The sequence below is a fragment of the Pleurodeles waltl genome, chromosome 3_1, assembly GCF_031143425.1.
Source record: "Pleurodeles waltl isolate 20211129_DDA chromosome 3_1, aPleWal1.hap1.20221129, whole genome shotgun sequence".
NCBI lineage: Eukaryota > Metazoa > Chordata > Amphibia > Caudata > Salamandridae > Pleurodeles > Pleurodeles waltl.
In genome coordinates, this window is record NC_090440.1 from 918,182,091 (window position 1) to 918,470,448 (window position 288,358).

The 288,358-nt window shown below is 44.2% G+C and overlaps 1 protein-coding gene across 1 annotated transcript; it reads left to right on the top strand.

Annotated features, from left to right (window-relative positions):
- Window positions 1-16,240: 16,240 nt before the first annotated feature.
- Window positions 16,241-201,112, top strand: LOC138284757 (uromodulin-like). The gene is made up of 11 exons (XM_069223894.1): window positions 16,241-16,401; window positions 33,239-33,256; window positions 38,082-38,261; window positions 58,552-58,653; window positions 108,745-108,971; window positions 150,645-150,808; window positions 163,919-164,158; window positions 166,457-166,616; window positions 186,101-186,167; window positions 197,017-197,049; window positions 197,498-201,112. The coding sequence occupies exons 1-11, from the start codon at window positions 16,338-16,340 to the stop codon at window positions 197,560-197,562; spliced, it is 1,320 nt and encodes a 439-aa protein (XP_069079995.1). The 5' UTR covers window positions 16,241-16,337; the 3' UTR covers window positions 197,563-201,112.
- Window positions 201,113-288,358: the final 87,246 nt, after the last annotated feature.

The following is a 288,358-nucleotide window of genomic DNA, read 5'->3' on the forward strand; positions in this document are numbered from 1 at the left end:
AAACTTCGCTACCCAAAGTGCAGCATGTGCAGTCGTTCCGACAGAGCAGCCTCTCTTCAAGGAGATTCAAGGGCAGCTTGGTAGTCCTTCTTCAATAATTTCACCAAATCCAACAATATCTGTGGGGTAAGGTGCCACTGGTGGCATTAGGGGACCACGTGGTCACTAGCTAATGGACTACTAGCCCCCCACCTTCTGATAAGGTGTTTCCTGCAATGTGTGTCAATTGGGCTATCACAGAGTGCACTATTTTAGCCACTCTCAAGATGTCAAGATTCCTCTTTGGTCATCTTGAGCTTGGGAGCCCACCCTGGAGGTGCCGCTACCTGAGTGCTAAACACCATGGGAAAACTGATTTAGGCACAGGATTCCTCCCTTTGTACCTGTCTCCAACTTGTCTAGTTGAACAAAGGCCATCCTGCGTATCACCATTGCATGACAAAGGCAGCTTCCACTCTGAAGCTCAGCTTTTGGGCTAACAGCCAGAGTGGCCATTCTGGGAAAGGAGTTCACAACTCACTCTGTGGTAAATTCCTTTGCTCTGAGCCAGGGAGTTATTCACATGACTCCCCAGGTGGGCAGAGAGCTGTCTGTGTGCCAGAGCCTGGGTGAGGCTACTGGACTAGCTGGGGCCCAGAGTGGCAAATTTATAAAAATGCAGAACTTTAATTGTGACATTAAATTTGACCTGGGCATCTGATCAGGTTCCAAGCCATGGTTAATTTGACATCTTCCAGTACGCAGTTAGGTAGTCCCATTTAGGCGTTAGCCAGGCTGGGGTGCCAGGCGGTAATCCTGTGCTAGCAAATGGGTCTACTTACTTTTCCACAGCTAAATTACAATTTGGAAGTGTTGTTGTCAAAACATATGAAAACTATGGGGGTGATTCTAACATTGGCAGGCGGCGGAGGCCGCCCGCCAATGTTCCCCCGTCAAAATACCGTTCCGCGGTCACAAGACCGATGAGGGTATTTTGAGATTTGCCCTGGGCTGGTGGGCGGCCGTCAAAAGGCCGCGCGCCAGCCCAGGGCAAATCTACCTTCCCACGAGGATGCCGGCTCCGAATGGAGCCGGCGTAGTGGGAAGGTGCGACGGGTGCAGTTGCACCCGTCGCGTATTTCAGTGTCTGCTTTGCAGACACTGAAATACTTTGTGGGGCCCTCTTACGAGTGCCCCTGCAGTGCCCATGCCATTGGCATGGGCACTGCAGGGGCCCCCAGGGGCCCCGCGGCACCCCCTACCGCCATCCTGTTCCTGGCAGGAGACCCGCCAGGAACAGGATGGCGGTAGGGGGTGTCAGAATCCCCATGGCGGCGTGGAGGATTCTGTAGGGCAGTGGTAAACCGGCGGGAGACCGCCGGTTTACCCTTTCTGGCCGCGGCTGAACCGCCACGGTCAGAATGCCCTTGGGAGCACCGCCAGCCTGTTGGCGGTGCTCCCGTGGTCGGTGACCCTGGCGGTCACTGGCCGCCAGGGTCAGAATGACCCCCTATATGTCTAACTTAACAATATATGGTTCCCTGCCATAGCCCTCCATAGGACTTTCTTAGGGGATACTTGCATGTAAGGTTGAAGGAAATGGTGGCTTTGGCATTAGTTTAAATGGCAAAGTCGATCTAGCAACATAAAAGGTGCTCTTCAAGTCTGCAGGGGTCGGCTGGGCGCCATTTTGTCCTGTTGTGCTCTAGATGGCACAAACAGTGCTACAGCCCCCGGTAAACACTGTCTTGCATGCCCTGGGTACCATATACTAGGGGCTTGTAAGTAGTCCAGAAGAAGGGAAAGTGGGGAACCACCAAAATGCCTGTTTTCTTACATCTGCTTTATCATACGAGTTCTGATAGTATACTAAAAGTGTTCTTTATTGTCAATTATTAGCCTTCTTAGTGTAACTCAAAGTAATATTCAGCTATACAGTTATGACTGGGAAAAACAATTTGGAGCCAGTTGGGATTCACACTTTTATGTAGAATGAGAATGTGGAAAAGGTCAATGCTGAATACAGTCTGTAAACCCTCCTGCAGAATAAAAACTCTGGCATGCTAGAATTATTTTTCGTCTATGCATATAACACACATTTTCTCCCGATTCCGATATCCCCAAATATGTTAACATTGTATTCAATTATACATCGACTAATGTGCTTAGGTGTGTAGTATTTATAGAAGAACATGAATGTTACATTTTATAAAAAGCATGTGATATATATTGTCTTATGAATGTTTGTTCTTTACAAACCTGAAGAAGGGATCGTCTTGCCGCAAAACAGTGTTGGCTGTGGCTGTAGCTGTTTATCAAGAATTAACCCACGGGACTCTAATTTTTCTTTAAAAAAATAAGTTTGTTGTCTTTTGTGAGACTAAAATGTTATCACTGTGGAGTATCTCTGTGAATGTAATTAATTGGTTTAAAAAGCAGAAATGAGTTTTTAAAGGAAGATTTTATAAAAAAAACAGTGTTTTTCAATAAAGGAATTGAAAATTTGTGAAACTGTATGAATTAATCATTGTGCAGTAGGTAGGCTAAGGCTCTCAAATGACGCGTTTATTTGAGTTGTGCAAAATATCAGTCAATTGGGTGTTTGACACAGTGGGTAGTAGTCAAACATAGGGCCTTATGCATCTGTAACCCATACCAAAAGAAAACTGGCATTTCAGGAAGATATTTTACCCTAGCAGACCATTCTGATAACTTTTGGGCAGGAAGCTACATATCTGACTGCAAACTGCAGAGCTTTGAACTTGAGTGACAGTTTTTTTAATGTGGGTGGTCATCAAACATTTCAGGTAGATTTTTTTACCCAAACAGAGCGTTCTGGTAATTTTTCATTTAACTGCAAAACTAAAAGCGAGGAAATGGAAATCAACTAGAAATTATAGTTTTGAGTTGAAATTTTACCCAATTTGGGTAATTTTTTTCAATGCAAGATAATTGTACGTAATTTTGCATTATTTTCTGGTAATTTTTCAGAATTACACTACAGGACATTGAACGAGTTTAAATAAATTACCCAACCAAGCCCAAAAATAATCAGAACCTGAATAATAAATAACAAGAAGAGATATTAGACAATTAATAAAAATCAAAAAATTCATTTTTTTTAAAAAGCACGTAATTATATTGAATACCATAACTCCTTCAATACTTAACACCATTAAATAAAAACATATCATTAAAAAAAAAAAATGATTTATATAAATGCTGGAAATTGGGCTATTAGTTGTGTGGCCTGCACAATTAATAGATCCATATTTGTCTTTACTGGGAACCAAGCTCCTCAATGTAGAGCTTGACCCTCACAAGGTAGCAGTCCACAGCCTACTAAAGGGAGGTGGTGTGGTCTAGTAATCACTAATCAGTGGCACGCAATAGTAACGCCCAACAAATGATTGTCCAGTCAGTCCTTTTATTAGAAGCGCATTTATTGCACAGACATTACTAATTACTACCCGGTAATTTATAAATACATACACTGACAAGTGGAACATCTCAAAGATGACATTGTGTAACCACTGATGCCCCCTCTAGAGGGGTCACCAAAGCATATCAAGTGAGTTCAATCATTAGTTTTGTGATAAATCACATTCAGATACCTTTAGCAGCATTTATTGTCATTATTGCAGTGATCAATAAAACATGTAAAATCACTGTGATGACCCAATACAATTACATTACATTTATGCATTCCAGGCCTTGTAGGCCCTCCTAAATGGCACCATAAACATTTCCCCTAGAGGGCCTAACACTCCTAGCTGCAGAGCAAAATCTCCAACCATTGGAGTGCATGAAAATGTGAAGAAAATTCAGAGGAGCTGATCATTTTTGAGCCCCTACCAACTTAGGGTAAGGTCTCAGGCAATCCATAGAGGAGAAAGGCTGGATCGAGCTGAATTGATAGGTGGTGGTTGTGTCATCCTGGGAGCACCACAAGCAGAGATATAGTCAAAAAGACATTCAAAATAACTAGGCCTCGCAAGGCAATATGAGGGTCATTTAATACCGGGAGATAATTATTGTAGCAGCAGCTCTCCAACTGCTCCGGGGAGAGCTGCTCTGTTTCCTTTGTGCTTTTAAAATTATTTTATCTGCCTTGCATTGCATTCTTTTGTCCTTGGGAATGTCGGGTGCCCACCCGGGCACCCACGCTTGGTTCTCTCATTGGAGGGCAACTTGGAGAGCCCACCCCTGGGTGCCCTTGCCAGCTCCCCGGGCCTGCAGCACTCCCACGGGCTGCCATGGGAGCCAGCAGCTTTAGTCTTGTCTGCCCACTCCTGCAGGCAGACCTGAACTGCCTGGCTGGCTGCCCGCTTCCCTCAGTCATGGGCACAGGGAGTGGGGTGGCCATCAATGTAGGTCAGCGCAGCAGCACTCCCCTCCTCTCTTCTGGTTACCAGGGCCCAGTGGAGGGGTACTGGGGCCCCTTTGCCTTATCAGGGGAGCATGACAGTGCTCCCCTCCACTACTCCGGGGAAGAGCAATAGTGCTCCCCCATATCAGGTGGTACTCTGGAGTCCAGGGATGAGGTCCTGGGCCCCTAATTAAAAATCCACATGGGGCATGGGGTCCTCTGGAGACATTGAGGAATGGAGGGGGGGCCCATACATGCCTTCCCTCCATTATTAAAAATATCCAGCAGCTTCTAAGCGCCATCCAGAGGCCCTATCCCACATCAGGGGAATTTCACTGGCCCGGCTGCAAAGCTTCACACACTCGGTACCAGGAAGGGGTCAAAGGTCACCAAACTTTAAAATGCCATATCTCTACCCTGTTGGGACGATTTGGATGATCCTGGGCTCAGTTTACTAATGGTGGCGAGCTCTATCTGCTAGGGGAGGTTGCAACAACCCTCCTCACCTCCAGAGTGGTGCAGTTCTCAAAATGCTGGTTTCCTAGTTTTCTGCACAAGCTCTCTTCTTGACCTTTGCTTCTATTTCAGAAAAGTCTAGGGTTTTCCCCCAACAGGGCCTCAGGGGCTGTATGGTGGCCAGACTCACTGGTGTTTAGGGAGACCCACTGGTCCTGTAGTCAACTGAGCAGAGTCCTTAGTCCTGAGTACACACTCGGACGACTTGGTGCCACACGTCTCTACGTGTCTCGTCAGGTTATCACCACAGGCTTATCAGGGCCTGCTACACCTGCCTTTTCTTTCGTGTCCATGACCCCACTTAACCATACTTTCAAATGGCTGACTCCTAGAAGTTTTAATTGACCTTCCAAAAGCCCGCACAACTGATCCCGGGGCACCCTCGTTACTTACCTTCGTTACGTACCATTCTGGCCGGACGGCCCAGCCTTGATGAAGTCACCTGTGTGACGAAACACGTGTTGGCTGTATCTCGTTGATGGCACTTTGATTTCTAGCTTCTACAAATAAAGACACCTTCTGCAAACCAGACCTGAGACTCCATTCAACTCTTTCGCTTCAACAACATACTATCAGGGATACCTATCCCTGCTACACTATTGAACTTTACATTCTGTGTGCTGTGGCCTTCTTGTATAAATTTGTCCTTAGTCCTGAGCAGGTGTCTGGGATTTCCTCCTTCTTTTTATCCATGGCAGTCCCAGGATCCAGAAGTGAAGTGTGGAAAATTCTGCAGGCAACAGAGGGTCTCTCCCTTGTACAAGAGTTTTTAAAGGGTTGAGGAAGATTCCATAAGACAGGCACGGCTGGACAATATTGGGGTGCACATCATCTCACAACCCCTGTCCCAACCCTCTTGTACAGTTTGCTGGGACAGTCCAAAATGATGCCATCCGGGAGCAAATGGTCACCTTAGCGCCTGGGGTCTCAGCTCGACCCCTCATTGACATCAGTGTTCAGGGCTTGCACACTAGAATTTCAAAGGGAGACCTCTGATGGATTGGCGGCAGTTGTCTGGGCACCCTCCTTTGTTCAGTGGGATTGGGAAGGCCCATCCCTGGTACAATGTGACCGCTGGGTGCAGATCATTCTGCCCCATCCCCTCCCTCCTCAGGAGCTGGGAGAAGTACTGCTAATTGCTCCTTTTGTGTGGGGTGTCCTTTGCTCCTGTTGTTGGAGAGAAATAAAATTAACTGGGCAAAGCAGGGCAACTAATGGCCTGGTCTCTGATCTTCATGTGAGCCAAGGAAATATGAAAACTCTGGAGGACCCATAAGGTGTACAGTTTTCATTCAGGAAGGTACATATTTGTTTTTTTGTTTTTTTACACAGGTTACACTCTAATTCAAGATGTCAATAGCCTCTGAAGGCCAAGTGGGAGTGGAACTACACTCTAAGACAGTCCCCTCCCTATGTGTATAATGGGGTGCCACTATAGACAATACAAAGCACACTGACTTTCCCTAATAGTGTACACGACTTTCAAAAGGCCTGTCCCAGACGAATACCTAATCCTGCAGAGTCCCTATTGCACCAGGCTATCTGTGCGCTGGTACTGGGCTGTACACAACAGTAGTCTCAAATGCGCAGCTCACACACGTGTCCATGTGTAACCAACGAAGTGCCCCTTACCCTTGCTGCATCGCAGAAGCCTTTTCTTAAAAGGCTGACACTGGTGGTAAACACATGCAATCCATTTGCCATGGGATTACTGTGGGTGGGACATTGGTTGTGAGACTCACCCATAGTAAAAAAACAAAACTTTGGGCGTATTGAGGGAGCAGAACCTAAGTGCAACAATAAATAATAGTATATACTACCTGGCAGTTGCCAGTAGATAATTATAATTAGGACCTAGGTTGCATAGGAAAAGCTGTTTTTAATTTGCTAATAACTCTGGCACTGTTTGATGAATCTTCACAAACTTTTCAAACCTAGTTTGCCACTCACTTCAGCTGCTCTCTCAGATGTTTCAGAGTGATTTGTCAATCTGAGTTTGAGAAAAAGGGCTTTCCCAAATAGCATTTCTCCCAAAGGATTTAAGTCATGGCTACAGCCCAAACCACTCAACAGAATGACACCAAATTCGGCGGAAAGCTACATCTTTCACCAGAAAGAATGCTTCTTCTAACTAGGTGTAAATCTGTACAGTAGCTTTAGAGTTATTAAGGAAAAAAAAGATTTATGTATATCCAGAGACACAGCTCCATAGCAGATTTACTGCAGTGGATCCTCAGATCCGTGCGCCAAAAACAATGCTGTGATTGACTGGAGGCAAACCTAAAAGCAAACTTGTGGCTGCCATTTTGTCTATCAGCACTCGGTTCCGGTGAAGAGGGAATAAAGATGAAATAGGGTATAAGGTGTCAGGATAGAGGTATCCTGACTCCATAGAACTGATGGAGGGATATCCGAAGAAACTCTTATAGGCAAGAAATTGCCTAAAACATTTTTGGGGGTGCACGAGGATCCCCAGATCCTCTGCGGTGCTCAATGAGGTCACCAGTGTGAATCTGCAATGGATTCGCAGATCCAGACCTCAATTAAAAAAAAAATACACCCACTCACACACCCATTCACAGACTCACACAGCCACTCACAGACCCACAAAATCATTACCACACACAGTCACATACCCACATAGCCATTCACACATCCAATCACAGATCCACAGCATAAGCGTATGGTTGGCTCGATGAGGGAGGTTGGTTGCAGGGCCTCGCCACAGGCCGGGCCCTGCGGCCAACCCCCCGCTGCACATGGCTGAAGGCCATGAACAGCGGGGGTTGGGTGCATGAGGGGGATTGGCTGTAGGGCCTGGTCGCAGTCTAGAAAGAGTGCTTTTTGGACTGCTGAATTTCCATGGTTTTGGGTGTGTAAAATCTAAACCTAACTATAAGGTCCCAGTAACCTTTGTTTTTTTAGTGAGTATATATGTATCCACTAAAAAGACAAAGGTTACAGGATGTTGTAGTTAGATTTAGATTTTACATACACAAATCCATAGAAATTCAGCAGTCCAAAAGCACTCTTTCAAGACTGCGACCAGGCCCTACAGCCAATCCCCTGCATGCAATTAACTGTAACAATCATATTTGAGAACATAGATGGGAATTAAACATTCAAATAGAATTTACATATAAATACAGTAAAACTACCTAAAATTATATTATTAAACGATGTAATTTATGTTTTTAGATATTTAAAAATACGATATTATTGCATAAAATAGAAAACACGTTATAATTATCAACGATGTTACTCACCTCGATATACTAATGCTGTCCATATTTTATCTCCGATATTTAGTACTCTCTAATATTGTGACTTCGATAGTTAGGGTCAGCACCGACGCAGTGTGCCTTTATTTTCCATGCACAATTTCTGCAGTGTAAGACTTGATGTTGCAGAGCTGCAAATGCTCTGGCTTCCTTAACTCACGACCTGCCAGTGTACACTCAGGAACTCACAAAAACATGCATTTTATACTTTCCTGGGCAGCACAGATATATTTCCTTGATTGCTTGTTTTTCTCTTTTCCAGCAGCAGGCGCATTTGCCCGTATTTATACTTTTTTAGCGCCGCATTTGCGTCATGTTTTAACGCAAAAGCGGCGCAAACTCACAAAATACAGTTGTATTTTGTGAGTTTGCGCCGCTTTTGCGTCAGAAAGCGGCGCAAATGCGGCACTAAAAAAGTATAAATACGGTTGATGAGGGCACCCATAGAGTTATACGGCGTAATGAATGAATTGATGGCTTGAATTTCAAAGCACAAAATGCTACAAAAGGTTACCGACCGTTAAACATATTCAGGAAACCTTCCAAGTTAATAACAGTTAACCACGGTGCCCTCGAGCAAAGGGAGTGATCGCAACAGTGCAATAATATGTATGAATATAATATAATTATAATAAAATGTATCTTTCATGGGTATCGTAAAAAATCAATGATGGAAAATATAAACTCATTCAGTTTTATGAATGTTGTTTTATAGCAGTAAGACACTCGTGTGTAGAGCACAAATGAAGGCCGGTGTTGTTAAATTCAGTGAACTCTCTAAATGGAATAACCGAAGCGCCCACATTTTGCCAGGGTGCTACTCTTGCATGTGGAGTACGCAGGGGCCGAGACCTGCCTCGGAACTTCTATCTGGCAGAGCACCCACACCATGGAGTTTACCACAAATCTAGGAAAAACACTCTTCACTGTTTAGGATCTGGCTGAACAGCCAACTACTGTTAGTAGACGGAGGTAGTTAGTAAAGGGACAACGAGCTTAAAAATGGCGGTACTAGAGTGGTATGTTTAAGTATCCCTAACTGTCATGCGATGGCGCAGATTGAGGCAGGAAACAAACATCGCCTCATCAGAAAAGAGTGCGTCAATGGAGTCATTCGGGGGACTTGAGTCGCCTGCCAAAAATAGACAGAAACGCTTTTAAGCATTGTCATACAAACAACGTGCGTCCAACCCTTCCTACATGGCCTGAAGGTATCACAGAGACGCAGCTCTCACACCCTACATTCCTCGAGTAAGAGACGAGGGCGGAACTAAGGTTAACAGTTATGGAATTCACGTACTCACACGTATTTTCATCCTCTGTGAAACTCAGAACCTCTCTGGAACTAGAATTGTCTCTGGTGCTTTCAAACACTACAGACTTCACACCCTCGCTGGTACATTCAACCTTTCTAGAACCCACAACCTCTCCGAAACTCACGCCCTCTCCAAAACTAGCAGCACCTCTAGTACGTTCAACCTCTGCTGAGAGCATATCCTATGGTGAACTCACAACTTTTCTGGTGCTGGCGACTGCACAAATTCTGCCAGCTTTTCCAGAAGACACATAGGGGGTCATTATGACCCCGGCAGTCGGTGTTAATGTGGCGGTAGTACCGTCAATGTGGCGGTAGTACTGCCAAGAGGCTAGCGGTACAAACCGCCACATTATGACATTGGCGGGTTGGCGTAAGCCAATTATGCCAACCCGCCAATGTACCACACTGACCGCCATTGCGGTAGCAGCTGCCGGGCTGGAGATAACAATCTCCAACCTGGCGGCTGCTACTGTCCCTCCAGCGACATTATTACCCTGCCTCCCGCCATGGTTTCTGTGGCGTTCAGAACACCACGAAAACCATGGCAATAGGCCCTATCAGTGACAGGGAATTCCTTCCCTGTCACTGGTAGGAGGTCCACCCCCAACACTCCCCATACTATCCCCACCCACCCCATCCATCCACTCTCCCCCTTTCAATCCCCCCATACACGCACACTCGCAGGCACACACCACACATTCACACACTCACTCACACAGGCATACATGCATTCAAACACGCACGCATCCATTTATTCACGCACACATCCATACACACATCCAAACTTACACGCAGACACTCATTCACATTTGCATTCATACACGCAATCTCACACATACACACACACACCCAATCAACACTACACACTCATGCGCATGCACGCACATTCTCACACATTCATGCACACACACTCACACACTCACACAACACCCCCTTCTACCCCCCGTCGGAAACCAAACTTACCTTAATCCAGGGGGTCTTCTGGCAGGGGACGAGATGGGTTGCTGCTACCACCAGCAACGCCCACCAGCAGAACTCCGCCAGGCCATATCATTTCTCATAATAAGGCTGTCGGCAGTCTACTGGCATGGCGCTGCTGGTGGTAGCAGAGCCACCTTAACATCGTCCGCCTGCATTATCACAGCCGGATTTCCGCCCTTCTTGTGGTGGAAATCTGGCTGTGGTCATATTATGGCAGACGGATGTTGGCCGTGGTGACGGTCTTTTGGCGGCCGTCGCCGCGGCGGTAGGTGGTTTTTACTGCCAATGACATAATGAGGGCCATAGTCTCTGATAATGACAGCCTGTTCAGAACTCACAACCTCCACAGTACTGGAAACGTCTCTAGCGCGCCCAACCTCTTTAGTACTGGAAGTGCCTTTGAAACCCAGAACCTCTGTATGACTGGGAGCCTTTCTCGCTCACACCATCACTCTAGTACTAGGGACATCTTTTGAACTCACAAGTTCGCTGTTACTCGTATTATTTCCGGAACTCACACATCTTGTAGAAACTCCCAACATCTTCAAATGTCAAAAGATCGCCGGTACACTCAACCAATCAGGAGCCTACAACCTTTCAGGAAGAGGAAATCAGTTCGGAACTTGCAAAGCTTTTAATATAGAAACCCTCTAAACCTTTGTGGAGCTTACGGAAATCTGAGACCTTCCCAGAACTCACAAAATCCCAGGAAGCTACAATCGCCCAGGAACTCACAACAGTTCCAGCAATTACAATGCCAAAATACTTCTAAACCAAATGGACCTCTTTACCTCTCTTGGACCATAAACTCCTCTGGAATGGACACGCTTGCTAGTCCTGAGCCCTTTTCCAGCACTGGCGACATCTCCAGAGCTTACAACCATTCTGATGTGATTTATATTTTTATTGACACTTAAGAGAGTGTACACACAGTAGTTAACCATTGCAAGTACCTGGCACGACAGGCTAGCAATCAGGTTCATAACATGGAATTAGAAACAGAAGTGAAATGCAAATTCGCCACCCCCACTTTTCTTTCAGTCTCCCTTTACGTTTTACGCATCTGGGACAGAAGATAATAGCATTTTTCTTATTACACTGGACGACCTGTTTGATGTAGTTCATGAGTTCCTGGATAGGCTATTCACATAATTATCAGAGTGTTTTTTTATGTTAGAGACAAATGCCAACAGTACTCTTCACCTTCTTTCACCCAAGTTGGACAAGTGTCACATGGTTTCGTGATATATTTCATAGTTGTGACATTTTCATCAACTACGATTGAATTTACCAATGTTATTGGTATTACAAGAGAGGACACTCTCATCAAAAGGTGTTTGGATGAGAGTCAGATGGACTGCACAATGACCCCCTTGCATCCCCACGTTTCGGTATTTCATTGTTACCTTCAGACAAAATGCTTTCACTGATACACACCACATTCTCTATGCTTCTATGAGAGAGCTGTAGACTCTAAATCCAAATGTAGTACCGCAGAAAGAAAACCTACAACCACAATGTTTACTAGACTCAGAGGGGGTGATTCTGATTCTGGCGGGCGGCGGAGGCCGCCCGCCAGAATTCCGCCCTCCATTATACCGCTCCGCGGTCAGAAGACCGCGGAGGGTATTATGAGTTTTTCCCTGGGCTGGCGGGCGGTCTCCAAAAGACCGCCCGCCAGCCCAGGGAAAAACTCCCTTCCCACGAGGATGCCGGCTCGTAATCGAGCCGGCGGAGTGGGAAGGTGCGACGGGTGCAGTGGCACCCGTCGCGTATTTCAGTGTCTGCAAGGCAGACACTGAAATACTTTGCGGGGCCCTCTTACGGGGGCCCCTGCCGTGCCCATGCCATTGGCATGGGCACGGCAGGGGCCCCCAGGGGCCCCGCGACCCCCCCTACCGCCATCCTGTTCATGGCGGCTTTCCCGCCATGAACAGGATGGCGGTAGGGGGGGTCAGAATCCCCTCGGCGGCACAGCGAGCTGCGCCGCCTTGGAGGATTCGAAGGGGCAGTGGAAAACCGGCGGGAGACCGCCGGTTTTCCCGTTCTGACAGCGGCCAAAGCGCCGCGGTCAGAATGACCAAGGGAGCACCGCCGGCCTGTCGGCGGTGCTCCCGCCCCCGTTGGCCCTGGCGGTAGAGAACCGCCAGGGTCAGAATCACCCCCAGAATGTGCTATCTCCAGTCTCCAACCTCCAGGATCTCCTGCTGTGAATCGTTGAGTTTCTCTTTCAGACTGGACTTTTAAATCCGGGATCCGAATATTCAGCAGACCCCAATATGGCATATGGCGAGCCGGTTACTCTTTGAGCTTTCCTAATGTTCTTAAGTACCTCCCTAGAGATGAACTTCACTGATTCCCCTGAATAACTCATTTAAGTCGGCTATGGCCGTTATTCCTCTCCTAATCTTCCATAAATCTTGCGGTGCTGCAACACCCTTGTCCTGCAAGCTCTCCCATCACATTACTTACCTCCTATTCGTACATCTGGCTTCCTTGAGATCAGGGAAGTATCTCCTGAATAAATGTGGTTGTTTTGCTGTAACCATGCCAAAGAGGTTGTGCTGACGTCCTCACTGAAGGTTAGGCCGCCTGGGCCAATAGCAGAAGGGACCTAGCAGCAGGAAGGCTAATGGGTCCTATTGACTTAATTCCCAGATTGCTCAATCCCCAATATCTCATCCTGATTAAAAAAGGTAGATGAAGGCAGTGGCATGATACTGCCTTCACACTGTTGTCTCTGTGCGGGATACAAACTTAGTGGCAACACAGGGACCAAAGCCAATATTTGCTTGGAACTATTTAGCGTTGGCACCCGGTTCCACCACAGGCTCACAATAGTCTATTGAATGAATCAACTAATAACCTAAATTGTCAGAAGTGAAATATTTTGTGGAAAAAGGGGGAGATGTTGCACTATCCCAAGTGCTTGAATTAAGTCAAAGAAGATTTTTGAAGGGGGAAGTTGAAAATATACAATTGGATAAACTCATGGATGTAGATTGATGAATATTTATGATGTATGTAAATTAATGGTAAAACGAAAACCACATTGGAGGAAACCATTTCATGAATAAACAAGTTTAAAGGCTTAGGGTTCAGAGATGAGTGTCGTTCAGGGATAAGGAGTGAGTGCAGTTTGGTGTAGGGAGTTTTTTTTTTTAGGTTGCTAGGACAGGTGGAGTTTAAGGGCAGAAAGGAGTTTTAATGTTAAAGGATGGTGCAGTTTAGGTGTGGTGAGGGATTCTTTGGGGGGCAGGGACTGATGGGGGTTATTCCAACTTTGGAGGAGGTGTTAATCCGTCCCAAAAGTGACGGAAAAGTGACGGATTTACCACCAGCCGTATTACGAGTCCATTATATCCTATGGAACTCGTAATACGGCTGGTGGTATATCCGTCACTTTACCGTCACTTTTGGGACGGATTAACACTCCTCCAAAGTTGGACTAACCCCCGATGATTTTTAGGGGTTTTGAGGGATCAGTGCTAGATGCTATTTACAGGTGATGGTGAGTCAGCGAGTTAAAAGAATCCGAAGCAAACGTTTCAAAGAGTACAAGATATAATTCAGAAAACATGTCACCTGAAGAAATGCACAGAAATAAAGCGCTCCAGCAAAACTGTTTCTGAACGTAAGACCTGCAACCACTGTATTTGCACTTAAAAAAATAAGCATGCAAAAGTCATTTTTGAACAAATAGACATTCTATGAATTGGTTTCCATTAAATGGTAAATTCCATTCATTTTGCAAATTCCCATTAAACAGTTTAGGTGAAATCGTTTTTTCAGTAATGATATTCTATGAAATTGTTTTTACATGAAGTCACATACAACCATAGTTCTTGTATGCTAACCTCATATTCAGGTCTTGAAGAAGTGGCCAGATGCATCACTCAGGCTGCGAAAGTGCCTGTAAAGAAGTGCTTAATTTGTGCAGAAGATTGCAGGTAGCGGGCACACATTTTGGTCCCTGTGACTTATTTTTCATTGTCAGACAGATCAAAAAGATGGGAAAACAGTGTCAAAGTAAGACACTATGGATGCGAAAGAACATGCAAGGGTGTAGGGTTGTGTAGGGTTGTGAAAGAAAGAGATAAAAAGTGGAAGCAAAACTGCGTAGCTTGGGTATTCCACAACTAAAGCCTTCAGTTTGGGACCTGCACTTACTTACACATTTATTTATTTATTTGTTTATTAATTTTATACAAATTAAGCACTTCCGTGAAGCGAGAAGTTTGTGTGTGTTGGTAACTTGCACCTGTGTCAGATCTAGGCACTTTTCCAGCCACTGAAGAGTCCCACATAGGACCGTATATTGTATTGTATTTTAATAGTATTTATATAGCGCTTACTACCCCTGACGAGGCGTCGAAGCGCTTTTTGCCGAGTAGCACGTATATCTGCTCCTCGTCTGGAAACTACTCCAGAAATATAAACGAGTGCACGTGACGCCCAGTCATTTAGTGACAGTGCACTGCGTTTCAGCCGAGACACAGAAAGTACCAGAGGGTAACCTTTGCTGGACACCAGGCAATCTTCAGGCTCCTCTGGTGTTGTTAGTGCCGAGACAGACAGACTAAAGCGCCGTGTCCGCAAAACAGGTCCGGCGAGTGCTTGGAGATGACCATGAAATGGGAATTAACTACAAAAATACCTTTCGCACTGTATGTGACCCTCTTCCTGTCAACCCCTGCCTTCCACATCCCTGTGTCTCTCTTCTTGTCGGTCTCTCGCCCTCCGTAGCGTCTCTTTCTCCTACATGTGTGATGCTCTCTGCCAAATTTTCACCGACCCCTTCCTTCTGTACCTAACCATTAGGCCTCCATCCTCCATCTCCACAGTATGTGTTGCCTTTCGGTCGCGTCTCTCTCCTCGGTGTGTTTTCTCCCCCTTCTTCTATTTCCCCCACAGTGTGACTTATTGTCAGTCTCTCTTCCCTACAAACACGCCTGCCCGTCCCTATCAATCTCTCTTGGGCAAACCCTGTGATTCTCGGTACTGTATACCCGTCAGTGCGCGCCTCTATCCCCGCAGGCCTCTCTTCTCTTTAGGCATTTCTGCCTTCTGTCCAGTCTACCTCTCTCCAGCAGTTCCTCTCTGCCTCTCATCGTCTCTCCCCAGTATGTCTCTGGTCCAGTCACTATCTCTCTCTCCCTCAATGTTTCCCTTCCTTTTAGTCTATTTCTGCTTTCAATGCTCTCTCTTTAGTATCTACTCTAAGTGCGTGTCTCTCACTGTAGATCCAGCTCCCATCTCTAAGCATGTCTCTAAATCTGAGAGGCTCTCCTCAGCATTAGTTTACATCTCCCTCCCTGTCTGCTTGTCAGTTTGTCTCCCCTTGTCACTCTCTCCACTCCCTCAGGGTTCTTCTGTCTCATTCTCCAGCTCTCCAGAGTGTGTCTCTCGCCTATATATATATATATATATATATATATCGCTCTACCTTTGGTTGTGTTTCTATCTCCCTCTCTCCCCCCAGTGTGTCTCTCTCTCTCAGTGAGCATCTCTGTCCCTCTCTCTCCCTTGAGTTTGTCTCCCAGGCTTTTATCTCTCTGTGTCAGTTTTGTACCCTTCAACGTATCTCCCTGGCAGTCACTCTTCCCCAAGTGCAACTCTCTTCCTGTCTGTCTCTCTCCCCTCAGTCTACTTCTCTCTCTCTCGTTATCTACGTTCTGTCCCTCGCTCTGCCACTCACCTCCTTGCTGATCTGCCTTCTCCCTCTCATTCCCCGCCCTTCTCTCTTCTCCACCTGCCTGTGACCTGCCCTCTGGTATATAACCCTAGGGAGCTCAGCGCTGCAGTCACTTAGAAAAAGCTCCCAGTCGTTCCTCATTCTCGGGTGCAGCTCGTCCCAAGTGCAAGACCAAGAGGCGAGAAGCTGCCTGAGAGAATGGGACGCCAAGAGATTGGTCTACTATTGGGGGTCCTCCTGGCCGCCCTACTTCGAGAAGCAGGTACACCTTCGCTTTATTAAGACTACTGTCATGATAGTGGGGGGTCTGACGATGTGAGGGGTAGGGTGACCAGACGTCCCTGATTTCCCCGGACAGTCCTGGTTTTTGGGTCAAAGGTCATACTATTAAATAAATGTCCCGGTTTTTGGGACAAAGGTCAGATCATTTAGGGAAGCATAAGTTAAAAAGGCCTACAAGGTATGAAATAATTAAAGTATTTTATCTGTTACTGTCAGGCAACAAAAACCCTCCTCTGCTCCCAGCAGAGAGAGAGTGGGGAGCAGAGAGCGGTGGGTGGGGGAGGGTTGGGGGTTCAGGGTGGGAGGTCAAGCCATAGCTAATTTTATATATGTAGTCTTGTACTGTGTGTGTATATATACATATATATACGTGTGTGTGTGTGTGTGTGTGTGTGTATATATATGTACACACACAGTATAGGCACATATTCACAAAGTTATGCAAAAAACGGGACAGGCCAGTTATAAAAGTGAGAGTAATGTCTTTAGTCCTTCTTTTATGTCGGACCTGTCCAAGATTTTCCTCCTCAAAATCTGGTCACCCTAGCATAGACTCATCTGTCGAACTTCGGGAGAAATACAGGTTGGGGGCACTACTTACTGTCTGCTTTGGGCTAACTAGAAATACTTTAAAATAGCAGCACCTGGGCGTGAGGTCAGAAGTGCCGAGTCTCCTTTTTTTCTGCATCTTTTTACGTATTTTAATGTTGTCTCCCCCTCCACTTACCAATTATCAGACTGTTTCACAGCGCTGGGGATGTTTTCCGTGCGAGGAAAGTGTAGGAGTGAGAGGTTACAGTGGTTAGTTCTCAGAGCTGGAATTAGGTGTTGGACACGTTAGGTTTGACAACGAAGCACATTCTTCTGAATTTAATTTACTCCTGTATAGGGCGCCAGTGAAAACCTTCGTGGGCTGGTTTCATGTGGTCGCAATGGTTCATGGTCCATAGTCCTTGGACTCTGCTAGCACTGACACAGGCTCTGCTGCGTCGTCACACCTGTCATTAGCGCCTGAAAGTTTTTTTAACATAAGGTAACAGTTGAATATTATAAACCGTGGTGTAAGGCAGTAATCTCACTTCCGACCACTATTCACAATGTGCACTTTTGCATTCCACTAAACCCCAAAATAATTATTTAGAATGAATAGCGGAGGGCTAGAATAACCCCTCCATATTCCAGTCTTGACTTGTAGGAGTACAGCAGAGAAGACAAACACCCTAGCTGCCACCTTTGGGATTATTGCTGAGGAGACAAGCACTTCAGTAGTGAGCTGTACGATGAAAGGTGCGAGGAGCTAGGCCTTCAGCCCTCACATGTACCTGCAGGAGAAATAACCAAGGAGATGAGCACTGCATGTTTCAGTTTCATAAAGGTGGATGACCACGGCAGAAAACGTCTTCAATATGTGAAGGTGGTCCAGCTAAGGACTAGAACTACTGTAAACGGACCTGGGGATTTGACTCGGTCACATCCTCATGTTTGTTACTTAAGCACTTGGCTAGCCTCCATTTCCAATCTTATGCTGACAACAAGTCCCAATCAATCCAGAGGGAGCACCAAAGAATATTGCAAAATATGTAGATGTCTTTTTGATAGTGAATGCACAATGCAGAGCTAGCTGAACCTAAATGGAACCGTAAACAATGAGATTGCATTTTTTTTGTAAATCTTAGTCGAATAATATCCTTTTGTGGGGCTTAATTCACCTACGTGTAGAAAAATAAATTTAGTACAGTAGGCATAAAGCATAGAAGTACATCCAGATGTTCTTTTTCTTTTATAAGAAGGTCATCATTTGTCTAAGAATATGTTTTGATTCCTACTTAGTTTTTGGAAGATTATCAATCTTATTTCAGGTGCTCTAAGGCAAATGTTTAAAGACTCAGGGCCTGATTTAGATCTTTGTGGTAATGGTCCCGCCGTCCATTTTCCAGTGGTCAACTTGTCTGCCTGCTAGCCAGTACGCCCACCTGATTTAGATGATGGTGGTCCCATAGCCGATAAACTGCTGGAGTCCCGCAGACTCCACCAGAACTTCCTAATCGTGTAGACGGCACCACAGGAGAAAGCAGTTGATGGAGAGACTCCAGCCACCCTTCCCACTGAGCAGATTTGGATGTGCCTTTCCACCAAGCCAACAGTGGTGATGCTACCTTCACACCTGAGTTGGCGGATTGGGGGATAATGAGGTAAAAACAGGCCTTTTTCCCAATTCCACTTCAGTTTTTGACTGGACACGACTGGACAAGACCTTTCATTGCTGCTACAAATGGACCACAGAGAAAAAGCGACCCCAGCTGTCGTCAGACTCAATGTAGGGAATCTGCATTGCCAGTCTATGTTGTGGGGTCACTGCACATGAGCGCAGGACCACTGCAGTCATATACATGTCACGGAAATGTTTTAAAATTACTGTGACATGCATATGTTGAGGACACAATTGTGTTAGACATGAATGCTGGTGCCACAATGACATAACATTCACACTTGTCAACCATGTACGTGTGTGCATATGGCAAAGGGAACTCTAACTGTGATGTTGTGCTTCCCGTTGTGTATGTGAGTCAGTATGTGTATGTGTGCGTGCAATTGGATTGGCTGGTTGAGGTGGAGGGTGCTGGAGTGGGTGATGTGGTTGTGCCAGATTGTTTGGAACTTTCATGTGGGTCTGATATTGTTGTGTATGTTAGGCTGTGTGTTGTGTTGCTGTGTGTAATATTCATGTGAATGTCGTTGTGTGGTGGTCATTGTTGTGATGTGTTTTTGTGTGGGTGAGTTTGTGTAGATGAGTTTGTAGTTGTGTTGGTTTTAATGGTTGTCGTGTGTGGGCGTAGAGTAAACAGTGTGTGTATGTTGAGTTATGGATGTATGGCAATGTGTGATTTCAGCATGTACGTGTTGTATTTTGGTGGAATGGCACTGGATAATAGTGTGTACGTGGTGTGTTGTGTGGTGTGCAGTGCAGTGCAGTGGGACATATATGGCTAAGGTACAGTGTGTGTGTGACTTACCTGTCTTCCATGGCCACTGCCATTTAACAATGTCTATTAGGTCCCATGACGGTCTCCCTCTGCCAGAAATCTGCCACCAGTAAACCACCTGCAGGACTGAAACATCTACAAATGGTTGGTGGGAACCTGCAAGCCTGACGGCTCAGAAGAGCATTCTGTTGTGGTGGTTGGTGGCTCAGCCGCAATATATCTGAATACGGAGGTAGGAGTATTGTCAACTTGACAACGTACTCAGGTCTCAAGACTAGATTATTACTCTCTACTGGGAAATTGTAAGAAATGTCAAACTGCCAAGAATGTTGGTGTTTGGCTGGTATCTGGTCTCAAAGGACGAGACAAATGTCCCTCAAGCAGGCATAATGTTCACTGCTCAAATGTAAAAAATATGACTATGAGCCTGATTACGACTGTGGCGGTGGGGATTACTCTGTCCCAAATGTGACAGATACCCTGCCCGCCATAATACAAGTTCCATTATAATTTGTGAAACTTGTAATATGGCAGACAGGATATCTGTTACATTTGGGACTGAGTAATCCCCTCTACCAAGGTCATCTTGATTATTGCTCAGGCTCTTTCCCCTTCCAATAGATGAGTATAATCAAAGGCATCTTGTAGACCAGCACATAGACATGCTATTAGTAGAAGCTCCACAATAATGCTATATTTAAAAGTTTGTCGAGGGAAGGATTCCTGATCTCCATTACCCATGCCCTTGTTGAAGTTTAGCTGAATAATCAAGCACTCTGGTCCACATCTGTACAAGGATAGCTGAGGTTTCAATCTCTTCAGTCTTTGACTTTGGTAACCATGTCAAAAGGCCTGATCATGAACATACTTGAAGACCTCAGCAGTCCAATGAAATCCATCCCTGGATCTTTCCTTTGCCCATTCCATATCTCAACCCCCCTGAGCCTCTCCTGGGTCCTGATTACCAGCTCTGCTCTATCCTGAGCAGAGAAAAGTAAGTCTGCTGTTTACAGTGTTCAGTTAAGTAAAAGTGAGAATGGTTTTACCTACTTGACTCCATCAAACAACCTTTTTCTCCTCTTGTGTATCTTTGTGCCGCCGATGTTCTGATACATCACATTGATAAATATTCAGTCGCAAATTGATCTTCATGGAAAAATTCACAATTCTACAATTAACAAACCCCAAAAGTTCTTCTAGTCTGTAACAGAGAAAATTGTCATCATTTAGGAAGATAGGTCTAAAATTCTTGTTCTATGAACCGGCTTTTGCAAGAAAAAATTTCTAATCTTTTTAATCGTTTTAGACTTACCAATATCTACACAATGCTATCACTCAACCATATGCAGTGTGTGTGTGTGTGGGGGGGGGGGTATCATGCTAATGCTGGTTCAGGTTTGGATAATAAACAGTACTGTAGCACCTTTTTAAATGTAGACCACGAATGACCAAAGAGAATTCAGTGGGAGATCTTCCAGCAGAGAAAAGTGCATACTTCTGCTTCCGGATGTGCCTGGAAAGCAGTGAAGATATATCACGTCACTGTAATGAGTGGCTCCTCTGTTAGAATTGACTCTAAATTAAAATCTTCATTCTGAGATGGGACAGATTTAAGAATTAAGGGCAGGTCACTGAGTGACCAGGAATGAACCTCCGACAATCGGGAAACATATGCATTACCAACAAGATGGCCGATAACACAGACTCCGGTGTACTGGGAGGTAGTGATGACATAGGTGGAGTGTGAAGTTGGGACCATAGGGTGGTGGCACAAAAAGCTGCTAGCAAATAGCAAAGCTGAAAAGCTTGCATTTGATTTTAAATTTGTGCAAATTGGAAATTCAAAACAATGATGACAAACGAAGTGAAGGCTAGTGTCAAATGTCTATCTTAAAGAGATGAGGCATGTGTTTCACTGGCTCCTGGGATTTCCAAAAATTGAGCTATCTTATAAAATACTTTTTCATATAATCTATTAGAAAAAGAGAATAGCTAAAATTTGACATCCCTCAATGTTATAGAAATGCTAAAGTCGGTATTTCAAAGCTACCAATGAACTGTAAACGTTTTGGAAAAACCTTGATCAGTTTCTGTTCTTAAAAATGTCAGGGGTGAATGAAAGGTAATCGTCACTATGAGGAAAAGCTTCGAGGGGGATATCATAGCTTTTAAACAAATTATTTTTAATTAAATACCTTTTCTGTAATTTTTCATCAACGTATCAATTTTAAGTAAAAAAAAAACATTATTAGTTATTACAACTCAGTGGACTGTATCCAACACAAAATACAAATACATAAAAGTTAAAAATGAAGAAGGTTATGAATGAGTGAAAAAATAAAATAAAATCCAATGCAGTTATCACTTAAATAGTCTTGCTGAAGTCCTCTCGTCCCGTAAACCACACATTTTCTCCATCCATAAAACATAGGGTGTAAATTTATTTCAGCTATTTAGCTGCTTCTGTCGATCTCCATTATCGCACCATCGGTCTTTTGTCAGCTGAAACCACTTATTTTGATCCAGAGTTTGGTCTCATGTAGAATATTGTCACTTACTTTCAGATAATTAAAGACCACCAAAAGTCTGTCTTTTGGGTGATTAAATCCTACACCCCTCTGAAAGTTCAAGAAGATTCCATCCCAAAGTTGTTCAGCAGTTGAACTCATCATAATTAAGAAACTGGTTTCCTTACTCGGATTTACTCCTCCAGCACCTCTCATTAACCTCAGGTTACCCATAATACATTGCAACCGATATTATCCTAAACAGATTGTTTTGGTGCATGTAACAGTCTAGAATTACCCTGGAGTTGTCTCAGGAAACGCAAAGCTGTAATTTCAGCACATTACTCTCTTGCACTTCTCAAGTAGAGAAATGTTGCCTTGCTGCGGACCCTAGCGCTGTATCAACCAGGACCACTATTCCTCTGTGTTATTAAATATTCCTTATGATGGAGGTAGCTGTATCTGTTCTTTCTGGAGCACGCAAAAGGTAGTTTTCAAATACTCTTCTTAATGTAAGTAAGTTGCAGCTTTCTGTGGATTCAAACGTCCTAACTAGAATATTAAACCTGATTAATCAACATGTTCTACCATCATTGCACCACATTTTAGCTAATTAATCCACCTCTGTTCGCTGGCAAGATTTACTTTTTATTCTTCCAGAAAAGGGCAAGCTTTGAATTATTTATTTTTATTTTGCCACCCCTACAGACTTCTCTAACAGCTGCGTTCATTATATTTAGTCCTGAATTAAGAGAGTCCTGTTAATTAACAATTCTTGTGCGAACACCAGTTTGTGTCGGGTCGCTGTTACAAATGGTTGGCTCTGTTGCTTGTACGAGTACCCTAGGATCCGTGTCCTTAGACACAGACCCACGGGTAACATGTTAGGATCAGTGGTCAAAATGGGCGGGATCGGAGGGGCACAACATGCCCCTACTTTTCTGATTTATGAAAAAACGTTCCCCTACTTTTTTTAAAAAGACAACCATCTTGGCATGGTTAATTTCAATATTTTAAATCAGTGGTTCCCAACCTGTGGTCTGGGGACCCCTGGGGGTCCGCGAAGCCTTCTCAGGGGGTCCGCGAGAGCCTAGAAAATTAAAAAATATTAACAAATATTGACAAATTAGGTCCCCAGCTTCCAGTAATGACTCAGGCGGGGGTTCCCAGGTTCCCATGATGATTCAGTGGGGGTCCCTGGGTTCCATTAATGCTAAAGTGGGGGTCCACAGAAATCAAAAGGTTTGGAACCACTGTTTTAAATGATTCAGCTGAAGTGTCATGCTGTGAAACCAAAGCTGGAAAGACACCTAAACAAGCCTTTCTGCCAGCGTGCCCGTTTTCCTGAAAGAAATGCAAACGTGCGCATATGCATTTGCACATGAATGTGTTAATGTGCAAATGCATAGGGTAATCAGCAAATGTAAAGGACAATTGGGAGGTAGTACTGGCTTTAATTGCTCAAAATACTGAAAGCTTTTTGATGGCAAAAAATGATTTTGAGCAATAGTGTAAACAGTTAACAGCTGAGGTGTTAAGTGTGCGCTTTTAATTGAAACTGTATTTATATAGGGGTTACTACCCCTTAAGAGGTGTTGAAGAGACAGTTATGTAAGAAAAAAAAAGCATTCCGTACATTCTGGGTATTACTAAAATCTAATTTTTTATAGCACCATTTTATCTTAAACCTTTTTGTGAACTTTGTAGTAGTCTATGTTATACTGTGTGTAAAGCAAGTTTAAAATAATGACTTGCATATTCACACAGGCTCTGCATAGCACTAAAAATACTCCTCACTGTTCTCCACTGCACCAACCAAGATTTAAATTTGTGGCTCTTGTGTTACACACAGACCTCTGCTGTGCATGAGGGTGAAAGACTAAAAACATTTATAGAATGTTTTTTTATTTAGCCACATCTTTGACTCCGCCCCCATGCTCACTGACCCCGCCCCTGTGCATGCAGCATCACAGTTTTCATACTTTTTTAATGCACTTCGACTACTGGTTAGGACACCTTTTTTCAGTAGTGCCCCTGTGCCTGTCAGACAACAAATGGCAGGTATAAAGCCAGGCTACTGACACAAACACCCTGACACACTGAAAGGTAAAAGGTACCATGGCCTACTACCGCTGACATTAATACCCCTCAGCCGTATGTAGGACAGACTCATGGGGTCAGAGGTGCCCCTGCGGCTCCCGCATATTAGAGGCCTCATTGGTCAGTGCTGTTACAATTCCGTCGGTGTCTGGCCTCCGCCGACGTGGCCGTTGTGTGTTCCCAATGTAACCCTGGCTTTATGGCCATTACTGTGCTTTAAGTGTAGCGTTTTAGATGTTTACACAGGTGGGTTTTTATTTCATAGCACTATACTGAAAGTATTCCAACGACAGGATATCTAGAGTCTTGTGTTTTGTAGTTATCAACCTAGGAAGGGGCGTGGCGTGTCAGTCACCCAACAGTAGTTCCTAAAATAAAACATGCTCGTATGTTATTTTGGGGGAAAGGTACTGACTGAAATTCTACCTAGGAAGGGGTGTGACGTGTCATTCAACATCAGTCCCTAAAATATTACCGTAATGCAAATATTTTCAAAATGCCCTTATATCATTATAGGAGAAAGGTCCTGGCTGAAATGAGCCATCTCTGAGAAAGGGAACTCTGGTGCGCTTCTGTTCTCTGGTGGTTAAAAATAGTATGGCACTGACGGGAGGCAGAAACCGCTCGCACCATTTGACTACGTACTCTCAGGCATTTGATTCTGCAAGCTCCCAGAGGGTGTCACAAGACTCACTGTCCAATAAATGTAATATCAGGTGTTTAGTTAAACAAGAAGTGTTATTATTCTAAGGCAGTTGAAACATCGCGCACCACTAATCGACTACTTCTCTTATTCCATTACAAAGCGCAAAGGGACTTTCTTGCACACTGTGCGCTCATCTTGAAAGAAAGTTCGAGGTCGGAAGAAGCTAATTACCCCGCGCCTCCTCTTCCAGCACCAACCCCCCAGTGGTGCAGTCTTACAGAACTGTACTCCACAGGAGGTTGAATATTACACCTGATATCCAGTTCATAAATCCCAACGAATTGCGTTTATTGGTCCAAAGTATGTAATCTTTCATTATTACTCTTCTTCATAAGTTCAAATATATTCATAGGCATCAAGCTCCAGCAAACAAAACTAGCCAACAAGTGTTTCGGGATCGACCCCTTTTCAAGGCTAAGGCACCTCAAGCTTGTATATTCACACAGGGTTTTCAAATGACCTTGATTTTCTAGAATTTCTTGTATATTCATAAAATATCGTCAATTCTACGGGCATAGTAACCAATATAGGTCCTCATCATTAATTAGTTACCAGTTTACTTCATTTCAACGTGAACATTCTCTCACTCCTCGAAAATTGCATCCCCCACTTATCACTGTATCAGGATCAGAGGGTTTATCCAATGTAATGCAATTTTTTTGCTCCCTATGTAGATCGTAAAGTGTAGGTTTTGGTTATCATTTGCGATGCACAGGGACGTCATGGAAAATTACAATGTCACGTTTGTTTCTTACTAGTGTAGTTTACCCAGCTTCAAAGCACAAATGTGCTTCGCATTTGCCATTAGCAATAGAACTGTTAATGGAGTGAAGTTTGTCTTCTCCAGATGAGAGATTAACACATAACCCTTTTGTGCTCCAGTCTCACAAGTAAAATGGCGGTCGCCAGTGGGCTGGAGGTGTGCAAACATCCAATGGGCAGGTTAAACAAAAGCAAACAGCTGCAGTGCTGGGGCACAAGGTGACTTCTACATAGCCCAGGGCCCAGAGGAAGGGAGTGCAGACAGGTCTGAGCACAGATTGACAGTTGCACTCAATATTACCCATTTCCTTCTTCCCTTTTAAAAGGCAAAATATTGGAAGTAAAGTCATATCTCGTTGCTTCTCTACTCCACTGCCACCTGCTGGGACAGTCTTACTGTATGCTAGGAATGGATGTGACTCTTTGCAGTGTCTCCAGAGCTCACATGCGTATGAGGAAGGTAGAGTTCTCTGACAATGCCTGGTAAACTAGATCCCTTGGGCCATGTGGGGGTTTCATTGTTCAGTTCTCATAAGTGATCCCATCTTGAACTTCATGTCATTTATTTTTAGCGTATGAGTCAGTAATGGCCTCAGTCACAGCCATCCATCACTCAATGGCCATACTGTCTCTCATGTTGTATTAATTTAAAATAAAAAATATATATTTTCCTGCCACTTCAGCTCCTTCTTCTCTCCACATTCCTGTTAGTTTATTGCAAGACACCATGACCACAGAATCCTCAGACAAAAACCTTGGTTTACACTTTGATTCTAAAATGATCATGCACACATTCATAATCAACATAGTCTCAGCCACAAAATTCCAGCTACTGAACATAGGTAAAATCCATTCAGGCAATGTTTTCCAGATATCTTAGACACTTATCTTCTCATTGGTCCTCCTCATGCTGGACTACTGCAACAGTCTACTTGTTGCAGCCTCTCCTTTGATATCATTAGACAGTGTTCTAAACATTCCTGTTAGAACCCTTTACAGATTTATCAAACACATTCCTACATGAACGAGGCAACTTGCTATTAGGAAAAACTAGAGCTACCTATAAACACATAAACTTGGTTTTCAAAGCCTAGATGGTACCTGCTGAATGACCTATCTACATTGCCGGAGCTCACGCAGAGGTCTTCTTCCTGCCTCAGGTTCAGAAACTGCACACTTTCTGGTGAGACACCATACCTCCTCTCACCTGCACTAGAGGTCGACTAGATCTTTGGACTCATGGAGGAGTATTGTAATCAGATTAATTCAAAACAAACCAATAACATGAAAGACACAAACAATGTTAAACACCATGACCAATTTGGTCACAGAAACAAGACTCCAAACTAATTAAAGTTTGAAAGCTTTATTACAAACACAAAACCATAATAATGTAAATGGTGTGCAAGGCTAACTTAGAAACATACGTGAAAATCATAGGGTGACCAAAACATTTAAAGAAATTAAGCCTACTAAACATCAATGCTATTGAACACTCCAAGAGAATAACACAAATCAACAGAACGATAATATGCACATTAAAATCAGATTTCAAAGCAGATGATGGTGACATCAGTAAATCATCAGACTCAATTAATATCAATCAATAATTGGAGCTGGGTTATCCTTGTCCTCAATACGAATTAGAACTTGCATGTTTGGGGACGGACTAGCACATGCAGGCAAAAACAAAAGACAAGACAAAAATTATTTGGAAAATCATCTAACTAGGGTAACGCACTATAAAAATACACTGGTGTAATTATCACTGCCCAGCCACCTTCGCGCCATACCTGATCACCTCACCTTCAGAAGGCAGCTCAAGACCTGGCTCTTCGAGCACTGACCCCCCCCCCAGCGCCTTGAGACCCTTTATGGGTGAGTAGCGCGCTTTACAAATGTGAATGATTGATTGATTGATCTTTCCAAAAATAGTAGTGGAACTCCATCCACCCAGGTCACTTTCGACTTGTGCCATGTCTCTACCACAAGCACACAGAGAAGAAACTGAGTGCTTCGCTTCTTGAGTCCACAAAGTAACCAGAGTGGATGTAGCCCTCACCTAAATTTACACCATCTAGAACTAATTCATTCCAGTCACTTTCTTAAAAAGATAGCAGACGGACAGAAGGATTTGTCAAGAATCTGCCTAAATCTAGTAAACCTACAAGCTCCAATGCACTGTACTTTGAGTCACTTCGTTCCCAAAACAGTGACAAGCTTATTAACAAACCAACGCTCTTCCATACTTGGACCTTTCAGCTGAAAAGCAACTGGCCCACTATTGGGAATGGGGCTCAGCCAGGCATGTATCAAGAAGGAATACAATATGACAGTTTGATACATTCTTACTATCATTGGATGATTTTGCCATGGTGTAAAGTCACGTCTGTTCCATTAGACTAATAGCCAATCTTGGGACCACTACAGCATGTCCTCTGAGCATTGTGACTTTCCGGTTAGTTTATTTGAAAGGTCAGCTTCACAGCATCATGGGTGCATCTACATTATGTGAAATTAGTCAGGCAGGTCTGAGCACAGATTGACAGTTGCACTCAATATTACCCATTTCCTTCTTCCCTTTTAAAAGGCAAAATATTGGAAGTAAAGTCATATCTCGTTGCTCCTCTACTCCACTGCCACCTGCTGGGACAGTCTTACTGTATGCTAGGAATGGATGTGACTCTTTGCAGTGTCTCCAGAGCTCACATGCGTATGAGGAAGGTAGAGTTCTCTGACAATGCCTGGTAAACTAGATCCCTTGGGCCATGTGGGGGTTTCATTGTTCAGTTCTCATAAGTGATCCCATCTTGAACCTCATGTCATTTATTTTTAGCGTATGAGTCAGTAATGGCCTCATTCACAGCCATCCATCACTCAATGGCCATACTGTCTCTCATGTTGTATTCATTTAAAATAAAAAAAATATATTTTCCTGCCACTTCAGCTCCTTCTTCTCTCCACATTCCTGTTAACTTATTTCAAGACACCATGACCACAGAATCCTCAGACAAAAACCTTGGTTTACACTTTGATTCTAAAATGATCATGCACACATTCATAATCAACATAGTCTCAGCCACAAAATTCCAGCTACTGAACATAGGTAAAATCCATTCAGGCAATGTTTTCCAGATATCTTAGACACTTATCTTCTCATTGGTCCTCCTCATGCTGGACTACTGCAACAGTCTACTAGTTGCAGCCTCTCCTTTGATATCATTAGACAGTGTTCTAAACATTCCTGTTAGAACCCTTTACAGATTTATCAAACACATTCCTACATGAACGAGGCAACTTGCTATTAGGAAAAACTAGAGCTACCTATAAACACATAAACTTGGTTTTCAAAGCCTAGATGGTACCTGCTGAATGACCTATCTACATTGCCGGAGGTCACGCAGAGGTCTTCTTCCTGCCTCAGGTTCAGAAACTGCACACTTTCTGGTGAGACACCATACCTCCTCTCACCTGCACTAGAGGTCGACTAGATCTTTGGACTCATTGAGGAGTATTGTAATCAGATTCATTCAAAACAAACCAATAACATGAAAGACACAAACAATGTTAAACACCATGACCAATTTGGTCACAGAAACAAAACTCCAAACTAATTAAAGTTTGAAAGCTTTATTACAAACACAAAGCCATAATAATGTAAATGGTGTGCAAGGCTAACTTAGAAACATACGTGAAAATCATAGGGTGACCAAAACATTTAAAGAAATTAAGCCTACTAAACATCAATGCTATTGAACACTCCAAGAGAATAACACAAATCAACAGAACGATAATATGCACATTAAAATCAGATTTCAAAGCAGATGATGGTGACATCAGTAAATCATCAGACTCAATTAATATCAATCAATAATTGGAGCTGGGTTATCCTTGTCCTCAATACGAATTAGAACTTGCATGTTTGGGGACGGACTAGCACATGCAGGCAAAAACAAAAGACAAGACAAAAATTATTTGGAAAATCATCTAACTAGGGTAACGCACTATAAAAATACACTGGTGTAATTATCAAAGCTGAAAAACAAACAAGGAAAACAATATTGCAATTTGTATACCTCTCCTCGTGAGACAGCAGACAGTAAGGATTCGTTGGTCAGAGCACTCACAGGTTCACAGCATCTGTAGACAGCAGCTTCAGGGCAGTGCAGAACACGAGCTGCACATAGGGCAAATCAGCAGTTCAGAATTTATTGGGCATATTAGTACTGATCAACAAAAGCAAATGGGGCAATTAGAAAGCATGATGTTGATTCTCAGGAAGACATCTAAGAATCATTGGGATTTAGGAGACGTGAGAGTAGCATCACATCAAGCGTCCTAAGCAAGACTCAACTCAGTACAAGTTTCAAAAAGTCTCTCCCTAACTAGAAACATCCATAGAGCTCTGATTGGTCCTCAGGGTGGACTCATCTTGTGCACAAGAATAAATATCCAATTAGAATTTAGATGCCTATCAGGTTTGCAACTATCCCGGATTTTCTCAGAGAAGGTGTGATGTCATCTGGATGCGTTTATACAGCTCCGTCAAAATATAACATTTATAAGATTTTGAAACATGGGATCTCTTTCCCAAGCTTCTAGAGGATGATTCTAACTGTCCTCAAGTGAATACAATAATACCTCCTGCCCTGTTCAAAAGCTAGAACAAATATTGTTGCAATTGTTATTTGTTAAGATGTTCTCTGTCTTCAATACAGGAGTCTTTCACTAACACGTTAAAAACCTATGAAATAATTCAGGTCAAAGGAAACAGAACAAATTGGCACTTTTACACTACTGCTGCAATATGAATTTTCAGGCCTAGATCAGCTAGGAAAGTCTAAATACATATTTAAATGAAATTAATACAAATAACACCTATTGTGTACCATACTATTTAAATCAAATATGCAAAGTAAATTATTTAATTGCAGCCATTGCTATGCATTTCATTAAAACCATTTAAACTTGTATTTATTTTTCTGCACACATGTAACTCAGTTTGATAAATTAATTTTGATATAAGTACGACTAATTCACGTTAATTTAATCCTCATGATATTCTTTTCATCTCTACTTTTTCTGTGAAAATAATACTTTTAATATTAATTCATGTCAGTAATTCACTAAAATATAAATGCACAACATCTTTCATGGCAAAACGCGATGTCGAAAACAAATTGAGTTCACAATGTCCACCATATTTCAAATGTTTACATTTGTATATTTCATGTTATTTTCTCAGTTAAGCTTCTTAATGGAACTTGTAAGTCACCATATGCTAATGTATTAGTAAAATCTGATCTCTATCAACATTCACAGTTTGTTACACCGCTGTTCTCAATCTAGGATCAGCTAACCAAAGTCTCCTTACCTTCCCTTGCCAAGACCTGTGTATACACATCCAGATTCTGCTTCTTCTACCTACTAGGTCCTCTATGCTGAAACTCCCTTCCCAGTGACTTAAGCTCATTCTCAGCACTAAACACATAGAAGATGGCTCTGAAGGACCACTCCACCACACGCATACTACTGCAGCGTCCTATTATAGATATTTAAAGACATATTTACAAGGAACTGGTGTATCGTCTTTGATGTGCCAGTTTCCTTGTACGCCCTAACGACACCATGGTAGAACTGCCTTTACAGTACAGCACACCATGGCGCTCGTTAGCACAACAGCATCAACATTTTTGATACTGCTGTGGTGCTTTGCTGGACTAGCACCAAACAGTTTAGTGCTAGTCCAGCAAAGTTCAGAGAGGCCCAGAGGATAAAGCCCTAGCATCACTTTAATGCTTGCCCTGGGCAGACATTAAAAAATGACCCTAGAATGGCGCAGTGAAATATTGTAAATTTCACTGCACCATTTGTTTGGGCCTCCCTGCGGGGGAAAGTCCCCCTTGCATACATTATGCCTGGTGCAGGTATAATGTGGTTCAAGGGTTTACAAAGTGACGCAATGTTAGCATTGTGCAACTTTGTAAATAGGGCGTAGGGAGAGGGCCTGTTTAGTGCCGCTGAAGCGTAAAAAAATGATGCTACAGTGGCGCTAAGGCAGGCAATGGGCTTGTAAATATGCCCCTCAGTGTTTATGTGTGTAATGTTTTGAGTTGTGTCAATCATCAGCAGTCATACACCAGGCACTAGACAATCTGTCTATGTACCCACAAGACTGCTTCTGATCTATGCACCCTTAAAATTGTTCCTTTGCACAAAATGTTTTATTGAAATGCTCATTCTGCTAATATTTAAGTATTTTACAAAAATAAGGTTTCTGCAAGCAACATATATGGAGATTGGATACTTCGTCCCCCTGGATCTCTAAGGGGAGATCAATGAAACTAGAATGTTTTCTTTGGCCCACACTAGAGCCGGAGATGCATCCCATGATCTTCAGCAGAACAGAGGCACCTGCTCCATGTGGGTGTCATCTATCGCTGAATAATCTCCCATTTTCTAATACTTTGCCGCACTAATTTTCAATCCTCATTCCAGGAACAGTTCCTCAGCCTTCCACTGTGTGCTCTTCATGACTCTGGGCCTGTTCTTCTTCCTGGCCTTTGAAAGGCTGGTGATCCAGGCACTAACTACACATTGTCCAGCTCTTTGGAGATTTGAATGCTTTATAGCTCTTTGATTATTACCAAATCGAGATGTAAGTTTGTACTCTGAACGATAATGGCGCTCTTTCAAGGCGCAGAGCATCTGCATTGTAAAAGGTAGTTGCAACATGGCTCTGTGTTCCACAGGTCTTTAAGCTATTCGCTGTCAGAGACGCCATTGGTAAGGCTCATATCTCATTAACATTTGCAAACATGGACGGCCTGCCAAATCAACCTTCAGAAATGGGAGCTTTCTTCACCCACTGCAGAAGTATACAGTCAGTGGTGCAGACCTTACCAAAACGCTTGTCTCTGGTTGCACAGCAGAACTACAGACGGTTCTCTGCTCTGCCCCTGAAAATGTATAGTTCCATGACATAATAATCACCATCTCTCCACTCGGCTTCCTAAGGCCTTATGTTAACCTCTGCTTCTCCGTGAAGTGGTTCTAAGTTTCCAACCACCAACACACTGTTAAACCTGTAGTGGGCGCATTCTCCAATAAAAGACAGAATTCAGAGGCATTCACTCTTTTTTTGGGATGTGTGGAGAGGGTCCTTAGAAGGGGCTCCGCTTCTTTGCTATCTGTAGCACTTCTGGCTTGATGGGCTTGGGTCTCCAGTCTTAGTGTGACTTTATTTAACTTCCCCCAGAAAAAGAAAAGTCGCTTAATTTCTTGACCTGCCTGTTTGGAGGGTTAGGAGGGCTCATTTCGGGCGTAACCTCTATCCACACCCATGCAATCAGCGTGAGGGCACCTGCTAGCCACACACCTGTGTAAAATGCGACCTGTCTGCTGCAGTAGTGAAGAAAAAACATTCTGCGGGCTGAGGGTGGTGGCAGGGGTTGTGCATGCCAATGTGAGAAAAAAACGACAACATATTGCATACTGCAGCATCACAGCAGAAACGGGCGGGTCTTGAGTCCATGTGCCATTGTGATTTGCTTTCTGGTCTCTGCCAGAACGGCCCTTCACAACCTTTAATTCAACCCTATCTCCTAACAGCTGAACCAAGACGTAGGAGAAGAACTCAGTGGCTGATATTGTTGAGTAATACAACTATTGCAAGTGCTTCAGTATCTGAAACTGTTTTTATTAATGTTATTGACCTGTAAATCATATTTCTCTTTCTCTCTCTTTCTTTCCCTACAGGAGCGGTGACATGCGCTAGTAAGTACCTCTTTTTATCATATGCATGATGTGTTGAGACTGGGCAGAGAGAGTAGGTTTGTACTGATAATGTATACTTTGTATTGGTCATTAACCCTTGTGCGGCCAGTGCGAAAGGTTAGCCTGTGGGGTTTCTATGGGTCAAGGTGGTTGATGTGCGAAGTGGGATGTAATGGGAGATGGAGCAAGACAACGACCTCTAAGGGGCAGCTGGACAAAACCCCAGGTCCCCCAGGACACTGTTGACCAAGAGGGGACTGGATAGGATTACATGAAAGAGGAGGAGTGGGAACTCATCCCTGCAACACACAAAGGACCTCTTTTATATTTCTGCCACGGTGACAGATACCCCTGCCGCAAAAATAAAAATTAAATTATATACTATGGAATATATATTTAGGCTGACGGGATATCCGTCACCATTGTGATGGATTAACTTGACTTCCAAAATATGAATCAGACCAGGAGATGTCGATTTATAGTCAGAGGCAAGCTCTAACCAGAGTAAGACTTGCAGCTGGGTATGAGATAGTAAAAATGTTGTAGCTATACCTATCCCGTCCCTCTGTAGTTAGTGGTAACCAGGGCTCAACATTTTACAACCACGACTTTCACAAATTGTTTTAGGGATTGGTATAAGTGAAAAAGAGAGATTGCTTCTTCTCATAAGCTCTTGGCTGATGTTTAAAAAAAAAACATGGGTCCACCATGGAATGCTGGTTCAGCGCTGTATACGAATCCTCATTCCCTTTTTTTTATTGAGTGAAATAAGACTAGGACTGCTGGGCTGGTGCCCTAATTGCAAAATGGTAGGATTGCAGTTGTTAGGTGGCTGGGGATGCCTTTGGGAGAGGTGGAGAGAGTCTGTTTTTCCAGTCCTCAACCAAAAGCACATTGCCCAAGTTTTGGCATCAGGTATTCAGTGCCACCCCTACTGTGCCCAAGAATGTGTGTGGTGAAGGAGGTCCAGGACTGAAGACAAATGTTCCGCTGCAGAGTTGGCAAAAATGCAAAAAGAACATTAGGGTACCTGTGAGCTAACCGGGTGCCTAAGTTGTATCTTTTTTATTCAAACAGAAATCAAAATCCCCATCTGCTTTGAGGTTCCCCAGGAAGAGTGGTGGCATCAGCAGAGCTTAAAAATAATAAACAACCCCCTACTCTTAGTGAAGGCAAGGATGATGGGAGAAAAACAGTTCGGCTACTGGGAAAAATGGGGGAACGGGGTGTAATACCAATCTCTTTTAGGCCTTAGGCAAGGCTGGATGTCTCAGATGACTAGGCAAGGTATATTGGGGAGTTGTTGTATTTCTAACTACTCCCTGGTCCTTAGGCAAGGCAAAGGAATTCTTTCCCCTTCCCATTCTGGCCTTACTGTAGGTTTAAGGAGGGTTAGCTTTGATCCCTCCATTGGCCAACTGCATGGGTTTCCCTCAAAGCAGCACTGCTTTCTTATTGTTGGTTCATCCTACCAACCTTGCAAGGATCAGGAAGGTTGTCATGCCTCTCGTATTCTTTAAAGGTGTACAAGTTATTTTTTTAAACCCTGCCATGCCTTAAGGCCTGGGTGGTGGTAATGGGGGAGGGGGCTTATGCCTACTCTCCAACCCTTGCCCAAAAATAAGAGAAGAGCTATTCGATAGCCACTCTGCCAGCCCTATGAGAGTGGGGTATTTTGTGCCCAACTTTGCTCAAAGATGGGGTGTGCATGTTCTCTCCCCTACCATGTCCAAAGGTGGCTGGGTACTTTGTGCTTCACATTTTATCAAAGGGCAGGATGTTCTTTTCTTTTCCCTTCCTGATAGGCCCTAAGGTCCAAGGAGGGCTGCCATTGCCTCTCCCCCACTTGCTCAATGGCAGGGATGACACATGTTTTTTTACTAATAGGGTGTGCCAGTTTGATCTCCCAGTCCTGCCAAATGGCCACAAATAGAAACAGTCCAGCCCAAACTGCCAGGTCAGTTCCCCTCTAAAAGAAAACATAAGACCAATTTTGGCTAAATTTGACCTCTTCAGTAGAGTGTAGGTTGAGTCCTCTGGCACAGTGAGCATGGTGCATGCTTGTTGCACTTGGGGCATCACACTGAAGTATGCAAAGGGGTGATGGGTGGAATACTTGAAATTATAACATCCACTGGTAATTACACTTGGCAGCATTCCAGTCCATTGTTCTTCTGCCCATGGTGCCACCTCAGACAGGAATCAGCCATACACAAAGCAGTCTTGATCCTGCTCCAATAGGAACAGATCGGCCTGAACTACAAGGCCAGGTCCATCTGAAAAGGAACACCAGCTTTTCTCAATTGACTGAGCTATGTTTGACAGTCCAATGATGTGCTGCCCAATTAGACCTGAAACATATTCTTACTTCCCTCCAAACAGGAAAAGCCCCACCAGCCCGCCAAAATAGTTTGGTTTTAGCTTAACGTCCATAATGAGCCAGAAAATATATTTTTATAACTGATGCCTTGAGCACGGAAGAGATAACCCATCAACTCACCATAAGTCCAGACCATCACAGAAAAGTAAAAGAAAGACCAGCTTTGATAGTAATGAGACATGGAAACCTATAATCTAAACTCAAACCTAAAATATGTTGGAGAGATAACCACAATCCATGCAAGAGACGCGCCTAATGTTTGTAGTTTGAGAAAGCTAAAGGCTTTCTTGTGTTTATCATTTTAAGTAAAGCAGCTGCTGGTACAGTTATCATTACAATCAATGTTACTGCGTTACCAGGGAGTAGTTTCTTGTTTGTAATCCATGCAGGAGAAAAACTGCTTCTTGTGAGCTTCTTTTGCCCTTGGTTTTAGTTTACTCCGTCATTGAGGGTCTCCGTGTGAGCTTTCTCATGTGGTGCTCTAAGTTCCAGCTTCCTCCATCAGTATCAATGGGAGCTTCCTCTAGCAGTGCAATAGTACGCTTTGTCTGGCAGTGTCTAGGATGATGGTTCTCCAGCAATGCTCTTTTTTTGAGACTGTACAAAAATGCCTTTCGTTGATGTTTTTACCACCAATCCCTTCACGTGATCTTCTACTAGGAGTGCTGCAGTGAACTATATCCAGAGGTTCTCTCAGTTGTGAGCTTCCTATTTTAGCCCCTCGATGTAAATATTTTCTAGCAGTATCCTCATTCTGTGACTCCTCCAGGATTGGCATATGAGCAGTACTCATGGTTTGAAATTCCTCCCTGTATACTGCTACTGTAATCTTCTGCCAGGAGTGCCGTAGATAGCTTCACTCAGCTACAATCCTAGTATGAGTTTCTGATGTTAGCCTCTCAGTGTAAAATTTCCTCCTGGGTTGCCCTTAAGGAAGTTTCCTGCAGTAGTGCTCATAGTGTAACCTTCCTCCATTTATGTTGTCATTGTGAGCCTCTCTTTCACCAGGAGTCGGTAGAGGCCACTCTCTGCACTTCTCCCATCAGTAGTGCCTGCAGCCACTTTACTTGCATTGTCCTTAAGGCGAACTCCCTTCAACAGTTCCCCCATCATGGGCTTTCTCCAGCAGTGCCCTCAGTTTCAGCTTCTTCCAGCATTGATCTAAGGGCGAGCTTACGCCACCAGTGCCCTCAATGTGAACTTCTGTCATTATTATTCTGAGACCCTTATTCTGAGATTCAAACAACAGATGCGGGTGAGCTTTCAACCCGATTTTTGATTCCCGTGTGAGCCCAAACTGTACTTGCTCTCATGATATCACTCGGTGAAATCCACCCAAGTGTAACGGTACTCCTCATTTCAAATGTATATGCCAGTGATGGGGGTAATAGGCAGTTGATAGGTACTGTAAAAATCATGTTATTAACTATATGTGCAGAAACAATTTACCTCCACAATGCAATTTCACCAGCTGCAAAGACTAAGCCACTCAGAATGTGGCTGATGAGGTGAGCTTGTTTCACCACTAGAGTCCTCGTTATGAGTGGCCCAAAAATGGGTCAGATTTTCACCACCACAGACTTACCGAAACCAGTGATACTGTTAACTCCAGGAGTGGGTTCAGCCCTGGGGGTCCACTAAGACAGGAAGAATTAAAAGGGGAATGATGGCCCAATTCCCCCGGTAACTCCTCATGTTAGGCCAGAATTTGACACGGGGACTTTGACATCTTTAGATGGACAAAATCTCCTGGGTGAAAGTTAAGAGATCTGCAGAGTTACTGTAGATCTCATAATTCCGATGGGGCCAGTAATAGCTGTTAAGGGATATTTTAAATATTTTATTAATAACATCTGTAATAGCAATAATATTAACAGCATTATTAGTGATGTTTTTAATTATAACATATTTTATTTGCAGTAACAGTAGCAGATGTACTTTAAGCCTCTGTTCAGGTTGGAAAGCTTAAAGAAAACCAGGGCAAGGGGAGGTCAAAAGAGTCTTGGGTGTACCTAGGTGGACCGGTGGGCCTTGGTATGCGAGCTGAAAATGCTTCTCCCGTTTTTTTTTTTTTTTTAAAAGGCAGTTGGTGTGCGCTGGATCATTTTAGGATCTTTGTGTGATCTTTCTGATCCTTCTGCATAAATATTGAGGAGTTTCGTCTGTTTGGTCAAGTCACCAGCTGCTGTAGATAAATTTTGAAAAGCGGAAGGGGAACGTTGGGATGCGTTGTTTGAGTGTATATGGGTGTGTATGTGTGTATATGTGTGTGTGTGACTGCACAGCTCATAGGTGCCCAGAAAAAAAGCTAGTGAAAGATATTCAGTGATTATGAAGATGTGTTTCAAGACTGCCATTGGTCCGGCTTCACTAATGTAACTTCCTTTGGAATTCACTTTCCTTCTCACGTGTTAACAACTATTTTCTTCTTCCCTCTTCTTGTAGGCGGAAGCAGCTCACTGCCCTTGTGTCCAGACGCCACTTGTAATGGGCAGTGTATTCCTGCAGTCGGGTGTTACTGTAATATCGGTGCCCTCCCCTGCCTTCCATCTACGTGTGATCCAAACACAACCCCGTGCTGCCCCGTGGGACTCTTCTGGTATTCAAACATATCCTGCTGCTCGGGTGAGTCTCCACTGCCTGTCTGAGGTCAATATAGTATTAAAAATGGGTAGAAGGAAGGATTAAAGCTGTGGACTTTCTGGTCTTTGTTAAACAATTCAACAAATACAAGAGCTGAAAGTTTCAGTAGTTGGGTCTTTGTATATTATTGTTTTTCAGTTGTTTTAATTTTGCCTTACTTTGGACTAACAGCAACGTCACATCCAGGGCCAGTGTACTCCTGTAGGGTGAACACAGCATCAGCATCAGAGTGCTGTCCATTATGGATTCTAAACGTTTTCACTTCTGTGAGCCCCATGAACTGTAACCTGAAGCAAGGGACCCCTATGCCATTTCTACAATTTGTACTGTAACAAAAATACACAAACACGTATATTCTATATGAACATAGCACATCTATTTTCCTCTGAAAGTGGAGCCTGATTTACAAAGGTAAACATACTTTGTGTAAGTTTATGATTGATTTCTATTCACAAAGTGATTTACGAGTAGTATTTTTACGAGTGCGGAATCTCCGCACAGAAAATTGTGACTCAGGCCCTCCAGGTTTAAATACGAGTCCAAATAGGTAGAGGGCATTTTTCCTAAACTAATATTAATGCTGTCATCAAAAGTGGTGGGGCAGAAGCAGTAATGGGATTTACACTTACCTACTCGAGCAGGAACTAAAAGAGCATGCATGGTCTTTGTGTCAAAAGGTGGCAAAGACAGTGACTGCATAAAAGTTAGAAGATCAGGTGCTCCTGATGCCAGAGTAGAGGCTGCCTACTGGAAAGTGGTCCTCTGCCTGTGGAATTACTGAAATACCAGTCAGGATCGCTCTGGCATATGGGGCATTCAGGCAGTGCCCAATGGGCTTGTCTGACAGGTCAGTGAGTGGACTGTTTTTTTGCTGTTTGTGGGTCAGTTTTGTGGTTTGGTGGGCCAGTTTTGATTGTTGATTTTCCTCTTATTAAAACAAACATTGGTTGCAGCAAGCTCAAATCCACGTAGTCTCTCATACCATACAAAACACGTATTCAACAGGTCTTTATACGTTCAAACCTGCCCTCATTTGCGAATAAGGGAGTCACTTTTTTAGTTATCTAATTCACTAATGGTGACCACTTTTAATTTGGTTCCTGGGCTTATTTTCTGTCCCAGGCCAACAGTGATGACAGGAATGCCCCCTTTTCAATTCACGTAGTGGATGTGGTTGGACCTGCAAGTGTCTCCCATGTAAAACAGTTGAAAGGAGACCATATAGAACAGATGTGCAGGACTTCCTAGAAAATCATAAGCAATTAAAAATAGTTTTTTAGTCTGAAGCTGATTGCCAGTTCAGGTTAGAGCATGTTCTAAGGTGAACAGTGACGGCGTATTCACACATGCTTGATCCCGAACTACGAATCAGCATCTGACAAAAACATTCTTGAAATGCTTATGATTATTATGTTAAACATATTGTTGTTGAATATATTAATAAATATATCAGCTATATAGGGGTGACCCTATAGTAGACGAAGTATTATTGTTACTTGACAGAACTGTTATTCTGATAAATTATTATACAGTTTTTTGGCTTAAATTGTTTCAGATTAATGACAGAAAATAATGTTTAAAGCTCGCATGGGTCATAGGTCCACTGACTCCATTAATAGGAGCTGCAGGGCCTAAAGGATCCTCACTTCACACGTTAAGAACCACTGCAGTATATGGCCAGGGGCAACTATGAAGTCAACTAATCATTGAAGGGGTAGCTAGGTCTGGATCCAGAAGGGCACTGTAGTGTTCTTTAAAGAGGTGAGGCATCCTGACGGATAAAAAACGACGGAAATGCGGCGCTAAAAAAGTATAAATATGGGCCTTATTCTTTTACAAATGAATCACTGAGCATATGCGAAGTTCTACCAAAGGGCAACAAGTAGAGGGTAAAGTGCCGGAAGAGGTAAAGGGTGCACAGTGAAAAATTTAGAATGACCAATCCTTCCACAGGTTAGAGTTACAGGACAGATGACTTAACCTAAAAAAAACACTTTTTATGATTTACAGGATGCCAGAGATTGCAAGGCTACAACAGCAGCACAGCTGCACAGTTTTAACAGGAAAACATTAAACAATTTTTCGTTTTTTTAATAAAAACACTGGATGCCAGTCTTGCTGTACGATCGAGTTGTGAACAGATCTCGTTTTTACAGTATCCTAAAGCGCAATACTGAATGATGAAAGTCTGATTAAGCTCGATCCTATTGAAATCTCTGATCTGCAGAGCACACAGATTGCTAAAGCGTCACTCTAGCCTGTGGGACTGCTACTTCTATGCTGTAAAGTCTGCACAGATGAAGTTCCTGAAGCATAGTGAAGAGGTCGGATGATTCATATATGGCACGTGTAATACTAGCCTCCAGGCCTGAGCTTAGTTAGCACCAGGGAAGCTTATACAGAAGCTTCAGCAATCTTGGCAGGAAACGTACACGTCATTGTACAATGTAACAGAGTAGCTCCGCGCATTAGCACCAAAACTGCGGTGCTTCTCCTAGGGCCGTCTTTCAAGTATTCGCACCTGCTCAACTAACGTTCAATTTAAGAAAAACTGTACTAATGTTTTTTAAATAAAACAATATAAACAAGCATTGACAAAGCCAATAGGCCTCTCCTTTTGTACCTGCTGTTGGTTTAGCAAATTCCCTTTTAGCTCTGCTGTGCAGCAGGCAAAACTATGAAAAAAGACAAGGTGATATGGCTGCAACATTTTATAGGTGCGACACGCATTTACAAATGCGGGACTACAAAATGACGTGGGCGCCAATTTCTTTTTTACCAATTTAAGGCGCATGGCTTAGATTTGCTGCCTGGTCCACCGCCCAAATCAATAAATAAACAGAAAAAGGCCGGGGGAGGGGCAGCAATAGGGGCAGGCAGATGGGAGGGAGAGGCAGCACTCAAGAGTGGAGAGCACAAGTAAGAACGCAACATGCTTTGGGTGGGAAAAGCATATGAGGACAAGCACGACATAGAGGTTGGTGGGAAGAAGCAGTGGCCTGATGAAACTTGAGGTGGGCCCCTTGCAAAGTACCTTGAGGGGGACCCCCTCCCCCTGGACCTAGTCAGGGGCCTGCTGCCCATGCACAGGGTACTGTGCTGACGGGGCGCCTGGAGCTCAGGGTCCCCTGTACTGCTGGGGCTGCAGGGGCCTTTGCTATGCCACTGGGGAGAAGCACATGGGCAAGAGACAGCAACACAGAGTGGTGGGGAGGAAGAGATGTACGCAAGGGAGGCAGCTGGAAAACACATGCACTCTCCTGGAGTGCTTAACTAATAAAAAATGGTGCCTAAAAAGGAAGCAGTGGAAGGACACAAATTATGAGGCCATGCTCAAGGGGAGGGACAAATACAAGAAGAGGAAGGAAACCCCACACAAGCTAACATAGCTGCCAAGTTCTTACACTGCATATGTGTGACATTTCTATTGTTTCAGTGTACTTAAGAGTGACATCAAACTGCCAAATGTGTGCCACTTAAGGGTGACATTTTTCCCATATAAAATCAAGAACGTAAGTCCATGGAAAGAGATAAATATTAGAAATTACCCCCTATTAACTAATAAAAAGCTCTGAATGAATTTTCATACTGCGGCAAAACCCCTGAATTGTAAAGTCACTAACGTACGGCCCCTTTATAAGATTATTGTTACAGGAAGGGGATATGAGCGGTACCATTTCATATTTCAGGCCAGCAAAAGACATGCCGTCTAAAACTGCCTGGAGATGGAAATTGCCACACAGATGCTCATTTATTGTAATAAAGACATAATATTTAGAATCATTAAATGTGAACTTTAAGGTCCAAGTGTGATTTTTTATGGGACAATTTCTCCCTTTTCTGCCTTCATACTGCTTTTCTAAAATGGTTTTTATTTTTGACATTTATTAAAACAGAATCGTTCTTTACAAAACGAAAAGGAACTCCTGGGTTATATAAGGTTGTGATCAGCAGAAGAAAGGGCCCCGTGGAGGAATGCTCAACCTGACAATATCATGGAATCATACAGTTGCAATAGCCACGTCGTATTTTAGAGAAGAACCAGTGCTTTCAAGGGTGTCAACAAAAAATAACAAGCAAATTATATTGTAATTAACAAAGTTACACTTGACTCACCCACTTGTTTGTGTGTCCAGTAGTGCATCACCAGTGCGTTATCAGGTGTAAATAAAAGGATAACAAGCAGATTATATTGTAATTAACAAAGTCAGCGCTGGACTCATTCACCTGATTGTGTGTCTAGCAGTGCATCTCACATGAGTGTCTGCCACAAGCTGAGTGAGGCAGCGGAAAAGCTTTCGGCACAACATATCACTCAAATGTAATAACCAAACTATGGTATGCAACTACCAAAAACATGCATGTCGTATTTGTCAAATATATCTAATGGGTATGCCATATATGAATGTATATGGAATGTTACTGTATTATAAAATACATAGGGCCAAGTGTTTTTTTAGAACAGTCAAGCTTGGAGTTAATATGAATTATCCCTGCTGCAGAGATAATGCCAAATGCAGCACTGGAGGGTTATCCTCTGCAGCTGGTAGAAATGTTTCCCACACCTTGCACCTCTACATGGGAACATTTTGTTCTGTCCACTTGGCATGCTGTGGTTCAGCCTGGCACCTTAACCTCGCTATTCTGATCCCTGAAAGGAGACCTTCCTCTGCAGAAAGGACATTAGAGTGATGCGCGAGAAAAAGATTATCTGCTGTGGCCGGGAGCTGATTTGTGGGTGGGAAGCATCCCCGAGGGAAGCAAGAGGGCCGTGTAGGGTGGTGCACAATTCATGGGATGTGCACCGGTGCAACTAAGGCACGTCAACACAATGCACTGTCTACATGCCAGAGCCTGCTACCCATCAGCAGCGTGTTTCACGGGCAGCAAGCACTATTTCAATTGCCATTAAATACCATACTTCAGACACAACCTAAAACACTTCTCGCGTTGGCATTTTGAATATTATTTACAGAAGACTAAAATCACAGTGGTGGAAAACTATCTCCATAATTACAAAAACATAAAAAATGCGGATTGATGTAAACCCTGAACGTTTGGTGAATACTGAGGGGTATCGTAATCCTGTAGCTCTGGGTGCAGAGGAACAGCAAAGCATGCAAACTCACCGCCCACGTTGTGGCCTCGGCTCGAAGAAGACTGTGGAGACAGAGCCAGAATCCTCACAGACTCAATTTGCTTTGGCAGAGTCAGTTCTCTCGCACTGATCCTAAAAACACGCACAACTATCTTCGAGTGCTGCTAGCTCAGACTCCAGCTGAATGAGTGGGACAGACACCGTCACTCAGGAGGCAGCCATGAAGCCCTGCCCCAAGTCAAAAGATGTACAGGAGGCAAATATGCTGAGGCACCACATGCACTCTCAGTGATATTGCAAAGCAGCCAATGAAGAAATGGTAAACCTTCACTCAACCAGTCTCAACCCATAGTAAAGTATTCGAATTCCAACAGCCAATCAGGAGAAAGCAATGAGCTCTTCACAGACAACCAATGACAAGACATCATCCAACCAATCCACAGAGAGCGGATTGATTTAGATCCCCATGCCACAGCAGAAATAATTTATCTTTAGTCAAACTGATAGGGTGGTTACCATAGTGTCAAGTACACACTTAGGGCGGCCAAGCAAATGTATTGATTGGGGTAGGTGGCACAGTAAGCAGCCAAACAGCATGCCTGGACTGGTTTTGTTGTTCATTCCTATGGCACCTTATAATCCTACATTCTCAGGGAACCTGTAATGTGTGACAAATGCATTTTAGGGTGAAGATGTGGACACCAGCACTAAAATGCATTAGTCTAATCCCTGATGCATTGCACTTGGCAGGGCTGAGCTAAGGCATCCCAAGCAAGCAAATAATAATGAAAATAAGGTCAACCAATGGTAAACAATGAGCAAGCTTTAAGCCTACAGTAGCACTCGCAGCCAAACTTCTTGCACTGTATGGTAGGCAAGACCTAAAAGCGGTTTACATCCATAACTATTGTGCCTTCCAGGAGCAGAGGATGAACTTTTAAAGTGGTGGGGCATAAATTCCTTCCTTCAGCTAGATCGAACGAGCCCAAATTCCTTTAGGGAGACTTGATTTTCTCCAGTGAAATTTTTCAGGTAGAAAAACAGAGCAAAATAGTGTATTTTACAGGCACACTTTCTTAATATAAGAGCTGGATAGACTGGCAGCATCTTCACACAGTGGGGAGTGTTGTATTTTCTTAATTCTGAAGTCTGTCCTTGTATTCAGAGACCGTCTTTGTGAGATACACCAAAGATCACAGAACTATAAGCCATTTCTTTATTGCTTTATGGTGTGGTGCCTCTTTTTTCAGTTGGGGATCACTTGTTTCAACTATCACTCTTTGTTTATTTTCCTAAAGTATTATTATACAAATGATTCACCATTATATGCCGATGCAGCTTCCAAAGCATTAAAAACAAGTTTTTCACATATGTGTTGGTAATGGATTCAGTGGAGTTTTTAAAAAATATTCTAGACAGATGATTTTCGACTTTATTTAAGAATTGTTTGCATGAGTTAACCAGTAACAAGAATTTTCTGCTATAATATTTACATTGATTGTAAATGGGTTCTTCCAAAGGCCAGTCATAAATTTCCCTCACCAAACAAACTGGGATCCCATGCCAGGTTTCATCAGTGAGTACTTCAAACTATTTGAAGTCCCATGTGTTGTTGTAGATCCTCTTGCAGCATGCTTGGTCTTCTGCATAGGGACAGGTTTCTTCAGTGCTGCAAGGCTTCTTGGCACTTGACCAGAACTCATGCAGTGCCACATTCCATGGCATCCTAAGCTTCCAGGTGCACAATGTTCACTTCATACAGTTGGGATGCTTTCGTGCTCTTGGGCCTCACCTTTGTTTAAGGTGCAGATTCCTCACCCAAATTAAAGTGAATGTCAAGAGTTCTTCTTGCACCCCCTCCTTCTGAGCAGCTTATTTCTCATGAAAAGTCACTTTCAATGCTTCCCCCAGCAGTTGGTCAGCTATCTCCCCCAAAGTAAGGTCAAGTAAGCCTTTTTCAGGCAGGCTTAACAGAGCTCTCCAGGTTACTGCTCCAAACATGGCAGGGGAGTTGTTGGGGAATAGCCCAGACAGGGATCACAGACAAGGTATTTGCTGGCACTGGTGTGGAACCCCTAGGTTCTGGTAGAGAAATCCTGGCATCCGACAGGAAGTTTCTCTTCCATTGCTATACCACAGTTGCAGATATTGTTTGTGAATTCTAACAGTCAACTATGAGACTGTTGTTAGGCAGTTTCTGTCCTCCTGCCTATTGCACTTTAACTGGTCCAGATGGGGTCTTTGTTTTCAGGTGTTGCAGGAAGCTGGGGTGGAGTTAGGAGTTTACTGTCAGGGAAGACCCTAAACATGATCCTAAAAAAGACAACTGCTATCATATATACACATACTCTCCATTACCTCCCGTCCCTCCCTCGCCTTCCTTTTCACCAATGAGGCCTCCCGCCTCCCCCCTAGACCCTCCCTTTCCCTTTTAAACCCCCCCCCACCCTTATCCCCTCCTGTTCTTTTGTCTAGCCCACGCTAGACGTTTTTCTTTTCCCTTTCTTACCTGCACGGCGGGGCCTGGAGGTCTTCGATGGAGGCACTCCTCGGGACGCGGAGCTCCGCGAGGAGTGCCACGGCTGGTCGCGTCTTTGACGAGCAGCAGGGCTGCTCGAGAGACGTGTACTGGGGGCCGGCTGACGGGGTCAGCCGGCCCTCTGTGGCTGGGGCGTCGGTTTCCGGGTTTCCACGCCGCGGGGAAATGAGGGAATTCGATTGTGTGAAGGCTCTTCAGGTAGGACGGGCGTTCTGCCCGTGGTTTTTATGATTTTTTGCCAAAGAAGTTGACCTTTTGAGGGATTGGTGGAGCCCTGTTGGGGGAGGACCAGGTTCCTATATATGGGGTAGTATTTTGGGTGAGAGTCAGTGTTATTTGGTGATTTACCATGCCTAAAGTTCAGGCGAAAAGACGTAGAATTGTCTCTTCTTCCTCCTCGGAGGAGGGGGGTGAGGCTAGCATTGCTACTCCTGAGAGCTCTCAGTTACCGAGCAGGGGTACTCCCCTCATGTCCAGAGAGGAAGTGCAGGATATGATTGAGGTGGCTGTTACCAGGGCACTGCAAGCAGGCGTGACCAGGACTGGTCAATCTAAGCTTGCGCACTCTTCAGTAGCAGCAAGAAAGTCCTCATCGGAGAGTGAGGATGAGGCCCCATCGACGTCATCTGGGGGGAAATATGTTTCCAGAGAAGAAATGTGGGAAGTGATGGCACATGTTCGGGACAATTTGGGTTTCCCAGTGTTTCAACCTACAAACTCGGATTCTCATTTATTTCCTCAATATCAGACACCTTCGAAGTTTGCCATGCCTTTTCAGGGACCTGTGAAGGATATGGTGTTTCGTGAGTGGAAGGATGTGGATAAGGCTCAGGTTCCACGATTCCTTCAGAAACTTTACTTGCTTGAGGGGGAGGAGGTTTTGCCTCCTTCGGTACGCCTGGATTCAATTTTGGCTACTCTGATTGGCAAAACGGCAGTCAATCCGGAGGATTGTGTGCCTACGGATGCCACGGACCGTAAAGTGGATTCAGGTCTTAAAAGGGCTTTTGCTGCAGAGAATCTGGCGTTGAGGGCAGGGATTTATTCTGCTTATGCGTCACAGTCGTTGGTTCAAGACTTTGATAAGCTGGCGGTGGCTGTACAGGAAGGGGCGGAATGTTCAGAGCTCCTGGCTGGTATGGAGCAGCAGGCAAGATTGTTGGCTGATGTGTCTTCAGACGTGGTCCGTACTTCGGCTCTGGCATCTGGGGCTTTGATTGGGGCTCGTAGGTCCCTCTGGTTGCGTTCCTGGAAGGCTGACCCAGGGGAAAAGGCGGCCTTGTTGAGACTGCCGTTTGAAGGTCGTAGCTTGTTTGGAGAACAATTGCCATCCATGCTTTCCAAGGCATTTAAAGAGCGGAAGCATGCCTTGCCTTATAAAGGGGGTTCTTCTTCGAGTAAAGGGTGGAAGAAGCATTCCCGGTCTTCTCCTAATAAGGATGCTAAATCCTTTTCATTTAGGAAACAGCGTTTTCAGCCGCGTTTTTCGCCTAAGAAGTCTGCTCCTGCGACCCGGGGTGGTTTCAAGAAGGGGTCCTGACAATCACTGTGGGCCTGGCAGAGGGCCGGTTGGGGGAAGACTGAGTCACTTTCTTTCGGCTTGGAAGGACAGTATAACCGATCATTGGGTACTAGACATTGTGGCCAATGGTTATGTCATAGATTTTGTGGTGGTTCCTCCAGATTCAGGGGTACGTCCCACACCTCTGCCTTCAGGGGGGCCACGGAGAAGAGCATTATTGGACGGAGTGCGGGACTTACTGATCAAGGGGGCCATTTCCCACGTTCCACTAGACGAACGGGGTCAGGGCACTTATTCGGTCTTGTTTCTTGTGGAGAAAGTTTCAGGTGGATTTCGACTGGTGCTCAATCTGAAGGAGGTGAATACCTGGATCAGGACAGTGCATTTCCGCATGCTGTCCATTCAGACTATTTTTCCATTGGTCAGGCAAGGGGACTTTCTGGTGTCACTGGATCTGCAGGATGCTTACCTACACGTGCCTGTGGGAAGATCTTCTCAAAAGTTCCTGAGGTTTGCTGTGGGTCAGGACCATTATCAGTTTTGCGTTCTACCTTTCGGTCTAAAATCTTCTCCTCGAATTTTCACAAAGGTGCTGGCCCCTCTGGTGGCTTTGCTTCATTCAGAAGGGGTGTTTCTGCATCCTTATCTGGACGACATTTTGATTCATGCCCAATCACGAGACCTGTTGCAGAGGCAGGTGGCCCAAGTTCTGGGGGTCCTGCAAAACCACGGGTTTTTAATCAATTGGGGAAAGTCAGACTTAGTGCCGTCCCAGGATCTGGTGTTTCTGGGGGCTCGGTTTTCAGACTCTTCTAGGTTTGGTGTCTGTGTCAGAAAAAAGGTTGGGTGTACTCCAGGCTTTGGTGAAGAAGGTATTGTTGCTGTCTGCTCCCCGAGCTCTTCTATGGTTGCGTCTGCAGGGTCATTTGGCGTCGGTGATATTTCTGGTTCCTTGGGCACGTTTCCATCTCCTGTGCTTGATGACATGGTTCCTGAGGAGGTGGGCGCCAGGGTCCGGGTCTTTGAAGGACATGGTTCCAGGGTCCGGATTGATTCGCAGAGAGTTGCAATGGTGGTTGGATGCAGACCACCTGAGGGTAGGGGTTTCTTTATCGCCTCTGAGACCCGTGGTGATGACGACGGATGCCAGCCTCTCCGGTTGGGGTGCATGGATGGGGTCGGCTCAGATTCAGGGGTTTTGGTCCCCTCGGGAGGCGAGTTGGTCGTCGAATTGGCACGAATTGAGGGCAATATTCCTGGCTCTGGTCCATTTCCAGGGTTCCCTGAGGGGAGCGGCGGTTCTGGTTCGCACAGACAACTTAGTGGCCAAGGCTTATGTCAATCGGCAAGGGGGGACCAGGTCGAGGGCTCTGTTCAATCTAGCCAGGGAGATTTTTGTGTGGGCTCAGGAGTGGGTTCCTTCTCTCAGGGCTATGTACATTCGGGGGGTGGTCAATGTTCGGGCGGATCTGCTGAGCAGGGTGATTCCTTCCTCTCAACTTTTCTCCCTCCGGAAGTCTCTGTTTCAGCGTATGGTTCGGCTTTGGGGTCTTCCAGTGCTGGATGTGTTTGCGTCCGCAGAGAATGCGAAAGTGGATCGCTTCTGCTTCCGGTTTCGGTGTCCCCAAGCATGGGAGGTGGACGGGATGTCATGTCCTTGGCCACAGGGCCTTTTGTATGCGTTCCCTCCTTTTCAACTACTCAGGGCATTTCTGTTACGGGTAAGGGATCTGGGGTCCAGGGTTATCCTAATTGCGCCACTTTGGCCGAGGGCAAATTGGTTCCCGTTGTTGAGGCTGATGGCGGACGGGAGGATGTGGCCTCTGCCTCTTTGTCCGTCTCCCCTGGAGTTTCCCTGCCTCCCATTGAGGTCATTGAGGAGGTTACACTTGACGGCCTGGAAGTTGAACGACGGGGATTGACGGGTCTGGGGGTGCCTGTGGCTTTGAGTTCTACCTTACTGGCTTCAAGGAGACGTTCCACTTTACTTTCTTATGGTAGACAGTGGAAGGTGTTTTCGTCATGGTGCTTATGTCGTGAGTTGGATCCTACCTCCGCTTCTATCTTTGAGGTGATGCCGTTCCTGCAAGACGGTGCTCATTTAGGGTTGTCAGTGGCATCTCTTCGGGTACAGTGGGCGGCTATTCAGGCTTTCAGAGGACCATGGCGTAATCTTCAGGATGAAGGGCGCTTGATGCCTAGATTTTTTCAAGGGCTTATTAATTTATTTCCTCGCCCGGTACGTTCTTTTCCTTCATGGGATCTTTCCTTGGTTTTGGATGTGTTGACGGATGCCCCTTTTGAACCATTGGGGGACTGTGATTTGCGCCATCCATCTTCGAAGACGTTCTTTTTGGTAGCCATTACTTCGGCTCGTCGGTTAGGGGAATTGGGGGCATTGGCTTGTTCCTTTCCTTTTTGTAAGATTTTTCCCGATAGGGTGGTTCTGGTTCCGGTGCCTTCCTTTATTCCAAAAGTCAATTCTTCGTTCCATTCGCGGCAGGAGGTCATCCTTCCTTCATTTTGTCCAAATCCCTCCTCAAGGGAGGAGGTCCGGTTGCATTCGTTGGATGTACGCAGGGTTTTGTTGGAGTATCTGCGGGTGGTGGCTCCTTTTCGTAAGGGGGATTCGCTGTTTGTTAATTTTGGTCCGGCATGCAAAGGTGAGAAACCTTCCACGGCTTCCTTGAGTCGGTGGGTAAGATCTTTAATTCTGTTGGCCTATTCCTTGAAAGAGGTGGTTCCTCCTCAAGGGATTCAGGGGAGATCTACCAGAGGCATGGCGGCTACGGTGGCGGAGCTTCAGGGGACTTCTGTGGTGGAAATTTGCAGGGCCGCCACTTGGGCTTCTCCTTCGACGTTTGTGCGTCATTACAGGCTGTCAGACTTGGGTAGTTTGGAGTCGGTGTTAGGTCACCGGGTCTTATCCTCTATGAGATAATATTTGGGGTGATCTTGGTGCAGGATATTAAATAAAGGTCTTGCAATTCGATGTCCGTCTCCTGTGTGTTTTCTTGCTATGTCTCATTGGTGAAAAGGAAGGCGAGGGAGGGACGGGAGGTAATGCTTCCATTTTCTTACGATAATGGCATTACTCCTAGTCCTACTCCCTCGCCTTCCTTTTCCGTTCCCTCCCACCCTCCAGGTACGGACTGTCCGAGTTGCAGCTTGGGCTTGGTTTTTGTACAGGAGGGGATAAGGGTGGGGTTTTTTTTTTAAAGGGAAAGGGAGGGTCTAGGGGGGAGGCGGGAGGCCTCATTGGTGAAAAGGAAGGCGAGGGAGTAGGACTAGGAGTAATGCCATTATCGTAAGAAAATGGAAGCATTACACCTCCACACATCCACCATCATATGCTTACACACCAACCATCGCAAGCCAACACATCTAGCAACGTACGCCCACACAACCGGTATAGTATGCAAAAACATCTATTACCATAAGGCTACACATCCACCATCATATGCAAATGCACACCCACCGCCATATGTCCACAGAGCCACCATTGTGTGCCCTTACAACCATGAGCAGATAGCCACAAATCCATCATCACATGCCAACACACACTTTCATTTGCCCATACACACACCATAAACCCATTCATTCCATAGACGCCCATTTATCTCCCAGTCATACCATCACAAACCCACCATCAAACACCCACACAGCTACCATCATGCACACACAGACACCATAGGGACACAGAGCCACCATAACGAGGCTACAAAGCCACTATGATAAACCCACACAGCCACTATCATATGCCCATCTTGGCACAATCATACAACCACCCACTCACACCAAACTGTACGTAAATCCACATATTCACTATCATACGTCAACACAACACAACCAAAATAAGATCTTAATACGTCAGCCATCACAAGTCTACACACCTCCAATCATATACAAGCACACACACCCATCATATGTCCTCACAGCCAACATTCTATGCCCACAAAGCTACTGTCATATGGCCACATCCATTATAATAAGCCAACACAGCCACCATCATATGTATACACAATAAACAACATAGATCAATAGACCTACCATCATATGGTTGTACCAATCAACATTATATTCAACCGCACCCATCATCATACAACATCATAGCCACCATTATACATCCATATACCCAATTTCATTGTAGGAACTTTTTCAGGAGTATCGGGGCAATCAGTGGTTACTGGGCTCAGATCAGGACAATTAGAGTCCTTTACCACTGATTACCTGGAGCTTTACCTTACTTTTGAGTCTAAACCTGATACCAAGTACACACTTGATCATCAGGGTAATGAATTTGAACTGTCCAAGGCTTATTCAGGGAGATGTGTGTGGTTAGAGACTCAGAACGCGAAAGCCTTCCAATACAGGAGAAAGAGACTGTGGTATCCTCATTTCTGTGCCATGCATTTTCTCCCTAGTTATATGTCCCCTGCTGCTCAGCCAGTGTGACTGTGGGGTAATAGAATGCTGCTGTGTGCATGGCTTGAGTGAGTGTCAGTTGGAATGCGTGGGCTGAGCAGCAAGGATGCTGCTCCTGGTGGGGTCTTTCTGCTACCTTCAAAATATCTTCTACCTGTAACCTTGTACTCCTACCTTGTGAATAAATATTATCCTGTTTCACCCACCCTACTGTTCACCTGCAACATCATTTACCACACTGTCCCACTTCATTACCTGTTAACCTGTGAGGCTTAGCCTTTCCAGCGAACAATGTGCCACAAAAGTGTAGGGAAAGCTCCCTATACTTCAAAGGGCCCCTTTGTTTTCACTGCTCTACAACCAAATGCGTAACACACTACAAAAGATTTCTGAAATGTCCTGGAAGAACCCAGCAATTCACACTGCTGTCTCGAGCCTCTCCATCTTCCATCTTCGATTCCATTTGGACTTTGGAAATTTAAATGTATTCCGGTGTGGCGACAGGCCCATGTATCACAACTTCTACACACATCCTTTGCATACAGAAGTAATGTACATATGTTCATTATCCATGACGCACATCGATGGGAAAATAATCTGTTCACAGAGGACTGGTAGACCAATTTAAAAATGTGGGGGATTCCATTTAGCAACTCTCACTGTCAGAGACAGGTAGAACGGCATGTCTTGACACTACATTCTTATCTCTCACATCCCTGGCAGTCCTTTGCAACAATGGCGAGCTGATGGCATTCACACTCAGTAATGACGGTGCACATGGCATGCTTCTCGACACCACTGAGCCTTGTTTCACAATACAGGTCACAGAAAACCTTCAGCCCATATGCATGACCCACAGATATTTCACAAAACTTGCAGTGGAGAACTCAAGACAGAGGTGCATTCTCTCCAGAGCCATACAGTAGACCATTTTCCATCACAGCAACCATACTTCACATATCACCATCATACAACAACACATCCACCATCATACACAATGATTCAACCAACATCATGTGCTCACACCCCTACCATACATGTCAAGTCATCAACACGTTCATCATCATATGGCCATACACATATTACACTTGCACATCCACTATTATATGTCCACACAACCAAAATTATGAGCTCACACACTTACCATCATACATGGCCATGCACCCACCATAACCCATCCACACCACCACAAATATGCAGCCCTTTTCCCACCATCTTATGTCCACGCACTCAATTATACGGCCATGTACCCATCATCATTCACCTAAACAACCACGATCATACACTAATACAATCGCCCTCAAGTGCATACTCACACCTACCATAAAACATCCACCATTACACAAACACACACTTAACATCAGATACCAATGCATCCATCATTAGACATCCAAAAACCTATCATCTTTATGTCTACACATCTACCATTATATGCCAAAGCACGAAAGTGAAAAAAATTATCAAAGACTAAAGTTAAAAAGGAGTTAAGGCTGGCTAATATTTTGACATTGGCTATGCCACAAAACCTAAAAGGACATTCAATTCAAACTTTATGGTACTACCTACATCTAATCTCCCACCACTGTCACTCTAATTAAACCATAACTCATACGTCTACATTGCTTGTGAAAGATGTGCACAAGGTTTTCAAGATTATGTGATAAGTAACTGTAATGATCCCAAACAGGAATGTTAATTGTGGAATGCTGTTTTTGGAGTGGAACTGTTTTCTTTAAAAAAATAATTGCAAAAGTGTCTAACATTGAGAAAATTACACACAAACTAACAATGTTGAAAATACCACATTAACAAAATAGTGAATGTCTGCAATTTCAAATATCTTCATTACATAGGGATGGAAACTAATAACCTTATTTAGAGAAACAAAAATGCAAAAGAGGGAATGAAAGTGGACTGGAAAGGCAGAAAAACAGTGAAAAAAGGAGAAAGCATGGATGAAAAATAACATAATTTGCAAGATAAAAAGACCAAATTCACCAGTTATAGTTAGAGTTACCTCGCCATGCACAGTTTTTTCGTCAAACATTTTACTGCAAATACTATTGATATCATCAATGATATTACGAAAGATGGCATGAGTGCCACCATTTGTGGGACAATTAACAATGTATGGCGAGGGCCCAAGTTATAGTTACTTGAGATAACTCTAACTATAACTGATGAATTTCTATGGTTTTCTATGTTTAAAATGTGAGCCTAACTATAACGTCCCTGTAACCTTTGTTTTTTTCAGTGATTTTCGATGTTTTTTTAACGTATATTAATTTGAATAATTGTACATTAATCAAATCACTGCTGCAGCAGTGGTTGGCCACAGGGTCTGGCCTCCGGTGAGGCCCTGAGACCAACCCCTTATAAGCACCCAACCTTGTACCGTACAAGGCCTTCACCCTTGCGCAGGGGAGGGTGTCCGCAAGACCTGGCCTGCAGCCAGACCCTGCGGCCAAAACCCCCCAACCACTCAAACACATGCTGTGTATGGCCTTTTGGACGTGCTTGGCAGGAGTTGGCTGCGGCTTCTCTGGGTGTGAGAATAGGTGTAAGAGTGTGTATCTGGGGGTGAAAGTGGCTATCAGATTGTCTGCCTGGGTGTGAAAGTGCGTACATCAGTGTTTTAGTGGGAGCATCAGTGTGTGCACAGATCTGTGAGTGGGTGAATGAGGGAGGTCTGTGAGTGGGTGCATGAGTGAGTAGGTCTGTGAGTGGGTGCGTAAGTGTCTGAGAGGGTCTGAGTGGGCAAAATTGATGGAAAGAGAGACAGAAAGAGAGAAAGAAAGTGAGTAGGAAAGATAGAGTTTTTTTAGGCTTTAATAGCTCATATACTTAGAATTAGATATTTGTGTTTGATTTTAAAAAAATGTTTTTGTTATTTTAAAAATCTATAATAATTTTTTTCTATTAAAAAAAAGAGGGAAATTAGTCCAGCTGGATTCAAACCCCCAAAGCTCAGCATGAAGGACTGCAAAATGTACACTGGGCTATGTTTTTTTAAATTACTTTTTAGCCCTTTATTGGCTATCTGGGACTGCGAGGGGGCCCTTAAGAGCCCCCCCATGGTTTCAATATATTTATTTATTTATACATATATGTTTATATATATTTTTTTATTTTATTTTTTGTAAAAAGCTCTTACGGGCTACCTGGCACTGCAGGGGAAGCCTTAAGGTTGCCTTTGCAGTGCCATTGGTCCGCAAGCACTGAGCTGCTTTGACAGCAGCTCTGTGCTTGCAGAAGCATTTCATCTCTGACCCCTGCATAAGTGCAGGGGACAGAGATGGAGCCTTCAGATTTTGACAGCAGGATCTGCTTTACAGCCTCCCTGTCAAAATCCAAAGAGGCAGATTTAAGAAAAGCGGCACTGCACTGGGTGCAGCAGCACTTTCCTTACACCCCTTAACACCCACCTACTGCCACCATGTTTGCGCCATATCTAAGATGCCGTGACCCATGGCGCAGGGTAGGGGGCAATAGCATCAACATTTTTGACGTTTTTGATGTAGTGTTCAAGGTTAGCACCATCATTTTGGCTCCAACCCTGAACAATATATAGGGGCCCATAGTAAACAATGGTGTGTCCCCTTTTTGACGCCTGCTCTGAGCAGGCATTGAAAGTGCCAAAAACAATGACGCAAAGAAATCCCATCCACCAATTTTTCTGCCCCCCTAATGGGCGAATGTCCCCTTTGCATGCATTATGCCTGGCGCAGGCAGAATGTAGCGCAAAGAGTTATAAAGTGCTGCAATGCCTGCATTGCGCCAATTTGTAAATATGGCGCATGGTAAAGTCCACCTTAGCGTAAAAAAATTACACTAAGGTGGCACTAAAGTGACGCTGGGAACTCTTAAGTCTGGGCCAAAGTGTTTGCTGTGCCAAAGCAAACAGCTATGTCCCGGAAGGGCACCCCAGAACATAGGAGGAGCTGGCCGTGGGTGGTGGCGGTCCCCAGGGCCATCAGTGACTTCAAGAGGGGGGCCCCGCAGCACCCCTCCAAAAGTGTCCTCAGCCCCGAGGAGGTGGTCGTCTTTGGGGCAATACCCCATTTCTTTTTTTTTTATATTTTTCCCGGGGTGGTGGCCCAAGAGTAGCAAGGGTCATGCACCCCTTCCGGCATATTTAATTTAAGATTTGCCCTGGGGAGGTGGTGGTCCCCTTGGCTGCGGGGGTCATGTGGCTCCCCAACATATAACTCATAAGCCCTGGGGAAGTGGCATCTCGGGGCAGTGGGAGGGGCCAGGAGGCCCCCCTGCTTTTTTATACAAAAGTCTCTGGGATTTGGCCCACCCGGGGCTTCAGTTTTTTGAAAATGTTATAGTGGATCTGTAGATCCACCGCAACTTTGTCTGTAAAATTAAAAAAAATAAGCTTTTTAGCCTCTGGGGGTCCCTTTGGGATCCCACCACCAGAGCTAAGGGGTTAGGGTGTTCATACCCTGGCCCCTTGTCTTTATTTTTTACTTTTTTGCGGAGGACTCAGCTTCAGCCGAGTCCCAAGATGACTGACAACACTTCAGTGACTTCTGTTGTCAAAATGTTATCAGCCAATCAGATCTCTACATGAGATCAGGAGCGGGCGCAAATCCTTTGTGTCCCTAGATATACAAATTTGTATTTTCTTTAATTTCTCTAAAATGACTGTACAGAATTACACCAAAACAGAAAAAGCACTCTTTCTGGACCAGGACCTACCTTCCTGCCAAATGTGGTGTAATTCCGTCTATTAGTTTTAGCGCTATCGCTGTTCAAAATCCTCACGGAAAAATGAATGGGGAAAATGTGTTTTGGAACCCCTCCATTTTCCTTGGCCCCCTTGGACGATCACCCTGGAACTTCCAGGCAGCAGCCGATGGGACTGGCACATGTTTTTGAAAAGTTTTTGGAAGATTCGTCAAGTCACGCCAAAGATATAGGCAAGTAAATAAACATTTTTTATATAGAAACTAGGTCCTAACTATAACTATCTAGTGGCAACCACTAGGTAATCTGTATATATATATATATATATATATATATATATATATATATATATATATATACACTCTCTTCTTCACACATGCAAAGAAGTACAGCACTCAGGGATCACGGTGAAACAAAAAATGTAATGGTAGTGATAGACAGAACATGTTTTGGCAGTAACACCTTTGTCAACAAAACACATTCTGTCTATCACTACAATTAAATTTTTGGTTTCACCGTGCTGTCCTTCTTGGTATGTATGAAGAAGAGAGTATTGATTTAAATGACACACTAGCGATGTGTCCGAGCAGCATCATCGACGATCTGGCTACTCCACGGTAACGCTGTTGTACAAAGTTTGGGTAAATGTATATATATATATATATATATATATATATATATATATATATATATATATGAGAAACCATGACTATTTATTTTCTACCTGATGGGGCAGCCTCAAGCCTTTCTTGAAATTTCCTTCAAGACATTTCACTTTCACTTTCAGGGGACAATGATATTTCAGGGCAAGAAAAGAACACAAAAATGCATGAAACCATGTGTCAGAAGGAGACACACCCTACTTCCATTAGTTTGGCCAGAGCTCCCGTATGGTACAGAGTTGGAAGGGAGCACCTTTACTTCAATTCAAGCAGAGCTCTTCTCTAAAAGATGCAGTCTGCCAATTTTGAAAAAAGATTTCAAGAATATCAGTGCTCAGTTATCTCTCCTGTTAAGTTTTGTTTTCAGTCTTTCCTCCCAAGCCTCTCACTCTGCACAAATATTAAGTCCCCTCTCAAAAGGCCTTTTATCCTGACAACAGTAGACAAATTTGTGCTATTCATAGTGTCAGTTTGAAATTTCAAACAACAAAACTGCTAGATTGAACCTCCACCAATCCCCCTCTGGAAGAGGGAGTCTTTGCAAATTTAGTTAATCCAAAACTGTCACTTTAGAGATATTTCTGACCTTTTGGGACTTTTGTGGGACAAAACAAAGTACCTACTACTACTATGAGAGTGGTCCTATTGACTCTAACGCGCTTTCCTCATTCTGAAGCACCAGGCCCAATGTTGCAGCCCTTTATTGACAGCATGTTTTATAAAAAATATTCCAAGGTTGAAGGTCTTGCCCAACCCAGCAAACTAAGAACTTGAGTGAGAAATGCTGTTGCTTGGTGACAGGTTTTGGTGTTTATTGCATGCATTTGTTGTGTGCCGGATGCCGAGTTCTTTATAAAGTTATGGAAATCCGTGGTGACGTGCAACATCCTTAATATGTACTGCAGGGAGTACTTTTTATCCCATATAATACAAGGTCACATCATTACCTTTCCCTTAAACCATGTAAAATCTTAGGTGCATGTTTACAAACCCCTAGCGCCACCGGAGCGTCACTTTTTGTGACGCTCTGTTGGCGCTGTGCCCTGCACCTTATTTACTTTGTATTGCTTATCGCCAACCTTGTAAATATGGCCGTTAATGTGTAGCTCTTTCATATGAAAGAGATAGCATGTTTGCAAATATGAGGAACAAAAAGAGATCCTCTAGTGCAAAATTAAACACATCAAAACCCTGTTACATATTTGTTGTGAAAATACCTTAGAAACAATTCCATACAAGCCTTTTTTTAGAAAGAATAAAGCTGAAGCAGTAGAAATTGTGTTGCAACATGCAGAAAGATTCTTACTTTTCTATAAATTATTTTATTCTAGATGAGCTGAATTGTGAACCTGCGTGTGCTGTTGATGAGGTGTGCACTAACAATGCAGGGATTACGAAGTGCATTTGTGATCCAGACACATATCTACATGCGAGTAAGTTTCAATAGCTTTCACTTTGCATTTCGTCTTTGATTACAGTATATGGATAAACTCATTTTAAAATATTAGTGTGTAAACTGAACAAGGCATTCGAATACTATCACTCTAGGCTGTCCAAAACAGGTTAAACCTTCATACTTTACTAATGTGTATTTACATTATGCATGAAGGCACGTTTAAATGTCTGTCAACGGGCAGCTTTAGCTCCCTGTCGACGCAACAATTCTCACTACTACACAACACACAACATACACATATGCTTACAGTAAGGGACCTTTGCCCCAACCCTCTTCAGCCGTCGGTTTGGGCGACCCCCCATCAAGCGTTGGCCGACTGGCTGTTCTGTCCGTCGCGTTTTGGGACCACCACAGGCACATCGAGGATGTATATTCCACCGAAGTAGTTCCTTTCCATCGCTGACCCATGCCTTGATTGAGGAGAGCCTCGCGCAGGGGATGCAGGCCATAGGGACCGGCCTGTTTTTGACTGTGCGGCATAAATCTTGAAATGTACGACAATGAATTCATCAGCTAGTGTGTACATCACAGCAGAAATCTCTGATGTGATTATTGCTTCACAGTGTAGACTTTTCTTTAACTGAATTGCTTTTTCGACTCAGAACGTGAATGCGGGATTTGTTGTCTCGCAGAGGGCAAGTCCAGCGTTCAGCTCATACGTTGTGGCATTTTTACTTTAAATATCCAATTTCCCTTAAATTCTGTGACTGAATATCTTCATGTCACAGTCAACCTTATTGTGTCCTTACTATCGCCTTTCTGGTATGCCTTGTGTGGCAACGATATACATTCTTGCAAACGGCAACCTTTTGCTGAATGGCGTTTATAATAAACATGTGTACGCGTATGTCATCGGGTTGGTTCTAGGACATCGCAGGAAACTCCCATGTGAGATTCATGTGGTGAATACGTAGCTCCATTGGTCCATCTCCTTCTTACTCCTTTTACCATGTTTTTCTATGCGTTGACCTTCTAAGGAACTGTACATGTTATTCAATTTTTTTTAAATTATTTCGCAAGGGTTGTAGCCTCATTTGGGGTTTGTGGAGGTGGTCCCTGAAACGGAACTGAAACTGCTTTTAAGGTCTTCCTCCGCATTTTCTTGATTTTAGGTGGAGTTCCACATTATGCCCCGCCCACCCATTTTTAATAATTACTTGGGCCCCATTCCACTGCACTATGACATCCTGTAGTGAAGTACAGATAGGGATGTGGGCTGGACAGCGAAACTCAGAAACTACACTTACACCAGTTCTGCGTGTGAAAAAGACCGTTTTTAGTGAACAGGTGTACATCACAAGTACACAGACGTTTGTTCATTCTATCGTACCTGCTACCACTCCAATGCCTCATTAGACATTAAACAAACCTAACAAGAACCCCCACCCTAAAACCTAGCCATCAAGAATTACTGTTTTCAAACGCCCCAGCACTCCTCCCTCAAACCTTGCACCCAACATTAAGCAACATGCTAAGATCTACTTCAACTTTTTAAAATCCGTTCTGAACTTTCAACTCCCCCCTCTTTCCTCTCCACGGAATGCTTCACCAGACCATGAGTGTGACTGCACAGTCAAATAATGCAGCTGTTCATCAGCGACAAACCCTACTGTACACACAAATTGAACTACGCACCTATAATACACACTATACCTACAACACCACGGCACTATCCAAAATCATATGTAAATAGTTGGGGAAAACTAGTGCTGTCACTGGTGCAACCCACATGCCCTGATTCACTGCTAAAAGAGGACGACACTTACGGTTCTAAGGCTTTTCCCCCTGCTGGTCCCGCTACCTAACCCTTCCAACCAAGCAACCTCACTGCACCATCTGGCTGAGAGGCCCACGAAGGGTAAGGCAGCAGCTTCACCCCGCCCCAAGTCCTCACTGGGTGAGATGGCACAACCCAGAAACCACACTAACATCAATTCTGTGTGTGAAGAAGGCCACTTTAAATGAATAGGTGAGCCTTAGAGGTATTCGAACCTTGGCCCTAATGCCATACTTGCTATCAAGAATGCCTCACTAGACATTAAGAAAACTCAACCACAACGCATCACCCTCCCCTAAAACAACCCCTCAGCAAGTACCATGTTCAAACATCACATCACACCTCCCTCAAACCTTGCATGCATCATTAATACATGTGCTAAGATATCCTTCATCTTTCTTAAATCAACTCAGCTCTTCACTCTCCTACCTTCTCCCTGCGCCCCATACTGGACCATGAACCTACTCAAACTTCCTTATGGCCTGCTTACTCTCCAAACCAGCCACCAGGAAAACCTTTCTGAGGAGTTTTTCTCCCTTCATTATCACTACGACATTCCTACTCACAACAGTTTTGCCAAAGACTCTCTTAGTTGAGTATTTTTAACTCCATATTCCTCCCAGACAAATGCACACCGTTATCCCTGGGAAACCGTCTTTTCTCAAACCAAATATCCAGATGCGTAATCCTACCCACCCCTTCTCTGGTATAAACATTTCATAACTCTTTATCATCATGCCTTACCTACTGCTGTTGGCCTCTTAGCCCCTCACCATTCTCTTCTCAAGAACAGTTCATTCCAGAGCAATGCCATCCCAGACCATAACCTCTTAAGTCTCAGTATATCTTTCTTTCATTTCAACAGTGCCAGTCCTTTTAATTGCACAAAATCAATTCCTCACAAATTAATTATTTCTGTATCAGGACAGATACTTTGCTCATACCATAGTGATCAAACTGTTCTTGTTAATTTAATACACACACATAATGTATAAGACCCCTCAATTTTGGGTGTGAGTTAGAAGGCTTTCCTGCTCCCCTAAAGCTTCTGTCTGCTATTGTCCCAATTATGCTGTCCACTTGGATCATCAAATAATTTTTAATTTTGCATTCTTTGTATAGCCTTTCTTTGAGAGCCTTCACTGCATTGACTCTGTACAACTTTATTTCATGAATTTTGTAATAAAACACTGTTAGAAATGGGGTCTTTGGTTGGCAGTCAGGTTACCCCCTGTCCAAGCAAGGACCCTCACTCTAGTCAGGGTAAGTCACACACAATCCAAATTATCCTGTGCCCACCCTCTGGTAGCTTGGCACTGAGCAATCAGGCTTAACTTAGAAGTCAATGTGTAAAGTATTTGTGCAATAAATCATACAATAACACAATATAGCACCACAAAAATACAGCACACAGTGTTTAGAAAAATATATCATATTTATCTGGGTATTTGCAGGTCAAAACGATAAAAGAGGCAATAAGAAATTGTAGAGATATCACTGAAAAGTGATATGAAGTGTGCTAAGTCTTTAAAAAGCAAACAAAGTCTCTTTCAAGCACAAAGTACCTGGTTTGGAGCCGCAAAGGGCCGCAGAGGAGGAGATGCGTGGAAAAATGGTGTGTGCGTCGGTTTCGCCCCTTCACACGCGGACTTGCGTCGTTATTTTTCACGGGGGGAAGACGTGCATCGATTTCCGGTGCGCGGTCAGGTCCCCTCTGTGGTTCGCAGGGTTTTCAGACGCCCCGGGGTCTGTGCATGGAATCCTGGGCTTGTTGTACGGCTGCGTGTCGTTCCGGTGGGCTGTGCGTGGAATTTTCTTCCTCACGGCAGGCGCTGCATCGATTTCCTCTCTGGAAGTCGGGCGGCGTTGTCCAGACGGGCCGTGCGTCGAAGTTCCGGTCACACAGCAGGCGTCGCATCGATCTTTTCATTGCGGGGTCGAGCGGCGTCTTTCCGGATCGGCGTGCAGTGAATTTTTCACCGCGGAGCAGGCTGTGCGTCAAACTTTTCGACGCCCAAGGAGTCCAGTTGAAAGATAGAAGTCTTTTTGGCCCTGAGACTTCAGGGAACAGGAGGCAAGCTCTATCCAAGCCCTTGGAGAGCACTTCTGCAGCAAGGCAAGAGTTCAGTAAGGCAGCAGGCCAACAGCAAGGCAGCAGTCCTTTGTAGAAAGCAGTCAGGTGAGTCCTTTGGGCAGCCGGGCAGTTCTTCTTGGCAGGGTGCAGGTTCTGGTTCAGGTTTCTTCTCCAGCAAGTGTCTGAGGTGGTAGGGCAGAGGCCCTGTTTTATACCCAAATGTGCCTTTGAAGTGGGGAGACTTCAAAGAGTGGCTTAGAAGTGCACCAGGTCCCCTTTCAGTTCAATCTTGTCTGCCAGGGTCCCAGTAGGGGGTGTGGCAGTCCTTTGTGTCAGAGCAGGCCTTGCACCCTCCCAGCGCAGGAAGACCTATTCAAAATGCAGATGTATGCAAGTGAGACTGAGTACCCTGTGTTTGGGGTGTGTCGGAGTGAATGCACAAGGAGCTGTCAACTAAACCCAGCCAGACGTGGATTGTCAGGCACAGAAAGATTTAAGTGCAGAGAAATGCTCACTTTCTAAAAGTGGTATTTCTAGAATAGTAATATTAAATCCAACTTCACCAGTCAGCAGGATTTTGTATTACGATTCTGGCCATACTAAATATGACCTTCCTACTTCTTTCAGATCAGCAGCTACCACTTCAACAATGTATGAGGGCAGCCCCAATGTTACCCCATGAAGGAAGCAGGCCTCACAGTAGTGTAAAAACGAATTTAGGAGTTTTACACTACTAGGACATGTAAACCACACAGGTACATGTCCTGCCTTTTACCCACACAGTACCCTGCTCTAGGGGTTACCTAGGGCACACATTAGAGGTGACTTATATGTAGAAAAAGGGGAGTTTTAGGCTTGGCAAGTACTTTTAAATGCCAAGTCGAAGTGACAGTGAAACTGCACGCACAGGCCTTGCAATAGCAGGCCTGAGACAAGGTTAAGGGGCTACTTAAGTGGGTGGCACAACCAGTGGTGCAGGCCCACTAGTAGCATTCAATCTACAGGCCCTAGGCACATATAGTGCACTTTACTAGGGTCTTATAAGTAAATTAAATAGTCCAATTGGGTATGATCCAACATTACCATGTTTAAAGGGAGAGAGCATATGCACTTTAGCACTGGTTAGCAGTGGTAAAGTGTGCAGAGTCTAAAAGCCAGCAAAAACAGTGTCCAGAAAGTGGAGGGTGGCAGGCAAAAAGTTAGGGGTGACCACTCTAAGGCATGTCAGGTCTAACAAACACTTTAACTTTTTATTTGATCTAGAACTCAGTAATTGATTGGGTCCACTTACTAAGTTGATTGTATATGTCTGATTTTAATGCTTTAGAAGGTGCCTTAACGTGGGGAAACCTTACCTCATGAATTTGAGTTTAACACAGTCTTTGATCCAATGAACGTGGATATTGCTGATTAAGGTAAATTATTGGGGCCCACAAAATCCATTTGACTTCCTCCTCCCTCATCTCTTAATCCGCTTCTGATAAAATCCCCTCATTTCTGCCTCGGTCACCAGGTCTTTATAAACTGAATATATGCCATATTCTGCTGCTAGGAGACTTAGGGGGTCATTCTGACCCTGGCGGCCGGTGACCGCCAGGGTCACCGACCACGGGAGCACTGCCAACAGGCTGGCGGTGCTCCCAAGGGCATTCTGACCGCGGCGGTTCAGCCGCGGTCAGAAAGGGTAAACCGGAGGTGTCCCGCCGGTTTACCGCTGCCACATTGAATCCTCCATGGCGGCGGAGCGCGCTCCGCCGCCATGGGGATTCAGACACCCCCTACCGCCATCCTGTTCATGGCGGGAAACCCGCCATGAACAGGATGGCGGTAGGGGGTGCCGCGGGGCCCCTGGGGGCCCCTGCAGTGCCCATGCCAATGGCATGGGCACTGCAGGGGCCCCCGTAAGAGGGCCCCACAAAGTATTTCAGTGTCTGCTTTGCAGACACTGAAATACGTGACGGGTGCAACTGCACCCGTCGCACCCCTGCAACTACGCCGGCTCAATTCTGAGCCGGCGTCCTCGTTGCAGGGGCATTTCCGCTGGGCCGGCGGGCGCTCTTTTGGAGAGCGCCCGCCGGCCCAGCGGAAATGTTTGAATGGCCGCCGCGGTCTTTTGTCGGCGGTGCGGTCATTTGTCGGCGGTACCTTGGCGGACGGCCTCCGCCGTCCGCCAAGGTCTGAATGACCCCCTTAATATTTACAGTATCTTGTGTAGCACTGCAAGCAACAGCAAGGACTATAAGTCCATCTGCATTCCTGAAAACCTATTCCTTATCACCCAGGTCCTCAAGCCCTTACCTCATCCCCGGTTTCACAGGGCAACCTCTATGTGTGGTTAAGGCATCAATACAACCTTTTTTCCATTACTCCACTAGTTAGTCTTAGACCTCCATAACCAGACTTCAACAGTTTCCATTCAATCAAATATATCTGATAAGTCCAACTCATACCTTTTCTTTACCACCATAGTCTCAGACACCCGCAAGGTCCTAAAAAAAAAAAAACCATCAGCAGTGAGAGAAGCAATTCTTCCACAGTGCCCATAACACCACCAAAACTCCAATAGGTCTCATCTATGAAAGAGCTATTGGCTTTGCCAATGTGTTTCAGCCCTGTTATACACCAGCATGGCTGCTGTCCAGCATAGCTAAACGCTAGTGCCATGGAGTGTTGTAGAGTGGAATGGCAAAGAGACGAGTAGAGTGTTGTAGAGTGGAGTGGCAGAGAGTGTTGTGTATTGGAGTGGTATAGTATGCAATGGCATATAGTAGATTGGACTGGTGAAGAGTGCATTGGCATAGAGTGTTGTGAAGTATAGTGGCGTAGAGTGAAGTGGCATTGAGTGCAGTTGTATTGAATTCATTAGCGTACAATGCAGTTTTGTGGAGTGAGCTGTGCAGAGCGAAGTGGTGCGGAGTGGATTGGAGCAGGGTAGAGTGGCGCAGAGCAGAGTGGAGCAGACTGGAGTGGTGCAGAGTGTACTGGCATAGGTTAGAATAGAGTGGCATAGAGTGCAGTATCAAAAAGTGCAGTGTTGCAGAGTACACTGTCAGAGTGCAGGGAAGAAGCGTGGAGTAGAGTGGCATAGAGAGTAGTAGCATAGAATATAGTGATGCAGAATAGAGTGTAGTGGCGTAGAGTGCAGTGACATAGAGTGCAGTTTTGGAGAGTAGAAAGTGCATTGGCATAGAGTGCAGTGGTTAAGAGTAGAGTGGTACAGAGTGGGTTTAAAACACGTAGAATGCAGTGTCACAGAGTAAATTGTTTCAGAGAAGAGTGAAGTGGCGTAGAGAGGAGTGGTGCAGGGTAGACTGCAGTTGCATCGAGTGGCATAGAGGGTAATGTCATGGAGTAAAATGGTTTAGAGTGCAGGGGCATAAAGCACAGTGGTGCAGAGTAGATTAGAGTGGCATACCATGGATTGACGTAGAGTGCAGGGGCATATAGTTGAGTGTTACAGAGTAAAGTGTATTGCGTAGAGTGTATTAGCATAGAGTGCAGTGGAAATGTGTTTTGGAGTGTTGTAAAGTACAGTTGCATTGAGTGGACTGGGGTGGAGCAGAGTAGATTGGTCTGGCCTAGAATGGAGTGCTATCGAGTGCAGTGTAAAAAGTGCAGTGGTGTGGAATAGAGTGGCGAAGAGTGCATTGACATAGAGAACAGTGGTACAGGGTACAGTAGAGAAGCATAGTGTGAGGTGGCATAGAGTGCAGGTTCATAGAGTGGAGTGGTTCAGAGTGCAATGGCGTGGGTGCAGTCATGTGGAGTGGTGTAGCGTAGAGTCGAGTGACGTAGAGTGGAGTATTTATTGTGTAGTAGCACACTGCCATTACAGACAACAATTTAAATGAGCATTACATTTGGTCAGGCATACAGTTTTACTAATAAAACTATACAGTGCACAACCTAGCTTTATGATTCACAGTGATCATATTAAAGAATTTGTTTCAGAAATAGCAAAAAATGTGCTTCATTTGTGCACTGATAATTCTGCTATATTCTGAAATATTCACACAGTTCTTTTAAATGTAGTTATGTGCTAGAAAAAGCAATCTTTCCTCCTCCCACTATCCAGCAAGATTGCCACATAAATCCTCTCACTTTGAAGCCAGAGAAAGAAAAGTAAACAAGAGCCCTCAGAACACAGCCCTGGCATTTGACCTCGGTCTTTGAATGCACAGCAGATGTGTCGAGATAAGAACAAGATTTACAGGTCAGTCTACAGAAAGGGAGCAGTTGGAAACATATTGTAAATAACGTTTTACAAAAGAAGGACTGAAGTCAAACTGGACAGCCTAAAACAAATAAAGTCAGCAAATGGAAGCTAGAAAATGTGAGTTACAAACCACAAAGTTAATGGAAATTAACGGGTAGGTCAGCTTTCTGAATGTTCCCAAGATGTCTTTAGCAAATCAGAGCTGTCTGGTAGGCTGCGACCAAAAAAGGGCCAGTCCTTCTAATTTCCTAGTGATGGTCACTGAAGACAGGTCATTTTATATCATTAGTGTCAGAACCACTTTCAGAGGGCAATGTGGCAAGCAGAAGCTATGGGGCTAAGCTTGGGGTTTTTGGCCTTTTTAAATTAGCACAGACTGAGAAGTCCAAGGCTTCCTGGGGGGAGGTACGTGCAAGGTGTACACAGGTTGGTAACTCAATAGTATGCTCAGCATTCCTCGAAAAATGAATGCTAGGCACATACTTGCTTTTATGAAAACAGTAGTATTTATAAATGAACACACAGTGAAAGAGAGCACTCTAGCATTGTTTAAGTGAGTCCCTTACTCACACTCCCTTATCTAAGGACAATGGTTAATCTCAATTCATGTGAGGCAACATTCATGTTAAGTCCCACTGTTTAAAACAAGTATTAGAAGTTCCACAAAGGCTTCTTAAAGATCAAAGTTTCCCAGTGCCAGAGAACTTTTAGTCAGAGCAGGATCCTCCAGAGGCCTTGTTGCCCAGAAATCAGTCTTATTCTATCTTGCTGGAGATGTGGTTTGGCAGGCATGGAAGCCCACCAGTGGCCGATAGTGAGCTGAATTCTGGATGCAGTGGGTGAGGGAGCAGGCCTCCACGACGCTTCTCCAATCACCTGGTAAGTCTTCCTGAGTCTAGAGGCTGATCCCAGGTGCTTCTCGGCTCAGGTGGCTGAATTGATGTTCTGCTTCCAGAGTTCGCAACCCCCTACTGTTCACTGTAGCATGCTGCTCCAGGGCTGTGATCCTCTCTCTTCACCACAGCACCCACCTGGCATATGGGGGTTGCAAACAGGGCATGTGAGGCTACTCCCCTTCGAGGCTACAGCATGGAAAGGAAGATATCCTGATTTATGTTATAGCAATGCATCCAGGTAATAGACCTTAATCATCACTGTGGCCTACACCTGGCATACAGGGGTCACTAGCAGCAGGACATCTGTAGACAGCCCGATCGTGCAACGGCCTTCAGCAGTGACCTAAATCTCACACTCTTTTACATGGAACCAAACAGCAGGATCCTCACTGGAAATCACTCCCTCCAGGCACTCTTCTCCTGTTCTCATGGTCCTCAGGTCTCGACACACAGACACTGGTATTCAAAGTTTCAGGGCAAGTGGTTTTGATTTCTCTGGGTGATTTCCAATCACCCAACTGGGACACTAGCAAACCTTCAAGCCCAGTCCTGGTTCCAACAGGCTTAAGTCATGATTAGCTTCTCCATACTGATGTATAGGTCCAGTTTGGCTATTTGTGGAGCCTTTAGCCCCCCTTTTTATAATCTGTATACAGACACAGATATGATTTTGTGTTTTAGGGGCTGATTTAATATTTGGCAGACGGATTGTGCTCCACTCTGACAGAGTGCCTGCCTACCAAATTTAGAAATGTCCATCAGCCCTTTGGATATTTCTACCATTCACAGGAACCTCCACCTAGGTGGTTCCAGTAAATGTATTGAAAAATTATGGAGTTGTATTTTAAAGTTTCAAAACTTTGTTTTATTTTCAAAAATAAAACCTCAAAGGTGGCTTTTATTTTTTAAATAAAAAAAACAACAGTGCCCTCCTCACCTTGGGAGTCATCTCCCCAGGTGAAGCTGGCATTTTTAGTTTCTTTGCTGTCCTTATCCCTAGGGTTTTCTTGGCTGTGGCAGGCAGGAAAACATTTCTATATATCCCCCTTTCTACCTTGCTCTTGCCTTGCATGTTCCATTGAAGTGCTACTACCCCTCTTTCCTATCCTTCATAGTCGGTTGTGCTTCCATTACCCCTTCCACATATCCTGTGTGGTCAGCTTGCAGCCTCCGTTCCCTCCTCCCTGTCATCTGTTCTCCAAGTCCATGCCTCTACCACCTCTCGCCTGCCTTCCATGGCCTGATTGTTGCCACTGCACCTCCCTTGTGCCCTCCATGAAGCACTGCGTTGTCACTCCCTCTTCCTTTACTCCTACATGGTCCATTGTGCTGCTATTGCTACTCCTGATTGCCCTGCATGGTCAGCTTGTTTCCCATGCTCCCTCCCCCTTGTCCTCTATTGTCCAAGTCCATGCCCCTATCTCATTCCTCCTACACTCCATGATGCATTTGTATGCCCCTCTCTCTGCCACCATGGTTTGTTGTGCAGTCAATACTCCTTCTTCCTGCCCTGCATGGTCTGCTTGCTGTCCTTGGCTCAATTCTCCTCCCCACCATTGTACATGTGCACACCGTCCTGCTGTCCATGGTCCGTGTGCAACCACTGTCCCTCCCACTGCTCTGCGTTGTCTGCTTCCTGCCTCTGCCCCATCAACCTGCAACCCATTGTCCATTTACAAAACTCTCCCCCTTCCCTCTTGTGCACCATTGCTTACTGTGCTGCCACTGCTCTCCCACCTGCCCTGTGTGGTCTAATGCCCTGCCACTACCCTTCTGGCCTGCCCTATGGGGCCAACTTGCAGTCCTGCTTCCTCCCTCCTGCCGTCTATTGTCTGAGTCTGTACCCCTTCCAAATCTCTCCTACCTTCCATGATCTGTTGTGCTGCCACTGCCCCTTCCTGCTGCTCTTCATGGTTTGTTGTGCAGCCACAACCTTTCTCACCTGTCTTGCATGGTTGGTTTGCTGTCCTAGATCCCCTCCACCCCACTCTCCATGGTCCTTGTTTTCTGCCACTGACCCTTTGTCTGGTCTGCTTGGTCTGCTGCGTTTGCACTGCCTCTTCCTCGTACTCTGTGTGGTCAGTTTGCTGCTCCTGTTCCCTATTCCCTACTGTCCGTTGTCTGAGTGTGTGCCCCTGCCCCTCCATCCTCACAGTGTTCTAATGAACAACTAGTGCGTAATATTCTGTATTCATGACAAATGTGTGGTACACTTGAAGTCATTGTGATCCAATCAAAGCTGTAAAACCTAAATAATTTCTCTTAGAAATGAATACAATAATTTTTTTCTCATTGAAACTATGGTTAGTGCTACAGAAAGCTAAAACGAAGACACACTTGTTGAGTTCTCAAATAGAAACAGAGGGCTTTTAAACTAAGTATTCCTATGTTTTTATCCAAATAACACTTATTTCTTGCACAAGTAACCTAATATTTTGCACACTTCCATCATTGCTCTACATTTGAGTGACATCTTGGCTCTTTTTGCTTGGGCCCCATCTTTGGAGACTTTTTTGTTATTATGCTCCCTAATTTCTTAATTTAACTGCAGTATCCTCTGTGTGAAATGCTTTCTGTTTACAGCTTTGAGTCCATCAAGATAACTCGAGTGTGCCACACCTTTATCATAACTGCAGAATGTTAGCCACACTCTAGTTGCTCATTAGGACACCATACATGCCAGCAATTTAAAACTAGGAAGAGAGAGACTTTGAAAAAAAGTCAGAGGAACTTTGTTTTTCACACTGACCTACATTGAAGCAAATGCAATTTTAGGCAGGAGACAGCTAAAATAAAGCTATTTTAAGTATGAACAATCAGGAGTCCCCCTACTGCATCAGATCTGTTGGCCTGTAGGAAACATCATGGTAAAGATGCAGCTGATCACAAGAGGAGTACCTGGCAGGCTGCTGTGGATGTTGAAAATACTTGTTTCAGTGTGCATGTCAGAATGATTAAACTGAAATGGACGAAGAAGATATTTGGCAACTCATACAAAATATGTCCTAATTTGCTTTCTACTGTACTAACCATAATTTCTAAGACACAACAAAACTCCTCATTTTGTTCATTTCATTTTTTTGACATGTCTGTTTATTGTTTTAAGAATGCAGGAAACAATCATAATATAACCAAGAAAGCATTGATTACAACATGAAGCAACATTGCACAAATACACACTGGCTTGAACATGGTGCATATAGCAGAAGTACAAGAGTATACCTTAAGAAAATCATTGAACAGTGCAGAGGGAACTGGAAAGCCATAGGCCTCAAATTTTCTGGTGTTTGTTGGGGCAACCTTTCCACTTGTAATTTTCCTTCACCACTTTGCAGCAGAAGTCTATTCCTCGAATCCACACAGAGAGTACATGGGGTTCGGGTGATCTCCAATGTCTAGTGATGTTCCTCTTGGCATCCAGGTAGCCAATGCCAACCAATAATCTATGGTATTGTGAGGTCACTAAACCCTCCATGACCTCCGCAAGCATTATTTTATGGCTCAAGGTGGTGGGGATATCCATTAGGTAAGCATGGTGACTAGATCCCTCTGCCAGTAAGAGGAGACAACCGGGCATGACCAAATAGTGTGATAAAAGTTGATAAATCACCATAGTGTACGTATTCAGTGCTAGGGGATCTCCCCATTTCCCACAACTTATCTGGACTGTAGAATATTCATGGAAGTAGTAAAATTGTATCATTTAGAGGTTAGATGGAATGGTGAGCATGTGCAAAGCCATCTTGGTCTCCCACCAGTCATCATCGTCAGACTCTCCCAAATCCTTTACCCAATCAGATCATAGCTTTTCGGTGTAAGCCCAGGTGGTTAAAGAGGGTAGACTAGTAAAGTCGGGATATACCCTAACATTACAGCGGGCCCAGATTCCAATCAGGTCCCACCCATGGAATCCCACAAGGCTAGTGACTTGCTTGAGTCACGTTCCTGGGCACAAGGAGGCCTGTGATGGGGATTTACCAAGCCATTTTATGTGAACAAGAAATGTGTCCTCAATACTGCAGGATTGAAGCCAGGGGACGATCTCCTATATAAGAAATCCAGTATCCCCTGCCTCTCAAGGATGACCAACTCCAGCCTCTGAGAGGAATTTTGCCTGTCCCCAAAAAGCCAAAGCCCAAGTAGTATCTACTGTGCCTCCCAGTGGTAAAATCAAATAATTGGGGCTTCCAAACCAACCACATGTACTGGGGTGGCACATTTTGCATACAAGACTCTAGGGAACCTGCCCCCTCACAAGAACCTTGAGATTGTTGGTTGTAGGTCTTGAAAGAAGGTTAGGGGGGGTACTTGGAGTTAATTTTCTAGCAGTATAGGAACCAAAGGACATCCACCATTCCCTTGAGATTGAATCCAAGTGAAGCCCAAGAGCCTAGGTCCGTGCATGTTTGTCTCAGAATTGGGACAATGTTTGCATCCCAAGCGGTTTACTGTTCACAATTTATGTAATTACCCAAGTATAGGTATAGACCTTGCGTGATCCAATACTGTGACCCTACTGTCAATTCGGGGGTGTACCACTCAAATGTTTGTAGGCTGTTTTCCTTCAATTAACCATCAGTCCTGAAGCATCACCATATATCTCCAGCTTTGTATCAGATGTGGTGGTGATGCCCAAGGGTGCTGAAGGTACAGAAGCATATAATCAGCATACAGTGTCTTTCTGGCTCCTGGCCATTCGCCCACCTGAACCCACATATATGCATGTCCCCCTTGATCCACTCAGCCCAGGGTTCTATTACTGTTGTGAAGGGAAAAGGAGAAAGGTGGCATCCCTGTCATGCAACTTGTTCAATAGGGAAAGAAGAGAAAAATATCCTGTTAATCCATGCTCATGCTCTTGGGGAATCATAGAGGGCCTCCACCAGGGTGATGAATCTCAGGCCGAAATTCAGTCATTGCGGTATCTGTATCAGGAAGAGCCAGTGGATTGTGCTGTAGTGCTTTTCCTAATCTCGCATTAAGAAGGCTGCCAGGCCCTGCACGTTGTCAAACATGGCGACTCCCACTTGCAATGTTTTAGGTTTTACATTCTTGATTCAACCAAAATGGCCTTGAGTGTGCCACACTTATGTCATAAATAAGAATGTTAGCGCTGTAGTTGTTCATTAGAACACTGTGCACTGTGGAAGGAAGAAGTAAAACACTGGGGAATCACCTGACGAGCTGCTACTGTTGGAAGTGCATGTTTTACTCAGTATGCTAGACTTTATAGTTATGCGGCTGAGAAAGATAGTATGAAGTTGCAGAACATGCGTTCCCATTTTTTCTGAAGCACCTTCCACAACCTCTATGAGACAATTATGAAAGAAAACAGTTTTCTCTGAGACATGGCTCACCAAATTCCAGCAGGGGAGTAAAATCTCATGTAGGGTAAAATCACCCAAAGAGGGTTCAATGTCATCAGATGCTGATCAGTGTTGAGTCCACTGACTGAGATTTGATGCTGCAGAGAAGAGCATGTTTGTCCCGAAACACAATGGCTCTCTAGGCAAAATGTCTTGTAAAAGTTTTTAAGTTCTAGCTTTTAGGGTTATACAGCAGGAATACACTTTGATACTAGCCAGTGGTTCAAGGACCTCAGGTACAGCACATGGGGAATCAGGACTCACTCCAACAGAAAACATCAGCAGGCTCCAAGCCAGGTATTGTTTAAGTTGGCCAGCTGGGTTCCTTCAGGAATGTGAGTTTCTTGCAGCTTTTGTGTCCCTCTAGCTTAACTGAATATCAGCCAACTAACCCTTCAAGTTCATGTATTTGTACGTGTTAAAGGTTAAAGAAACTCCTCCCCTTAAGGTTCTCCTCACAAGTCTCAACAGGAGGTGTAGTCCTCATTCTGCCTTCAAAAGATCATGTACTGGTCTGAAGAAGGCACCCACTGGTGTCATATTAAAGCTTGGCACTGGCCTGTGGGTGAGGTGACTCCTGTCCCTTCCCTAACCAATGGAGAAAAAGTACCCAGGGCTAGCCTTATCCACATTTTCAGGAGTTCCTCTATGTCCTACTGCAAACAAACCCAGAGTGCCCCTCACTACCTTAATGCAACATGGCAGAACCTCTCTTCCCCTGTGCAGAGCTCCTGCCCTCACCCGAGAGATGTGGCCAGGGAAACGAGCAACCCCTCATCTCTTGTCACTCTAAACCAGTTCTGGGGACAGCTCCTCTTCCAAGTGGGTTCAATCTTGACTGTCTAGGAAGACAAAAGGGAGCCTGGCCCAGGTCTAAGCTACATCTGACAGGTTAGACATCCTTTGAAGTTAATTAAGTTCCAGGCGCAGCCCATATGGTCATCCTTTCAGAGGAGCAAAATACCTCCCCTCACCCATGGCCTTAGTCTCAACCTTGAAAGACAATTCACACCTCAAGGAACTATTCAGCTCCTGGGTAACACCTAGAAGCTCAGGCAAATGGTCTTTTAGAGGATTTAAAGGTGGTCTTTTAATAGTATCTTTTGTAATATATTTGGAACAAATCTGACTTTACCAATGAATTGGATTTGTAATAAATATTTCAAAACGCCCTATATTGAACATTTTATCTGCTTCCTTTCTGGAGATAAGTTCATTAATGTTAATAATCTATCCCATTACTATATAGAAGAGTTAACCCTCCAGGGCATTATCGCTGTAAGGACATGTTTTACTTTAAACATTTGCATGTCTTACTATTAAATATCATGCACCTTAAGTTATAGGCATTTAAGGCTTATGTAGGAGTGCTTACTGATATTTAAAAGGAGAGGTTAGAGTCGTCAAAAGGACTTATTTTGACAGGTTTAATTTGCAGTTTAAACCTGCACAGCCATGTTGCTGATGGCAGGCCTGCAGTCATGTTTTGCCATGTCACTTCAGTGGTGGCACAATACCTGCTGCTGTCACCTTGAAATATTTACCTAACAGGCCCTATGTACACTGTGTAGCATATACTAGGGCAGGGGTCTTCAAACCGGGGGGCAGTTCCCCTTACGGGGGCCTCAAGTGATCCCAGGGGGTGGTGGGGGGGCGCAACAGGTTCTAGCCAATACAAGCATTATGCTGATAATAGGGCTTTGTTTTAAGTTAAAAAAATGAGCAGCAGAAAACAACTCATGGGCCATCCCTAACATGTTTTGTCATTTACATCCAAGCTGGGAGTCTCTGTCAAAAGGGAAAGGGCTTCAAATGCTCTTCAAACACCCCTCAGTTCTAATAATCACAGTGTGGATATTTTTACATGTTAGTAAGGCTTGCCTGACCTGGATAGTACATTTGGCATCATGACTGCACTTTTAAAATAGTATCAGAACTTAACTGTAATGTTTAATAAGTGTAGATATATTTAAACATTGCTGATTTAATAGAATAATTGTGAAAAATTCGGAAAGGGGCCCAGTGATTTTATTTCACTAACGGAGGGGAACTCAGCATTAACAAGTTTGAAGACCTCTGTACTAGGGACAAAGGGTTTGTGGTGCTAAAATCACCATCTTCCCAGCTTTTAGGAACAGGCAGACTTGAATCAGTAAACCACATTTTTCAACACAATTTTGGAATTCTACTGGGACATACCCCATTTTGTAAAAATTTTGTGCTCACAGCCTCCTTCTAGTTAGCGACAGGAATGGGTGTGAAACCAATGCAGGATCCCGGAAAGCTAAACATTTCTACAAAGTAGACAGAATTCTGAATTCATCAGGGGGTCATTTGTGTAGATCCTACAAGGTTTTCCTACAGAAAATAACACCTGAAATAAAATAATATTGAAAGTGAGCTGAAAAACAGCCATTTTTTTCCACGTTTTACTCTGTAACTTTTTCCTACGATTTCAGATTTTTGATAGCAATATACGGTTACGTCTGCTGGACTCTTCTGGTTGCGGGGATATACAGGGCTTGTAGGTTCATCAAGATCCCTAGGTACCCAGAGCCAATAAATGAGCTGCACCTTGCAATGGGTTTTCATTCTATACCGGGTATACAGCAATTAATTTACTGAAATATATAGAGTGAAAAATAGGTATCAAGAAAACCTTTGTATTTACAAAATGGGCATAAGATAAGGTGTTGAGAAGCAGTGGTTATTTGCACATCTCTGAATTCCGGGGTGCCCATACTAGCATGTGAATTACAGGCCATTTCTCAAATGGACGTCATTTTTACACATTGTCTTACATTTGGAAGGAAACAATGTAAAGAAAGACAAGGGGCAATAACACTTGTTTTGCTATACTGTATTCCCTCAAGCCTCCTGATAAAAACGGTACCTCACTTGTGTGGGTACACCTAATGCTCACTACAGGAAACACAACATGGACGCATCACATTTTTACATTGAAATCTGACGTGTTTTTTGCAAAGTGCCTAGCTGTAAATTTTGTCCTCTAGCTCAGCCAGCACCTAGGGAAACCTACCAAACCTGAGCATTTGTGAAAACTAGACACCTAGGGGAATCCAAAATGGGGTGACTTGTGGGGCACTCCCCAGGTTCTGTTACCCAGATCCTTTGCAAACCTCAAACGTTAGCCAAAAAAACACTTTTTCCTCACATTTTGGTGACGGAAAGTTCTGGAATTCGAGAGGAGCCACAAATTTCCTTCCACCCAGCGTTCCCCTACGTCTCCGGATAAAAATGGTACCTCACTTGTGTGGGTAGGCCTTGTGCCCCATGACAGGAAAAGCCCCAAAACAGAACGTGGACACATCACATTCTCCCAAAGAAAACAGACCTGTTTTTTGCAAAGTGCCTAGCTGTGGATTTTGGCCTCTAGCTCAGCCGGCACCTAGGGAAACCTACCAAACCTGTGCATTTTTTAAAACTAGAGACCTAGGGAAATCCAAGATGGGGTGACTTGTGGGGCTCTCACCAGGTTCTGTTACCCAGAATCCTTTGCAAACCTCAAAATTTGGCCCAAAAACACTTTTTCCTCACATTTCGGTGACAGAAAGTTCTGGGATCTGAGGAGCCACAAAATTCCTTCCACCCAGCATTCCTCGAAGTCTCCCAATAAAAATGGTACCTCACTTGTGTGGGTAGTCCTAGCGCCTGCAACAGGAAATGCCCCAAAACACAACGTGGACACATCACATTTTCCCAAAGAAAACAGACCTGTTTTTTGCAAAGTGCCTAGCTTCCTTATAATTACTGCAAGAGAAGTTATCGAATGGTACTCCTCTGACTGAAAAATCACTCCCAGAGTCTGGGCCTTTGTCCTATTCCTCAGATGCTGCCTCAATATCTGCTGTCTCAGTCTCTGATCCTATGTCAGAGCTGTCCTCTATAACCCGAGTGAGGGCTTGAGCAGAAGTCATCCAATGAGATGCCATCTCTGCTACTGGCTAAACTGTTGCTCTAAAACACTAGCCTACGTAGTGAGTCACAAAATTTCTGGTGTGTGTGTGTGATACGTGCAACAGTAGAGGTCGCCTTACCTTCGCTTTTCCCCTCAACCAGCACGTTCTTTCAAGACACTCAAAAAACACCTTGTGACATACCAGTCGTCACAGTCTTTAGCACCTCTAGCGCCCAGTCCAACAATCATTATTGGTGCTCCCACTCCCATGTCCTCTTCCTCGGATTCCCTCACTACCACCCAGCAAAAGCACCCTTCATCTCTCCATAGCCGCCCACCCTGCACATATATTTAATTTGTATTATAGCGCAGGTAATGGCTGACTTTACTAATGTAGTCAGCTATTTACATAAAATACAGATTTGCTTTTTGTAGTAGGCATATAAACCTTCTGTGCTTCTTTGTGGCACCAAAACTGCCTCTAGACAAAAGTCTGATCCTTTTGTAGCAGAAACATAATCACAAGACTTGCTTGACTTTTTTATTGCTGCCTAAAAACTACAGTTGAAACGCGTCAGTTGAAGTATGTGCATTGCTTTGAATACGCAAGCTGCAACTGCAAGATAACTGGTGGCAAAAATAAATAAATATATATATATATATATATATATATATTCACATTTACATATATATATATATATATCACTTTTATATGTGGGTCTGTTTTTCCTGGTGGCCGATAGCAGCCCCCAGGGAAACCACACATGCATTGACAAAAGTGATATATATATATATATATATATATATATATATATATATATATATATATATATAGATCTATATATTTTTTTAGTAGTTGTATTGTTTCCATGGGGGCCATAATGGCCCCCAGGGAAACCATACATCTACCAAAAAAAATTATTGCCCCCACAGGGGATCACCCTGCCCACGGGCGTCCCCCTGTCAATTTCTTTTTTTTTTTTTCCATTTAGCCGGGAGGGGGCAGGAAACCTGTTCAGGAAGGCCTTGTTTGAAAGGGGAGAGTCTCCCCTTTCAAACAAGGCCTTCCTGAATGTCGGGAAGGCCGTTCGAGGATGTTTTCCCCATCAGAGCAGGAAACGGCCGCTTCCTGCTCCGATGGGGAAACCAAAACAGTGACGTCAGCACGCCACGTGGCGCGCTGATGTCACAAAGGGGTGGGTGAATTATGGGGGAGACAAGGAAGATCTATAGTGTTCGAAAGCACCTAAGATTTTTTAACCCCTTCCCTGGTGTCAACCACTGGTTGTGACCCGCACCAGGGAGGTAGTGTGGGCATCAGCCAGTGGCCGACGCCCGCAGTCCAGGGGTTAAGATCCTAGGCCAAGAAAGAGAGAGATGGACCCCTTCACTTTCCAAAGTCCTTTTCTTTGTGCTGCAGTGTCATAGTAAGAACTTCCATCCCCGTTATCTGCCATATTTTATGTAGCCACTGATTGAGGTTGATAAACCTATTCCTACATTATGCTCCCAGAATCACCTGCTTGGCCGCACACAATAAAATCATAATGAGCTTTCCCCAAGGTTATTTCAGAGGAAATGTAAGTTCTTTATCTACTTCTTGAATTATGTATGGTGGAATTCTCAGAATCATAAAGTCCAACATCTCATCTATATTGTTCAGTATCGATTCTCAATGTCTGCTGAGTTTGAGACAGTGCCATGGCAAATGCAAAAGGGAGACAGTCGCAATATAATCATGCCAATAGGCTTTGGAACTTATATTGTTCCATGTGCACTCTTTGTAGGGCAAAATACTATTATGACACTAGTTTGATCAGTGTTTCTTGTACTGCTGTGCTAGATGTTGTTAGTCTGGACCCTGGGGTCCAAGGTCCTACCCAGCCCCCTCCCCCATGTTTTCTGTCTGGCTGTTTCTCCCATTTTGTCCCACGCGTGAGCACTTTGTAAAACTCACAAAGTATGCTCTTCTCACCTATCTTAGTGAGGACCCACTTTTCAAACGGCAACAGAGATCTTCCTGCCACTTGCCTAATTGTGTGTGGTGTCACCCAGTGTCTTTCCTGTCCATAGCTAAATCTTCCCCCTCCGGTAGACCGTAGTCTTTCTTTACTTGCTTGAAGGATTTCCCAGATGTTTAGGACTTCTATTTTTTTTACATCCTGCTTTAAGGCCTATTCTGTAATGGGTGGAGTGAAATAACTGTTATCAGTTATTGGGGTTATAGGCAAAGGTACTTGTGGTAAAGCTTGCATCCCATGCCATCTTTTTGGCCTTTTTGGCCTTTGTGACCGGAGAGGACTCCAAACCCCAGACTTCAGGTTTCTTAGGGACCGAACTATTGCTGACTGATCCATAAAACACAAGTGCTTTTCACTCTCCTCTCTGTGCCACTCAACTACTTATACAAGCTGGGCTACATAGAAATACTGTGTTATGTTCGGGATACCTAGTCCATCCTTCCCAGTTGGTCGAAATATTTGCTTAACTGCAAGCCTTGATCACTCCCATATGAAATCCTTGAAAAATCGTTGGGGATTTGGGAGAATGTCACTAGGAGGTAGGAGGGGAGCATATTGTGAGGTAAATTGGAAATGCTAGCAGCTTTGTCATTTTGGCAAGAGCTTTTTGGCTGAGCTAATATTGGCCTGCTCTCTGCCTCTGTTTGTATTCTCGCTTGTGCAGCCTCACGCAGAGAAATGGGGTGTATTGGTGATTTGTGGATGTTTATTTTAAAACCAGAATCAAATGCAAAATCTTTGCAGTTATGCAACCACTTCTTTGAGAGAGTGTTTTCTGCAGATAAGCGGATTTTGTGCTTTCTGTGGCAGATCACTCCCCCTTGATACAACCTATAGATTTGAGGAAATTTACACGTTTGGCAGGTTTTCTGCGTTTTGGTATTCACAAACTCCGAGTGTAAGTTACTATTGAAAAAAAGCAGTAGTAAGTTTAGCACTTCACATGGCCAACCACTGATACTGGAAAACCCTCCCACAGAAAACAATAAAGCTATGGGCTTAAAATAAAAACCCTATAGGAAATAAAGTTAAATTAAATTATGTTATTTAAAATAGATCACAATAGAAATAGCCAACATTTTTTCATTTTCTTCTACATTCAAGGTAAATTATTAAAATTAATTTACATTTTTATTAAACACAAAAAATATTTTTTTATTTTCATGCCATATAAATTCTTTTATTTTTCCTTATACTTTACCATGCAGAGATCTCCATCCAACTGCAGAGTCTTCCTATGGCAAAGTATGGGAAATATTAGGAAAAGTGTACTGATTGTCAATAACGCATGCTCAACAATATTAAGAAGGAGGCTCAGGCCAAGCAATTAACTTTCTTTGAAAAAAGTGAGGAAATGGGCTGAGTACTTTCTTTACAGGTTAGGAGTAGAGCTAATCCATTAATTATTTATATAACTCTCAAGGTGATATAGTGGCCAATCTAGTTCTTGTAATGGAGTTGGAGTGGAGATGGAGTGATGGAGTTTCACAGTTAATATCAGAAGCTCTATGATGAGGAAGCATTTCCACTCTACCGAACTAACTGCTCAGTTTCTTCTGGTTTACCATCACCGGAAACTGTCTATTGCACAACAGCATATGCTAGCATATGCTAGATGGTCCAGTACAGGCTTCTGAAGTAGAAGCCGTTATTGGCAACTGGCATGAGGCAAGGCCTGTGGCCCTAATCAACTTCCATAGCAACTTTACTCTAGATTATCTCATCTTGTGGTCCCGGTTCTCTATGATTTATTTAACTATTTTGAACTACTTGGGAACGTTCCGGGATCATGGACGGAGACCAATATTGTTATCTTTCCTAAGAAAGGGAAGGATCCCCTTCATATCTTTGATCAAGGCTGACGCCAAGATTTACACTTGGATCTTGGCTAATAGGCTTGCAATGGTTATTTCAGATCTCGTAGATGAGAATCAACACAGCTTTGCTCCAAGGCGGGATATCACAGCGCATGTTAATACTATGATTTCTGCCTTGGAGGTAGGTTGTGCTCAGGGGTAATGTTGGATACCAAAGAGGTTTTCGACTGGGTATGGTGGCTGTTTCTTTTGGGCCAGTATGGCTGCATCAGGGTTTCGGACTTCGTTTAATCACTTGGGTTCAACAGCTATCAGAATCTTACGGCTTGAGTGTTATGTTTAGGCTCATCTACTGATCTAATTCAGATAAATCATGGTACCCCATCAGGGATGTCCTTTCCTCCTCTGCTCTTTTTGGTCTACTTCAATCCTTACATCCAAGCCTTGAAGAGTTCGAGGGACATCTCTCCACTGCAGATTCATCAACTTGAATTTAAATTGCTCACCTTCGCAGATGATCTTAGTATCTTGTCCCCTGCCCTGGAGGATTCGTTAGTGGCTACTGAGAAAGTGGCTAGTGAATGTGGGGCTATCTCTGGGTACAAACTCAGCCTTGACAAGACCCAGGTCTTAGCTAATATAGGTCCTTCAAGAGATAACAGACAATGGGTCAAATGGGCAACTTATTTGGGGGTGAAAGTCTCCCTGAAAATAGAGGATGTAATTGAGTTTAACTTTGGAGAACTCTCTAGAAGAACTCTTGAGATACTTAGTAAGTGGAAACGTTTACATAGCAGGATGATGCAGTTTAATTAAAATAATCATCCTTCCTCGCTACTTATATTTCTTTCAGTGTATACACCTGTATATACCTAAAGTCTTTTTTACAAAGGTGGAGGCAGTTTGGCAAAAAATCATTTGGGGGCATAAAAAGCCCAGGGCTAACATACGAATGTTGCAGAGGCCAAGATTGGAGGGTGGAATCTCGTTAACCGATTTATGAACATATTTTCTAGCGGCATTCGTACCCCCATTAGTCAAAGTGTTGGGGTGTGAACCATGGGGGCTAGGACATCTGTTTCTGGAATATTTCCCTGGGGGGAGATATCACTCCACATATCGGCATCATTGACACGTTCTATTTCATGTGGACTTGGTTCAAGACATTCAGGTTCTTTCAATTCTCTGGGCATCTCTGAAAATGAAAATTGTGGGGATCACATTATTTAAAAATAATTGTATTGTGCACAATATCTTTAGACCAAACACAACATGTAAGTAATATCCTGCTACCTAAGCAGTTGTCCGAACATTACACAGTACTGTTACTCTGCAAAAACCAGCAGTAGTCACATATAACACGCAGGTTACTCATAATTTTGCAACATAAGCAGTAGTCAGGAAAGTATTACTAACGTAATGCACACCACACTACACTTAAATGCCCATAGAAGGAACATTAACACATAATGGCAATTATAAAAAGGAATATGTCATCATAATTGTGCATGGTACAGTAAATACATAATTGGAAAAAAAATACATTGATCACAACTACACCGGTCACGCTGACTGCACTACCCTGAATGCTTATGCGACATTATGAAAGCTACACGAGGGGAAAACATCCATCTGTAGACCTAGTGAAGGAATGCACTAATCATAATGTGATTATGGGGTCAAAACGGCACCTGCGCTTACTTCCTACGTGGGCTCCTAATACGGTGACAGTGTAGAGACGGGCCATCTCGGGGTGGATGTACGCATCATAGTGGCAGCGCTCCGATCAGGAGATGCTCACCTGTGACACGTTACAGCGGATCTGGAGTCTTTCCGGACTGCTGGGTGCAAGGACCAGCCTCGCCTCTAGGCAGGCGCCCGGCGTGCAGAGCAACGGCTCCTCTTCTGAAGTGGCCCTGGGACCTCGGGGAGTACCAGGAGAGTCGGCTTCGAGTGTCAGGTTCCTGTGTCTGCCATGCCAGACAAGGGACCTGCGCGGCACGACATCCCAGGCCGCTGTGGTAACTTCCACCTAGAAAGCAGTACCTGATGGTACCCCGGAGGCACTGCTATAAGCGCTCCTGTGCCCCAGGGTGTACTACCCCAGAGCGTGCTAGTTCCTGCCTTCCCTCGGTCGTGCCCCAGGGGCACCTCACTGGGCACACCTTGGAGGTGCTCCAACATCACCGCTGGCTTGGGTCGCAGCAGAGCTGGTTTCCTTAGGGAGACACAAAGAAAAACACAGTGCTCTCGAAGCACGATCCAGGCAGGAAATACAGCACTACTCCACATGCTTCTTGTGCTCTTTAGAGACTAAAGCAAAGCGCTTAGGCTCCGGTGCAGGGGCTTCACCAGCCAGCGCTGTCCTCACGCTGGGAAGCCAAAGGTTACAGGGGGGCAGGTGACACAGCACCCAGCCCCTGGGGACACAAGTGGCGCACAGGGCAGTAGGGCCAGCAGGAGGCCAGCACAAGAAAGGTGCAGTCAGGCAGTTCCCTCTAGTGACCCAGCAGGTCACAGGTCAGCACAGCAGCAGCAGTCCAAGGTGGTTCCTGGTAAGTACCTCCAGCAGCATTCTGTGTCCAGTTTCCAGTATGCTTCTTGTGCACACCTTTTTCATGGGGAAACCCTCTGTACTTATACTCAGTTTTTCAAAGCACTAACAAAGAGAGGGAGAGGAGGTTCCAACCACTTACAACTGCTTCTAGGAGTGTACCCTTTCTCCTCCAGCACAGGCTCCAAACATCAGTTGGTGGTAAACAAGCTCTTTGTGTCAGGCCTGGGCACAGCCTTTACAGATGCAAGTGTGCCCCAGCTCTCCTTCTCTCAGCCCAGGAAGACCATTCAAAATATAGATGTACATCTGTGACACCTTCACCCTCTCTGTGTACAGGCTATCTGAAAAGTATGCACAAAACCCAACTATCACTCTGCCCAGACATGGATTGGTGTCAAGCTGCAAAACGCTAGAGTCATAAGCACAGAGAAATGCTCACGTTCTAGAAGTGGCATTTCTATAATGGTAATAAAAAATCCACCTACACCAGTAAGCAGCATTTCTCACTACCATTACACCTATACCAAACATGCCTACGCTGCCCCTCATAAATCAGACAATGCCCCCTAGACATAAGGCAGAGCATTTCCATTGCAATCCTATGAGCAAGGCAGCTCTCACAGCAGTGAGAAACCAAATAGACTGTTTGTCACTACCAGGACAGGACACGCAACCAGGCACATGTCCTGCCTTCTACATCCATAGCACCCTGTCCATAGGGCTAGCAGGGCCTACCTTAGGGGTGACTTAGGGGAGTTCTGGGCCTGGCAAGTGAAATTAGATGCCAGGTTTCTTTGGCAGAAAACTGCGCACACAGGCCCTGCGCTAGTAGGCCTGAGACAGGTTTGAAAGGCTACTTCTGTGGGTGGCGCAAGCAGTGCTGCAGATCCACTAGTACCATTTAATTTACAAGCCCTGGGTATAGGGACACCACTGTACAAGGTACTTATAGGTCATTTTAAATGAGCCAATTAGGTATAAGCCAATCATACCAACTTTAGAAGGGAGAGCAAGTGCGCTTTCGAACTGATCAGTAGTGATAAAGTGCTCAGAGTTCTAGAGCCAACAGCAAGAGGTCAGAAAAAATAAGAGGAAGGAGGCAAAAAGATTGGGGATGACCCTGCAAAAAGGGCCAGGTGCAACAGTCCTCTAATACTTTTCTTGATTATCTGTGGGGGGCCCAACAAAGAAGGACATCAGTCGGGCTTATAGACTGATTCTGGCAGCGGAGGTCCAACAACGTCCTGATATTTTTCAGACTATGGCTGAACAATGAAGCTGCATCTTGACGTCCTAGTTACCCCTGATGAAATGAGGCACACTAATGTCTTCTCATACAGTTCTGAATGTTTCTCGGGTCAAAGTTTATCAGTTTAAATTTATTACTGATCTCTCTTACACTCCTTACCATCTATTTATTATGAATTTGAGGCCGGACTCTAAGTGCTTCAAAGTCAGTAGTGTAGTGGACTGCCAGTGTCTCAGGATACAGATTGTGAACACTGCCAGAGAGGAGTCGAGCCAGTATTTTTAATGAGACTAAATGCCATCCATGCTATGCCCTTAATGTAAGCATGCAAGGTCCAGTGGTAGCTATGGATGCAGATCAGTAGCACTTTGAAGAGAATCCCAGACTGCCTCCCAGTAGTGCTGGATTATTGGGTATCCCCATAGCGAACCGTGTCCCCTCTGACATGACTGTATTTCCAGCAGTGGGTGAGAAGCAGATAGTTTTGCCCTGAAGTTTAAAGTGTGACCACTGCCAATCATGGTGACTATTGAAATATCTTAAATTCAGTTTTCCTAAGACTTTTCTAATACAAATAAGGGAGATATATCCAGTTAGTATCATCCAGGGAGTATGATAGGTGGGGGTGCCCATCATTTATACAGGAAGCTCACAGTTGCTTTAGAGCATAAGTGATCAATAAGGATTTCATAAAGGCCTAAGATATGTCTCTTATATGTTCTCCACCTGGGCAGTTACCAATGCAGTGAGGAATTGCCAAGGGCCTAAGAATTGCCATCTAACCTCAGAAGAAGAATATATTTCAGTTGGCAATATTGAAGCAATTGCTCCACTTTGAGATGGAATTTTTGTTTGAGTTCTGTGAAAGTGTCAAATTGCCCAATATGTACGAGGTGGTCCAGAGTCAACAATGCATTATCTCCATTGTTCCAGAGGGGAGCTGTATAGTGGAAAAGCCCTCCTGTTTCAAAAAATGTATGGCCCAACTACCAAAACTTCAATGTGACCTGAAGGATAGGGTTGTATGTGCGGAATTCATTCTGGCCTTCTTATACAGTACTGAAATGTCCGATGTTTGCTAAATATTTTTCTCCACAGTCAGCAAATCAGGGGCTTCAAGGGTGGTCTGGATGTTCTAGGTGAACTGGGAATGGTGTATTGCCGCATGGTACAACTCAAGGCAAGGAAGGTATAGTCATCTGGATGTCGTGCTGGCATAGCCCTTGGCCAATGAGGTTTGGAGCTTACCCTTGCCAAACTTTGGGGGTCATTACAACATTGGCGGGCGGCAAGCGGTGCCCATTATGACATCCCCGCTAGGCCGGCAGGCGGAAACAGAGTTTCCGCCCGCCGGCCCAGCGGGGATGTGGGCCGCAACATGGGAGCCGGCTCCAAATGGAGCCGGCGGTGTTGCAGCCGTGCGACGGGTGCAGTTGCACCTGTCCCGCTTTTCACTGTCTGCTAAGCAGACAGTGAAAAGCTGCACAGGGCCCTGTCAGGGGGCCCCTGTGCTGCCCATGCCAGTGGCATGGGTAGTGCTCGGGCCCCCAGGGGCCCTGCGACACCCCGTACCGCCAGCCTTTTCCTGGCGGTTCAAACCACCAGGAAAAGGCTGGCGGTAGGGGGACTCGTAATCCCCTGGGCAGTGCTGCAAGCAGCGCTGCCCTGGCGGATTATCACCGCCGGGGCAAATGTGGCGGGAAACCACCGGCCCCGGCGGTGCGACCGCGGCACTACCGCTGCAGTCGTAATCCCCTCTGAAGCACCGCCAGCCTGTTGGCGGTGCTTCAGCCACAACAGCCCTGGCAGTCTTGAACCGCCAGGGTTGTAATGAGGGCCATAGTGTTGAAGATGGGAGTCAGTTTTGCAGAACTGTGATAAAAATGAGGGGCAAACACCAATTTTGCCATTTGGACTCTACCCAAAGGGAGACCTGTAAATGCCGCTATTTTGCAAAGTCTTTCTGCATTTGGTCAATGAGAACTTTGATACTGTCGGTCAACATATGATGAGTGTTGGCCTCAGTCAGAATGCCCAGGCATTTCATTGTCATCAGCATCCATCTGAAATTTAAACCATTTATACTACATATGATTGTGGCCAATGTCATGGAAAGAGCTTCACTTTTAGACCAGTTGATCACGTAACTGCTAAAGTTCGAGAAACAACTGACAATCTCCATCACCGCAGGAATCAAAACAATAGGTGAGGCTAGGACCAGCAGCATATCGTCTGCATAAAGCATCAACTTCAGATCCCTTACTGGTGTTGGTATTCTTTCCACAATAGATGCCCTGCAGATGGGTACTGGTGAGCCAAAGCTGTCGCCGCTGATCAAGGCCTGTGTCCCCCCGTCCCTGCATTGTATTGTATGGTTGTTATTAATTATTGTCTGCTCGTTCTGGTTCCATATTTCTTATTTTCCCTTCCCTCGTTTTGTCACATATTGTATAGTATTTGTTCAGTACTTGTCTCCAAGTCTTCCTATATTGTCCCTCCTCCTCTGTTTCTGTATTGATTGTTTATTGCCACTTTTTTCCTGCAGCTGCCACATTGTTCCATAGTGATCCAGCCCCAGCCTCCTTTTCCTGCCTTTTCCCTCTCCAACTTGCCTCTCCTGCCCACCTCACACTGCGCCCTGCTCCCAGGACCTACTCAATGGCAGTCTCTGTGTGACCCCGCTGAGCAGGTCCTGACTCCTGCTCCCCACGCTGCCTGTGCCCCATCTGTGCTCATCTGCCATTGCAGACTTCTTTGACATCCTCTCTGCAGCAGCATTGCCTTAGCGCTGTTCCTGGTCTTACGCTTTCTGTTGTCCCCACTCCATGTCCACACTGAGCAGGTCCTGACTCATGCTCCCCATGCTGCCCACTCTCTGTCTGTGCTCATCTGCCAGTGCAGACTCCTTCGGCATTCCCTCCACAGCAGCCCTGTCTTATCGATGTTCCTGGTCAAGCGATGTCTGCTGCCCCCACGGCGTGCCCCCATCCTTGCATTGTATTGTACGATTGTTATTAATTATTGGCTTCTCAGTCCATCCTTGTATTTTCCCCTTCTTATTCTAGTTTCATATTACTTGTTTGTCCTTGCCACTTATTGTAAAGTATTTGTTCAGAACTTGTTTCCAAGTCTTCCTGTGTTGCCTTTCCTCCTCTGTTTCTGTATTGATTGTTTTTTGCCATGTTTTGCCCGCTGTCACACTGTCTTGTAGTGCCCCTGGCCCCTTTTCCCACCGTTTCCCTCTACTGCGCACCTCTCCTGCCCGCCTCCCACCCGTCCAGAGCCTACCTAATGGCGGTCGCTGCATGACCCCACTGAGCAGGTCCTGGCCCCTGCTTCCCCCGCTGCTCGTGCTCCATCTGTGCTCGTCTGCCAGTGAAAACTCCTTTGGTACCACTTCTGCAGCAGTGATGCCTTAGCGCTGTTAATGGTCAAGTGCTTTCTGTTGTCCCCACTGCGTGTCCCTGCATTGTATTGTTTTGTTGTTAATAATTATTGTCTTCTTAGTTCATCCTTGTATTTGCCCCTGCTTGTTCTGGTTAATTTTGCTTGTTTGTGTGATTGTGTGGTGGGCGTGCCACAGGCAAGCCTATCTGCCCACATCCATGCCTGGCCCGTGCCCAGTGCCAGAACCCCTGGATCTCCGGCCCGCTGCCACTACGCCCCCAGCAAGATCCCAAACCTCTGACCAAAAACTCCTAAAACAGACTGCAGCATCGCCGCACCTTGAACCAGGAAAGGCCCCTTCTCCTGCCTCAACTGCCGTTCTCCTGTGACATAGCAACATCCGCTACCCCCACTCAATGGACCTCCAGCCCCAAACCACAAATCCACTGTGCCTTACACAACATCTGATCGCTTAGAAATCTGGGACACCATCACCACCTTCTCCAGACGTAATGTTCATCACCAAAACCTGCCTCAACTCCACATCCACCCCAGACAGCACCACCACAACTCCCCCGGATGCAAAATGATCCACCATAACCGCTCCAACCGAAATGCCAGAGGCATTGCTGTCCTATATAAGGGCTCACTCCACTGCCCTGCCTTGGAATGACGATGCCACACCGATCATGGAACACCTCAACTTCCAGATCAAACCTGACGCCAACACCACCATAAGAGATCCCTGTCCTACAGACCTGCAGGCCCCCCCAACTTCTGCAACACCATACCAGACTACATTGCCCACCGGCAATCAACACTGACCTCTACATATTCCTAAGGATCCTGAACTTCCTCATAGAAGAGTTGAACAACCCCAACTCCACCTCACTCCTTGATGCCATGAATATCATTGGCCTTACTTAACTAGTCACTGCCCCCACACACAGTGCAAAGCACACACTAGACCCAATCTTCTCCACCAGTGACAGAATCAAGCTCTCCCACACCACAGAAGTAACATGGACAGACTTCACTATCGATCGCCCACATGATGGCCCAACAGGACTCCCCACCGTCCCCCGCCACAACTGGGGAAAAGTCACTGAAACCCACTGGATCACTCAAGAAATCCAGACTCAGTTTGGCAGGCACCCTCGAACAACATGTCTAGAACATCTTCAACTGGATTTCAACCACTGCCGACACAGTAGCTCCCCTGAAAGCACCACCAACAAGAGACCTGTCGAACAGGCCTCTTGGTTGACCTCAGAACTCCAGGACTCTAAAACAACACTGCAGGAACCTAGAAAGAAACTGGTGCACCAAGACCCCCACAACCCTCCACTCCTTCAGGACTGCCCTCAAGGTATATCACCTCTGAGAAACCAAGAAAGAAGCTCTCACCACCCGCATCAAAGTCAGCACCAACCACGCCATCGTCATCAGAGAATTCTCCTGCCCCTCAGCCACTACGAACACAATCCACCCCTCTCAATCTCTCTGCGTCAAGCTAACGGACTACTTCTACCACAAGAACACCATCATCAACAGCAACTTTGAAACCAAGGCCACCAACCTCCACCCCCCCAGCCCCTACCTCACACTAGAACCCACACCTCAGTTCCCCAGATCTTTGAATGGAAACAGCTCTCCACTGAGGGCATCATTAACATCATGACCTCCACCCACTCCGGAGCCCTCGCAGACCCCTGTCCCCACCACTTCTACAACCTAGGAAAAAAAGTAATCAGTACTCCTCTTACGGAAAACCTGAAAGCCTCAATCACCGGGGTCACCCTCCCCAATGCCTGAATACACACTGAGATGAAGCCACTGCTAAAGAAACCCTCTTCCGACCGCAATGAGGTAAATAATTACCGCCCGATTTTGCTCCTCCCATTCTCCACTAAAGTCCTGGAAAAAGCTATCAATCGACAGCCCAGGCACTTCCTCGAACACAACAACCTACTCTACCCTTCTCAATCTAGGCTCAGCCTAATCACAGTACCAAAACTGCCCTGATCGCAGCGACCAATGACATCAGACACCTCCTAGACCTTGGTGGTACTGTGGCTCCCAGCCTCCTAGGTCTATGTGCAGCATTCAACACTGTCTTCCACCGGACCCTGATCAACAGACTCTTCACCCTCGGATCCAAGACAAAGCACTTGATTGGGTCTCCTCCTTCCTTACCGGTTGATCGCAGAGGATCCTCCTCCCCCCTTCACCTCCACACCCAAAGACATTATCTGCAGCATCCCCCAGGGCTCCTCCCTCAGCCCTACCCTCTTCAATGCCTACATGTCTCAGCTAGCTGACCTTGCCCGCATCCATAGACTCAACGTCATCTCTTATGCCGCCGACACTCAGCTCATCCTCTCCCTCACAGAATACGTCACCTCCACACAAACAAACTTCCAGAACACCACGACAGACATCGCCAACTGGATGAGGTCCAACTGCCTCAAGCTTGCTCTTCATCTTTGGAAATAAACCCTCTCCCTGAGACAATACATGGTGGCCCACCACCCTTGGACCCCGACCCACACCCATGACCATGCATATAACCTTGGGATCCTCCTGGACACCCATCTAACCATGTAGCAACAGATCAACACTGTCTCCTCAGCCTGCTTCACCACCCTCAGCATGCTCTGCAAAGTCTTCCACTGGATTCCCAGATCCACAAGGAAGACAGTCACCCACCAAACAGGCCTTCATGAAGGAAATAGGCAACTTGGTTCAAGCAAACATCCTGGATGCTAATTTTACTGTACTAGGCAATTTTAACTTTTATCCTGAGACCAGTGAGGATAAGGAGACGGCCTCCCTTCTGGAGACTATGTTAGGGCTAGGTCTCCCTCAGCTGATAGAGGGCCCTACTCATTCAGCCAGACACACATTAGATGCCATATTTACTAATAATAATACCTTAGGTAATATAGGACTTTTCCTGTGGCTTGGACTGGTCATAGGGCTTTTTTACTCGATCTAATTGCCATCTCTACCAGGTTGGCATCAAAGGGTCCTACCAGGGCAATGAGGCCCTGATTTATACTTTTTTTGCGCTGCATTACCGTCATTTATTGACCTTATTTTATAAGTTAGCGCCACTTTTGCATCAAAAAACTACGGTAATGCAGCGCAAAAAAAGTATAAATCCAGGTCTTAGTGTGTGCACCTGGAGCAAACTTTAACCTGTAGCTTTCAATAACGCTCTAATTAGCTCTCGTCCTCCCATCTCAGACATCATAAAGACAACTGTGTCCAATTATACAAATTGGCTCAATGCCATTACCATGGCTCAAGCTCCAGCTAGAATGGTTATACCAAGAAGAGGAGCAGGACAGCTCCTTGGTTTTCAGAACACCAAGGGAGAAAGTGGAGAGCTCAATATAACAAAGCTGAGAAAATGAAGGATAAAGGCTGCCGTTAAGCCTATAAAGCAGCAATAATCACAGCGAAAATTGTATATTTTACCAACAAAGTAGAGTCAGTAAAAAATTCAACCAAATAATTATTTCAAACAGTCTCTTCACTAACGACTTTACCACCTATCAGTCATTCCAATATCAGCCAAGATTTCTGCAACTCCTTGGCCATTTTCTTCAAACATAAACTAGAAGCCATATATAATAATTTTTCTTCCTCTAAAACAATCCGTACCACTGAGGCATGCAGCCGAATAAGGGCAAAATTCTGACTCACATCTCAGTGACTTCTCTCCTTCTTCCATCCAGGAAAACACAGGTCTACTATCTTGCACCAAATCTGGGTCCCCTAAAGGCCCCTCTCCTCCTAGAGTGGCTAGACTGGCAGCTACGGCTAATGACTCCAGTATTGTAGAGTATTTTCCAACTCATGTTTAAGACAGGGCAGTTCCCAGGAATTTGGGAGAAAGCTTCTGTACTCCCACTTATAAAAAAGCCCAATTTAGATCCCAGTAACACTAACAACTATAACCCGATATCACAGCTTCCCCTGCCTGCTAAAATTGTTGAGAAAATCATAAACAAGGAACTAATGAATTTTGTCAATCCAAACAATATGCTAGATTATACGCAGTTTGGCTTCTGTAGCGGACACAGTACTGAAACAGCCCTGAAGAAATCAGGCAATCCCTTGCCTGGGGGAAGTGGGGGTGGGGGAGCTATCATAATCTTACTAGACCTGTCAGTGGCGTTTGACACGGTCAATCATGGGCTGCTAATGGGTCGCTTGGCCAAAATTGGGATCAGAGATGTTGCCGGGGACTTACTGAACTCTTTTCTCATGGAAATGGAGCAGGAGGTTAGTCTGGGCAATTTTGTCTCTCCGCCTTTCCCTCTCCCTCATGGGGTTTCTCAGAGATCCTCACTTAGTCCCATTCTTCTATTGTTTACATCAGGCCTCTTGTGAATGTTATCAAATCCTATGGCTTTTCCATCACAAAATATGCGGACGACACGCAGACCGTTGTGACCCTAGCCAATAATGACACAGGAATTGATTCTGTCACAGCATGTGGTCTGTCCATAACTGGATGAAAGAAAATTGTCTGAGTTTAAATGCAGAGAAGACAGAGGTGGTTTTCTTTGGCCACCAGACCTCCTTTTGGTCTGACTACTAGTAGCCACAGGAGCTGGGCCCACTCCCGGGACCGGTCTCCACAGCACATAGTTTAGGTGTTCTTATAGACAGCAAACTGTCCTACGTTGATCATGCAGGTCATTTTCACTCTCAAATGTTTAAAAAAGATCCTGATCTTTATTCCATATCATTTGAAAAAATTATTGGTGACCTCTTTGATCATGGCTAAACTGGATTACTGCAGTGGTCTGTTCCTCATGGCTCATCAGTATCTATTAAATAAGCTCAAAATCTTACAAAATGCTGCAGCCCAACTGCTGCTAAAGATACCTAAAGAAGCATCAGTTTCCAGCCGTATAAGAAAACTACACTGGCTTCCTAATAAGCATAGAACCACTTTTAAAGCCCTCTACCTTGTATACAAAGCACTCAATAATGAGGGCTCAGCGTTTCCCAAACAGAACTTTCTCAAACAGAACATTCCAACGAGGACTCTTCGCTCAACTTCAGAAAGGTTTACCGTAGTCCCCACATTTAAACGTATGTCTTTGGGAGCAAGAGTTTTTTCAGGGGGGCTGCATGTGCTTGGAACTCTTTGCCCCTTGATGAAAAAACCGCCCCTAACCAGGAAGCTTTCAGGAAAACAATTAACACATGACTATTCAACAGAATGTAGGACTAGTATTGTGCTTTTCGGTTTTCTAGCTCTTCAAATAATGAACTACACACACATCTTCTAGCACCAAGATACCTCCGGGTATATGATGCACTCTATAAATTGATTTAACATGACATAACATATCCCAGGCCCTCATCCCCACCCACCTCGACTACGGCAATGCACTCTACATCAGGATCACCAAACAACTCCTGAACTGTCTGCAGCTCATCCAGAATGCCACTGCAAGACTTGTCCTCAACCTTCCCAGAAGGACAGGCATCACCATCCATCTCAAGACCCTACACTGGCTCCCAGTACAGCAAATATGCATCTTCAAACTCCTCATGCACATATACAAGGACTTCCACGGTGCCAGACCTGCCTACCTAAACAACCGCCTCACTTTCCACCAACCAACCAGAGAACTCCGATCAACTATCCTCGCCCTGGCTTAAACCCCTGCAACCGCCGCAAATGCCTTGGAGGACGCTCCTTCTTCTACCATGCCACCAAATCCTGGAACAACCTACCCCTCCACCTCCTCATTGCCATCTCCCTGAAGGACTTCAGAAAACTGCTCAAGACCTGGCACGTCCACCACCGTCAACAAGACCAGCCCCCCAGCACCAAACCAATGCCTGGAGACTCCTTTAGAGTGACAAGTCAACACTATACAAAAACCTCCTGATTGATTGACTGAATGCCTGGTTCCTCTGCCGCTATTTAAGGGAAGTGAGCTGAAGCTGTTGCAGCTGCTCAATGCCATTTGAGTATGATATAGCCAGCAAAATCTTGTCAGGAATGGTTATCCTATGCCCATTCTTTTCAGAATCCTGTGTGCGCAGACAGGCCCACTCCAAATAAAGAAAAGCCTTTGCGGCATCAAGGGAAAAGGCTGTTTGTTCCGTGTTGTCATTTATAGCAGTCCAAAGAAGATAGGACAGCGTCTGTAGCTGATTGCATGAAGATCAGCCTGGGATGAATCCCACTTGATTGTTGTGGACCAAAGATGGGAGTCTATTAGCCAAAACGTAGGCTAGGATCTTCACATTTGGAGTAATGAGGGAGATAGGATGGTAGTTCTCACAGTTCAAATGATCCCTACTTGGTTCTGGGATCAACTATATTGAAGCTGAGGTAAATCCTGTGAGGTGGCATCATCTCAGAGCAGCTTGTCCAGCAGTGGGGCTAAGTGTTTGGCCATGATTTTGTAGAATTCTATAGGAATCTGTCCAATCCTGGTTCCTTACCAGTGAACATAGCTTTAATTGCCTCCACTATTTCTCCAAATCCAATCTCTCTGTCAAGGTCTTTCTGTCTGTCTTGTGTCAGGCGTGGCATAGGAAGGTCTCTGAAAAATGTAAGTTCCTGATCAACATCAATCAGGGCCTCTGAGGTATAGAGCGTAGTATAGTAGTCTGTAAATTCCACAACACTGTTTCTTGGGTGACTGATGAGCCTACCATGTTGTATGCACAGTGCAGTCACAGTGGATTGCATGGACTGTTGCTTCAATTGGAAGGGGAGTAGTCTTATATATTTTTGTTTTTTTGTTTTATATAGAGTGAACATGACCATTTTGGGTATCAGTGCTCTGTACATCAGGAAATCAAAAGGTAAACAGGCAAGAGTATACAAATGTGGAGTAACAAGAAATGGACTATAAAAACGTAAGATGACATTCGTAGAGTCCTGATTTGGAATGGTCACATAGATAATATATAGAGGGGCATCACTGAAAAAAATATGATGGGTATGTATTAGGACCAGATAGTCTTGCGGAAGGGCAACCCATAGAAGTTAAAGTCTGAGAAGTTTGCATCTTCGTTTGGGAGCAAATCTGTTCATTAGGAGCTGCTTTACTTCTTGTTTGAAGAGGGCAGTTGAGTGGTAGGATCTGGTCTCAGGAAGAAAAGATTTCCCAATTTTAGGGGCAATTCCAGAGAAAAAAACTCTTACAGGTTTTCTTTTTGTTGAATTTGTAGGGCCTCAGTAGAAAGGAGCCTGTGCTATGTAAAGTTCTATTCACGCCTGATAGGACAAGATTATTGGCCACGTAAATTGGATTGTTGTGGTGAAGAGCTTTATGAGTCATGCAAGCAATTTTTAGATGGATCTTTGCCTCATAGTGTGGCCAGTTAAGAGCTTTGAGGTCTGGGGTGATACAATCACTTTTTTTAGCATGTGATGAGTCGAACCATCGAGTAAAGGTTGCCTTCAGAGGTGCCAGCTTTGCTTTAGATAGTCTCACGGAGTTGGCACTACATAATCTAGTGTCAAGATCACTAGTGCTTAAACCACTGTCTTGAAATCTGCAGTCACAATGTAAGGTTTTAATTTCCTTAGTGGGTGCATTTGGTCGTTGGCACCCATGCTGATGTGATCATGCTTAGAAAGGGGATTGTCCAAGATTATTCCTAGAGATTTTGATGAGATTATGATGTGTGGGGTACAGTTCAAGGCTGTTAGGTGTGACAGCCAATCTTTGATATTAAAAGTGTGGTTGGTTGGAGAGATTAGGAGGAATACATTTTTCAGAAAGTTCAGTTTGAGGTGGTTACAAGTCAGTCAATGTTGAGTGCTTGTTAGTGTGTTGTTGAGGGTGGTGATGTCTTCTGGAGAGACATTTTTCATGTAGAGTTGAGCATCATCAGCATACATATGGTATGAGATGTTAATGAGTTGGAGGATTTCAGTCAAGGGGTCTATGAGCAGGTTGAATAGGGTGAGGAAGAGTGAAAAGCCTAGAGGGATGCCAATTGTGAGTGGCGTCCTGATTGGACAGATTGTGATTGATCATAACTCTTTGAGATCTGTTGTATAGGAATTAGGAGAACACTTTGAACACAGTACAGGAGAGACTCATCCTGCATTCTAGGAGGTTCATGAAGTTCGGATGTTTAATCATGTCAAACACAGCTGACAGATCAAGCATGATTAATAAGGAGGAATCATTCTGGTCGAGAAATCTCAGGGCATCATCGGCAATATGGACCAGCCCAGTTATGGTACTGTTACTGGGCCTGAAACCAGATTGGCATTGGTCAAAGATTTGGAATTGCTCTAATTGGTTGCATAGTTGTCGATGTAGGCATTTTTTCAGGCGCTTGGCCAGAGTTGGGATATTGGAGGTTTGGTGTAGTTCATAGGATCTGACTTTCTGGTGTTGGGCGTTTGTAATATAGGGGTACCCTGACCACTTTTTAAACAATCTAGAATGAAGCCTTGTGTTAGAGAAGCATTGATAATCAATCCTAGTCCATAAGAGGAGCAGGCTGTGTTTGATCTTGTTGAGAAGTTTGGAGGGTAAGCGGTAGTTGAAGTGGTTATAGTGTTTCAGAGAAGATAATAGTTTTGTGATATCATATTCATCAAGTCTTAAAGATGGACCAGGAAGCAGTGTTTGTTGGTTTAAGGGAGGGGCTTTCAGGGCACTGTCCCTGAAATATGGGGGAGTGAGGTGGAGATAAGAGCTTCACAGAAATTTGGAGATCATTGTCAATTATCCTAGTTTTCTCAATAAAGAAGGAAGCAAATACATTGCAATTGGGTGGAGTTAAATTCTCAGAAGAAAAGGGGTTACATTTCCTACTTGTTCAATTTCTGACAATTTCAAACAATTGTTTGGCATGGTTTGTGGCCTATTGAAGTTGTTGTTTGAAGAGTAATGCTTTTGAGCTTCTGATACACCTGTTGTAGGCTTTCCTGTTTTTGTCTTAGTAGTTTGAGGTTAGTTGGACATGGAGATAATCTAGTGAACAATGTTTTTCATTAAGGCTGCTATCAAACCATGGGTTACATTTTTTGATCTGGACCCTTTTTAGTTGTTTGGGAGCACTGGCATCCATGATGTCGGACACAGAGTTGATATAATGTCAGTGAGTTCTTGTGTGTCTGAGATGTTAGTGGCTGGAGATAAAATGTTACTGAGACCAGATAATGTGAGTGGTTATTTCTGGTATCTCTGACCCAGCGTTTGGCTTTTGACTGTTTGACCTTTGGAGATAACTATCCTTTCTGCCATGATGAGCATGATGTAATGGTGGTCTGTCCAATCACATAGTAGGATAGCTTCAATTTGGATGGTCTTATCTTTTGCTAATATTAGGTCAAATGTGGCTCCTTTATTATGCATCAGGCTGTTTCAGACTTGAACCAAGTTGAGGTTGTAATGGAAGGATTCAAAGCTATTCTCCAAAGGTCATTTGTGTCATTCCAATGGATACTGAAATTGTCAAAGAAAATCTGATTGTTTTGTGATCCATTGTTGGTAGAGATGACTTCCATGATTTGTTTGATGAATGTGTCGTTATCACCAGGAGGGTGATAAATCATGTGCAGAGTACAAAATGTGCTGTTTTTAATTGAAAATTTATCCCCAGATATCTGCAGGAGGACACTGATTGAGTGAGTTTGTTTAATTGAGAGATTGGTCGGATGGATATAGGCAGTGACACCACCAAGATGGCCTGAATGGTCCATAAAAATGATATCACGGCTGGGAGGGACTAGAATGTCTAGTATGGGGGACAAGGTTTCACTAAGCCATCTTTCAGTGAGTAGTAGGAGCTCCAGGTTAAGAGTAAGGATAAGGTCAGCAATATTGTCAGGATGTTTCACTACAGGCTGGCAATTGAGTAAAATTAATTTTAGGTTAGTTTTCATAACACTTTTGGATGAATGAGATATGGGGACTAGTTTGAGGTTAGATTTAGTAATAGGCCTAAAAACGAGATAAGGATCCATATGTGGGTGAGCGATAACTGTCTCATTTTTTCCCACAAGAATAGTGTGCTTAATAGGTGTGTGGTTGTTGGAGGGAAGAAGGGAGAGGATGTTGTTGTTAGACAAGTGACTAGGCAATCTGCTGGGTTGAGAGGAGAGGTCTAGATTTGGTTTAAAGCTCCATTTAAATAGAGGGTCCCTAGTGTTAGCAAGGCTGTCGGCAATAGGTTGTTTGAGGATGGGAGTGTTCTGATTCCAGTAATGCTTTTTTTGATTCACACCCTTATGCTCCAGTAGTAGGTTCTGGATTTCAGCCTTCATCAGTTGTAATTTTGATTTTAGCTCGTTGAGCAGTGACCAGAGGGTGGAAGTACTGCTGAACTGATTTGGAGGAGATGTGTGAAACCTTGTGGGTATATTAACAGTTTCAAGTGGCCCTAGGATATGGAGATCGGTAGTTGGTCAATGACTGAGCAATGCTGTATGGCTTGGGGATTTGGTGGAAGGGGATTTGGAGAGTGGATGAAGTGTGGTGAGTCTGATTTAGATCCTGACTGGGGAGTGCATTATTGTGGACGGATCTTGTTTTATCTAAAAAAAGTGGGAATTTGTGAAACGGCTTCACAATTTTAGACATGATCATGAAAAGAGTCGTGGCTGTCACTTCAAGGACCAACATTGATATTCGGTTTGCCTATATATTGGAGAGAGGAGTTGATGGGGAGATAGTGACTTGTGGAGGGGTCAGCACTCTCATGTGAGGAGGTAATGTTCAGTACTGCAGTGATGTAGCAACTTTGGTTAGGGTCATCGCTCTCTCGCGAGAGAGTGGAGGGAGCAATCTGGGTGTAATGATGCCATGGGTGGGAGAATGGGTAGAAGGCACAGGAGAGTGGTGGGATAAGGTGAGGGATGGAGTGGATGGGATGTGGTGATCACTGAGTACGATGGTAGTTGGGAGTGGGGGTGAGTGGGTGGGGGTTAAATATTTGCCTATCTTATCTTTAATGTAGGACAAGAGATCGTCAAAGAGCTCCAGATGGTGATTAGAGGATTTGAAAACTACAGTGCTGTTATTGTAAATGGTAATGGTGATTGCAGCACTGTACACAGATGAGGGCGCAATAGTAAGTTTGAGGCCATGTAGAATCTTCTTGGGGAGGTGAACTTGAGTACGGAGGATAAAGCTTTGCTCCATGGAGCCCGTTGGTTGGTGAAAAATGTTAGATCATCTGTCTGCTTTTTCTACTCATTCATAATGGTGACTCCAGAGGTTCTGGAGGGACTTGTCAATGGCAGAAGTTTAGAGGTGAATTGAGTTTGTATTTTTTGGCTGTGAGTATATGAAGATTCACTGTTGTAGGACTGCACGGGTATGTACGAGTCAGATCCCTGATTTCTTCCTTTCAGGCAAGTTTACATTGCAGCTTCTGTTTACTGGCTGCTGTTGAGTCCTGAATCATCAGGGCCCTCACAAATGCTTTACCCACAGCCCACAGGACTTGTGGGGAGGTTGCAGAGCCCTCGCTGTGCTCCACATAGACTTGAAGATAACTTGACAATTTCTGTTTTTCCTCTGGGGGTTTAGATCTGAGTGTCTTTTCTCCAGATCATGTCCCAAGGAGTTTGTAGTTGTTAATCAAGTTTTTGAAAAATTGGTGTATGGTTAAAACATGTTGAACTTCTATTGATCAGGAGGCAACCTCCAGGAGGATGGAGGTACTGAGTAAGTAGTTAATGCAGGATTCTGTTATGAGAGCACGAAAAGGAACTATAGTCCCTGTCTGTCAGGTGGGTGAGTCTCCAGGGGTCTACTGGTCTGTGAGCAACTAGTCAGTTATGGAGGGTAGCACGCTGGGTGTCATGTCTTGGATCCAGGCAGCCAAAGTCGTCCAATATGGGGTCTGGGATGAGTTTCCAGTCCCCTCTCACTATGAGCACTCGGTCACCAATTGCTTTCAAGCTGAGTTTGGAGGCAAAGTCCTTTTCCCCCAGGTGGCGCATAGATAGAGCCCACCACACACACTTGAGATTGGAACCTGAGATTTGAGAACACATAATGACCCTGTGGATCAATCGAAGTTTTTCACAACATTGCTGCAAAGCACTGATAAAAAAGAATTGCATACCTTCCCTTACTGTAGTGATGAGGAAGCAGATCGCGGCAATAGGTGGCCCAATGTTTGAAGCAGTGATCACCACTCCTACCCAGTCACTCTTCAGCCTGTCTGTTTCCACAGTGTACATGTGTGTTTCCTCTAGAAGCGCAATGTCCAGATTTTGAAAACCTCGACATTTCAGAATTTTCTTGCTTCGCACATAGCCAGAGATGCTGTAGATAATGAAGGGCCACAGAGATAGGGGTTTAATCATGTGACTTGCCATTGTCCCTCCTCAAGGGAGACCACAGGGCACTGAATATGATCAAGGGGAGAAGGCAGGTGCTGAATGGGTCGACACCCAGTGAAGAGGAACAGAGGTAGACACGGGAACTATTTGGAAAGGTTCACGTTCTTAAGCTAAGAACAATGTGATCAAGGGGCAATAAGATCGCCCAGTGGAAAGGATATGGTGTCATTTGCTACCTGTTGAATATTTTATAAGGGTGAGCAAGCCCTGTTGATGCCAATGCCTCATTCAATACCAACATGTATGAACTGGGGGATATGGGAGGGGAGTGACTGTTGATGCATGAGGATTCGAAGTTCGAATGTAGGCAAGGCACGGACACAGCTGGTAAGAGATGGTGGTTAAGACATCTAGGGCTTGAGGGAGGACCTTGGTTAAGCCCTCACTCTGACAGTGTGTTGTTTGTTGTGGGCAGAACATCTTTCAGTGAGTGTCCGGAGCCTCTTGATTCCTGATGCATATTATCCTGAAGTGTGCTGGCCGTTCCAAAGTGTGAGAAGGTCCTTCAGTATTTTCTGTAGGGAGGGACACCAACGTCTTCTTAGGTATGTGGTCAGGTGTGTCCAGAAATTCCTCCAGGAGAACTCTTGTGTTGATCCATTAATGGTCGAAATCATTTTAGCTGGTTTTAAGAGTCCATAAGGAATCCCTTTCTGTTTCAGGATAGGACAAAGAGAAAATAACTTTATATGGAACACGTGTACCATGTGAAACATCTGCAGACAAAGCTAAAGAGCCCCCATTGTAGTCAGAGTGGCCATGTTGTCAAGCCAACCGTAGAATCTGTCTAGTTTGTGCATGAAGCAGGAGACGCATTATGATCGGCTGGGAGTGGTTGAATGTGCCTGGTCGGCATTGTGTTATCAAGTGTGCCCTTTCAACTTCCAAGGGTATCAGAAACTCTGCGCTGATAAGGCAAGGAATGAAGTCTAGTGAATAGCCCTGGACATCATGGCCTTCCTCATTTTCCAGCGGACCACACAGTTGGCATTATTTCACCTACTACCATCTTGCAAATCTGTTAACTTTCATTGGAGGGTTCACAACTGATGTCCCCAGTCTGGGACATTGTACCATTTATCCTCCAAGCAGTGATCCTGCCATCTTTCATGTTAAATATTAATGTACATTTGTTGTAGATACTTATTTTAAATGAAGAACAAAAAAATGGTACAGCCCTATTAGATACGTTTGGAATTTAAACTCTAATAAATGGAAATATATTAAATTACATTTATTTTTCTGAAGTTTAATTGAAAACATAAGTTTCCACGAAAGAAAAAAAATGGGTATTAATACTAAAAGTGATGTATACAATTCATTTTATGCCCCTACCTCCATAATTTTTTATGTGAGAGTTTTGCAGTACTATTGGTTGGTAATGTGTAGTGTCAAACTTACTTTTGCTTTGTCTTTAGTAGTAACTTACACTCTTTGTTTGTGAATACTGAAATGTAATACAGTTACTCAAAAGTGTAAACTTCCTCAAAAGTGAATGTTATCATTGGGAATCAGGCCCAATATCCATTGTGGGTTGCTCCTTGTATGCATTACGTTTTGCAGTGGTTGGCTATGTGCAATGCTGCACTTACTACTGTTTTTTTCTTTAGTAGTATCTCACACTCTGTGTTTGTGTATACCGAAAAGTAGTGAGCGTAATCAAAAGTGTAAACTCACCCAAGGGTGTAAGTTACCTTAGTAATTTGTACCAAGTATATTTTTTGGGGGTTGTGCCTTTCTTTGTGTTAAATTTGTGAGTCCACTCAATCAATCTTACTAATGTGTCTGAATGTAGTTCTATAGATAGTTTGCAGCATTTGCATCTAACAAGTTCTTGGCCTCCTGAATTAAGCCATCAATGCTGTTAGCAAATTATCTAGGAGAGTTGACGATGATTTTGCTTTACGTACAGAAGAGAGTTTTGTTCCCACTTTGCATTTCCTGACTGTGGTAATTTCATCCACAGTAGCACATTACATTCATTAAGGTGTTATGTTAAGTAGCACCAAAAACAAATGAAAAAATATTATAACTCACAAAATAATCAGTCCAGTGGCTTAAATAAACACATTTCGATGGACAGAGAAAAAGACAAACACTATAAATAAAAATTATAGGAAACCAAACTAAAATACTAATATCTTCATCAATGAATCCCAACAAAGAGAATAGGCCCATTAGAGTCGTTTCTGGTCCCTCATTTCACCCTAGAACACTTAGCTTATCAGGCTCACGGTCACCTGTCTTCATACAGACCGATTAGCAGCAAATTAAAATCATAAATAGGAATCATCTTTAAAGACGTTAAGCTCTTTCTGTTTCTGGGCTTGGCTAGAATGTTCTAGTGTGACTCATTGATGTGCTAGGGCAAGCTACATGATGCCAAATAAATAACACTTTGATGGCTGATAGAACATCGACTATCTCCCAACCACATACATTTATAAGTGAAGGGATCACTGTAATTCAGAATTTAAAGGTTAATGTGTAGGTTTTATGGCAATGAAAATGTCTTTGTGAAACATCTAAAATGGGAAATGGATCATTACCTAGGAAACGGCTATTAATTCAATGGATTAATAAAGGATGGAGCGTTTTCTACTGCCTATCCAACCTTCCCTATTTAACATGAAAGTAGTTGAGAAAACATTACGAAAAACATGATGTCTGTTTTATAGGTTTATGGGTGCCCTGTGAAACGCTTGGATGTTCTCCGGTGTGTTGTAAGATCTACCAGATTGACATAGATATAGATCCTGGTCTTATTAACCATGTACAAGCACATAGTCTAGTGCGAAAGTCAAAGGGGCAGAGCATTGAACTCGATGATTTTCAAAAGGCCTTCGACTAGGAAGTGCCTTTGAACTTATTTTTTATGATTTCCTAGGTTTTCTTTAGGTTGCTTGCATCTTTCTATAAAAAAGGGTAACATTTTCATAAACATGATAATGTACGATGAAGATTGTGACCTTTTAGACACATGACCTTCAAGTGTATGATAAAGTTACATTTTGCACTTGCCATGGGACATATTTCTCATCATTGTATGGCCTTAGAAACAGATAGGGTTGGGGCTAATACCTAAAAGATTTGTAAGTTTCCTTTAACACTATTCTGCACCCTGGTCTCGTCCTACAGCTTCAAACTACTGAAGCCCTCAACAATGCCTGTGGCTAGATGTCCTATTTCATTTCAAATCATGTCCACATAATCTCAACTCATTCTTCCTACTCTTTTCTGCATCTTATTTCTTTAGCTTTCTGCAAGGCTCTGTCATTGCTGTGGCATTATTTAATATTTAATTGACCCTTGTCCTCTCTAAATAAATTAATGTGCCTAACCTACTGTAATTCTGCTTTTGACTTGTAGATAACCCACAAACTAGAACCTCAAGAGTGCATTGACTGCCCAGTGTTTCAAAAACATCTCGTCGCTATTCTCAAATGGATGACCTGTGGCCTGTGGGTCTTTGTCATTCAAGTGGTGCTCATTTTAGGTGCGGGTCTGCTGAGTTGATCATACCACCCGGTCCAGTATCTTCAGCAAAGCATGTAGGAGTCATCTTGGATGTAAAGCGTATCCTTGGGTTTCAGATCAACATAGTTCTCAAGAAGTCATTCACTTATCTGGGATTCTTCACACCAAACATTGCTTCTCCTTTGATTTCCTCACATGGTGCAGGACTCCATCACATTAGTCCCCTTTCGTTTGGGTTATGTCAATGTTATTTAACTAGGTGTATCTGAGTATTTCCTGCCTAGACAATTATTTTGCCCAGAATATTATGGCAAGACTGCTTCTCCCCCTTCACTCAAGTGACCTCTGTTCTCATGTACAGAATGTTGGGGACTAGTTCCTGAGGCCAGAAATTCTTAAGGGCATTGTCTTCGCTCTCTGGTACACCTTTCGAAGTCCCAGTTGCAAAGTAGTAGAAATCACTTCTTGCTTCCATCGGAAATGTGTGTGAAATTTGCGTTCAATACCCAGTACTGGCATTTAGCATGTGCCAGTTCCAACTAATGCTGACATGAAGCAAAATATTCCCACCGCCTCCCACCATGCCACAGCTAGAGAACATCCCTGTACCTCACAAACATCATACACTGATAAACATAACCCCTCCTTGGAACTTTAACAGCTCTGTAATTGTTCCTAAGAGTGTCTCCTACTGGACTCCAGACTTTGCTTGGCGTGTCTTCAAAAACATTTTCTAGCACTTTTTCCAGCACTTTCTCTTCTAGTTCTTGTGCTCATTAGAGCAAGCACTGCCTTGGCAAGGGCCCCCCCTCTCGGTGTAACTGACCAAAACCTTATTCTCAATGTGCTGTAAATTAAGCAATCATACACTGATTGCCCTGCATGCCTTTGTAGGTAGAAGCAGCAGTGCTTCAAAGCCACATCACCAGTAGGAGTGTGCTAAACAAATGCCAAAGATAATAACACTACTTTAACACACGGCAGCCACAGGAATTTATAAATAGTGAGACTTTGCTTTTAAATTGTGCCTGAAATGTAAAGTAATTTCAATTGTGGAGATAACATTTTTCGAAATAGATTTATTATCGTAATTATGAGTTTTGATACTTTGTATTGCAAGGAGTGTAGTTGTGCTTGAAGCAATAAAAGCGCGTATTTGATTAAAATACAGTACACAATACCTAGGTTTTAGTCGTTTTTTTAATTTATGCATTAATGCATGAAAAGTAACTTTTTTTGCCATTGAAGCACTGGCTAGAATGAATGAAACCTCTCCTTTCACTCTCAATAGTTGTACCGACCTAAGAAAAATGTTGGAGACCTTCCAGTATACCGCAATTTAAAGGAAGCGGCTGGCTGCACCAGCCATATCTTGCCTAATGACTGGTGTGGATAATGATGCAGACTGCTTTTCAGGGGCGTGTGGACACTGGAGGAACCAGACTAACAGTTTAGTAGGTTTTGTGGAGCATCTCATTCCTAACCGTTTCTGGGCCATATGCTGCCTTTGATTTCCTGTCTGTCTGTCAAAGGGTGCATGACAGTGTTTCATGGCTACAGGCTTAAGTTGCCTGATTTGTTTTCTCACCTTTAATTAGGTGTGGGAGGAATGATGGAATTGGCCGAGTCTTTGCCACTCTGTGCTACTCTTTAACATGGAGTTCTGGCCAAATTTCACCAATTGCAGTATATCGGAATAGTTCTCCAGTGAGGCTCTAGAAAATGAAAGCTGAAGAGCGTCAGCAACCTTTTGTGTCCCCTGTCGTGATTTTTTTTAACGTGGGTGATCACAGGAAATCATGAGTGGTCACAGTCAGAGAGCTGCGACTCGAGTACAGTTGCAACCACTTGAGTAGATCAACTCAAATGGTCACAGCTTTTGTATAAAGCATGGTGCCAATTGAGCTGCTTTTTCATCTTTGCAAGCACTACTGGTGCTAAACTGCAGCGCAAGTTATATATTTTCTGTCTAGTGGCAGAGCTTCACTGAATCTCACAGTTTTTATGTACCTCTGCACAATTCCTCAGTTCCACCAACCCGTACCTTTCATATCTTCATACAATTGTCCCTTCCACTCCTCAACCTGACATATCCCCATGCATCCCCATTCACCAGTCTATCTATCCTTCTACTTTCTCCTCATTCTCTACTATTACTATCTTCCTTAATCCATTCACTTTCCTTAATCATTTCTCCATGCCTTTTCTACATTGCCTCCCTCCTCCTATTCACATCTCCTCACATCCTTCCTCCTTTTGTAATTCACATTTCACTCAGTTCCCCCCTTTGTCCTTTTTGTTTTCTCTTCCCTCCGTTACCCCTCCTTAAATTGTCAGCTTTCTTTGCCTTCCTCTGCCTTTCACTACTCCCTCTCATTACTTTACTATCATTCTTTTCGCTATTCTCTTCATTCTTCTTTTTTTTGAGGTGTTGCTGCTACACTTCATTTACCCACCCCAGACCTCCACTGTTCCCTTAATCACTGCCAAGTAAAGAAGCGTCCTCCTCGCCGTAAGGATGAACTGTACCAGAGGGAGGGTCTAGGTACTGAGGTGGCAGAGAATGAGTCTATTCTATATTTTTCATGTAGTTCTGTGGTCACAACGCATGCCAACTTTAAAATAAAAATAGATTCCCCGACAGCAATAATAAACGTAATGGAACTCTGTCCCTAATAGTTCCCACTCTCTTCGACCTCTGACTTCATTGTCCCATATTTAGGGGCAATGGTTGTAATGGGCAGCATGCGTAGAAGCCAGCCTCTCAATTAAAAGCTGTACTCACTGCAAGTATGTTGAAATGACAAACCAGGAAAATCAATCTGCGTTTGTGATTGTTGTGTTTCCATGTTTGCGCCCATCTTGAATATGATGTGCCCGGCTGACCAGACGCAGTTTTAAATAACCAGTACCTGCATTCGATCATTAATCAGCTTTTTTCTGTGGGACTGCCCCAAAATCCACACATTTTGGGAGGAGGGTGCGAACCTGGTCTTTAAGAAGCCATTGGACTTCTCATAGAGTGCCATGCCTCGTTGATGTTGCTGGGGATGTGGGGAGCCCCTGGTCTTACATCCCATCAGAAGATTTTCGGAAATCCTGACTTTCTGCTGGCGAAAAGTGAACTTACACGTAGATGGGGGAGCGTGGCGAGCCTGCAGCTGTGAGACTTGACCTTGGAGATGTACGTGTGTTGTGTCAGGGAGAAGTTGGTGTACGAGGGATGGGATGCCCCAAGAAGACTGAGAGAGTGTGGTTGGTTGGTCTGTGGGTTGGTATGGAGTGGGAACTGTGACAGTTACTTTAGCACCTGGGGTGGGTCATGCACGGTGATGATGCAGTAGTGACAGAGAATCGGTCAGCTGGAATGGACTCCATAGCGCATGAGGCTCTTGTGTGGGACTGTAACCTGGCCCGAATATGGAACCCTGTATCCGAGGTCAGGGTTGAGGGGAGAGACTAAGGGATGAGGGGAATGGAGGCAGCCGGATTGGGCATCACTTCTTTCTTTTATTTTTGCCTGAGTTGACCACGGGCCTAGTTCAGGGTTACACCTGATAAAATATGTATCTTGTGATAAATAGTTGGGTACAGTGGTTTTTAGTCGGGTATGGTGAGGTGTCTGGTGGATTTCACAGGAATTTTACACACACAAACAAAAACGCTCACTGTTTGGGGACACTTAAAAAATGTTGGCTACTTCACAAAATACCTGCTTTCTCTCACTTAGTGCCCCTACCAATTTGCATTTCTCTCCCTTCATGCTGCCCCTTAAGCCCCTCTTCTACACCCTGCTTGTCGTATAATGTATTTCAACATTCATTCAGCTTTTCATCCATCATTCTTTTGTGTTCCTAAAGTTGTCCTAAGTGGGAACAGTCTGCCTAGATGTGGGTCTCTTGCTCGCTGTGCCACTGGATTCAAGCTAGCCTGGCTGATAAAGGGTGATACCCTGAAACTGGTCCCAGGATGCTTGTTTCCAGTCCAGGGAGGATCTGGCCTGCCAGAGCTGGGTTAAGACTGATTTGCTTATGGCTGGGTCAAACTGGGGTGGCATGGTGAGCAAAAGAATGATCAATCAAACCCAGGTCTGTGTCTGGGGTGAATGTTTGCATTGTTTAGCATTCCACCGATCATCCTTTTGCGTTGCTAAAGTTGCCCTACGTGGGAATGGTATGCCCAGACCTGGGTCCCTTGCTCGCTATACCACTGGATTCAAGGTAGTTTGGCTGTTGAAGGGTGATACCCTGAAACCGGTCCCAGGATGCTTGTTTCCAGTCCAGGGAGGACCTGGCCTGGCAGTTCGGACTAGACTGATTCAGTTGGGAACAGGGTCAAGCTGATTTGCATATGGCTTGGTCCAAACTGGGGTGGCATGGTGAGCAAAAGAACAATGGGTTGAACCCAGATCTGAGATTGGGGGTGAATGTTTGCATTGTTCAGCATTCCATCCATCATCTTTTTGTGTTGCTAAATTTGCCCTGAGTGGGAAGGGTATGCCCAGACGTGATTCCCTTGCTAGCTCTGCCACTGGATTCAAGCTAGCCTGGCTGATGAAGGGTGATACCCTGATACCAGTTCCAGGATGCTTGTTTCCGGTCCAGGAGGTACCTGGCCTGGCATTTAGGGTTGGACTGTTCCCGTGGGGAACCGGGTCAAGACTGATTTGCACAGGGCTGGGTCCAAACTGGGGTGGCATGGTGAGCAAAAGAATGATTGATTAAACCCAGATCTGTGACTGGGGGTGAATGTTTGCATTGTTCAGCATTCCATCCATCATCCTTTTGTGTTTCAACATTATGTGCCAACGTGATTGTTGGGAAATCAGAAGCTCACCCCCTCGCCACCCCCATATTGATCTTACTGAAGTTGACCTGTGTATGTTTTATAATTACCAATATAATATGTTATTAAAAAATAATAAGCTGGCTCTGTTTTGTTGCAGATCGCAGTGAGATCGTCCCCACTATTGAATGTGCAGGTTCAGCAATGACCGTGTCTCTCAAAAAGTGCCTGCTGACGCGGTTCAACTATAACATCACAGGCATGCATTTTGCAAATGATTCTGAGGTGTATTGCAGAGACACGTCTTATCCGGAGGTTGTGGCAAATGCAAGTATGGTCAAAGCTCAAGCCATACCACTGACAGGATGGTGCGGAAACGAGAGAACGGTAAGAAAGATCACACGATCTGCATTGTTCTATAAATGTCAATATATTTATTTGATATTGTTAAAATCAAGAGAGCTCAGAGAAAGAATACTAACTAGTACTCAGATCTTCAGCCAAGAAATATTACAGCAACAGACCCTTTTGAATCTAGCAGCTGCTAGATGATGACTATAAAAATCAAATACTGTAATTAATGGGGCGACTGTGGTATGGGAAAGCAGTGATCGCACATGGAATGTTGGAACTACAATTTAGTGGCAGAACAACAATCCTTATCCTCGGAAACAGAACCAGATAAAAGTGGCCCAATGTTCGGAAGGTACCATTACACAGCATGGATGGAAATAATGCTCACCCCACCTCTTTTTCTAAAGGTATATAGGTTTCTGAAATGAAGCAAATTATGCATTGTAAAGCACACTTTCACAAAAATATGTGGTTTAGAGACAGTTGGGAAGTGGCACTCGAAAATGTAATTTACTTTAACAATACCACAATGGACAAGAGTATTCATCTGCAACAAAAAGTACCACATCTACCTATCAGACGCATTCGTTGATGTTCCTAAAGCAATAACTGCTTACCTGTCCGAGCCACAGAAACACTGTGTAAACGGAAAAATCTGTCCTGATATTATTAACTATCGGTAAATATGTCAGGACAAAAAAGCATCATCATAATCCTTGGGACCCGAAACATAATAGCCAACTAAATATTCCGCTCAAAATTCACGTAATGTAAAACAAGGTAGTGAGGTTCCCCATGTCACACAAAGCACATCAGAGTAACTATGAAATTAATAAACAATCCAATGATTTGCTGGTGATAGTGATATGCATACATTTAAATGTATGTACAGCTACATAAATACAAATTTCCATGTGATTCTCTTTGCGGCACGTTGTTTTTTTGTGCTGCTCCATTAACCACAGTGCCCCCAGAATACCCGACAAGAATTATCCTGTACTAAATGCTCAGTGCATCATCTGCTGTACCACATAATGCATTGTATGGAAGGCATGCCCTGCCAGTTTCTGGCCATGGAACGCCTCCGCAGTCACTAGGCTGCTGCATGCTGCCTGTTAGATACATAACCCAGTGCCGGATAGGCCTTTTATTCCACCAGACATTCCCCTAATGGACTGGGGCCCTTGAAAGCTGGGTTTGAAAGGCCACGGCCTCTCCTGCCTGGTTCCTCTTTCATTTTCTCCAACTCCTCGAGGTTAACTGCAGATTGTGCAACAAGGCTTCAAAAGAGAAAGCAGTCAGAGAGGGAAAGAGGCAGGAGAGGAGAGAAAGAATGGAAAGATGGAAAGAGAGTGGGAAGAGATAAAGAATGCAGGCCAGTTTGAGCATTTTTGCTGGGCTTGTTTTGGTTGCCTAGTCCGGCCCTGTCTGTACCACACAATGCCTATCATTTACTAGTACACATATTGCCTATATGTTTCGTGACCATATTGAGGCTGACCATAATGTGAAAATCCAGGGGGAAATGTAGAATTATAGGAGGTGTTTAGAGCCAGAAATACTGATTTTGCAATTAGGTCCTCATTTCCAAGGGAACCCAGAGTCTCACTTGTAATAGCTTGAATCTTCCTCACTCCTGGTGTTACAAATACTCCTGCCCTCAGAGCAGTGCTTAATTTGTAAATAAAAACGTGCCGTGCCCAAAGCTCTCCTCTTAAACATGTGGCTGCTGCATTTAAATGTGCGAGCGCGGAACACTGAGGTAGCGTAATCCTGAAGCCATCTCGGGCCTTTTCAATCGGTTTAAAGGCAATCCCTGCCCCTTCAGCTCACTCCTGCAGCTTACTGCTTTCTCCATTTGTGACACTTTTTCAGTTTTCTCTTCCTCCGTCTTTCCCATATGACTCGCAGCAAATGTTTGAGGCGGAAGACTAAGCGCCGGCCCTCATAAATAGGTGCCTGTGCTCAGCACCGGAAACAACAAGCACAAATTAAGCACTGCCTCAGAGTTATAAATAATCAAAGTATTGGTAACTCCAAAGGTGGGGAAAATCTGCAACGTTTTATGGCCTACTCATAATTAGGGCCTTTATTTCCTTTCTTTCTCTGTGAATTTCCTCTTCTTCGCCTTCCTTCCCCACACTCATCAACTTTTATGCTCACTGCTTCATTCTCATGCTTCAGCTATCTTTCAGACATAAACTCACTCCCTCTCACTATCCAAGTTATTCTCTCATTTGTTCTCTTATACCTACTCATAAATTTCCACTGTCACTCACATGCAGTCTCCCTTTGACATACTCCCACCAGCATCTGTATGACTGACACACTTTTTTGCAGTAGCAAGGAAAGGTACCATGGACCTTTTTCAAGTAAGTTAATTGGCCCCCTATTTCCCTCAAGGACTAGTGAAAATCCACTCGTGGGTAGAGAGGGCACCTCACATGCATAGGCCTTAGTGGCACAGCCCCTGCAATAAAATTGACAGCTATGCCCCTGCTGGCTCATTTCTCCATCTAGGTTCTTGAATTCAGTATTAATACTTACAGTGGGCTTTGGTCACTGCTTGTTTTTTAATTAATGTTTAGTTTTCATGTCAATCTCATTTGCTTGCTTTTCATTTGATGGTTTTCTGGTTTCTTCTTGTCTTTGTATCTTCCCTAGAGCATAACATCGAAACCTTCATTTTGAATGGAGGACTTCTATGCTTCCACTGCTTCAACTTTGTTGGCCTGGCTCTCACCCCCTCATTTTTTCTGTATTCGTTTTTGCTAGTATTAAGACTGTCTGCACCTAACCAGTGTTAAAGTGGCTTGTACTTTGGCACTTAAATGTGGTGAAATTAACCTAAACTTGACTGACACACTTTCTTTACTTGTAAGCCCTTAGTAAAATGGTACTCATGTACCCAGGGCCTGTACATTGAATGGACCTAAAGAGCCTACAGCACTTATTGTGCAACCCACTAAAGTAGTCATTTAAACATGTCTTAGGCCTGTCATTGCAGCCTGTAGTGCAGTCAGTTTTAAGCAGCAATTTTGGCCTGGCAAAGTAAACATTTTGCTAGGCCTAAACCGTCCTTTTAAGTACACATGTCATCTTCCTGGTAAGCTTTAGAGGCCTGTACAACTGAATGTATTGTATTTAAAAAGTAGGCCATATGGGTTTCAGTTTTACATGCCCTGGTAGTGAAAAACACCTAAATTTGTTTTTCATTACTGTGAGGCCTATCTCTCCCATTGGATAATATTGGGTTACTGTATTACATTTAACAAGGACTATCTTTGGATCGTGAGCAAATAGAAATATCATATTTGGACTCAAACAAATTTTATTTTAAAATTCTCTTTAATGGTAAAACCAGCTTATAATTCACAATTCTGAAAATGCCACTTTTAGAAAGTTGGAATTTTCTTGCCCTAACAGTTTGATGCCTGTTGCCAGTGTCCTGGGTCACATGACTGTTACTGGCTCTGCTTTTGGGGTTTGTGTATTCTTGCCAGACAGTGAGACATAGGGGATTGGGTGTGGGCAGGATGTGCCATCCTGCCAGGATGCCTGGAGACAGAACTGCTCCCTGCCCCACTTACCCTTAAAATTGAATGCCTTCAACACACACAAACCTGATGCCGACTTTTTTCATCCCAGGCTTTTTAGGCCTTGATAGGGGAAGGGAAGGACTTTCCATAGCCAAATGTGGCGGTAGCCCGGGATATTCTCCCACTTCAAAGGGTGACACCAGGTATAAATATTGGACCCTCAGATCACCTCTTCAGTGCACTCCTGCACCTGGGGAAAGCTTCAGAAGGACTGCCGGAAACCTCAGAGGACTGCCTTCTGCTACCAGAACACCGCCCTCCTGTTTGAAGGCCTACCTTACTGCTCGAAGGAGGACTGGACCTTCTCTTTAAACCTAGGATCTCCAGAAGCAACTTTAAGGGATAGGTGGCTGGCTTCCTGTGTGAGATACAGAGGATATACAAGCTCCTGGGCCTTGAACCCTGTGATTGGCCTTTTGCTGGAGTGATCACAAACCCTCCAAGTAATGTCCCCAGGTCCTGGGCCTTTGGGAGTGGTGGTAGTTGTACTCCTCCAAAAACACTGGACTTAAAAGTTTTTCACCAAAACATGCCCTGCGGACTAACAGAAGACTTTGAGCTACCTTCCTTCACAATAGCCCTTCCTATATTCTGCTGCTACCAGAGGATTGCCCTGCTGCTTGAAGGTCTTTCTTGATGCTTGAAGGAGTACTGGACCATCTCTTTGAACCCAGGGCCACAGGAAGTGACTCCAAGGGATAGCTGGCAGGCTTCCTGTGTGAGCTACAGGTGCACAACAAGCTCCTGTGTCTCGAACACTGCCCCTCTGTTGGTGTGAGTATTAACCCTCCAAGCAGCACCCCAGGCCATTAACCCTTGGTAGTTGTGTTGATTGTACTCATCCAAACACCTGGGACTTAGAAACATTTCCACCAATATGTGCCCTGAGAACCAACAGAAGACCGTGACCTACCTGCCAGACAATCTACATTAAGCTGCATCGCCAATTGCCTTGAGTTTGCAATAGCTCCTGCTACGTTCTTCTCTGCAGCAGTTACTCCTGTTCAGCAGGACCTCTCCTGAAAGGTATCCAGACTTGTGGATACCATGTTTTCTACAGCCTGCAATTTTATCCCGCTGGAAGTTTTTGACTTCCAAAAAAGTAGGTCCAGAGGTACAAATCTTCACCATGACCATATCCGGCGGCTCTCCAATGACAACGTCTCCTTCTTGGACACGGTCTGCTGCCTTGCCCCACTGAACCTTCTGATACATTTTTCTTCCAAATGTCTTCTAAGTCTAAAGGTAGGCTGAGGCCGGGTCCACACTTTCGCATGTATTCAGCCCACGTTCCATTGCGGTTGGCCTTAACTTTTGACTTTGAACCGGTCTCGCTCAACCTAATACCCGTGGTTGCCGCTTCGACCTTCATTCACTATTTTGCACTAAAAATATGAAAAATTCATACTTCTAGTTCTACTGATTGGATTTAATTACTTTTGGGCTTATATGATTTATGACAATTTTCTCTATTTTTCTAAACTGGTTTGAGATTTGTTTTGTGTTGTGTTTCCACTTTAATATTGTTTGTGTGCTGCATAAATACTTTCCATCAAAGTTAAGCCTGATTGCTTTTAGTGCCAAGCTACCCAACTCAACCAATATCCCAATATCGCACAGACTGCTTACTATGTCATTTTCTTTCTGTGTGTAAGTTCCTAATGACTGTAAATTGTTTTCTGAAGAAAACGAGCAGCACTCTAATGCAATTGCATGCATTTTAAACCATTTGCACACCTTTAATCTCCTTTATCTCATAAGTTTTGGCATGGCTGCAGAGCATGACACAGTTAAAGGATCATGCTGGCTCCTCTGTTACTGAATAGCATCTGCAAAGGCATTGGCAAAGTAAAAAGGTAAGACCCGCTGGCTTTGCCATTGCTTGTTCACACTGTGTCTTTTACTGTAACTAGTCACTGCTGCACAGATGCTGTGTCTATTGCGGCTTGAGTTTGCTTGTTTGGTGAGACATTATGAACAGTATGAAGCAGTACACACTCAGGATTGATCTGTGTGTGTGAGAGAGAGAGACAGAATGAGGGAGGGAGGATGAAAGAGGGAGTGTGTGAGGGAGAGCACAAAACACACTCTGGATCTTTTATTGATGCCTTCTAAGTGCCTAGAATTGACAACAAATTTTGCATTTTAATTTCATGTCTGGATTTCAGAAGGAGCAAAGATCAGCTACTAACAGTACGTAACCCCTTAACTGCTGGGCCTTTTGCCCCCAGTGCTGATCCCTTTTTTGGCTATTTGGAGTAATTAACGGTTAGGGCTCCATTACTATTTTTCCAAATAAGCTATCCACGCCAAATTTCAATTTTTATTTTCCAACATCCTGGGGATTATAAAGGGAACCAGGCTTTATGGATTTCCCTGGTAGGAACTGAGAAATTAGCCAAAATAGAGCTAAAATTTGGGGGGGAAATGGGAAAAAAGTGCAGCAGGAGAAAACATTTGTTTTTTTCCCTGCCAATGGTATCAATGAAGGGTTTGAGGTACTAGAATCACAATCTTCCCAGCTTTCAGGAACAGGCAGATTAGATTCAGAAATTACATTTTTCAACACCGTTTTGGCATTTTACTTGGACATATCCTATTTTTCCTATTTTTTTGTGCTTTCAACCTCCTTCCAGTTAGTGACAGAAATGGGTGTAAAACCAATGGTGGATCCTGGAAAGCTATACATTTCTGAAACGTAGACAAAGTTGCAAATTCATCAAGGGGTCCTTTGTGTATATCCTTCAAGTTTTTCCTATAGAAAGTAACAGTTGAATAAAAAAAAATATTGAAATTGAGTAATGTTTTCATCTGTAAGTTTTTCCTGCAATGGCATATTTTGAAAAGCAACACCGTTATGTCTGCTGTACCCTTCTGGTTGTGGGGATATATAGAGCTTGTAAGTTCACCAAGAACCCAAGGTACAGGGAGCCAATAAATGAGCTGCACCTTGCAATGGGTTTTTATTGTGTCCTCGATATACAGCTATTTGTGTGGTAAAATATAAAGAGTGAAAAATAGGTATCAAGGAAACCTATGTATTTCCAAAATGAGGACAAGATATGGAGTTTGGAAGCAGTGGTTATTTGTACATCTCTGAATTTGGTGGTCCCCATACTAACTTGTAAATTACAGGGCATTTCTCAAAATGACTTCTTTCTTACACACTGTCTTACAATTAAAAGGCACACATGCAGAGAAAGACAATTGGTAATACCACTTGCTCCGCTATTCTGTGTTTTCCAAGTCTCCCAATAAAAATGGTACCTCACTTGTGAGGTGAGGCCTAGTGCCTCCAACAGAAAATGATCCAAAATGCAATGTAGACACATCACACTTTTCCACTGAAAACTGATGTTTTTTGCAAAGTGTCTAGCTGTGGATTTTGGGCTTTAGCTCAGTCAGCACTTAGGAAAACCTAGCAATCCTATCTGTTTTTATAAACTAGACACATAGGGAAATCCAGAATAGAGTAACTTGTGGGGCTCTCACTAGATTCTGTCACCCAAAATCCTTGGTAAACCTCAAAACTTGTCTAAAAAACACATTTTTCTCAATTTTGGTGATGCAAAGTTCTGGAATCTGAGGGGATCCACAAACATTTTTCCATCCAGCATTCCTTTGAGTATTCTGATAAAAATGGTACCTCACTTCTGTGGGTAGGCTTAGTGCCCTTAACAGGAAACAACCCAAAACGCAATATGTACACGTCACATTTTTCCACTGAAAACTGATGCCTTTTTTGAAAAGTGCCTGCTGTGGATTTTAGGCTCTAGCTCAGCCAGCACACATGGAAACCCATCAAACCTGTACATTTTTTAAAACTAGATACCTTGGGCAAACCAGGTTGGGGTGACCTGGTGGGCTCTCGACAGGTTCTGTCACCTAGAATCCTTTGCAAACCTCAAAAATTATATTTTTTTAAACATAGTTTCCTCACATTTTGGTGAAGCAAAGCTCTGGAATCTGAGGGGAGCCACAAACTTCCTTCCATCCAGCACTCTCCAAAGTCTCCAGATAAAAATGGCAGCTCACTTGCATGGGTAGGCCTACTGCCCGTGACAGGAAATGCCCCAAAACACAGCGTGGACACATCACATTCGTCCACTGTAAACTGATGCTTATTTTGCAATATGCCTAGGTGCAGATTTTGGGCTCTATCTCAGCCGGCACCTATGGAAACCTATCAAACCTGTCCTTTTTTATAAACTAGACACATAGGGAAATCCAGAATAGGACAACTTGTGGGGCTCTCACCAGATTCTGTCACCCAAAATCCTTTGCAAGCCTCAAACTTTGTCTAAAAAAACACATTTTCCTCACATTTCGGTGATCCAAAGTTCTGGAATCTGAGGGGATCCACAAACTTTCTTCCATCCAGCATACCTCTGAGTCTCCCGATAAAAACTGTACCTCACTTGTGTGGGCAAGTTTAGTGCCCGCAACAGGAAACAACCCAAAGGCAATGTGGACACATAACATTTTTCCATTGAAAACTGATGCCTTTTATGCAAATTGCCTAGCTGTGGATTTTGGGCTCTAGCTCAGCCAGCTCATAGGGAAACCTAGCAAACCTGTATATGTTTTAAAACAAGACTCCTATGGAAATCAAGGATGGGGTAACTTGTGGGGCTCTCGCCAGGTTCTGTCACCCAGAATCCTTTGCAAACGTCAAATGTTATCTAAAACACATTTTTCTCATATTTCTATGATGCAAAGTTCTGGAATCTGAGGGCATCCACAAACTTCTTTACACTCAGCATCCCCCAAGACTCTTGATAAAAATAGTACCTCACTTGTGTGGGTGGGGCTAGTGCCCGCGTCAGGAAACGCCCCAAAACACAGTGTGGACACATTATATTTGTCCAATGAAAACAGATTGATTTTTTGCAAAGTGCCTAGCTGTAAACTTTGGGCTCCAGCTGAGCAGGCACCTAGGGAAACCTAGCAAACCTGTACATTTTGGAAAACTGGACACCTAGGGAAATCCAGGATGGGGTGACTTGTTGAGCTCTCACCAGTTTCTCTCACCCAGAATCCTTTGCAAACCTCAAAATGTATGTAAAAAACACACTTTCCTCACATTTTGGTGAAGTAATGTTCTGGAATATGAGGTTAGCAACAAACTTCCTTCCACCTGGCATTTCCCCAGGTCCCCGATAAAAAAGTACCACACTTGTGTGGGTAGGCTAAGTTCCCACAACAGGGAAGGGCCCAAAACATATGTTGGTGATAATGATAACTAAGGTGAGTGTACTAATTAGTCCTGGGATTGGGAACCATTTAGGGAAACCTATGAAACCCAAACATTTCTGAAAAGTAGACATCAAGTGGAGTCCAGGTAGGTATCACTTGTGTAGATTTCCCAAAGATTTTTTTTCCCCAGAATACCCTGCAAAAGTAAAACATTGAATAAAAATACTGGTTTCCCTTGCATTTCTGTGTTGTAAACTGCAGCAATAAGCAGTGATCCACAAACTTTATACCACCCAGTGTTTCCCAACTTGTCCTGATAAAAACACTACCCCACTGGTGTGCCTGTGCCTAGAGCCAGTGACAGGAAGGATCACACAAGGGTCAATGGTAGTCCTTGCATGAGGGCTATTGTTGACCCTGTGGTGATCCATTCCTGACTTGAGCACTAGTCACAGACACACAAGTGGGGTAGGCTTTTATCAGGACAAGTGGAGAAACTCTGGGTGGAAGGATTGTTGTGGTTTCTTGCACATTCCTGGAGTTTTCGTGACAGAAATGCAAGGAAAAATAGTGTTTTTATTCAATGTTTCACCTTTGCAGGGTATTCTGGGCAAGAACACTGTAGAGAATCCACACAAGCCACACCTCTGTGGACTCCCCAGGGTGTTTAGTTTTGATGTTTCCACAATATGTTTTGCAACCTTCCCTGTCGTGGCCACTTGCCCACCCACACAAGTGAGGCAATGTTTTTTCAGGAGACTTAGGGGAACGCTGGGTGGTAGGAAGTTTGCACCTGCCTGCAGATTCCAGGACTTTCCCTCACAGAAATGCAGGAAAAATATGTTTTTTAAGCAAAGTTTTTCATTTGCAGCGGATCGTGGGTGAAGAAAAACTGATGAGAGCTGCGTAAGTCCTGCATCCTTGGACTCCCCTGGTACTAGTATGTTAAAGTTAATCCACCACTCACACGGGTTGGTTTTAGCAATTCCAGAAATTCTGGTTTCAAAGCATAAATACTTATCAAAGTATGTGAATATTGAAACCAAGCCTTCTGATGGTGAACCATAAAGCCTCTTCACGGCACCAACCGCTTTATGGTCTGTTCACGCACCATTCATGCACAACACAAAACACTTTCAGACCGCCTGCCACAGGCACAATCCAAACAATCATTGCACACGGGGTAGTCCGTGAGAACGTAGCATATGTCCCAGCCACAGTTATGTGCAGTGCTGTGACTGTAATGCACTTATCATACAGCAAATCTGCTAAATTCTGATGAAGGATGAACATTGCAAGCAGGTCAAACACTGACCCATACATGTCCTAATAGGTCAGCATGAGTGCAGCACCAGTAGGTTTGAATCCATACGTGTAGATGATTTGTATCTTTACTACCTTTATTATCAGCCTTCTACTTATGCAATATACATAGGAAAGCACACCTACCATAAGCTTTTCTTATCCATTCATGTCTCTGTCCTCATCAGAGTCTTGACTAATCCTGTATAATTGCCAAGTGAACCAATACTAATGCCTTCAATCCCTAAATACTTGAAGCTCCAGAAAACATCTTTTTTTTATACTCCATCAGCACACTTACTGTGCTAAATCCAACTCCTTCCAGTTTGTGGATGCAGGTTCGGGGTGTCTGAGTATGCCTTGGGGGCCTATTCCTCAAACTAAGCAAGCATATCTACCATTGAAACTAAGGAAGATATGATGGTGATGCTACCTAAGGTCTATAAAGTAAAAAGCCAAACAAATATCCGGTGAGACTCATTCACCAACACTTTTACTTTTGCTTTGAAATTGAAAGTGAAGCTACAAATTGAATTTGCACACTTTCAAAGTAGAAATGTTCGTGAATAGGTCCCACAGGACATTTGTTTGACTTATTACACTTACTGTAGTTCTCGTTGGCAAATAGGGTGGTCGTTATGTAGCATACATAGGTTCCCTAACAAACACTTCAAAATTCTGTCACGCCTTTAACATATTGCCACACAGGGTACTCCTTGACAGCATGGCATATGTTCTGTCCAATAGTATGTGCGGTGTTGGGACTATAATGCATGTCAATCATCGAACAGAACACGTGCCACTTTCTGATGGCAAATAAAGGTGTTGAACGGGCCATAAGGAACTCTATGATTTCCTGAAGTAGATGAACTAAAATTCTGTGACTGCTTACCTAATGAAGTAGTAGCCCATGAAAGTTAGGTATCCATGCACAGCCATTAAAAAGTTTACCTGACGGCTGCTCCACCTCAAACAATTTCCAAGATGTTTGCTTTAGTATGATACAATATAAAGCAAGTAGGAAAACACAGGCCTGGCTGAGATGGGCACTGGTGACAGTAAACACAACTCTCCTGTCTCTTTCCCTGCTTCAAGCACACTTTACATCTATGACATGGTCGATCCTTTTTGGGTGTTTTAGGAATGCGATCAGCAAAGTGTCACTCCTGCAGCCTTGCCACATCCTCCATAATATATTAAGTGGAAGCTGATGCTTATCTAGCAGCAGTGAGGCATTAAATCACAGACAACTGAAGTTTAAGGAAAGATATGAGTCTTCCTGTGCTTGTCTGACAATAAACATGCGCATAGTATGTTGCCATCTGGATCAGGTGGGTAAACAGGTTCTTGTACCAAGTGCAAGTTTTACGACTTGCATTGTATGGTTGAAGAACCTGGTCGTTCTTGTCCACTCTGCCCATGTACTTATTGTAATCAAGTATACAGGTGGGCTTGTGGACTTCAGCCATCTGACCCCAAACCGTGATGGGGAAATGCTCTCATCATGAATTGTAGTGAGCACGTACATATCACGCCTATCTGAGAACTTGACTGCAAGTAGTTCATTGGAATGCAATGCAGTACTCTGGAATTTCTGGACCTTCTTACAAACAAGCTTCTGCAGTAATCTTTTGCAGTGACAACGAATTGTACTAAAGGCCATAGTGCCTGCTTTGTAGAGCTCACTGAACAGCTCTACTCCTGTATAGAAATTGTCCACATAAAGGTTATAACCTTTGTGAAGGAGTGGCTGGACATGCTCCAATACAATCTTTCTTGTGACCCCTAATGTGGGAGGGCAAACCACAGGGTTTAGTGTGGAGTCCTTACCTGCATATACCCTCAAGCAGTACAGATGGTTAGTAGAGCTCTCACACAGCATGTATATCTTGATGCCCTAGCAAGCTCTTTTGCTCACAATGTACTGTCTGAACAGCAGCCGCCCTTTGTACAGATTCAAGGACTAATCTACTACTATATTCTTTCCAGGAGAATAGATCTGTGAAACCTGGCAGAAAAATGTTCCACGGCAGGCCAAATTTTTAACAATCTGTCATGGTATGGTTAGTCCCGGGGCAATGCAGCAGAATTATCATTGAAATGCAACATGCAGCGCAATAGCAAAAAACGATTTCTGATCATGTACATTGCAAAGAAGGGGGTTACCCAAACTGTGCGAATCAACCAGTAGGACCACAAGGTTGGTTTCTGCACTAACCCTATTTTGAGCATAAGGCCCAAAAATATCTTCAACTACTCCAGTGAAGTGAGAGTCCACTGTCACGTCCTAGGGACCTAAAGTGCCTCCATGCTTCCTCAGAAAATTGTTCGGCATGCACATTTGTTTGCTCACAATTTTCTGTCAACATCCAAAAACAGACTGATGTAGTCAGTTGGCCATAAGTTGGCTGCATCTACTTTACATCCAGCACCACCAGTAAAAGGTGGAATTTAGGGCTAAACTAAATGGGGGGCTGCCAAGAGAATACTCTGTGCTTGCTGCCACACACACCTGTTCTCTGAGTTGAGCTTACCCACTGTTGTCCCACTGCACAGACTGTGGTTGCGAAGAGACAGCACAACTGTCCATATCGTCTCCCTCAGAATCAGTGGAACAGAAGTCATCAGATGGGACTCTGTTGTGTGAAAAATCACTCCCAGATTCTGCTTCATTGTCCTCTCCCTCAGATGTTGACTCAGTGTCTGCTGTCTCAGTCTCTGAGCTGGCCTCCATAACCTGAGTTAGGGCTTGAGCAGCAGTCATCCAATGAGAAGCCATCCCTGCTACTGGCTAAACTGTTGCTCCAAAACACTAGCCTACGTAGAAGGCAGATATGTTGTTTGCAAAATAGCTGATCGGCGGGTATGTGTGAGTGCGCGTGATGTGTGCAACAGTAAATGTCAGTCACCTTACGTTTGCTTCTTCTCTCAATCAGCAGAATCTCTAAAGACATTGAAAAAAAACCAAAAAGACACATTATAACTTCACCTTGCCACATGTATATCATCACAGCCTTTACCACGGGTGGCGCTGACTGCGACAATCATTTTTGGCGCTCCCCCTCCATGACCTCCTCCTCGGATTCCCTCACTAGGACCCATCTAAAGCGTTCTTCATCTCTTTATAGCCCCCCTCTCACATACATTTCATTTGTTTTAAAGCACAGGTAACGGCTGGCTTTACTAATCCACTCAGCTATTCACATAAAATACAGATCTGTTCTTTGCAGCAGGCATATAAACCTTCTGCGCTACTTTATGGCATCAAAACAACCACTAGACAAAAGTCCGATCTTTTTCTCTAGCAGGGACATAATCACAAGAGTTATCTTGCCATTTTTATTGCTGCCTGACAGCTATAGATGCCTTAAAGATATATATATCTATCTATCTATATATATATATATATATATATATATTGCCAACATTCCTCCTGTTACATACAGAAGTTCCCGGACACCAAGTCGAAGTCCAAAATGCTTTATTCACCAATGCTTCCTCCCAGAACAACGCGTTTCAGCCATAGCCTTGATCACATAACAATTGAGAGTATATGACACATCAACTATATACCCCACCCAGCATACAAATTAAGATAAAAAGAGGACTATCAAACTACATGACTGCCCTGCATTATGCAAGTGTCAGCACCATCTTAAAATGTCCCAAAATACCCATATATAATACTAAAAGTGATCTTATAATTTCAAAATTTGTCCACATTGCTTACTTCATTTGAACATTAATTAATTATAATCATTTAAATAATTTAAGTATTAAATATTAATTAATTATAAACATTCAAATAATTTAAATATTATATATTAAATATCAAATATTAAATATTATCAATATCCAAAGTGGTCCATACAGATAAAAGCATAATATACATTAGATAACATTGTATTCCTGAACATAAAGGTGCTCATTGGTGTACACATGTACCTTGGCAGCCCTAAAGTTGGTATTCAAAAATTCTGTATATGTGTATGCGGATATGTACATCTTGCTGTCTGCCAAATAACAACACACCCCCACATGTGTCACCTCTAGCATAAAGTATACCATAAAACCCACTAAATACAGTTAAAATACAATGAAATAAACTGACAAAGATACATATCCAGCAACTTCAATTAACCTAAATGTACATTCATCTCCTCACTTGAATTCAGACCCCCAGGGCTCAGGGTGTTAAGTCTAATAATCATTTTAGATTCCAAAATCCTCATCTTCTTCTCTCTGTTGCCTCCCCTTATATTGGGTTTAATCTGATCAATAACTGCAAAACTTAACAGCCTCTCATCCCCATTGTGTTTTTCATGAAATGTCTTGTCACTGGGTATGTTCAATCAAAATTACGCATTGCGCGAATGTGCTCAAGAACCCTCTTTTTAGCCTTGTGTATTGTGCTGCCCACATATAGTTTCCCACGGGGGCACATCAGACAATAGACACAAAAATCTGTGTTACAGTTGAAATGACCTCGGATTTGATGAGTCCAATGACCATTATCCCCAAATACTTTAAGGCAATTGCTACTGTATTTACATGCCTTGAATTGTCTACAACAAAAGAAGCCCACAGATTGAACTAAGGACAAAGCTGTAACACTGTCCCCAGTTATTCTATTTCAGCTGAGATCATCTCTTAACGATCTACCTTTACGAAAGGTGATCGCAGGTACCTCAGGAATGACACCTAAGGTGGAGTCAGTCTGTAGTATATGCCAACTCCTATTCAAAATCTTTCTCAAAACCTGTGACTGTTTGGAATATGTTGTGATGAATCTCACCTTTTGATCATCTACATCTAAGTCCATCCTCGGGTATATCAGATTCTCTCTCTTTATATTATTAGCCTTTTTTTGGCTTGAATAATCAATTTGCTCCTTTCTTTCTGATAGTCCTCCCAAGTGTTACAAATCCTGCGAGCTCTCCAAAATTCCAAAGGGGATACTATCAATGAGATTAGGTGGATGGGCACTGTTCGCATTTATTATGCTGTTACCAGCTGTCAATTTCCTATGGAGTTTGGTCCTTAATGATTGGCCTTGACCATAACTTCCACATCCAGGAATGCAATCTGTTGCTTACTACTCTGGTTACTCAAATGTAAGTTGTAATCATTACTGTTTAGAAAGGCTATGAAACTTCTTGCCGATTTCTCATCTCCTTTCCAAAAGTTGTTATTAAGGGAAAAACTGATCATATCACAAATCATCTCAGTATGCATCAGAAATGAAAGTGATCTTGCCCTTAGAAAATGGCGAATTGCTATTAACCCTAAGTCATGTTGGATGCACGTGTACAAGCTAGTGACATCCATAGTTAGAAGGAGATAATCATCTTCCCAATGGATTCCATCAATTGTCCTTACAAACTGTGTTGTGTCTTTTATATAAGATGGAAGGCTTTCAACAAAGGGTCTCAAAAAGTAGTCAATGTACCTAGACATGTTCGCCAGGAGAGACCCTATAGCCGACACAATGGGTCTCCCCGGGGGACTCACAATGCTCTTATGTATTTTCGGCAATAGGTACATGTACATATATATATCTTTTAGAGATACCTCTCTCTATATATACATATATAGAGTCTCTTTCTCTCTCTCTCTCTCTCTCTCTTTATATATATATATATATCACTTTTTATATATGTGTGGTTTCCCTGGGGGTCAATTGTGGCCCCCAGGAAAACCACACATGTATAAAGCAAATTTATATATATATACATAGATAGATATATATATTTATCCTCCATCAACCGGTCCACCTATATATATATATATATATATATATATATATATATGTATATATATATATAGATGTATATAGCGAGAGAGAGAGAGAGAGAGATTTAACTGTCTCTCTATACATATGTATATATATAGAGAGAGTCAGTCTCTATATGTATCACTTTTTTAAAAACATGCGTGGTTTCCCTGGGGGCGATCATGACCCCAAGACCAATTTTATTATTTTTTTTATTTATTTTTTAATATGTTTTTTTAATCCAGGGGAAACCATGCTTTTTTATAAAGAAGAATGCCCTGGAAAGGTGGGGGCACTTACACGAGGGCTGACCCCCCCAATTTTGTATCCCTTGTATCCTAGTGCCATTTACTGGCCATGGATCCTGGCTGGGCCACGATCTACCACCAGGAAACGCTGCCAGGAAGGCATTGACGGAAAAAGGAGGCTCTCCCCTTTCCATTGATGCATCCCTGGCATCTGGGAGGCTGTTTTAGCCTTTTTTCTCCACCAGAGTGGGAAGAGGACTATCACCTGCTCCTCCGATCCTCCAGTGGGGAAAAGTGTGACATCAGCACACCTTGCGGCGCGCTGTCATCACAGATGGGCGGGAGGGATGGAGGGGGAAGACCCAGAAGCTCTTCCGCATCTCCCCAGTGTTTTATTATAAAAAAAATCCTCTGGTGCTTTGAACCGGAGAATTTCTCAAAACCCTCCTGGTGACGGCCAATCGGTGGCCCGCACCAGGGAGGGTGTGCGTGTGATGGCCATTGGCCGTCACAGGCACTAAAGGGGTTAATTTGTAAAATAATGAGTGCAAGTGCCTAAAGTTCTGCTAAAAAATCCAGCGTCCAGTGAAAGTAACTGTTATTGACCCAATACCAAGGGTGAATTGCCGTTATTCCACCTTCTACCTCCTCTACCAGACACTTGCTGACCCTTTATTTCACTCTTGCAAACTCATACTCCCTCCCTTTATGAAGTTTTTCCATCTTTCTCTGCCTCCATTTTTCTGTTTGTTCGTTTTTCTCTCCTGTCCTCTAGGTAACTGTCTAATACAGAATAAAAAGAGCTGAAGCGTCCAACCACTCCACTTTCAGCCATCGGCTCAAATTAAGCACTGGCTACTGATAAATTTTTCCTATTTCTGCAATTCAGACACAGAAGAAAGTTGTGTACATTTACATCTGGCACCTTCCAAAGAGTCTTGGGCAGTGGCATCGGCCATCTACGGAGAGTGGTGGAGTAGGCAAACGGGTGGTGTGTGGGTTCATGCAATATTGGGGTTGCAAATAAAATAAAGAAAAATTCACTTACCTTACTTGCTACATGCATGACACGTCCTCCTCCTTCTCCCTCCAATCCAGTGTTCAGTGCACGCACCAGCCAACTCCCTTAATCAATCTTGGCACTGCTTTCATGCTGTTATCTAGCATGAGATAAGCACCAGGATTTGAGGGAGAAGCCTCTCTCGGTGCTCTGTAGGGACCTGGTGGCCTGTGCTTGCTCTCAACCCAGCTGACTTAGGACCCTGAGTTTGAGATGTTTAAAGTGCATATGTCTGGCTGGCCATCACAAAACAGCTGACCTAAGGGACATGTGCTCTTTAAACTTAAGTGCACAGGCAGCCCCCCACTCCTCCCTGTTCCTGCCACTCAGCAGTCCCCACCCCATTCTGACACTCGGTTCAGGGTGGGTTGATGAAAAATAAAATGCTAATAAGTTAACTTTATTACCATTTTATTTTTAGTCTCTGGGATTTTTGGGTGCATTTTAGTTGGCAGCGTGACACTCCTCTACTCTAATGGAGGAGCAGTTCCTGGTCTTGGGAAAGACGAGAGGACCAGTGAGAGAAAGGCAGGCAAAGGACAGGGCACAGCCAGAAAAGACAGGGAGAGCTTTGGAGAGCAGGAGATGTCCTTCCTCATGCTGTTTTGTTTTGATGGGATTGTTGTTAAGGAAGTGATTCAACATTACGAGTTGCCTTTTAAATTTCAGTGGAGTCAGTAACTGGCTCCATTGGAATTATGAGATAAGTTGGAATAATAGAGATCTCCTATGAAATCTCCATGTGAAAATGTGAGGGGAAAATGAGGAATCAATATCGAAGTTACCAATTCCACAAGTCGATACTCATTTTTAGTGACCCTCATGGTCCAACTCATAATGGGTTGGATTTTCCTCATTCCTTGAACCACCAGTATCTCAAAACTCCAGGTGTAAAAAATACCAACCCGTTTTCCAAGGCTCTCATAATGAGGGCTTTAGACTGTATAGTACAAACTCCCTGAAATAAAACAAATAACATTATTGATTATGAGCATTTCCATCTTAGGGAAGTTTGACAAGTTCTTCGTGCAGTTAGCCAGAAACATATCCCCCTCTGACCCAAACTTTCCCCACCACAATGTGTTTGGTTTCCCTCAGGGATGGTACCTATGCATAGGAATCCATACAAAATAATACTTAATAAAATAATGGACAAAAACAAAGTTTGAAAATTAAAATTAACCTGAGGTTTTAAATAAGCAGGGCGTTAATTGTTTTATGGAGTATTGTCAGAGTATTCTTCAATGTCAATACTGTTGCCAAACAACTCCACACCATTGTGGCCGAACTGATCAAGAATGTTTCATTGCTGTAGGCAATTTAATCTGGACCGCTCTAGCCCACAAACTGGCCCCACTTCTGGTGCTGTGAGTCCGCAGTGTAATTTTGTGTTTTACAGAAAAATATCACTGTTGGGTCCATAACTAAAGGTGTTATGTGGTGAAGCCACCCATCCCAGGTAATTAGACCTCTGCAAGTGATGCTATAATCAGTGTTGCATGAGAATTCTTAGGTAGAGGCATTAGCATATTGTTACCAGTCTCCACATCAGATAAAACCGAAGCCTTTATGTAGGAAAGTACCATCTTCCTTGGCATGTTACCTTCATTTTTTAACTGTATGTCAGTATGTTTTTGCCTGTCTCACTGGGATCCTGCTGGTCAGGACCCCAGTGCTCATAGTTTATGGCCTAATGTGTGTGTCTGTATAGTGCTTGACTGTGTCACTGAGGCCCTGCTAATCAGAACCTCTGTGCTTATGCTCTCTCTGCTTTTAAATATGTCACTGTAGGCCAGTGACTTCATTTACCAATTTCCATTGGCACACTGGACCCCCCCCCCCCCCCTTATACGTCCCTAGTATAAGGTACCTAGGTACCCAGGGCATTGGGGTTCCAGGAGATCCATATGGGCTGCAGCATTTCTTTTGCTACCCATAGGGAGCTCAGACACACCTTGCACAGACCTGCTGTTGCAGCCTGCGTGAAATAACGCACACGTTATTTCACAGCCATTTTCACTGCACTTAAGTAACTTATGAGTCACCTGTATGTCTAACCTTCACTTGCTGAAGGTTAGGTGCAAAGTTACTAAGTGTGAGGGCACCCTTGACCTAGCAAAGGTGCCCCCACATATTTCAGGGCCATTTCCCTGGACTTTGTGAGTGCAGGGATGCCATTACACACGTGCACTACATATAGGTCAATACCTATATGTAGCTTCGCAATGGTAACTTCGAATAAGGCCATGTAACATGTCTAAGATCATGGAATTGTCCCCCCATTCCAAATCTGGTATTGGGGAGCCAATTCCATGCATCCTGGAGGCTCTAATTTGGACCCCAGTACTGCCAAACCAGCTCTCTGAGGATTGCACTGCAGCTACAGATGCTGCCACCTCACAGACAGGGTTTTGCCCTCCTGGGGTCTAAGCAGCTCAGTCTCAGGAAGGCAGAACAAAGCATTTCCTCTGAGAGCAGGGTGTTGCACCCTCTCCCTTTGGAAATAGGTGTTACAAGCTGGGGAGGAGTAGCCCCCCCAGCCTCTGGAAATGCTTTGAAGGGCACGGATGGTGCCCTCCCTGCATAAGCCAGTCTACACCAGTTCAGGGACCCCTTATCCCCTGCTCTGGCATGAAACTGGACAAAGGAAAGGGGAATGACCACTCCCCTGTCCATCACCACCCTAGAGGTGGTGCCCAGAGCTCCTCCGATGTGTCCCAGACTTCAGCCATCTTGCTTTGCAAGGTGTGGGGGCACTCTGGAGGGCTCTGAGTGGCCAGTGCCAGCAGGTGACGTCAGAGACCCCTCCTGATAGGTCCTGATAAGTCCTTACCTGATAAGGTAACCAATCCCCCTCTCAGGGCTATTTAGGGTCTCTCCTGTGGGTTCTCTTCAGATTCTACTTGCAAGTTTCCTTCAGGAATCCTCTGCAACTACTACTTAATCCTCTGACCTCAGCTCAACCGCAGCCTGCTCCAGGAACTGCTGTAACAGCAACAAAGTATCCACAAGGGCTACTTTTCTTCTGCAACTTCAGCTCCAGCCAGCAACTGCAACAGTTTCCATGGTGTGCACACTCTGGGGACTCCCTCTCTTCATCCTGCACCAGAAGGACCAAAGAAATCTCTCTTGGGGTGACGAAGTCACTCCCCTGCTCACGCAGGCACCTTCCAGGATGACGACTGGTCGTCTCACAATGACAAGCGTGCTCCTAAGGACACAGAGGGTGGATCCATCGGCATAAACTGTCCTGAGGTCCTGCTGACGCAACTTGGAGGAGGTAAGACCATGCCTTCCTTGACAGCGATGGTACCCCTGTGTTCTGCGCCTTCTTCACCTCCTGAGGCCTCTGTGCACTATTTGCAAAGCCTGGCCCAGCTACCCAGCACTCCATCCTGCGATGCTCAACTCGCTGAGTTGTTCTCCGGTGGCGTGGGACCTTCCTTTGTTGTGCTGCACCAACTGCATTTTGCACCTCCTTTGTCCCTGGTCCTGGGACTCCTGTGGGTACAGTCTGGCATCCTGAGGGCTCTCTAAAGTGCTGAGAGCCCTCTATTCCTCCTCACACAGATCTGAGGCCCCCAGGTCCCTCCTGGGTCCAGCCAGCGCCATTTTGATGCAAAACACATATTTGTGGTAGCCAAGGCTTGTTGGTGACTTCCAACACAAAATCACATTTACATCCTTCTTCACGTCATGGGACATCTTCTGCATCATGCTGGAACCTGCTGGCATCTTTCTAGGGTACATTCCTGCAGTCTTCGTCCAACCGGGACTCTTCTTTTGCACCCTCTTCTGGGTTGGCAGGGGCTCTTGCCCTTCCTGAAACTTCTTTCGACTTCTGGACTTGGTCCCCTTATTTTGCAGGTCTTCAGTACCAGAAAATTCAGCAGTTGTTGTCTGCAGACTTGGTTGGTTACTGCAATAATCCATATCACGAGGTCTAGTGTGTCCTAAGGAAACTTGCAGTACTTTACTCCTGCTTTTCTGGGCTCTGGGTGGGGTAATTTACTTACTTTTACTGTATTCTTACTCTCCCAGCAATTTTACATACACTACACTTATCTAGAGGGGAATTTGTGATTCGCATTCCACTTTCTCAGTATATGGTTTGTGTTGCCCCTAGACCTATTTTCTCCCATTGCATTCTATGGCATTTCCTATTGTTTGCATTACCCTATGATTATTTACTTGTCTAATTTTGGTGTCTAGTGTATATATTGTGTATAATACTTACCTCCAGAAGGAGTATTGTCTCTAAGATAGTTTTGGTACTGTGTCACCCAAATAAATACCTTTATTTTTTGTAACACTGAGTATTGTCTTTACTTGTGTATAAGTACTGTGTAACTATAAGTTGTATTGCATGAGCTTTGCATGTCTCCTAGTTCAGCCTAAGCTGCTCTGCTATAGCTACCTCTTTCAGCATAAGCTGCTAGAACACTACTACTTCACTAATAAGGGATAACTGGATCCAGTATAAGGTGTAAGTACCCAAGTTACCCACTACAAACCAGGCCAGCCTCCTGCACTTTGTCTCAGTCCTAAGGATTTCTGCTTCAAAAAGAGTCCAACCTTCATAGGAAGAAACATCCTCAAGTTGGTTAATTGTGACACCATCTTTACATAATACATCTTTAGATACTCTGACCACATTCTTAGATCAACAGTGCAACCCATCGATTTCACTTGCAGAGCTAGCCCAGGCACTGCCCATCGCAAAACATCACCCTCCTTCATGAGTGCTCTTACACTATACAAACATTATCACGGATGAGAAATAAGCCAGTCTTTGCTGAATACAGTTTTAGGAAGTGTTGGGCCATCCGTTTCTCAACTGTGTTAATGTAGTGCTTCATCTCCTTAATGCCACGTGGCAAAGGTAGATACAATTTCATATCATCAGCAAACTGGTGTACAGAAATAGGGTGACACAACTTATCATAATATGACATAACATACCTCCTTTGTAAAGTGCACTGTCATGCCAACGGGTTTCTTGGTGCTAAATGATTGCTACCCAATTCAATTATATTCATTTTATTTACTCTGGCGAATGAAAGCCTGTGTGGTCTGCTGGGATTCAAACATGTTACTGTAGGCTGAAACACAAATGTATGCAGTTAATCAATTATTCCACTGAGCCATCATACCTAGGTAATGCTGATGCCCAGTCCATCCACCTTTGTGCCCAAAGCCTTCTTATAGAGATTGAAAAACTAGGATAGCAAAATAGATTCCAGAGAAATCCCATGTTAGATTGAGTCAGCTTCCAGCTCAGAATTGTTGACTGTCTCATTTTGGGTATAAATTAAGAGAAAGAGGGAAAACCAGTTTAGAGCTGTGACACAAAACCCATTAGTTCCCTCAAAATTAAGGATGGGCAATATATTCCACTCTTCCAGCGGAACTGGTGGCATTTTGACCACTCTGTGTTACGCTTGGAATGCAGAATTTCAGCCAAAGGAGTTTTTGTCACATGTAGCTCAAAAACAGTAAGATTGTGAGGGTAAGGGAGATTTGGTGGCCCCTAGTGTGATTTTCAGTTGCTAGGAGAGCACCCAGCAAGATTTATCCAATGAGAGCTGTCATGACCATTTGTGGTCAGAAAGCTGCTGCTCGAGTGAAAATCTGCTTGAGCATCAGCAAAATCTACTCAGGAAGCTGTGCCCTCTGGTGCACCGTGTGGTGCCATTTGCACTGATTATTCCGCGAGGGACATACTCCCAGTGTTAAATTACAGCACGAGCAGTGTGACATTACAATTTCTGCTCATTTGCAGAATTCCATGGGATTTCACAGAGTTTTTTCTAACTCAATGGAATTTTGTTGAGTACAACTCTGTGAACTCAGCTCAGGGCCCTTCAAAATCTTTAAGGCGCCCATGTTCAATCCTATAAATGCAACTGAGAGCTTCATACGGACCAGCAGACATGCACCTCATCAAGTATGCAATTTAACTACCAATAACAAATCAAGAAACTAAATCATTTTGTCAATCAGTATGTGGGTATAACATTTTTATACGAGTTTTACCACGTAAATCCTACATGAGGATAAAGAGAGAGGGGGAGAATAGCTAGATGTGTGTTAAGTCTCCATACTATGATCAGCACCAGGTGACTCTTCATTCTGACTTTGAAGGAGGTAAAGGAGGATGCCTACCCTTATACTAAGAGGTATCTAGTTCCAGATTTTAAGGGGTGAACCTGAGAAGAAGGGAGATAAGGTGAACGTCTTGCTTCAGCATTTGATTTCTAGGTGGAATTGTTTAGTGCTGCAAAGATGCCTCAGGGTGTTTGATAGTGTAAGAGTCTTCCTCAGATAGTGAGAAAAGTTGTCATTGATCTTGAAACCTGGCAGAGCTCTTCTACATAGGAGCTGAATGACTGCTGCACCTTTCCACCATATGAGTAGATAAGTAAGTAGTAAGTAAATAAGTAGACAGGGTTCTAAGCCATATATCATCATCATCCACCATATTGAAGGCCACAGAGACGTCAAGAAGAGAAGGAGGTAGGTCCCACACTTATCTTGCAGGTAGTAAGAGTCATCAACAGTTTTCAACAATGTAGACTTCTGCTGTTGGAAACCTATGCTACCACTTTCAGACCACTACAACTGTCATTTTTCACTGACACCCAATAAACAAACAAGCACTCTTCAAACTCCTCATGCACAAATACAAAGCCTTACACAACATTTTCCCCATGTACATCAACAACTGCCTAAACATCCACAAACCTATCAGACATCTCCGCTTAGCCGGACTCCTACTTGTATGCAATCGCCAGGTCCAGCTGTCGTGTCTTCTCCTACCTCGCACCAAAAGACTGGAAATACCTGCCCCTGTACATCAGAGCCTCCTCCTCAGTTCTTGAATTCCACAAGGATTTGAAGATCTGGCCCTGGCCCAAACTTGACCCATACAGCTCCTGCTTTAATACAAGCGTACCCTCCCAGTCAGTTGTGCACTATACATTTAACACACCATAACAAAACATCACATAACATAACATAACATAACATATTATGACATAACATAAAAGATGCACAGAGTATAATATGCTATATATTACTATTGTTGAGGGAATTGAGGGGCATCATGGTGCACTCAAATTGTTTCCCTTTAATAAATTACACACACACACAAACAAACACACACACACACACACTAACTACAACAGTGTCAAAGTTTGCATCAGAACTGCATTTTTTTTTTCTTCCTAACTTTAACGCCATTCAGATCTGTCAAGCGGATGACAAGAAAAAGATCGACGGTCCCAATAATTTCATTTTCATTTGAATTCCCATAGGAAGGTTTGCTCTTTGATACATAAAAAAAACAGTTAAATGAAATTACACAAAATGTGGTGAGAAATTAGAACTTTACTCTAGAAAGTGTGTTTTTAGGGTTGGAGTAAATCTGTTCAGATGTTTTTGAGAAATTAGCATTTAAAGAGACAGCTCAGTTTGGAAATAAAGGGGTTACAATTTGGAAAGATTTACCAATATCTGGACCATAAAGGATCCACAAACAGACTTTAATCCACTCAAAAATACTCAGGGGCAAATCTACAAGCCCCTAGCGCCTTCCTGCGTCAAATTAGCGTAATTTTTTTTGTTCACACTAATGTGGTGTTAGGATGGCTTTATAGGTGTGCCGTACTTATAAAGTGGAGCAATGCTTGCATTGCGCCACTTTGCTACCCCTTGCGCCACGTTATGCCTGCACCAGGCATATTGTATGCAAGGGAGGCCCACGCAAATGGTGCAGTGAAATCTACAAGATTTCAACGTGCCATTTTTGCATCACTTTTAATGCCTTCTCAGAGCAGACATTAAAATGATGCACCCATAGAAACCTATGGGCCTCCTTGCAGTTTGTGGCACTAGCGTCAACAATTTTGATGCTACTGCAGCCAAGAGCCACAATGGCATAAAAAATGTTGATGCTGTTGGCCTGACGACCGCCATGGTACATTGTATTGTAAAAATGGCGCACCCATGGTGTTGTTAGATGGGGGAGGGGCAACGCAAGAAAACGTTGCTGCGGTGCTGATATGCCAGTTTCTTGTAAATATGCCCCTCAGATCATCCTGACTGAGAGACCATATTCTCCCATCAGCCACTTCAGAACTAAGGATCCAAAGTGGGATTCACAGATCCCAAAATGATCTGATTAGCTGGATGCAACATGAGAAATATTGCTGTAGCTAGCATTACAGGACGCACTTTTGAAAGGACATGTAAGCGGGTATTAGTGGGTAGGATAAACACTTGACCCAGGCCCATGTGATGGAGGCCCAAAGCCAAACTTCTCTGACAAACGCCACCCCTGAGTTTGAAGTTTCAACAAGTTTTAAATTGCAGGTCACAGGTCTGTCGCCTGAACCCTCAGATCCTAGCGAGGACCTTTTATGTGGACTCATGAATGCTGACTCGATTTGAGGATTTTTAGAAGATCCTCAAATCTGAAAATAAAAAGGAAAAAGATTCACAAGACCCTGTGGCCAACCCTCCCATTGCTTAGCTTTTGTGCAGCAGGTGTTGGCTGCTCATGGAGGACTGGGTGCTGATGCTGGTGGGAGTTCAGACTTTGCGGCAAATCCCCACTGTGCACAGTCAAAGGCAGTGCATAGCATGAGTTGCACACCTGTGATTCGATGGGTGGAGGGGAGAGGCCCTATGGTCCACTCTCCTGCACACAGCTAAAGGTGTATGTAGTAGAGGTTGGGCACCTGCAAGAGGTTGGACACACAGGATGGTCAGACGACAGGCAAGCAGCCAAAAATGTATTGCACAGCGGGGATTGGAGTTAATTTAAAGCAACTTAATTATGTTTTAATAAAATGTTACATTGATTTTTCAAATTCAAAAAGCTCATTGATATATTTTAAAACAAAACAAACGTTTTACTTTTAGATGTGGTTTTAACATTAAATTATATGTATTTATACTTTTGAATAGTTTAAATAATTTAAATCAAATAATATCATTTCCTATGGATTTTTTAAGTCCCTACCTCCACCATTGTGTGCCGGAATGTGTTGAAATACCAGTAGTTGGCCATGTATTGTGTTGGAATTAATCAAGCTCTGAGCTGGAATACATTTACGACTGCTTCCGGTCATTTGTGGCCGTCAGTTGCAGCTACCAAATGGCTTCCTCTTTTTTGGATGGCTGCATGTCCATCCCTCAGCCCCCTCATAAACTTCCCTAAACACGTCCTTACTCCTTACTTAACCCCTTACCTTTAGTTGTAAATATTCCTCATGTTCCTACCATTCTCTTTGTTCCTCCAATATGTACTGCTAAAACGGATACTTAGGTGCCCTGACACTCCATAGTCTGGGCAGAGATCAGTTCACATAAAAAGACAAGAGAGGCAGACGAATAGCTTCCGCAGGTAGCTTTGTCAATAACATTTTGCAGTATGTTAGTAGTACTTTTGCAGATCTCCCAAGCATACTACAAATTGCAGTTTGTGACTAGCCCCTCTTATATGCATTTTCTATGTGGAAGTCTTGTTGCTTTAAGTCACAGCTCCCGTGGTCAACTTAGAACGCCTTAATGAAACCCTCTTCTCCTAACAAGGTACCTGTTTACTAGCTTTACTGAAGTACCTGGCCCAGTTAACAATCCAGTTTGTTAACACAGACAGACAGTTGTATATACTCGTTCTGTATTGTGGGTTCGACCCCCATTTAATAGGCTCTCTCTATTTTCTTGACTCTACGCAGATTCTCTCACGTTGTATCTTCCGTCCTACTTGCACTATTTCTCTCATCATTCACCCAGTTAGAGATCCATGTCCCCCTCTTGTTCTTTCAAGATATCGAAGACATTACACATTATGTAATGTGACAAAAAATGTGTGATGTTGGAAAGAGTGGATGGCAGGAATGGGAGATAAGGTGGATCTGAGAGCAAAGATTGAGGTAAAATCTTAACTTGTGATTTTGCTGCCTTTCGAGCTTTCGTCATTATTAAATCCTCATCAACTTTCATTCCCCTTTAACCCTTTCATTTTCTCATGGAATATTAGTGTTTTTTAGCAATATAGAGAACAAGGTGCCAAGGTAGTTGTCAGCTGTCTTGAATCCCCTTGAGCCTCATTTGTTTGGTAGATGATCGAGGCCGTGTCCAGGAGACATTTGCTCAAGCACCTACGGGCACTAAGAACAAATGGGTATAAATGACTACCCCTGCCTTGTTTGGTAGTGGGCATTAAGGGCTTTAAGCTCCCCTGCCATGCTGTGGGTGGGGGAGTATTGCTATTTTGCCTTGCTCAAAGGCAGGGTGGGTGCAATAGGATTCTTAGACCATCCCACCATGCCCTTGAGGTGCTGTTGTATGACTGTCCTTGCTCACCCAAGTGCTGGTGGGATCATTATCCCACCACTTAATCCAAAGTTGGATGGGTCTTTATTTGTCCCACCATGTCTATTCATGAGTAGGGGATTTAGGGCCAGATGTAGCAAAGAAACATTTTGCGACTTGCAAATAGCGAGTCATAGCGACTCGCTATTTGCAACTCGCAAAATGTTATGCAGTACGGTGTCTCAGACACCGACTGCGACTCGCTATGGGGTCGCAATGACCCACCTCATTAATATTCATGAGGTGGGTCGCAAATTGCGGCCCCATAGCGAGTCTAGGCATTCGCAAACATGGAGGCCTGCTGTCGTCAGCAGACCTCCATGTTCGTGACTGCTTTAAATAAAGCAGTTTTTTTTTTTTAAGTGTAGCCCGTTTTCCTTAAAGGAAAACGAGCTGCACTTAAAAAAAAAAAAACGAAACCTTTCGTTTCGGTATTTTTTCAGGGCAGGGAGTGGTCCCTTGGACCACTCCCTGCCCTGAAAAAATATTTGTGGGTCCATTCACAAAGTGGAAGGGGTCCCATTGGGACCCCTTCCAATTTGCGAGTGGGTTACCATCCACTTCAAGTGGATGGTAACTGCGACTCCATTTGCGACCGCATATGCGGTCGCAAATGGAATTGCATTCCACTCCGAATCGCAAATAGGAAGGGAACACCCCTTCCTATTTGCGATTCTGAAATGCATATTGCGAGTCGGTCCCGACTTGCAATATACATTTCTGAATAGCAAAGAGGCTTTTGCGCCTCACAAACGGCGATTTTCGCCATTTGCGAGGCGCAAACCCTTTGCTACAGTCCTTGTCCGATGCAAATGAAGTATTTTAAAAATCACCTATGGTCTGTCAATACATGGACAATCATTTTTTTTCCAAACTCTGGCCCCAAGGCAATTTGTCATTAGACATGCACAGCAGGGGATAGCCAGGCACAACCCACCGAATACTCAACACTCACTGAGCATAACAGAATCCATGAGCAGCAGCCGTTTGCAGCTCTAGTCAGGCCATGTTTCCAGCCTCTGTTGTGCATGGAAGAAGCCCGGGGCCCATCCTCCAGTACAGACAAGCTGCACAGGAGGATTTGGTAGCTAGGCTTGGTATTTGACCAGGCCTTGTCCGTATATCACCTCGCAGATAACCTCTGCTGTGCACTATCGAAGCCCTGTGCTAATTCAGATGCAGAAAAATAATCCTGAATATAGACTTTAGCCATGTACAGCATGGGCTGTCTGTCTTTGGCAACCCAAACGAAAACGCATGGTCCTTTGCTGTATACAGCTGGCTTTGTATGTTGGGCCGAGGTAGAAGCCATTTACACGGGGTTCTAGTGGGCTTCCCTATCCCAGTGTTTCGTAGAATATTCAAATTTGTAGCCAGAAAAAAGTTCTAAATAAAAATTACGTTTTTACATTCAGGCTTTTCCATTTTTTACAAAATGCCTGCTTGCAGGTTTCGCAATTCCAGGGATCTTGTAGTAATAACTCTTCTTTATTTTTGGGGGCAAGGTCTGCCTCTTTGGTTCCCTTTCCCATCTCCCCACGGAGGTCAGATGATGCTCCCAGTACTACCCACATGCTCCTTCTCACACTTTTTCTTCTGGACATACACCGTGATGCCTGCCATCTTGCCAGTGTAGTATATAGTTTCAGTTGTAACCAGCCAATCAGAACATCCAGATTCAACAATACTCCAAGCATCTTTTGTACGATTCAATGAATGGGGGGAAAATGTCACTTCATCTAATAGGATTGTTTAATTTTCAGATTTTTGATCTGTGAATGCTCTGTGAATGCAAATTTGGAGGGCATCTGCCACTTAACAGGCACGCTATACAAATGATAAATACTTTGTAACCCTCCTGACTCCTTATTGTAACACAAAAATCTCAAAACCTACAACTGGATTTACTCTATACCACAAAAAACCTATTCCGATTAAAAGTCTAAATTATTGCCAACATAGCTGTAATTCCATTTAGCAGTGTTTTGCAGTTGTGTTGAGCAAACGTTTCAAGTGAACAATGAATGGAAACAACTTTTGTTACGTTTTCCAAATTATCTTCCGTTGATCTCCATGAAAAGTAACATGCCAAAATGTAGCCAAATGCTTCAAGCAGGTGTGAACTTTCATGCCGACTTGTCAAACGGTGTCAAAGTTATAATCAGATCAAAAAAATATTTTCACCGGAAACTAACACTTAACCATGAATACTTATTCACTGTCACTGACATTTAAGCCGTAAACTTGGGGTTCTGGCTGGAAGACAAACTGTCTATGAGACATCAGAACAGTAAAGTTGCAGCCACTTGCTTTGGCATTCTGAAATGGCTTTAAAAAATCATTGACTGCCCTCGCCCTCAGCTCAGAGGACTGTAGTCCAAGCTCTTGTGACTTCCTGATTCGACTATGGTAATGTCCTTTATTTAGGAGTATGGAAAGTCATGATAGGACGCATTCAGGCAGTGCAAAATGTAGCCACTTAACTGTTACTTCACCCTCCCAAATACACTTCCTCAATCAGCCTGCTCCACAAATTGCATTGGCTACCTGTGGCCCGGCATGTACAGTTTAAAGCTTAGTGCTATCTGCATACATGTCTTTCTGGCAATTTACCTCTGTATCTGAGATCTTTAGTGACCTGATACATTACCAAGTGTCCACTTTGCTCTAGTAATCTTGAGTTAGCGTCAGTACCCAAAATCATGAAAATTCGCTAAGGAGGTTGGTCATTTGCATACCTGGGCCCTAAGCTCTGGGACGCCATGCATCTGGAACTAAGAGCTTGTCGCTCTTTGGCGGCTTTTCATAAATGGCTTAAAACATGGCTGTTTAAATCATCTTAATTTTTATTGACCGGATTTGCTCCAGAAACACCTGTTCGGTTATTGCTTACGAGAGGTGTCTAGAGCTGAGAAACCTTGTCTAGGTAGCCATGCGCCTTATAAAACATGTCTTCTAAGAATAATAATAATACTGATAATAATAAGCATTTGACCACTTACAAGGTTAGAGGTGCTTAGGCTAACACATTCTGTGTGCAGTCAAAATCCATGACCTGTAGATGTTTGCCACAGAGAGGGTAGGCTATAGTCAGGTCCTGAGCCACCCCTTCTGTGCACAGCCAAAGACCATGTGCAGTGTTGGTTTGACGAGGTGGAGATGAATGAAGGTCCATGATGTAGGTTTGAGAAGGACTGTGCTGTGCATTCAGCGGTTTGGCTACACATGAGGTATTATGAAGAGTTGGATGTAGTATATCATAAAAAACACTGGGAAAAGTTTTTCTAAAGAAAAGTATGGTTAATTTGGTCCATAAGCCATTTCCAAAACATATGAAAAAAATCCTGAAAAAAAACGGTTAAAGTGACATTATCTTTAAAAATAAAATAAAACAGATACATCAGCCAGCTGAGTTCAGTAGAGCAACAAATCACTCTCTGCACAGTGCACTTCTCATGACCACGAAGCAGTACCTCACAGAAGTAACAGTCTGGAAATTAAAGTCACAAATCAGATGTAGGAGCAAAACGGGTTTGCCGTTTTTAACAGGCACTTTTTTCTTATTTGGGATTTTATCATTTTTGGTTGTGAATCAAACTCATTTTGATAATAGTGATACCCTTATTTTCTTCTAAATCAAATGCACATCTGTCAGTTTTGTCGGGCCTGGCAATTAAAGGATGAACACATTGTGCGAGGAAAGATTGTTTAAGCTGAGTAGTAAAGTGAAGAAAATGGACCAATAGGGAGTACTAAGGGCCCAGAAAGAGGCCCGACCAGCAAAGATTACATCAGTGGAGTCTGAGAAAAAAGGACAACAGCACGACAAGCCCAAAAAAGTGAAGGAGCAAGAGAGGCAAGTTCAGACGTTCTGCAGGAAAAAGCTCTTTTATCTGGTCTACCAAAGGCTGGGAGCTGCATTTCCATACCCACAGTTTGCTCCCTTTGTAGCAGAACAGTTACCAATTGGAAAACAAGACAAAGACTGAGACGATATGAAGTTGTAGATCTCTAGGTTGGCCCTTGGGGATAAGACAATTGCTGTGCACAGGCTAATGATCAGAGAAAGATGGGCATTTTGGGCCAAATTGCCTCAGAGGCCAATGTTCGTGGTGACAGCAACAAAGTGGTCCATGATGTACTAGCTGTAGGGATTTCAAAATCTTACTATGTGGTATTTGTTTTTGTGGTGATGACATAGGGAATTTATTTATTTCTTTTAAGTTGGCTTTGGAGATGCAAAAAAAGAAGCATTAGGGGTCCATACCATTTTGAATGTTACCTACCCAGAGGAGGGATGGAGTTCTTACCTCGGATGAGACACAACAAAAACAGAGCTCTCATAAAAGCATCAACATAAGAGGTACTCTATAATTTGATGATAAAGGAGCACCTCTTGAATAACAATTTTAGTTGTGTCATCGACTAGAGGACACCAGGCTCAGTCACTCCAGTGCTCTGCATTGATTGATAGTTGTACCAGACACAGTGGGATAGTTAATGCCTCTAGAATAGTTACTGGAGGGACAGAGCTGCATAGTAAGGAATGTTCATGGTGGGAACTAGGCAGATGCCCAGGCTCAGCATATGTAACCTGAGATAAACTATCACACACTTGGTTGAACCCTTCCATGAAATGTCAGAAGTACCGGCTGAATCGTGTCTGTGCTTCAGTGGTGTACACCCCCAACAGAAGAACACTAGGAAACCTGAAAGGACTCAGAACTTCATCTAGTATCTCAGGGCCAAAACATTTTCCTGAGTGAGGGACCCCATCTGGCTAAGTAGACCTAAGGCAGTTACACAATACCATAAATTAGAGGTGTGGTTGACAAGGGATGGATGCCTTAAGGGTTGCTACTCAAGGGAGTGCATTGACAGGACCTGCAAGTCCTCCTGACATAGCAACCTAGCCTGAGATGCCATTAGACAGGGTTAATGGTAAAGGCAGAGACAGGGAGAGGGGGACTGGTAGGTCCAGGAGGATCTATAACTATCCTCTACAAAGTCAGTTATATAGATTTGACACATCTACATGGGCAATTTTAAAAGAAGGAAGTGGTTGTATATCTTGCTATCCAGCCAAACAGAGACCTTTTTCACAGTATCCGATCACTGGGCTGAATAGTGTATAATCTATGCTATTTACCCAGAGGCTGGCAAAATTGTACATAATCTTTGCTCTTTTGCCACCTTCTGGCTGAGTAACTGAAACTTCCCTAATAAGCTGGCTAAATAGTAGAGATGATGTTCTATTTCACCAGAGATTGGAAACATAGTTTGAAGGAGGCCTTTCCTTACCCGAATAAGAAGAAAAAAAGCACTCCAAGGAATGGTAGGGTGGCAACTGCTTGTAATGGGTATGCAGCATCTCTGAAGCATTTCAAAGTAAGTGCATATACAAATATGCAATAACATGAATATCTTCAAGGGTATGAATTAATCTAAAGTTTTCAATTTTGAATAAAACATTTATTTTATTTAATGTCGAAATAAGAAATGTATGAATCAAACTTTTGTTTAAAGAGATTCAGGATATAGCACACAGATATTTTGTGTGCAGTCTAAGAGTATTTATCAGTCATGCCAACGGTCAGTCAGTCCAAATCTTTATTCAGATTTTTTTAAATATCCATAAACGAATACACATACAAAAGTACATAAATTAGTTAAAAATTAGTAAATACAGATAAATCAACAACGAGATTACACAAATTTTAAACCATTGAATTTAAAATCAAATATTGTATCTATTAGGATTATTCAGTGGGTCAAAGTTAAGTTTAGCTCAGTACTATAAACTGTGCAATTAACCAGCAAGAAATTTCATACAGTTAAAAGTTAATTCCCCATCTTTTTCCTCTCTTTCACTACTGAGGCAACAAAACAATAAATAGTGACACAAACCATGTCAGATTGTAATGACTGTAAATAAAACATTGTTTTCTTGTACATCCTAATATTTAATAACCTAATAATTGGAATAAAAAAAGTCCTTCTCTGCTCTTTATATAACACACAGAATAATAACATTTGTGATTGCACCGAGCGAGCATCTCCTGGAGAGAGTGATAAATCCCTGGGGCAATATATCTTTGGTGGATAACCCACCAAAAAGTGGACCAACCCCAGACGAAACCTCATCAGATAAAATCTATGGTGTCTTGGGACAACTAACAGGTAGGGTTCAATTTTCGTGGTAGTACAGAGTGGGAGATACGCTGCCACCATACCTTTTCCAAGTTACACCTTCATCTGTCCTCAACCATTGTGTCATAAATTTCATGTTTAACCACTGTAGCATCCTGTTTAGTTATAGACCTGGGATTGAAAAACAGGTCTAATCTATTAACTCTGCCCAGTTTTTCCTTACTATACGTAACCTATGTGCACCTCTGCATTCCTTCCAGTCTCATACAATCCATAATCAGTGACTGGGAAAGGGATGCTTCTGGTCTAATCCATAAGGCCATCCAGAGAGATAAGGAGATTAACTTGATCAAATCTTCTAAAAAAGGAAGTCCCAATTCCTCTTGTGGAACAACGGCAACTACACTTGAGGGAAGTGAGAGTAAAGTTCTCCAAAATTATTGTCATTTATTTGCAAAGATGGTGCACCCATGTATCCCCAAATCCCAAGTCACTCATCTGGGGTTATACTGATGCATCTTAAAGTAATTTACCACATCATAGCAAGTGCACACAGTTATCATGCATTATTAAATTGATTTGCATCATATCTTTCTCTGATTCAATACTGTTGGCTCATTTCTAGTAGTTGGAAAATAACTCACTTCCCTGACAGATGGGTTGAGTATAATTTTAACTAGTAAGATTGCAGCTTCTATGTACTGTCTTCATTGCGATGTGCATCATCACGAGGCTAAAACTAAAAGGTTCCTGATTGACTAATCATCAGTGATATGAGACACATTGTAGTGGACTATGAAGTCAGTAGCCCTCCTGTAACATGATGATTGATTCCAGTGGAAAATGTGCTGGTGCATGAAGTGAACCTGACCCCCTTTCTGTCACAATGTAATGAGTCTGCCTTTGCAGGTGTATGTGGCTTACTTTATGCCTTGTGAAAGTGACAGCTCCATTCTTTGCCCAGAGGTGGGAGACTTGTATAACTTTGGCGCACTTGAACCCTCCCATTGGCCTACTACTCCAAGAAGGGCCACACACTGCGACAGGAAAGCATGACCTTCAGATTCGTAATTTACCTGTGTCTGTCCTGTCCCCCTTTCTGGTGCAAAGACACCAGACTGCCCCTGCTGCTGGCTTCTCTCTTACTGAACTACAGTGAAGGTGAGCACTAGACCAGGGTGCACAAAGACATTGTGAGACATGCTGCTAGTGCTAACAGGTGTTACAAGATAAACAAAACTTTTCTCATGTTGCACTTCACTGCGCCAAAGGTTTCATGCACACAGTCAGCCTCCAGATCACAAATGTCCACCCAAAATAGGAGGAAAGAGTGCAGATGAGACAGATAAAACACAGGAGAAAAGGAAGGGTAGACCAGTAGAATGAGAGACTTGTGAAACTGCCTTTACCACATAGCCAGAACCACAGAGTGCCTTTCCCATGCAAGCAATACAACAAACGTGTTGTTACCATGAGTTCCTTTACCATGCAAGTCATTACAACGATTTGCTTTAACGAACGCATTGTTGGAACGATGTTGGATTTTAAGCCCAACACCTTCCCTACTGTTGCGAAGACTGGATTTTAAAGAATAAGTTATGCTATTCCAAGGTCCAGCGCTTCCCTAAGGCAACGACTTGCGTGGTAAAGGAACACGTGGTACTGACGCTTTCATTGTATTGCCTGCATTGTAAAGGCATGCATGTTAAACGCAAGCAGGGCTCTGTCACACAACCCGAGAGATAGCTGAAAAAATTAAAGGCGAGAGTTAGAGAAGAGGGAGAGAACAGAGAAGAGATATCAAGAAAGGTAAAAAAGGTATAAAGTAGGAAAAAGGAGAGAAAGCTATAGAGAAAAGAGTATGGGAAGGAGTGGTAGATAGAGGAGGTGAGAAGAATGTGAGAGACTATAGAGAGGAGCATAGGAAGGCAAAAAGAGATCGAAATTTACAATGAGAGGAACGAGATAAGAAGAGGGATGGTGAGAAAACAGATAAAAGGGAATGAGAGACTAAGGCCCTCATTCCAACCCTGGCGGTCTATGACCGCCAGGGTGGAGGGCAACGGAAGCACCGCCAACAGGCTGGCGGTGCTTCCAGGGCCATTCTGACCGCCGCGGTCAGAAAAGGGGATCCGGCGGTTTCCCGACGGATTTCCCCTGGCCCGGAGAAAGCGCCGCCATGGGGATTCCGACCCCGTTCCCGCCAGCCTGTTTCTGGCGGTTTACACCGCCAGAACCAGGATGGCGGGAACGGGTGTCGTGGGGCCCCTGCACTGCCCATGACACTGGCATGGGCAGTGCAGGGGCCCCCTAACAGGGCCCTATTAAGATTTTCACTGTCTGCTCTGCAGACAGTGAAAATCGCGACGGGTGTAACTGCACCCGTCGCACCCCTGCAACTCCGCTGGCTCCATTCGGAGCCGGCTTCATTGTTGCAGGGTCTTTCCCGCTGGGCCGGCGGGCGCCCTTTTGGCGGTCGCCCGCCGGCCCAGCGGGAAAGTCGAAATGACCCCTGCGGTCTTTTGACCGCGGTGCGGTCTTTCGACGGGGTTACTTTGGTGGGCGGCCTCCGCTGCCCGCCAAAGTTAGAATGACCCCCTAAATCTAGGCCCCTGGAGCAATGATGACATGACCTAGCAGCTTGAGACTGTTTGTGTCTACTGTTGTAGCCTAGCTGGTATAACTCACATAGTTGTCTGCTATGAGGGATGGCAAGTGGAACTAAAAAGAGGGGATGGGGAGTGCGACACCAAGGTAAGCTTTTACAATCCGTTATGTCTTATGGTACATTACAATGGCTTTGTAATAGATAGTACATAGTTATAAAATAGTAAACAGCTTCACCTAGTCTTGCAAAGGTTTTAATCATCTTTATTATTAGCACCACTGCAGGAAAGCTTAAGGGAGTAGGAGCATTTGGGGAGCACAAGACAGCTCCATAAAGACAGCTCCATAAAGGGCCTCACAAGTTGCTATGTGTTGGCCCATGTGGTAGTGGAGTTGCATTTTGTGCCATGTGTGTCAAAGTAACTTCGAAACATTCAAACATTTGGGAACTTTAGACTTATGAATTAGTGTTTCAATGTAAGCCAGTTTTAGCACTAAGTTCCTCATTTCACAAAATCACAGGTTTTGTGACCACAAAAGCACTTAGCATCATGTACTAAAGCTTTTTAGTGATTAGGAAAGCCTTTTCAACTTGTAAACTAATTTCTGCAGTTGTTTCCAAAATACAAAAAAGAGGCGGTCTTAAAAAGGTTCCCTCTCCCATTTCCAATTTGGAAGGGATTTTATCAATAGTTAACCACTACAATTGGAGTTGAAAGTCATTAATGAGCCGCAAATCCTTGAATTGTATGGTAATTCATTTTGCAAAGGGGAAGGAATCTCCTTAGGAACACTTTCCCTTTGGAAATCATGTTGACAGTGTCAGGCGGGAGAAGGCAGTATTCTAAAGAAGAAACACTAGTTCCTTTAAGGATATATATTTATATATATATATATTTTAAAGTTTTCCGTTTTGGAAGGTTGTCATAGGAATACTGATGTGCCGTCTCTTGCAAGCCAACATCCTTGTGATTACAGGCAATGGTAGAGGGTTGCAGATTGACGCATGCCTATTGAATATATTTAGGCAGGCCATTCTGCGATTCAAATGCAATTGTGTATTTTGTGAACTGACTTAGTAGTCTGCAAAATACGATTACATGTGCAAAAAGCATGTGCATAATTTGCAACCACTTTTGCAAGTGAAATAATAGTACATCAGGAGCCTAACCTGCATAAAGAGATGAGTGCCAATTGTATTCACTCTTGGTTTGCAGTTCTGCCTGGTAGTAAGTACCTGTTCAAATCTGTATATGGCATAATAACTCAAAATTCAAGCTTTTGTGCACTACTACTGAACAAGTGTGCTATTTAGCTACCCACCAGGTGAGTAATGAATTTTCTTTTCTATTTGCAAGGCCACCAGCCAAACAGTACATAAGTTCTGCTATTTAGACAGCAGCCTAGTAAATGCTTTATCTGCGACTAACTGTTGACGTATAAAACCAAGAATGTCAGTTTGTCTAGCGAGAAAATGTTGATGTTATGTTGCTTTTTCGAATTCTGTCTCCTGACTATGCTTCTTCATTATCTTTAACTTATCATCAATGTATTAGAGATGAAATCATGAACTCAACATCTTTCCAGCCAAGAGAAATAGTGTATCAGTCTACACTGATTTGAGCCTTTCTTAGGCACCACACCCAAACGGGACATAATCAATATGTCTCATTACTAATAATCAAAAAAGGCCAATCAATCTGTCCTTCTTAATGTGCTTGCACAGTTTGTCTCTAAACTCTTACATTTTATTCTTTGTGGATTTTGAATTCACTGCCCAACTTACTTCCCTGAGCATGTTTTAATTTAATCTGTAACTAGTCCCGAAACTGTTCTCCAGTATCTGAGTGACCCATGAACAGCCTATTCATTCAGTGTAACTTGTGTACCAATTCTTTCTCATGCTCTCATATGGCCAGTTTTCACTTCCCGACCGTCCCTGCCATCCAGTACCAGCGGTACACACTGGGTTGCAGGTTCAATATCAGCTCTTTCCTAGCCATCCCAACGGAGGGTGGGTTGAAAGTATAATGCATGGGCAAGAGACAAATTGTGGTGCATGTTGGCCATTAATAGAGGTTTCTGTAGCGGGCCTGCTGAAAGTTTATGCATCATGCCTAAACTGATGTCCAATTATTGATAGTAACTAGTTCCTTTATTCTCCATGGCAATACCAGTTCCTCCTACTTGGACCCTTCCTGTGGTCCAGACTGCCTATGCAGTTATTTATATACATTCCACAAAACCCACTTTTAAAATCTTCTTAGTTGTAAACATCATGTGTGCGTGAAATTGTTTGGTGATGTCTATGTGATGGCTATGTAATGGTTCCCAATGCATAAAATGAAATGCTGTCACTCTAAAAAGAGCATCCTGCCACCTACGCAGATATCCAACTAGTTGCTAAACCTACTGGGAAAAGGAACATTAGGATTCAAAGACCAGGTCAAAACCAACCATGAGGTCATTCAATCAGCCATTTACAAATATCATCAGGTAAAGAGAATAGCAAGGATTTTAAACATTTCTTAAACACTGATTCACTCCCCCCCTTTTCACCCCATCCTCTGCGCCTTGAGACCCTCAGGGGTGAGTAGTGCGCTTTACAAATTCCCGAGTGATTGAGTGACACTCAATGATCTCAGAAGCTGGTTCCTGGCTTTAGACTCCAATACAGCGAAGGACTTACCATCTCTTGTTTTAAGCCTCTAGGAAGTAATAGTTAACAAATTAACATTAGAGGATCTCAAGGTCTTCTGAGTCCTGTAATGTGTGAACCTGTCAGATAGGTACTTGGGACCTCTAAGAAAAAATGCTCTAAAAACCAAGGTCAGAGTTTTAAAAAGAATTTGCTTATGAACAGGAAGCTATTGCATTTTTTTGAGTACATGTGAGACCAAACAGTTCTGACGAAGGTTAAGAGCAAGCCTGACTGCAGCATTCTGCATGTCTTGGATCTTTAGTAATCCAGAAGTAAAGGCTGTTGAAATAATCAAGCCTTAAAGTAATGAGAACCAGAGCCACTGTTCTTCTTGCTGCCAAATGGAGAAAATGACAACGTTTCAATGACTTAATTAAAGAGAAACAGGTACCTGATACAGATAAAACCTGAGAACGTAGGGAAAGAGAGCAGTTAAATTTGACACAAAGGTTCCAAGCCGCCTTAACAGGCGGAGAAGGATGGGTAAGATTGTTATGTCTCCTCATAAGAGGGGAAAACAAATTGTTGGAACAGATTAGAAATATCTCTGTAATATTAGTGTTGCACTTTAGGGTATTATGATCCATCCAACAGATGATATACTTGAAATGAGGTTCTCAAAATTAAGTTCAAAGTCAAATGAGTTCTTGGTGAGTGACAAGATCAAGAGGGCATCATCTGAGTAAAAAGTGGCAGAAATACAGAGCAAGCCAATCAGTGAAATAAGAGGAGAAACATAAATGATAAATAATGTTGGGCCAAGTGATGAGCCCTCCGGTATCCCATAACCTAAGGTTTTTTTTTTCCTTTGAGGAGAACTGGCCTAGAGAGACCACCTGCCTCCGGTTGGTAAGGGAGTGAATCCGGGTCCAAGCCTAGCTACAGATGCCAATCTACTTTCGACGCTGAAGAAGTACTGGATGGGACACTGTATTGAACACAGCTGACAAATCTAAGAGAATTAACACTGAATTCAATCCTTTATCTAGTGTCACTTTTGTAGTTTCGGATACTTCGAAAAAGGGCAGATTCCGTGGAGTGCCTGGTTGATAAAATTTGAGAACATAAGGAAAGAGAGCAGCCAAATTTGACACCAAGGTTCTGAGCCTTCTTAACAGGGATGAAGAATGAAGGAATCTTTGAGAAAATCCATAAATTGCTAGATGACTCGTATTTTCAACATTCTAGTGGGGGCTGAGAGGAGGGAGATAAGCTTGAAATTAGAGAGAACATTAGAGTCTGCTGATGGCTTTTTCAATGCCAGTTTTACCACCGCCAACTTCATCTCTCAGGCAAAAATGCTTAAGAAAGTAAGGCATTGAGTATGCCATTAACCATCTGATTAATGACTTCCATAGCTTTCCTCAAGATAGCCAGAGGATATGGGTTCAAATGGTAACCAGGTTTGCAAAGTAATAAGCAACATTTAGGTTACTGACGCGAAATCTGATGAAAAGCAGCCAATTTGGGCTTAGGATAAGCAGTATCCTGATGGAGGCAGTGAGAATTATCAAACCCATTAGCAATACAATTAAAGTTCCTCTGCATAGCAATCATGTTCTCCTAAAAAAAAAAATAGAAACGATTGTCACACAGAATTTGAGAAGGAGCAATATTTCTCCCAGAGGCTTTGGGTAGAAGAACTGACTTGGAAATCTGAAAGATCTTCTGGGGTTATTATTGCCAATTCAATTTGTGAAGTGGAAAATATTTTTTTGCCTCTATCAACTTGATACCTTGTAAGGCAGGTTTGTATTTGAGTTTGTCTTCCACCCTTCCCAACCTTTACATCTATATACCTATCTAATAACAGGATTTATGAATATGATATCGGTACATTATGCGCACAACTGTGTCAATCCTAGTGTAATAATTGCACTGACATATTGGTAATTTTTGTCATTTCTTAAAACTGTTACAACTGGTTTCTGAGGTCACAGGCAGTAAGATTGTTGTAACATATCTGTGTCATTTATGCACTCACTAATTAATCCATTAATCTATCCAGAAACTCACTCAACCATTGTTATCCGTGCAGCTAGTCAATCATTTTCTGTCCATGCACTCTATTATTATCACATTCACCCACTCACTGATCCACACCACCACACACATGCAAAGTCATCAATCAATGAAGAATAGCTTACCCTTGTTAAATAGCCTGAACTATTTTCTTTACGAGTGCTTGTTATTGCTGACAACAGGACTGACATGCATGCTGCAGCATTACCAGACTTTCAAACAGAGGAAAGTTTAGCTTATTCTTGTAGAAAAGCTATAATAAATGGTCATTAGGAGCCCCACCGTCAGAGGGACACTACATTCTCTCTAAAAGTAAACCAGGAAATGTTGCCCCCCTTTGACATGTGGCAAAACGTAAGGGCTTGGTCTTTTTAATTAGATTGTCAAGTTACATTTTCATGGCTGTGAATTTCATCTACTCTAGTATTCTTAAAGTCTGCTGCTCCCGAATTTTACCCTTTTCCCTCTTCTACTATTGACTGATGGTGTGTATTTTCTTAAAGGTCGTTTAATGAGGTGTTTTCTATTATTAAAACTCTACTTTCACATAATGCTGTGCGATGCATGAAAATGAGAGTAACAGATGTAGATATTTGGGAGATATTTTTACAGCATTCGTTTTTAATTTCTCTGTTTTTAAAGCGTGACTATAATTTCTTCTCCAGATAAATACAGTTGATAAGAAAATGACCTTCTCAAACGTCCTCTACGTTCCTCCGGCTACTTCAGGTGGCCTTATAACCAGCAGTATCATGAAGATCAGCTTCTCCTGCACATATAACATGACAATGCAGACGAGCCTGCAGACGGCCCTGCGTCCCATTCTCGGGTAGGTGGCTGTGGAAAGGGCTGAAAGCTCAAAGGAAACGATTCCACTTAAATACCCATAACTACTTTCTCCTGTATTTGTTTATCCTGTGCTTCTTATTACCCAAAGTTGTTCTTATTCTCTCAATTGTGCTGTATCACACATTCTCTGTGGCAATGCGTGTCTTCTTAAAGTCAGCACAAATCACCGAGAGAGAAAGGGCAGAAGGGGATACAGATTCAACATGAGGAAATAAAGATAGCAAAGGGGAGGCATCATTTTACAGAAAAGTGGAGTATTAGTTGATGGGGGTGAGAACTCATTTAAAAAAAATAATCACAATTCTTGTCAGGGCGAACTACTAGCCTCATGAAATAAACCTGTTCTTAGCCCTCTTGTTCCATGACTCAAAGCATCCAGGCTTATTTAGAGGCAAAGTTATAGTGTTTATGCAACACCCAGAAAGTAATGAAGTGAAAACACAACTCAAGAAACAGAAAATGCTCAGCGTCGAGCTGGGTGAAACCGTTGGCAAATGTTGTCAGTGTCACTCCAATGCTGTTCAGTGTCTAGTGAAGCTGTCGATTGGGTGCTATTGTGTCAATGTTTGGTTCAGCCACAGATCAGTTGTTTTTTGGTGTTGATGCTCATTGTTGAAGCTGGCGAAGCTTGCACTTAGGCAGGGAGGAGTATACTCTGACTACAACCATAGGTCTAGAACCAAGGGGACAATACTTTTGGGTCAGACCTCATTCCCACAGAACCCAACAGAGGAGACCATGTCAGATCAAGTTGTCACTGGATTGGTCAGCCTCAAAGCAGGAAAAGACCTCTAGAAGCTTGTTGCATCCACGTAGCTTGAAAAGGAGGCCAGCCTACTCACCCTTGGAGTCATGTCTGGAGTCTTGGGTTCAAGGCAAGCAGGTTCCAAGATCCTTCATGTTCTTCAGGCAGCAGGGCAGCCCTTCTTCTGATTTTTCTCAGGTCCATGTTCTTAGGAGAGGTTTGTGGAGTCTATTTTTATGTGAGCCTGTGGGTGGATGGCAAGTCTTTGTACACCCCTAAACCAGTTCTGGTCAGATTGTCCCAACCCACTGATTTTGGTGCCAGCCTGAATATAGAGACAAAATGGAGACAAGCATAGGTGTGTACTTCATCTACCAGTGACAAGGTAGGCATTGTTTGAAGCTCATTAAGGAACTACACTTCCCGTAAAACTGAAAAAAGTACTACAAACTGTGAAATTGTAATAGAACAACCGATGAGACATGGAGTTAGCCCAACACTTATCTAGACTGAAAGCAACAAATCCTCTTTTCTTGAAGCGAGTAAATCAAAAAGTTATAGAAAGAAACCATAACACTGAATGGAAGGTAATGAGCATAGTCAATAAGTCTGAAAAACAATACAAAATATGATGAGGAAAGTGGTTGTGATACAGAAGAATTCGATGGAGACGTTCAGAGGGTTGCATCCGCGGGGATATTTCATCCAATTTAGGTGGAATTAGCAGAGGTGGAAGAAGGTGTAGACACTGCAGAACAAGCAACCAGGTAGGGCTAATAAGAGTGGTGGGATAATACGCGCCTCTGTGTCTTTAATAAAATCTACCCTTTCTGACACCAAGGCTAAGAAAATTTCAATTTTATTACAAGACCAGAGGCTCATATTATGCATGTTCCAAGCATTTTAATAAAAGAATCAGAGACATGAGAAATAGGTTTGCAATAAAAAGGTCTGAAAGTATTGGCATTTCACCAGTCTGCTGATTTGAGAATATTGTGCAAACTAGCACGGCCCAAAAATCCCTAGAGGTCGTAGCCCCTCTGACGGAATGGGTGCCAAATATATCAGTATCAATACCAGCTAAGGAAATGATTCATTTCACCCAGCGGACTAAAGTGGGGCAAGAAACAAGTTTGTGGGGTTTCTGAAAAGAAATGAGTAACTGAGTAGAGGAGAGAGATCTAAAATCTGCAGTTTGTGAAACATAGATTTTAAATCAATCCTCTATGTATAGTTTTGGTTTGCAAGGGAAAAAGGGATATTGAATTGTCGATTAGCGAGTTTTGGTGCACCTGGCACCTGAAAGAAAATTCCAAGGGGTGAAAAGTGAAAAGGAGACACATCTTAAGCGTTAACATCTGACACACATTTTAATAAAATTAAACATATTAGCATTGCCAATTTAGCAGGCAAATACTTGAGAAAAAGAGAAACATTATCTTGCCATAAAATAAAAAATTTTAACACCAAATTAACATCCCACGTTGTGTTACATTTGGGAACCGGAGGTTTTGAAGATTTTACTCTCTTTAAAAGTCGACAAACCAAGGGATGTTTTCCAATGGGTTTTCCATCCACTCGGAGGTATTCAGCTGAAATAGCGGATCTGTAAGTATTGATTGTATGGTAGGCTTTTCCTTGAAAAGCTACAGAGGCTGAGAAATTAACACCAGCTTTACATCTGCTGAAAGTGTATCTGAATTCCTGTCCATACACCAGCTATGTCAGGCCAACCAAGCTTATTTTTTAAAGTTTTGAGGTGCCCTTTGCCTAAGATTGTTGGATGAGGTTGAGAGCTTCATCTGCAATTCCTGGGGTTTTCCAGGAAGACTGGATATTCTCCAAGCGGTCACAGAGAGAATGAACCTTCTTGAACCATGTTGTGTCGAAGACACTGCGGGACTCCTGCTGAGACCATGTACTTCCAGTCGAGAATTGTCCACATCCTGCTCTCCAACCTGTCCGACTTGCATCAGATTCTAAGATAGGATTTGGGGCAGCAGAGAAAATTTGGACTCTGGATCTAAAGGAATGGGGTCTGAGTGGGCTGGTCCTTTGTGGAGATGTTGGATTTTTAATATTTAACGAGCTTGATAATGTAGAGGACTCAGAAAGATTGTTTGAATACAGGAAGTTAGAAGTCCCACAAGACGTGTTAGGGATCATATTGAAAAATGAGTGAGCGATATGAAATGGGGTATCTATTTCTTTATAAGATTTACTTTGTGTTGAGGAAGTTGAAGAAATAGAGCATGGGGTGTCTATGAGAAAACCTAGAAATCCTAGTTGTTGAGAAGGAATTAGAGATTACTTTTGTACACTGATTAAATACCCTAGATGAAGAAGATTTTGGCAAAGTTGTAAGTGAAAAAGAAGTATCAATTTTTCCTGTGCCATAATCAGAAAATAGATAAATGATTACTCTGATTCCCTGAGCTCAACTAGTTTGAGAATCTTGGTGAAACACCAAGGAGCCAAAGAAAGGCCAAAGGGAAGAGCTTTGAATTGGAAAAACAAGGTCTCCCACTGAAATTGTAGAAATTTCCTGTGAGAAGGATGCATTGGAATAGAAGATAAGCATCTTGAAGATCTAATCTGACTAACCAATCACCGTGAAGTAAAATGTCTCTGAGGTGGAGAACAATTTCCATTTTGAATGGTAATACACTAAAAATATTGTTGAAGACTTTGAGATTTACAACAAGCAGAATGTTTTGTTGTTTTTCTGTACTAAAAAGATGGTTCTGAGAAAACCTGTGGGATTTAACTGGATTTGTTTGATAGCCTGTTTGGAAATAAGAGACTGAATTTCTTCTTGAACCAGATTGGATTGATCTTGCGAAAACAGAAGCGGACAAGGACGTAACAATTGCATTGGGGTTTGCTAGAGTTTTATGTAATAACCTTGAACTGTTTGTAATATCCAGGAATCTGTGGTGAGATAAACCATGCCTTTGGACACAATGCCAATCTGCCTCTTACGGGAGGAGGGCCAAAACTGGAAACTCTTACCTGAGTATTGTTCTCCTTTGTTCCTATACCCTCTTGAGTGGAAACATCTGGAACGATGGGGATGGGGTTTGTAGCCAGGTGTCAAAGGTTTGAAATTTGGGGTTGTTGATCAAAGGAGTTCCTGTTGAGGGATTGACCTCTTGTGGAGTAGCAGCCTGCACTGGTCGTACAAAAAAACATAATCCGTTCATGATCATTTTAATATAGAACAAAGAATATTTTTTTTAGAAACATTAAGATTTCATGTCATCAATAACACAGTGGCCCTCATTACGACTCTGGCGGTCTTTTCCAAAGACCACAGAAGCCGCCGCAGCCAGCAGACCATCAGTGCTGGAGGTCTGCTGACCACCATATTTGGAGTTGGCGGAGGAAGTCCGACTCCATCGGCCTGGCCGATGGGGTTGAAGAGGTGGATGCGTGGCCAGTACCGCCAAGCCAGCAAGACTCCGCCTGCCATATTATGAGCTATAATACGGCTTGCTAGAGTTTTGCTGGTGTAGTGGTGCTGGCGGTGCAAAACTGCCAGGACCCATCCCCTCCCAGACAACCAGCTCACCGAAAAAGGTAAGGTGATCATCCAAAAGTGGGGGGGGGGGGTAGTTTTGGGTGCATGGGTGTGGTGTATGCATGTATGTGTGCGAATGGGAGTGTATGAGTCTGTGTTTGTGAGCGAGTCAGTGGGGGTGTCTGTGTGCAAGTGTGCTGATGAGGGGGGTGCGTATGTGTGAGAGTGCGGGTGTGTGAATGGATGTGTATGGTTGGGGGGTTGTTTGTGGGTGTATGTATGTTGTGCAGGGGGTGTCTGTGTGTGCGTGTCTGCATATGTGAGTGTGTGAGTGTGAGTATGCGGATGGGGAAAAGGGGCTGTGAATCCGTGCGTGTATGAGATTGAATGTGAACGTTTGTGTGCATGTGTGCACATGAATGGGGGTTCATGTGTGCATTTGCATGGGTGTGCCTGAGTTCGTGTCAGTGTGTGAATGCATGTTTACGTGTGCGTCTCCAAGTGAATGAGGGTGTATGTAGCGAGTGCGCGGGTGAGTGTGGTGTGTGTTTGTAAGAGTGTGGACGTGTGTGGGTGCATGTGTGCATGTGTGTGGATGTGTGGGGGTGCGTGTGTTGGCAACAGGAATGGGGATTCCTGTCACTGGGTGCGTTCACGCCAGGGTTTTCGTGGTGGGGTGACTGCCACAGAAAACCTGGTAGTCTGCAGCCACGTCAGTGTGGAGGTTTGGTTTCTGCCAAATCCGGCAACTTGTAATGCGGTGGTCTTTACCACCGGCTTTGCAGCAGTAAGACGGCCACAGCAAGGCTGGCAGTCTAATGACCACCAGCCTCGTAATGAGGGCCTTAGTTTTTAGTTTGTGTTTTACAATTCCTAAACATTAGTAATAGTATGGAAGACTCATCGAGGGGCAAGTAGTCTAGAGACCTTGAACATACTCTAAACATGAGAGCTTTGCTGGGGCGCTTCTGCTATATTTTGTAGCTACTACATAATGCACTTTAACTACCGCTGTTGTGGTGGGGAGGAAAGCACCAGTCTATAGGCCCTCATGTCCTGGATCAGATTTTGAAGTTCCCCCTCCCCCCTAGCTCTGCTTCAGTTGTTTGCTTACTTTATGTAGCACTAGGGCCTAAGCAGTTTCACGCAGGCACCCAAACAGTGACAAACAGACGAACACAGCAGTTTGGGTATTTGGCTGGTTGACCGAGATCTGGGCTGCAGTTTATGGGACTAATTTACAAAAGGTAAACTTACACTTTTGTGTAAGTTTATGATTGTTTGCTATTCACAAATGTTCTTTACAATTAGTAGTGTTACGACGGTGGAGTCTCCACACATAAAAATATAGGACAGTTCTATTTTTTATTTGGAAAGACTCAGCAGTCGTAAAGATACTACCTTTGTGAATAGCAAGCAATCATAAACTTACACGGAAGGCTAAATTTACATGTGTGAATCAGGCCCAAAATTGTAAATTTAGTCTGATACTTCAGTGATTCAAGCACCATGAGGAATTCCAGTTTAAAAGTAAAATCGCAATTCTAGTTTCCAGTCATTAATTTTCTAAGACTGACAGGCAGTTTTTCTACTGCTGAACATTAAAAACTGCTTTTCACAATCACTCTTAAACTGACAACATTTTAACACATTTTGAGTCCAATATCAGTCCTCTGCTTTTCACTTCCACTGTGGTCATTAAGAACCAAGGCCACTTAGCTGTATCCTGCAATGTGTTGGTCCTTAAAGACCACCCAACCTATACCGCAGCAGAATCAGAAGATCGATTGATTGATTTGGAATTTATAAAGTGCACAATAACCTGAAGGAGAGTTCTGACACTAATATTGAATTCACTGAGGTGAACGCTCAAGTTGACCAACTAACTGTTTCAACTTTCAAAATTCCACTTTTGAAGATTAACAATCGTAACGCACGGACCCTGCTTATGGTGTAATATTTCTACATTATCCACTGAGAATAATGTGTGCCCAAGTTGGTCCTGTGATGATTACCCTGGTACGAGAGTTACGACCTAGGTACGATAAAGCGTTTCAAGCATGGTATTACATGAACTCTGTGGCCTATATTGAGAAGTGTAGTGTAGAAATGGAAAGAATAGACCTGTGGTTGCTGGGTGTTTAGGGGGTGAGGGGGGGGGGAGGGGCTCCATGGCATTCGTGTCCTAAAGCAGTGCTTTGAATCAGAAAATCCGACACGTTTTTCTCAGCGATCATTTACATTAATCGTACACATGTATTTTACCTTTATCTGATTACAGTAATTATTTTTGCATTTGCCATGTGGTATAAAGTAACCACTTTTTCAAGGTGTCTAATATGTTTTTCCCAGTAGTAGGGGGACTCATTTTGAAGACAGTGGGTCGGGTTGAATCTTGGGAATATGTTAAAAGATGTGGTTGGTCTCGCTATGCCAATGACAAACTTCTTCTCCTGTGAGCCCCTTCTAAATTTGTAGTACTTCAAATGATTGTGAGCAGCAGTTCAGGTGCGAGCCAGTCTTGCCTCACATGGGAATTGAAAATTTGCTGCTAATTTTTACATTATTTCTAAATCTGAATGTATCCTATAATCGTGAACTTAAGCAGCCCAAACGTCATCATATTTTGCCTTATTCCTCTTCAGACTGTTGGCCACTTAGGGCAGTATATTAAACACAAAAGGTGATGGGAGGACGCTTGAAATAAGTCTAACCACTGCCAATCGCTCTGGATAGCCTTTCAACCTATTGTTCTTTTGCCGACCATGCCACCTCACACTAGACAGTCCAGGCCAAACTACTAAACCAAATCCTCTCTGACCCGAACACAAGCAACATAAGACCAGTTCCACCCTGATAGGGGCTCTTCAGTCATGTACAGCGTTGTCCAGTGGTACAGAAACATGGGACACACATCTGGGCATACTCATGCCCACTTGGGAGGTACAACAAGCACAAAAGGTGAGGGGAAGATGGTTGCAATAAGTCTAACCACTTGCAATTGTTTGGGGTAGCCTTCCCAGGTGGGAGCAAAGAAATTAATCTGGCTCCAGCTGCACCCAGGATGCGGGCTGGGTGGGCTGCTGGGTGGAGAGCTTGCAGTAGTAGTAGGGGCCTTGGCCTTTCCCCGTTCCCACCAACCATATCTATGTTTTGGGTAACCCAGGTGGGCACCCACTGTAAAAAAAAAAGAATTGCTTTCTCTCATCTGCACCAACTATGGAGTCTGGATGGGGACCCTGGAAGGTCCCACCGAGGTCTTAGGGCTCCCCCTGCACCCTTCCAACCATGGTCATGTTATACCCTGAGTGGACACCCATAAAAAGAAGAAAAAAAAGAAGAAGCCCTCAGCCCCAGCCTCCCCTCAATGCACATATGAAAGGATCCTTCACCTGCACTCTGCTTCTCCTCTCCTGCATCACCACACCATCTACTCCAGAACCCACTACAAACACATCAAGAGCACCCAACACCTACCAGTGAAAAAACACTCACATGCAAGCCCACTCCTCGCTAGCATACATGCTCCTCAACATCCACTCTCTCAGCAAAAACACCCCAGAGATTTTGGACCTGCTGGGAGACAACACCCCTGATATGCTTTTCTCACCATAAAATGACTGACCGCAACATCAACACCAGACATCACTTGAGCCATCCACTCCAGCTACAAAATCATTTGACTAGATTGCCAACACAGACCTGGAGAAGTAATCGAAATCAGCAGCAGTACCAACTCATAAACCAACATGGAACACCTCAACTTCAAACAACAAGCCATAGACAATTTCACCCTAAGCAGAACCTTGATCTACCAACCCCTGGAGCCCTGAGGCAACTTCATCAGCAACATCATGGACATTGTCACCCCACTAGCTATTGATTCCACTGCCTACATTTGCATTGGAATCCATAACTTTCACCTAGAAGATCTGACCAACCCCAATTCAACTGCTCTCCTTGAAAACCTCTGAAACCTCAGGCTCACCCAAAACCAATGCAGACAGACACATCCTAGACCCAGTTGTCAACTCATTCAACAGCACTATTAATACACCCACTCCCACCACTTGGACTGACCATGCCAGTGTCAGTTCTCAATCAACATCCCCCACCACAGAAGAACCATCATGACTGCCCATGACTGCTGACACTGGAACAAACTGTTTGAGGTGGACTGGGTTTCCATCCTGCAGAAAAACTAACCAGAGCCCACAGGCCACCTATGAAGTAACATCAACAACATTAACAAATGGGTCCCCGCATGCGTGGATATCCTGGCCCCTCGGGAAAAAATAGAGCTCAGAATGACCAAATAACACTGCAAACAACTGGAAGAGAGATGACAAGCGATACATGAAGTATCAGACAAGGAAACATTAAAATCTGCTCAGAGACACTACCATCAGCAAATCCAGGAAACCTAAAGGAAGACTCTAGCAGAGAGCATCAACAACAGCTCGAACAACAGCAAAGACATTTTTGCTCTAATCAAAGTCTTCGCCCACAAGCAACACCTACCAGAAGCTTCACCTCAACCCAAGAACTGTGCAACAACCTCTCAGACTTCTTCTGCAATAAAATTACAGCCACCTCCATCAGCTTTGACCAACAACAAGACCCCATCAACACTGCAGTAAATCTTCCTTTATCAGAATAAAAGTGCCATCCTACAAACACTGAAGCCCATCACCACAGAGGAAACCATGGCTATCATGAAGGTCACTCACCACGTGTCTCTGTCTGACCCTTGCCCCTAACCAGGCATGGCTCACGGGAGAGAAAGGGGGTGGGGTAGCACGGCGCGTGGCAGGGGGAGAACCTTAAAAAATATTTAATAAAAAACAAATAAAGCTTATCTTTTTTTTGTGCCGCACCGCTCCATCTTTGCATTGCAGGCACAGGCTCCCAGCCTGCCATGGAGTCAATCCTGACACTGCATGAAAGCAGCGTTAGGATTGGCAGGAGCGCACAGACAGGGCACTCCCAGGCAGACTGGGAGCCTGTGCCTGCTTTCTCCAGCCCTGCAACACATTGCCAGAATTGGAGAGAGCACAGTGTACATGTGTGTTTGGCCAGCCTGAGACGGCACTCCCCATCTGTCCCTGTTACGCCCGTGGCCCCACCCCTTTTATAGTAAAAACATAATAAACAGGGTTTATTATGTTTTTACTATAAATGTTTTGCAGTTGCTGCTGCTGGCGGGGTGGGGAGTGATGCCCCTGTCCCTAACACACTTTCAGCAAAGGTTTTACCTCATCAGCAAAGCTCTGACTCCCATCCTCTACACCTCCATCAACACAGCCAGCTTCTCAATAGTCTGGAAGCATGCAGCTGTCAATGCTCTCCTGAAGAAGCCCTCAGCAGACCCAGCCAAACTCACAAACTACCAAACAAACTCCCTTCTTCCATACCCATCCAAGGTCCTAGAGAAGGCCATTAATACACACCTCTCCAAACATATCCCAAACCACCAGCTCTTCAACACCACACAATCAGGTTTTAGACCTAACCACAGTACAGAGATGGCTCTCATAGCAGAACAGATGAGATTGGATGGTCCTCGAAAAAGGAGAAACAGCAGTCCTCATCCTTCTCAAACTCTCTGTAGCTTTCAACACAGTCTGCTACCCAATTGTGATCAGATGACTTCATGAGGCAGGCATTCAAGGGCCTGCCCTGCAATAGATATGCATCTTTCTTACCCCAAAAAGAAATGTCATTTTGGGACTCCTCCTGGTGACCTATGGACCTAGGACACACTCTACACAGACAAGCAAGAAACCTCAGAATCATTATCAACAACACGCTGGACATGATCCCCCAGGTCCACATCATCACCATAAGCTCCTTCCACACTTTGAAGTTGCTGAATAAGGTATTCAAGTGACTATCCAACAGCACCATGAAAACCATCACTCAAACCCTCATCACCAGCAGATTGGAATACATGAATACATAAGAATCACAAGCCAACTCCCAAAAAGGCTTCAGACTGTTCAGAACACACCTGCCAGACTGGTTTTCAACCTCACTCACTGGTCTCATGTCACACCACATGTAAGGGAACCACACTGGCTCCGAATGCATCAGCACTCACAGTTCAAGATCCTCACCCACACATACAAACCACTACACAACATTGATCCTGCCTACCTGAACAACCACATATACGTACACCAACCCAATGGGCACTCAGCCATTCTCTCACTAACATACATATCATGCATACACAAAAGTGAGCAGGAGTCTGGTCCTTCTTACATATTGCTCCTAAGACATGGAATGACCTTCCTTGTCACAGAGGCTCTTCATCACTTCTTGGATTCTGTAAGAAACTGAAGACCTGCCTTATAAGGCCCCTCAAGGCAAGCTCCACATACCTACAGATGCCAGGATACCGTTACGGGTAATATGGTGCCATCAAAATCACCATAACATAACACAAATGAGAGCCCTGGAGATGAGTTTGAAGGCAGTCACTTTGAACATGCAATATAGGCTACTAAAAGGCTTGCTCTGTCTGCCCATCCTAATCCTGGTCTGCTGACATTAGCTCTGGGCTTATGCTAGCCTGCTCTCCTGGGCCTCTCTGCACTACATTGCTCAGAGGAGACTCTGGACTAGAGAGGATAACATAGTTTAGACTATCCATACACTGATTGCCCTTGCATTTCCAAATAACTGAATACTAATGCCCCTCACACTATCCATTACCACCTTCAGTTGCCCAAGACCATCCTATCCTTATTAAGTGGATACTCCTCATTTCTTTCTACAAACTCTCAGCCTCACACTCCATAACATTATTGACTAAGCTACACCTCTTAGAAGAGTACGCACTGGTGAGCAGTGCAATGATTTCACACCAATGCCAAGTGCATCATGCTCCAGTTCTTTCAATAAGACACTTTTGACAAGCACGAAGGGGCATATTTATACTTTTTGGTGCAAAACTGCACTAACCCAGTTTTCTATCAAGAGGTTTTGCACCGGCTTGCACCATTCTTGAGCACCAGCAGGGCACCATATTAAGGAATGGTGCAAGTTGGCAAAAGGGTAGGCTAGCGTTAAAAACAATGCTGTTAGCTGGATGGGGTGGCAGTATGGGAGAAAGGGGGTTTGCACCAAAAAATCACGTTAGGCAGGTTAGAGTAAAAAAAAAAGACAATAGCCAGCCCAGCGTCATTTTCTGACGTAAAACCATCCATACCACATGACTCCCGTCTTAGAAAAAACAGGAGTCATGCCCACCACCCCAATGGCCAGCACAGGGGACCAGGGTCCCATGGGCATGGCCATTGAACCCAGTGGCATGTGGGGGCAGGTATTTCAGGGTCCCCAATGGCACTTAAAGAAGAAAAAAAATACTTACCTGTACTTACCTGGGATGAGATCCCCCATCCTCTGCTGTCCCTCTGGTGTCGGTGGGGGTATCCCTGGGGCCTGGGGAGGGCACCTGCGGGCTTATTCCAGGGTGTTCCACCATGGAAATGGGCTCACAGGTCTCCAAACGCCTGCCCTGACCCAGGCGTTAAGTAATGGTTCAAAGCAAGCTTTGCACCATTATTTGACCCCTCCCCCCCCGTGCGTGATTTTAGCACAGGAGGATAAATATGGCGCTAAGGCCATAGAGTCATTTTTTGCATGGGAATGCCTACCTTGTATCTCATTGACGCAAGGTAGGTTTACACATCAAAAAAATGACTTTACATCCATAACTTTGGCGCTTGACGGGTCTAGCGCCAAAGTAGAAATATGGAGTTAGTTTTGCACCAAATTTGCATTAAAAAAGATGCTCATTTGGCGCAAAACACGTATAAATATGCCTCTTAATTCACTCCTACTATTCATGCAAACATACTAGCGATCAAAGCGCACAAATTTGGACCCTATACGACCAGTAAATTACCTTCCTTATGACTACAGAGCAGCATGTGGTATGAAACACTCAAAGCCAGGGCACTTTATTTTAGTGTTTAATCGATGGTAACCTCTGCACCCTGGCAGTAGTAGAAATCCTCTTCCTCCAGGTCAGTAGCTTGCATCAGTGTTTTCGTATGCATATTTTTTAAATGTTACATTTAAAGATGCAGGTGAGCGGTTGTCACTACACTTTTGTATGTCTGTGGAGAATGATGACAGACACAGTCGCTTCTTCTCCTGAAAATTGTTTATTCTAGTAGGATGCCAAAGTAAAGCTTTCTATATTTCTTTCAGCATGTATTAGCATAAAACAAAATTGGCACCAATTCCATTATTAGATCGAAGTTCGTTGCAAGGAAACACTTTTCTTCAAATGTGGAGAGTCAGTTCTTGCAATGCAAATGTTTGCTCCTAGTTGCACTAATAGAACTAATTGAATACAAAAAAGAATTATGTGTAATGTTACTTTGCAGAACTTTCGTTATGAAGGTTTGTTTACGCATTATTCTGTCAAACGGTGATATTTTACTTAGACCGCTGGGTGTTGGTTCAACCTCAAGAAGATACCTAAATGACAGACGATAAGTTTGATAAATTCTGTTTAGTAGAACGAAATCCCTTTATTCCGTAGATGTGTGGCGTTCTCTCCCCTTCAGTTAAACTCGATACGCCCATCTGTTTAGAACACTTCGCATTTCTCAAGTGTGCCTGAATCCCTTCCACAGTCTTTGTAGTCGCTGGACTCCTGTAAATAATTCTCAAGCTCCTGAAAACTTAAAGCGAATTATGTTTCGAGTTTATCCATTAAGATGTCAAATAAAGAAAGCGAAAATATATTTATGAAGTGTGCACTTACTGTCTTGTGCTTACTTACCCTTATCTTTTTTTGGCATCTGCAGCACAGTTACTCTTCCATCAGTGAATGGCTCAGGAACCATCTCCGCCACTATGGCTGCCTACATGTCTAATTCCTACACTGATCCGTACACAGTGGATAAAACACTGACGGTGGGAGACCCGCTCTACATTGGCATCTCCACTACTTTCCAGGATGGAGACACGTTTAGATTGAGAGCAGACAAGTGCGTTGCCTCCCCCACCAACTCCACTCAATCCGGTGTGGTGTTAATTTCAGGCGGGTAAGTGGATCATAGTAAACTTGATCTGTCTTTCCTACACTTCTTTTCATATCTCAGACTCAGTGGAATGTGGGCACTAAAACATTCCTGAAGCAAATAAAAGGACACTATGATCACTGGCAGCAAATGTGGGTGAATAAAAGAGCAAAGGCCATTCACGAGTAAAACTGTAGAAATGAAATGCCAATACAATGCAGACACAAAACAGCAGAAATGTGCCCGCAAATATTATCTTAAAGAGATGTTGTTAGTCTGATGTACGAAACTTACATTCGCAAAAAGTGGTTTCAAACTGTGCACTGACTTTTGCAAACTGAAAAGAATTTTGAGAACCGACCTATATACTGTGATTGAATTTAAATGTTTTTAATGCAAACAGTTTTCTATAAAGTAAACAGGACTGAAAAGCATATTTTTATCTTTTTGTAGACTTGTTTGAGAGTAGGCACTTCCTACTCCCCAAAACCTGTTTTTTCTTACATTCACAAATGATCCGCTCCTACTCAAGAGGCAGTAACTTTTCGATGTGTTGCGGCTGGATTTCAGTCTCACAAAGTGATACATGCCATAATTAATCACAAGTTGGAAGGCACAACCCATACACGCCCCTTCTACACCGCGATTCATTATACATTTCTAAGCCAATTTTACGATTCACTGAAGTTACTGAATTACAAAATGAGTTTGTACTTTTACACAAACCTGTGATTTTGTCAATTGAAGGCTTTGCAACATCAAACTGGCTTTCTACATCAGGCACGCTGTTTCTTGAAACGGTAGTAAAGCACTTTTGAAAAAAACAATGCATAGTTTCTGGGAGAGTGAGTGAACGAGTAAGTGTTTTTTATAATGTAGAGCACAGAGGACTACACTTGATGTAGCTTTTCTCTTTAAAGTTCTGTAAAGATAGACATTAAAAGGACACATTCCACACTGAAAGAAGCACATTTATGAAAAAGAAAAAGCCTGAGAAGGCAGTAGGTCTGTATATTTACCATTGGCCGATATGGCTACGTGACACAGCGGACCCAGGATACTGCCCGAAGCTGTTCCACAAGGGGAGGGTGCTCGAGACCCTTAGTTCTCCCAGGCAACCATGCATCAATCACTGCTGCAGGAGATGAGCCATCTGTGAGCTATTCACCCATCATTGGTGTTGATAGTGGAAAGCTTTTTCAGGCAGTGTGGCCAGTTCAAGAAACAATTAACCAGCCCCCTAGAGAGTAATTAATATGTAGCTAAAGTGATTTCTCATGTGGGAGTGGAGAGTCTCACAAAGAGGATGTACTACTGAATATCAACTCCCAGAATATTATTGCATAGGAATACTGAGGACAGAATATCGAGGCAAGAATATCAAGGGACAAAATATCGAAAGGTTGTGCATATTACGAAGTATAGATGTATTATACCAAATTTCACATCTACATGCTTTGAAGCTATATATCATCGAGATACATATATGAGGAACTAGGTATAGGAAATCTAGACTTGCCTGTCAATATTTTATTTTTTATATTTTGTCGTTGATATGTCGTGGCACCGATATTGCGGTGTTAATATTCAGGTTGCACACCTAATGAAGACACAGCTTCATAGAACAATCATATAAACAAACACAAAACACACTGAATTTGTTGTCCGGCAATAGTCTGGTCAAGAGTTGACTGAAATTTTTCAGTTGTGTGAGACGTATTCTGGCTCACATACGCAGAACCTTTTAATGTGACATAATTACTTAAGGGTGTAGTTCAGCAGGTGGTGTAGATAAAGGGGTGAAGGCAATTGGAAGGTGGAACCCCAAGCTACATTTAAGTGTTACTCCTCATTACGATTGAGTTTAGCACCTCAGAGCACTGTCTGACTCACTAAAGTTAAGCTCACTCCTTGACACACAGCCTTTCTGGTTGTGTGTGAGTCACAACTTAGAATACAGTCTCACTTGTTTGTGAATCTCACTTCTTAGAGTGTGGTCTCACTGGCGATCAGTCTTGATTTAAATGGGGTTTCAGACATATGTGTTATTTTTTTTATTTATTCTAAAAACTGTTCCAAATTAATCAGATGTCGCTTTCGTGGCTTAAGGATCACTGAGGGTGGCTGACTGAAAGGAAAAAATGTAAGATGTAATATTCAAGAACTGGTTTCACTCACTGGCACAATAAGTACATCTCACCAGGCTGGTACTCTTGGTGGGCCCCAACACATACAGCGAGACAGTGAGGCTTTAGTGGTGACTTATCTGTGACATTAAAAGCAATATTTGAAATCTAACTCTAGGACCTCTTCTCTTCATAGTTGTGCAGCGACGGGTGATACCGACGTACAGATTATCCACAACGGCGATTCCTTGGAAGTTATGTTTAAGATAGAAACCTTTGCTTTTGCAGACCAGTCTGAAGTGTACATGACGTGTGAAATATCCCTGTGCAAGAATACAACACTAGATGACTGCAAGGTAAGTGATGGCCGTTGATACAGAAAAGGAATTTAAATAAGTTCCTAAATCAACTATTGGGGGAGTGCCACAATGAGCAGTTGTAAGTACAGCAAGGAACTAGCCGGAGAAGAAGAATCAACAGTTTACTTCTTTTGCAAACAATGCAAAGGACAGGTGCAGCACAAGAAGCAGCAATGCATCCATAAACAGGTACATCACATGCAGCACCAGCAGTGCAAGTTTACATCACCGTCAACACAGGTTTAAAAAATGCAACAGAATGGAACATTTGGGGCCAGGAATGTCGGGTCCACCAGTCCCAAAAATTGCATATAGGCTGGGTGTGCGACCTGACCCTTTTGTCCCTGACAATGTATTCTGGAAAGAGGGTGCCACAAGGGTGTTCTGTCTCTTCTGTCCCTGACAATGTGTGCTGGAAAGAAGGTGCCATAAGGGAGTTCCTCTTAAGACCTACCAATCCAACAGTGTACGCAGGAGGAAGAAGAATGGGAACAGTGGCCGGTGCAGAGTCTTAGGGTACAGCCAGGGCCGTCTTTAGGACTCGTGGTGCCCTGTGCGACAGTTTATTGTGGTGCCCCCCACCCTATGACCTGCTCCTCGATTTTACTCCCTACCACCCGGCAAATGTGCCCCTCATCTCTCCATCGCTCCCCTTTCACATACATTCATTTGTTATAAAGCACTTGTAAAGGCTGGCTTTACTAATCCACTCAGCTAGCCACATAAAATATAGGGGCATATTTAAGAGCCACTAGCACCATTCTAACGCAACATGAGCGTAATTTTTTTATGCTAAAATGTGGCGTTAGAAGGCCAAAAATGCTGTGCCATATTTACAAAGTGGCGCAATGCATGCATTGCACCACTTAGTATCCTTTTGTGCTACATTATGCCTGTGCCAGGTATGATGTATGGAAAGGGGGCATCCCCCGTTAGGGGGGGCCAACAAAATGGCACAAAGAAATCTCATTTTTTTCCGGCATTTTAACACCTGCTCAGAGTAGGCGTTAAAAAGAGGCGTCTGTTGGTTACAATGGGCCTCTGGGTACTTTGCAGGATTAGCATCAACATTTTTTACGCGAATCCTGCAAAGTGCAGGACTAGCGTAAAAAATTCTGACACTAGTCTCCAAACTATTGTCATGTTGCGCCATTTTAAATACAGCGCACACATGGTGGCGTTAGGGGAACACTAAGAGACGCAAGAAAAGTGGTGCAGCACTGTGTGTAGCGCCACTTTTTTCAAATATGCTCAATAGGGGCATATTTAAGAGCCCCTAGTGCCACTCTAACGCCACATTAGTGTAATTTTTTTAAAGCTAATGTGGCGTTAGAAGGCCAAAAACACTGCGCCATATTTACAAAGTGGCACAATGCATGCATTGCGCTACTATGTAACACTTAGCGCTACATTATACCTGTGCCATGCATAATGTATGCAAAGGGGGACTCCCCCGTTAGGGGGGCCAACAAAATGGTGCAAAGAAATCTGTCAGATTTCTTTGCATCATTTCTTTCCAGCACTTTTAATGCGTGCTCAGAGCAGGCAATAAAAGGAGGCTTCCATTGGTTACAATGGGCCTCTGGGTGGTTTGCAGGATTAGCGTCAACATTTTTGATGCTAATCCTGCAAAGCGCTGGACTACCATAAAAAATTCTGACACTAGTCCCCTAACTACTGCTGTATTTAAATATGACGCACACATGGTGGTGTTAGGAGGGTGCTAAAGGGTACAAGAAAAGTGTTGCAGCACTGTGTGCAGCGCCACTTTATTCAAATATGCCACATAGAGAAGTGCTTAATTGGTAAATAAAAAGGTGCTGGTGCCCAAAGCCCTCCTCTTAAACATGTGGCTGCAGCAATTAAATGTGTGAACACGGAATACAGAGGTAGGTTAATGCTGAAGCCATGTCGTGCCTCTTCAATCCATTTACAGGCACTCCCTGCCCCTTTTGCTCACTCTTGCGGATTTCTGCTTTTTCCCATTGTGATGCTTTTTCATTTTCTCTTCCTCCGTCTTTCCCATATGTATCATTTTCTCACAGGCAGAAAAATAAGCGCCGGCCCTCAAAAATAAGGGCTGGTGCTCCCCGCTGGAAACAACAAGCACAATTAAAGCACTGCCATAGGGGCATATTTAGGACCCCCTTGTGCCATTCTAACGCCACATTACTGTCATTTTTTTACACTAATGTTTTTTTAGAAGGCCAAAAACGCTGTACCATATTTGCAAAGAGGCGCAATGCATGCATTGTGCCACTTTGTAACCCTTTGCACTACATTATGCCTGCACCAGGCATAATGTAAGCAAAGGGGGCATCCCCCGTTAGTGGGAGCCAAATATGTCATTTTTTCCGGCACTTTTAAGACTGCTCAAAGCAGGCATTAAATGGAGGCTTCCATTGTTTACAATGGGCCTCTGGGTGCTTTGCAAGATTAGCGTCAATTTCTTTTTTACGTTAATCCTGCAAAGCGCCGGACCAGTGCAAACATTTTTTACTCTAGTCCCCTAACTACTGCCATGGTGCACCGAATGTGAAAAATTATACACACATGGTGGCGCTAAGGGGCATATTTATACTCCGTTTGCGCCGAATTTGCATATTTTTTTTTACGCAAACTCGACGCAAAACTAACTCCATATTTTTTTACTTTGGCGTTAGACGCGTCTAGCGCCAAAGTTCATGGAGTTTGCGTCATTTTTTAGCGTGGACACCTACCTTGCGTTAATGATATGCAAGGTAGGCGTTCCCGTCTAAAAAATGACTCCCAGGCCTGTGTGCTGTATTTACACTCCCGTGCAAAAATGGCGCACAGGAGTGGGCGGGCCTTAAAAAATTACGTCTAGCCGCGTTAGCGTAATTTTTTAGCGCCTGCTCAGAGCAGGCGTTAAGGGACTTGTGGGCTCGGAATGAGCCCACAGGTGCCCTCCCACGCCCCCAGGGACACCCCTTGCCACCCTTGCCCACCCCAGGAGGACGCCCAAGGATGGAGGGACCCACCCCAGGGACATTAAGGTAAGTTCAGGTAAGTATTTGTTTTTTTTTTGTTGTGGCATAGGGGGGCCTGATTTGTCCCCCCCTACATGCCACTATGCCCAATGACCATGCCCAGGGGACATAAGTCCCCTGGGCATGGCCATTGGGCAAGGGGGCATGACTCCTGTCTTTGCTAAGACAGGAGTCATGTTAATGGCATCAGGGCGCCCAAAAAAAATGGCGCAAATCGGGTTGAGGAGATAATTTTGCCTCAGCCTAACTTGCCCCATTTTTTGAAGCCCAAACTCCATTTTCCCCTACGCCGGCGCTGCCTGGTGTGTGTAATTTTTTTGGGCGCACACCACTCTGCAGCGCCGGCTAACGCCGGCTAACGTCATTGAATAAATACGCCGCCCGCATGGCGCTTCAGAATGGCGTTAGCCGGCGTTAACTTTTTGGACGCACAACTGCGTTGGCGCAGTTGTGCGTCAAAAAGTATAAATATGGCCCTAAGTGTGGTGTGCAGTGCCACTTTTTGTAAATATACACCATAGTTCTGTTTTTTGCACCAAGCATATTAACCCTCTATGCTACTTTATGTGGAGTCAAAGCTGCCACAAGGCAAAACTCCCATCCCTCTCTCTAGCAGGAACATTAATCACAAGAGGTATCTTGACATTTTAATTGTTTCTTGAAGGTTAAACACACAAGGAACCTTTCAGCAGGTGCTTTTAAATTGCAAGTTTCGGTAGCTATTGATAAACACAGCGCCCCCCTGAGGTCAGCGCCCGGTGCGGTTGCACCACTCGCACCGCCCAAAAGCCCGCCCTGGGTACAGCTTTCCTGATAGGATCACTGCCCTCCCTCATTACCTCACTGCAGTTTACTGAGTAACGTAAACTTCTTCAGTCTCCTGAGAGTCGTCTAGCTTGCTCTCATTCACTCTAAACCATCTGAGCATTGATCTTGTCATCACAGATGAGCAGTAGGCTGTCAAGGACTACTGGCTAACTCTCACCTTACATCAGCTAGGCCTCACAGATCCATATTTGGCTATCAGGGTCTCTTGGGCAGCCATTAAAGACCATCAGCCAACCTCAGAAGACCACAAGCTTGGTCCCAGCCAACCATAGTATTTTTCTCAGCAACCTGTTCTGGCATAGTTTTCAAATATTTCTAACAGGCTTGACATACCATCAGCAAGCTTTGAGACAGTCCTCAGAGACAAACAGTAGTCCATCAGAAATGATCACCTGTCAGACATCCTCACCTAACATTCATCTTCTCTATTGGCCCCAGTGTCCCTAATGTGACTTCATTCGACTGCACCTGAGCTCACACCCACTCTGACAATACTCAAAGTCTGTCAGACTCCCTCTATTGAATCTCTTGCTGTCTACAGAAAACCATAAACTGCACTCATCCCACAATATGGCACATTCTGCTAATCATAAGGGAACCCAAGAGATCACACACTAGTCCCAAGTGGACTGTTCATAACCCTCAGAAGCCATGAAGAGGAACTCACATTCCCTCAGGTTTCCTTTACACTCCTTCACCTGGTCCACGAAACCTTGGGCTAGCCCTCAGAGGCCCTCAGTCCCACTATTCCAGCCACCAGAGACCCTGAATACCCATCTACTGGACCTAAGGCACGCTTACTTAACTCTCAGGCCCTCTCTGATAAACCCAAAATATCCTCAAAGCAACTTGGGTGTCCCTCAGACTCTTCATTTAAGCTTTCAGATACTCCCAGATCCTCCTTTGTAGCGCTTAAATGCTTTAGACATCCTCATTTAACTCCCACTGCCTAATTTCTCAGCCCATGTTACTCTTTGCCACCCTTCCTCAGTTCCCAATGTAACACAGCACCTATATCTAAGCTTATAGACAGGAGTGTATGAGTGGGAAGCACGGGCATGGCCTCTATAAACAACAACATAAAAGTATCCTTGGGGGAAGGGGGAGGATGGAGGATTTATGCCCACAGTTTTGTAAAAGTTACTGGCACATTATTATGAGATATTAAAAAACCCCAATGTATTTCTCTTAACATATTTCTATTATTCCAGCCCAAACAATATTTTGTCAAATTATATTATTATTATTATAATTATAAGACAATTGTATATTGGAAACCACATTGGTCCTTCACTGTTAGCTAAAGCTAGATAGAATGTTATTGAGGTGATCAATATATTTAAATACACTAGGGTCAGAGGCAGCCTTTATTTTTAAGTGCGGAGTTCGACTATGGAATCTCTGCACTCATAAAATTACTATTGACTCCAAGTTTGTGAACACAAAAGATAGTAAACTTACACAAAAGTGTAAGATTACCTTTGTAAAAGAAGCCCACAGTTTCATATTTGTTTGACCATCTCCGGAAGACATTAGTATAGAGAGTGCTGAATAATCATGCATAAAATTAGTGCTGAGGTGCTAAGGCAATGCACAGTTTTTTTTCTATGTGCTTAGACCCAGTTTATTTTGCATGTGCTCTGATTTGCTGAAGAAACTATACATTTGCTCACACCTTAATGAAACTGTAGAACACTTGATTTAAAAGGCATAAATTGTGTATGAACCCCTTGATTCTAGGAGTGAGACAGATTTTTGAAGAATTGTCTATTCTATTCTAGATGCTGCTCAAATTTTTACTGATTTTGCTGCCCATTGGGACTTTAAATATTTTATGACGTTCAACATACCTTGTATAACTCTGCATGTGAGAGCCTTTATGGGATTGAGTCTGTACCACTTATTTTTTTTAACTTTTGTAATAAAATCCTAAAATGTGTGGGGAGATGCTGTGATGTTAGGAAGCATTGGCTCATGAAGTTGAGGTTTAACACAGTGTCTGATCCAGTAAATGTGGGAGGTTTGGGTCAGATACAATTTTGGGGAGGGAGGTCTACATTTTGGGGCACACTTTTCTCCCATAGTTGCATAAGTGCAGGTGGTGCCCATTGTCAAACACCTCTTTCATATTGCTTCATGATATTCCCATTTCTTACCCCAGTCATTTGTTATTCTTACAGATCCACGTTTTACCACTGCCAGTGTGAAATAAACCTGAAGCCTTTTTCTGTGAAAGATGTCTCCTTAGTTTACAGGCAACTAATTATTATCAATGGGCAAATGTTCCATTCTGCCTGCAGAATTGGTGGACTTTGGCCACTCCACATTACTCTTTAACATGGAATGCTGGGCAAATTCTGCCAACCACTGCGTGGCAGAATTTTTCTCCTGCGAGACTCCAGAATATGCAACCTAGTCATTGCTAGCAAGATTTGGCATCCCGTAGAGTGATTTTCTGGTGCAGGTGGTCACCTGTGCTCGTAAGCGGCTAGGGGCAGAGGGATGACCTTTGAGTAGGTTTGCTGCAGCTCAAGTAGATTTTCTCTAGCTCTTTTGCAACACATGGTGTTGTTTGTGCTGATTTTAGCACTGCTCACGCTCTGGTGCTAAATTCCAGTGTGGGCTGTGCAAGCAGCATAATTTCCACCTGTTTGTGGAATTCCATAGAATCTCACACAGTTTTTCTGTAACTTCACAGAACTCTGCAGAGTGAAACTCCACGAATTCCACCCAGTCCTACCACTTATAATATTAATGATGGTGTGAGTCAAGAACTCATTCATCTAAGCATTCTTTGAATAACACCTGAGGACTATCTGTTGAACATCATGTATTCCTGTACCCTTAACAGATAACAGATGTTTATTGAACTCATTTTATCAATCTCAGAAAGATGAAAGGCTGAGTAGATCTGCTGGGATTCCACCGAGTGACCATGGTGTCCAAGACTTATTCTTGAGAGGATGTATAAGTTCACTAAGCCACTAGACCCAGTCATCACTACTTATGTGTGTTTATACTAGTAATATTTGGAAAACAATGTTCCTTCATCATAGAGGAGACATCCACAAGCTGTAGAGTATCTTTTAAGATTCAGAACAGAGTAGTATAGGCATCAAAAAGCCTGCTGCGGATGTCATGTTTCTCAGTAACTACCACCCCATTTATCTTCTCTCCTTCCCAGTCACATTCCTTGAAAAGTAAACACATTCTCAGAACTCTTCTTTTCTGGATGCTAATTTAATCTTTGAACCTGGCCAGTCACGCTTTCATTCTTTTCGCTGTACTGAGACTGCCCTAATTTCCATTCTGGAATTCATATGACTTCAAATGACTATTGGTTGACTTCTCAGCGCATACAATTCTGATCTCACATCTTCATCAGGTAGGAGCACAGGGCAAGGCTTTTTCCTCGAACTCTTCCTATCACCATGACTCAGGCCATCTACTTACCTGCTTTCATTGCAGCTCCAGAGAACCCAAACAAATGGTCCATCAATGCTCTTCTTCAAGCCCTACACTGTTTAATGTTAGGGTTCCCACTTAGCACAACTCATTTCATACCATGGTCTATTATTCATGACAACTCAGACAACCTCAAATTCTGTTCAATCAACTGAATTTTCAGAACTGTCTTTTGGTTATTGTTCTTTTAAACTCAGCACAGATAGGACTAACATTCATCTGTTGGGAAAACAGACCATACTTTTGTGCACTACCTGGTGGCCTGAGAATCTAGGCTCATCACCTATTCCAGTTTTGAAAGTATCTAATCTTGGAATTTAGATTGGCAAAGACCTTTCGCTACTTACTAAGGTCAGCAAAATCTCTTTGCATTTTTCCACCAACCATACCTCGTTTAACAAATTCTTCCATTCTTCACTGTCACCGGGAGGTCTAGACCTTAATTCTGTCCAGAAGTACCTACTGAAATGCCCTTTAAAACATCTTTCTAGAAATCAAATGATTCAGAACATGGCCCTACATCAATTTTTTATTCTTCATCGTAGTTCGGCAATTTTTCTTTACATGGTTTTACTTCACTTGCTTCTCATCTCTAACAGTATTCATTGAAGCTTCTGTAATTCTTGTCGTCTTTAACTTTCAGCCAAATTGTCCCGTTCTGCTTCTGCTAAAGCTCCTAGTTCAGTCGCTCTTAGGCCCATGTTTATATCCTTTTTTCGTCGCATTTGGGTAATTTTTTTCCGCTAAAGCGGCGCAAACTTACAAAGTACAATTATATTTTGTAAGTTTGCGCCGTTTTTGCGTCAAAAAGCTGCGCAAATACGGTGCTAAAAAAGTATAAATATGGGCCTTAGTTTATTATGCCTCACTTTCCCTGTCAGAGATTGGGAGTACGAGCTATTCCCTAACTTGCTGTCAAACAATAAAATTCTAATTACGTACTGACTCATCTCCTATGACCTTGCCAACAGAATAGTCTGAAAAACATGTCTTTCCCTGTTTAAATCCGTTTGTCATAGGCTTCTGCATTCTCATTTATGGATCCCTAGTGCCCGTATAGCCTTCTGAGTGGTTATCATGCTACATGAATTAATGGAATAGAATACAAAAAAAATAGAATAGAATAGACAATCACACAATATACCCCCAAGACTACGCTATGGAAAGTTCCCCATATCATAAGGGGCTATAAAATAGGCAAATATGTAGAGTGATTGGGTCAACCCCAGACATTTTTTCAGGCAGTGAGTTGGTTGACAATATTGCCAAAAATAATTTTGCTCGAGCGCAAATTCCATTCGATCTAGATGCGATACCCATTTAGTAGACCCTGGCATCTAGCATACTTGTATGCCAACTACCGTTTCTTTCTGTTGTTCTGTATTAACTTTTCTGTTTTGAAACCGAATAATACAATCAGATTACAGCACATCCTAAATTATCTTGTATCACCTACATGGCGGTCAATATGTACTGTACAGTAAACAACTTTTAGGATCACCTCTCCACTCATTTAGTAGCAGCATTTAACTTTAACTATCTGGTCTTAGTCTAACAAATCGAGTAAAAAAGTCTAGCTTACATTTGCCCTGCCCAAATCACAAAAATCATTTGACCTCATACAATTTCAGTTATTAATCTGTATATTTGGAGACTAGCATTCTTCTCGCAAACACCTTGCCCGGGGGAGGTTGGGTGGCCCAAACAATACCTATAAGGGAAACCCAGAAGATATACAGACAGAGAAGGGAGGAAAGTGTGTGGGGAGGGAGCGAAGAGGATGCTGTCTCTCCTCAGGCACCTCTCAGTGTAACACTTCACATTTAGTCATAACTCCAGGCCTCTCCCCCAAATTATCTTAAATATCGCTGGCAACTGCAAATATTTTAGCCTGGTGCACACATACGCACCCGATGGACAAAGTATAGGCCGCTCTCCTAATCACACATAACAAGCATCACTGGGAATCTAGACTGAATCTCACTTTAATATACTTAATAGATGGCACTGAACTTCTCAGAAGTTGTCCTCAGCCTGGAATTACACCATCGAACACCTGTTGAAGTTGGAGCCAGGATGTGAAATCATGTATCTACTGTGGTCATACAAACTCATTCAGGACTTCTTGGACAAGGTTTGGGAGACAGTGACTCAGATTAGCGTCCTCGATCTTTGCCTTTCAGTAGAGTTAGCACTGCTCCACCATACCTAAACTTTTCCAGGTGTGGATAACCACACCTGATTGGCCTTTGTCAAAACTGCATACTGCACTGACGAAAATTACCCATACTTTCAGCCATATGACTTTTCCAAGGCCTCCTATGAACGGTTAATTTACTCACTTAGAGCCAGATTTACAAGGCCCTTGCACCCCTTATTGCCACATTTTTACAGCAAATGTGACACTAACGGCTACTACCGTAGGGTCATATTTACAAGATTGCGCCACCTTGTAAACCCTTTGCGCCACATCATGCATAATGTAGGCATGATAGATGCAAAAGGGACATTCACTTTTTAGGGAGGATCGCTAAAAATGGCGCAATGGAATCTGCAAGATTCCATTGGGCCATTTCTAGCCTCATGTTTAATGCCTGCTGAAAGCAGGTGTTAAAATGAGGTTCCACTTAATTTCAATGGGCCTTTTAACACTATACTGGATTAGCATCATTTTTTTTTACGCTAATCCAGTATAGCGTTACAATAGTGTAAAAAAAATGACGCTATTGCCCCTAACATGCACAATGGTGCGCCACATTTTTAATATGGCGCTACAATGGTGGCGTTAGGGGATGCAAAGGGGTCACAAGAAAAGTAGCGCATCACTAGTGATGAGACACTTTCTTGTAAATATGGCCCTTAATGATCAGCTACACATATTAGAGACCACTTGAAATTCTTCCCTATCCTGAAAGTGAAATGAATACGGACTTGCCTCCATATAGAAGTTTAACACTCTCTTTCTATCCACTGGAAAGATAGTTTCAGAGCCATGAGTGTCATGAGAGGAAACCCTGATCTCTTTGTACCCAAGGATTGATTTTTTTAAGTAGAAATCTATTCCTTCACTCTCAGTATTTGAGACTGCAGATGGTAATACAGTTATGTAGCCTGAATGCTTCACCCCTTCCTAATATTGTTAATTTTTTCAGCTACTACCGAGTTACCTGTATCTTGGTGATTGTATCTGTTCAGAATTGACCACTGGATTACTTTTTAATGTACAACTAATAAAATACGTGACAAAAAGTAAAAAAGAGACTACTAGAAAAGGGTTGTTAGAAATGGGGTCGTTGGTTGGCAGTCAGGTTAGCCCCTGTCTAAGCAAGCACCCTCACTCTAGTCAGGGTAAAGGAGAATCACCCTTAGCTAACCCCCGCTCACCCCCTTGGTAGCTTGGCACGAGCAGGCAGACTGAAGTTCAGAATGCTAGGTGTATAGTATTTGTACCAAAACACACAGTAACTTGATGAAAACACTACAAAACGACACCACACAGGTTTAGAAAAATAGGAAATATTTATCTAAACAAAACAAGACCATAACAAAAAAAATCCAACATACACAAGTCAAGTTATTAATTAAAAAGCAAAAAGAGTCTTAAATCCTTGAGAAAACAGGCAAAACACTGTTAGCGTTGAAAAGTACCTGGGTAGCGTCCAAATGACACGCACAGGCGAGTATGCGTCGAAAAAGGTAAACGGCTCGTCGATTTCTCACCCGCAAGTGAGACCGTGCATCGTTTCTCCTTCTCCGGTTCGGTCGGCTTGCATCGTTTTTCCTTGCCGCAGGGGAGGGATGTGTCGATCTAGGCAGCACTTGGGTCCGAGCAGGCGTTGCGTGGTTTTTCCGCACCCAGCAAGGTTTGTGTCAAAAATCCTGCCACAAGGTATCAGCAAAACCGCGCAATGTGGGTTGCGACATTAACAGCCTCTTTCAGCGCGTGTTGCACATCGTTCTTCCAGCTCCGTGCGTCAATTTTCCAGCCATGATGCCGGTTTCGCGTCGATTTATGCCGCAAAGCCAGCAGCGCATTGTTTTTCAGCCACGTCTCAGATGGTACTTCACATTTTTCCCCACGCGGCGGACTGTGTATGGATTTTTAGTCTCGGTCTGCTAGCTTCACCTTCCAAGGGCAGGGCAGGAGTCTCAACAGAGAGTCCAGGTGCTGGCAGGAGAAGTCTTTGGTGGCCCTGATACTTCAACAACAGGAGGCAAGCTCAGGACAAGCCCTTGGAGATTTCTTCACAAGCATGAAGGCACACAAAGTCCAGTCTTTGTCCCTTTGCACAGGCAGAAGCAGCAACTGCAGGATAGCTCCACAAAGCACAGTCTCAGGCAGGGCAGCACTTATCCTCAGCTCTTCTCGAGGCTGAGGTTCCTCTTGATGTCCAGAAGTGATCTAAAGTCTGTGGTTTTGGGTGCCCTTCTTATACCCATTTTGGCCTCTGAAGTAGGCTTACTTCAAAGGAAAGTCTCTCTTGTTTGTGAAATCCTGCCTTGCCCAGGCCAAGCCCCAGACACACACCAGGGGGTTGGAGACTGCATTGTGTGATGGAAGGCACAGCCCTTTAGGTGTAAGTGACCACTCCTCCCCTCTCTCCTAGCACAGATGGCTCCTCAGGATATGCAGGCTACACCCCAGCTCCCTTTTGTGTCACTGTCTAGGGAGAGGTGCAAACAGCCCAACTGTCAAATTGACCCAGGCAGGGAATCCACAAACAGGTAGAGTCACAGAATGGTTTAAGAAAGAAAATGCCCACTTTCTAAAAGTGCCATTTTCAAACACACAATCTCAAAACCAACTTTACTAAAAGATGTATTTTTAAATTGTGAGCTCAGAGACACCAAGCTCCAGATGTCTATCTGCTCCCAAAAGAAATCTACGCTTTCATCATATTTAAAGGCAGCCCCCATATTAACCTATGAGAGGGATAGGCCTTGCAACAGTGAAAAACTAATTTAGCAGTATTTCACTGTTAGGACATATAAAACACATTAGTATATGTCCTACCTTAAACATACACTGCACCCTGCCCATGGGGCTACCTAGGGCCTACCTTAGGGGTGTCTTACTTGTAAGAAAACGGAAGGTTTAGGCCTTGCAAGTGGGTACACTTGCCAAGTTGAAATGGCAGTTACAATCTGCACACACAGGCACTGCAGTGGCAGATCTGGGCCATGTTTACAGAGCTACTAATGTGGGTGGCACAACCAGTGCTGCAGGCCCACTAGTAGCATTTGATTTACAGACCCTGGGCACCTCTTGTGCACTATACTAGGGACTTACCAGTAAATCAAATATGCCAATCATGGAAATCCAATCAACAGTAACATATACACAGAGAGCATATGCACTTTAGCACTGGTTAGCAGTGGTAAAGTGCCCAGAGTTCAAAAGCCAACAAAAACAGGTCAGAAAAAATAGGAGGCAGGAGGCAAAAAGATTGGAGATGATGCTGCATAAGGAAAAAAGTCCAACAAGGTTAACTTTAGGCAGAGAGATACCAGCAGCCCATAGATTGGCACATTGTAGTAGGTCACACATACCTAAGAAAATTTTATAATGGCATGTGTGGAAGGGCTTTCCATTGATTGATTTTTTACGTGACCTCTGAAGAAACATAAATTATGCACATGAGAGGATTGCCATCTTAGTTGTTAGAAATGGAGTCTCTAGTTGGCAGTAGTTTGCACCCTGTCCAAGTAGAGACCCTTAGTCTAGTCAGGGTAAGGAAGCCACACAGCTAAAATAACCCCTTCCCACCCCATTGGTAACGTGGCACCAGCAGTCAGGCTTATCTCAGAGGCAGTGTCTAAAGTATTTGTACACTCACACACACACACAGTAACACAGTGAAAACACTACAAAGGGACCCCACACCAGTTTAGAAAAATAGCCAATATTTATCTGAATAAAACAAGACCTAAACAACAAACATCCAACATACACAAGCTAAGATATGAATTTTTAAAGGTTAAATCTCAATAAAGTGCTTTGAAACACAATTGCTTGAACTGTAGTTGTCACAACATCATTGACGGAGTCGGTCCCAACAGTCCGGCGCTACTTGCAATGGAGTATGGCCGGTCACAGAGTCACACGGACCCCAGGCACAGTACCTTTGTTAAACAAAGATGCTGCATGGAGTTGGTGACTCGAGGCGTTGCTGGAGCTGTTGCAGCATTGGTTCCTTACTGCTACCAGGGAGGTGAGCTGTTGGTTCCTTACTTCCAGGCAGGTGAGGCATCGGTTCATTGTGGTTGCAGGGGGAGGTGATGCAGTGTTGGTGCTGAGGTGCTGGTTCCTTATGATCAGGTGCAGTCGAAGAATCCGGCAGGTCAAGATGCGAGGCGTCAACTTCACTGTGTTGCTATCACACCATGGGGCCACGAGTGCTGCGACGGAGTAGGGTGTCCCAGACAACAGGGACACAGGACTCAGGATTCTCAATACTCACACTGTGTAGTACTCCGGATGCACTGCAGCAGCGTCGGGTCTGGGGCATAGGTCACGGTTGTTGCACTCAGTGAGGACCAAGGCTCCTGGTGCAGGCAGCGGCGCCAAGTCAGATGGGGGTGCCGGGTATAAAATTGCTCTGGAGTTGATGCACTTGGTTTCTTTTTGGTTAAATTAAAACTCATTCCCAAGGGCCTTAGAACTCGATTTAGCACCACTTGGTGAGTCAAGACTCTCAGCAAGAGAGCCCAGGTGCTGGCAGATGAAGTCTTTGCTATCCCTGAGACTTCTAACGGGGGCAAGCTCAGTTCAAGCCCTTGAAGAACCTTGAAAAGCAGGATGTAGAAAGCAAAGTCCAGTCTGTTCACTCCCCAGAACGAAATAGCAAGTAACAGGCCAGCAAGCACAGCAAAGTAGCAGGCATAGTGGCAGGTCCATCTCCATCATCTAGCTCTCCTTCCTGGCAGAATGTCTTCAGTCCAGAAGTGTTCTGACGATGTGGTCTCAGAGACCCAATACTGATACTGATTTCTGCCTTTGAAGTAGTCAAACTTCAAAAGAAAGTATTTGTAGTGGACAAGACCCTGCCTTTCCAGCTGTGGCCCCAGACATACTCCAGGAGGTGGGAGATTGCTTTGTGCAAAGACAATAAAGTGATGTAATGACTCCTAATGAACATTTCCTATGATTTAAGGGTGTTCAATGGAAGCTCCATTATACCTCATTGACTTTTAAGGATAATGCACTGAAATATCTGATTATCAGGACATCAGTGTCTCCCGGTCTAACCACTGATAAGCTTTCAGGGTCCATACTCCATATGTAGACCCTCATTACAACTTTTGCGGTCTTTTCAACAGACCACTGAAGTCACAGGCGCCAGAAGAGCACCAGTGTTGGCAGTCCGAAGACCACCATGTTACGACTTCATGTCTGTATGAGTGCATGTTTGTGAGCGAAGGGGGTGTCTGAGTGTGTGTTTGAGAGTGAATGGGGTGTCTGAGTTCATCATTCCGAGTGAGTGGGGGTGTTGATGTGCATGCTTGTGTGTTCGAGTGAGTGGGGGTGTCTGGATGTATGAGTGCGGTTGGAGGTGTGTGTCTGCAACTGTGTAAATGGGTAGGAGGTGTATGCAAGTGTGTGGATAGGTGGAGGGGCATTTGCAGGTGTGTGGATGTGTGTGTGCCGGTGACAGGAATGGGATTCCTGTCACTTGCTTCCTTTACTGCCAGGGTTTTCGTGGCAGGGTGACCGCTGCAGAAAGCCTAGCGTTTTTCTGAGTCGTAATACCACTGGTGGTCTTGCGGCTGACGCACAGCTGAAGGTGCTCACCTTCATCCCTGTGGTCCAACTGCCCTGGCGGTATTGGTGGCGTTGTGGCAGTTTGGTTTCGGCCAAACCGCCAGACTCCTAATGCGGCGGTCTCTACCACCAGGTCTGTGGCAGAAAGACCGCCACTGCGAGGGTGGCGGTCTTAAGACTGCCACACTCGTAATGTGGGCCATAATGTTGTATGGAACAGGGCCATCAGGAGCAGGGCAGCCAGCCCCCCAAATCTGTCATAATACTATACAGACTCTTCAGAAACACATTCCAAGGCAGTGAAAAGTAATTCTGTGTCTCCAGAGGGACTACCAGATAGAATTAACCACCAGCTCCACACCCACTTAGCTGGTACTAACCAGTGTAGGCCCTTTCAGACCCAGCCTTTGCCACCAGGCTCTAGCCTCGTCCTCTCTGTGCTCTCTCTCTCCTCCTTCTTCCTCCTTTCTTCTCATCCAGCCACCTCTTTCTCCTTTAGCCAACTCTTTCATTTTTCTCTCACTCGCTCTTTCTCTACCATCTTCACTCTCATGCCTGTTCTCTGCTCTCTTTTGCATTTTTACTTTTGATTCCTTCTCTCTTTTGCGCCTTTTTTCCATTTTGTGCAATTCTCTCTTTGTGTCTTTTCCGCAGTTTTCTCTTTTGTGTCCCTTTCTTTTTTGTGCAGCTTTCTCTATGTGCCTCTTTTTTTGTATGCAGGTTTCACTTTGTGCTGTCTTCTTCTTTTTGCTTTTTCTCTCCATTTCAGGTCCCCAAAGCTTCCTTCCCCCTCCCACATATGTTTCCACTTCCCACCTTATCCCGCTCATTACCTGCTCCTCCTGTGTTGCCTTAGCACCTCTTCTTACCACTCGGAGAAGCCCCACCTACTGCCCCATGCTCCTCTCCCCTTTCAGGACCTGTCTGCGCCCGTCCACATCTGGACCGTATCCAGCGCCAGAATCCCTGATCTGATCAACCTCCAGCAATACTCCCCAGATTCTTTGGTCGATCAAGCCAGGATGCCTCTCGCCATGCTGCTGCTGAACATCGCCAAACACAGTAGGAGCTTGCACCTGCTTCTACTACCGATTCTCATGCAGCCTCCCACACCCCACACGCACAAGCCAACCATGCCACCTACACCCCCACCCAAACCCCATGCCACCAAGATCCCAAATAACAACATTCACTCACATGCATGCTTCTCAACACACTATCACTCAGCAAATAGCATAAAAAATCTGGGTCCTACTAAGAAGTGCCACACTAGAACTTTTCTCCGCCATGGAAGCTTGAATTAATTCCACATCAGCACCCAACATCGCCACAAAAATTCCTGCAGGCTACAAGATCACACAATAGGATAACAGCAACAAATTTGGACGAAGACTCACCATCATCTTCAAAGAATCTATCAAGTCCTTGACCTATGCAGAAATGCCCACCCCACTCCTGGAAGATCCACACTTCAAACCACAAATCTCCAATACCTTTAACCTGCGTGGGGCCCTTGCCTACTTACCACGCAGACAGGGGACCGCCTTTACTAACTTCATCATCAACTTTGTCGCCCCCCTCACCATCAACTTTAGAGACATTCTACCGCTTAACAACCCCAACTTCTACCTGGAAAAGAGGGCCAACCATTGCTCTACAGCACTCATCAAATGCTTGGGCAACATTGGCCTCATCCAGCTTATCACAAGTCCCTCACACAATATAAGACATACTCTGCACCCCACCTTTACCACTAGCGACAGCTTCAAATACATAGCAACCATGCCACTCACATGAACCAACTACTCCATCATCCACTTCAAAATCGACACACTACAATTCAACACCACTACCAGCCTCCTCAGTCCCTTTGGAAAAATCTCTGAAACAGACTGGCTCAGGTCCCTCACCACAGATCAACCCAGCCCCACAAATAACCCTGACAAGAATATCACAAACTTCAACCACTGGATCAGGAATTGCGCATACCCCTATGCATCCCTCAAATCCAACAAACAAAGAAGATCCAACAAGCAAGCCAGCTGGTACACAGAGGACCTCTGTGAATCAAAACAATACTGCAATTAACTCGAAAGGAAATTGAGAACCAGCCACAAATCCACTGATAGATCCACACACAAGGCAGCTCTCAGACACTAACACCAGCAACTGCGAAACACTAAGAAACATGGACTAGTTAAAAGGATCGAAGGCAGCTCCAACATCAGCAAGGACTTATTTTCAATCATAAAGGACTTCACCAAACCTTCAGCAACAGTCAACATCCTCCCTCACAAGAACTCTGCAATGACCTGTCAAACTTCTTCCACAGTGAAATCACTAATATGTTCAGCAGCTTCCCACACCAATCGGATCCTGCCCCGATCATTGCCAAATTACCAGCCACCAACCAAGATAGCTACCTGACCAAAGCAGATGTCCATAAAATATTACAAATGTACAAATAAAGAGAAAATATTTCGCTCTTAATTGACATTATAGTAAAAAAAAAATGTCTCAACATAATGGCAACATCAAAACACAGCATTTTCACAAGTAGTTTTAGAGCAGCAGCCTCACTATTTTCAAGCTTATATTTGATAAACAGTGCACACAGAGGAAGACGTCGAGCTGTAGATAAAAGAGGGCAGTTCAATAAAAACTGTTTCAAGCCATAATGCATATTAAGCAAAGACATTTATCTTTATTGGGCTTTATTTGAGGCATAATAATCTGTTTTATATTCATGCACCGCGAATATGCTCATCATAACAAACTCCACATCCTCTAGAGAGCTTCACGTCAAACGTATGGAAACTATGTATCGGAGGCTGTTCATATATTATGTAAATTCAACGAGCTGATTCACAAAGGGAGTTCCATCCATAAACATATGTTTATAGCAAAAAAACGGTAGAATTTACGCCTGCTCGGTAATCAGAAAAGCGTGCCTAGCAGATTATAACCACGGAAATGTACGCCACGACTGCTTGAAATTATGTTGAAGTAACTCCAGGCAAGGGAGGTGGAAGTGTGGCTTGTAAAGCATGAATACACTGCGAGATTGGGAGCGACCATAATTCTGCTCTCTGGTACTTTCCCTTCCTGGAAGTGGTCAGAGATGCGCTCATGGAAAGGCTGGAGTAAATCCCTTTGTTGTGTGAGAAGGGAAACGTAACTTTCCGAGACATAGTGTAGGTGTAGGAAAATGAGCTTTTTCATAGAAAAATTGCACATTGAGTAAAAAAGAAATTAAAGTCAGGATTTTATTGAAAGGAGGGAATACCTTTTACGCCCTTTTCGGAAATCTTTAATCACAGACATTCTGAAGAAGGATATCTGGAAAGGGCTCTTTCTTTAATGTCTTTTAGCAGCTGCTTTGGTAGCATGGAGGCCATCAGCTACGGCGAGTCCAGGACTTGCAGGGGGCCCAGGATTTGCAGAGGCGGCATGGGTGAGCTGGTGACCCAGGGACTGAAGGGGAGTTAGCACCTGCTAGGGAGCCGTAGACCAGGAATTGCAGAAAGGTCTGATGCAGTGCAGAAGCCAGGAGTTATTTGTACCGGGAATTCAATACAGCTGTAATACTTCTTGACAATGTAATTAGTACTGTTGGATAGTAAAGGTTTATTTAGCACTCAAACTATAGGTAAAGTAATCCAAGTAACCTTGTGTAATCTGATGATGATGTAAGTGAAGATAATACATGACAACTTGCAAACTATCCAGACTGCTGTCAAAGTAATGTGAGGTAACGTGTTTCCTGCAGATTGGGGCTAAGGAAAGTAACATTGTTTGGTGTGTAATTATGATCAAGGTATTGTAAGCAACCATGCAGACTAAACAGCCTGTGTTTATATTAGTGTAAGTAAACTGTCTGTATCAATCAGCCTGAGGCTAAGGTAATGTAAGTAACCTCATGTTGTGAATACTTGGTGTGAGCGATTGCGAGGTTGTAGTGGGCACGATGGGCTGCCTGGTGGAAAGCGGGAACCAGGTTCTAGAAGGTGTTGGTCGCCTGTGTGATGGGTGAGTATGTTTTGAGCTCGAAGAGGTTTCTGGATACCCTTTTGAATGGGGGCTTTGTTCTGAGAATTGTTGATTGTAAGAAGATGTTGGCTATAAAGGCTGCCTAATGAGATGAGTGTTCAGACATGACAAGAGCATCAGTTAAGCTTGGTATTCAGATGTGAGGGGGGAGTGATGAGCGGAACGTGTGAATAGAGGGGTGGAGGGGTGTGCTGAATAAAAGTGTTGTGTGATGTGTCACGAATGATGAAGATGGTGGCAGAAAGGACGTGTGCCAGGTGTGAGTGGGGTATTGGATGATCTGGATGCAAGAGCTTTCCAGCTTTAGCAGAGGCTCATGATGTGCAGTGGAAGCTTAAGGACTCTTCTGTTTAATTTACTTTTAGTGCTCTTCGACGTCTCGTGCTGCTCGGGACACTGTAACTATTCAGATGGATCCAATCGGCATTTCAGGTATTAAACATTGCGTATTGGCTGTGTTGTAGTAGACGCACAACAGTTGGCTACATTTTGTACATTTTCGAGTGTTGTGTTTTTTTGTGTTATGTGCTAATTTGCATCAAGGTGTGGTTCTACACAACATTACATACTGTAAAATGTGCTAATTTGCTCAATTTCATTATGAGGTGGGCAGTGTTGTTTTGCAGCAACAGACATCAGTGTGCATATTTTGCCTGCAACATGTTCTATGTGTTTTTTTATTCGGGTGCCCACAGGATGCCTTAGGACTCTGGTACCTTGAGGTTTTGGTTAAGAGACACTGGAAATGGCAATAGATAACGTTTCTTAGAACCCACTGGGTTATCAGGGTTATCTTGTGCACGCAGGATGCCTTGGACTTCCGACACATCACAGTTAGAATTAGGAGCACTTAAAAGTTTTACAGGATTTTAATTCAGGTTTCACAAGTAAGAGTTGTATTTTCCTTCTGCTTGAGTTTCTCTTGACCAGGGAGCGACTCTTGCAGGGGATTGTGAGGCTCCAGAGTCAAGTTTCAATGACCAGAATAACTGGTAACTGGCTCCTGTCCAATGGTTACGAGTTCTGGATCTGGGTATAGCACTGTATAGTGCTATAATTCCCACTCCAAGAAACGTTTAAAACGTACACACAATCCACCCAAGAACAATCCCACAATCCACCCAAGAAAGGGGGCGTTTTCCTTATGCAGATGCTGAAGGGTGGGTGCGTTATCACTCCATTCTTCTTGACGACCTGTCAAAGGAAAAAAGGAGTCCTCTCTGTAGTCACTTTTCTAACATACAGTACATGTTCAGTGTAGTTACAGTGTAGCTACAGGTAGATATTAGTTTTCAGAGTGTTTTTGTTTGTTTTGCTAGTAACTTTGGTGCCCTTTGACCAATCTTCATAAGATGTTCAAAAGAAATTCCATCCATCTCAGCACTTTGCTGGAAAGCTTCAGGGTGAGCAGCTAAATTGGGGCAAAGATAAAATATGCCCCAAAACAATAATTTCCCATATTACATCCCATAGAAAACTTCGATTGCAAGTACAGAAAAAGCAGCCGAACAGAAGTACACCGAATTCTGCAGAAAGTTGGAACTTTACTCTGACAGTGATTTTTCATTATTTGATGAAAATCCATTCAGTTGTTTTCTAGAACTGTATGTTTAATGTGGTGCTCAGGGTGGTGAAGAACAGGTTAAAAAAATAGGTATATGTTAGAAATGGGGTCTTTGGTTGACAGTCAGGTTACCCCCTGTTCAAGCAAGGACCCTCACTCTAGTTAGGATAAAAGAGAATCACCCTCAGCTAACCCCTGCTTACCCCCTTGGTAGCTTGGCAGAGCAGTAGGCTTAACCTCAGAGTGCTGGGCGTAAAGTATTTGTACCAACACACACAGTAACTTAATGAAAACACTACAAAATGACACAACACCAGTTTAGAAAAATAGGAAATATTTATCTAGACAAAACAAGACCAAAACGACAAAAATCCAACATACACAAGACAAGTTATGATTTTTAAAAGGTTTCAAATAAAAAGAGTCTTTAGGTAGTTGTAACAACACACTAGCGCTGCTAGCGTGAAAATGTACCTGGTTTGCGGCAAAAATAACCCCGCACGGGCGGTGTGCGGCGAAAATAACCCGGCACGGGTATATGCGTTGAAAACAGCTCGGCTCGGCGAGGCGCGTCGAAAAAGCCAGCCACGCGACGGTCCGAAGTCCCGCGGCGCTGATTGCGATCTCTCAGCCTTCGTCAGCGATGCTGCGCGTCGTTTCTCCTGCTCCGGGCGTCGATTCTCCGGTCGCGTTTCCAGCGGCGTCGTTTCTCAGCTGCGGAGCCGGCGTCGCGTCGTTTTCTCAGCCGCGATCGGATTCGCGTCGATCTTTTCTCCGCACGGTGCGCGGTGCGTGTATTTTTGTCCTTAGGCTGCCAGCCTCTCCTTTCAGGGTCCCAGGAACTGGAAGGGCACCACAGAGCAGAGTAGGGGTCTCTCCAGAGACTCCAGGTGCTGGCAGGAAGAAGTCTTTGCTATCCCTGAGACTTCAATAACAGGAGGCAAGCTCTACATCAAGCCCTTGGAGATTTCTTCTTCAAGATGGAAGGCACACAAAGTCCAGTCTTTGCCCTCTTACTCTGGCAGAAGCAGCACTGCAGGAAAGCTCCACAAAGCACAGTCACAGGCAGGGCAGCACTTGTTCCTCAGCGATCAGCTCTTCTCCAGGCAGAGGTTCCCCTTGATTCCAGAAGTGTTTCTCAAGTTTGTAAGTTTGGGTGCCCTTCTTATACCCATTTTAGTCTTTGAAGTCACCTTCCTTCAAAGGGGACTCACACCTTTTTGTGAGATCCTGCCTTGCCCAGGCAAGGCCTCAGACACACACCAGGGGGCTGGAGACAGCATTGTCAGAGGCAGGCACAGTCCTTTCAGATGAGAGTGACCACTCCACCCCTCCCTCCTAGCAGAGATGGCTAATCAGGAATGCAGATCACACCCCAGCTCCCTTTGTGTCACTGTCTGGTGTGAGGTGAAAAACAACCCAACTGTCAACTGACCCAGACAGGGAATCCACAAACAAGGCAGAGTCACAGAATGGTTTAAGCAAGAAAATGCTCACTTTCTAAAAGTGGCATTTTCAAACGCACAATCTCAAAATCAACTTTACTAAAAGATGCATTTTTAAATTGTGAGTTCAGGGATCCCAAACTCCACCTGTCCATCTCTTCTCTAGGGGAATCTACACTTTAATCATATTTAAAGGTAGCCCCCATATTATCCTATGAGAGAGAGACAGACCTTGCAACAGTGAAAACGAAATTGGCAGTATTTCACTGTCAGGACATATAAACCACATTACTATATGTCCTACCTTATCCATACACTGCACCCTGCCCTTGGGGCTACCTAGGGCATACCTTAGGGGTGCCTTACATGTAAGGAAAGGGAAGGTTTAGGCCTGGCAAGTGGGTACACTTGCCAAGTCGAATTTACAGTGTAAAAATACACACACAGACACTGCAGTGGCAGGTCTGAGACATGATTACAGAGCTACTTATGTGGGTGGCACAACCAGTGCTGCAGGCCCACTAGTAGCATTTGATTTACAGGCCCTGGCACCTCTAGGGCACCTTACTAGGGACTTACTAGTAAATCAAATATGCCAATCATGGATAAACCACTTACATACAATTTAAACAGGAGAGCATATGCACTTTAGCACTGGTTAGCAGTGGTAAAGTGCTCAGAGTTGAAAAGCCAACAGCAACATGTCAGAAAAATATAGGAGGCAGGAGGCAAAAAAGTCTGGGGATGACCCTGCAAAAGCAAAAGTCCAACACGACCCCCTACCAGCCTAAAGCCAGGGGAGAACAATCAATACCTTGATGTACTTCCCTGATTGGGGCGATAGAACAGGGACCCAGGCCCACAACAGCAGGGGCATGTTCCAGTTCTACGCCTTCCTGACTCCAGTTGGATCCCTCTGTCCATACTCTCAGGGCCCACTAAGCTAACCCATGGGGAATCCTTCTCCACATCTACAGACACCATCTGTGCAACACCTAACTTTACTTTGCTCACAGATGTATTGCAATGGGCAGATAGTACCACCAGGGCCAACACAGTGGTGTTGCCCACTCCACCCCTGGGGTGTGACTCTCGTCCTCCCCCCCCCAGGGGCAACTCTGTCCACCAGGACAGCAAGTCACAGTGGCCCCAGACAACTGTCAGGGATGAGAGCCCGACCTCAGGCCTCTCTAACCACTGTGACTGTGGAGAGTGGGGGGCGGTAGCCCCAGGTGCCTGGCACCCTTTGACCACTCTCTCTTCCACCAGGTCAGGGATGACAACCTGACCCTGGTCCTCCCCTCTGGGGCTCTGTACCCTCCCTGCAGAAGCGGCACCCCCAGAGTCCAAAACTGTCAGGGTGCTTGTAGAAGCAGTCCTGCACAATTCTTCCATCAGTGCAGGGATGTTAACCTGCAACTGATCCTCCAACCTGGGGTCTGTACCTTCAGGTTGGACCAGGGCCAGGGGTGAGGCTTCCCTCCCCCTGCCCTCTCTTCTGGGGTCCTGAACCACCCAACTAGGAGCGGCCCCCCCAGAAGACAACATGGTAGGGGTACTGTTAGCAGTAGCCCCTTCCTCCAGGTCAGGGGGGACACCCTTAACCTGGCCTCCCAATCCAGGGTCTGTACCCACAGACTGGATCACTGCCTGGCAACCCAGGACTTCCTGGGGGGCATACCTACCCCCTACCAGGTCAGAGTTTACCCTCTGAACCTGGTCATCCAACCCAGGGTCACCACCCTGCGGCTGAACCACTGCCTGGCACACCAGGACTTCCTTGGGAGCACACTTACCCCCCATCAGGTCAGAGTTTACCCCCTGAACCTGATCATTCAACCCAGAGTCACCACCCTGCGGTTGAACCATTGCCTGGCACACCAGGACTTCCAGGGGAGCACACCTACCCCCTACCAGATCAGAGCTTACCCCCTGAATCTGGCAATCCAACCCAGAGTCACTACCCTGCGGTTGAACCACTGCCTGGCGCACCAGGACTTCCTTGGGAGCACACGTACTCCCCATCAGGTCAGAGTTTACCCCCTGAACCTGATCATCCAACCCAGAGTCACCATCCTGCGGTTGAATCATTGCCTGGCGCACCAGGACTTCCTGGGGGGCACACCTACCCCCCACAAGGGAAACACTTTCCCCAAGGGCCATACAAGAGTCTGGCTGGCGCAGGTCTCCTGACCTCTGCCCATCTGACAGAGTCTGGATTCCCCCCAGCCCAGAAATGGTCTCACCAAGGTCATTCCTGGGGGGCTCTGCACTCAGAGCTGACCCCTGACCCTCCAGGTTCTCCACTGGGGTCCGCAACCCCCTCTCAACCCTCTGTCTGGACTTCTGCAACCCCTCACTAGGAGTGGTACTGCCAGACACCAGAACTGGTGGGACGCTGGCTACAGCCGCCCCCCCAAGTTCTCCTGACACTGTGGGGTCTCCCTCAACAGATGGCCCTATGGTACAGGCTAGGCTCCCCTCCTGGGGTTCCCGCAGGGAACCCTCCAGGACCTGGGACCGGATCTCGGGCACCTTGGGCCTCAACCCATCCCCATTCCCTCTCCTCTGAGACTGGACATGGGGTCCCTCACCCATCCCACTACACTGGGACCTACCTGGGACACTACAATCCTTCCCTACCTCACCTGGTTGGGAACTACCTAGACCACTCCTCTCAGGAGCACCCCCAAATGCCTCTTCAGACTCTCTGGTACTCACCCAGAAGTCTGCCTCCATTGTAAGCTCCCTGGGGTCAGAGAACTCACACTCCACCTGGTGTTGGCATAGCTCTGGAAAATAAGGACTAGACATATGCTCTCCAGCAATTACATCACTCAGCCCCTCACATGAATTAACCAAAGTACCCTTCACCCAACCATCCAGTGACTCTGCTTTGAAAAAGCACCCCACATCACCCTCCTGAGACTGGTGAGACAGTACCTGACTGTCCCTGACACTCAACCCACACTCTTCTGGGATGTTTTCACACTCCATAACCAGGACTTCTACCTGGGGGGAACCCCTCTCCCTGTCACTCTCAACTAGAGTCAGTAGAGTGTCCCTCCCACCAGTAGGAATATGACTCCCCATGCCAGTTCCCCAATCCACCTCAGGGACCCTGTGCATCACTGGAGCTACCTCATACCCCTGAACCTCCTGGCGTGTGTTAACTCCCTCCTTCAAGTAGGGCACCACATCTCTGGGCATGTGCACTTCTTCAGCAGTACTGGATACAAGATTTTTGCTGCCACCATCTGAACTGGACTCAGCCCTCATGGCCTCCAGCTTCAGCCCTTCACAGCTCAGCTCTTGAGCTGCAATCATTTCTTTTTCTAGGACTAAGGCTCTCTCCTCCTCAGCCCTCTCAAGCTCTGCATCTAGCTCTTCCAGACTCCGGATTCGAGCTAGGAGCCACTCATCTCTTTCTGTTTCCTCCTCCTCAGAGTAGTTATCCTCCTCCTCAGAGTAGTTATCCTCCTCAGACTCATTTGGTGGTGTTGCCTGACAACGTTTCAATTCATACTGAAACAGGGCTGACTCAAGATCCTCCCTTCTGGATTTCCTGTTCACAGCCAGTCCCCTTTCCATGCAGAATGCTTTAAGCTGCCACTTTTTATACATAAATAGGTGCCAGAAATTGACTTCCATTCTGCAAAGGCTTCCCAACCCAAAAACAAAGTCCAAAAATATTATCAATACTTCCAGGAGGACATCAGAGAACAAAAAGCAGAATCACAAGACAAGTAGTATGTGGTCACGTAGTGGTCTGAGATCAAAACAGTAGTGTACACTTAATTACTGTATGTCAAGTACAAATACAAGTCCAAATCCCGACCGCTGGTCACCAATGTTAGAAATGGGGTCTTTGGTTGACAGTCAGGTTACCCCCTGTTCAAGCAAGGACCCTCACTCTAGTTAGGATAAAAGAGAATCACCCTCAGCTAACCCCTGCTTACCCCCTTGGTAGCTTGGCAGAGCAGTAGGCTTAACCTCAGAGTGCTGGGCGTAAAGTATTTGTACCAACACACACAGTAACTTAATGAAAACACTACAAAATGACACAACACCAGTTTAGAAAAATAGGAAATATTTATCTAGACAAAACAAGACCAAAACGACAAAAATCCAACATACACAAGACAAGTTATGATTTTTAAAAGGTTTCAAATAAAAAGAGTCTTTAGGTAGTTGTAACAACACACTAGCGCTGCTAGCGTGAAAATGTACCTGGTTTGCGGCAAAAATAACCCCGCACGGGCGGTGTGCGTCGAAAATAACCCGGCACGGGTATATGCGTTGAAAACAGCTCGGCTCGGCGAGGCGCGTCGAAAAAGCCAGCCACGCGACGGTCCGAAGTCCCGCGGCGCTGATTGCGATCTCTCAGCCTTCGTCAGCGATGCTGCGCGTCGTTTCTCCTGCTCCGGGCGTCGATTCTCCGGTCGCGTTTCCAGCGGCGTCGTTTCTCAGCTGCGGAGCCGGCGTCGCGTCGTTTTCTCAGCCGCGATCGGATTCGCGTCGATCTTTTCTCCGCACGGTGCGCGGTGCGTGTATTTTTGTCCTTAGGCTGCCAGCCTCTCCTTTCAGGGTCCCAGGAACTGGAAGGGCACCACAGAGCAGAGTAGGGGTCTCTCCAGAGACTCCAGGTGCTGGCAGGAAGAAGTCTTTGCTATCCCTGAGACTTCAATAACAGGAGGCAAGCTCTACATCAAGCCCTTGGAGATTTCTTCTTCAAGATGGAAGGCACACAAAGTCCAGTCTTTGCCCTCTTACTCTGGCAGAAGCAGCACTGCAGGAAAGCTCCACAAAGCACAGTCACAGGCAGGGCAGCACTTGTTCCTCAGCGATCAGCTCTTCTCCAGGCAGAGGTTCCCCTTGATTCCAGAAGTGTTTCTCAAGTTTGTAAGTTTGGGTGCCCTTCTTATACCCATTTTAGTCTTTGAAGTCACCTTCCTTCAAAGGGGACTCACACCTTTTTGTGAGATCCTGCCTTGCCCAGGCAAGGCCTCAGACACACACCAGGGGGCTGGAGACAGCATTGTCAGAGGCAGGCACAGTCCTTTCAGATGAGAGTGACCACTCCACCCCTCCCTCCTAGCAGAGATGGCTAATCAGGAATGCAGATCACACCCCAGCTCCCTTTGTGTCACCGTCTGGTGTGAGGTGAAAAACAACCCAACTGTCAACTGACCCAGACAGGGAATCCACAAACAAGGCAGAGTCACAGAATGGTTTAAGCAAGAAAATGCTCACTTTCTAAAAGTGGCATTTTCAAACGCACAATCTCAAAATCAACTTTACTAAAAGATGCATTTTTAAATTGTGAGTTCAGGGATCCCAAACTCCACCTGTCCATCTCTTCTCTAGGGGAATCTACACTTTAATCATATTTAAAGGTAGCCCCCATATTATCCTATGAGAGAGAGACAGACCTTGCAACAGTGAAAACGAAATTGGCAGTATTTCACTGTCAGGACATATAAACCACATTACTATATGTCCTACCTTATCCATACACTGCACCCTGCCCTTGGGGCTACCTAGGGCATACCTTAGGGGTGCCTTACATGTAAGGAAAGGGAAGGTTTAGGCCTGGCAAGTGGGTACACTTGCCAAGTCGAATTTACAGTGTAAAAATACACACACAGACACTGCAGTGGCAGGTCTGAGACATGATTACAGAGCTACTTATGTGGGTGGCACAACCAGTGCTGCAGGCCCACTAGTAGCATTTGATTTACAGGCCCTGGCACCTCTAGGGCACCTTACTAGGGACTTACTAGTAAATCAAATATGCCAATCATGGATAAACCACTTACATACAATTTAAACAGGAGAGCATATGCACTTTAGCACTGGTTAGCAGTGGTAAAGTGCTCAGAGTTGAAAAGCCAACAGCAACATGTCAGAAAAATATAGGAGGCAGGAGGCAAAAAAGTCTGGGGATGACCCTGCAAAAGCAAAAGTCCAACAGTATACATCAGTGGTTGGTCCAGAGGGAATCCATTTAGAGTTCAGCGGGTGTCCAGTGGTTCCTGAAAAGTAAAAATAAAATAGGGCCCTCTGATTGACCTTTTTGGTGCTGCAGAACCTGTTGAGAGATTTGACAGCTTTGCTGCAACCCAGAGAAAAATGCACCCACCATTGAAGGACTTGGGATTCATTACACACAAAGTATAAAGAGACAGGGATACCCTGAACCTCTGGCACTTGTGCTGGGTGTGGGCAGTTAAATGTCTTGGGGCCAAAAAGAAAAAACAGATTCTGGCCCATTAGTTACTACAACACTCCCACAGGACCCAGTGCATCCCTCCTGTGAGGTACTGCTATATTCCTGCTGGAGATTTCACTCAAGGTCCACCCCCATGGTACCATAGTACATTATAAGCTTCACCAAGGAAGTACCAGTTCCACAGGAGTACTAGAGAAAAGTTGTTTAAAAAACAAATCTGTCGACCACCAGTGTTAATTCCTTTGCTCGTTGCCCGGCCCGAAACAGAGAATTTCAGTTTTGGCAACATTCAATTTAAGCCAGTTACTCCTCATCCAATTGCTGACTGTTGCATACAGTTATTGAAATGGTCCACCAACTCCCCCCAGTTCTTATTTACTGGGCTGATTAGCTGTGTGTCATCCGCATAGGACGTGGGGATAAATCCAAAGGACCTAATCAAATTAGCCAGCGGGGCAACATACAAATTAAACAGGGTGGGGCTCAATGAAGATCCCTGTGGAGTCCCGCAGGGTAATAAATTAGGTGTAGATCTAAAATTACCACAACTAACAGTGGTCCATCTGTTAGTCAAAAAAGATTCCAAAAATTTAAGAGCCCGCTCTCTAATCCCTGCTTGATAAAGGCGGGTCAACAAAAATTGCAGAGAGATGGTATCAAACGCCGCCGATAGATCCAGTAAAACTAAAAAAAACCTTGCCCTTCGTCTGCCAATCTCCGAATGGAGTCAGAGGATGAGATAAGAGCGGTCTCCGTACTATGCGCCTTTCTGAAACCATGTTGAGAGGAATCTAAGCCTCCCACTTCCACTAGAAATTCTACTAGTTTCTTATTCATGACGTTCTCCAAAATCTTTGCCAGAAAAGGGAGAAAAGCGATTGGCAGTAGATTATCCAGGTCCTGGCTATCCCCATCTGGCTTCTTTTTCAGGGGGACAACTATAGTCTCCTTCCATAAAGCGGAATAAATCCCAGAATTAATGACCTCCTGAATAATAGGAACTAATGCCCGAGCCATAAGGTCTGGGGCCAGCTGAAAGATGGAAGGGGGGCAGGGGTCCAGAGGGGAACCTGACTTAATATTGAGAATCAATTTTCTAATGCTGTCCTGAGTCGGGATTTGGAAATGAGATAAAATTTTACAGCTAGCTTTAAGATCCGGGAGCACCATAAAAGATTGTTCCCTAAAAGCCTCACGAGGAATAAAATTGGCATGAATTTGAAGAATTTATTCTGAAAGTGCCTGGCTACCTTATCCCCAAACTCCTGGGAGTTTTCCAATTCGGATGGCCTAGAGGGAGTAGATAATGCCTTAATCACTTTAAAAAGCTCTGTAGGGGCATTCAATGCCTCCTTGACTTTAGCAGTGTAAAAATTAGACTTAGCCTTTGTGTGTCACAATGCAACATCAGTTTTTACTACATCATTTTGTGCTACATTCAACAGCTCTCCTGGTGATGCAAAAGGGAAGGGAGAACCAGGGCACATAGAACTAGGCCATGACCCCATCTGCCCTCCCACTCGAGAGACTCCACTCTTTGCACTTTACTGCCAATTCTGCCGGAGCAAAAATCCTTACTAAGTTAGTTTAAAGGACCAGGCACTGATTTTCTTGTATTACTTGAACCTGTTTTCCCCTGTTCTTTATCATGAGTGACTCTTGTACGGGAAGCTTCTCCTTATTTAAAAAAAATCCCAGAATGTAGGTAAAATCAGCAGACAATAATAATAATGGCACCACAAAATCAGTGACAGCCTACGATGTCATTCCTTGATGCATCTGCAAGGCAGTGCTCGTACATTATAGATCTACTGGCAGACTCGCAGTAGAGCTGTAAAACTATTGGTGCACTATTAGTACAATCTCTCTATGACACTAGTTGTGGAGCAGCAGTATAGCGCTATCGAGGCAGAATAGCCATACCATTCTGGGTGCAGCAACACTTCTGCAACTGAGGGTGAGGTACAACTTCTAAAGTTTGACAAACGTTGAAGGAAGGAAATGTAAAATAATGTTATATTTCTTTTTGTTTCTTTTCAGGGTCCTTCAGTTTTAACTCTGGATCACACACAGGTAATCAGCAAATTGTGTTTTGCAACATTTGTCTATCATTATTCTGCCTGGTGTAAATATTATCTTAGTGCTGATACCAACCACATCCGGCATCTCTTATCCAAAGATTCAGGGCTCAGAGGGCAAGCACTTTCCACAGGAAAAAGGACTGAAACGCGGTTGCTTTGTTCAAATCACGGATTGTCTTCGGAGATTGCTGGGTCGGGGTTAGAGTTAGTGATTTCCTCAACAACTGCTATGCTTTCACAGAGTTACCACCGACGAAAGTTAGGCCTGATCCAATTATAAAGAAAAATCCCCCTTAAATGAGTTGGAAAAAGGGCTGTGGCTCAAAATGGTCCAAGAGGAAGATGGGGAGATATGTGTGATATATTGCTGAGATATTTTTACTTTCTCATATTTTGAGGCATCACTTGAGCCTTATCTTATTTTCCTTTTTTAATTCCAGATATCTCCCTCTGGGCTGTGCTTGGGAGCTCCGTTCTGGCACTGCTCAGTCTCAAGATGATTTGAGAAACACTGACCACACCAAGGCCGGATGCAGACCCATTAGAGGACATCCAATATTAACAATGTACAAACTCTCCTAGATCTATTCGAACATTTCTATTCTGCCTATGATGATGTGAACGGGAATCGGATGTTGTATGTGTATTTATTTTCTATATGGTTTAGGATTAGATAAGATTTAATTACCGATAACGTCTCCTCTTTCATCACTGATCTGAGCTCCATCTTTCTTACATAAGGCAGGCTGGGAATTTATACTGATCTGTGAATGGAAGAATTTGAGAACCGACAGCATAATTATTGAACAAGCAGCGTGAAGATAATGTATACTTATCTGTAAATGGAAGAATTTGAGAACCGACAGCATAGTTAATGAACAAGCAGCGTGAAGATAATGTACATTGGTCTGTAAATGAAGGAAGAGGAAAACCAATTAAGTGATATAATAACGGAACAAGATTTAGGAATGAGGTGACTGGCATCTCAGTGCGGTCATCACTGGAACAGTAAACATGTCTCAATGTCTATAGCAACTGAAAAATTGGGAGTCTGAAACTGCATCCTGAAGTCACTGAGTGCCTCAGAAGTCAGATGAGAGAGCTCCTGCCCATTGCACCCATTTACCACACCCTAAAGTCGGGTGGTTATAAAGTCAACTGTTGGCATTCATACAAGTTGCAGGTACCAATATGACATAGTGCTTTGTTTCTCTGTCAAAATGGGCACTATGTAATCCCGTATTATTTAAGGCAGCGCAAAATCTTCACACTGATGACCGATCTGTATATGCAACTGTTGTTTACATCTGGGCCACTGAGTTCAAAAGAGCCTGATATGTGAAAGATTATGTCTGCTCTTTCTTCTTCATACTACGTACTTTCTTCCTCTAAATTCTGACATCTCTCTCCCACTGAATCAATGTACCTATCTCCCCTTCTTGTAGGTTTCTTCTCCTTCCCATCTTTCACATTTCTTCTGATTCCCTTTCACCCCTTTTCCTTCCTACCACTTTGCCATCCTGCCACCTTGCCCCTTTCCCTTGCTTTGTTTCCTCCTTTCCCTTCTACTGCTACTGCCTTGTGCTTCACTGCAAAGTTTCTCACTCCTCACTGCCCCTGCACTCCTTTCACCAGCAAATTCTATCGCTCTCTCATTGTCCTGAACATCTGATTGTATCCCCGTCTCATTTCTATGTATCTCTTATTTTCTCTGCAGTTTCTCACCCTGCGCAACTCTATTCTTTGGGTTTCACTTCAAACACTCAGGTATTCTTCCAGTCTGCATCTAATCACCACTGTTGCATGACCCTCTGGAAATTGGGCCAGTCTTTTTGCCCTGGATAGTAGCTGTGGTCTTTCATCCATACCCCTACTGCCCCGTTATTAAGTTTTCTTCTCAACATACTCCTTTGATGGTTACTCCCCCTCTACTCCTGCTCTCATGCTTCTGCACTTCTCCATTCACTGCTGCTTCTCACCACACCCCAACCAGTTCCCAACCATTGTTGACCTTCACCAGAAACTCAATGGTTTCCCACTCATGGATGTTTATCCACATGCCTGTAATGCTGCCCCATTCCTTGCTGGGATCTGCATGCCCCACTGATTCTGCACCCTTTGCTGCTCCTCCCTATATCAACAGTACTTCTTAATGCTTTGTTACCTCTTTTGACACCCCCACTGATTATCCACGAATATAATTCCCTTGTGCATACAGCTTTCATATTGTTTTTGTATTTAACCTGTACCCGGTTCTTTTATTCAAAATTATCAGAGAATTTCTGTGTCACAGCACATAGTCACTCTGACTTCCCACCCTTTGCAGCATTTCTCCCTGATCTCATACTGTAGCTCCGCCGTTTTCAATTTTTTGTCACACTCATTCCATTCTGACATGTTCTCCCTCATTATTTCTCCACTCTGTGCTGGCCACCACATCTTCTTTCTTTAACTGGTTGTACCTGTGACCCCCCACTGCCACTCTCTCCCTGTACGTGTGTTCTCCCCTGTTCCCTGTTTCTCAATATTTCTGCTCCTTCCCATGCCTCCACAAAGCTTCGTTTTTCCTTCTTCTGGGGCCTCCATGCTCACCCTCTACTCCCTCCTTCTCTGGCTTCCATCCATGCACCCGCACTGCTTATCTCCTTCTTTAATCCTTTTTTTACTAACACTTTTGCTTTTCCCTATTTCCTCAGAGACATCTCCCGTTGATATATGCTGATTTTCACTTTGACTGCCAACATTTCAACCTTCCACTTCACCAGCTTCTTCCGACCCTCACAGCCTCTTCTGCCTCTCTTAGGTGCTTCTCCCCATGCTCCTCTTTGGCTTATCAGTAGCCACTGCAATCATCTTGACCCCCTGTTTCTCTTTCCAATTGCCTCCTTCTCCCTGTGCTTCTTGTTCCTTATGTTACAATCAGCACCTTACCCCTGTAGTTCCACCCCCTTCTCTTGAATCACATGCTTCTCTCGTGCTCCCGTTCACCTTGGCCTCCCACTCTCCTTGCAGCTTCTCTTCTCATTCAGATGCTTCTGCCCAAGCCTGCCCACTCCTGCTTCTCCTCCAGCGCTCCTTCTCTCTGCCTTCTTGTTTTCCCCTGAAGCTGTTTCTTTGCATTCCCACTACCATGAATACCCCATTCAGCTCTTTCTTGCCATGTTCCCACAATGCTTTTCTCCTCACTTTGACTAATTCTATGCAACCTTCCCCATGTCCCTGGATACCCACTCTCTCATAAATGCCCCTGTTTCTGTTTTCATGGATTTTCCATAAACTCATATTCCCTAGCTTGCCCTGAACAGGATTTTCATCTGCCTGTATATCTTTAGGTAGTGTTCACAGGTTCACCTACACATCTCTTTATCCCTGTACGGCATTCCACATACTTCCAACCTGCACGGCTCCTTTGCTGCCTTTTCCCTCACAACCTTTCTCCCTCTTAAGTGTTTTTTCCACTTTCTGTCTTGTAGCTCATCTCCATGGTCTTCTCTCTTTCTGCTCCATCACTAATTGTGTCCTTTATGAATATTTATGTGTCTGCGCCCTGGCTATCCCTTTTCAACTCTTCCTGCCAGAATATTCTCTTTATGACCCAGGGCTGCTTCTCCCTACGGATTATTTCCCTTTGGACCCCTTCCCCACTCCCCCTTCATCTTCTTCCCATCTTGTTCTGCTGTTCTTTCCATCACCCCTGCAGCTCACTTTCTGCTTCATTCTGCAGTGTCACCTATGCCCACACATTTTCTTCACCCTGCTATCTTCTCATCCACCTCTGCTTCTTCCCAACCCCTTAGTGAGACATGATATTATACTTTGATGTACTCTAGACCAGTCTATTAATGAACAGATCTTAAATCACTGGGACACATTATTTTATATTCCAGGTTCTCCCTTATTCTACATCAATTGTACCCCTTGATATTAGTGACTCATCAGACCGAGATGGTCTTTGGTGCTGGTGATACATGATGTATGTGAGAGATTCTGCCTCTGAAGTTCCTGTGTATGTAATCATTTAATAAATGTATTAAATATATTTTCACTATCTGCAAGTACTGCCATTACAATATTGTGTGATATTTGATCATCCTTGAGTCAAGAAGTACCAGACGAAAGGTAGAATGAACCAGCGTTAAGGTCTCTATCTACCGTCATATTTTCCTTAAATGAAAATGAACTATTAAACTACAGCTGGTGATTGAATGCATGACCTTGAAACCTCTATTATACCTCCAAAATATAGAGAACGTTCACACACATTTACATAAGGCAAATAAAGCAGAGACACTCACGAATTTGAACAATTACCAACAATAACCCCTTTCTTTAATTGAAACAGTCGACTGAGTCAAATAGCTATTAGAAAAGACAAGTATTGCATGCAAATAAACCTGTTAATGTTAGATTTGTTTACAAAATGCCTACAGTCAAAAACATAAAACTATCACACAGAACTATCACAAACAATGCAAAAGTAGCATAGTTAGATCTGGTTCATCTGACACAAACTGTAGAACAGACCAAAACATGCAGAACGAACTAACAAAAGAAGACTGCCCTCTTAGTCTGTGCCATGGAGCTCAAAGAAAAGCAGACACGTGCATTTGGACTCTCAAAGTGTCCACTAAGTTTGGGACTCAAAATACAAAGCAAAAGCAGTATTGTGTCATGGTTACTTCCCAGGGATGACGTACAAGTGACAGCGGGAGGAAATCCTCTGATCTAAATTCTACCTCAGCTTTTAAAGTGAAGTTTCTATCCACTTGCCCCATCCATCTCCTGTCTCTCTATTAAGATGGGAGGAATTAGTTTGAGAGCTTTCAGATGCTGAGAATGTGGTGAATTGAGAACAATTAAACACTGGCAAACACACAACCTCCCATGAGGGTGATCCATGATGCCCACGTATAACGCCTTCCCCACCTCTTCAGGTTTCTTACACTAAAACAACAAGTATGACTCTAGTACACATCCTGTCATGTTATTCTGCAATTTACTATTTATAGCCTCTCTGTTAGTGTTTAATCCCCTCTTTCCTGACTTTCATCTCCTCGTATAGCATTAGAATTGACATCTCTTGAGGCTTGGTGAAGAATGCATGTATGTACGTATGTATGTGGGATTTTGACAACAAAGACCTAGCTGAAGAGCAGTGGAGTGCTGTACATAGACAGTCAGTATGTGATTGTCGCTGGTTCCTTTTTATTGCTTCACGAAGATGTGTTTTTGCTAGCGCGTCAGACCTTATTAAGTAAACTTACAAGGGAAACGTGATTTGGCTGATGAACCTTTTGTCTCACTTTGAGGTTTCCCCACCATATACCCCATACCAATACAGATCAACAACCTCAACAATCATTACCATCAATACTCATTAGGAGGCAGTGATTTACACACACCATGACCTCTTGGCCATGAATAAGCACACCTTTATGTAAAAGTTAGAATGTTTATTTCCCTATATTAACAATGCTAATGTCACATAGCTTAATCTCAAAATCAAATGATAAACATACAGAAACAATACTGGCTGTCCAAAGCAGTGAAAGAATCGCAATCTAATCAAGGCTTGAGCTACTACACATTCTAAGGGTTCAATAAAAATTAATAGCAAGAATATCTGCACAAACGATATTACATACATTTAGATTCAGCAAAGAAAAGACTTCAACTGTTATTACAAGTAGCAATCTTCATCAGTGAGAAACCTAACTAACACCAGATTAGAATAGCATGTTTAGACTTCAGGCAAAACAATTTAGTCACACAAATTTTGGAAAACATCTAACTAATCAAAATAGCAGTTGGTACCTAGACAAAAAAGCAAATAGACATAGCAGTCAGTAAAATCATGGTATTCCTGTCCTCAATAAGGTTCAGCAAGCTGTGATAGTCTTCGTCAACAGGACATCAGTTTGGTCAGCAATACATCAGGATTTAGCATCAAAGTTCAGAAAAAGCAAAGTATCTCCAAGCAGTAAAGTTGAGCACGTCTCTTCTCAAGACAGTCTAGAAAATAATGGTGGTATCTCCTCTCTGTGCAGTCTGGCTAAGTTAGATTTCCTAAAACTACTTCCCACATTCTAATTGGTCAGCAGATTGCATTTTCACACTTTGTCCAATAAAACTAAATCCTCAGATCTACAATTTTACTAGTACATGGTTCACATGTTGATTGGCTCCTCTTGTTCTGCTCCCATCATTCAGCTTGTCAGGTATCAATATTGTTGCAGTTTATACTCCAGTCAGTATGTTCATTGTCTTCTCCTGGGAAGGTCAGTCTTATACACATTACATTAAACATTGTTTCACTAGCAAGCAGTTTCTCATGAGAACTAACTTCAGCTATGAGCACATGGACAGTACAGTGGAAAATCGCTATTTAATTCCCTAAGCAGACATTTTACTTAACGCCTAAACAATACAGCTTGACATGAGGCCGTGCAACTAGGCCAAGACCTCGCTAAGTTAAGGCCTACAACTAATAAAGCTAATACATAATGTATAACCTTTAATATGACATATTACTACATTAATTAAACATAAGCTCAACATTTCATATTAGTAAGCCATTAATAAGTACACTTCGTGAACATTGGCAGCCACTCAGGTGGGCGCACCTTCAAATACGTGCATTATTTTTCTCTAAGTTAATACATTTTCTTCGTAAATCTAACACTCAAAATGCATGAATATTCGTTAATAATGTCATTAAAATTCAGCATTAACAATCCCTCCTCTGATGACTAAATGTGTCATCACAGTAAGCCTTCCCACACAAATTTTTGCTTCAGCTAAAATTCTGTCATCTCTAACCCATCAAATCGTCGTTCCCTTTTTGAATTTCCCCTAAACAAGTTTTCTGTTTTCATCTCTTTCCTCGTCCGATCATTTTTAATTTTCATCTTTTTTATCATTTTACACAATTTACATATTACCCATGTTCCAATTATGCAAATCACAATAATCAATATCCCTTGTATTATTTTCAATAGTGTCCCTTTCCCTTGTTGCTGAGCCAATTTCCCACTGAAGCAAATCCTTTGCCAACTTTCTCCCAAACACCTGGGGCCAGATGTAGCAACCCTTTTGCGAGTCGCAAATGGCGAAAATCGCCATTTGCGACTCGCAAACATGGGTTTGCAATTCAGTAATGCATATTGCGAGTCGTTACCGACTCGCAATATGCATTAGCGACTCGCAAATAGGAAGGGGTGTTCCCTTCCTATTTGCGACTCGCAGTGGGATGCAATTCCATTTGCGACCGCGTACGCGGTCGCAAATGGAGTCGCAGTTACCATCCACTTCAAGTGGATGGTAACCCACTCGCAAATTGGAAGGGGTCCCCATGGGACCCCTTCCAGTTTGTGACTGGACCCCAAAATATTTTTTCAGGGGAGGGAGTGGTCCAAGGGACCACTCCCTGCCCTGAAAAAAACCGAAAATAAAGGTTTCGTTTTTTTTTTAAATGCAGCTCGTTTTCCCTTAGGGAAAACGGGCTACATTTCAACAAAAAAAAAACTGCTTTATTGAAAAGCAGGTCACTAACATGGAGGCCTGCTGACGACAGCAGGCCTCCATGTTAGCGAGTGCCCATACTCGCAATGGGGCCGCAATTTGCGACCCACCTCATGAATATTCATGAGGTGGGTCATTGCGACCCCATTGCGAGTCGCAGTCGGTGTCTGAGACACCGTACTGCATAGCAATTTGCGACTTGCAAATTGCGAGTCGCAGGGACTCGCAATTTGCAAGTCGCAAATTGCTATCTTCCTACATCTGGCCCATAGTTCTTTCAACTCTTTCAAATCAGCACTTTCATTAGTCAGATCAGTAAGTAAGCTTTTAATTTATTTACTATTATCAGGAATGAACGAACAGCAATGCTTCAAATTAAGCATTTTGCACACTCCGCAATCCTTTGCTAAAAGAATGTCTAACGCAAGGCGGTTTGGCAGAGTCATATCTCTTTCCGCTGCCAATTCAGTATCTATCAGGATCATGGCTCCTAAAAAAATTGTCAGCATGATCTCCACAGTAGTAGACAACTTTTGAATCTTTATTGAATTCTGAATAACTCACTGAAGGAATCATTGCTCCAAATATATCTTCCAATATACCAGAAGGAGACTCTCTCCTTTCTCTAATTTGATGCACAGTCAATTTTGGTTATCTCTTTAAGTCATCCAGTTGGAAAATCTTTGGCAAAAGTATCCCCAAATAACGTGTTCCATACCATCCTCTTGGAAGACGGTAATAAGAATTAGGATATTCTATACCAGGAATCGCTGGATCATGTCCTTTCAACATAAGTGTCCATTTACTCTGAAACAAAAACACGTCTACATACACTCGTTCCCACAAACTAAGTGTCAGTACTAGATTGAGGCCTATACACACAAAGCTTCCCTACATGTTGCACATGTAAATCTAATTTCCCTTGTGTTTTTATTGCACTATGAGCATAATCATTCATAAAACTCCTTTTCTCTAAGCCCTTTTGTAATTTTTTCTTTAATGCCTTTCTCCTGTCATATGTATGATCTAAGAAACTATTTTCTAAAGGTGTAAGCAAGCATGTCAGATTGTTTCTGTGACCGTAAGCTGTGCCAAAAGTTAATGTAGGCTCGGAGAAACCCTTACTAATACTATGTCATTATCCTTAGCTACTCTACTCAGGTACCTAGTGACGGGAACAACCGAAAACGCAACATCATGATTGGAGAAGAAATACTGAATGTACTCCTGGTTATAGAATCTTGTTAGTAACCGACTACAACTTATCCCATAAGTAAGAGGCAAACTTAGATAGATAACTCCTTCGACTAATGAAGGAATCTGCGTACACACAAAACAAGTCTTTGCATCCATCATCTCAAAATAAGCATTCAATAAGCGATAGAAGACATTAGAAGAAGGTTCCCCTTGAGCATTATCTACGTGCAGATACTTCTCATCTAACCTAAACTTCTCTATTGCTGTTAATGCAGTAGTCGTCTCTGAAGCTGAAGTATGGTTGGCTTTATCCTTGTCAAGAACAGTCATACCCACAATCAATATCACACACAATATCACACACACAATTGCCAAATCAACACTCATGTATTTACAGCACCTGTTCTTCCTGTCCTGATGGCTACTGTTAACCATGACCTGTAAAGAATCAGAAAGCAGCAAAAATACAAGACCAAAAGAATCTTCTTCACCAGTTATTTACAGCTTTCAGTCTCACTTAAAGGATCCTTTTTCTCAAAAGTCTGTAAGTTTGTCAAAAATCGGTTTAGCAGCTTGTCGAATCAGGTTATCTTGCCAAATCAGGTTATCAAAGTCTTTTTCGGTTACTTTCAATAGTCTCTTTTCTCTTTGCACTTTTCTCAATTTGTCTCAACAGTTCAGTTCACCAGCTTCCTTCAGGTGCCAAAATATTGACCTGGAATTTTTCGATCAAAACAAAAGAACAAAAACTCTCTTTGCCATTTACTTGTAGTTGTATACGCCCATTCAGGACCTGCGTACCTTTGACTTGCTAATCTCTTTCTTTTCAACTTTTGATTCTCCTTCACTTAGATCTTCTCTCCTTGTCGTATCTACTTCTTCCCTTTATTGTTGTCTCAACAACTGCTTCCTTTCTCTTTGCTTGTGACTCCGGCCACTTATCTCCTTTCGGTGGACCTTTGGACAATGCTCTTTTCAGTGCTGAACCTGAAACTTCTTCTTGCTCTGCAGAATTTTCTCTTGACAGACCTGCAACTGGTTCAGGAGGAGTCAGATCACATTGGCTTTGCTCCACCTCAACTCCTTCCCCCTCAAGGTCTGGCGTTTGCTCTGTTTGTCTCTCAATTTCATCTACTTTAGGGAAAGGCCTACTGCCTCAGTTGAGATTGGCTCACTGTCACCCTCCTGGAGGTCTTCTCCTTGGTCTGTCACAGGAGTGATTGAACAGTCCTCAATGTGCTCAGATACGGTCTCAGTTCTTCTTTCTTCTGTTTCCGGTACTGAGACTTGTCTGGTCATTGTTGGTACCCTCAACAACTCTTCTTCATCGTCCAAAGGACATGTCACTTTTTTCGTGTGGCTTGCATGTATCCAGTTCAGAACTCCCGCACACTTCACAGCTGTGGTAGTGGTCAGAACCACCTGGAACAGGCATTTCCACTGAGGCTCCAAACACATCTTCCGTACGTGTTTCCAGACCACCACCCAGTCACCCGCCCTCCAGGTGTGTCCTTGATCTTGGATCGGTGGCAGTGTGGTTGCTTCCACCTGCTGACAGAAAGAGCGAACCACAACAGCCAGATCTTTGCAGTAGTCCAAAACCATATCATCTGTAATGCTCACAAGAGGATTTGCAGGGACCGCTGGCAACCTCATTGTTCAGCCCATAAGAATCTTGTGTGGTGACAATCCTGTCTTCCTGTCGAGTGTGTTTCTTATTGTTATCAGAACTAACGGCAGTGCGTCAGGCCATTTCAGATTCATGGACGCACACATCTTTACCATTCTTGATTTCAAGATACCATTCATCTGTTCCACTAGTCCTGATGCTTCAGGGCGGTAACTACAATGCAACTTCTACTCAATGTTCAATGCTGCACACAGTAATTTCATTGTTGAAGTGACTTCCCCTATCTGATTGTAAAAAGATCGAAAACCCAAATTATGGTATCAGTTCCCTAAGCAGTAATTTTGCTCCTGTAAGGCTGCCCTTTCTTCGTGTAGGGTATGCTTCAATCCAGGGACTAAAGATGCAGACAAACACCAACACATATCTCAAACCTCCACACACAGGCATCTCAATAGAATCCATCTGCATTCTGCTGAATGGACCTCCTGCTCTTACAGTGTGGCTCAAATTAACCACTGTCCCTTTTCATGCATTGATTTGTTGACAAATGACACAACAATGACAAACTGCTTCAGCAACTTGTCTAAACCTTAGATTGAACCAAGTATGTTTGAACAGGCGAATCAAGGCATCTCTCCCAACATGTGCCTTACCATGATAATACCTGCCATTTGAGACAACAGGCTGTTTGGCAAAACCAATTGTCCCTCTTCCGAAACCCACAATTCATCTTGATGCTGTGCACATTTCATTTTACTCCATTAACGTTTTTCCTCCCTGTCAACATTATTCTGCAACATTTTCAATTCTTCCAATATTTCAATTGCTTGTAATGCAAAACTTGGACATGTTTCATCTTCTTCAGGTAACAATTCCCACTTAGCTTTGAATGATATACAGTTCAATGCGCAAAACCTTGTGACTTAAACCATATATCCATTTCCCATTGATACAAAATCTTGCGATTTCAGATGTGCACTGCATTTCGCCACGGCAATCTTTTCAGGCAGCTGGATAGCTTGCAACAACTCTTTAATTCTCTCACCATTTCTCACTGGTGAACAAGAAGAGGTCATGAAACCTCTCTGTGACTACAACTGGCCTGAGGCATGGACTATGCCAAAAACATACTGGCTATCCGTATAGGTGGTAACTTTTAGCTGAGCGGAAACATGGCATTCTCTAGTAAGGGCTACCAGTTCTGCTACCTGTGCAGAATATACTCCTCGAAGCCAAGACGCTTCCAGTATACTAGTGATTGTGCACACAGCATATCGTGCTCTCAGTACTCCTGTATTGTCTCTTAGACAAGAACCATCAACAAAGATAATTTGGGCATTTTCTTTCAATTGCGTATCTCCAATAACAGGTCTTGGTTTTGTACACAGATCCGTTATTTTAAGACAATCATGCTCAATGTCTTCCAACTTTTCAATTTCAACATTTTCATTTTGAAGCAAGGTTGCCAGGCTCAGCACTGTACATCTTTTCAATGACACATTTGGTGACCCTAGAGTACTCGTCTGATATCTGGTCAATCTTGCACCTGTCAGGTATTGGGTCTTGGTGCGTCTAAGCAACACTTCAACTGAGTGATGGACCATTACTGTTATGGGATGTCCCATCACAACTCCTTCACACTGTTCGAGGCTCTGTCCAACCGCAATGGCACGCAAACAGTCTGGTAAAGCTGCTGCAACTGGGTCCAAAGTAGCTGAAAAATATGCTACTGGGCACTTTACTCCTCCATGGACCAGTGTCAAGACAGACAAAGAACATGTATCACGCTCATGACAAAACAATGTGAAGGACTTTGTGTAGTCAGGCATACCCAAAGCCGGAGCTTTTCACAGACTCCCTATCAATTCAGAAAACGCTTTCATTCAAGCCTGTTCTAACACTAGGTGATCAGTGAGTTTTTTATGGATCAGCTTTGGTAATGGCTAAGAAATGGCAGAAAAATTGGGTATCTATTGGCGCCAGTAGCCTACTATTCCTACAAACATCCTGACATCTCTCTGTGTGGCTGGGGGACTCATTTGCAATATGGCTGTGACCCTTTCTCTGGATATTTTCCTTGACCCCATCTAAATCTTGTGACCCAAGTACTTCACCTCTTTCTGACAGTATTACAGTTTTAGTGGAGACACTTTATGACCATTCTTTCCCAAATGGTTCAGTAATGCCATTGTATTATACTTGCACTCATATCTCGTTTTGGGCATAATCAATAAGTCATCAAAGTACTCTACCAAGGTCGATTGGAAAGGCAATTCCAACGACTCTAAATTCTTTTTCAAGATCTGATTGAATAGGGAAGATGACTTTAAAAACCCTCGAGGAGCTCCACACCAACAGTAAACTAGGTCTAAAAATTTTAAACAAAAGAGAAATTGACTGTCCTCATGGAGAGGCACAGAAAAGAAGGCTTGTGACAAGTCTATGACGGTGAACCATTCAGCATTACATGGAATCTGAAACATTATCACAGCTGGACGTGGCACCACGGGGCACAATGTCATTTATTTTTCTCAAATTCTGGACAATTCATACTTTCCCACAGAGATTTTTCAATCCCATTATCGGTGAATTACATGGGCGGCTCAATACTTTTTTCAAGACCCCTTATTTCACAAATACTGCAATTATTTGGGCAACCTTTATAAGAATATGCTGTAGCATGTGGTACTCGGGAATGTGAGGAAAAATCATGTTCGGCTTCACAGGAACTTTAACTGGCAGATACTCCCTTTATCAGACCTATTTCTTTCCCTGGCAGAACCCACACCTTCTCCTTAACGGTACCCTGTAAATCAGGAGGAAGCTCCTTCACTGTGAACAGTGGAAAGAAGTTAATCAGGGGGTACACCTCATTTATCGGCTCACACTCGGTCTCTGGAGCTGGGTCATCCTCATCATCACTATTCGTCTGTATCTCAATTCCAACATTTGAGCAAGTGATCAAGCACCTAGTTTCACACAGCAAGTTTCTTCCCAATAGGGATACTGGACTTGAATCACAGACTACAAATTTGTGAAATCCTTTAAAGTTGCCAATTTTAACCTGAACTGATTCTGTAATTGAGTTAGCCAAATACTGATTCGCTACTTCTACAATCTGGACTCTCTTTCCTGAAAGGAGCAAATTGGGAACTTCTCACAGTAGAGCATGTAGCTCCTGTGTCAACCAAGAATGAAACCTTGTGACCCATTACCTTTCCATTCACATATTGGCCTTTCTGATCTACTTCTAGAGAAGAAGCAAGCACACATTCATCCTCATCTGAACTCTTGTTCACCCAATCATCATTTATTCTATTCTCACTGTGTAAAGGGAATTGGTGAACTGTGTTACTACTCTGGTTGGACCTCTGATCTGTGACCTATTGAGGAAGCATCACCTGCTGCTGTTGCATTGGGGCTTGAGGTATTTGAATTTGCTGTCTAGGTACCATTTGAGCCTGCTGTTGCATTGGCTGCAACTGTGTCATCTGTACAAATGCCATTTTCACCTGCTGCATGGGTGTAAAATTCTGCATTTGATTCACATTATTATGAAAATTTGGATTATGACCTCTCATTCTCCGTCCTCTCATGCTTTAGAAAGAATTGATGTCACTCGTTTGCTGAACGACACCTTCCAGCACCATCATCGGACACTCCCACTTCCAATGTCCGACCACTCCTCAAGCGTGACAAGGCAACACTCTCGTCATTCCCTGCACATCATTCTGAACCACTACAGTATTAAAATCAGGACTACGATTTCCATTACCCATTCCTCCGCGACCTCTACCTCTCATCTGATTTTGAAACACCACATTTCCCTACTGCTGCTGTTGTGGAAAATGTCCCTGCATCCCTGTTTGTGCCGCCTTAATCTGCATCACCATTGCCTTTTCCTTCAACTTTCTCTGCTTCAACTAGATCTCATCACTACAGTACTTTGCATACTGCAACACCTCATCAATCAGTTTTGCTTGCCAGCAAATCAAATGACTCTTAATCATCTAGCTAATTTTAGGTATCAATCCTTCCACAAATCTGAACACAGAATGAATCATGTCTTTCGGCTCAATTGTCTCTATACCACTGTAATTCTTAAACGCCTGCAGCAATCTCTCATAATACGCATGTATAAACTCTTTTGTTTCCTGAGCTGTCCTACCTATTCTCTGCCTGTCAATGTTTTTGGGCAAAATTCTCATCTTCAAAAATTCATTCACTTTATAGTAATATTTCATTCCCTCAGGAGATGGCGCACATGCAACGTGATCTCTCTGTGGTTCTTTTGTTAGCCAATCTATACTTCTCTTACACTCAATCCATAGATCAGACGGAACTACTATCTCTAGTAGAGTGTTCAAGTCTTCCCACAGGCACTTTGCAAGTTTCACAAACCTGTCTGTCTGCTGGTATCATTCTACTGGCTTCTCTCTCAAACTGGGATAATCATTGGTAAAAGACAAAATGTCACTTCTACTTTATGGGACATGAACAGAATTCCCTCCTGGAATCTCTCTCATTGGTAAGATTTTTACTGTGTCCTCGCCCTGCGGCACATTTCCGCAGAATCCCTTTTCCTTTTATCTCTTTTCTTTGCCCATCTGCCTTCTCATTTGTCTAAGGCTCCCCCTGTTTGGACACTTTGGAGCAACTCCCTAGGATGTTCCTTCATCCCTGCAGATCTCATGTGCTCAAAGTCTTTTGTGTCACAATTTAACCTGTAACTTCTTTTCAAATGCTTAGTTTTCTCTATTTTTATGCTGTACTTTTCTGCCAGATCTGCTAACTTCTGGTGCACATTACTCACTTCCCCCTGACTTTTTGGGCACAGATATCTCAACTCTGCTTCTGTGTAGGACTCTAATCTGTTCACACCCATCGTCCAGTCAATGAGCTCACCCGCTTCCATTCCTAGTCTTGTGTAATTCAAGTACTCCTCTCCTTTAGCAGCACTTTGCGGAGTATTCGGCTTGTCTAACCATTCAGTCAATTGCTGGGCAGTCAAACCTTGCAACAAGATGTTATTGGCCTTGGCATGTGGCACCTGTTGTACCACTGTATTCGTAGACTGCGGAGTCATTAATTACAGGCTCTGACTAACATTCAACCCTATGATAGTATCTGGAGGAACTCTAAATGAACTAAGGTCTAGCAATGATCTCGATCCGTCAAATATCTGTCCCAGAGGAGAGACTACTTGGATATTCTCATTAAGTCCTCCCTTCATTGAATTCTCAGGACTTCCTGTCCATCTGCACTGGGTTTTCCCCTGTGCAAACAGAGGCACAATCGGACCAATGATAACAAGTACCGATACAGCATCTGGGCTTTGTCTAACATTTAATTTCTATGGTTGCGTAGTTCCAATATTTTTGCTCATCAATGTAGACATATCTGTATGCTTCCCTGTTATTGGAGTGTACTTTGTCATTACTTGTGGCTGCACTTGAGGCAGTAAAAGTGGATATGGCTATATCTGAACCAACATCGGTTTTGGAAAAACCTGGCCTGTAGGCACTAATAGATTTGTGGCTGTTTCCACTAAAGGTACATCAGGGTAAATTCTCGGTACATTCGGCTGTGGCACCTGATTTTGTGCTACTGGAGTAATAGGTGCATTAAGGCTACTCTACATTGGGCTCTGTGTCATAGTAGGATTAACCTGCACTGTACTCGTAGTCATGTTAACCTGGGTCAGAGCTGAAGGATTTACACTGGTGCCCACACCACTCTCTTGTTCTGCATATGGTGGAGGACAATTTCTCAATAACTGCCAAATAAACTCATCATCCTCTGACTCTTCCTCAAATGTCAATGATCCTCTAGGCTCCTTTGATCCCCATTCCCTAGTCTCGGAAGGGCTTCTGTTTGTTATTCTAGAAGCTTTCCTTCCTTCTCCCTCGCTGTCTTGTGTAATTGCTGGGAATAACTCAATCCCATGCAAAGTCTTGGTTCTCCAAAATGTGTGAGCATGGTCCATCCAGCCTCCTCTAGTGTCTTTTCTGCTTTTCTCATCCTCTTTTCAAAATTCTGTTGCTGTTGCTGCCTGACTACTAACTCCCAGATCTCTAATGCCTCAAACTGTGCTGGTCTTGGAGCGGGTTTCAGGTCATGCAGAACTCTCCTCAAATGCTCTAAGATCCTCAAATTAAATGTTCAGTTTTCTTGAAATGCTAATCTCCCATCTTTCTCTGTCACTTTGTACCATTGCTTTAACCAAAGACATAGCGTAACACTGTTTTCTTCAATCACAATGTGAGCTGGTGTATCCTCTGGTGGTGCAATATCCCCTATACTCGATGTAATGTTCGCCCTTCCCCTTAAAGCACTCTTCAAAGCTTTGAAAAATTTCATTTTTGCAACCTTTATGTTATTCAAATCAAATCAGGAAGTGACTTTTACTCCCAGAATTCTCTTCACCCACCTTCTCGAACAATGCACTTCATGGACAGCTGCCAATCCGTGTGCGACCCTTCTCACTAATCAACCGATCCTAGCACAGCTCCAATGATGTCACACTCACACGTACTGCGGCCGACAAAGTGCTGGGGCTTGTCCTCCCAAACTCAGATTCACACTAAACTAATGCAATATCGAAACCCAATTTGTCCATCTACTACAAGTAGGGTAACACAATTGCTTCAGAAATTTTACGGATTTTTCACTGATGTCGTTTCGCTCTCACAGCTACTCCTTCTTTCTCAGTTTCCCTGATTTGCAAGCAAAATTCACCCCGCAAATTTTACTCTGAACTGATCAGTGGGTCTGTCTGGTGCACATAGGACTCGCCAGATCTCAGTCAAAAAATTCCTTCACTCACTTAGACTCACATTCTGACTTGTTGATCACAAATTATTTTGCTCTTTGTAGGATATTAACCCTTACCCTACTACCATCTCTGGGTGCACCTGTTATTTCTTGCTTACAATCTCTGGGACCAAATACTCTACTACCTTTCTCTGGACTGTGTGATGGGCTCTTAAGGAGACAAACCATGTCCCAGACACCTAAGATGGGATTTTAGGGAAACAAACCTGTACCAGGCATCTATGATGGGCTCTTAAGGAAACAAACCATCAATCTCTGCTACCATCTCTGCTAGCGCGCCAGTCTTTATTAAGTAAACTTACAAGGGAAACGCAATTAGGCCGATGGACCTTTTGACTTGCTTTGAGGTTTTCTCACCATATATCCCGTACCAATACAGATCAACAACATCAACAATCAATAACATCAAAAATCATCAGGAGTCAGTGATTTACACACACCATGACCTCTTGGCCATGAATAAGCACACCTTTATGTAAAAGTTAGAATGTTTATTTCCCTATATTAACAATGCTAATGTCACATAGCTTAATCTCAAAATCAAATGATAAACATACAGAAACAATACTGGCTGTCCATAGCAGTGAAATAATCGCAATCTAATCAAGGCTTGAGCTACTACACATTCTAAGGGTACAATAAAAATTAATAGCAAGAATAACTGCACAAACGATATTACATACATTTAGATTCAGCAAAGAAAAGACATCAACTGTTATTACATGTAGTGATATTCATCAGTGAGAAACCTAACTAACACCAGATTAGAATAGCATGATTGGACTTCATGCAAAACAATTTAGTCACACAAATTTTAGAAAACATCTAACTATGGCTCTATCAAAATAGCGGTTGGTACCTAGAAACAAAAGCAAATAGACATAGCAGTCAGTAAAGTCATGGTATACCTGTCCTCACAGCAATATATCAGGATTCAGCATCAAAGTTCCGAAAAAGCAAAGTATCTCTAAGCAGTAAAGTTGAGCAAGTCTCTTCTCAAGATGGTCTAGAAAATATTGGCGTTATCTCCTACCTGTGCAGTCTGGCTAAGTTAGATTTCCTAAAGCCACTTCTCACACCCTAATTGGTCAGGGGACCGCACGTTCACACTTTGTCCAATATAACGAAACCCTCAAATCTACAATTTTACTAGTACATGGTTCACACGTCGATGATTGGCTCTTCTTGTTCCGCTCCCGTAATTTGGCTCTTCATGTATCAATATTGTTGCAGCTTATACTCCAGTCAGTACGTTCATTGTCTTCTCCTGGGAAGGTCAGTCTTACACACATTACATTAAAAACTGTTTCACTAACAAGCACATCATCTTCTAGCAAGCAGTTTCTCATGAGAACTAACTTCAGCTACGAGCACATGGATATTACAGTGGAAAATCACAATTTAATTCCCTAGGCAGACATTTTATTAAGTGCCTAAGCAATGCAGCTTGAGGCTATGCAATTAGGCCAAGACCTCGCTAAGTTAAGGCCTACAAATAATGAAGCTAACACATAATGTATAACCGTTAATATGACATATTACTCCATTAATGAAACATAAGCTCAACATTGCATATTAAGAAGCCATTAATTAGTACACTTCGTGAATATTGGCAGCCCCTCAGGTGGGTGCACCTTCAAATGCGTGCATTATTTTTCCTCAAGTTAATACATTTTCTAAACAAATCTAATACCCAAAATACATGAATATTCCTTAATAATTTCATTAAAATTTTGCGTTCACATTCTTTAAAGTGGCACTTTAGTTCTTCCCTAAACTGGAACAAGTGTAGACAGGTACAGGTACAGGACAGGACACATATGGATGTGTTAGGTGTGTTGGTAGTAAAGACCCGTCAATTTTTTTGTTTCATTTAGCTTTTATTCATCTCCGAGTGACTGCATTTGTGCTGAGACTCCCTGGAGATGGTGAGCTTGGCATCCAGGTGCAAGTCGTGATGACTTTGTAGATGGCACAGCTGGTTTCGAAGATGGTTCTTGCTGGCAATGGGAGCCAATGGAGGTCTCTCACTGTAATTGTACATTTATTTATATAGGTCTTGCTACCCCTGCCGAGTTGTTGAAGTGATTTGGAGCTAGTAGCATGGTACACCAGATCCAAGGATTAGAGTTAAATAATTAGTAGGTTAGTACTATGACCTTCCTTTTTTCCTTTTTGGATTAGTTGTGATGAGTTTGTTAAAGTTTTACTCTCATGCATTTATTAGCACTTGGAGTACGGAAAGAATAATAGAGATGGATTAGAACATGAAAGCTGTGAGCTTCTTATTGGCTGTAGTGTACATGTGAGACAGCTAGTTGAGTGAAATGGATAAAAAAGAGTTGGAAGTTGGAAAAGGATGTTTGGAAGGTCATTTTAGTCACAAAAAATTGGTATGAGTCAGAGAGAGGAGGGATGGGATTAAGGTTGAATGGAATTGAATGTTCTATCTTCATTCCCTTTTTACATTTTTTAAAGTTTTGTTTATTTTCATAAACAAATAACTGAAATTAACATGTACATGTATTGAGATGTATTCACACACCTGAATATGTATTGTAATGCATGCGTAAATATACATTTATCCATATGAAACTTAGTAAAGTTATACTGCTAGGCATAAACCCCTCAATATATACACCCATTTGCTTATAGAAATAGCAATATTTACATGGTCTGATGTAACTATACAAGACCCTTCATTTATGTTTCTGTTTATAACTAGAAGCATAGTTTCAAGTACAAGGACACATACAACAACAACCTCACCTCCATACCTTGACATGACATCCCCCAACTTTTTTGCCTGCCTCCCTTCATTTTTCTGACCCTGGTTTTGCTGGTTTTAGGACTCTGCAGACTGTACCACTGCTGACCAGTGCTAAAGTGCATATGCTCTCTTCCCTAAAACATAGTAACATTGGATCCTACCCAGTTGGCATAGTTAATTTACCTGTAAGTCCATAGTAAAGTGCACTAGAGATGTCAAAGGCCTATACATTAAATGCTACTACAGCACTGATTGTGGCACCCACATAAGTGACCCCTTAAGCATGTCTCAGGCCTGTCTTTGTAAATCCTATGTTTGCAGTTTCACTGCCATTTCGACTTGGCATTTAAAACTACTTGCCAAGCCTTAAACTCCCCTTTTTCTACCTATAAGTCACTCCTAATGTAGGCCCTAGGTAGACCATAGGGCAGGGTGCTATGTAAGTTAAAGGCAGGACATACACTTATGTGTTTTACATGTTCTGGTATTGAAAAACTCACAACTTCGTTTTATACTACTGTGAGGCCTGCTCCTCTCATAGGCCAGCATTAGAACTGCTCTTATCTACTTTTAAGTGGTAGAGTCTGATCTGAAATGAGTAGCCCTGTCATGTTTAATATAGCCAGAATGGTAATAGAACATCCTGCTTAATGGTGAAGTTGGATCTAATATTACTATTTTAGAAATGCCACTTTTAGGAAGTGGGCATATCTTAGAACTTACTGCCTTTCGTGCCTTACAGTCTGACTCCAATCCAGGTCTGGGCTGTGCTGGATGACAGCTCCCCTTGTGCATACCACCCAGACAGCCATAAACACAGGACACTCAGCTGCATCTGCATTTACCTGCATACAGATGGGCTTCCATGGGCATAAAGGGTGCAGGGTCTCTCATTTAAATTTCAAATGCCAGTGGCCTGCCCTCACACAAAGTACTGATAACCCCCACAAGATGGATGAGCGATGGAGGTGAACCATGAGGGTCATGTTTTATTGGTCTGAATTCTGCAATTGATGGTAGAGGCAGACATGTGAGTGAGTGTTTTTGTGTTTTTATGTGTTTGTGGATTGGAAGGCTGGTGTCTTTGTTGCTTGGAAAGTGTGAGGTGGAGTGTGGGGTAGATATGTTATGTTATGCAGATTTATAGAGCACACAATCACCTAGAAGGGTGTTAGACCAGGCATCCTTAGGGTGATCTTACCCTAGAATTGTTTGCCTTTACCTCCTGTTTTGATGCTGCATCTTTTTGTTGACCTTAGGACTCTGAGCACTTTACCACTGCTAATCAGTCCTAAAATGCATGTACTTCTCCTCTAAAACAGGGTAACATTGGTGTATCCATAATTGGAATATTTAATTTACCTGTAAGTCCCTTATAGAGTGGTATACCATATACCCAGGGTCGTAAATTAAATGCTACTAGTGGACCTGGAGCACTAATTGTGCCACCCACTTAAGTAGCTCTGTAAACATGTCTCAGGCCTGCCACCACACAGCCTGTGATAGAGTCTCACTGCCACCCCTACTTCGTATCTAAAACCTGTTGCCAAGACCAGAACTCCCTTTTTCTTTCATATGTCATCCCTAAGGTAGGCCCTGGGTAGCCCATAGTGCAGGGTGAGTTTTAAATGTCCTGGTAGTGAAAAGCACCCAAAGTCTTTCTTCACTGTTGGAAGCCTGCCCCTCTCATGGGTCAGGACAGTAAATTCCTTAATATACTTTTAAGTGGTAATTTCTGATCTGAAAGGAGTGGCATTGTCATGTTTGGTCTGGTTGGAATGGTAATAAGAAATCCTACTTACTGGTGAAGTTGGATTCAACATTACTATTTTAGAAGTGGCACTTTTAGAAAGTGGGCATTTCTCTGCACTTAATGCCCTCTGTGCCTTAAAGCCTATTTCCAGTCCGTGTCTGGGCTGTGCTGGTGACAGCGCCTCTTGTACATTCCACCCAGACAGCCATAAACACAGGGCACTCAGCTGCATTCATCTGCATACTGATGGGTCTTCTTGGGCAGAAAGGGTGGAGGGGCTCTCACTTACACTTCAAAGGCTAGTGGCCTGATCCCACACAAAGGACTGAAAACCCCCCACAGATCTCCTTGCAGACAAGACTGGGTTGAAAGGGGAACTGGTGCACTTCACAACTACTCTTTAAAGTCTCCTTCTCTTCAAAGGCACATTTGGGTATATATACTGGTGCCTAGGACCCAGAACACTTCTGGACCTACAACTGGACTCTGTCAGAGGGACTGCTATGCTGCCCAAATGACTCATTTGTACTGCTTTTCTGGAAGAACTGCTCTCCTGCTTGTTGCCTTGCTGTCTGCTTCTCCATGACTCTGTGCAAAGGACTCTGCCTTCCTCCACCTGTGTTCTCAAAGTGCCTGGACTGAGCTTGTTTCCTATTATGAAGTCTTATGGCCATCAAAGACTTCTCCAGAGAGAAAATCCACTATGTCGAAAAATCGATGCAACTCCTACAAAATTTGATGCAGCGCCTGTCTCGCACCTGAAAAATGCCACATCACCTACCGAATTGACGCAGCATCTATTTCATCCTCCCAGAGCATTTTGGATTTTCCACACATCGTCTCTGAGTGTCAAAGTATCCCTGCACCGCAGTAAGGAGCCAAGACTGCACACCCAAAAAAATCAATGCATCACTTTGCCTGAGATCAAATAATCAAAGCATCACCTCCGCCGCACCGGAAAATTCAATGCATTGCTTTACTTTCCGATGCATCACCACTTCTGTGGCACTCTGCATCACTATTTTTGATGAATCCCAGGTACATTGTACTAAAAAGATACAACGATTGATTCCTATGGTTGCTTAAACCTCTAAAAAGTGATATCCTGACTGGTGCATATTGGATTCTTATTGCTATGGTCATATTTTATCCAGATAAACATAATCTATGTTTTCAACCTGGTGTGGAGTACTTTGTGTAGTGTTTTCACTGTGTTGCTGTATGAGTTATTGCACAAATACTTTACACATTGCCTTCCAAGTAAGCCTGCCTTCTCTGTGCCAGGCTTCCGGAGGGTGAGCACAGGATAATATAGGTTTGTGTTTTAACTTACCCTGACTAGGATTGTGGTCCCTACATGGAAAGGGTACATATATCTGCTAGCTAGTGACCCAATTTTGAACATTGGTGATCAGTTGTGAGAAAAGGGCTTATGTTTCTGCAATACCACATAGTGACTCAAGCCCTCATTTGGGGTTTGGCAGTTCAGTGACTGCCATGTTGGCGGTCGTACGACCAACAGGCCAGCAGTGAGGACCACCAAATTATGACCATGGTGGTCTTCAACCCAGAAAACAGCCAACAAACCGCCGGCACCGCCAGTTCGGTCAGACCGCCACAGACGGCTGGCGGAGGCCACATTCCCGCTGGACAGATTACAACTATTCACACCGTCATGGTTTCCACCGTGGTCGCACCTCCAGGTAAACCCTGGTGGTTCCTAAATGTATAAAGGGAGAGACGCATACACAACAGAAGAATTGGGGGTGAGTGGTACGGGTGACACACACACACGTACCCCAACCCCAGCCCCGACACGCACACACACTCACAGTCACACCCACCCCGCACATACATTGTACATACTACAGACATCACACACATACACAGCTGGCTGTGACAGAAACAGACCTCCCGAAACACAGCACCAGGAATGTCACACACCACGACACACAACACAACCATTGGTCCTCACACCACCACAACTGCAACACCACATACACACCATTGAATGTGTTGCGAGTGCTGTGGTACACACCAACAATGCTTTTCTGCCATGAAGGAATACTGTGCTGATTTGTGGGCCGTAATTGGGAGGGTGAAATGTTGCCGGGTTGGCGGTGCTGGTGGTGAAACCGCCTCTTTCCCACCCTCAATTCTTCTGGTGGTGTCGGATTAGTAGTTCATTCTTGGCGGTCTTTGATGTGTGACTCTTAATATGGCGGTCGGAATACTACCTATATGGTGGTCTATTGGCGGCCACCACCACGGTGGTCCTGCAAAAAGACCAACAAACTCCTAATGAGGGCCTCAGTGTACACACCACTCCATACTTAGACATACTGTTCCTATTTTTGCCTGACCTGTATCAATTGAGTTTTTTTGTTTTTGATTTTTTTCAATTCTCCCTAATTGCACATTAAGGATTTGTTTCTGCTAAATTATATCTTGCTCTGGATAAGCCGTACCTACCCCTGCAGTAGTTGACTTTGAGCTCATCAGGTTGGAATTGTATACTGTGCAACAGCTAAAGGATTTCTGCACTTTCAAGTATCTACAAGAGGTTATACTAAGAAGGTGAAACTACAGAAGACTTTTAGGGCCTGGGCAGTGGCCCAGGTTGCAGGGGAAGACATCACAGAGGAGGATCCAGAAGATTCTGAGGAGGACAATGACCTGATCTTGGATTCCCATGAGGAAGAGGAACCACATGTGGAAGAGGCCAACAGTTTTCCAGGAGGAAGAGTGGTTTGCAGACCTGGGAGTAGTGTCTCTTCCAGGAACCTGTCACCAGATAAGCTGGCAGACAGGAGGGAGGAGAGAAAACTCAGACTGGAGCTTCTAGATAGCAGCAGGCCAGCAAGGAGATAAAATGGGCTCAAGAGAAGAAGTTGGCCCATGAGCTCAGTTTGAGAGAACTGGACATAAGAGACCTCTAAGTAGTGTCCAGCAATGGAAATTGAGGCAGCATACCAGCAGTGCCTTCAAGTGAGTCCAGAGTCCACATCCCAAGATGTGACACCCAGTTTGAGTGTGGGGGATGACATAGATAAGTGGTTGGCAGCCTATGAAGTGGCTTTAACAGCACACAGGTCCCAGAGGATTTCTGGGAGGGGGTGGGGAAATTTGTATAGGTACATACCCCAAGTAGGGATGGACACCCTTCTTACTTTGGATGTGGGGGACCAGACCAATTACCCTGCCATGAAAGCCTACTTAGTCAAGAACTATGGTCGGACACCTGAGAGAAATAGGTAAAAGTCCAGGGCCAGTTGCAAACCCATATGCTGGCAAGCCACTGAAGGGCTGGGTGAAGGGCAGCATTTTTAATTATTTTGACGGGCTGTAAGACTTGTTTTTGAAGGGGAACATGCTTGATAATTGTTTTATAAAGCTGCGCCACCCCTTGGTGGATATTAAGCTGACTGATCCCAGGAAGCTTGCTGAGGAGGCAACACCAGGGTTTCCACCAGAGTAAAAGAGGAGGGAGATAAAAATATGGAGTTATCCAAAGGCCCCCAAAAGAACTCACAAGGGAAAGGGTCTGGTTAACATTCCAAATCTGGCCATCAGAAACCAAACTACCCTGACAAACGTCAGCAGCCCAAAATTCCGAAGTGCTATGAGTACAGCGAGTATGAACACTACAAGGAAGGCCTAAAGTGTCCTAAGAGCACACCCTCCCACAGGAGGTAAGAACCCAGGGGTGGCTACCATAGTGCTGGGGAAAGAGTTTGTCCCAGGTAAGGGGGGAGTTTAGTGGGGTTACCCAAGTGTCCCTTGATGACTAGGAGATGGTTCCTAAGATCCATGTTCCATCAAATACTACCAAGTATATCTGACAATAGAAAGGGTCATTATCCAGTGACCCTGGCTCCATTTGAGTAGGGTGGGGTTTCAGGTCATCGGAGAGTTGCTGTAAGCCCTGCCATGCCTGTGGACTGCTTGCTACGTAATGGCCTAGATTCCTCTGCCTGGAAGGGGGTAGAAATCAAGGCCCATGTGGAGATGTTGGGATTACCTGACTGGACCTGTGCTACCACAAGATGTGTGGCTGGCTGGGAGGCGAGTCAAGAAGGGCTGAAGCTTGGGAGTGATAGGACCCCCAGTAGTCCCTGATCCCATTCTCTGGTTCAGGTACCAAAAGCTGCCCCAATGGGCACCACACCTGAACTAAGGTTCTGTGTGGACAACAGAGGGCTAAACTATATGTTAGAAATTGGGTCTCTGGTTGGCAGAGGTGTGCACCCTGGCCAAGTAGAGACCACAGTCCTAGTCAGGGTAAGTCACAACACAACCTAATTATCCTGTGCTCACCCTCGGGTAGCTTAGCACAGAGCAGACTTAACTTAGAAGGCAATGTGCAATAACTTATACAGTAACATAGTGAAAACACCACAAACATACTCCACACCAGTTTATAAAAATAGATTATATTTATCTAAATAAACAAGACCAAAACAATAAGAATCCAATATACACAAGTCAAAATATCACTTTTTTAGATGTTTAGGTAAGTCTTAGTCCATAGGAATCAATGGTTGTATCTTTTTAGCACAAAGTACCTGGGATCTGTCAAAAATGGTGATGCAGAGGGCTGTAGAGGAGGTGATGCATTGGAAAATACAGTGACACATTGATTTTTCTGGTGTGGGCGAGATGATGTGTCAAATTTTTGGAACTCCAGTGATGCCACTTCCTGTGCAGAAGGATGATGGGAAAACCAGTGCTGACTCTTCCTTTGCAAATCAGTGATGGAATGGACTCCTTATGCATAGCTTCTTCTTTGAGATTGATTGAGTTAATGATATTGGTATTCGGAACAGAGCGAATAGCTGTAGGTCTTTAGGGATGGTTAGGTGATTTTAAATTTGTAAGATAGTTTTCAGACACATTTTGTGTCTGTGTTTGGTCTTGTTTTGGTGGGGTAGCATTATCTGATATTTTGGCATTGTTTTGAGATGTAGGTTTAGAATGTGAAAGACTGGCGTACTGTCGGGGTTGAATGAGGGTTTGGGAATGAATGGGAGAGGAGAGTCTCTGTAGAGCATTTCTGGCCCTCTGCCCTTCCTGGCCCAATCATGCCCAAACAGGAAATTGCCCATATCCTCTCCACCTTTAACCTTGAATCCTGGGCTGAGATTTCTTGGGGTAGGGCTTGTAAAGCCTAGTAATGAGGTCATATGACCCTCTCTTATGTACTTAGGTTCCCCTGCTGGCCCAGTCGAGTGGCTGCTCAGCACCACCAAATGAATGCACCTGGAGGAGGGGTGTGTTCAGCTTCTAATCCACAAGCTGTGTTTGGGAGAGCAAGTAGGAAAAGAAAAATAGAGGGAAGTAGAAGGAGGCAGGAAAAACTGGGTCTAGCAGCAGTAACGTTTGACCAATGGCAAGCAAATTGCTGGTACATAACACAAAAAATGCATTTTAATTGTAGTCCAAAGTGAAAATAGCTATTTTCCTGATAATCAGATTAAAGTAGTCAGCAGATGACTGAGAATGGACAAGCAAGGGTTAGAGAGAGTTATGGTGAGGAATAGAGGAAATCAGAGACTTCAACGAGAGGAAGCAGAAGAAAGATAAGGAGCAGCACTATAAAATGGAAGAACTGGGGGGCAGTGTGGGATGAGAGAAGAAAACAGAGTGCAGATTGGAGGATAAATAGAGGGAGAATAGAGGATGTAAAGAAAGAAAGCAGAGCAAAGAAAGTAGGGCAGAGCTAGAAAATGGAGAGTTGCTAAGTGGGGTAGTGCAGGATAAGAGAGGATTCTACTACAGTACATTTCCTCTTTGTCATAGAGATTCATGAGAAATGCCCCCAGAAAGGCTTCTGAGTAGTCTTACCTACATTCTTTAGGTTTTTCAGTGGGATGTGGTTGAACTGTACTAATGGTATCAGGCTACACTTTGCTCACAAATTCCTATATAGAGTATGGAGTTTTCAATTCACACATGGGGCAACAAGTACTCCAAAGGCACTGGCAAAGGCCTTTTTGACCTATTGTATTTGTTCTTGCTGTTCACTGATGCTGTTCAGCATTGCACTAAAAAGGCAAGCAATCTGGTTACTCTTGTAATGCTGATGTTGAACAGCATCAGGAAAAAAACATTTTTGATGATGCATTCACACACGTCCATCCTTATGCATGCACATATGTACATCGAGATGCCATAGTAGCACCCACATCATGACTTATGCGTGTACATATGTGTCACTACACATACATGTGCAAGCAGGATGATGCAGCAGCCATTTTGTTTTTTGATTATCTTACCATTAAAACAAGGCAGATACCTTTATGGAGCGGTAAATTATTATTTTTTTAAAGTTCACCAAAGTGATAATTGTAAGCAAATTCTAGTTGTCAGGCCCACAAAAAAAAATGAAAGAAAACATTGTTTTAAAAGATCATGATGGGTAGGAGGGAAACAATGGTGTGAGGAGAGAAGGGTGGAATAATGTAATTGAGCAATGGAAGCAGCCTGGAGGCTTGGGGAGAAAGCAATAGAGGTACAGTCTTTGGACTGGTTCTGCAGGTTTCTTGACTCTGACGTGCACTTCGCCTTGCTGACCAAGCACCAGTGTATGTGTTCAGATCCTCAAAGTGTATGTGCAATTGGATAATCTCTGATTCTGCATATTTAAGTTGCCTTACCCTAGTATATGGTACTGAATATACCCACAGCTGGCCTGTTGGGTGTCACTAGTGGGCTACAGCACTTATTGTACCACCACTATAGTTCCAAGGTGAAAATATGGCTCTTGTTTTGCCACTGCAGCCTAGTCACACAGCTTTTCTAGTGCTAACCCATCATGGCAAAATAACTCTTTTTCCCAGGTCTCTTGAGAGTGCAGCGCTCAGAAGCCTGGCTACCACTGGATGCCGAGGTGCAGAATGGAAGACCTAGTCATGGCCCTTAAAGTTGCACCCAAGTCTGCTGGACTGGGGAGAGTCTTTAGAGGGCAGTTTGGTCACCCAACACAGACGTTACTGCAAGTTAAAGTGAACCACAGTTTTTCTGTTGCCCAGTAGATCAGTAGCAACTGGTTTTGTTGTGGACCTCAACCGGACTTCATGGGGCATCTACCCCTGATGCCAAAGTTGCCCCACTTGCTCTTGGACCAAAAGGTGACCTCAGGAAAGCCCCTCATACTGACTCAGCATCTTCAGCATTCTGCATCCTTAGCATGAGGACCACTCAACTGATTTCTATTGTGGTCCACCCAGAGGACCTGGACTGGAAACTGCTTAAACTACCAAGGAACTGTTCAACTGGACCTGACTGGTTCAGTGACTAGCTCCCTGTTGGAGTTGGTCACCACACAAGTGCCCATATAGCTATTTAAAGTCACTTGTCTGTTAACTCTAAACTGCGAGTCACAGCAGATTACAGTAATGTATTGAATTAAGTAAAAAAGCTGTGATTTATTGCTCCTTTGCAAATTCATACATATCTGGAACCCTCACTGGACTTTTTGTCACTGAGGTGTCTTTTTAAAGATAAAAATACAACCTATTTTTATTAATTGTGTCAGATTTGTGTTGGCTTCTTATTCAATGTTTTGGTTCTTTTAAATGCTTTACCCTTGTTCCTTCAACAAAGCCTGACTGCTCAGACCCATGCTACCGAAGACTGAGCTGGGGTTTTACAAACAAACCTGACTAGACTTCATACTGGGCCTTTATTATGTGGTGAGATCACAGAACCACACCATATATTTAACCACTTTCCTCACATTAGTGGCAGCTGTGTGATCCAGACCCTGTGTTTTGCAGTACTATGCAATTAATAAGTTAGAAGACTTAAACATATCCAAAACCAACACCTAGCTAGAAGTATTGACCAATCAGATTTGCCTAATTTGGCAATGTTCTGAAGTTTTAAAGGCATAATTTTCAAGAATTAACAATCTTTTTAAACGTTTTGAAAAGTTTGGAAAAAGTTTGTTTTAAAATTTTAAAAAGTTTCTATAAGTTGGTAAAACATTCAGAAAACGGAGTTTGACTATCCCCACTCAAGATCAATGAATCGAGAGTTATGTGGAAGGAAAGGAATTGCAACTTAGGTTAAGGAGCCAAGAAAGTTGACCTTTGAGGAGAGGAGGTTTAAGCTTGGCCTGCAATGCAGCAGGAACAGTGGCAGTGAGAAGGTGGCTGAGGTAACTGCAAGCAGTGCTCATGATTCATGGTTCACTAACGGTATTGACCCTACGTTTGTAGAAGAGGATGACATCAACAATAGGCTAGCAACCTATGATAAGATGCGTATGATGAGGAAAGTGGATGCCGAGCACAGGGGGTCCTTGATGTAAGAACCAGCACCAGTGGTGGGAGAAGATATGATTCTGAACCTAGAGGTTGAGGTGTCAGATTCTAACTGTTAGAAATGGGGTCTTTGGTTGACAGTCAGGTTACCCCCTGTTCAAGCACGGACCCTCACTCTAGTCAGGGTAAAAGAGAATCACCCTCAGCTAACCCCTGCTTACCCCCTTGGTAGCTTGACAGAGCAGTAGGCTTAACTTCAGAGTGCTAGGTGTAAAGTATTTGTACCAACACACACAGTAACTTAATGAAAATACTACAAAATGACACAACACCGGTTTAGAAAAATAGGAAATATTTATCTAAACAAAACAAGACCAAAACGACAAAAATCCACCATACACAAGTCAAGTTATCAATTAAAAATCAAAAAGAGTCTTTAAGTAGTTTTAAAAACACACTAGCGCTGCTAGAGTGAAAATGTACCTGGTGTGCGTCAAAAATAACCCTGCACGGGCGGGTGTGCGTCAAAAATAACTCCGTGCGGCGGTACTTGAGTCAACAATCCAGACGCACGATGATCAAAAATCCCGCAGCGCATGTTGTGATCTCCCAGCCTCCGTCAGCGATGCTGCGCGTCGTTTCTCCTGCTCCTTGCGTCGATTTTTCGGTCACGTTTCCTGCGAGCGTCGTTTCTCAGCTGCGGAGCCAGCGGCGCATCGTTTTTTCAGCCGCCGATCGGATTTGCATCAATCTTTTCCTCGCACATCGCTCTGTGCGTTGATTTTCTTGTCTTTAGGCTGCAGGATCTCCTTTCAGGGTCCCAGGAACTGGATGGGCACCACAGGGCAGAGTAGGAGTCTTTCCAGAGACTCCAGGTGCTGGCAGGGAGAAGTCTTTGCTGTCCCTGAGACTTCAAACAACAGGAGGCAAGCTGGAAGGCACACAAAGTCCAGTCTTTGCCCTCTTACTCTGGCAGAAGCAGCAACTGCAGGATAGCTCCACAAAGCACAGTCACAGGCAGGGCAGCTCTTCTTCCTCAGCTATTCAGCTCTTCTCCAGGCAGAGGTTCCTCTTGGTTCCAGAAGTGTTTCCAAAGTCTGTGGTTTTGGGTGCCCTTCTTATACCCAATTTCTCCTTTGAAGTAGGCCTACTTCAAAGTAAAGTCTCTTTGGAATGTGAAATCCCCAGGGCCCCAGACACTCACCAGGGGGTTGGAGACTGCATTGTGTGAGGGCAGGCACAGCCCTTTCAGGTGTAAATGAACACTCCTCCCCTCACACCTAGCACAGATGGCTCCTCAGGATATGCTGGCTACACTCCAGCTCCCTTTGTGTCACTGTCTAGTGTGCGGTGCAACCAGCCCAACTGTCAAACTGACCAAGACAGGGAATCCACAAACAGGCAGAGTCACAGAAATGGTATAAGCAAGAAAATGCTTACTTTCTAAAAGTGGCATTTTCAAACACACAATCTTAAAATCCCCTTTACTAAAAGATGTATTTTTAAATTGTGAGCTCAGAGACCCCAAACTCCACATGTCCATCTGCTTCCAAAGGGAATCTACACTTTAATCAGATTTAAAGGTAGCCCCCATGTTAACCTATGAGAGGGACAGGTCTTGCAACAATGAAAAACAAATTTAGCAATATTTCACTGTCAGGACATATAAAACACATTACTATATGCACCCTGCCCAAGGGGCTACCTAGGGCCTACCATAGGGGTGTCTTACATGTAAGAAAAGGGAAGGTCTAGGCCTGGCAAGTGGGTGCATTTGCCAAGTCGAATTTACAGTTAAAACTGCATCCACAGACACTGCAGTGGCAGGTCTGAGACATGATTACAGAGCTACTTATGTGGGTGGCACATACAGTGCTGCAGGCCCACTAGTAGCATTTGATTTACAGGCCCTGGCACCTCTAGTGCACTTTACTAGGAACTTACTAGTAAATCAAATATGCCAATCATGGATAAACCAATCACATACAATTTTACACAGAGAGCATATGCACTTTAGCACTGGTTAGCAGTGGTAAAGTGCTCAGAGTTCAAAAGCCAACAACAACAGGTCAGAAAAAATAGGAGGCAGGAGGCAAAAAGACTGGGGATGACCCGGCATAAGCAAAAATGCCAACACTAACCTATTCATGAAAGCAGCACTAATCAAGTTGTTTGGATTGACTTTGTAAAAGTACAGAAAAATGTTCAGAAACACACACAAGGGGGCACAACAGACATGGGTGAACTTGGTGGATGCATCAATAAAGGCACTAAATGACTGGATAAAGGCTGACAATGTAGACACTTGGAGGTTTCTAAAATTTGGTAGTGGAAGAACACAAGAGACGTAACACCATTATCTGGTTGATTCAAAACTATCCAGCACAAGAAAACCAGGTAAGATAGAAGATGGGTGGGTACAAACTAGGGTACCAAAGAAGTCCCATGGAGGTAATCCAAAGAAAGGGGGCCAGGCCCCTCTTTGAGGGAAAGATGTGAGCAGCAAAAATAAAAAGGAAGAGTTCTCAAAAGGGCCCTAAGAGAATATCCGAGGGGAACACCTAAGACTTATCCCGGTCCATAGGGAGAAGGTGCCAGTTAAAGAATGAGGACCCTTTGAAGGCTGCGGTGTGTTTTGATTGCCTGCAGCCAAGACACAAAAGAGGAGATTCTGTGTGCATCAAGAAGTCCCCTCACTGGCGGGCATCCCAAGGACATCACCACTGTAGTGATGGGGTGGTCACCTGACCTTCAAGCATGAATAAGTACAGGCAGTGGTCATAGATCAATGGGGATATGGTCAAGGAACTGAGGAATACTGGTGTCAGCACAACTGCAGTGATGTCTAAGCTTCATCCCATGGCAGTGGTGAACTTTGAGTGGGGAGAGTTTACTGGACTGAAGAAGGTAGCTGTGTACTCTGACATCCCAGTGGAGTATCTGCTAGGGAATGACTTTGAAACTTCTACATAGGCAGATTAGTACTGGACCTATCTGAAGTGGTGTATGTAGCACCTAGTGGGTATTTAATAGAACCTGGAGCCATGAAAAATTGCCCAGGGCCCTCAGAGGAAGAGCAGGATGTCTGGTCAGCCAGATTCAAAGGTCCTCAGACCCAGAAGGAACATAGGGGGTCATTACAACCCTGGCGGTCAAAGACCACCAGGGTTGTTTTGGCGGATTTCACCACCAGCAGGCTGGTGGTGTAATTCCTGGTATTACGACTGCTGCGGAAGCTCCGCGGTCGCACCGCCGGGACCGGCGGTTTCCCGCCACTTTAGTCCCGGCGGGAGTAATCCTCCCGGGCAGCGCTGCTTAGGGGATCACGAGTCCCCCTCCCGTCAGCCTTTTCATGGCTGTTTGTACCGCCATGAAAAGGCTGGCGGAAAGGGGAGTCGTGGGGCCCCTAGGGGCCCCTGCACTGCCCATGCCACTGGCATGGGCAGTGCAGGGGTACCCCTGTAATGTCCCCGTGCACTATGCAGACAATGAAAAGCGCGGCACCCGTCGCCCGGCCGCAACACCACCAGCTCCATTTGGAGCCGGCTCCTGTGTTGCGGCCGAGATGCCCCGCTGGGCCGGCGGGCGGAAACCAGGCTTCTGCCGCCGGCCCGGCAGGGATCTCCTGATGGCCACGGCGGGAGTGCAGCCTCATTGGCGGCGGCCGCCAAGGTTGTAATGACTCCCATAATCCTTAAGGAAGGGACCTTTTATCTGCAGAGGAGGACATCCCTCTAAGAGACATTCCTTAGTTGACAGAACCTTAGGTGGCAGGTCGTTCCTCCAAGTAGGACTTGTGCCAAGGAGAGGACTTGCCCCACTTTTGAGGGCCTTATGCAGTTAGCTGAAAGGCAAGAGAAGGAGGATGACAGTGGTACCTTCAGGAGATAATGGGATGTTGAAATTCTATGTAGTAAGGTATGGGGCAACCAGGAGAGTGACGGCCCTACAACAGTAAAGAGCATTTCTCCACAATGTCTTAGGACTCTCATTACGCGGATGAGACTGCTGGTTTCCGGTGGCAGCACCACCTCATGTAGGGGACTGCGCTGATTCCACACCAGCTGGTAGCTGTCAGCCTACCCCTACCTAGCAGTACCTTACCCAAACCAAAATATTAAGGTGATTTATGGCAGCCTGATGGATGACACCCAGGCCCAGCACTGGAAAGGTTTAGCATCGGGCATCCATTTATTTTTTAGCCTATAATGTTGCTTGAATGTGCATTTACCTAAAACAAAAGACGAGAGACATCTGGCAAAACAGGAACAGTTTGTAAATGGAAATAGTTTTTATGGAGTCATAAATAAGGGACCTTAGAACAAATGCAGGTGTACTTCGACCTTTTGTGGACAAAATGTGGGCCAGCGATTACATGTCCAGAATTCCAGCCTGAGGGGCGCATGGTTGCTGTGTGTGCTGTGTTCTGATGGACTAAACATTCCTAACTACGTGTGGCATCTAATTCTATAGTATTTTTGTGAATGAATGCACCCCTCTGGCCATGTGTGTTTTATTGGGGCCAGTCTCCTGGGACCATTGTGGTGATGCTGCACTATTTGTGGGGTTTGATCTAAGTTTCCTGTTTGTGCTTTTTCCTGCCGGCTACATGTCACCCCACATGTCACCTGCCAGTCAGCAACATCAGGCTTGGGTTTCAAAGCCTGCCTGACCACGTATCTAGTTGTTGGGGTTGACGGAGAGTTAACGACAGGGGAATCTGATAATAGAGAATCAACTTTGTTCCTTTATGTGAATGTATAATTTTGTGATTTGACATTGACTATTCCAAAAATAGCAAAAACCCTATACCCTAATATTAGTACACAGGGTTTAGTGCCAAAAATGAATGCCTCTGAAAAGCAAGCCTTAAATGGAGAAATGTTTTCATTTCTTCATATGTTTCCAACTTTGCATGTGTGCTGCACTGTACAGCACACATACAAAGTAGAGCAAGCTTTTTCACTTGTTAGTATTTTGTACAAGAAGAAAGGATAACTTGTTGTACAAAACTCTGCTGGACCCAGGCACACACCATACCACTATGAGGCTAGGGTGTTTGCGTGGCGCACAGCAGTGGAAATCAACATCAGCTCTAGGGAGAGGGAAAGGGAGCGCCATATTTATGTGAATATGGTGTTCTCCTGCTCTCTCCTTGTCACGCAGCGCAGTGCAGCATTTTTAGTTGCTGCGCTGCATTGCCATACACCTCTCAGATTCTGGGCCTCAGACTCTTCAGGAAGGTCGTGGTGGAACAGATCTTACCCCTTTCTCTCAGATACACAAGTCTCATACATACAAAGACAAACAGAAGCAGGGTTTTGTTCAATACATTTATTGAAGCAACTGTGTTCTATGTAAAAAGGCATGAATTGTGATTATTAGAAAGGTGAAACATAACACATTCATTATTGTGGCTAGGAACGTGAAACAGATAAAAAGCCCCAACATCCTGTCACACTAGTGAATCTAAAATCCCTACCTGCACTACTAAATCTGCATAAGAGAATTAGCAGTGTTAGCCCTAATCTGCTCATACTAAACATGGTATGCCCCAACCCCATACCTCAATAATAATCAGGGTTTGCTGCCTGTGATCTGCAGGCAGTCCTCCCAAGTGGCTGGGGCAACAAGGCCAAGTTCAGCAGAGCTGTGGCGACATGGTACAGTGTATGATGGATGGCTGGGGTCTCCCCTCAAACTTAGTTTGTGGCAGCATTGTGGCAGTTGTTTTATAAAAAAAACATGATGTTGTACTGAAAACTGTCCTGACATGATAATGCATCTTTTCTGTATAAGGTAGGCATCATACTCTTGGACAGGCATACTCAGTAAGTTATTGTGTACCGCCTTTGGTAGAGCACAAGATGAAATGTCGTACAACAGAAATGATAACAAATTCTGCATGGAAGGGCAGCTGATAAAAATAATAAAACATATCCACTAAAATAATACCATGCTAAAAAAAGAAGAGGAAGAAATTATATGAACCAGATAAAAGGGCACAGGACGCAGGCCCATGTGCTGTGTCCAAGCAAAGCACTAAAATAACCCCGCAACACCCTCCCCATTATTGGTGCAGGAGTGCACAGGTTATTTCTAAAACCTCTATGCTAAAATCTCTCTTCCTAGACTACTATTTAAAAGAAGGCTAAAATGTATATAAAAAAGATGAAAATGTCCATGTTGACAAGCAGGATAGACCGAAGTCGACATTATAATGTTCAGCTCAAATATATAATGAACCTAAGTTGACTAGGTTTATGATGTAAAAATCACAAATAGTTTTGAATGATGTCAATTGCAGATGACATTGTTGTGTAGCCATTTTAGTTATAGCTCTATGCACGTTATTTGAACACACTATGCCACTGTGCACTCTAACCTAGATATATTTTATTCAGCTTTGCTTTATTACTATTACAATAACCATTTTTACGGTCTTGTTTATTTTCATCTATCTAACTGTTTTCACCTAGGCCAGCACTCTGTTCTCAAACAAGACATTCTTGATCACTCTGTGCTTCATTCAAGGCTGCAGTTTTGTACATTGCCGGTGAACATGGTAGAAGTTTAGTCTCCAACGTTCATAGAAAATACACATCCTTACGTAGGGACATTTTCTCAGAACATAAGCTGTGTTATTATATGAACACTTCCTTGTCCCTTACATGTTAGAGGGAGATTCCATCCACGGAACCACAACTGTATGCTGATTACTGAATGCTTCACTACAGATGCTAACGCAGACCACAGGCCATTGCTCGGGTATGGGTGTTGATGTCTTCCCAGGGGAACCTGAAAGGCAGAATTAGAGCTTAACTTGCTGTGCTCAAATTACAACCTAGATAGGAAATAGTCCCTTGATTTTAGTGACAACATGCTAGCGTTGGTTTTATGCTTCACTCTTCTCGTCACAATTCTAATACTGTCATGTTGTGTCGTCCTGGTTATTGCAGCTCACGCTTTGTTATCTAAAATGCAGCCGTTTTATTAAACTCATTATTGAAATATATACTGCCTCTGTTTGTCATTTATATATGAGACTGAATTGTAAATGAGAGAACCGGATGCGACCTGAGTGACCACGACTTCCCTGAGAAGCCTAGTATGTCATGCACTCGGCTGCCCAATCATCACTATCCTTTGGTAGGGATGAGGCACTGCTAGTTGGCCGGAGCAAAACCCGGATTGTAGTGACAGGTCTCACCCGCAGTGGGTTAGACTCAGTCCCCCACACCACAGGCAATTCTGCTGCTTAAAATCCAGTAGTCTCATTAGAATAATGAGTGCCTACGCGACATGGCGCCGCCAACGTTTGGTCAGGCTCTAATTTTCGGGTCCTCCGGAGTATCTCTGTCTTATTATATATAATGACTCCTCATTACAGTATGCAGAGACGTCCGTGGTACTGAGGATTTCCACCCCAGCTGCGTAGGTTATCCTACCTGCATCTAGAGGTTGTTCAAGCTTGAACATTAAAAGGAAAGCCCTATTTGGTGTGCCTTCTCTGAACTTATGGTGTCACTACAATGGCGAATCCACAGAAGGTACAAATAGCAGTTAATATGAGGCACCCTATAACTGCACATCTATTAGCAAATGGCCTAACGGCCCAGGGGAGTCCAGTCACATTTGTGGTGGATGCCCATGCAGCTTATAGAACAGAACTTATTTATTCTTGGGGCACATTTCCAGCAGTTGATGGGAACACGAATACATTTCACCAATATACACCTGCAAATGTGCCTGGACAATACAGAGCATACGCATATTAAGAAATACCTTTATCTTATCAAGAACATAATATTTGGCTTGATGGCGCCCTACCCCACACAATATTACCAGTATGGTTAGGTCCTCTAAGTAATGATGGTCCTACCTGGCCTTAATTGGCCACTTATACACCACATCCTGCGGTTGCAAATTTAGCAGTAGCTGAGGTTCGTTGTTTATATATACTGAACTAACAGTGATATATAGACGATTAGTACAATTTGTAATGCAAACATTAAATACAAACCCAGCACGTGCTGCTCCAGCACATCCACATGCAGCAACGCCAGGTATAAATCCTGCAACTGTACATTCGATTATGGATAAAGTACTCGCCAAATGAGAGGAATCTCTGTTTTGGTTAGCACAAAATATTCATGCGCTGGAGGCAGTATTTCCCCATACGGGACCTCAGGATAAACATAGAATATTAACAATGTGCCTGCCCTTTGGGATGGTCCCTACAGTAGGTAACTGTAATACCTGGGGCACGGTGTTTACCACCCTCTATACAACCGCACATGGTACACTGACACTTTCCAATTTACCAGAGGTGTTTTAACAAATTCAGGATGAATACGTGGCTGCCCCGGCCCTAGATTTAGGGATGCAATTGATGGTCAATTTTGCCACAGTATCCTCAATCATTTTAAGTAATCTTAAAGGGGAAGCAGTGGCGATTGCAGTGCGCATGCGGCTCCGTGACGTTCCTCAACAGGATCAGGAACGAGAGCTGCCTAAAATAATCGCATAGACCTATTCTAGTATCAGACGAGATAGCCTAGGGGCCAGACCATCTAAACCACAATTTCAGGGTAAATCGAGTAAAGAGTCCCCTAAGCAAGCACCTGAGGGTAATAAGAAACACTGGGATAAAAAGCAACAAACTCCTAAAAAAGAGAGGGGAGAATCTCCGCGTACGGAGACCCCGCAGAATAGATTTAATCTCAGAAACAGAGATGCTATAAAAACGCCTGATAGATATCAATATACTGATACACGCTAATCTCGTTCCTTTCAGGACTCATCGGAAAAACGAAATGCAAGAGGTAGGCGATCAGAGCGAAGGACATAGTACGTGAAACCGAGACAGGAATCACACCGCTCTTCACAGGGTTCTGTTAAAAAGGAAGAGAAACGCACCCAACAAAATCCACAATTCAAAAAGAAAAAAGTGGCAGCAGTCACAGTCCGACATGCCACTCAGGAAGAGGGTCCTCTTGAAGAACAAGAAATGGGCTCTAGCACTGCTAGACAGCGCGGCAGAGGTCACAATAGTTCGCCGAAATCTTCTAGAGCATCAGGAGGTGAAAGCAACTGATGACTTTATACAAGTAGTAGTGTAGTAAACATATATGATGTTTTCTTGGCCGAACAAGATTGGCCACCTGAATTTCTCCGTACCTGCCCATTTGGAGAAGAAGTCATTAAGCCTTCCTTCTCGCCTCTTGTTTCAGAGGAACTTGCCGAATCCTATTCCATTGAATGGGCTTTGGCACAAGCACCTGCATTTTACCGAAATCATGTAGGATGGGATAAAGAATCCCCCTACCATGTAATTCCAATTAAAAGTGAACCTCAACCGCAACCGCAGTATTCTATAAAACATGAAGCAAAAGCACCGGTGAGAGAAATACTCATGCAATTAGAGTACCAGAGTGTAATTGAACCCTGTGTCTCGCCAATGAATAATCCATTATTCCCAGTAGCTAAGCCAGACCATTCATATAGAATAGTCTTAAACAACAGACATTTAAACAGTCATAAACGCACCTATGCTATTCAAAACTCGCATAGCACAGCGCTAATGAACAATATAGTTCGTAAAAAATACAAAACAACACTGGACATTTCCAATGTTTTTTTCTCCCAGAATATAGCACCTGAGTGTAGAGACTTAACAAGGTTCAGTGCACTAGGCTCCCAGAAAAAGTTCTGTTGTTTACCTCAGGGGTATAAGAACAGCCCAGGACTGTTCACAGCTCGTGTTACTGCAATTTTGCACGAGATAGACCCTGAAGCATTGTTCTATGTAGATGATATTTATCTTACGGATGATGAATTGCTACAACATTTAAGACGGGTAGCCCGAATTGTTGTCAAATTTGCTGAATTTAGTTACAAATTCAACTTAAAAAAAACCAAACATTGCCTTCCTCAGCATCCTGTTCCTGGGATATGAGCTGTCAAGTGAAGGAAAGAGCCTAGCACCACAATTCTTAGAAAAATGTGCACCGTTACAACCAACAAATATGATTAAAAAACTCCAATCTCTATTGGGTTTCCCACATTTTGACAGAACTTACATTCCAGATTATGCTACACGCATAAAACCTTTATATGATCTAATGCATCCCGATTTTTCAAGTAAACTCTGGACAATTGAACATACACGCATTCTTGGAGAGTTGCAAACAGACATGTTTGCAGCACAACACCTATGCACGAAGGACAACAAAACACATTTGGTCATCAGAATAATAGCTGGGGCCATCGGTTTCACCTATGTGACATTCAATGAAGGTGAGACAGTCCCGATTGCATACAAATCATACTTATATTCAGCGGCAGAACAATGTTTTGCTCCCAATGAGAAAATTCTCACTGCTGTGCAAATGGCTGTCATTAAATAAAGACCTCTTGCCCAACGCATTATTGTTGTTTCTCCGATCCCAGCCCTAGAGGCTGTTACAAAAGCTAGCGTTCCAAACGCAAAAGCATTACATCCACGTTGGATACAATGGGCTACGTCTCTGACAGCCACTGATGTAGACTACATTTTTGACCCAAAGTTACAAACTTTACAAATAATTTTTACAATAAGAAATAGAATACTCAGTTCCAGCAAATACATTGCCCATTGAACAATATCACAGAGTCATGTAAACCGATGGCTCGGCACAACCTGCAATTGGTACTAAACACCAATATTCTGCTGCTTGCGCAGTCGTAAGTGGTTACATGGAGGGCGATACATTTTGTCCTCTACATACCTTGACGCAAACCCTAGGTGTACAGCACAGTTGGCAGAACTAAAAGCTCTGCTGATGGCACTGGAACACACGGATCCTGCACAGCCTACGCTGATTGTTTGTGATTCATATTATTGTGTCCAGTCCTTTACTGAATACCTGCATTATTGGCGCCAGAATGGGATCAGAGATTCCAAAGGCAACACCATCAAATAGAGACTTCTGTGGGGGAAAGTAGCAGATCTGAAAGAGACGCTACCAAATGTCCACGTTGTACATACACTTGGACACCACTGCATTGGGATACACGTTGCTGGAAATACATTGGCTGATGAAGTCGCAAAGTCAGCAGTGGAAGTCGCCGCTGTAGCTGCAGTAACTCGTTTGAGTTCAAAACCGGACGCAGACATTTGGGCTGCCATGACAGCTATGGCTGATGGTGCGACCTATCCTAAAAGATTTCCTAACAAATATTCCTACCGAATGGGAGATTGCCTGAATGCTGAAGTTAGAATACCAGGTGTACGCATAATGGACATTCCCAACAAAGACATAAGACCAGGGTTGATTAAAGCAGCGCATGAAGGGGTGGAATCTGCCCATGCTCGTGTGACGGCTACAAGTTCGATCCTGCAGGCCCGTTATTGGTGGCCAGGTCTTTACAAAGAGACCAAGCAGTATGTCCTTTGTTGTGACATCTGTCAACAAATTAAAGTTTCCACTGCCAAGTGCCTGCCGCAGACACCCCTCTTAATTTCTTACAAACCATTACAATGTGTGTACTCGGACCACTGTGGTCCCCTATCACCTGATAGTGAATACAAATAAATTTAGGTAGCTGTTGAGTTATGCTTCAGATTTTTATGGGTGTGGCCACAACGCTCGGCTGATGCTCAGACTGTTATTAAAGACTTGCAAGTCTTTATTGGTACATATGCGGTTGGGGCCTTCCATTCGGACCAGGGCCCTGCTTTCGCCTCAAGAGCATTCAGGGACGCTATGGCTTCGTTGGGAGTCCAACTCCAGTACTTATCTTCATTTCATCCCGAGGGAAAATAGTGTCATGGAGCGATTAAACCGTGATTTAAAGCAATCCTTAACAGCCAGAGTCTTAGGTGCGGGTCGTAGTTGGCTTAATCACCTATATGGAGTCCAGAGAGCACTAAATAATCTGACTAGAAGGTCCCTGGGGGGTTGAACTTCATACGAGTGCCTGTTCGGAACTCGAATGTATGTTCCGGATCTTGATGGTCCTGCCGTGGAGGCAGCAGAAACACCTTTTGAAATAAATGAACGTGTCACTGCCTTACAGGAATTTAGATGATGATGATAATTCTTCTAACAGTGCCGCCTCCATAGGAATCAAGGATGTGCCTGTAACATCTACCATCTGGATTCCCAAAGTTGGGGATCTTGTACGTGAGAAAGTCACTGTGAAAAAGGAATTTGGCCCTTCCTATCGAGCTCCAGTCCCAGTACTAGGGATACACGGTACCAGAACTGTAATTCTACCACCGTTGGCAGGTGCCAAAGAAAATCATTTTGGGGGTCATTCCGACCCTGGCGGTCCATGACCGCCAGGGCCGGGGACCGCGGAAGCACCGCCAACAGGCTGGCGGTGCTTCCTGGGCAATTCTGACTGCGGCGGTAAAGCCGTGGTCAGAAAAGGGGAACCGGCGGTTTCCCGCCGGTTTTCCCCTGGCCCAGGGAATCCTCAGCGCCGCCATGGGGATTCCGACCCCCTTCCCTTCACTGGCATGGGCAGTGCAGGGGCCCCCTAACAGGGCCCCATAATGATTTCACTGAAAATCGCGACGGGTGCCACTGCACCCGTCGCACCTCAGCAACTCCGCCAGCTCCATTCGGAGCCGGCTTCATCGTTGCTGGGTCTTTCCCGCTGGGCCGGCGGGCGGCCTTTTGGTGGCTTTTCGCCACCCGCCGCGGTCAGAATGACCACCTTTGTTTCCATCAACAATGTCAAACTACACCATGTGGCCGATCCTGCACAGCCGACCAACAGGAACGTCAAGTAGCTCCTGAATTCCTCTCACTACTGGTGAAGAAGTTCCTCTACAAGTTGTTTATACCAACACCGACACCTCTCCGAGCTTGGGGAGGGTGGAAGTTCCACTAACATCAAATCATTTAGAAATATTTGACCAAGTTGACTCAACTCCAACACAGACGGATGGTGCTATCTATAGTGTGCCACCACGGGAAACACAAATTCCACCACTGACAACAGCTCCACCATTTGCACAAACTGCCTCTGGATATTTTGCCGATTTCAACGATGACTTCGAAGACTCATTCGCCTCTTCGACAGCTGACTTGTCAAGTGCACGTAAGCTAAAAAACTGGCTTAAAGAAACCTATTTTATTTTTCCATGGAACTATCTATGGCTCTCTTTGATTGTCCTAGCCTTTCTACTTTGGTTTCGTTTTGTCATCACCTTTTTCTTATTAATACATGGTCACTTTCTTCCTGAAAAACCAACAGTTGAACTGGTGGAGGAGGTTTTAAAACCACATTTTTCATCACATAAAGTCCGAAGAGATTTATCCTTTGTGAACATTTCCTCAGTACCGAATTCCTGATGGGATTGTTTGGGACAAAGTAATGTTTGATATATATGGTCAACACGGAAATCATTCAAATACTGTATGTGTTCAAAGTATCAATGAATTATATAGTAAAACCAGGGATTGTTTCTGATGATTGGGATGTGAAAGCAGTTGATTCTATGATGACTGAATTGCAATATTATACTCTCTTTGAAAACAAAGATGTTTATCAAGTTAAAGAAAATTATGGTGATATGTTTTGCTATAATTATTATGGACACAATTTCATACACAGAGCGAGCAGACAAAAAACTGTTTTTAATTATACACAATAGGAAGTTTGCATATTTTTCTGGACACAATGTGAAAAAGCTGAGTCATATTATTTTAGGGTACCACCTACTAAAGAAATATATTTATGTTAATGAACAATACGAAATGTATATATTCAGAATCTTTTGTTTCTAGGTTGTCTAAAGAAGGCTATGAATATTGGCTGAAATCGATCGATCTGAAAAGTATATGGGGAACAAAAAATTGGCAAATTAAGGGAAAGGAAGCTTTGTTTAGAGCGTGCCTTATTCCTGTACAAATTATCTTTTTTAATGAAACACTATAAAAAACAAGTTGTTTAGGCTTAGCTAAAATTAAGGAATTAAACTTGCCCAGTATACCTGCCCCGCAATGTTTTATAAATGGCAACAATATACCAATGCAACTGAAGATTAGCTCAACGAATGGGTCCAGAATGGTGCATTTAATGCATCACTGACACGTCCTGGCGGTTGGTTATTGTGGCCAACATATACCAATGGGTGTCATCACTGTTTTATTAACTCCTCGGGGCTTTAGGACAAGTAGGCCAGACCCTCGCTATATATCATCCGAACATGCAGGTGTAGTCACAACATATAGGGGGTCATTCCGACTCAGGCGGGCGGGGGTGTAGGAATAGGCTAGGAAGCACACCCAGCCTGTTGGCAGTGCTTCCGTCATTCGTGGCCCTGGCGGTCTTGGACCGCCAGGGTCAGAATGACCTCCATAGTGCGGGAAAATTGTGCCAGCAATGGTTAAGATCATCCTCACTTGATACGGTTAGAGAACACCTCAGTCTCCTGTCTAACACTACTGATCTACAGGGCTTCCTGTTAGGCTGCAGAACACCGCGTAGGAAGCGTTTCTTATATGCGGTATATAACGAAATTTGGAAGCTTTCCCAACAGGATGCTGCTGTCCGGTTAATGCAAATAGATCAGGAAAATCTAAAAAAGGCATTAGCTGTTGTGGATAATAGGATTAACACCTTGTCCGACCGGATATATACCATAAATAATATTGTCTCTTTTGCTATAGACATTATACAATCAGATATGTCTTCTTTACACCATGGACAGTGTCAGATCAGGTTCATTATGCAGTTGGGCTTTACGCTTCAAACATTGAAGGCGGGTCGTGTTCCCTGGTAGTATGTCAGTGCAAGTCCCTTTAATTTAACACGACAACAACAACTAATGGCTAAGAAGGATGTAACTTATGTCATGCTTAACATCGAGAAATTAGAAAAGTTGCCTTTTACTGTGGCCGAAAACCATCTGCTGAATGAATACATGGGGTCATTAATCTGCCTATTTCAACACTTCAACTCACCTCCTGTTTAAAACACATTCCCGTAGGCAGATATGAAAAGCTGGGAGATAGTTACATCTAAGAGGTGTGGGAGCTTCCCTTCTCATACAAATGCTTCAATGGCATGCAAGAAGTCTTTCTAAGCGGTAGAGAATGCAAAACTTCAGTCGGTCATTCAATGCTGTCCTTGCATGGGGTGTGTATCGCCTCTGCTGCAAACTTGCCTTGTTATCTGAAGGGAGTTCCAGTCCCCTTGATTAGACCTCCGTTCCAGGTGCTTTCAAACGGCAGCTACGTCCTCCTCAATGGTGAAGAATTTTATGGCATGCGGGCCGGAATAGTTTACGTTGTTTCAGTCTCTAAGGTCGTTACATGCTGCGGGAACGTACTCTTTCCCCCCACTAAAATTAAGGAGGTAGCTGATATTTGGCCTCACATTGGTACTTCAAACGTGAATTTTGACAAGTTGAGCAGACTCAAGGCTTTCCTGTTTCAAAAGCATGTGGCCCTTACATCTGCGCGCAAGACCTACGCACTTCAAGTGGCAAGGTCATCGGCAGAAATACAGTCCCTGTTAAATACAAACTTTCCAGGACACTTTGGTGAACTTGTGGGACGAATAATTAATGTGTCTAGTACAACTGGAATCGCACATTTTTTCAAAGCTGTTGGTTCTGGTTTCATTCACACCTTTGTATTCGGTTTGATACCTTCAGCTATCCACTCAATTATCTCTAGTATTTTCTGGGGATTTCTGATAACTTTGGTTTTATTAGCTGGCACCCTGCTGTTGCTGTTTTGTACGCGCAATGGCTGTCCCGCTGCAACGAGGAGAAATGATGGCACTCCCATCAGCGCAGCTGTGTCATGAACGTATGATGCATTATTTTGGAGCAACACTCCTGGAACAATTGGAGTGTGGCTGATCGTTGTCATTCAGACTGATTTTGCATTGTGTGCAGCCCGTGTTTCGATGCCTCTGGTGCTCTTTTGAACATGCAGTGGAAATCTGTCTTTCGCAGCAGCGCTTGCCTGCAGTAGATGCTGATCTGTTGATGTTCTCACTAAGGGTTCTTTACCGGACATGCGCATTGAGGTTGCGTTTGCTACGTGAAGCTACTTATGAGTTACCCTTCCTGGAGGAAGTTGTTCACGACTCATCACTGGGCACACCACGGGATGCCACCTTGGTTGACGCTGGGGCTAGGGAACACACCTGCTCCTTTATCCTTCTTGGCGAGGACTTCCCGATTTTAACATCGCCCGAAGTGGAAGATCTCCTATTCTCCATGACTCGTACCTAGATTGGAACTTTTCTAAATTGACATGCCCTTCAAATTCAGTTTTATGCCACATGCTCATGTTGTAAATTGTCATGTAGGATGCTTGTGTGTCCCTTCAACTTGTCCGAATTGACTTTGCTTTTATATATATCATAGGTTGGGCTTTTTAGCGATAAAATTTTGGCTTTGGCTTTGAACCACTTTTAACCGACAAGGGGAGGGTGTTGTGTAGCCATTTTAGTTAGAGCTCTATGCATGTTATTTTAACACACTAGGCCGCTGTGCACTATAACCTAGATATATTTTATTCAGCTTTGATTTATTATTATTACAATAACCATTTTTACGGTCTTGTTTATTTTCATCTATCTAACTGTTTTCACCTAGGCCCGCACTCTGTTCTCAAACAAGACATTCTTGATCACTCTGTGCTTCATTCAAGGCTGCAGTTCGGTACATTGCTGGTGAACGTGGTAGAAGTTTAGTCTCCAGCGTTCGTAGAAAATACACATCCTTACTTGGGGACATTTTCTCAGAACATCAGCTGTTTTATTATATAAACACTTCCTTGTTCTTCACACGTTAGAGGGAGATTCCAGCCAGGGAACCACGACTTTATGCTGATTGCTGAATGCTTCGCTACAGATGCTAACGCAAACCACAGGCATTTGCTCAGGTATGGGGGTTGATGACTTCCCAGGGGAACCTGAAAGGCAGAATTAGAGCTTAACATGCTGTGCTTAAATTACAACCTAGATAGGAAATAGTCCCTTGGTTATAGTGACAATATGATATAGTTGTTTTTATGCTTCACTCTTCTTGTCACAATTCTAATACTGTCATGTTGTGTCATCCTGGTTATTGCAGCTCACGCTTTGCTATCCAAAATGCAGTTGTTTTATTAAACTCATTATTGAAATATATACTGCCTCTGTTTGTCATTTATATATGAGATGAGACTGAATTGTAAATGAGAGAACCGGATGCGACCTGAGTGACCACGACTTCCCTGAGAAGCCTAGTATGTCATGCGCTCGGCTGCCCAATCATCACTATCCTTTGGTCGGGATGAGGCACTGCTAGTTGGTTGGAGCAAAACCCAGATTGGAGTGACAGGTGTCACCCGCAGTGGGTTAGACTCAGTCTCCCACACCGCAGGCGATTCTGCTGCTCAAAATCCAGTAGTCTAGTTAGAATAATGAGTGCCTACGCGACAACATGATGTTATTTAGTGTGTAAATGTAGTTGAACACATTGTTCATGTTATTATTGACAACAGCTAAAGCTTTCTGCAAATTTTCCTGATCTATTTGCTTTAACCGGGAAGCAACTTCCTCTTGGGAAAGCTTCCATATTTCCTTCTATATTGCATTTAAGAAATGTTTTGTGCGTGGTTTCCTGGGACCTAACAAGAAGTCTTGTAAGTCTATGGGGGTCATTACAACCCTGGCGGACGGTGTTAAAGCTGCGGAAATACCGCAAACAGGCCGGCGGACAAAAAAAAGGGAATTATGACCCTGGCGGAAACCGCCAACTAAGACAGCCACTTTAACACACCGCCCGCCACGACGGTACAGACAAGCAGCGCGGCGGTTACCGCTAACAGACAATGTACCGCCCACAGTATTACAACCCGCCAATCCGCCACCTTTTCCGGGGCAGATTGACCGTGGATAAAAACACGGCGGAAACAGCTTTTGCTATGGGAAAACGCTCACCTGAACACATCCCACGAGGAAGGAGGCCACCATGGAGCCGGAATTACCAATACTCCCTGCCCTTGTCTTTCTGCTCCTCTACGACCAACAGCTACGTAGGCGCCGAAGACACCGGTGAGTACTGCACCTACGACACAGGGAGGGGAGGCAAAAAGTTAGGGGGACACCCACCAAACACCCCCACCCCCACCCTCGCATATTACAACATACACACCAATGCATTCACAAAAATCACAGTAACAACCCACAATCCCCCCGGAAGAATGAAAAGACAATGCGAAATTCGGTCAAACATTATAATGTGCCAATATACATGTCATACAAAAATATACAGATATATATTTGAAAATCAGTCATAATCATATATACAATACGAGAAGTAGTGCAGATATGTACACAACAATGTCCGTGCACTAACAGTCCAAAAATGCATGGGCGAGGCCCACAAACGATACCTGACCACAATCGGAGAGAACACTGCCGGGGCATCAGATAGAAATACTACAGGCACCTCAGGGGGAAGGGAAGGGGTGGCACCTCAGCCAGATGAATGCGAAGCCAGATCCACGACGGGGCTCAATGCCCATTGATGTATCCTGGGAAGTGCAAAGCCACAGTCTCTCAAGTCTCTACAGTGGGTGATTTGCCCACTGTGCCATCCTGGGGAGTGCAAAGCCACAGTCTCACAAGTCTCTACAGTGGGTGGTTTGCCCACTGTGCCATCCTGGGGAGTGCAAAGCCACAGTCTCTCAAGTCTCTACAGTGGGTGGTTTGCCCACTGTGCCATCCTGGGGAGTGCAAAGCCACAGTCTCTCAAGTAGATGCAGTTCTCTACTGGTACTGGGTGGGACTGGTGCCCAGACTGGATGAGTCTCCACATGAAAGTTCATGTCCTGTCACTGTCCCAGCTGCACATGGGATAAGGATGCCTGATGTGGCGGCCTTTTCATTCCTACACGGTGCTTGCCCTGTTCAGCGGTCTTCACCATGGCGGTCTTGGCCCTGTACAGCGGTGCTTTGTGATGGCGGTCTTTGCCCTGTTCAGCGGTGCTTTGCCATGGCGGTCTTTGCCCTGTTCAGCGGTGCTTTGCCATGGTGGTCTTTGCCCTGTTCAGCGGTGCTTTGACATGGCGGTCTTTGCCCTGTTCAGCGGTGCTTTGCCATGGCCGTTCTGGACTGTTCAGCGGTGCTTTGACATGGCGGTCTATGCCCTGTTCAGCGGTGCTTTGCCATGGCGGTTCTGGACTGTTCAGCGGTGCTTTGACATGGTGGTCTTTGCTCTGTTCAGCGGTGCTTTGCCATGGCGGTTCTGGACTGTTCAGCGGTGCTTTGACATGGCAGTCTTTGCCCTGTTCAACGGTGCTTTGCCATGGCGGTTCTGGACTGTTCAGCGGTGCTTTGACATGGCGGTTCTGATACGGACATTGGTGTGTGGTATGACGATCTCTACACTGGGCATTGGTGTGCAGCATGACGATCTCTACACTGGGCATTGGTGTGTGGCATGACGTTCTCTACACTGGGCATTGGTGTGTGGCATGACGTTCTCTACACTGGGCATTGGTGTGTGGCATGACGTTCCATCATTGCCCAGCGGGGCTGTGGCAGCCGGGGCCCTCCTGGGCTGTGACTCCGGCAGTGGTCTCTGGACCAGTGACGATACTTGTGCCCTCCTGGGCTGTGACTCCGGCGGTGGTCTCTGGAACAGTGACGATACTTGGGCCCTGCTGGGCTGTGACTCTGGTGGTGGTCTCTGGACCAGTGACGATACTTGGGCCCTCTTGGGCTGTGACTCCGGCGGTGGTCTCCTGACCAGTGACGATACTTGGGCCCTCCTGAGCTGTGACTCCGGCGGTGGTCTCCTGACCAGTGACGATACTTGAGCCCTCCTGGGCTGTGACTCCGGCGGTGGTCTCTGGACCAGTGACAACGGTGCTGGCGGTTGTGTCTGGACCGCCGGAAATGATGGCACACTTTTCCGCCGTGACACTCACAACAGGCTGGGCAGACTTCCTCTGGACCTTCCCCACCTTTGGTGGAGTCACAGCTGACTCACCAATCCCCTTCGAACCCATGTCAGTTGTTGTCCCACCAGGAGTCTTAACATGGTCCCGTCGTCCACTCTTCAATTTTAGAGCCTTTACAGGGGGTGAGCTGCCAGTGCCTTGGCTCCGGGTCCTACTGTCTGCCCTAGTGGCGGATGCACTCCACAAGCCTTGAACACGCACCACTGGTATTGGAGGCTTTTCGGCTGAGGCTCTACGATGGGACTGATGAATTGGAGGGGGGGTGGGGGCAAAAAGGTCAATTTTACAGAGGGACAGTTTCTGACGAACACTGGGATGGTAGCTGGAGGGGGTCTGGGAGTGGAGGAAGAGGAGGTGGTTGTCGGAGGTGTCACTTTAGCGTTTTTGGGTGCAGGTGCAGGTACTGGAGGCTGTCGTGAGGTGGATGGATGTTGGGTGAGTGATTGCTGGCGTTTGTGTACTTTGGGAGGGGGCGTCACAGACACACTGGGAGAGGACACAGGGGATGTGTAAATGGCAGTGGAGGTGGTGAGTGCAGGTGAGCAGCTTGTGGTGCTGGGTGTCCTGGTGCGATTCAGGGTGCCTGTAGATGTGGTGCATGCAGGTGTGTGTGTAGACGAGACAGGGAGGGAGGAGGGAGAAGAGGAGGAGGGGGACACAGTGGAGACAGTGGATGTTGCTGTGTCTGTATGGGTGTGATGCTTGTGTGAGTGCCTGTGGGATGTGTGGTGCCTATGTTTGCTTGAGCTACTTTTGTGTGTTGACTTGTGTGCATGCTGGTCTGTAGGTGTGCTTGGGATGGGCTGGGGTACAGGGGATTGGGTCTGGGTGGAGGAAGTTGGAGGGGGGAGGCTAGACACAGGGACAATGGCTGCCATCAGTGCTGAGGCCAGAGATTGCAGGGTTCGCTGAAGGACAGCCTGACCAGAATGAATGCCCTCCAGGAATGCATTACCGTGTTGCAACTCTTGTTCTACACCCTGGATGGCATTCACAATTGTAGACTGCCCAACAGTGAGTGACCTGAGGAGGTCAATGGCCTCCTCACTGAGGGCAGCAGGGGTGACTGGGGCAGGGCCTGAGGTGCCTGGGGCGAAGGTGATGCCCACCCTCCTGGGTGAGCGGGCACGGGGCGAACGCTGAGGGGCTGCTGGGAGGGCGGTGCTGGTAGGGGAGGTGGCGGCTGTACCTGTTGAAGTGGGGGGCACAGAAGGTGCCGCCACCACAGGGGAGCTCCCATCGGCGGACGAGTCCGTGTCGCTGCTTGGTGATCCGGTGGCCGACGTGAAGCACCCCTCGCCCTCCGTCCCACTGCTGCATTGAGAGTCCGTGGTGTGGCCCTCCATGGCCATGTGGGATGCAGCTCCCTCGTGCTCCGGTGCCACTGTACCTCCGCCTGTTGATGCTGATGTACAAAAGGACAGGGAGAGCAGGAAAAGGGGGGGGGAGAGAGAAGAAAGAGAGTTTTAGTGCATGGCATTTCGCTACCGTTGGCGGACAAGACAGACGCAGCAGCCCCTGCATTACGCCTTGCTCCTGCACTCTGCACACGCAATTTCTGGGTTATGGCCTACATGGCAATGGTGGACATCTGCGCACATGGATGCTACAGGGGCAACTATACCTCAACTTGGCACTCTGCTGAGGTGGGGTTGAGTGCCACAAGGCCTACATTACGGAGGGGCCTTGCCTACCTAACTCGCCCTGGCCTAGGGACACCCACAGCCCCCCTCCCCCACCCAGACACTTCCATTGCACGCAAAGTCCGCAGAATGAGGTTGTACTCACCCCTTTGTGTCTGCTGTGATGTCCTCAAGCGCCCATCCGACTCCGGGTAGGCCACCGCCAGGATCCAGAACATCAGGGGGGTCATGGTGCGACAGGCACCCCTCCCACGTTGGGAGGCCATTCCCAGCTGAGCCTCCGCCGTCTTCTTGCTGCAGCGGCGAATGTCCTCCCATCTCTTCCGGCAGTGGGTGCCCCGTCTCTGGTGGGCCCCCAGGGTCCGGACCTCCTTGGCGATGGCACACCAAATGTCCCTCTTCTGGTTGGCGCTGACCTACATGACATGCACAAGGGAAGAGGAACAGTCATTACCAACTGCACCGTCAATGTGAGTGGCTCCCTCCCTACTCTGGCCATGTGGCCCATTCATTCCCATGCATTAATGTTTTATGAACTCTGACCCCTTCCCGCTTCCACCCAGCCCTCTCCACCCAGGCCTAGCCCATACAACGTGCTCCCTGTGTACTAACCTGTTGGTCTGAAGGACCGTAGAGTAGTATGTACTGGGGGAGGATCCCATCCACAAGTTTCTACAACTCCTGTGCAGTGAAGGCAGGTGACCTTTCCCCAGACGCAGCAGCTATCGTTGCTTCCAGACCGAGGTCACAGCAGCACTAGCAGTGTAGGTCCTCTCCTGTCGAAGGTCAGGTATCTAGTGATTGAACAGATATAAAATGACGGTGACGTCCACGGCAGTGCGCATCATCATCGCCGGCGCACCTGTTCAATTGGCTCCTGGGACCCATAGGGTCCAATGTTAACCAATGCAGCATTGCACCGCGGTCTACGACCGCCTACCGCGACGGTGTGCAACGCCAGCGCAGTTACCCCACAATCCCATTGTCCCAGTTTAGAGGTCAGGCAGCCGCCATTTCAGGGGCCCACATGGCTTCATTTACTACTGCGTCACACATAGCTAGGCCTGCACTCAACACGCATACAGGAAGGGTTTTGTGTCTGGTGTAGTCTTGTGTGTAACTGTGGGTACATACCTGGAGGAATAATGACTGGTTCTTCGCTGTTGTCCTTCGAAGGCACCGTCAGCTGGGACATATGAGAAGATGGCGGAATCCTCCGGTGTACCGACCGCTGGTGGACCTGTTGACAATGGAAGAAATACATGTCATTGTCACCTACCGGTTTGACCGTGCCACTATCCAGGAACTATGTACCCAGTTGGAGCCAGACCTGATGTCACCGATCCGCCATCTGACTGGAATCCCCCCTGACGTGCAGGTGCTGTCAGTGCTCCATTTCCTTGCAAGTGGGTCATTTCAGACTACTGTGGCCATGGCATCAGGGATGTCCCAGCCTATGTTTTCCAACATCTTGTCCAGAGTGTTGTCTGCCCTGCTGAAACACGTAAGGAGATACATAATTTTCCCTCAGGTGGAGGATTTGCCTACAGTGAAAGGTGACTTCTATGCCCTTTGACATATCCCCAACGTCATAGGTGCCATTGATGGGACCCATGTAGCTCTGTTCCCCCCCCACAGGAGTGAACAGGTGTACAGGAACAGGAAGAGTTATCATTCCATGAATGTCCAGATTGTCTGTTTGGCAGACCAGTACATCTCGCAGGTAAATACTATGTTCCCTGGCTCTGTGCATGACACCTACATCCTGTGGAATAGCAGCATCCCTGATATGATGGGTCAACTCCAGAGGCACCGTGTATGGCTATTGGGGTACTCTGGTTACCCCAACCTTTCCTGGCTATTGACCCCAGTGAGGAATCCCAGGACCAGGGCAGAGGAACGGTACAATGAGGCCCATGGGCGGACTAGGAGGGTGATCGAATGCACCTTCGGCCTACTGAAGGCCAGGTTCAGGTGCCTCCATATGTCAGCTGGATCCCTATTCTACTCACCGAAGAAGGTGTGCGACATCATCATCGCCTGCTCCATGCTCCATAATTTGGCATTGCGACGCCAGGTGCCTTTTCTGCAGGAGGATGATCCAGATGACGGTGTTGTAGCAGCTGTGGAGTCTGTGGAGCCTGTGGACAGTGATGAGGATGAAGCTGAGGAAGAAGAAAACAACAACAGGGAGTCAGTTATACAGCAATATTTCCAGTGACACACAGGTGAGAACATTTTCTGGTTTAACATTACATTAACTTTCACACGTCTACCTCTATCCTGTTCCTTGATTTCAATCACTATTTGTTAACTGAGTTGTACCCTTCCATTACGGTTTCACAGGTGTGGTAACCTACGTGTCAACTGCTTGCATCCTTCAAGGGCTTGTGATGTGTGACATAGGTATGTTAGCCTTACAATGGTACAGCCATTATGACACTGTCATTGATAATACAAATTACCAAATCATAGACTGACTCCAGATTGTTTTGTGTTTCAAGGGTGTTTATTTAAGTGCTCAAAAAATGAAGGGGGTTTGTAAAATGGTGATGGGGGATGGCTGAGGAATGTCCATGGCAGAGTCAAGTCTATTAGTCTCACAGGTGCACTGCCCATCTGGGCATAGGAAGTGGAGCTGGGGCAGTTCGAATATGGACAGGGTAAAAAAGTGGGACAGTGGGAGGACAATCACGGTGGTCTCATTTCCTGGAGGGGGTCTTGACATCTTGCTCTGTCCTGTTCCTGGATCTCAGGGACCGCTTGCGTGGTGGTTGTCCGTCTGCAGGGGGTGGGGTGCTGGTGTGGTGGTCCTGTGGCAGGGCGTCCTGTCCACTAGCGCCAGCGGAGGTGGTGGACAGTTCATCGTCGTGGCTAGTGTCAGGCGCCCCTTGGAGTGCCACGGAATCCCTCAAGGTCTGCTGTATGTCCTTCAGCACCCCTACGATGGTGGCCAGGGCGGAGCCGATGGTCCTGAGCTCCTCCCTGAACCCCAAATACTGCTCCTCCTGCAGGCGCAGGGTCTCCTGCAACTTGTCTAGGACCGTCGCCATCGTCTCCTGGGAGTGGTGGTATGCTCCCATGATGGAGGAGAGGGCCTCGTGGAGAGTTGGTTTCCTTGGCCTGTCCTCCCTCTCTCGCACAGCAGCCCTCCCAGTTCCCCTATGTTCCTGGGCCTCGTCCCCTGGACCGTGTGCCCACTACCACTGCCCCCAGGTCCGTGTTGTTGTTGGGGTGGTGGGTTACCCTGGGTGCCCTGTAGTGGTGGACACACCGCTGATTGACCTGTCCTGGGTAGGGAGGTTTGGGCCCGCTGGGTGGGTGCTGTGCTGGTGTTACCAGAGGGTGGAAGGTCGGTGTTGGGCTGTGCCTGTGCAAGGGGAACCGACTGTCCTGAGGCCCACGATGGTCCAGGCTGGTCATCAAGATCCAGTAGGGCAGAGCTGCTCTCGTCACTGTAGGCCTCTTCTGGGGGTGTAGTGGTGTTGTCTGGACCCTCTGGTGTGGTGACGGTCCTTCGGGTTCCTGCAGGGGCATAAGAGCATGATTATAGCATGTGTGTGTGTCATGGTGTGCAATGGGTGGGTGTTTGTGTACCCCAGTGCAAGCATTCCTGTGTGGGGGCTTGTGTGATGATGGTTGGGGGGGTGTTATGGGTATGTACAGTGAGCATGCTTTAGTGAGTGGTGACCATGCTTAGTTGTGTCATGCAGGGCTTGGTGTTGGGATGGGTGGTTTGTGTTATGGGTACATTAGTGAGGATTTGGAGTGATAGGGGAGGGGGTGAGGGTGGGGGTGTGTGATAGAAGCAGGTAGGGTGGGGGATATGATAGTTAAGATTTGACTTACCAGTGTCCCATCCTCCACCGACTCCTCCGAGGCCCTCAGGATGCAAGATGGTCAAGACTTGCTCCTCCCATGTTGTTAGTTGTGGGGTAGGAGGTGGGGGTCCGCCGCCAGTCCGCTGAACTGCGATGTTGTGCCTGGAGACCGTTGAACGCACCTTCCCCCGTAGGTCGTTCCACCTCTTCCTGATGTCCTCCCTATTTCTTGGGTGCTGTCCCACGGCGTTCACCCTGTCCACTATTCTGCGCCATAACTCCATCTTCCTGGCTATTGATGTGTGCTGTACCTGTGAGCTAAATAGCTGCATGACCCGGAGCTCCTCCTCTGAGAAGCGGGGGTGTCTTTGGCGTGCCATGGGGTGGTGTGGGTGAGGTGTGGGGTGGTGTATGTGGTGATGAGTATGGTGAGTGTAGTGGTGTGTGGTGTTTTGTGCGTGGATGTTGTGTGGGTGATGGTGTTGTGTGCCTCTGTGTGATGGGGTTGTCAATTGCTGTGCTGTCTCTCTGGCCTTCTTTCAGAATTTCTGGTCGTAGGGGTTTGTTGGTGGTGTGGGTGTGTGTTTTATATTGTGTTGGGTGTGTGGGAGTGGTGTGTGTATGTGTATCAGGAGTGTGTATTTGTAATTGTCCAATGTGGCGGTGTTTTGTATGTGTGTGTGTATTTTGAGCGCAGCGGTGTGTACCGCCAATGGAATACCGCAGTTGAATGAACGCCACGTGGATTTGAGGGTCGTAATAGCATGGGCGTGTTTCTGTTGGCGTGGAGGTGAAGGATTTGTTTCCGCATGTTTATCACTGACCTTTGGTGTGGCGGTGTTGTGTGGGTGTCTGAATTTCGGCGGATTCCGAGATGTGTGTCATAATAGCTGTGGCGGTCTGCCACGGCGGTGTATTGGCGGTAAGCGCCTTTTACCGCCAATGTTGTAATGACCACCTATATCTTCTGACAGGGAACTAAGGTGTTCTTTAATGGTTGTTAGTGGGGAGAAGTTTAACAATTGTTGACATTGTGTGCTTACATTATGGCCCATTTTATAGGAAAATGATGGAGCGTGACACTGCACCAGAATTGTCAGCTTCACACTCCTTCATTTTCACAATGCAGGGATGCGCCGTATTTAATTGAATACGGCACACCCCTGTGTTGTCCCATGTGCTGGCGCTAAATTTAGCTGCCAAAGCAGGCATACTTGCACCATCATGCAAGGATGTCTGCGTTGAGGGGTTTGATTGTTTATGTGCAGGAAGGTGTCCCTTTCTGCACATAAACAATCACTAATTGTTTTTTGGCACTTCTGTGTGTGTTGCAGAATGTAGCACACACAGAATTGCCAAAGCATCATTTTCAAATGATTGTTTATGTGCAGGAAGGGACACCTTCCTACACATAAACAATCATGTCTGGCATTTTGATGTTTCTATGTGTGCTGCAGAATGCAGCAAACATAGAAAAAGCAAAAAACAAGGAGGAATAAAAGTATTCCTCCTTGTTGAGTCTTGCTAACGCCAAACTTGTAAATCTGAGGAAGCATCAAAATGCAATGGGTTTTGCTGTGGCACGACCACTGCAACACCCATTGTATGCCCCTTCCACTCAAGGGATGCGTGTGAAGGGGTCGTATTTACAAAGTGCCATTCAGCCAAAAAAATTGGCTTAAAGCCACCTTATAAATATGGTACCGGGCATAGAGCCACCAGAGTGCCACAAAATAAATATGCCTCTATATGTGTTGATGATACCAAAGTGCTGTGCGGTGATGTAATGAAGGTCAGGTTGGTTCGTTCTAAAACTCAGTCTGGAGGTTACAAAAATGGCATGACAACCATTTGTGTCCACTGGCCACAAAAACCACCCATTGGGACCTGAAAATTGAATTAAAGGTTCCGTTCCTGACTCACCCTTCAAGCTGTTCTTCAGTGACATTTAAAATCTTTTGACATTTCTCAAATTTAGCTGGTCAGGGCATACTGGCCATATTAAATTCTTTAAATTTTGCCAAGCCTAAGCAACTTGTTTGTTGTACAGTTTCATTGAGAAATATATTTAGTAATGGAATAAGTGATGCTCTGAATTAAGCTCCCCTGACCTGTATATGCCAATCTCTAGTTCCCAACACACTTTTTAAGTCAATCAAATTCAACCAATATTCATAGCCTTCTATAGCCAGCTGGGAAACTAAGGAATCAGAAAAAATCAGTTTCATATCAGTTAATGAAATGTTCAGCAATTTTGAAGGTGGCAATTTAAAATAATAGGAATCAGCATTTTTGACATCATGCCCTATAAAATACAAGAACCTTGCCACATAATTTTTTGTTTTGGAACTCCCCACCGGTGGAGTCAGACAATGTTCTAATTGTGTGCAATTATAAACAGTTCTCAGGGTGCTGGCTTCATGCAGAAAATAATTTCCATAATGATGGTAACAAAACATTTCCCCATAATTTGCCATTGTCATATAAACATTGTTACTTTCAAACACAGTGTGATATTCAAGCTCAGAAGCATAGAACCAACAGTTTTACATCCCAGTCATCGTAAACAACCCCTGGAGTTATAATATCATGCATGGATGATTTGAATACATATAGAATTTGAATCCTTTCTGTCGGACAGAAGATATTGAACAATACTTTATTTCAAACAATCCCATCAGGAATCGGAATAGCTGAAATGTTCACTAGGGACAAGTTTCTTTGGACCTTATGTGAGGACACATGAGATTTTAAAACCTCATCCACCAGTTCAACAGCAGAGCATTTAGGACGACAGTGACCATGTATCAGCAGAAAGAAAATGATTATAAAACCAATTCAAAGAAGGAAGGCAAGAAAAGTCAGAACTATCCGCAGATAATATGACGGATGAATCAAATAGATGTTTTTAAACCAGTGGAAAAGCTTACATGCTCTTGATACAGCTGCTACAGAAGAGGCTGAAGATTTGAAAATGAGTCATTGATGTTGGAAAAATAACCAGAAGTAATTTGTACAAATAATGGTGCTGATAGACGAGAACTGACAGGTGTATCCCTTGGTGGTTCCTAGCAAACAATTCCATCCGTTTGAGTTGAATTTGAATAATACAGGATTTTAAACATTTCTTTTCGTAATGTGATGATAGGAACTAACAAAAAATCTTTTTCCACCCTCCGAAGAATAAGGAAGTATCTTCGTTGCTGTTTATTGTTTCTACATGAACATCCTGAATGGGTAGTGAGAGGGGTACGAGAGCTACCCAGGAGTCCTTGTGGCCTACTGTGTAAGACATGTCACATGGTGGAGTTTGACATTGTCAATTGTAATGAAATAATTTTCTTTAGAGCCAGGCACTGGTGGTAGAATGAGAGTTCTGGTACTGCATATCCCGGGGACTGGAATTAGTGCTCTATATGATGGGCCAAATTTCTTCTTTACACCAATCTTTTCTCACACTAGATCCCCAACTTTAGGAATCCAAGCAGTTGATGTTTTTGGTAAATCCCTCATTCCCAAGGTGGCAGCATGTAAGCCAGTGACACATTCATTTAGGTTAAAAGGTGATTCTGCCGCCACCTCACAAGAGACTACAAGATCTGGGACATGCATAGGTAAGCCAAACAGGACTTCGTATGGAATACATCCTCCCAGAGACCTTCTGGGCAGATTTGTTATTGCTCTTTGGACTCCATACAGGTGGTGCAGACAACTATGACCTGTACCTAGTACTCTCACTGTGAAGGATTGCTTTGAGTCTTGGTTTTTCCACTCCATGACTGAATTTCCATTGGGATGGTAGGAAGACAAGAAATGGAGTTGAACACCCATTGTTGCCATGATGTCCCTGAATGCCCTTGAGGCAAAAGCAGGGCCCTGGTCCAAGTTGAATGCTGCAGCTGCATATGTCCTGATAAAGACTTGCAAATCCTTGATAAAAGTTTGAGTGTCAGCCAATTGTTGTGGCCATACCCATAGAAATATGGAGCATGAATCACCAGCGACTAAAATATATTTGTAAGCACTATCAGGTTGCAAGGGACCACAGTAGTCCAGGTACACATGTTGAAATGGTTTGTTGGAAACCGAGAGAGTTGTCTGTGGTGGAGGTTTGAGGGTGAACCCTTCCATTTGTTGGCAGTTGTCACAACAAAGGACATACTGTCTGGCCTGTTTATATAGACCTGGCCACCAATAGCACTCTTGCAGTAATGAAACAATAGCTGCCACACCTGCATGGGCAGATGCAGCCCCCTCATTTGCCTCATTTATGAGATCTAGTCGCTGGTGTTGGTTGGGGATCACACGATCACCCACCCCTGAAATGGCTGCAAATGTAATGTTTTGGGCATCTAAGTGCTAGGAATATTTGGCAGGATGTGACTTTGGTAAGGCCTTGCTGTCGTCCGAAGCCTTCACAGCAACCACTGTTTCATCATTCAGTCCCATTTGTGAATGAGTAAGCGCAGCAACAGAAGCTGTGGCTACTGCTGGTTTGGCTACCTCATCAGTCAAAATGTTTACTACAACGTGTACTCCAACATGTTGGTGACCCAATGTATGAACTACATGAGCCTTTGGTAGCTTCGCTTTGAGATCTACTACCTTCCCCTACAAACATTTGTATTTGATGGTGCTCCCTTTTGAATCCTTGAAGCCATTACGGTACCAATAGTGTAAGTATTTATTGAAGGATTGGACAAAGTAGTACTAATCATACACAATGAGAAAGTTCAGGATGCATGTGTACCAGTGGCAAGATTAGAGCCTTAAACTCTGCAAGTTGTGCTTTTAGTATGGTGTCACCTTCATTGAATTTTACATAAGTGAACCCAATGGCACCAGGAAATACCCTGATGACGAAATTTGTTTTGTTGTCACGTGTGTGTAAATATTTATGTTGATACTGAATTAATCAAAGTTTGCACAAATGAAGTTAAATCACCTCTGTTAGATTCCTCTGTCATGAAATCTCGTCAACCCCAGCACGTAGGTACGTAGTCAGGCAGGCTCTGCGACCCAGACCTGAAGGTTAATGACTGACAGGTCACAGGAAGGGTACACTTAGCTGACAGTCAAATGCACAAACAGAGAAATTTAGATAAGATCCTACAAATAGGCAGCAACACTACAATGGTCCCCAGAGACTGGCCCTAATAATGCCCAGAGGGATGCATCGTTCTCTAAATGCCATAAGGTTAGATGCCACATGTAGTTAGGCACACTTAGACAATCAGGACAACCCACATGCAGTGACCGCGCACCCCTTAGGCCAGACATCTAGACATGTACTCTCTGGCCCACATTGTGCCCAAACCAGGACGAAGTCCACCTGCATTCCCTAACTGAAATTGTATTTACAACTGCTTGACAACTTTTCATACTTTTCACCAAGGAAGGAACGTTTGTACGACTTTACTGCACCCAGTGAATTATGTAAAACATGCTTCAACTCAATGTACAGTGAGAGACAGTCCTCAGACCCCTGGTGCTGTAACTGCTCTCCCAGCCGTAATGTACAATTGAACAAACCATTTCCTATTTTCCCAGACGCCTCATGTCTTTTGTTTTTAAGACAAATTCTCATTTGAGCAACAGTTAGCATCAAGCATGTCCTGTTGCAATGCTCTAAGAATGTGTGTATGTTCAACTGTCCAATGTTTGCTTGACAAGTCTAGATGTATTATTTCATACAGTGCTTTTGTGCATTTTGCATAGTCTACAATGAGACTACTGCTAAAGTTGAAAAAGCCCAACAATGAGGCTTTATGATGGTTTAAGGAGGTTGTGACTGTGTGCTTTTTTCTAGAAAGTGAGGTGCTAAATTCTTTACCTCATCTGACAATCCGTATCCCAAAAATTGGACACTGGGAAAAGCAATTTTGGTTTTCATGAATTTAAATTTGTAGCTCAATTCGGCAAATCCCACAACCATGCAAACCGCCCATATTAGGTGTGTACTGAGGTTGTCATGTATAAGGTAGATGTCATCTACATAGTACAACGCCTCAGGTCAATATCATGTAATATTAATGTTACAAGGGCTAAGAACAAACCTTGACAGTTCTTATACCCTTCAGGGAGTCGGCAACATTTCCTTTGAGAGCCAAGCACACTGAAGGCACTGAATTCTCGACTTTCAGGAGCTAAGTTTTGGCAGAAAAACCCATTGAAACTATCCAAGGTTGTTTTGTATTTTTTGCGCACACTGCGCTGTGTACATTCTGTATTACAAATGTGCATGTATGACTGTTAAGGTGTCTATAATCTAAGACTATTGTATAGGAATGGTCTGGCTTCACAACAAGAAAAAAGGGTTGCTCATTGGTGAAATGCAGGGTTCAATTACTCCCTGGTACTCGAGTTGTGAGTATTTCTCTCACTGTTTTTTTAATCTCATGATTAATAGGGTATTGTAGTTGGACCTGTGGTGTTGATTTAATTTGTATAACATAGTAGGCGGAATCTCTATGCCACCCTAAATGGTTGCAGTACAGTGCTGGAGCCCGCAACGATGCCCAATCTACGGCAAAAGCTTCTTTTGGTACATCTGGAACGAGGACGAAGACAGATGGCAAAATGACATCTTCCCCTTGTGGGAGATTGCAGACAAATTCAGGTGGCCTTTTTTGGCCAGTACGATATCATAACTCTGGGTCATTATGACCCTGGCGGTTGGTGGTAATGTGGCTGTAGTACCGCCAACAGGCTGGCGGTACATACCGCCACATTATGACATTGGCCGGTTGGCTGAAGCCAACCCGCCAATGTACCACTCCAACCGCCATGGCGGTAGCAGCCGCCGGTCTGGAGATAACCATCTCCGGCTCGGCAGCCACTATTGAACCGCCTCAGGCATTTTAACCCAGCCTACAACCATGGGTTTTGTGTCATTCGTAACGCCACGAAAACCATGGCAATAGATCCTATCAGTGACAGGGAATTCCTTCCCTGTCACTGATATGAGGCCCCTCCCTCCCAACAATCCCCAGACGTCCCCCACGCCTCCTCCATCCACGCTCCCCCTTCCAATCTTCCCCCTACAAACACACGCAGACACGCACCACGCATACACACACCCACTCACACAGGCATACACGCATTCATATACGCGTGCATCCACTCACTCATGCACACATTCGCACCACAGTCACAGTGACACGCAGACTAGCAATCACATATCCATACTTACACGCATTCTCACACATGCATGCACGCACGTACACAACACTACACATACATTTGCATTCACGCACACACACTCATAACACCCACACCCCCTCTGTGGGAAACCCAATTTACCTGAATCCAGGGGGTCTTCCGGCAGGGGACAGGGCACTGCTAACGCCAGCAGGGCCTGCCAGCAGAACATCCCCAGGCTGTATTATTTCTCATAATACGACTGGCCGCGGTGTACTGGCGTGGCGCTGCTGGTGGTAGCAGCACCACCTTAACTCCATCCGCCCGTCTTGTGGCGGAAATCCGGCTGTGGTCATAGTATGGCGGACGGCTGTTAGCTACGGCGACGGTCTTTTGGTGGCCGTCACTGGGGCAGTAGGCAGCATTTACTGCCAATGTCATAATGAGGGCCTAAGTGTTAATCATCCCCAAAATATAACTTTAATTGTGCACTCTACTGCATGTCTTCCTCAATTTGCATTGTCACTCTGTAAACCCTGTCAGATAGGGAGACTTGCCTGTCCACAATTTCGACTTCAAGAAAGCTCTTGAAGATTCTGGTGACCTTTTGTAACCTTTGCCCCACTGTCCAGCAGAGTCACTGCCCACGTCCTGTTCTTCAGTAAAGTTCTCAATATGTGTGGCATTTTTTAGCTTGAATGACTGCAACCTTTTTCTTTTTATATTGCATTTTTATTGTGGAAGTTCCTTTTCCATTTTGATTGAAACTTCAGATGAGCGTTGTGAATCTTTTCTTGGTTTCACATATTCGTTTCGATGTTCTTACCACCCTCCTCCCTCATTACATTTGTCAGGTCCGGCGTTCTTTTTTTCCAGCTCATGAAAACCAAAGCAAAACAACTCTAATACTGTACTTTTTTCTTCTCAATTACAGAAAGCTTCTTATAATGCATCACTACAAATTGATTTGTTGTCCACTCCGGCATGTAATCTATCAAATTATTTTAAAATCAAATTAATCTAAATTACTTAATTGTTCACATTTCAAGACGTAGATGTCTCTTTAGGGGAAGTAAGATCCTATTGTCCAGATGATAATGCAAATTTTGTTTCACCAACTGGAAACAGAGCTGAATTGTTTATGTAAGCATCACATCTTATTGGCCTATTGAAATCATAACGGATTTGTTTAATATAATCGTCACCACTCATTGGTTAAAGAGAGGTGATATTAGTATAACATACAAATTCAGATCCAGAGAAAACAATGGAAGTTTTGCCCAGTTTATAGCTCTCAATAAATGAAGGTGTGGGAATAATGCCCATGGACATAACATATGTGATAATATTCTTCTGAGATATTTATCAAATTTAATATGCTTGTATCGTTCTAATAAAATGAATGTAAATTACTGAAAAACTAAACAACCGTAATTAAGAAGTTAATCCCCGAAACAGTTAAATACTTTGAACATTTATGGTGAATATTTATGCAGCCTAGAGAAATAGCCAATTTTGAACGACAAGTTTTCCCGGTCCCTGTGTTTTTATCCAGTTCAATATATGCACATTTTACATAATTTAATTATATAAACACTTTTTAAAACAAGGCTAATCATTTCTCATTAAAAACAAATCTTTATTTGGTGTACAGAAAGCCATCTTCTCTGCACAAGACACTATTCATACTTGCATAACTATTTTAATTACGAGGCGCATTCTGCTTCATTCATTGAGGGTTAGAAAAGTAATAATTCAGTTTAGTCATGATATATATGTGTAAGTTTCAAACACTTGCTATCTATTTTTAAGCCATCCTAAACATATATCATAGAGTTTGCTACAATTTGAACTCATACACAAATATTCATCAATAATTTGCCAGAATAAAAGCCTCAATTTGTTCCCAATATTGTTCTCTGCTCCCAAATATATATTACATACATCTTTTTAGCCATTCTGACGATATCTGTTAACTGTAGGTTTTAGTGAGCACTTCGACTCCTTAGATAAACAAGCAAAACTAATTTCACTTCCAACAAATGATTTGTGTTTGAGAATAATGAGGATTATTCTTCATGCTTCTTGTGCCACATGATACATTTGCTGTAACGGTAAACGTAGATCTATAAATAGTACACCACGGAAACAAATTTCTTTTTTATAAAAACAGCCTCAATCCCTTTTTTCCAACCTCATAGAAATCCTGAATCCAGGAAATAATTTACCACACTTTGCACTGCAATAATTGTTTGTAGACATAATAAATGAGATCAGGCAACACATTTAACAGACTCAAATCAAGCATTTACTTCTTCACTGACCCCTATGCATTTTCCCAAAATGGACCCTCTTTAAGTTATTCAAAATTGTTTCATGTATCTTCATCACTATCAAAGCCAAGGGCAACACGATGCCAGTCCAATCATAAAGACTTGCACTGAAATGCACCCATTCTTGCCGAACATATGCATTTTAACGCCTTTCCCCCTTCCCTCCAGTGCTGAGCCCTTTTTTGGCTATTTGGGGTAGTTTGCGTTTAGGCAACATAACTTTTTGCCCACATAAAATATCCAATCCATATTTTAATCCCTTTTTCCAACATGCTGGGGATTCTAAAGGTACCCAGAGTTTGTGGGTTCCCTTGGAGGAGACAAAGAAATTAGCCAAAATACAGCTAACATTTGTTTGTTTGGGAAATAAATAGCAAAATAGCGCTGCAGATGAAAGCATCTGTTTTCCCCCCCTGCAAATGGGATCAAGGAAGGGTTTATGGTGCAAAAATTTCTGTCGACGTTTTCTTCTGTAACTTTCCACCTCTGGCAGATTTTTTAAAACAATATGCTGATATGTCTGCTGGACCAGTCAGGTTGAGGGGATATATAGGGCTTGTAGGTTCAATAAGAATCCAAGGTACCCACAGCCAATAAATGAGCTGCACCTTGCAATAGTTTTTCATTTTATACCTGGTATAAAGCAATTAATTTGGTAAAATATAAAGAGCGAAAAATAGATATCAAGGAACCCTATGTATTTCCAAATTGGGCACACAATATGGAGTTTAGAAGCAGTGGTTATTTGCACAGCTCCTAAATCGGGGGTACCCTTACTATAATGTGAATTACAGGGCATTTCTCAAAATTACGTCTTTCTTACACATTGTCTTACATTTGAAAGACACAAATGTACAGAAAGACAATTGGCAATAACACTTCTATTCTGTGTTCCTCCAAGTCTCCAGATGAAAATGGCACCTCACTTGTGTGGGTAGGCCTAGTGCCCACCACAGAAAATGATCCACACATACCGTGGACACTTCACATTTTACCAATGAAAACATGCATTTTTTGCAAACATTTTGGGCTCTAGCTCAGCCAGCACATAAAGAAACCTTGCAATCCTATATAATTTTTTAAACTAGACACCTAGGGAATCCAGAAGGGGGTGACGTTTGGAGTTCTCATCAGGTTCTGTCACCCAGAATCCTTTGCAAACCTCAACATATGTCTAAAAAAGAACATTTTCCTCACATTTCAGCGATGCAAAGTTTTGTAATCTGAGGGGATCCACAAACATCCTTCCACACAGCATTTTCCCAAGTCACACAGTAAGAATGGTACCTCACTTTTGTGGGTAGGTGTGAGAAATCTGAATTGCAGAAGCCCCCATTTTTTACTTTATGCTGGTATTTTCTTGACTCGGAATGTGCCCTGGGTACTGCTCACCAGCCCTAGGGCATGTGCTCTGTGTAAAATGTGTATGCAAATTAGACTAATTATAATTGACTATGTCAACCTACCTATACATCCCTAGTCTATAGTAGGGCACGTAGGTTTAGAGACCCCAGCATAGGTGGTGCACCCAAAGGTGAACTGCTGAGGAGCCCATTGTCATTTTAAAGGCAAGCCTGCCTTGCAGGCTCCTTGAAAATTAAAGTTACATGCAAATTCGACTTTGGAATTAAAAGTACTTCCAAAACTCTTAAACTACCTATTTTGTTACATATAGGTCACCCTTAAGGTGTGTCATAGGTGCTCCCAGGGTTGGGTGCAGTGTAACGATAAGCAGGGACCTTATGAAATTAGTTTTATGTTTTATAAGCCCTGGTAAGGAAAAATAGCTAAATTAATTTGCCCCTCATTGTAGTGAATAGGCACCATAAGCTAAAATGGGGAGACTTTAGTTTGAATAATAAAGTCTCCAAAGGAGCTAGATATGGCAAATGTGGTCTCAAACTGATTGTTATAATAAATGCAACAACCTGCCATTGTTGGTTTTAATATAACTAGTTCAGAGAAAGAGTTTTAGAACTCTTCCTAAAAGTTAGGCCCTTCTCTGATTGGCCAGCCTTTGGCAGCCTGGCCAGGCTGCCTTGATGAGGTGTGAAGTGGCCTGGGCTGAACACAAAGGAAGTGCCTGGGTTAGGAGATCTGCCAAGCAGATTGTGAAACAGGATGGCGGGAGAGCCACCAAACTGGTCTTCAAAGGAGAGAAGGACATTTGGAGCAGCTCAGGACCTCCCCCCGTTTCCTGCAAACCCAGACAACCAGGTGCCCTCTTGATTAGACTTGGAGAGGGCAGGAGAGGATTGCAAAAAGGATTTTTAGCCACACCAGTGGGTAGACTCAGCCAGACCTAACCTACGAAATTCAGTTTCTGACATTTTGGATTTTTAAGGAATGTTGCTCCTTGGGATTGATTTTTGCCACACTTCCCAGGACGTGGTCATTCAAGAGTGTTGTGGCCTGCTTGTGATTGGACAGTTGACCCCCCCTTGCTTTTCACCCCAGTAGCAAGAATGCATTTGGCAGAGATGCACCCACACCTAAGATTCCTGCTGGAAGAAGATACTGGAGAAGAAGGACTGCCCTGCTGGACCGCTGGCCTGCAGCAGGACACTCACAAGGACTACACCAGCTGCACACTTTGTGCTTCAACAAGCAAAGGACTTTGCCTTGCTTCTGCTACTCCAGGAATGGACTCCCTGTAAGGTACGGGAACAAAGGAGCTTCCCAGAGTCCCCTGCATTAAGTCCTGCAAGAAGAGCCCAGCTGACCAGCGTCCAGTGGCTATTTGAGGATTCTGACAAAGTGCATTCTGGGAATTGTAGTCCCAACTCCAAGGAACAACTCATAGCTTCTGGAACCTTGGCTCAAGTTGTGGACACTTCAAGGACCAAAAAAGGACCTCTGGAAGAAGATCCAGAAGTTAGGAGACATTTGGAACAACTGTTGTAAACTGCTCCATAAGTTGAAGAGGTGCATTGTACGAGTTGTAGTCCCAGACCCCAAGAGGCAAGCTAGAGCCTCTGAACTCTTGGCTGGTGCTGTGGAACACTTTCCTGTATCAAGAAACACTTCTGAAAGTAAGTATAACAGTGTTACATGGTGGGTGGGCTGAACTCTGGAATATATTCCTGTCCAGTGTGACCTTTTTTGGCCCTTTGAGCGCTATTTGCTTCTAAGCGATATAATTACTTTTAATATTTAAAAATTCATATCTCTGGTTTCCTACATTGGATTTGTGTCATTTTAGTGTCATCTTAAAGATAACACTGTAATCTATGTTTATAAAGTTGAGCTGGATTTTTATTATGTTTTGTGTTTTACTTATTTACTGTTTTCTGAGTTTTCAAATGCCTTACACACCTGTCTCCTAAATTAAGCCTAACTGCTCGTTGACAAGCTACCAAGGGTTGAGATGGGATTAATTTATTGACAACTGACTGGAACTAGTGAGGGTTAGTGGCCTATTGCTAAGTGCAGGTACATACCTGCCCTTAAATGATTCCCTTTCCAACAGTAGGCCTCGTGCCCACAACAGGAAACACCCCAAAACACTACGTGGTCAAATCACATATGCATTTTTTGTAAAGATCCTGGCTGTGGATTTTGAGCTTTAGCTCAGCCAGCTACATAGGGAAACCTAGCAAACCTATACATTTTTTAAAACTAAACTGCCTTGCACAGGTAAACTGCTGAATAAAAACACTATTTTTCCTTGCATTTCTGTGACGTAAACTACAGGAATATGCAGTTATCCACAAACTGCTTACCACACAGCATTCCCCGAATTGTCCCGATAAAAACGCTACCCTATTGGTGTGCCTGGGCTTAGTGTCCTCAACAGGAAGGGATCACACAACAGTCAATTGTAGTCCTTACATGAGGGCTACTACTAACCCTGGGGTGATCCATTCCTGACGCAGGCACTAGGCACAGACACACAAGTGGGGTAGTGTTTTTACAACGACAAGTGGGGAAACACTGGGTGGTAGGAATTTTGTGGATTTCTGCATATTCCGGTAGTTTGCATGACAGAAATGCAAGGAAAAGTATACTTGTTATTCAACGTTTCACCTTTGTAGGTTATTCTGGATAAGAAAACTTTGCCAAACCTCCATAAACTCCACAAGAGTCTAGTTTTCAGAAATGTCTGGGTTTGGTAGGTTTCCCTATATGGCCACTGAGCCCAGGACCCAAAACGCAGGTGCCACCTCACAAAACCAGGTTCTTTTGTGATAGATAATTTTGATGTTTCCACAATACGATTTGGGCCCTTCCCTGTTGCGGCACTGTGTGAAGATGGGAGTTACTCAAACCGTGCGCTTCATCCAGCAAGACTACAAGGTGGGTTTCTGCACTAACCCCATTTCTAGTGTAAGGCCCAAAAAAATCTTCAACTCCACCAGCAAAGTGGATGTGCACTGGTGTGCCCTAGAACGGGGCCGTAGAGTGCCCCAATGCTACCTCAGAAATGGTTCTGCACACAAATTTAGCTGCAGCACATTTTGCTGAAGGAAGTCAACATTCAAAAAGAGATGGAGGTAGTCGACTTGCAAAAGGTTGGCAATATAGGCTTTACATCCAGCGTCACCCGTAAAAGGTGGAATTTAGGGCTGAACTAAATTGGCTGTCTGCTAAGAGAGCACTCTGTCTGTGCTTGCTGCCACATGAACCTGTTCTCTGGTTTGGGCTACCCCGCTATTGTCCCACTGCACAGACTGTGCTTGCAAAGGGACAGCATGACTGTCCTCATCGTTTCTCTCAGAATCACTGGAAGAGGTGTCGTCAGATGGTACTCCCCAGAATGAAAAATCACTCCCAGATTCTGCTCCATTGCCCTCTCCCTCAGATGATATCTATGGTAGTGGCCTGTTAGCGGCACATTTGTAGCAAAAATGTTGCCGTAAATGTGGCGCTAAGGGGCATAAGGGCCTTGTAAATCTGGTTAAGTTTGTGTAAAATAACATTAGTTAACCAAAATGCACTTATGGCTGAGTGCTCCGTAACCTTCTGAAGTAGTAAAGATATGTACATTGCACACTACTTGTTTGCTAACTCTGGATGCTAGGGTGTCAATTGCCTGGAAAATGAATGAAAGTTACTTTGTGAGCAACATTGGCGTAAGTAAAGATCCAAACCTTTGGTGAGATAGGTCCAATTTAGTAGACAGTGGAAGACATTCCACAGCTTGAGAGCAACTTTGTCATCTCATCATAGGCTTTGTGCAACTGTCTCCTTAGAAGCGAACTAAAAAAACTTGAGCAAACATTTCTCTCACAGATATTTAGGAGCTGCACAGGGGGTAGTTTTATACACCAGACTAGGGCATTTACAATTTATTCTGCCCTAACCCTATAACCAGTATGATTTTCTTCAGGCAAATGAGATGTTCTTTTAGCTCCACATCCCAGAGTTGTGCATCTGTATTCTGAATGAAATATGGTTTTACTGAAACTAAGGTGCTACCCAAAAGATGTTTTTCAGAATGTAACAGATAATTGGTTGCAAATCTACCATTACTTGTACCCTGACCATCAAATGGGTTATATTATTTTGCATAATTTGAAAATATGTATGTTACCTTTTTATGGCAGATGCAAGCTGGAAATCCATTTCCAAATGCTCACCCACAAGAACTCATCTTTTTCATTCTCATTTAAGCTAATGCAATAGTCTTTCTTGTGAACAATATAATTAAAAAAGGATCCACCTCTTTTTAACCAACAATGGTGCATCAAGACACCAATTTCTGATTGAAAACAAAAACGCCATCTTTGCATTTCAGTTTGACAACCTGTCGAGGTTATTCATTCGTTGGAGTGTAAGCTGAAGTTGACAATTTATCTATCACTGTGTTACTTAATTTTTCCCATAGTGTACTTTGGTGTGACACCTTAGCAGATGGAGAAAAATAGGTACATACTTGTGTGAAATAGGAGTCAGATCTAGAAGTTGCTCCTGCTCATAATCAACACAAAGAGCAGAAAACCGTCTGTATACACACATTAACTTACTGAATCAGGCGGAGTACCTCAATATAAGTCACACACACAAAGGGGCCCAAATTCATTTAACTGTTATTATTCAATTAAAAGCAAAGAGCATGTCATATTAGCTTTTCTTTTCTTTAATATCTTGTCATTTGAGGAATTATCTAATTTCCCCCAGACATGGAACTGTCAATAATGTTGCACCTCTGTCATCCTAATATGGTAACGAGGCTCCTCCCATTGCGATATTCACTAAAAAAAAAACTCAATAAAAGCCTTTGAATTAAAACATATCTAGTAAAATGGTGTGAACAGAACATTCAGCGTAAGATCTCTTTAGTTTCACAGAACAGATTTCAGTATGTAGAAGTTTGTCTTTATGGCTGTTGGTCAAAACCCCATTAGAAATTAGTCTGTTTCACAAAGGGTCTTAGAGTATTGGACATCACCTCCAGCGCACTCGATAAGGTAGTACGTGAAAGCTCCAGTCCTTGGAAGGCGGAGCCAAAGACAGCTGAATACTTTGTTTGAGCAGTGTGATGACCTGCCCTTTACATATTCTCAGTATATTGCTTTTTGTAGGTGGGTGCTACAGGCTCTATGTTTGAAAGTTAAGACCAAAAGCCCAGCCCTCTGCTCTCTACCAGCACCACAATAGCCCCAACACCACTCAGGCAGTGGCAAAGTTGGGAACTCACATACATCCTGCAACCCCCATGGCTTCACACTATGGTGACTACCTCCCTCTAGGTCATTAAGGACAGTGTTTCAGGTCCTGGACTTTTTTGTAGTTTGCTTTGCTTTAATAGAATTACTATATATAATATAGAATGACTTAAATGAACACCATGACTTGTAGGTGTAAATTTCAAAACTGTGCTGGTTACAGTACATAAAATTGTCCATTATTCGCCTCCTTTCTAGATCTATAAATTCAAGCTCCAAGCACCTCGATGCACTCTTTGCTCCAGTGGTCATTTCCTTCTGGAAATACCCAAAAGCAACTCAGTCACTTTTGGGGGCCAAGCCATTTCCATGGCAGCAGAAAGGGGAATGGGACAAACTCCATATGAAATTGTGTCCAAAACCCTCTCCTTCTGCTTTGAAGAATATTTATTTTTAATTAATAAATACATTATTGCCTTTTTAACCTTTGACCTTTCAGCCCATCAGGTTGTGCTATACTCTTTACAACGTCAAGAAGCCTTAGGGTAGTCAATGCAATATAAATAACTTAACGCCTCACTCACAGTCATTAAAGGCACTGTCTCTGGTTTTGAAATTTACACCTACAAGTCATGGTTTTCAGTTGTGTTAATTTAAGTAATTCTATATTCAATATAGTAATTCTATAGAAGCAAAGCAAACTACAAAAAAAGTCCTGAACTGGAAACACTGTCCGTAATGACCTGTTGGCCGCAGGGTCTGGCTGGGTGAACGACGTGCACAGTTGGATGCTTGTAGGGGATTAGCCTCAGGTGGTTGGATTAATGTATAGTAATTCAAAATTACTATACGTTAAAAAACATAGACATTCACTGAAAAAAACTAAGGTTACAGGGACATTATAGTTAAAAAATAGAATTTAAAAAAACATAGAAATTCACTTAAAAAACCAAAGGTTACAGGGAAGTTAGAGTTGAACACATTTTAAACATACAAAACCATAGAAATTCACCAGTTATAGTAAGAGTTACCTCGAGTAACTATAACTCATGCCCTTAGGTAACTATAACTTGTGCGGGCAGGAAGAAATTCAGGGGGAGACACAGAAGCTCTTCCGTGCCTCGCTGGCATCAGCCATTGCTGGTGGCCCACACCAAGGAGGGTGTGTGTGTCGGCCATTGGCCGACACAGGCACCAATAGGGTTAAATAGTGCAAGGCATAGTCCCGAACATGCCCAAAACAAAATAAATGTCCTCTCATCAAAAAAAGAACAATTGGAACCCAATGAACTAGTTGCTACTGTTCACATTAAAAAGACATTTATTCATTGACCAGTCAGCTACTGACCCATTATTCTTCTACCATTCCTAAGGGAGATAGTCAAGTATTCAGTCACAATGAAACTAAATGTAAACATCGACATCAATTATCTCCTTCAATATTATCAGTCTGAATGTATCTTGCTACATGAAAACTGCAATCATGCTCATCACGGATGACACCCTATTTTTCATATATAAGAACAAACCCTGCAACCTTGTTGTCCCCAGTCTCTCAGCAGACTTAAGCATGGACAGCCATTAAGCTTTGTTTACTGTTCAGACAGCATGCAAGGGTTTTGGTGACCAAAAGGGTCTCTTAGATTCTGGTAGGTAGCCCACTAGTCTACCAGTTCAACGGAAACAATGGCCTCCCCAACCCTGGTAGTGGATCATGGTTCAAAAGTTAAAAATCCTCCCCAGAGAGGCCCCCTGATATACCCCCGTAAAAAATTGTTGTCCAGAGATTTTCATTTTTGATTTGTGTTTTTAGATCATTGGAAAAGTATTTAAGTTGAGTAGACATTGCTGATCCATGCTGATGTTTTCTGGATTACATTTTTAAAAATGGCGGATGTGTTGCAGTGATGATGTAATATTTCAGGAACCATGAGACCTATATATTTCATTTTGGTGTCAAAACATACGTTTTGGGGATCAAGAGGTCTTATAAAGATAGAAAATAATTCCTCAGAGCAACCCTTATGCCATTTTCCAACATAGTGGCTATAATAGAGGAAGAAGATACATATATAGAAATGAAACAAATATTAATAATGTTTTCTAATCCTTTTATGTATACACCAAACACAATGTTTATGATCTGAATAAGAAATAAATAATATTTATCAATCAAGTTCTGTGGGTAGAGGCTTTAGAAAGTATGTAGGTTGTATCACCCCATCAATATCTTCCCAACCAAATTCACGCTGATTTGTCTCTACATATGCCTGATCCAAAACATTTACACACCTTTTGATCAAGTAGAACACACTTCTTATGTCTTCACACACAGAATATGATGTCGGTGGAAGGTAATCTAGTGGGACTGATACCTAGAACTCACTGTACCGAAGATCGTCAAATGTGTGCCAGTCAGAACTTGCTTTCCACACAAGCACTAGCTCTATTTCTATGTCTTTAAAGTCACATTCTTCTTCTGTCTCACCAAATCCTTTGAGAAACTTCACAGGTTCAGCAGTTAAAGCTCCCAGCTTTGTTCCAATTTTGCTCATAGTATCATCACCCATAAGAATATGTGCTTTGATTGTCATGAGTCCATTTTAGTTAGTCACACAGTAATGGCTTAGTTTAGGCTTGCAGCCTGTGCTCTTTTCTCCAGTATTCATGTTCTATATTTCTGTATTCCATTTTCTTAATTTTATATTTGCTTGTTTAGTGGCACTATTTTAATTCCATTATCAACAACTATTCCGCGAAAGCGTCATTATTTGTGCTATGGATGGCATTCTTTGTATCATGTTCTTTGTTCGGAATTACAAGAACAGAATGCGAAGCACACAGAGTAATATTTTGTATTGTCGGCCTCAAGACTGTGTAAACAGTTCAGCGCTTAGGTACATACCCACGTCAGGCTTCTCTGCATAAACATAAACCTGTCCCCTACACAAATCTTGTGCTTTAGAGAGAGTACCAGCCAGAATTTCCATCCATGCTCCACGCCGATTTTCGTCGACCTCAGCCTTTGTGTCTCCATGGATCAACATCTGGAGACTGGTGGCCTGACCCTGTACCAAGGTAACAAGGGTAGGGTGTGCTTCTCAGGGACACTGTATGGAGAGACTTGGCTTACATTGCCATGCTCTCACTTAGAGGTTAGAGATTAGGCTTTTAGGTAAGCATTCATGTTATTACAAATATGTTAGGGTTATTTATATTCACATCTCTGATTTTCATAATCCTAGTTTTGTTACTCTCATTATCCTAATTATTGCAGCTCATGCATTTTATTATAGATTGCAGTCCTTTCATCAAATGTATTGAAAACTGTCCTGTATCTCTTTTCTTGCCTATGTGTGTGTGTGTGTAAGACACTTGTATGTGGAGAGAAAAGGATAAGACTTGTTTCCACCATGATTTTTAAGAGTCCATGGAAGGCTGCCACAAATCACCTTTACTGGTTAGGTTTTGGTGAGGTACTGCTAGTGAGCCAGGAGGGTTGGGCCAACAGTTGCCATTTAGTGTAGGAGTGACTCAGTTGCCGAGAACACATAGGTGCTGTCGCCCCAAATCCAGCTGTCTTGTTACTTTGCAAGAGTCTTTGTGATTTGATAAGAACACTGAGCATGTTTGGGTCAAGTTTCCTGTATAGAATATGAAGTGGGATTTAGCATCTTCTCTCACCTGTTCTATAACATATTCATAACTCTGACAATCCTTGACTTATGAACATTGCAATAAATCTAACTAGCACAATAATAACATCTGTGTCATTGAACAGTACAATGACTCGATTGGAACCATTTCGAACAGCCCACTCAACATGTGACACAACACGAAGGTCAGCTTCTGCAAATTTGGTGGTAAGCTCTTGAACAATATGGTCTGTACCTTTTCAGTATCTCAGCAGTCACCAACTCCTCATTGACAATCATTCTACTTGCAATAATTAGAAATTCAGTGTTGACTGACGCATCAGAAATGTTCTGGTGAGTTAAAGTCTCCAAGTTCATGTTGTTCTATGTTGATGACCCAAATTTATCACGTTGCACAGGTATAGGTGTCAAATTTGATGCAGGCAAGGTCAATTGTTCCACTTGTAGACATGTGTCTGATTCTTTCACACTCTTTGACAGATAGTTCAAGATAACTGCCAAAGACAATGTGCAGTTCTTGCAAGGTGCACACTGACTGTAGAACAGTCTAAACGATCTCTCCGAAGTTCTGCATGGATGAAATCTTGACCATTCGCCATTTTGTCATATAGTCCACAAAAACAACAGTTTTTAATGAGGACACCTTTTTGAATTGAAATTAATGAGGAGAAAGTGTTTTTTCAACCTCTTGTACAAGTTTGGGATTCTCTAGTTTGGTTGCAGCACCTCCATCAATTAATGCATTTGTTGGAAGAAGATCATGCAACAAAATGTCCTTGAGAAATTCACCCCTTTCTTTTGCTACATCTATCTGTTCATGTGTTTGCAAAAGTTATTTTTTTGTAACCTGTTTTGTAGTGGCTGGTTGGATGAATCTCTTACTTCGACAATTTACGTGTGGAAGTTTAGCTGTAGTAATTATGTCAAACAGCTTTTTCTCTTTCAATACAATTCTCTCCTGCTTTAGTTCTGCGTCAAATTTTGATTGGGGCTCGAGGACATCTAGTAGACATGTCTTTATATTGTTATCCACATATTGTTTTGTCACAAAGTTGTTTAGTTGCTCAGGTTTAGTTATTTCAAAGGGGTTTCCTTGTGGCTGCATGAAATAAAGAAGGCTGTCAACATCTTTATTAAAACGTTCCTCTCTCTTTCCCACAAATTTGTGGTGAGGAACAGTTTTGCGATTCTCTATTAATTTTGAATTTGTCCTCTCACTGAAAACATTGCAAATACAAAGGACTTCATGGTAATCTAAATGCCATTGAGCAACATGTTCACTTTTACACGTCTGACCAACAATTTCCTTAGAGATTTTCTGTGTCCCTGGATCATCTGTTCCAATTCATATCTAAAGCCACAGCACTGAACCTTCCCTCTCTGTCTTTCATCACAAAATGTCTTTGGATGAATTTTCTGTAGAGGAATGGTTTTTCCACCTCTAGCTGCTTCACTCTTTCCAAATACCAGAACCCATACCTAAAGTAGTTTATGCAATAGAATTCACAAATCACAGTAATCAGTGACTCCACAGTCTTCACATGCAGCTCCCATTCACCTTCCCGATCAGCATGTACCAAGTTTATCACTGGAACTATCATGTGTAAAACATTTCCCCAGTAATTCCAAAGTTCTGATTGTTCTTCACATTCTTAGACAAACTCTATGAACTTGATTTTCAGGTTTTCTGATTTTGAACTCAGTGTATTGAACATTGCCTGACTTTGCATTATGACTTTTGAATGAAGTGCACTGTGTGCCTTGTTCACTTCTGAGATAAGATATGCAAAACCTAATTTGTCTTTCTTGTTCCAGAAAGCATTCCAATGCAATATTTCTGTAGCCTCAGATATGATGAGCATACATTGTAACAAGCAAAGATAATGAGTTCTGCTCAATACTGACTGGACAAATTGATTTCAGCCTCAATTAGGGCATTGTCTATGCCACATCCACTGAGACAACTTCCTGCACATAGCAAAACAACTTTTGCCATGTGGAAAACGCCCATCATTCGATAAAGATCATCAAATTTTACTGGATTGCTCATAAAAAATGTCAGCTACAATAAGGAAAACACGTTAATCGTAGGAAATTGTCAGGATAGGCTGGTCTCCAAGCTGAGCATGCACATTTTAAAAATCTTGTAGAGCTGTCTAAACAGTTGCGTACTTTGTGACTGGAAATGGTCTTACTGGTAAAAACCCATCCTTCTTCAGTGGGATGGTATTCTGGGAGATCGGAGCACGATTTCCAGCCCACTGAGGAACTGGTTTTTGTTCAGCCTTCAGTCTGCACCTAATAAGTGATACGATAAATTCAGTTAAATCAACTTTGTGGACTGCAGCATCAGGTAGAAGAAGATCCATATCCTCAGCCACTTTGAAACTTTCTGGTAGACTGTGACGTGTTGATGCCTTCTAGTGCTTTTGCACATGTTGGCATGGAGGTTGGGTTATAAGTTTGCAGCTTTGTTTGTTTATGCCTACAGCTGACACAGCTTGTTTTCTAGCAGGTACTTCCTTGGTACAGTCTTTGAAAAGAGCCATGGCAGTATCATGTGTGCTGGATGTTCCAGACAAAGAAGAACAGTCTTCAAAATCAAAATTATCAAGAGCAGAAATTGTAAATCCTTTCCTGGTAAAGTGACTTGGAAGTGGTGTGCTGTCAGATTCACAAGATATTACAGCAGAATCTGTTAACAAGTTTCTGCTCCCTACTATGTCATTATAACTTGTTGATACACCAATCCTATTAATTAAAGTGATTAGCTCTCTAGTTTTCTTTTTGCTGTGATTTAATTCGTAAAACATGATATGGAAAGGATGGTACATTTGCACAGCATAAGCATGTCGTTCATGGGATTGTGTTCTACTTCTTTGCTTATATCTTCAAAGCCATCATCAATGTTGCCAGATTCTGTTCCAAACTCAAGGACTTTAGTTTGTAACAGTTTTGTTTTGCTTATAGTAAACAATGATGTAAAAAAAGACAAATTCAGGCATTCTCCTATGATTTGCGGAGTTCTGGGGCATCACAAAATTTGTCATTAAATCAAATCAAAATTATCAAGAGAAGCAATTGTAAATTCTTTCCTGGTAAAGTGACTTGCAACTGGTGCTAAGTCCACAATCTAAATCTTTCAGGATGTTTCATAAAATGGTTCCTGCTGATTTTACTGCATCCTGTGATATTATTTTGGCAGCAAGAACTTCAGTAGTCAAATCAGCTGAGAACACCATAAGTGGCTCATTCTTTTTGTTAGACTGACCAAATGAATTCTGTTATTGAAGACTCTCACCAGAGCAATCTTAATTTCATCATTATGGATCAATGCAGTTTCATAAATGTTGACCATTATCTCTCTGATCTCACTGAGTGTGCCCCCGTAGCCAGGATTCAAGAGTGGCTTTAAAACTTAATTTGCTTTTTCACAGAGTGCAAACTAAACTGAATGCCTGCGTTTACATTGCGGCTGGGAGCTCATTGTACATTCATATTTTTGAATATATGCATGCATGCAGTTCGGGTGGGTATACAAATCCACTGCAAAACTACTCGGCTATAAACCTAGGCCCTCATTATGAACACAGCGGTAAACACTGCACCGCCGGTGGTGGCGGTAACAACCGCAAACAGACGTGCGGTCTGAACCGCCAAATAATGAACCAACTGACCCTAGGCATCCTGAAAAACACTCACTGCCAGCAGAGGAGTGCCGACAACGACTGCAGAGCCCGCCCACAGGCCGACGGAAAGGCCCTACGTGCCCATCAAATTATGAAGCACTAGACCTCTGTCAGTTTAGGGGCGGGAACCACTGCCACGCAAAACCAGGCGGAAACAAAACAAATATAAGGAAACACTCACCGGAGGCCCACACAACACGCCGAAGCAGACATGGAGAGAGAGTTGCAGATCATGCCAGCCCTGCTCCTTGCCATATACCTCCACGACCGAGACCGCCGATGAAGACGACGATGGTAAGTACCGCAACCTACTAAACAAGGGAAGAAAGGGCACAGTTACATAACCCTGCAACGCTCCCACAACCCTTCACAGTAGCACAGGTCATACACCCCACAGCAAGAGGTACGTACCTGACACAAGGCAAATCCTACCTGCCCAAAGTGCATACATGTGCCCCACACCCACAAACGATGAAACGAGAGACCATGGAACCAGAGTGTGCCTAAAACAACGCAGGTCACACATTAACCTTTATTATGCTCACTGAGCAACAGAAGTGCATAGAAGGCCAATGGCCAGTCCGTATGGAAAGAAGTTCGATGGGCCACAATGGCCCCAACTTGACTCCCACAAGTGCTACGGTACTCCACCTCATACAGGCAACAATGGGGCATTCAGGCACCTCAGGGAACAGGCGCATGGGGTGGTGGTGGTGGGGATTTAATACTGGGGGGGTTTAGATTTCCATTTGGAAGGTGGAGGGGGTTTGGGTTTGCCCTTGGAAGGTGGTGGAGGGGCTTGGACCGGGGGGTGGCACATGGACCTGGTTCAGCACGGGACTTCTTCCTCTCTGGGGAAGGGGCACAGTAATGGGAAGGGCAGACAGGGGCGGGCTGTGACGTGGGAGGAGTGGAAAGGGCAAGTAGGTGAGCACGTTAAGGTCCGAGACAGGGTGGGCCAGTGGGTTGGAATAGGTCAACATGGGAGAGGAAAAGTTTCTTGGGTGCAATAGGGGTGGACCTGGAGGAAGGCGTGGGAGTGGAGGTAGAGGGAGTGGTCGTGACAGGTGTCGGTGTGCGTGACGTGGCTGCAGGTGACTGGACAGTATGCTGAGGTGTGTTGGATGTGTGTTGGGTGTGTGTTTTGGTGCGTTTGAGTGTCTTGGGAGGAGGGGTGGTGGACACAGTGGGACAAGAAAGGCTGCCAGTGTAAATGGATGTTGTCTGGGTGTCTGCAAGTATGGTGAGTGTGCTGCATGTGTCAACTAAAGTCGTTGTGGTGAGTGCAGGGATGTGTGCTATTGTGGTGACTGCAGGAACAGGGTCAGCAACATTGAATGAGGGTGCAGTGCCTGTGGGTGTGCATGTACAGGGGACAGACATTGATGCAGAAGAGGTAGTCACACTGGGGGAAGTGGATGTTGGTGTGTGTGCACATGTATGTTGGCTGTGTGTATGCTTGTGGTAGGAGGTGTGGTGCTTGTGTTTTGAAGTGTGCTTCTTGTGTGTTGAGGTGTGCCTGCGTGTCAGAATGTGTGCTTGGATGGGTGAAGGGAGTGGGGTGCTGGGAGGGGTAGAGGTGGTTGGAGGAAGGGCAGAATGACCAGGGACACTAGCTGCCGTCCAAGAGGAGGCCAGAGCCTGAAAAGATCTCTGTAGGCCAGACACAGCACCATGAATGCCATCCAGATAGGCATTGGTCTGCTGCACCTCTGATGATAGCCCCTGGATGGCATTGATGATGGTTGTCTGCCCTACAGAGATGGTTCTCAGGAGGTCAATAGCCTCCTCCATGAGGGCAGCAGGGCTGACTGGGGCAGGGGATGAGGTGCCTGGGGCGAAGGAAACGCCCACCCTTCTGGGTGAGCGGGCACAGGCATCTCGGTGGGGTGCAAATGGGAGGGCGGTGATGGTATGGGGGTGGCGGAAGATGACACAGTAGGGGTGGGCCCACTAGGGTCCGCCACCGCCAGGGAGCTCCCATCGGAGGAGGTATCGGAGTCACTACCTCCAGTGGTAGTTGCCTCCTCCGTGGTAATCCCCTCGCCCTCCAACCCACTGGTCCCCTTGGTGTCGGATGACTCTGCCTCCAAGGATCCATGGCCCGCTGCATCCCCACTCACCGGTGCCTCAGCTCCCTCATCAGATGATGCTGATGTTCACAGACAACACAAGAGAACAGGGATGGGGAAACAAAACAGGGGAGATACTTGTAAATAGCTGAATGGAGTTACATTAGTGGTTCACACATATACCCACCCAGAAAACCTTCCACGAGGTAGCACCTACCGCTATACACATGGCTATGCCCCTGACAAGTGGCCAGAACCCTGCTCTACAGCCATTCCCCAACTAACTTAAGGACCTGACGTACTGCAGTCTTGATCGAAACACCCCTACTCCCCATGGGGGCCATTATGTAGATGGACATCAGTCCCTGCCACTAGACAGCATAAATACGAATGCACACACACACACATCCATCAAGGGACCAAAATATGGTATATGTACTCACCCCCTTGTGACTTCTGTGCAGCCTTCAAGCACCCATCCAGGTCCAGGTATGCCACCGCTAGGATGTATTGCATAAGGGGGGTCAGTGCCCGATGGGCGCCCCTTCCTTGTTGGGAGGGCTTCCCCAGCTGGGCCTCGCAGATCTTCCTCGCCCAGCACCTCAGGTCCTCCCACCTCTTCCTGCAGTGGGTGCTCCGTCGGTTGTAGACCCCCAGCATCCGCACTTCCTTGGCAATGGCATGCCAAAGTCCCCGCTTCTAGTGGGCGCTGACCTTTATGGGACACACAGAAAAGTAACACTGAGGTCAGACACTGGCCAATCATATACAGCTGGCTATATGTCCACTATGGGATGGACATTTTAAACAGCCTAACAGCACACACACACGCAGCATGTCAGGACCCCTGGACCATAGAGTGTCACAGGTACACACATGTATGCAGCCAACACCCACCACTACACACATCCATGCCCCCCAATCCTCCTTCTCACTTCTACCTCTGGCCGACCATAGAGCTTGGTGTACAGGGGCAGGACCCCGTCCACGAGCTTCTCCAATTCCTCGTTGGTGAAGACAGGCCCCATTTCCCCTGCAACACGTGCCATTTCTATGACCAGAGGCAGGACACAGCAGTACACTCAGTGGAGTACCTGCATGCACAAGATTAGGGAGTCAAGTGAAGTTGGGGTGACGAGTTCACGTACCCACCGCAGCAGCGTGCACCGTCAATGCCACCGGCGATCATGATAAGATTGCCCATTGACAAACATGTTAACCGATGAATTTGTGCACAGCGGTAAACACTGTCTTACGCTATTACGTCAACCGCTAGCGGTATGAGGTCACTTCCACCACGACACTTCTGGATTACAGGGGGCAGACATCTTGGCCTTAAATACGCAGTTGTAAAACCCTCATCCACACAATGCAGGCCCTATTGTCCCCTAAACACCCCTAGGCATGTAACAATATACATTACCTCACCTGACCAGTCCTGATATATCATTGTGGTCATGTTGCTGTAATATCACACACACTAAGCATTAGTGTCGTCGACAATCATGCCAGCAGTGCTGAATGAAAAACAATGTGTGCAGATGTATGTGTGTTTTCACTCCTCCTAGGTACAGACCCTTGGGGCGAGGAAGGGCCCCATCGGTGTACATACCACTTGTTGATTTGCGTACCATGGTGGAGCATCACATCATTGGCAATTACAGACTCACTCATGTAACTATTCAAGAACTTTGTGCATTACTGGATCCAGCACTGACACCGGCAAATCAAAATCAGCATGCCATCCCTACTGCCATCCCTACTGAAGTGCAGGTGCTGTCTGCACTCCATTTCCTGGCCATGGGCTCATTTCAAATGACAGTGGGCATGGATGCAGGTTTTTCACAGCCAATGTTTAACATAATACTGTCAAGATTCCTGAATGCATTTGTACAACACCTACAGTCCTATGTGAGGTTGCCCCAAAGTGCTGACCTCCCTGCCATCAAGTAAGACTTCTATGCCTTTGCCAACTTACCCCATGTGATAGGTGCCATTGATGGCACCCACATAGCTATCATCCCGCAAGAGTCAGTGAACAGGTGTACAGAAACAGGAAGAACTTTCATTCCATGAACATTCAGTTGGTGTGTACTGTACACAAATACATCTCACATGTCAATGCCATGTTCCCTGGTTCAGTCCATGATTCCTTTGTGCTGAGGAACAGTAGTGTGCCACACAAGATGGAACAACTACAAGAGGACAGAGGGTGCACCATAGGTAGGTGTTTCTGGCACTTATTGCCACATAGCAGACAGCCAGGCTGTCTGCCTCTGAGAGTTGTCAATGAATGTCCTGTTTTGCATCTTTTTCTAGGTGATTCTGGCTATCCCAACTTGCGTTAGCTCCTGACACGAGTGAGGAATCCAGGAACAGATGCAGAGAGGAATTACAATGAGGCCCATGGATGGACTAGACGGGTGATAGAGCGCACAATAGGTCTCCTGAAGGCTAGATTTCGTTGCCTACATATCTCTAGCGGTTCCCTGGCCTATGGGCCTGAAAAGGTGTGTAGAATAGTGGTGGCCTGCTGCATGCTGCACAACGTGGCTGTGAGAAATTCTATCCCCCTATTGGAGGAGGAGGGTGTTGTATATCCAGACCAGCTTCCTCAGAGAGGGGATGAGAGTGATGGTGATGATGATGAGGGGGAAGATGTACATACCAGGACCCAATTGATACAACTCTACTTCCAGTAACTTTGTGGGACAATTGGATGAGATTGCTGTCTGTGCATCATAGGTTCAATGTGCCTTGTCATCTAGGGGGGCGTTGGGTCAATACTCACTGCCACTGTGACTAGGTCTGGAAAGATTACAATATAGTATAAAAGTTCAACACATCTGTGGGCACAACAACATGTAAGGCATGTGATGCATTTCCTGCTAATCAGATAACAATAAAAGAGTTATCATACAGTTGCATCCAGACTTCACTTTGTTTAAACTTACTGACAGGGGACATTGTAACAGGTGAAAAGGTGTTTTATTTGGTGCAGGGATAAAATCTAGCAGATTCCAGTGATGGGAGTGGCCTACTGGTGGTTGTACAATATGGCAACATGGTTGCAGCATTGTTGGCAGTAGTGGTATGTCCATCAATGTTTACAAGAGTTTGTTCTAGTTTTCACATGGTTTGGTGGTTGATTCAGTGGGACACTTGGAGGACAGTTCTTGCCTGAGTCCCTTCTTTGAGGGGGCCTTGTTCTTGGCAGGTTTTCCTGTGCCATATCTGGGCCTGGGGGTCCATTTGGGCGCCTGGTGTTGGCCGGTACAGGTTGAGATGGATGTTCCATGTGTGTCCTGAGATGGTGGTACATGTGCAGTTGCTGCTGATGCTGTTGTTGTCCGGTTTGTATCCTGGCATGTAGTAGGGGCTTCCTGGTCTGTATGGGCCTCAGGCTGTATTGGGACAAGGTGCAGCAGCGCACCTGCTTTGCTGGCCATTGTGGCATTGTGCACTTTCCTCTGCTCCATGACCTCTTGGTGGTGTGCTAGCTGCATCCTTTGACTCTGCTCCAGGGTGGATACTATCTGGGCCAATCTGTCCTGGGTATGGTGATATGCTCCCAGGACCTCAGAGATCACGTCATGGGCTGCAGCATCCATCCTGTGGCCTCCCCCATGGGCCACTGATGCCCTCCCACTGGGCCTAGCCCCCTGTGTCGCCTGTTAAAGTCTGGTGGTAACACTTGTGCTGGGGCCATCGTCTTCCTGCCTGTGGGTTGGGGGTGACTGTGGCCTCTGTACCTGTGTTCCACCAGTCCGTGGCCTGGATACAACCCTGGGCTGATGTTGTTGGCTGGGTGGTAGGGGTGTCAGTGGTATTCTGGGTGGGGCTGCTGGATGGTGACAGTCCAGGACTGTGTGAGGGGCCAGGGTGATTGTCAGTGGCCAGGGTTCCATCCCCAGTGTCCAGTGAGGTGCCTCTGTCTCCCTGTGGGGCACTGCCACTCCTTATCCTGTCTGTCATGGTGGCATGGGTGGTGGTGCCTGTTGGAGGAATGGACATGTATGTTACATTAGCATGATTGGATGGGGTGCACAGGACTGGGCGGGTTTGTGCAGGTTTCACACTCTGGAGCAATGCAGGTTGCTTTCGTGAGGTTAGCATTGCTTTTTTGCTTAGGATGTGGAGGTGCATTGTGGGTGTTGTAGGCCATTGTGATTCCTTGCAGGGGTGGGTGGCTGTGCAGAGGGGGAGGGATGTGGACCTGTTAGTGGGTTTGTGGGCATGCAGGGGGACTAGATGTAGTGATTGTGGCCTGGGTGGGTGTTGGACTTTTGCTTATGCAGGGTCATCCCCAGTCTTTTTGCCTCCTGCCTCCTATTTTTTTCTGACCTGTTGCTGTTGGCTTTTCAACTCTGAGCACTTTACCACTGCTAACCAGTGCTAAAGTGCATATGCTCTCTGTGTAAATTGTATGTAATTGGTTTATCCATGATTGGCATATTTGATTTACTAGTAAGTCCCGAGTAAGGTGCACTAGAGGTGCCAGGGCCTGTAAATCAAATGCTACTAGTGGGCCTGCAGCACTGGTTGTGCCACCCACATAAGTAGCTCTGTAATCATGTCTCAGACCTGCCACTGCAGTGTCTGTGTGTGTATTTTTACACTGTAAATTCGACTTGGCAAGGGTACCCACTTGCCAGGCCTAAACCTTCCCTTTTCTTACATGTAAGGCACCCCTAAGGTAGGCCCTAGGTAGCCCCAAGGGCAGGGTGCAGTGTATGGATAAGGTAGGACATATAGTAATGTGATTTATATGTTCTGACAGTGAAATACTGCCAACTTCGTTTTTCACTGTTGCAAGGCCTGTCTCTCTCATAGGATAATATGGGGGCTACCTTTAAATATAATTAAAGTGTAGATTCCCCTTGAGAGTAGATGGACATGTGGAGTTTGGGGTCCCTGAACTCACAATTTAAAAATACATCTTTTAGTAAAGTTGATTTTAAGATTGTGCGTTTGAAAATGCCACTTTTAGAAAGTGAGCATTTTCATTCTGTGACTCTGCCTTGTTTGTGGATTCCCTGTCTGGGTCAGTTTGACAGTTGGGTTGTTTTTCACCTCGCACTAGACAGTGACACAAAGGGGGCTGGGGTGTAACCTGCATTTCCTGATTAGCCATCTCTGCTAGGAGGGAGGGGTGGAGTGGTCACTCTCATCTGAAAGGACTGTGCCTGCCTCTGACAATGCCGGCTCCAACCCCCTGCTGTGTGTCTGAGGCCTTGCCTGGGCAAGGCAGGATTTCACAAGTAGGTGTGAGTCCCCTTTGAAGAAAGGTGACTTCAAAGACTAAAATGGGTATAAGAAGGGCACCCAAATCTACAGACTTTAGAAACACTTCTGGAACCAAGAGGAACCTCTGCCTGGAGAAGAGCTGATAGCTGAGGAAGAAGTGCTGCCCTGCCTGTGACTGTGATTTGTGGAGCTTTCCTGCAGTGCTGCTTCTGCCAGAGTAAGAGGGCAAAGACTGGACTTTGTGTGCCTTCCATCTTGTGAAGAAATTTCCAAGGGCTTGAGTTAGAGCTTGCCTCCTGTTGTTTGAAGTCTCAGGGACAGCAAAGACTTCTCTCTGCCAGCACCTGGAGTCTCTGGAGAGACTCCTGCCCTGATAAGTGGTGCCCTATCCAGTCCCTGGGCCCTTGAAAGGAAAGCTGGTGGAAATCCAAGGAAATCGACTCCGGACTGACGCCGCTGCTGAATCCGGTGACGCCGCCTGCACCCGACGCCGTGACCTTTGCTGGAACGCGATGCTCTTCGCAGGCCCGACGGCGCAGCAGCCCCGCTGAAGTACGCGACTCCGTGGAAGTCGCCGCACCCGTCGTGACTGACGCTGCTCGAAGCACGTGGATTCAACGTTTCGCACAGACGCTGCGATCTCCGACTTCGCGCCTCGGCTTGTTTTCACTCTTTACCAAAGGTACTGTACTTGGGGGTCTACACGACTCCGTGTCCGGCGCCGCTGGTGTCGGCTTGTTGGGAACGACTCCGTCACGACGCCGTGTTAACATCTCATCAAAGCATTTTTGTTTCTAAGCGCTATTTTTGAGTCTAATCTTTAAAAATTCATAACTTGACTTGTGTATGTCGGATTTTTGTGGTTTTGGTCTTGTTTTGTTTAGATAAATATTTCCTATTTTTCTAAACCGGTGTTGTGTCATTTTGTAGTGTTTTCATTAAGTTACTGTGTGTGTGTTGGTACAAATACTTTACACCTAGCGCTCTGAAGTTAAGCCTACTGCTCTGCCAAGCTACCAAGGGGGTAAGCAGGGGTTAGCTGAGGGTGATTCTCTTTTACCCTGATTAGAGTGAGGGTCCTTGCTTGAACAGGGGGTAACCTGACTGTCAACCAAAGACCCCATTTCTAACAGTGGGGTAGTGGTCCTGGTGGTAGTTGGAGGGGTGAGGTGGTGCATGCATTCCAGGTGTGATGGATATGGGGTAATTGTAGATGACTTACCCAAGTCCATTCCTCCAGTGAGTCCCTCATCATGCAGGATGGCCAGTACCTTTTCCTCCCAGTCAGTGTAGTTGGGTGGTGTTGGTGGAGGTCCTCCCCCAGTCTTCTGGACTACAATGTGGAGCCTGGATGCCATGGACATGACCTTCCCACGCAGGTCATTCCATCTCTTACAGATGTCGTCGTCCCTGGTGCGTGGATGGTGTCCCACTGCATGGACCTTGTTCACTATTGTCTGCCATAGCTCCATCTTCCTGGCGATGAGTGTGTGCTGGACCTGTGCCCTGAATAATTGTGGCTCCACCTTCAGGATCTCGTCCACCATGGTCCTTAGCTCCCTTTCTGTGAAGCGTGGGTATTTGAGGGGTGCCATGGTGAGTGTTGTGAATGGTGTCTTGTGTGGATCTACGTGAGGGTGCTGTTGTGTGGTTGGGTGTATGTATTGTGTATTGTGGCGTTCCGTGTCTGCTTCTGGAGTTCTCTGTATTTGTTGGCCTAATTTTGTTGCAAAGGATTGTGGGGTGTGTCTGTGTGTGTTTTATAGTGTTGTGGATGTGTGTCAAGTGTGTGGGTTTCAAACTTACCAATGTATGCTTTTCTTGCTCTTGGGTCAACTTGCCGCCCGTGGCGGTCTGTACCACCAATGGTCGTTCGGCTTCCACTAACCGCCGCAGTGATTTGCACTTCATTATTTGGAGGGCGGGGTGTTTGTGCTTGGCGGTGGCGGGGTGGGAGGTCCAGCATTTCCACCGACAAGGTCCTGGCGGTGACTGGTGGCATGGAGATTTTTGTCAGTTTCTGATTTTTGCATCATTATATGGCGGGTTTCTGTTTACCGCCAATGGTGGACTTCTGTTCGCCGTCACCACGGCGGTCGACGGTGCTTATAGCCGTGTTCATAAAGAGGGCTTTATTCTTGGAAGAAACTAGCTGCAGATAAAAACATGTTTGCCCTTTGAGATTCACATAATCTGTACTTTGTTCTTTTGTTGATCCCTTTGGCCCTTGTTCCGGCTAAACCACAGATAACACATTGAAGATCCTCTGCTTCCTGATCAGTTGTTGGAGGTGGACAAGGGGTAGCCATCAATCTTCTAAGTGGGTGGGCATTGGGTTTGGTTGTTGGCGCTTTCTCAGAAGTCTTGGATTCTTGTTGTGAATCACTGATTTCTGCTATTTTTTTACATTTTTTTCGAGTTTTTTTCCCATTGTAAACAACTTGTAGCACTTGTTGTTACAATGATAAAACATTTGATGGTCTTCATTCATCAGATTCAATCTTTTGTGAACTTTGTCTTGCTGTATTTCTACGGCATCTCAAACTCTCTTCTGTCCAGCTACAGTTGATGTTAGCTTTTCTTTCAGATTAGTTTGGCATAGCTACATTACTTCTCAACTGACACAAACATACAAATCAAAAATGAAAATCTGTGGACAATAATTTTTTTATGGAGGTATATCAAGGGGCCAGAACTATAAATCGTATGAGCATAATGCATACAAACATTTCAGTTGAACCAATACAAAATATAAGAAATTGAATCTGATGATCTGTTGATAAGTTGCGGTCCTCTTGCCTAATCATTGGAGAATCCAAGCTAACGTAAATACCCTAAACTAAGTTAAAGGGATATCCTAATTAAGTTTCAGGATTTAAAGAAAAGTGTCAGTATAACAGAAACCTCAGTAGAAGTTCAGACAGAGAGGTGGTGTGTAGCATAAAGGAATAAGGAATAGAGAGGTCTGCATCCCTCAAAGTCTCAAGAAAATCTGCTCTTGCCTAACTAGGTAAATATCACTTAAACCTAAACTTGTTTTTAAAAGTCCACATCCTCAACATCAGTTGTTTTCCATCTTCTGTGCCCAGTTGAAATAGGCAATTACCCTCCAGTCTCTCATCCCATGAATCGAACAACAGGATGGCATTTAAAGTCTCTTGGTGTCTGGTACACAAACAGGAGTCTTTTCTTCTCAGTTTTTTAGCGCTCCTTTGTCCTTGCCAAAGTGTCCTCCTGTGCCCTACTATCTTCAATACACACACACGCCTTTCATTAACTGTAGGCTCACACGAATGCATCTGCAACATGAGCAAAACCCCACGTTGAAGGTTAAACACAAGAAACCAAATGTTCAGGCCTTTGGTTATGCTAAATTAATATGGCTGCCAATGCACATTCATTCAAAATACATGATTATAAGGGCATTTTGCAATTATAAATGAAAATGAATTATAAATAAAATGTTAATATATGCTTTCACCATAATACCAAAATTACGTAAGTATAAATGTGCACAAGTACTACAATTCAGCATGTTAAAGTCACACATTAGAGTGCACACACATACAAACTTCTAGTCTTCTATTGTGAATGCACCTTCTAAAATACAATTTGGATGTTTCACTTTACATTAGTAACGTTAAGACACACGATTTAAGTATTGTTGATTACATTGTTATGTCACTTCTGTAACACATGATCGTGCTACCAAAAATATGCATTACCATTTTCAAAAGATTTACTGGTGCGGTGACTTTGCTGAAGGCACTTAACTTTGCTGAGTGGCCTCCATGCTTGATACACAAGCTTGGCAAAGATTTAGGGGGTCATTACAACCCTGGCGGACGGTGTTAAAGCTGAGGTAATGCCGCAAACAGGGCGGCGGATAAAAAAAAGGGAATTATGACCCAGGTGGAAACCGCCAACAAAGACAGCCACTTTAACACACCGCCCGCCACGGCGGTACAGACAAGCAGCGCGGCGGTCACCACCAACAGACAGGCAGAAGACAATGTACCGCCCATAGTATCACAACCCGCCAATCCGACACCTTTTCCGGGGCGGATTCACCGTGGATAAAAACACGGCGGAAACAGCTATTGCAACGGGAAAACGCTCACCTGAACACATCCCGCGAGGAAAGAGGACTCCATGGACCCGGAACTCCAAAAACTCCCTGCCCCTGTCTTTCTGCTCCTCTACGACCATCATCTACGTAGGCGCCGAAGACAACGGTGAGTACTGCACCTACGACATGGGGGAGGGGGAGGCAAAAGTTAGGGGGACACCCACCAAACACCCCCAACCCCACCCTCGCATAATACAACATACACACCAATGCATCCACAAAAATCACAGTAATAACCCACAATCCCCCCGGAAGAATGAAAAGACAAAGCGAAATCCGTTCAAACATTGTAATGTTGCAATATACATGTCTTACAAAAATATACAGATATATGTGAAATTCAGTCCGAAATATATACATTACGAGAAGTAGTGCAGATATGTACATAACAATGTCCGTGCACCAACAGTCTAAAAATGCATGGGCGAGGCCCACAAAAGATACCTGACCACAATCGGAGAGAACACTGCCGGGGCATCAGATGGAAATACTACAGGCACCTCAGGGGGAAGGGAAGGGGGGGCACCTCAGCCGGATTACTGCAAAGCCAGATCCACGACGGGGCTCCATGCCCATTGATGTATCCTGGGGAGTGCAAAGCCACAGTCTCTCAAGTCTCTACAGTGGGTGGTTTTCCAACTGCTATATCCTGGGGAGTGCAAAGCCACAGTCTCTCAAGTCTCTACAGTGGGTGGTTTGCCCACTGCTATATCCTGGGGAGTGCAAAGCCACAGTCTCTCAAGTCTCTACAGTGGGTGGGGTGCCCACCTTGCCATCCTGGGGAGTGCAAAGCCACAGTCTCTCAAGTCTCTACAGTGGGTGGTTTGCCCACTGCTATATCCTGGGGAGTGCAAAGCCACAGTCTCTCAAGTCTCTACAGTGGGTGGGGTGCCCACCGTGCCATCCTGGGGAGTGCAAAGCCACAGTCTCTCAAGTTGATAACATTCTCCACTGGTTCTGGGGGGGACTGGTGCCCAGAGTGCTTCATCCTGTGCAGGACTGAGGTAGTGGATGCATCTCTCCA

What these genes read in the sequence shown, in the direction of transcription:
- LOC138284757 (XM_069223894.1), top strand. Translation starts at nt 16,338, where the DNA reads ATGGGACGCCAAGAGATTGGTCTACTATTGGGGGTCCTCCTGGCCGCC. An exon ending in AAACATATCCTGCTGCTCGG is followed by an intron (nt 38,262 to 58,551) that starts GTGAGTCTCCAC and finishes ATTTTATTCTAG; the next exon opens with ATGAGCTGAATTGTGAACCT. An exon ending in TAACTCTGGATCACACACAG is followed by an intron (nt 197,050 to 197,497) that starts GTAATCAGCAAA and finishes TTTTAATTCCAG; the next exon opens with ATATCTCCCTCTGGGCTGTG.